The sequence below is a fragment of the Heterocephalus glaber genome, unplaced genomic scaffold (genome assembly GCF_053883595.1).
Source record: "Heterocephalus glaber isolate CG9 unplaced genomic scaffold, H.glaber_assembly_v1.0 deba00001509, whole genome shotgun sequence".
Taxonomy (NCBI): domain Eukaryota; kingdom Metazoa; phylum Chordata; class Mammalia; order Rodentia; family Bathyergidae; genus Heterocephalus; species Heterocephalus glaber.
The window spans coordinates 57592984-57836605 of record NW_028258325.1 but is presented as its reverse complement, the minus strand read 5'-3'; the positions used below and the strand labels follow the sequence as shown (position 1 = coordinate 57836605).

Below are 243622 nucleotides of genomic sequence, written 5' to 3'. Positions count from 1 at the left end.
ACCACCAAATGTCATTTTCAAAAATGTACTTGATGCAATGATGTGGCTGATTGTATCACTTGGGCTAAGGTGTTGGTATTGATCTAGTCAATGAACCTTCCTAGTATAAAGAAAATGAGACAGCCTTAGAGTCATTAGAGACTCATAACTTAAAGACCAGCTATATCTGGAAGACACCTCTGAGAAGCCAGCATTCCATAAGGGTTCTAATTACAAGCAACAAAGATACCTATAATAAGCAATTTCAAACTATCAACCTAGGAGTTAAACCAAGGAGAGTACCAAAAACAAAAATGAGAAGACATTTAAGCAAGGCACAAACTCAAACTTCCACCCCAACAAGGGTAAATCCTGGGGAAATGAGATGGAAAAGTCCCATAACCAACCACCTGGATACCCTGAACTGGTAGCAGACAAAGTAACAAAACAGATGAATGAGGCTCTAGAAAAATTCAAAGCAGAAATAATCTCCCAGAAATCTGCAGAGATGGTGAGCAGAGTGAAAGACATGATTAGAGGATCTAGAACAGAAACAGATAAAAAAAATAGATAAGCTCAGAAACATACTGGAAGCCATGAATACCCAGCATAAGAAAGAAATGGAAACCATGATTGCCCAACATAAGAAAGAAATGGAATCCATGAAACAGATTCAAACAGATATTCAGGAGATCAAAAACTCCATTGAAAGTATCCACAGCAGATTAAGGAAATCTGAAGATAGAATATCAGATATAGAAGACAGGATCGTGGTTACAGACCATGAAAATAGAGATTTCTTAAAAATAGGGACCACAAGAAATCAATCCAACAACTGCTAGACGATGCAAAGAAGAATAACATAAGACTGATAGGAGTCCATGAAAGAACAGGAGAAAGCACAATTCATATAAAAAAACTGTTCACAGAAGTAAGACTGGAAAACTTCCCAGACAGAGGTAGAGAATTGGATATACAGATAAGTGAGGCATATAGAACTCCAACTAGCCATGATCAAAAAAATCTACACATAGACATGTAATAGTCAAGATCCCAGAAACCCAACAGAAAAACAAAATCCTACAAGCAGTTAGAAAAAAGAAACAAATCACCTACAAAGGAACCCATCAGAATCACAGCAGACTTCTCAACACAAACCCTCAAATCAAGGAGAGCCTGGAGTAAAGTATTTCAAGCCCTAAAAGAAAATAACTTCCAAACTAGACTGTTGTATCCTGAAAAATTATCTTTCAAAATCAATGGGGAAATTAGAAACTTCCATGACAAAGAACACCTGAGAAATTTCATGAACACCAAACCAGCACTGCAAGCAATTCTAAACAATATCCTAGAAAAAAAGCAATGAAGGTCATAACTCCATGAGGCCCAACAGAGGGAAGCCACCAGGCAAGGTAAGACACTAAAGGGAAAGGGGGAAAAATAAGAAATAAAAGAGCCAACAAAAGTAAAACATCATGACAAGGATAAATCAATATCTATTAATAACTATCAATGTTAATGGCCTCAATTCACCAATCAAAAGAAATAGACTAGCAGAATAGATTAAAAAGGAAAATGCAACAATATTCTGTATACAAGAAACACACCTAACTCAAAAAGAAATACATAGACTGAAAGTAAAAGGATGAAAAACAGTTCTCTATGCCACAGGAACCCAGAAGAAAGCAGGGGTAGAAATCTTATTTGCAGACAAAGTAGATTACAAACCAAAACTAATTAAGAGAGACAAAGATGGTCACTGCATCCTTGTGAAGGGAACAATCCAAGAGGAAGAGATGACAATCCTAAATATATATGCACCAAATATGAATGCCCTCAACTATACAAAACAAATATTAATAGACATGAAAAACCAAACAAAACACTAACTCAATTGTAGTGGGGGACCTCAATACTCCACTATCACAAATAGACAGATCATCTAGACAAAAAGTTAACAAGGAAATTCTAGAACTGAACCAAGCTATTAAACAAATGGACTTAATAGATGTTTACAGAGTGTTCCACCCCACAAAATCGGAACACACATTCTTTTCAGCTGCACATGGGTCATTCTCCAGAATAGACCACATGCTAGCTCATAGGACATATCTAAGTAAATGTAAAAGAATTGAAGTTACCCCTTGTATATTATCAGACCATAGTGCAATAAAATTGGAGATCAGTAACATAAGAAACCACAAAACCCCAACAAACACATGGAAACTGAATAACACCCTCTTGAACAACCAATGGGTCACAGAAGTAATTAAACAAGAAATTAAACAGTTTCTATAAGTAAATGAAAATGCCAGTACAACATACAGGAATCCATGGGACACAATGAAAGTAGTTCTACGTGGGAAATTCATAGCAATGAATGCCCATATTAGGAAAACAGAGAAAACTCAGATAAATAACCTAATGCAGAACCTCAAGCACCTAGAAAAAGAAGAGCATAATGAATCCAAAGCTCGTACAAGAGAGGAAATTATAAAGATTAGGGCAGAAACCAATGCAATGGAGACTAAGAGAACAATACAAAAAAATCAATGAATCAAAGACTTGGGTTTTTGAAAGAATAAATAAAATAGATAAATCTTTAGCCAACCTTATCATGAAAAAGGAAAGAAAAGGCACAAATACATGCAATTAAGAATGAAAAAGGTGAAGTCACAACAGATCCAAAAGAAATCCAGAGGATCATCAATACCTACTTTGAGAACCTGTACTCTAATAAACTGGAAAACACAGAACAAATGGGCAGATTCCTAGATACATATGAATTGCCAAAATTAAATGAAGAAGATATAGAAATTCTAAACACTTCAATTACAATGAGTGAAATTGAAAATGTAATAAAATATTTACCAACAAAGAAAAGCCCAGGTCCAGATGGCTTCACTGCTGAATTTTACAAGACATTTAAAGAAGAACTAATGCCATTACTCTTTAAACTCATCAAGGAAATTGAAAGGGAAGCAATACTTCCAAATGCATTCCTGGAATCAAGTGTTACTTTGATTCCAAAACCAGGGAAAGACCCAACCCAAAAAGAGAACTACAGGCCAATCTCCCTAATGAACATAGATGCAAAAATCCTCAACAAGATACTGTCAAACAGAATCCAGAGGGTCATCAAGAAGATCATACACCCTGATCAAGCCGGATTTATCCCAGGGATGCAAGGATGGTTCAACATACATAAATCAATAAATGTAGTACACCATATTAACAGCATCAAGGACAAAAACCATATGATCATCTCAATAGATGAAGAAAAAGCATTCAACAAAATCCAGCACCCATTCATGATAAAAATCCTACAGAAAATTGGAATAGAAGGTCTTTATCTTAACCTGATTAAGGCTATCTATGAAAAACCAACAGCCAACATCATACAAAATGGTCAAAAACTGAAAACTTTCAGGCTAAAACCAGGAACAAGAGAAGGATGCCCACTAACACCACTCCTGTTCATATAGTTCTGGAAACATTAGCCACAGCAATTAGAAAAGAGAAAGAAATAAAAGGAATAAAGATAGGAAAAGAAGAAGTTCAACTGTCATTATTTGCTGATGATATGATACTCTACATAGAAGACCCAAAAAACTCAGACAAAAGACTTCTAGACTTAATTGACAGATTCAGTAGAGTAGCTGGATACAAGGTCAACACTCAAAAAACAATAGCCTTCTTGTACACAAATAACAGACTCACTGAGAGAGAAATTAGGGAAACAATTCCTTTTACAATAGCATCCAAAAAAATGAAATATCTAGGAATCAATCTAACAAAGGAAGCAAAAGACCTCTACACCGAAAACTACAGCACTCTGAAAAAAGAGATCGAAAAGGATACAAGAAAATGGAATGACATTCCTTGCTCCTGGGTAGGAAGAACCAATATAGTGAAAATGGCCATACTTCCAAAACTACTATATAGATTCAATGTTATGCCAATTGAAATTCCAACAATATACTTCACAGAACTAGAGAAAACAATCCAAAAATTCATTTGGAACCATAAGAGACCTTGAATAGCAAAAGCAATTCTAAGCAACAGAGACATGGCTGGGAGTAGCACAATCCCCAACCTGAAACTATACTACAAAGCTACTGTGATAAAATCAGCATGGTACTGGCAAAGGAACAGACCTGAGGATCAATAGAATAGATTAGAAGATGCAGAAACAACTCCAGAGACATGCTAAGCCACCTCATCTTTGACAAAAGAGCCAACCACCATTATTGGAGGAAAGATAGCCTATTTAATAAATGGTGTTGGAAAAACTGTATTTCAACCTGCCAAAGATTGAAACTAGACCTATACCTATCACCATGCACTAAACTAATATTGAAGTGGATTAAAGAGCTAAATGTCAAGACAGAAATACTAAACTTGCTGGAAGATAAGTTAGGTCGAACTCTTGAAGACATTGGCCTAGGAAAAGACTTCATGAACAAAACCTCAACAGCACGGGAACTAGCAGAAAGAATCAACAACTGGGATCTCATCTTATTAAAAAGCTTCTGCACTGCAACACAAACCACCAACAGAGCTAACAGACAACCTACAATATGGGAAAAAAATTTTACCAGCTGTATCTCAGACAAAGGACTACTATCTAGAATATATAAAGAATTGAAAAAAATCAGACACCCCCAAATTCAAAGACCCAATTCAAAAATGGGCATCTGAAATGAACAGACATTTCTCAGACAAAAAAGTAAAAGCAGCAAACAAATATATGAAAAAATGTTCAACATCACTGATCATTCGAGAGATGCAGATGAAAACCCTGAGATTCCACCTCACCCCAGAAAGAATGGCTGCTATCAAGAAATCAACAACTAACAAATGCTGGCAGGGTTGTGGTGAGAAAGGAACCCTTCTCCATTGCTGGTGGGAGTGCAGACTGGTGCGACCACTTTGGAAGTCAGTATGGAGATATCTCAAAGAACTAAGACTAGAGGTCCCATTTGACCCAGCTATTCCCCTGCTGGGTATCTTCCCAAAAGAATTAAAAGAATCATACCACAGTGATATATGTGCACCCATGTTCATAGCAACACAGTTTGTAATAGCTAAAGCTTGGAAGCAGCCCAAGTGCCCATCAATTGGAAACTGGATAAAGAAGATGTGGTTCTTTTACAAAATGGAGTACTACTCAGCCATAAAGAATGAGAAACTAGAGTCATTTATGGCTAAATGGATGCATATAGAGGCCATACTCTTAAGTGAAATAAATAGGACACACATGTGTAAATATGGAATAGTTTCACTAGTGTGAGAAACTGATAGTGTAAACAAGGGTTAAAATGATTAAAATGAATAATTGACAATTTGAAACAGGAAAAAAGGTCCAAAGATGAAGGGGTGAAGGGAGGGGAAGGGGAAAGGAAAAGAGTGAAAGGAAAAACTATGAGAAAAGAAAAAAAGGAAATGAAATATATGTAAATAGGGAAGGGCAGAGTGGGTGAAGGGTGCACAGATAATGGGGAAAAAAATAAGAACCAAGATATATCATGTACAGGTATAAACACCCAATGATAAATGTAAACGAATTGTATACCTAAAATGTACCAATAAAAGAACTAAAAGAAAAAAAATTAACTCATGTCTTGAACAATTACTATCATGTTTCCAAAGGAGATAACAGAATAAATGATACTTCAGTCAGCAGCTATTTCAGATACAGAATACAGACTGATCTGTACAAACACAATGCACTTATAGAATTTCTCTACCAATATGTGCAAAGCCTTCACTTCCATCTCCAGCACAGTCCATGGAATACAATTAGATATCATTAATCATTACTGTGAAGATAGTTTTATGAAAAATACCTCCTGACAAGTTTCTGTACTTTGAACACAATCCACAATAAGAAATACAGTACAGTTAATATAATAGTTCCATACATGTCCAGTAAAATAAATACATATCCTTACTATGTGAGACAAAATCTAATAATTTTTATTCTATCCTAGTCTATTTTTTAAAAAAGTATACCATCAAATAAGAGGATTGTACAATCTAATAAGTCAAACCTTTGTGTCTATAGAACATTCTAGAATAATAAATAGTTCACTACTACCAATGTTCAGTTGTTGTTATCTCATCTCCAATCTCCCCACTTTCAACATCTACCTACTGGATTTGCTTAGCAAACTGCTGCTAGGTTAATGTTATTCGATAATTTTACTCCACTGCTCTCAAATTTTAACTATTTTCCATTTTGCCTGAAAAATAAAGCCTAAAATGTGTTCAAGACTCTTTACAATCTATCAATGACCAGTAAATTATTTTTCTTGTCATTTGTGCATATATATATATTTTTTTCACAAGTTCCATAAGGATTAAGACTGACTTTGGGTGTTTTTTTTGTATCTTCTACAGTACTTAAAATAGTGTACAGCATGTTTTTGATAAATGATTAGTGAAGAAATAAATTAGAGACTGACCATCTTGGTGGGTTAGAGGCTCATGAGTTGCTTAGGAGATGCCCACCATGATCCACAGGTAATCAGATACTTGGGGCAGACAAAAACTCAATCATAGGAGGTAACCTGAAAGAAAAGCCCATCATATGAAATCCAGTTACCAGGGGTGTTTAGAATGAGAGGCAGGGCTGCTTCCTGATCCTGGCAGTGCTCACAACTCAGATCTGGTGAACATGCCACTTAAAAAAGTTAAACTCTCCCCAGCTGAAGAAGCCAAGTGCAGCTGTACCTCTGCTTCCACACATAACCTCTCAAGTTCCTCTCCCTTTGCCCTTCTCAAAAACCATTTTCTTTTTTTGTCTGCTTTTATTTTTAGTCTTTGTGTTCCCAATTTTTCTTCTTTTAGCTAATTTTTATTTTTTTAGTTTATTAGTACATTGTGTAGTACATACTATTGACATTCCTTGTGGAAAGTTGGTACATATACATAACACATCGCAATACCTTTTTTCATTCCCTCCCTCCTTCCTCCCCCCATCCCTAGATCCCCTTCCTTAGCTAATTTTTAAATTCTTTATTTCATCATCTGTCTCTCAGCCCTTTCTCTACCATTACTAATGCTTTGTATTCCTGGGTTACTGGAAGAGATAAAAACTTGCTAAACAAGCTCTGAACTACATATTATTATATGATTAGTTCTTTGAATTTTGGTACTATTAGTAGCTGTTCATTCCTTGCAGTTCAGTGCTAGGCATCTCCACTATAGTCCCAGAGCTTTCAAGCCAATGTTATCTACAACATTCAGCAGAATCCACTGCCTGCCTTGAAAGCTAAGGACCGGAGTTCGATCCCCAGTACCAAAAAAAAAAAAAAAATTCAACAGAAAAGCACAGGAATCATGAGAAAACAAGACAATAAGATGCCTCAAAAAACTCATAACTCCCAAAAAGCTGATCTCTTGGATATGGAAGTGAAGGATATTTCAGGCAAAGAACTCAAAAATGAAAGGGTTAAAATGTTGAAGAGATCAAAGGAAAAACAAGAAAATACATAAGATGTTCAATGAACTGAAACAGTATATAAATAATCAGAAAAAGCATTTAGTTAATAAGATATTCATAGAGTTTAAGACACAAACATCTGATTGAATTAAGGAACACAATATGGGATATAAATGACCATTTTAGTAAAGAGTTAAAGGTTATAAAAAAAGAGTTAGAAATTCTGGAAATGAAGAGAACAATTGAAAGCCATGCTAGTAGACATAAGCAATTTTAAGACAGAATTTCAGAACTGGAAGACAAAAATAATTTAGTAGATCACTGATTCAGAAGAGTAAGATCACTTCCAACAAATCATAAATGGTTAATTCAACAGCTCATGGGTAACTCTAAAAAATAACCTAAGAATTCTAAAAGTCAAGGAATGAGGGATTAAAAAAAGATAAAATAATGACTACCATCAAAATACAATCACCTTGTGACCTAGAGTTGAGACACCTGGAAAACACCAAATTAGTGAAGAAAAATAGAGCTTTAGGAATTAAGAAAGAGCCAACAGAAAAACTAGAAATCACAGAGAAACTGAAGACAACACAGAGAAAAGAATGAAGGATATGGAGCATTAACCCTGGCTTCAGGGAGCAATTGCTATCTCCACAAACACAAAGTAAACCAGACAGGTCTGCAACCCCAGGGAGAAACAATAGACCTCCAGCACTAGCCCTGCAAAACCCACTGTTACTTTAAACTGTAAATGCAGTGTGTGGTTTTACTGTGAAAGTGACTCCTTTCAGAAAGATATAATCTAGAGTGATATAATCAGAAGCCATTTGGGGAAGGAGTTTGTTATTTAAGCATGAGCTGCTCTAGAATCAGAAGTCACATAACAACTAACTTCAGGGCCTTTGGGGTCACCCTACCACAATGACTGGGAGGGAGATGACCACAAGACATCGTCATGGAAAAGGAGAAAACTAGTTGTACATCCTCTGAGAAGTTTAAGTGGTGATGATCTCAGGCTGTGTATGATATGGTCATCCCACACTCTGTGACAAGAAGCCAGGCTGGGCATGTGGTTTTCTGAGGGGCTGGGTCTGAAAGTAAAGACTGAGTCTATGTGACTACTTGGCCCCTTTGCTGCTCACTTGCAGAACAGTGCTCAGTGGTCTGCTTGCTGTTCCCATCTGCCAATGTAATCAGGTATAAGCCTCAGCTTGTGCCATGGTCGTATGCTGGGGAGGATGGATAGAGGAGCCTCTGAAGTGAGAGAGACACCTCAGGAGCCCACAAGCCAGAAGCTACTCAGAGATAAGAGCCACAGGAGTGAATAAAGCCCCAAGCCAGACACACCATTGGCTGACTACATCCAGTGGGAAAGGCAGTGCAGAATTCTTCATTCACACAGTCAAAAGTAGGTGGGGAATCAAAATAGGACTTAGTGTGACTCACCATCCCCCATCCATATTTGAGGTTCCAATACTACAGGCCCTGGAAAGAAACTCCTCACCCAAACATGCAGAGAAATCTTTTTGGACTTCTCTTTTTCTTCTTTTTTTTTTAGGTTGTTTTTGGTTTTTTTTTCTATCCACTCTGTTTTTATTCTTTTTTCTTTTTCCTTTCTTTTGTTGTTTATCTTTTTGTGTTACTTTGCCCTAATACTATTAACTTCTTTCATTCTTTAGTTGAATTTTTATCTGATTATTCTGTACTTTCTCATTTTCTTTTTCTTTCTTTTTCAAATTTTACTTTTTTCATTTTCCCCCTTTTCCACCCCATTTATTTTTACTATAATTATTAAGCTTTATTAATGCTTAGCTGTTTGTGTGATGCTATTCTATTATTGCTGAAATTTTTTTCTATTGTTAATGGTGGTGTCGTTGTTGCTTTTGTTTGTTTTTGTTTTACTTTTATTAATTTTATTGGTACATTTTAGATATAGATATCGATCATATTCATCATAAAGCATTTGTACCTGTACATGATATATCTTGATTCTTCTTTTTTTCCCATTCCCCTCCCTTCCTTCCAACCCTTCTTCTCCTTATTTACAAAAGCTTTGTTTCCATCTTTCTTTCTTTTCTCTTTGTTTTCTTTTCCCTTCCTCCCCCCACCCAGTTCCCCTTCCCATTTGAACATTTTCTTCCTATTTCACAATATCTATTATACACTTTGGTCCTTATTTACACTTTCAGTTTCTCATACAAGAAAAACAATGCAACATTTAATAGATATTTGCTGTATGTCAATATTTGGTTTGTCTTTGTGTTACTGCAGATCTCTTTTCTATTGTTGTTTTCTCCTCAGTACTGGGGATCAAACTCAGGACCTTGCTCTTGCCAGGCAGGTGTGGTATCTTTCTATAGTTAAGGATGGTATAGTTGTAGCTATTACTGGTTCTTATGGTATGTCAGTAATTAGTTTGCCTTTGACCCTATTATTACTGCTAATTTCTTTCCCATTGTTAATATTGTCATTCTAAGTTGGCTTTTACTGTACTCAATTATCTGGTTTGTTTTTGCATCATCATTACTATGGTCCATTTTTACCTCTCTGAATGGTATGGGGGATCAAGACTCCAGAAGAAGGTTGCACACAAAGACTCTCAAATACTGTGATGAATAGATTGCAAAAGGGTATAAATACCAAAACATAACCAAACCCAAGGGAGGCAGAATCTAATTAAAGAGATCTCCACAGTAGTGACAGATTCTCCATCCTTATAAACTTAAAGTCCAAAAATAATAGAAATATGAGAAATAAGATGTCCCTAGAACCCCTAGTTCCCCCAAACCTGATTTTAGAGATATTAAAATAGAATATAAATCAAAATATTTGAGGAGATAAAAGAAGAAACATAAGCAAGTGCATGATGCGCTAAAAGTGGATTTAATTAAACACACAAAAGGATTTTACTAATAACATGTTCAACAATCTTAAAGAAAAAGCAAACAATAAACTAATTGAATTAGACAAGACATGAATGTTCATTTTGCTAAAGAATTAGAAAGTATGAAAAGGAAAAGTCAGAAAAAGATGGTATAAAAATAAGCAGTGGAAAGCATGTATAGTACTCTTTACCAGTGTGAAGAAAAAGTGTCAGAAATGGGAGACAAGGTGGATGTAGTAGATAAAAATCTTAGTGATAACCTAAAAACAATAAAACACTATGCAAGCTGGATTCAATAACTGCTAATGATTCAAAAAATAAAAAACCTCAGAATTACATGAATAAAGGAAAAATTAGAAAACAATTCAAAAGGTATAAACACTGAAATCATAGCAGAAAATTTTCCAAATCTAAGAATACAATATTCAAGTACAAGAGGCATATAGAATCCCAAGGAACCATGGCCAAAAAAGTACCTCCCTATGAGACATCATAATCAAAAATCCAGAAAGTCAAGAAAGGAGAGAATACTAAAAGCTGTTAGGCAAACACATAAAGTAACTTACACAGCAAAACACATAAAGTAACTTACACAGCAAGTCTATCTAAACAACTGAGGAATTCTCAGCACAAATCTTACAGACCAAGAGAGCTTGAGACAAATTTTTTCAAGCCCTGAAAGAAAACGTTGTCAGAATTTTATGCCTTGAAAAATTAGCCTTCAAAATGGATGTAAAAGTAAAAAATGTTAACAACAAAGAAATCCTAAAAAAATACATGATCACTAAATCAGCACTGCAGAATATGCATGAGGCAGTCCTCAACAGAGAAGCCACCAGCACCAAAGAGCTCAAAGTAAAGGGCACATTTAATGGTATTTTTGTCATTTTTCTCGTCACTGGAACCCAATACTGACACCCACAATTTAAAGGATGAGAGGCTTATTTTTGTTCTCCTTTTTAGTCTATGCTTACTTGGCTCCAAGGCAGGATGGCATGGCAGAGGGGCATAGTTGAGGAAAAGCTCCTCATGTCATGGCACCCAAAGCAGAGAGGGCTGGGATGACCCAAGAAGGAAGATGTACTTTTCTTACATGCCTTCAAGATTTCTCGCCTATTGCCCTGTAGTGAAGTACTTGGCTTCTTTTAATGCTGATCTTTTCAGCAAGCACTTTCCTCTCCTATTTTCTTGGCTCTTCCTTTCTGGGAAATTAGTATCTAACTTAACCATCTCATTTAAAGATGAGAGAACTGAGTCCAAGATACCCTAGGCCACTGCTTCCCTAAGACCAGCACAATAATTACATAGTAAATGGAATGCAGATACTGCAGGCATCAAAACTGAGTTATATGATCATTCATTATTATCAGGGCGTACACAAGACCTTTCACTTGTTGTCACTATGGATTTCTTTTCTGCTATCTGCATAACATAAACCTATATAGCTGCCCCTACAGATAGCATTCTGGGTTTCATGCCTATTCTTCTATTTATATTAATTCTTGCAAACATAGTTTTTTATGTGCACACGCTTTAACTTATCTCCTGCATATAAATCATTTTTGTTCCATCTTTTTTTTAAACTCAGAACTACTTTGTAAAGATCTATCCGTGTTGAAAAGTGTACTTCTACTTTGTTGCTATTAACTGGTACAGGATGAGTCATAGATTATATTAGCCATATTCTACCTGCATATTCTACATGCATAAATGCCTGTGACCCCAAGAAATGTTACCCTAATCAGACTCCTACTTATCCCCTTATAGCCCCATGCAAGTACTTCCAGAAGCAAATTTCTGGATCACTGGGCATGCAGATACAGTGGACCTTTGAGTTATGAACTCAATTCTTTTGTGAGGGGTGGTTGTAACTCAAGTTGGTCAGTTGAAGGCTTGGACTCCTCTACACAGCCTTCAAAATCTCTCTCTCGTAAATACAGGCAGATCTCAGTGTCCTCAGAGAGACATTGGCCCATGGCCAAGGATTTCTCAAATAACCCCAAGAGGAAAGGATGTTGTAATGTTCCTTCCAGAACCCAGTATCTGAGACCATCTGGAAGCACATGCAGCCAGCATTTGGGTCGTAACTCAAGACATCATTCTAAAATTCTAGTCATAACCCAAGCTGTCTATATGTCAGGCTGGTTATAACTTGAGGGTCCACTCTACTTAGTTTGACTAATTGGTGCAGGATTGCTTTTCAGAATAGCTGAACCAACTATTCACTCCTTCTGCAATGCATAAGGATTCCCATGGCCCCACATCTTTGCTAACATTTGGTGCCTTAGGAGGCACCAGCAGATCGCGTGTCTGGTGAGGGTCTGCTTCCTGGATCACAAAAGATCACCTTCCTATCTCATGACCAGATTACATTCTCAAACCCCATTGCCTGTCATTGCCTTGGGAAATGGGGTCTCAAACTAGAACTCTGGGGATACATAGCATTCAATCTACAGCAGTTTATAGTCTTTGGTTTTATTTTTCTTTTCTTAGTATTATTTGCCAACTTAATATACTAAAATAGTATCTTACTCATGATTGAATTTGCATTTTTCTAATTATTAATGAGCTTGTGCACTATTATCTATATTTACTATCCTCTTAGACTCTCATTTCTATAAATCACCTGTACATATTCTTCACCTGTTTTTCTTTTAGATCTTTTGTTTTATTTATTTGTAGGAGTTCCCTATGTACTCTAGATATTAATAGCACATTGCTTATAGACCTTTTACTCTCTGTGTCTAATATTGACTATAAAGCAGAAATCCATAATGCCAGAGTAATCATACTCAATTTTCTTTGTGTTGCAAATATTTTGAGTTTTTTTAAAGAAGTCCTTTTCTCTTTATAATTCATAAGACATTTAGCTATATTTTTTATTACTTTTATATTTTAATTTTGATATTGTCTTTAATGTATCTTGAGAACACCTGTGAATATAACATTAAGGATCTAGTTAAAGAGTAAAATAAATGATAGATAATAGAAAGTAGGGAGATAGATCTTTTTCAAATGGTAAGGGGACCAAAAGATGGAGGGAGGGAGGAGAGAGGGAGAGGCAAAGGGGATGAAAAAAGAATTGAGATGTGTTATTCACATGTACCAACTTCACAAAAAGAATGTATTATGTAATACAAACATGTATTAATAAAGAATAAAAATTGGAAAAAAGTGCACTCTGGTTTAATGTTATTGTTTTGTAGCACATATGTTCTTCTTCCTGCTGATCTATGTTTTTAATAATTGGTACAGTGCCTGCAGCTGCACTGCTTCAAAACAAATTTTTGCATCATATCAATTTATTTCATAGCTTCTGAAAAACAAGGAAAATGTGAAAGAAAACAAGTTCAAAGGAAACTGTGGAAATTCAGAGCCTAATTCTCAGGCAGATTTTAATAAACAGATTTAATAGATTTTAATAATGTAATGATATTACTGGCAAAAGTAAGGATAAAATAATTATTAAATATACTAACTCATTATTTATTCATTAAAGGGCCCAAATGTGCCTCCCACATTTCTGTGATGGGAGGTGCATTGCTTCAATAATATCTCCCTGCAGCCTGTGCACTTCTAAGGGACAAGGATAGTACTGTAGGTATCCAGGCTCCTCCTTTTATTTTAATTTTCTGTCTCTGGTGAGTTCTGTTGGGAAATGTAGGTATGAGTAAGAGTAAAGTGTTAGTAAATTACATATAAGAAAGAGATGTCAATTGCAGGATTGATTTTGATGGAGGAATAAATTATAGCTACATTTATGAGTGAAGTATTAATAACTGCTAGCACCTCAAAGACCCTGGCATACCCTAGACCTTGACACTGGCCAGAGACAGAGTATTCTACACAAGGTTCTTACCTAAGCTAGGTGTGACTGACCTACCATTAGTACCTGAACTAGATATGCTATATGCTTTACAGATTTCCCAAGTGCCAAAAACTGACCAGGAGAATTCAACATGATACAGCCACTTTGGAAGAAAGTTTAGCAGGTTTTTTGTTTTGTTTTCTTTTGTTTTGTTTATAAAATGAAACCATCTCTTACTATAATGATCCAGAAATTTATTTCTTTGGTAGTCACTCAAATGAAATAAAACCATATCCATAGAAAACCCTGTACACAGACGTTGATACTTGTAATTGTAAAAACTTGGAAGCATTCAAGATGTCCTTCAGTAGGTGAATGGATAAATATATTACATTTTGACACTTCCAGACAATAGAATATTGTTCAGCACTCAAAAGAAATGAGCTACCAAACCATGAAAAGAACACAGGAACATTAAATGGTTATTACTAAGTGAAAACTTTGTCTAAAAACTACTCTGTGTGATACTTTACTGGTAGACATAGGACATTGTACTTGTGTCAAAAATCCATAAAATGTAAGAATGAACACTTCTGTAAACAATGGACACTGAGTGACAATGACATGTCACTACAGGCACATCAGTTGTATCTAATGTGCCATTCTGGTGTGGGGTGTTTATAATGGAGGAGGCTAGAGACCAGTGAGGGCAAAAGGGTGAGGGGTGGATCCTGTACTTCCCATTCAGTTTTCCTGTGAATCTAAAAGACTTCTTTAATAAAGTGTCCATTATAGTAAATAAACAGCTATGAGAACCTCAAAATGCCTAAGAGGTATGGTGAAATATAGAGGAATGTAGAGGTAGAAAGCAGTTTTGAAAGAGGGCAGGAAGTTGGCACAATTGAATTCTATAGCTGAAAAACTTTGTGGCTCAACTGTGTTTTTGGTAGAAAGCATAAAATCAGAAATTTTGTAATTATCAAGCTAAAAATCTTTTTATCAATAAGCACAGGCAGAAAGCAGAAACCAAAAGCATTCTTCTCAAATAACTGAGTATCTGAATTTCATGTAACTTAAAATTCTGTGAAACTAATGATGGTATGGACAGCAGGCCAGTATGAAGACTAAATAACAAGTTGGTGAGGGTGTTGGAGACTTCCAGGTAGTGTTTCTCAACACTGGTGAGGAAAACTGTAATAACAAGTAGGCTTCAGGAGTCATAAAAAGACCAAAAGCAAAACAAAATAATAATTCCTCAGATAAACCTAATCTATTCTTAACTTGAAATATATATTTGGATTTGGGCCTATTGTGTGATACTAGGAAGTATTCAAAATCACTAAGTATCTGTGCATAACCTGTTGAATATTTTGCACAAGCTATAGTGGTTGATAAGAGTAACATCACAGCTCAGAAAAAGCAGTAGGTCAAGTACCTCCCTGATGAGTTATGTGGTCCCTGTCCTCATAAACAGATGACCTAAAACCTGGCCCTGCTAGGGCCAATGCAGAAGGCTCTGCCATTGAGTTGGTCACTAATATCTATAGGAATTCTTCAGCTACCCTTGAGGGATCATCTGTATTCGTTACAGCTTGGTGGGTGAATAACTTCAAAATTCTCAAGTTAGTTAGGTATCCCAAGGAAGTGTTTTCATAAGAAACCCTAGTACCTGGCTTCCAGGATTAGAGAGTTGTCTGGCAGTTTTGCCCATTTGCTCAGTGAAAACAACAAACCAAAAGAAAGAATACTAATAACTATAATAGTGCAGATCACAGTAGTCTAAGCATGTGGTTCCATGGCATGGGTCCCCTGAAAAGGAGTACTTCTAAACCTTAAAAGTATGCTTGGCATTGAGTAAGTAGTTTGTCCTTTAGGAATCCTTTCCTAATGAACTGAGTACAAGAGGAGTCCTGAAGATGAGACAATTACCAACACTGGAGAATTGGTTTCAAGGAAGTAAGGCAGGATTCCTTTAAAGGATGAGATTGGAGTAGTCCTGATCATTGTCTATAAGAACTACACAGTTGACTCTTCGTTTCCAGACAAAACTCCTTGGATAAAAGTTGTTTATAGGTTGGTGTAAGTAGCCAAAGAAGAAAAGTATGAAGCTCAACTAGTGAACCTTAAATGTCTTTGAGGAGCCTTGTTCCCACTAAGCAAAACTGTTCTCACTTATCTTGCTAGAAATAAGTCCTACATGGACAAAACATAAATAGTTCTTATCAGTGCTCTTCTTGAAACTGTGCTAAAAGTGCTAACATAATCTCACTCCCTCATTTACTGAACTATTGCTGCCCAGTTCAAGTTCCCACCTGTGCCTCCAGCACCCACAGCTCCTTCAGCTTCACAAGAAATCTTGACTGGCAGCAGAGAAATAACCCGGAGCCACTTCTATAGATCAGCAGTCACAATCACAGGTGCCCACACTGCTGTCTCCTCATTCCCTCTGGTTCTGAGGCAATTAGTATTGATGGTACAAAAGCACAAAGCTACTCCTAGATTTTCGGGAAAACTATTCTAACACCACTCTGGCCCTCGCATTGCCTTTCATTGGACCAGTCTAAGGCTCTGTCAACATGTCCTGTAGACCACCTTCTGATTAATTATACTACCTTGTATTGACTCAAGTTCCTCATTTTTTTTCATCAAGGTGCTCCTGAAAAAGCAGGTCAACAAATGAGAACAAATAATAACAATAATAATAATAATAATAATACAAAAACAACTGGGTTCCAAACTAAGCTGCATAGCTTCATTCCATTTCATGGCTAAAGACTGTTTCTTAATCCCAGACAGCTATCATAGCCTTGATTGTCGTTGCTCAAAACACTTAGAAAACAAAGAAGGAATCACCAGTGGGAATGTACCAATATTACTAAAAAGCGACTCAAGTATGTTTGTGTGAGAAGGATGTTATTATACAATTTTATTTTCAAATGACTTCAAGCCATATTCAGTTACCTCTCTATAGTCACACACTTGGTATTTGGTAAAGGAGTAAAACACTAACACAAAACCTGATCATTGATATTCATTTGAACCAACTGAGTTATTGAACATAGGTTCAAATCATCTTTTAAAATATCTGTAAAAGATTACACTACCAAAGCACACATGTACCAAATGAAAGGTGATATAGTATAAAAGTAGACAACATGAAGTTAGACAGAAGTGATATTATGTCAGACATTATTAGAGATGTTATTTTGTTTGGAGATGTTAAAATACCTGTGATTAAGTCATTTGAATAGATTTTTATTAGTTCATATTTCTGGAAGCTGAGAAATCTAACAAGACAACACCAGCATCTAGTGAAAGCCTTCTTGTTCATCATAACATGGTGGATGACATCACATGGTGAGACAGAGTGAGTATGCTAATTCGGTATCTCTCCCTTTCTTATACATTCCCTAATGCCATCACAGAGACCCACCTTCATGACCTCATCTACTCTTAATTCTCTCTCAAAGGCCCCACCTCAAAATATCATTAAGTAGGGTTTTGAGGATTAAATTTTCAACACATGAATTCTGGGGCACGCCCAAATCAACATGTAAATGCATGAACTCTGAGTAAAGAGATTGTCCTCCATAATATAAGTAGGTCTCATCCAGTCAGTTCTCAGCCTGAAAAGAACCAAAACTTACATTTTCCCTAAGGAAGAAGGAATTCTGCCAGCATATGGACTTCAGACCTGTATTTAAACATTATCTCTTCCCTGAACTTTTGTCCACTGGCCCACCCTGCAGATTTGGGGCTTACTAACCTCCATAATTACATGAGTCAATTCCCTAAAGTAAATCTCTTCCTAAATACTATACACCTTATTAGTTCTGCTTTACTGAAGAGCCCTAATATAAACTATATAAGTTTATTTATATAAGTTTCAATCTTCTTAAGTGAAAACAAGGGACAAATATACCTATGTCATATAGAAGACAATAAATGAAACATTTGATCAATGTCATGTGTGGTGGTATAAATGTAAACTTGTTAATACCAAAACCTCAGGAAAATGGGAAAGTTGCTTAAAGAGAGATTTTAGGCCTATGCTTAAAATTAATAAACTCATTCATTCTTTGCTTTTCCTCTACATCACACCATTTCTTCAGATATCTATGAGTTGTGATCAAACTACAGGTTGAAACTTTAAATTTAAAAAATTTATTACAGCAAAAGATACATTGCCATTAACCCCCCCTCAAAATACACCTCCTTCCTTTGAACACAGTTATTCCATAGTTCTTGTCACTTTCTAAAGTGGATCCAGAAGTTGTTTTTCATGGATGACTTTATAAGGTTTTATCAAAAATAAGGTGAATACTGCTTCTAAATACCATCCAGTGGAAAGGCAGTCCCATAAAAATATTATGGTGTGTTCTTATCTGCCTTATCCAGCAGATTTGTCACCAAGTGACTTCAGGTTTTTCCTCAAAGTCAAAATGACATGAAAAGTAAGTGTTTTGAATCCATTCAGGACATCAAGGCAGTTATGATAGTGTAAATAAAGAAACACAAAAAAGACTTCCAGAACTGCTTCAGTAGTTGGCAAGAATGATGGGTGTGTATGAAGTTGGAGTATTTTGAGGGGGATCAATGGCAATGTGTCTTTCACTGTAATACATTTTTTCTTTAAACATTCACCATTAGACCACACTACACATGTGGCTCACTTTTACATTGTATTTCAAGCATAAGCACAAAATAAATATACCAAAGTAGAGGAGACAGGTGGAGAAGCAATGAGGGCAATTATTGGTCATTTCAATAATCCATGGAGAGGTAATGGTTTACACCAGGGAAGTGGTAGAGAGGGGCTGGAAAGTAGTGCTATTCTGGATGTTTTCTGTAGACAAAGTTGAGAGGATTTACTCATGGATTTGTTGTGAGGTGTGAGAGAGACTATTGTTCTCCTAACTCTTCTCTCTGCTTCTGCCCTTGCCTGATTCCAAACAGCCAGATCTAGCACATTAAAATTTAGTTCATTGCATGTTATTCCTGTTATCAGAAACTCCAAAGGCTTCTTGTCATCCATCATAAAATCCAAATCATATGGTTCCTGATATCTTATCTCCTTCTCCCCCCCTCACACACACACTATGCTCTGCCATTACCACTTGCTTTATATTCTTTGAACATATTGGTAACAGTAGGACTCTGAACTCTATTTAGAACGATCTATCTCTAGAAAGGGGTCACTTTTCTTCATTTGTATTATTTATTTGTAGAGACTTCCTTGACAACCCTGTCTAAACTCGCACATCCTGAGGCCCCTTTGGGTCACCTTATTAGATTATAGATAATAACATGAATCCTTAAAAATAGTTACTTTTATCACCTTTGGAAGATGTTGTTGAAATGGTTTCCTTGTATACATAAAACTTACTTTAAGAATCCTAAGGACCAATGAGAGAAAAAATCCAAGTGAATGAAAAGTTTATACAGCTAAAGATCTAGCATGACATATATATATATATATAGATAGATAGATATATATAGATATAATATAACAAGTATAAGAGAAAAGCAGTATTTTGAAATACAAACACTAAATTGAAAATTATATGGACAAATAATTTAAATTGTGTTTGATTTATAGTCTACATAAGCAGTCTTACACTTTGTTCTAGAGTAGATGGACCCAGGAATTTAGTCAATTATATTTATTAATTCTTCAAAGATCTATTTCTTAGTGTTCTACAGTGATTTCAATTAAGTAAGATAATGTTGAGGACAGGGGATTTACCTCAGTGGTGCCGCTGCCTGCCTAGCAAGCACAAGGTCCCAAGTTTGATCCCCAATACACACAAAAAAGATAATGTTGGCATTATAAAATTAACTGAAATTTCAACATGCTCTATATTTAGGAATAATTAAGGTATAGGATCTAACTGTCTTGAAGCATTATGTCTCCAAGTGCTTTGGGGAAGGTTTTTTTTTGTATATGTTTAAAATTTTTTTCATGGTTATTTTTCAGTTCAAGTTTTCTAGGGGTTTTTTGGGGGGGGGATTAATTTTGTTTTGTTTGTTTGTTTGTTTTTTCCATTAAGTTTATTGGTACATTTTAGGTATACAATACAGTTACATTCATCATTGGGTATTTGTACCTTTTCATGATGTATCTTGGTTCTTGTTTTTTCCTCATTCCCCTTTCCTCCCTTCACCCCATCCACCCTTCCCTATTTACAAAGAATTTGTTTCCATGTTTTTCCTTTTCTAATATTTTTTCTTTTTTGTTTTGTTTGCTTTTTTAAGCTGACCATGAACTCACTCTGTAGCCCAGGCTAGCCTCACACTTGTAGCAATCCTCCTGCCTCAGCCCTTCAAGTGCTAGAATTACAGGCACGTGCTATCACAGCCAGCTCTGCTTTTCTAATCAATTACAATAATTCTTCGTTTTCCCTAAACCTATTTTCTTTCGAGTAAATGTATTTAGTATAGATTCACATGTTATCATTTATCTCATCTACATCTGTTACATTATTTTTCTCATTCTTTAAATTGTTACATATTTGTGTACTTATCTTGAATGCAATCTCTTTAGCTTAATTAATGTTGTGGCTTTATATCTCCACTGGTACTATCTCTGTGTATTTGCCTGCTATCTTTATTCTTCCCTTTATCACTAACTTTCATTTTAGTTATGTATTTGATAATGAATAGATATGTGATAACTTATTTTATTTTTAAACTATTTGAAGAATGTTTGTCTTTTACTGTCCCTCTTAAAACAATTTACATATATTCACATAATAAAAATTATATTCCTATATCATAACTTCCATCACTTTTCTTCCTAACATTCATTTCTTGTGTTTCCTTGCTGATTTCTTATCATATTCTCTAAGTACACGTTAATTTCCCAGAGCAATTAAGACCTTAGTAGATATTTTCAGGTACTCTCTCCCTCGGTGGGGAAAGTTTGCTGCATTTTAGTCATAATGGTCTCATTAGTCTGCTTTACACAGGTACCACTTGTTGAAGAGTTGTCCTGTCTGTGCATCCACTTCTGCTAGCATGTTGGCACAGCACAATGCTAAAAAGAGCTTTAACAGTCAACTGTCATCTTGTGCTAAAGACTGTATGCCATCTACCACCAAGGCCCTTTAGCAGGCGGTCAGAAAATGATACAATCTCTAAACCTCTCCTTAATATTTATCTTCTTGGAGCTATCCGCACCAGGTTTCAGAAGTTGGATTTTACAGCATGCATAGCAGACAACTAGACAAAGAAAGAGTAAGAAATTTGAGGACTAACATCTGTTAGAGAAAGCAGTACCAATATTGGGCAATGGGGATATCAGATTCCAGTGCCAGTCTGATAAAATCTCTGCCAAACCAACAGGGAGTATAAAAATAGATACTACCTGTAGGGAAAGATGGGCCCCTTAGGTAGAGTCAGTAAGGACTCGGGGTTTAAGAAGCAGGACAGCAGCCTCTGTGATGCTCTTGAGGCTATGAGCTGCAAAAACTGGTAGGTTGTGGTTTTGCTTCTGCCTCTGTGCAGATAGCACTATCTAGTTCCTCCTTTTGCAGGTTTCCATGCCTACCCAAGTTCCCCAATTAGCCCACAAAACCCAAATCCTAGCAACAAGCCCAACATCCAATCAATCATTTACCCTCTGGGTTGGGGACTGGAGTGGAAACAGGGCCCCTACCTCATAAAACTAGGAACACTGCCTTATATTCAGCAGCCTCTGGGGCCCCCACTCTTTGGAGTATATTGTATTTGGTTTTGTAATGCTTTTTCTTGCAATAAAACTTACTTTCACTCTGTACCATGTCTTCCAACTCCTCTTCCTCTTTCTACATCAGAGAGACAAGGCTGGGTAAATGTGAGGGTGGGCTAGTGAGCCCAGACCAACTGAACCAACACTACCCATTAGAGAAATCTACAGGAGGTGAAAACGGTTTGTATCACCACCTTACTCAATCGTTGGCTGAGGGCTACCCAGGAAGAGCATTGAAAATTGAAGCAGACCCTGACAAAGCTAACTGCTAGAGCTCACCCAGGTCTATTAAGCATATTTTAAAATCTGATTCTTCATGTCTTCCGCGACTCAGGACCTCGAGTGTAGACTGGAGCAAGCACTGTGGAAATCGGTATGGAGATACCTCAAAGAACTAGGACTGGAAGTCCCATTTGACCCTGCTATTCCACTGCTGGGGATCTTCCCCAAAGAATTAAAAGAATCATACCACAGTGATATATGTGCACCCATGTTCATAGCAGCTCAGTTTGTAATAGCTAAACCTTGGAAACAGCCCAAATGCCCATCAACTGGAGACTGGATAAAGAAAATGTGGTTTTTAAATAAAATGGAGTACTACTCAGCCATAAAAAGAGAGAAATTAGAGACATTTATAGCTAAGTGGATGCACATTGAGGCAATACTCTTAAGTGAAATAAATAGGACACTCATGTGTAAATACCAAATAGTTTCTCTGGTGTGAGAAACTGATAGTGTAAATAAGGACTAAATGTATAATAGGTCATGTGAAATAGGAAGAAAAGGGGCAAAGGGGAAGGAAGTGGGAGGGCTAGGGGAAAGGATAGAAGGGAATGGGATTAATATGAGAAAATGGAAAAATAGGAACAAAATCTTTGTAAATAGGGAGGACTGGAGGGGTTGAATGGAGGGCTGGGCAAGGGTGAAAAATAAGAACCAAGAGAGATTATGTAAAGGTGCAAATTTCCAATGATGAATGTCATTATATTGTATACCTAAAATGTACCAATGATTAGAATGAATAATCGATAATGCAAAATAGGAAGAAAAGGTCCAAAGGGGTAAGGGTAGTGGGAAGGGCAGGGGAAAGGAAAGAAGGGAAAGGAAAAATGATGAGAAATGGAAAAAATGGAAATAAAGTCTTTGTAAATAGGGAAGGGTGGAGGGCATGAAGGGAGAGCTAGGAATGGGGAAAACATAAGAACCAAGATGCATTATGTAAAGGTACAATTCCCAATGAGAAATGTAATTGTGTTGTATACCTACAATGTACCAATAAAAGAATTTAATACAAAAAAAAAATCTGATTTTTTCACATCTGAGGCCTTGCTGACCCTGGGGGGAATGCTGTCCTGGTACTAATTCCTAAAGATTATGAATGACTCCACTGTAAGTATACCTCTCATATACAAACAACTAATCCAGAGCTCAGACCCAAGCCCCTCTTTTGGGGAACTCTTTCACCTCACACCACTATTCCTCTGCCCCAGTCACTCTAGGGCCAGGGAATCCCTGAAATTAATCAAAGCAGCCAATCTAAACCAGCTTGCTCTGTCTTACGTGTTTTTACCCCTCAGACACAAAGGTAAAGTCACTTGCCAGTAGTTCCTGCTCCCTTACCTCTTGCTGGACACTGATGCTCTCCTTGTGGACAGTATGGCCATTGAGGCATGAAGAGCCTTGCTCCTAGAAATGGTGAGTAACATGCTATCTTTCTAATGGCAAAATGGTCCCCTAACCTGAAGGCCTCACCATACTCAAATAAAAGTAAAGTCTATTTTTAAAATGCAAGAACAATTGTCCACAGCTTAGCAACAGGATTTGTCTTGAAAGAGGATCTGAAAGATATCTCCAGGTCTTCTGCAAGAGTATTTTTTTATCAGTTGAAATGTGGTTATAATACTGGAGAAAGCAGTGGGTTTTTTATTTCCTCACTTATTAAATATTTCAAAAAATTTTAATATATTATTTGAGTAAATGCTGTAAATTATTCAAATCACTGAATGAGTACTTAACCACATGCCAGGTATGGATGAAAGGCTCTGAGAACATAGGTAGCATTCCCTTCCTCATGGACTCTGTAGTTTACTGTGTAATAATTTCAAGAATACATGCATAGCATTGTGATGGATTTATACTGTAGAAGACCAAGCTATCCTAAGAGTTAAGAAGCCCTCAAAAGTGAAGGCTATTAGAACTTTTTTTTAATTTATATATTAATTGGTACATTTTAGGTATACAATAAATTTACATTTATCATTGGGTGTTTGTACCTGAACATGATGTATCTTAGTTCTTATTTTTTTCCCCATTGCCTATGCAGGCTTCACCCCCACCACCCTTCCCTATTTACATAGACTTTGTTTCCATTTTTTTTCTTTCTCATAATTTTTCCTATCCTTTCTTCCCTTTCTCCTTCCCCTCCTGCCACTGGTTGAAATTCCAACAATACACTTCACAGAACTAGAGAAAACAATACAAAAATTCATTTGGAAGCAGAAGAAACCTAGAATAGCAAAAGCAATTCTGGGCAACAGAGACATGGCTGGGGGTATCACAATCCCCAACTTGAAACTATACTACAAAGCTACTGTGATAAAAACAGCATGGTACTAGCAAAGAAACAGATCCGAAGATCAGTGGAATAGATTAGAAGATGCAGAAACAACTCCAGACATACTCAGGCACCTCATCTTTGACAAAGGAGCCTACCACCCTCATTGGAGAAAAGATAGCCTGTTCAATAAATGGTGTTGGAAAAACTGGATTTCAACCTGCCGAAGATTAAAACTAGACCCATACGTATCACTGCACACTAAACTAAGGTCAAAGTGGATTAAAGAGCTAAATATCAACACAGAAACAGTAAACTTGCTGGAAGATAAGTTAGGTAGAATCAATGACATTCGCATAGGAAAAGACTTTATGAACAAAACTTCAGTAGCATGGGAGCTAACACAAAGAATCAACAACTGGGATCTCATCTTAATAAAAAGCGTCTGCAATGCAAGAGAAACTACCAACAGAGCTAAGAGACAACCTACAATATGAGAAGAAATTTTTAGCAGCTGTACCTCAGACAAAGGTCTACTATCTAGAATATATAAAGAATTGAAAAAAATCAGACCCCCCCAAATTCAAAGACCCCATTCAAAAATGGGCATCCGAAATGAACAGACATTTCTCAGAAGGCTATTAGAACTTTTAAATAAATGATTCCTGTCTGGAAACTAAGTAAAGATTTATTGAAACATATATTAAAATATCATTCAAGCTGAGAGAACAGGCCTGGAAGAGATTAAGAGGCAGCATATTCTAGTTACACAAATTAATTCAATGAGGAGAGCATTGCTTTTAAGAAGGGGTTGGGAGGCACAAAACATAAGCAAGGAACAGATACTATACTATAGGGTTAGGTCTTTCTGAGTTGAGAACAAATTGTATCTTAAAAGTAAGGGAGTTGCTTATACGTCTTAAAAACTTACCAAAGAGTTTTTAAAAAGAAAAGTGACATAATTCAAATTATAATACTTTTCTAAGGTGAAGAATGAACCAAAATGGAAATGAGGAACTAATTGAAAGGCTGTGGCAACAATGCCACTGAGTGGTTTCAGTGGCCTGAAGTCAAGTGGCGAGAGTGGGACGAAAGGAGATAAATTCTAGGCTAATAAATATTCATATAGAGCAAGTATTCCCAATACCCCAGTACAAGTCTGTGGCTTATTAGGAACCAGGCTGCACAGCAAGAGGTGAGCAGCAGGCAAGCCAGCATCTGCTCCCCATCATAGGACTCACCACCAGAGCTCTGCCTTTTATCAGGTTCTTACAGAGCTCAGCCCTACTGTGACTCGCAAGGGATCTAGATTGCATGCTCCCTATGAGAATCTAATCCCAAAGCCACCTGCCTACCTCCCTGCACCCATGGAAAATTTGTATTCCCCAAAATTGGTCCCTGGTGCCAAAACGATTGGAGTCTGAGATGACACTCAGGTTTCTGGTGTAAAAATCTGGATGAAGGAAAGATCATGTGAGGTTAGACTAGAGGAATAAGTTCAGAAAGAGCAAGAAGTGGATGCAGAACATAGGTGGAAAGGTTAGCCTCCTCCTGAAGGAGAAAAGTCTTCTTCACTGTAACAGGAAGCATCTGAGCAGATGTGTATAGATTGGAATATATGATAACAGGAAGTTGAAGGAGTGTCCATCTGAAGATGGGTCTCTTTCTATTTCTAGTAGTAGAAAGGTAAGTCGTCTATTGAAAACAAGTATTGGGAATAAGAGATGGAAAAAAATGTTTGAGGAGTAAATAAGACTTGAAATGATTTTATAACCAATAAGCTAGTCATAGACCAAGTAATCCTAGCTATATTGCTGGGCAGTGTTGACAAGCCAGCTAAGACTATCAACCATACATTTATATGACCAATTATAAAATATCACCAGCCACAGCCAGATGGCTCTGCTGCCCTGGGCTTAATAAGAATCCAAACTCCAAAATCAAAAATACTACCAGTCCACATGTTCTTAGATCACCTGCTTTTCAGTTGTTTTTTCTACCTAAATTGTTATGATGGGCTTAATGAATTATTTATAATTCCTTAGAAAACATTACATTTAATAGATATTTGCAGAAAAATATTCCAGGGCTGAAGGTTCAATGATTTGGAAATATTTTCTTAATCACAATCTCTCCCCTTCATCTTCAGCAAGCCAAAAAACCAGTATCCATAGTTTTTACACTGCATGATTTCTCTTCTTTCAAAATAAATTCTCTCTACTATCTCCTAGAATGCTATTTTTGTCAGTCCTCTTAGGTCAGGTTGCCTTGGTTTTCTTACTTTAGAACTACAGAAAGAAAATCAAGCCTATACCAAGGAGGAAGAGGATTCTCTTATTTTTTTATTTTTTTTATACATTGTGATTCTACCTTTATTTGCAATGGCTGCCCCTTAAAAATAGCATAGGTCAAAACCTATTCTGCCACTCCCAGAGGACCTGAAGTCTAAGAGTCAATGCCTTTGTTACTATATCCTATTATGAACAATCCCTTTGCTTCATAAACCATAATTTCAGCCCCACCTCCCTTTGTGTGGAACACATCACAAGCATACAGGAAGTCACTTTCGGACTGAATTCAATTTTCCCCATGTCACTGCCCTGACTCATTCTTGATTCTGTGTAAATAGTAATAGTAACAATATCCTAATGTATTAAGTTTTTGGATATTCAGACAATATTTATTGACTAAACACCTCCTTGGTAAAAAGTAGCTGACTGAGTATTCCAGGAAATGCAAAGATCTAGGAGAAAGAGCAGGACGACTTGGGGGAAAGTCCTGTAAACAAAACAAAACAGAAACAAAAACAAGAGACACTGCAAGTTCTAGAAAAATCATTACAAAAGAAGTAAAAAAAATTTTAAACCCATTTAAATATTTAAATTATTCAGCCCAACCAACTGGATGCTTCAGTGTGCTCTGAACAAAATTCCAGCAGTAAGGTAGTAAAGAAAACTATCTCCATGAATGAGGCACTGAATCATCTACAACAGAAAAAAAAAACAGAAAATGACCAAATATTGTACTTTCCATTAGAAAATAGTTTCAATATTTAATGATGAATCCATTCAGTATAAAATGATTTGCCCTTTAAAATATAGCAATTAAAATTATTAATTATAGGTGAGACATGGTACATATTTTCACATTTTCCATGAGTCTGAAATTACATCAAAACAAAAAGTTATAAATATAAGGCTATGAGAAATAAGTATTAGCAATAGAGATATGTATATGAGACAACATTAAGTATTAAAATCATGCTATAAAGTTTTACACTACGATACAACAAACCTGTGTGAAGAAAATTCATATGTATGAAAATTACTTTAAGGTAATATAAATTAAAATGGTTTAGGTTACATTGTTCACATTTTTTAAAATATTACTATAAAAATTTGATTTCACTGTAAGGACCAATGACAGACTATCAGGCAAAAGATACATGATCTAAAAATGCATTTAAGAAGGATGAGGAGGAGACACTTATCTCTGTCCCTACTGTCTGAATTGAATGTTATATTTGAAAATGTAGAAGTCCTGGAGTGAATTCATAAGTCATTAGATATCAGTAGCATGATAAAGTCATAAAATTTTACAGTTGAAAGTCCTCTAAGAGCCCCTGATTCAGCTTTGCACTTTCTCACATGCACATGAGACTCAAGGAAGAATAAATAGTATTTTCCCTTAGGATGAAAAACTAGTTGGTGAAAAAATACAGGCTAGAATCCAAATTTTAACATCCAGCTTATCACAACTTCTGATTCTTTAGCATTCAGTATTTCTTACAAAGTAATCTCACTATAACCTTCCAAATTTATGCCCATCCAACACAGTAGACAGGAAAGCCCTTTCTCACCTCTGTATTTTTGCCTCTGTGTTTTCCTGGCCTCTGCCACTGCCTACGAACACTGGCTCCCACCCTGCATCCTTACTCTAACCCAACACACTAATACAGAACCACCTTCTTCTGTCCACTCATCTTCAAGTAGCAGTGTGTTGAAATGCTTTTTCCTAAAGATAATACTTGGGAAAAGATTGAGTGGATTTTAATTTTAGTGGTTTCGCCAGCTTGTCGCACAACTCTGTGCACCTACTCAAGCTCATCTCTGTATCTCTATTTCATGCATAGTGACAAAACAGTATTATATTACTGAGACGATGAGGGGCTGCAGATGCAGTGCCCATCAATGTGCAGAAAGTATCTTCCGATGCTACTTGGTATTCTGTAGTGAGAAATAGGCTGTATGATAACATGGGCAGAAGTGTCACATTTTTTCGAACTAAAAATGGTTCTACAAATGTTAAATAGTCACAGGATTTTTGCAGATCCTGTCACCTGCAATTGTGAGTAATCACAGTTTGTCAAAACAAAAGAAATTCTCACTGTTTTGTCAAATTCCCCTATTTCTAGCCTGTCCCACAAGTCATGCTATTGGTTCACGTTGTTCAAGTTAATTCCTTCAGACTTGTTCAACAAGTTAGATTTTAATTATGTGGGATTTCCTCCTTTGACTTCAGCTCATTCACAGATACACATAACACATCAGAGTCATTTCAGTGGGAATCTCAAAGGGGTTGGACAAGCAGAAAAAAAGACCTCTTCATTATTTAGGATAAAAATGTATAGGTAAGTCCTAATCTTGTCTCTACAGCTTTAAAAGTTTTACTATTGCATTTTAAAGCATATAAAAGTATAGAGAAGTTTATAAATTTTTGGCTATGGTTGAAAATCTTCTAAGGGCTTTCCCAAAAACTTCACTGAACCGCTTATATAGTTTTAGATAATATGCTTAATACTGTTTAAAGTATTGCTTATCGGAATTCTTTAAGGAAATGAATAAATCTAAAGTGATGACTTGGCATTTTAACATATCTTTAAATAAGAAAATGGTTTTGTGTTTCATGTTTCACTTTTCAAAAGGTTAATATGTGGATTTAAATGTAATCAGTAAAAACCTCTCTTGTTTTAGAAGTTTTTGTGCATTCTGTACTTTTACTTCAATCCTACCATCATTAGTGCCTATAAAATATGATATGAATCCTGAAGTTTTCTTTAAGAAAGACAAGATTTGTCTACTCCCACACAATTATGGATTTGTTATTTTAAAGAAAAAGGTTGCTAACTTTTAACAAAAATGTAACATTTGTCTGGATTTGTTTTTAGTTAATGAGTAGTCATTGTCATACATTTTCTCACAAAAAGCAGTAAGTTGTGGCCTAATGTACCATCAGAGAATAGTCTCAATGCAATGAAAATTATTACATACCCTAATGTGGTTCTGTGTGTATGTGAATGTGTATGTTGTATATATTGTTATTCTACAAGCTCAGAGAAACACAACATGATAAGTCATGCTGAAAGAGGATCAGTAAAATCAAGGAGATATAGATAGATATAGATATAGATATAGATACATATCCACTCCTTGTAACTCCTACTAATTAGTTTCCCTGTTGCATTAAATAGAAAATTCTGTAATTCTAAATTCATATTTTTCATTGGTTGGTCAGTTAATTTTTCTGAAAACAAGATAGGCAGAGTCACCATACTGAACTGACAGAATATTGGAAATAGTTTATGACCCTTCATTCATAAATTTGAGGACCAATGACTGAAAAGCAATGCATTCTGTCAACCCCTGTGAAAAATCAGAACTTTCAGTGGGAAGAGGGAAGCACTGCGAAGCTCCAGCTTTTCCCAAATCTTCCAAATGCTTTGAGGGGTCAGGGTATCCAAATCAGATAGAGGAAGAGAAATGGAATTATATACTATAATTTGTAGGTAGTTCTAAGAAAAATTTACCTGATTGTAGATAGATCTTTGGATAATCCTGAAATACCTTTGTTTATGAGTGAGCTGTCTTGAATGGTTTGATTGTTTTTATATATAAATTAAACTCCCTATTTCTTCCAAGTTATCCTCTCTTGAAGTTTACAGAGGTGACTTGCTCCTTTCTCCTGCCGCCTTCTTCTCTGAAGAAGAAAATCTTATCACAGGCCCCAAAATATGGACAGCTCTGTGTGATAAAATCATTATCATCTGAAGGTTCTTGAGCATTCCAGAAGTTCTCAGATCCATGCAGATTATATCTATATCCATTAGATTACACAAAAAATATGAAGTCTGGGAGATAGGAAGAAGGTTTATAATCCAGAATTCAGGGTGTGTCTTAAAGAAAGATTCAAGGCAAATAAGCATATCTCAGTTTAGGAACAGACAAGTCGTAGCAGGACTGCTCCCATCATAACAAATCTTATTTGTATTTCTTCTCTTTTGTCTGTGCTTGTGATATGATTAACTGACTACTGAGACATGCCAAAGCCAATCAGATGCCCTGCCTTCCAAGACCACAAAAGAACTTGAGACCAAAATGAAAAGCAATAACATTACTGTCAAAAAATGTATTCCAAACTTTGCCCATTGTTTCAATCCTGATTTTTTAATCTTTCTTTTATCTTTCAGGAATTATGCTTATATTTTCAAGCCATTAGGCAAAGACAGGTGGGCACCTGTATGTTGTTATAAATAAAAAGCCCAAAATAATGCATTTAAAGTACGAAGGTTGTGTCTGTCCTGAACACACACAAATTTTATTTTTCTCTTCGTTATTCTCCAAACAATGTAGTATAATAGCTATTTACATAGCATTTATATTATGTTAGGTATTAAAAGTAATCTAGATGATTTAAAGTATACAAGAAGATTGAATGGGTTGTACACAAATATGCCATTTTACATAAAGGACTCATGCATTTGAAGATTTTGTTATCTGCATGGGGTCCTCACCAGTCCTCTCAGACACTAACCAATGACTGTATAAGTTCTTTCCTACAAACAGCTTGAGCTACCTGTTAAAAGAGTTGCTGCAGATGTGATTAAAATACACAGGAAAATCACCTCCAATTAGTCGTCTGGGATTATGTATTTTCCAGCACATTCTTTCATGTCCTCTGCCAATTTCTCCATCAGACTACTTCCTCAGAAATTCATTATTATCCTGATATTTATGCTGCTCCAGCTTCCATGAAGTCTGTGATTGGCAACCTGAAAATAGCTCATGGGGAAGAAAATAACTATCTACTATTGTTGGGAAACCTAAAGTTGTTCAGTCTAATTACTTAAAAGGTATTTCTCTGACTTGAAAGACCTTTGAGTGAAGATTTTCATGATTTCAGTTTTTATGAGTTTGCTTTAAGTTTGACCCTAGTATGTGTTCTTGACATATAAAATAAAAGTACCACCTGACAGTCTAAGGTTACTGGAAATCAAAAGAACTTCAGCAAAATTCAAGCATATGAATAATTCAGCACAAAGGAAATTGTACATTCTATTGAATATTTACTGCATCTATTTGTCAAAGGCAAAGACAAGTGTATCAGAAATTAGTTGGTAAAGAAAGAGCTGAAATTTCCAGCCTATGGATCAAAAAATTGGATGTATTTTTTCTAACCTACACCAAGTTTTATTCTGATCCTCCTACTTCTTAGGCAAAATTCTGCCTAGTTGTAATATTGCAAAGAATGAAAGCATGCCATTTCCTTCTCTGCTAGAATATTCTCGTTCCCAGTGGTATATTCCCACTCTCAAGATTTACTGTACTATCTTCATTAAAAAAGCAAAAGAAAACAAAATAAAACCTTCCTTTAACTCACTTTTCCTTTTGAGCTATTATCTCATTTCTCAGCTCCCCTAAATAGAAAAATTCTTCTGAAGATTTGTTTAGACCCACTGCCCCCATTTCTGCTGTCTTCTTCCTTCTAACCTTTTGTTTTTAATTTATTATAAAATATGTCACACAAATTTCAATTTAAAAATAAGTTTATTTCCAATGTGCCATTGCACAGTAATATAAATACAAGTGGTAATATATTTCAAAAAATATAGAAGAAAGAAGCTTAAATATTTTCACCATAAAGAAATTACAAATTTCTGAAGAGGTATGTTTAACTGGATTTCAACATCACACAAGGTCTACCTGTATCAAAATATATGATATCCCATAGATAGATTTGTATAATTGTTATATTTATGTATCAGTTAAAATAAATATCAATCATATACTAAAAGGGACTATTCCTTTTCAAAAGCCCTTAACATATGTTCAAAGGGATATACAAAATATTCATTCATCAATAAGTATGTACATAAATATAGCATAATATTAATAAACCAGAATTACTATGTTAGCAGTCAAAACAAATAACTTAGATTTTTATCAAAGTGTACCTCAGAAAACCATGTTATACAATGATAGCTCTAACATTGCTTCACTTAGGTAGGTTTTAAAAACTAATAAAATAATACTGCATTTAATTCATTACTACAATGCCCAAAATACAAATGTACCAGAGATAGACTTGAAAGAGAGGCACTAAATATATTAGAAGTTGATTATAGAATGGGAGAAGGAAATCAAACTGGGTATAAAGGACCAAGTGAATTTTATCTGTAATGATGTATTTCCTTTGATGAAAAAAAAGACTAAATGCAAAGTGTTACCAATTTTCTACTCTGGATGCTAGGCACAGGATTCTTGTGATATAGCTATGTTGATAAAGAGGGGCTTACTCATAATAACAACCTACTGAATCATTTCCAGGTCAAACATTTTACACAAATAATGGCATACACTTGAAGATAGTCCTGACTACATAGTTAGAAAGTATATGTCAACATGATCTAGCACAAAGTTCATATTATGTAAAATCCAATTCTTTCAGTGTCTGATGTAAGATCTTTAACTGAATGCACTTGTATTAAATGCTTTAAAAATGTGCAAAACAATTTAATGTTTACTAGCTGTCATAAGCAGAATAAAGGCTTCCCCAAAACAGGAACATTCTTTAACAAATGAACTGCTACGTATTTGGTATCTATTTAAAAGAAATAACATAACTAACATCTTAGAAGACCCTCTGGGAACTCCCACAGTGGCATCCTGTCCACTGGTTTCCTTCTTCTCCCCCTTCCCAGTGTAACTGCTACAGGGCATGGTATCTCACTTCCCTCCATTTTCTTTATGGTTTTAACATTTATGGCTATATCACTTAAAGCATATGATTCAGTTTACCTGCATTTAAAATAAATTTTATCAAAATTATACTTTATAAGATGTGTAATAGTTCACTCACATTCACAATTACATGATATTCCATTGTAAGAGTATCTTATAATTTAATTACTTTTTTGATAATTTGCCATTATAAATAAAGTACCTCTGATCATCTTAAAAAGGTCCAATGATAGAAATAATCAAGAATGACTTCTTGGTCTGTTTCTACAAATGAGTTTTCTTGATCACATAGTGTGTGCATGTGTAGTTTTACATATTTTCTCTTAACCCATTAGAAATTGTTTCTCATGCCCACAGCTCTGAAGGAGCTGGTGTCTTCATTGATCATCCATGTTGCAAAATGCAATAGGCAGGGCTATATATTCATTTTTCTTAACCACTGGAGCAGAACATTCCCTCTTTGAAACATTTCTTTTCAAAGCTTCCAAAACATCATTCTCTGATCAAAATTTCCTAGTTTTCATTATTGAATTCTTCTCATTTTCCTCTCCCCCAATTTTTAGCCCTCTGAAGGATGACCTCTTCTCTCTCATTGCTGCACTTATTTCTGTGAGTCCATCCAGCCCTATGGTTTTCAGTACTGATGGTCCCTGAGAGCAGATAATAGTCCCTCAAGTCCAAAATAATTCCCTGGGAACCTTGAAATAGTTTTGCTTGACAGTAACTTCTAATATTGTATGGCAAAATAAGCCATTTTGAATCTTACACACTTAAATGGCATATTTAATACCTCATTTATAGTTCTTATCATTCATTTATTGAGCCAATATCAGTTTTTTGAGTGCTTAATTTGTGTGAGGAAGGGCTAGACACACAGAACTGGAATAAAAAGGTCCAAATCCTGCTGTCATGTTGCTTACTGAGAAAACAGATACTTAAAAAATTAAATAAGCAAATAGCTGTCTAATTATAGTGATGATAAGTGCTATAAAAAAAAAGTTTAAGGGCTTTGTTTAATTAAAATGAATGGAACCAACCTCCATTGAAAATATTTATTCTGTAGAAATCTCAACAAAGCAAAGGGAGTGTTTTTAATGAGAACTCACAGACTTTCAAGCCAAAGACAAACATTAGTGATTAACATGAGAATATATAATTTCATTTTGGTTTATTTAATAAGATGACAATGAAATAAGTATTGTAATAGAGGGAACTGAACCAAGCCCAAGTTCATGGAAGGTTTCTCTGAGGATGTATTTTTGAAACAGAAACTAAAATGCAGGCAAAAAACAAATCATATTGACCTTTGAAGGACATATTAATGATCTGAAATTATATCCTAGGAGAATTGCAAAAGTACTAAAGACTTGAGGAGAACAGAGACGTTATTATGTTAGAATGCTTCAAAAATAATTCTGGCTTCCTGTAGAGAATTATCCTTGTGAAGAAGGTAGAGATTCATTAATGAAGCAGACCAGTTAGAGACCAGTTGAGTTTTTCAATAAGGGAGAGAGATGCATTGGATGAAAGTGATGAGAGTGGAAACAAATCTTAAGAAATGTCTAAGAAGTATAAAGACCAAAAAACATTCAATTGGACACCAGGGGTGAGAAAGATGTCAAGAATGATTTTCAGGTTTTCCATGTGAGTAACTTTGTTGTAGTTAGGGTTTTGCAAGGGAATAGGTTTAATACAGGGCACAAATTTATAGGATTATCTTATAACATTCACTCAAAAAGTCAAATGCTATCCACATGCTAGAGACCCAAAGAATCCAGTCAAGGCTTTGGATCCCATGGCAATGTCCTTCACGAGTCCAGTCAGAGGCCGAGAGCCCACAGCAGTGTCTCATGTAAGCCCATATCGAGGATCTGCACTAGGAAGGGCCAAAGGCCAGTGGTGGATGCTAGAAAGCCTGTGCCAGCAAGATGAAGGATCTGTGCCCAAAGACTGAGGTATCTGTACTGGAGCTAGGAAGTGACACTCACAGTGAAGACCAGAACTCCCCTGAAGAGAACAACTATCCCTGGCAATAGCAGAGACCAGAGCTCCTCTGATGATGAGGAGAACAGCTGAGTTCATATCGGAAAATCAAGCAAGCTTTTCCTAAGAAATCAATAGCATGCAATCTTCCCTACTATTCTTTCATGTCATTTTGGCACCAATCTTCAGGTGGATCTTCCACACCCAGAACCACGCTGACTTAGTTCAGCTAGGTGTTCTAAGTTGACCATTAGTTAATCCACCACAAGCTTGGTGGATTCTGATGTCATTTACTGAGAAAGAAAAATTCCAGAAAAGTGTCTGTTTGATGAGGCAAGGAAAGGTCATAAGTGTTAAAAAGGAGAAGAAGTCAGCCTTGGAAATGTTGGGCTCTAAGCCTCAGTGGTTATATGAAAGATGCAGTTGGATATCACAGTCTGGAAATCATATGCAGATAAATGTTTTTCTGAGTGTAAACTTTGAGGAATCCTTCCCTATCTTAATCTTACAGGGTACTTGACAAATTAATGAAGAATTTATTTCTGAGCAAGTAGACCTACTAAAATGATCTGTCTGGGTCAGTGTTAGATATAGGAATTTGCACTTTTCTAAGCCTGATGTAATTCTTATGCACACAAAGATTTGAGAATCCTTGGCTTAAATGATAATTAAAAATGATTGAATGATATGAGAGAGAAAGGAGAACACTTCAATGGAGCACAGAGCAGCACTAGACACTTAAAGATGAGTAGAGGACCATTATGCAGAGGAGAAGCAACTAGCAAAAGATGTTTACAGTAGAGATAGGTAAAGAAAGATAAAAAAGAGAGCATGACATTTGAAAAGGGTAAGGGAAGGGTGTTCCAATGAAGAGGGATTATTCCATGAAAATGAAATGTTTCTAGGAAGCTGTCTCTTCTCTCAGGAAGCTATGAGAGCCTTCAGGCAAAAAAAGTTATTTGGTCATTTTTAAAAATATCCTCAGCACATAGCAAAATATTAAAAGTACTCAATAGCTATTCATTTGTTCAACATTATATCCACCATATCTTGGATTGCAAAAAAAAAAAAAAAAGCCAAGATAGCAAGTCCTCTGTAGGCCATTTAATCCCTGAGCAGATCTGTTTATGCACCTGTGTGATAGGAACGTTGAAGTGACTGCTTCTGAAGCACAACTCCCTTGCTGTCAATCCAAGACTTACATTCCAGGATCTTACAAAATGCTACCAACCTTATAAAATGTCATTATAAAAATTATGTTGTATGATCTGAACATTTATAATTTTATTTGCCAAATATTTTAAAATAAAATAATAAAAGGAATACCAATTCTATCACAAGTTAACAATTATATTATTTCTCAGCTAAAGCAAAATTTTGTATAGAAAAAAATACATAGAATTTACAGTCATTTAGTCCTTACAGCATTCTGAGGTACTTGATTACCTCTACTTTGTGACTGAGGAAACTAAGCCTCAAAGGGGTTTTTGACACTTTCCAGGGGTCACATGACACTATTTGATTACAAAATCCATGGTTATTACTATTGCACTATAGTGATACTGTATCACTATTATACTTTCTGTATTACCTGTGTAGTGATTAAAAATACAGGTCTCATAGGGGCTAGTATTTGATAGGCATTTTTATATAAAAACAAAATGCAGAAAAAACTCCCTTACACATGCAGCTCTTCGTGATCATGTTAAATGCATGGCCATGTTCAGAGTAGACAGAGCCTCCCATCCAGAATGTACTCCATCCCCTTACTGTTTGGATTTACTTCATGAAAAGTTTAGGAAACACAGTGAAAACCAAATCACAATCAATCATGATCAGTCTCCTCTTTTCATGTATTTGATTTGCTAGCACTGACATAGAGTCAACCAAGTGCCATACATTTCTACCTGTGTTAACAAACTTTTAACTCATTTATGTTTACAGCAATCTGGAGGTAATTACTATTGTTATCTCCATTTTGCAGATAAGGAAAATGAGAAATAAGATGATTTCCCAGGTTCCTGTAAATGGCAGAAGCGAGATTAGAGTCCAATTAGCCTAGATTCAGTCTGTCCTTTTTACTGCTATACTGTGCTATCTCTCCTGGAGCTTATAGTCCACTGGAGAGTGACAGAGGTGAAGACACAGACAATAAACATGTGAGCAGACAGACCCTTTCAAGAGAATAAAGTGTTTGGAAGGAGAGTATGTAGTTAAGGTGGGAAAATCTGTCTCAAAGAAGATTCACAGAAGTGAGAGGGAACCACCAATCTGAAGGAGAGAAGAGAGACAAGAACGAGGAGGTGAGGAGAAAATCCACTGGCTCTTTGTTCAATGAAAAGATTAAAAATGAAGTTCAAAGAAGCTTACCTGATTCTTGAGTCCCCTACCCTTCTCTGCCTATTGCCTCCCAGGATAAAGAACACGTCTTCTGCATTTTCCTTGAGCTCTGATGAATATGTTCTATTGCACAGGCCAAAAAATTACTCATTTCATAGATCGAGAAATTCTGCTCATTTTATTATGGCACAAAATCATCCTGGGACAATGATACTAAGAAGCTCAGTTTTTTCTTCTGCTTCTGAAAGCAATCTGGGCAACAAGACACTAGGGTTAAATTCAGAAGGGGTTGATGTGGTATCCGGCGAGTCTTGAAGAAGCTCTTCGGTAACGTATGGCTGCTACTTCAGATTAACGAGTAGAAAATCAGAGCGTCCCCTGCTCTCCTCTCCCCCCTCCCCGCCGGGCCGGCACGATGGCGGAAGTCGTGGCGGGCGCCAGCGGAGAGGCGATGGCGGCCATGGTGGCGGCGGAAGGCTCCTCCAGCCCGCCCGCCGGGCTTGAGTCCGGGCGGGAGCTTCGCGACCTACCGGCCCTTCAAGCCCCAGGCGCTGGGCCTCAGCCCGAGCTGGCGGCTGACGGGCTTCTCCTGCGTGGAAGGCTGAGGCTGCAAAGTCACCCAGGAGACGCTGCTCAAACTCCTGGCGGGACTAACGCGGCCAGACGCGCAGCCCTCCCTGGGCTCCGGCCTGGTGAGGGGCCAAGAAGAGGCGGCCCGGGAAGCTGGCCTGCCCCCCCCCCGGGGGGCGGGCCCCAGCCCGGCCTCACCATCCCTGAGCATCGGGATGGACTCCTGCATCATCCCCCTGAGACACGGAGGCCTTTCGCTGGTGCAGACCACAGATTTCTTCTACCCCTTGGTGGAAGATCCGTACATGATGGGGCGGATAGCTTGTGCCAACGTGCTGAGTGACCTCTATGCCATGGGCATCACGGAATGTGACAACATCTTAATGTTACTCAGTGTCAGCCAGAATATGAATGAGGAGGAGCGAGAAAAGGTAATACCACTCATGATCAAAGGTTTCCGGGACGCTGCTGAGGAGGGAGGAACTGCAGTCACAGGTGGGCAAACCGTGGTCAACCCTTGGATTATCATCAGTGGAGTTGCCACTGTGGTATGTCAGCCAAATGAATTCATAATGCCTGACAGTGCAGTTGTAGGGGATGTACTTGTGTTAACCAAACCCTTAGGAACTCAGGTTGCAGTCAATGCCCACCAGTGGCTGAATAATCCTGAGAGGTGGGATAAGATAAACATGGTGGTCTCCAGAGAAGAAGTAGAACTGGCTTATCAGGAGGCTATGTTCAACATGGCTAACCTAAACAGAACTGCTGCTGGATTGATGCACACATTCAATGCCCATGCGGCTACAGATATCACAGGCTTTGGCATTTTAGGACACTCTCAGAACCTCGCAAAACAACAGAGAAACGAGGTGTCATTTGTCATTCATAGTCTGCCAATCATTGCCAAGATGGCTGCTATCAGCAAGGCCAGTGGGCAGTTTGGACTCCTTCAGGGAACCTCAGCTGAAACCTCTGGGGGGTTACTGATTTGTCTGCCGAGAGAACAGGCAGCCCGCTTTCGTTCCGAAATCAAACCTCCAAGTACGGTGAGGGTCACCAAGCATGGAAAAAGGAAACCAGACAGCTCGTATCATTGACAAGTCTTGAGTTATAGAGGTTCTACCTCGTGGGGCTGCTGCTCCTGCTCTTGCTGCGGATAATTCCAGTGCCTCTTCTGAGCATACCTCGTGAACCAGAATAGCAGAAGTCGTTGGGAATTTAGCACCTTTGTATATGACCATGGACGGTTCCCAAGAGTTCATTTTAAACAATTTCCAAAAAAGGCTGCCTGCTTAGTAGTTCCAGCTACCCTTTTTTAGAGAATTTAAATGAGCCCATCCAAATTTGCCTGTGTGTACAGTCCAAGGCCAGAAGTAACATTTTGAGCTTGGGGGGACATGTGTTCATCTCTTGGGTGAATGAGGAGCAAGAAAATCTTGTTTCCTCTTTCCAGAGCAAGTTGAAGCTATTCCAGTTTGAGGGATTTTCCTTTGCACTGGGTTGATTCATTTCTGCACAGGGAGTGATATCATTAAAATTTCACCGGAGGTTTGAAAGATGAAAACTTAGAAGCAAGTAAATTTGGACCAATACTGTTGATAAATTTGAACTGTTAAGAGAGATCTTATGATGTAATGCCAAATTCTTTGTCAGATTTTTCTAAGGAATTGGCTCTTTCCTGCTCCGGACAAGAATTGAGCAGCTTGTCCAATGACTGGGAAAAGAGGGCCTGCAGCCATCTGACTTGGTCTCTGTTAATGATGTCTTTCCCTCTAAACCCCTTTAAGGATTGGGAGAGGCAGAACAAGCCCCAGAGCCCAGGCCTTGGTGGTCATTAAGATGTTAAATCTTGTGCTGAAAAACTCCTGCTGATTTAATTAAATTAAAGAGTGATTTCTAGTTAAATAAAAAAAGACTGTTGGAAAAAAAAAAGAAGGGGTTGAGTATATGATTTTTAAAAAAACATAGTGATGCAATTAAGTATTACTCAAGAGCATTTCAAACAACTAAGGTTTAGCCCATGATTCACTAGAAGCCACCTTTTTTGTTAATTTTTTTTCTATGCAAACATTTAGCATTTACTAGATATAATAATTAAATAGAACTAACCATGGTGAATATCAGTGGAGCTCTAATCTAGTCTCCGGTCCACCCCTCCTCACCAAGTTACTAGTAATAACCCTCAATCTGTGACCCTGAGAGAACAGTTTTTGTAGATTTTTGGATTCAGTACTCCATTATCTCCTCTGATTTATTTCACTCATTTGTGCTGAAAAGTTTTTCATGCTTTAAGCTCTTTACTGGTAGACTTTTTTTTTTTTTACTTCTTTAACCTGTGAATTTACTGTTATTTCTTCTACTCTGTCATTCACAGTACCTCATTTCCTACCTTCCCACTCTGTCCTCAAAATATTAAGTGTTATAACTAATGTTTAAAACCTGGTATATATTCCTCCATTAAAATTAAATGGGAAGCCTATTTGGCAATTGTTAAAATCTTTTTAAATTTGGGTCCCTATTTAGCAGTCAAACATGCTAAAGGATGCATGAGCAAAAACACACAAGCCACTGCCACATTCTCCTCCAGTGTATCAGAATCCCCACCTCTTTGGGACATGCTTTATAGAGACCATGAAGAGTGGAGAATATCTTGATGGTTTCTATTTAGCATTACAGATCATTGAGCTGGTTATAGGGACCCCCACAACCTTTTATTCTTTTATTTTGCTATGGAAAGCAAACATATATTTAGTTATATATTAATGTCAGTATATTTTGATGAAGGCCTAAATTAAGGTTTTGAATATGTCATGATGGTTCTATAGCAGATGAACCTGTGTGCTTTACTTATGAAAGGAAGAAGAAACTAGTGTGCTTCCATAAAACCACTCCATTTTGTCACTGAACCACTCTCATTGTATCTAAAACTTGTATTACACAGAATATAGTCTGGGATGTCCTCTGAGAACTTGTTGGAAATGAAGACTCTTGGGCCCAACCACAAACTCACTAATTAAAAATTTTCATTTTAACAGGCAACTCATACCTACTTAGAACTTAAGAAGCACTACCCCAAACAACTGCTATATACAGCTATAAGATAGCCTCCCAAGTATCCAAAATGAAGAGAGAAGAGTATAACAAGCAGCTTCCTTCTACACTTAAATACAAATAAGCGTGCCCTCTAAGCTGGGTTTGCACTAGATTCCCATTCCTCACCTGCAAAAACATTCGATGCCTCAAGCAAGTCAGAACTCACAAAGCAGAATTTTCCTGAGTAGTAAGAACATAGTGGTCCTCAAAATGCTAGGTGCTTCCAAAATAAATGTTTCTGTGCTCAGATAAGTTCAGGAAACAATGCTATCTCATCATTTCAGTCTTTAAAATGGAATGAAGAAATGGGAGAATTGAGCAATGTATAAAGAATGATTGGCTTTTGTCACTTGGTAGCTTGGGTGACACCATGAATTTTTCTCTTAGACGTCTCAGGCCTTTTTTTTTACCACTGTGACACACAATAGGTGATGGAAATGTGTGACACATTTTGTGGGTATAATTGAGTTTATAAGCAATTCCCAATGTACTTTTGTAACTCCACCTAGAAAGTAAAAAAATGCAAGTGAGCAGGAGGAACATTATCCTGGTATTAAGTGCTTTAAATGATCGAAGAAGTAAATCATGTCAAATCTCTGTTGCTTTAACTAGTGACAAATTTCTTGCCATCAATAGTAACACTAAGAACTGCTGCCTGGGAAATTGCATTGAATATTTAATTTTACACTAAAACTGCTACCTGGGAAATCACACTAAAACCTGAACTAAATGAGTTGTTGAGTCTTTTTCTGTTTCTAGAAGGTCAAGTCCATTGCTTGCAGAAATGTTGATAACTTATTATTGCAGTAAGTCAACAATCATAAAAAAGACAAATTTAGTTTTTGAAAGATTAAAATATATTTGCATCTCATAAAGTTCCCCTGTTTCAGATGTGTAATTCAATGGTTTTGCGTATATTTACAGAGATATGCAACCATCCCCAAAATCCAATTTCAGGATACTTTCATCCCAAAAGCTACTCAAATGCTCAAATTATTCAAGTACTCATTTCCCAAAGATTATTTTGGCAGCAGAGCATTTAAACAATACTATTTATACTGTCATGAATATTTATTTGTAATTTACAGAGAGCTGACAAAATACAGTGGACCCTCAAGTTACAACCTGCCTGACATATGAACAACTTGGGTTACAACCAGAATTTTAATTTTAACTTATGACCAAAGTCTTAATCTATGACCCAAATGTCAGCCACTTGTGCTTCCAAAAGGTCTCAGGCACAGATTTAACCCTTAAATAGTTCTTGAAGGAACATTACAACATCCTTTCCTCTATGGGGTTATTTGAGAAATCTTGGGCCAATGTCTCTGTAAGAACACTGTGATTTGCCTATATACAGGAGACAAATTTTGAAGGATGTGTAGAGGAGCCTGAGCCTTCAATTGACCAACTTGAGTTACAACCAGCCCTCGTGAATTAATTGAGTTCATAAGTCAAAGGTCCACTTAATATTGTTCCCATTAAAGGTCAAGGAGCATTTAAAGTTATATAAGATAAAGGGGAAAGAAGGAAAATATAAAAAATGAAAAAGAAAAAGGAAACTTACTTTTTTGAAACCTAAATTTAAATAGGAAAAAATGCTAGTCTGTCTTGTGGGAAACACTCAAGCAAACAAGGCTTCAGCTAAATGGTGGTTTTTTACTTTGAAACTACTCTGGACTCCACATCCTTGTCAATGACTACACTTTCTAAACTCAGAAGGAATACAATACTAAAAGTGAACAACTGTCCTCTACAGTATATTCTAGGCTCCCTCTAACATTATTAATCAGTAAGGAGAGACAGGTGACCTGTGTCAGGGCTTTCTCTGTTACAATTGCTGGTATGAAAATACTGGGTACATTTCTTTGACAACAGTAGGGTAAATAAAAGTATGATTCCCATAACATTAAGAATCTGATGACTTCTAGAGAAATATACTTAAAATATTAGCATCATAAACTTCCAGAAAGTATATTTCCATTTTGTTCTGTTGTTTCAAATCACCCAGGCAAGTTCAACTTCATAAATGGTGCCCCTTCACGATAATACCACTGTGACCATTGTCAGACAAAAATGTCATAATCTTAGTTGTGGAAACAAGAACACACCCACTGTGTAACCATACAGTACCAGCAAAGATGTCCTTCCCACAAAGGAAAGTGTACATTAAGTGTGGTGGAACAGTAGTTATAATATACCTTGAAGACATTAATTGACTCTTCACAGAACTGTCATGCAGCCTCCCGACTCCTCCAATTCAATATTATGCAAGGTTGAATCTACTACTGAATGGAGGTGTGTGTTGAGTGAGGGAAAACCTGCAAGGTTTACCATCCTGAGTCCAGCAGCATTCTTCAAACCCCACCATTCTTGTAGTCAGACCATTTGGTTGAGGAAGGTGAGGTACAAGTGACACCACAGATATACCATCATCTTCCTTAGTCTAGAATAGTAAATGGGTAACAAAGACCATCAGTAAGCATCTGGAAAGACTCCCATTCCCAATGATGGGTGGAGAACTGTCAGGACACTGATTTTTATTTTGAAGATGTTATTTTTATTTCCTGTTAGTACACTTTTGAAAAGATAATAAATACATTTATTGTGGGAGATTGGTACATACACATATCACATCATAATTCTTCCTATTTCTGCTTCCCCTACTCCCTACCAACTTCTGCCATTCATAGACTCCCCTTCCCATCTCCATAAAGTCTATCTCCTGTTTTCTATCACCTATCTTTTATTTTCTCTTTAAATTTTTGATGTACTGAATTTCTCATTTGTTTTCATGGATCAAGAATGTCATCTAAAAGCCTCACATGCTCATAGGAAGGGCTTTTGGAAGATGACTGAACAATAGAGGCATATAGCTGGCTTGCTGTTAGGAGGTCAGGTCTGGTTGAAAGAGGGAGGACACTGAGAACATGTCCTGAAAGGGTACATGTCACTCCCAGCTCCTCCTTTTTCTCTCTGTCTCCTGCCACCATGAGATAAGCAGCTTTCCTCTGCCAAGGACCTTCTACCATTCCATTTCTGTGTTTAATCCTGACAAACGTGGACTGAAACTTCTTAAACTGTAAGTCAATCACTTCTCGACCTTTTGGCTAAGATTAAGTGTAAACTGTAAGCCAAAACAAATGTATTCTCCTTTAGGTTGTGGGAGTCAAGTATTTTGTCCCAGCAATGAGGAAAGTGAAACCTCATATAAGAGAAACCATGTAATATTTAACTTTCTGTGTTTGATTTATTTCATTGAGCATTATGGTCTCAAGTGGCATCCATTTTCCTACAAATAACTCAAATTTATCCTACTTTATGGCTCAGTAACACCCCACTGTGTGTATATACAGGACTTTTATCCATTCATCTCTGGTGGACATATAGAACATTTCTAAGATTTAGCTATTATGAGTTATGATGCTATAAACATGCAAATCTCCTGGCCGCCATAGCACTGCTCACAGCGCAGAGGAAGGGGCTTCCAGGCTGCAGTACCACCACTCCCAGTGCAGAGGAGGTGAACCATGCAGGCACCAACAGCACACACCCCCTGCCTCCACCATCCCCCATCAAAAAGTGAAGACACATAAACAAGTCTCAAAACCAGACTTCCAGATCACCTACAGCAACCCCAAAGAGAAATGAGAGGGAACACTCTGATACTCAACCACGTGGACCCTCTGAGCTGGCAAAAACAGAGGATCTGGAAAAAATGAAATCAGAAATAATTTCTCAGATAACAGCAGAGATTGGGCTCCTAGTGCAAGACATGATTAATAAATCTAGAGAGGAGCTCAGGAACATGATGGAATCCCAACATAGGAAACAAATGGAATCCATAAAACAGATACTAACAGATTTCCAGGAGATTAAAAACTCCATTGAAAGTCTATGAAGCAGAATGAGCCAATGTGAGGACAGAATTTCAGATATAGAAGATAAGATTGCAACTAGTGTTCAGGAAAAGAAAAATTGCTTCAAAGTTGTAAGGGACCATGAGAAATCAATCCAGCACCTGCTAGATGATGCAAAGAAGACTGATAACATAAGACTGATGGGAGTCAATGAAGAAACAGGAGAGAGTGCACATAACATTAAAAAACTGTCCACAGAAGTAATGGCAAAAAACTTCCCAAGCAGGGAAAAAGAACTTGGCATACAGATAAGCGAGGCATATAGGACTCCAAATAGCCTTGATCAAAAAAAAAATCTACACATAGGTATATAATTGTTAAGTTTCCAAAAACCCAACAGAAGAAAAAATTTCTACAAGCAGTGAGAGAAAAGAAACAAATCACATACAAAGGAAAGCCCATCAGAATCACAGCAGACTTCTCGATGCAAAGCCTCAAGGCAAGAAGAGCTTGGAGTAATGTATTTCAAGCCCTAAAGGAAAACAGCCTTCAACCCAAATTGACGTACCCTACAAAACTGTCTTTCAAAATTGATGGAGAAATAAGATACTTTCATTACAAAGAGAATCTAAGGAACTTGATGAATACCAAACCAGCACTTCAAAAAATTTTAGACAATATCCTAGGAAAAGACAATGAGGATGACAACCTCAGGAAGCTAAGCAGAATGAATCCACTGGGCATGACAAGAAATTAAAGGCAAAGGGCGAGAATCCAACAAAAAGAAAAAGTCATGACAATGAAAAGTCAATACATATCAGTTATAACCATCAATGTTAATGGTCTCAATTCACAAATCAAAAGAAATAAACTGACAGAATGGGTCAAGAAACAAAATTCAAAAATATGCCGCATAAAAGAAACACACTTAATTGAAAAAGAAACTCATAAACTGAAAGTTAAAGGATGGAAAACAATACTCTATGCAACAGGAACCTGAAAAAAGCAGGAGTAGCTAACCTCTTTGCAGATCAAGTGGATTTCAAACCAACACTGATTAACAGAGACAAAGAAGGACACTACATCCTTGTAAAGGGAACAATCCAACAGGAAGAGTTGACAATAAGAAATATCTATGCACCAAATGCTAGTGCACCCAACTATACAAAACATACTAATGGACATGAAAAGTCATATACGCTCTAATACAATTGTAATGTGGGACCTCAATACCCCACTGTCACAAATAGATAGATCAACTAGACTAAAAATAAGTAAAGAAATACTAGAACTCAATTGAACTCTTGAACAAATGAACTTAATAGATGTTTACAGAATGTTCCACCCCACAAAATCAGAATACACATTCTTTTCAGCTGCACATGGGTCATTCTCCAAAATAGATCTCATACTCGCTCATAGAACATGTTTAAGTAAGTGCAAAGGAACTGAAGTTATCCCCTGCATATCATCAGACCATAGTGTGATGAAATTGGAGATCAGTAGCAAAAGAAACTGCAAAAAATTCATAAACACTTGGAAATTGAACAACACACTTCTGAATAACCAGTGGGTCACAGAGTAAATTAAAGAAGAAATGACACAGTTCCTTCAATTAAATGACAATGACATTACATCATATCAGACCCTATGGGATGCAATGAAAGCAGTCTTATGAGGAAAATTCATAGCAGTGAATACTAATATTAGGAAAACAGAGAAAGCCCAATTAAACAACCTGATGCTGAACCAGAAGCTTCTAGAAAAAGAAGACCAAGACAAACCCAAAGCTCATACAAGGGAGGAAATTATAAATATCAGAGCAGAAATCAATTCAATGGAGACTAAGAGAATGATACAAAAAAATCAATGAAGCCAAGAGTTGGTTCTTCAAAGAATAAACAAAATTGACAAACTCTTAGCCAACCTTATCAGCAAAAGAAAAGAAAAGGCCCAAATCCATGAAATGAGGAATGAAAAGGATAAAATTACAATGGACCCAGAAGAAATCCAGAGGATCATCAATACCTACTTTGAAAAGCTATATGCCAATAAGATGGTAAACACAGAGGAAATGGACAGACTCCTAGATTCATATGAATTACCAAAGTTGAACGAAGAAGACCTAAAAATTCTAAACAACCCAATATCAATCAATGAAATTGAAAACATAATTAAAAACTTACCAACTAAGAAGAGCCCCGGTCATGATGGTTTTACTGCTGAATTCTACAAGACTTTTAGAGAGGAACTACTGCCACTACTGTTTAAACTCTTCAACGAAATTGAAAGGGAAGCAATATTCCTGAATACATTCCTGGAAGCAAGCATCGCCTTGATCCCCAAAGCAGAAAAAGACCCAACCGAAGAAGAGAACTATAGGCCAATCTCCCTAATGAACATAGATGCAAAAATCCTTAATAAGATACTGACAAACAGAATGCAGAAGGTCTAGAATATCAAACACTCTGACCAAGTGGGATTCATCACAGTGATACAGGGATGGTTCAACATACGCAAATCAATCAACATAATATACTATATCAGTAGAGCCAAGGACAAAAACCATATGATCATCTCATCTCAAAAGATACAGAAAAACCATTTGACAAAATGCAACATGCATTATAATAAAAAAAAAATCCCTTCAAAAATTGGAATAGACGGTATCTACCTCAATCTGATAAAAGCCATCTATGAAAACCCAACAGCCAATATCAACAAGTAATGGGGAAAAAAAATAAGAACCAAGATACATCATGTACAGGTAATAAGCACCCAATGATAAATGTAAATGTACGGTATACCTAAAATGTACCAATAAAAGAATTTTTTTAAAAAAGCAATAAACATCAATAAGGAATGAAGCCCAATAAAAAATAAAATAAAATAAATGGTCAAAATCTGAAATCCTTCACACGAAAATCAGGTACAAGACAAGGATGTCCATTAACACCACTCCTGTTCAATATAGTTTTGGAAACATTAGCCATGGCAATTAGACAAGAGAAAGATATAAAAGGAATAAAGATAGGAAATGAAGAAGTCAAATTGTCATTATTTGCAGATGACATGATACTCTATATAGAAGACCCTAAGAACACCACCAAAAGTCTTCTAGACTTAATAACCAAACTCAGTAGTGTAGCTGGATACAAGATCAACACACAAAAATCAATAACTTTCCTCTATATGAACAACAGACTCACTGAGACAGAAATAGGTCAAACAATTCCTTTCACAATAGCATCCAAAACACTGAAATACCTAGGAATCAACCTAACAAAAGAAATCAAATTCCTCTTCTCTGAGAACTATAGCACTCTGAAAAGAGAGATTGAAGATGATATCAGAAAACGGAAAGACATCCCCTGCTCCTGGATAGGAAGGATCAATGTACTGAAAATGGCCATACTTCCAAAACTGCTATATACCGTCAATGCAATACCAAGTGAAATTCCAGCAGCATACTTCCCAGACCTTGAGAAAATAATCCAAAAATTCATTTGGAACAAGAAGAGACCTAGAATAGTAAAAGCAATTCTAGGCAACAGAGACATGGTGGGGCATATCACAATCCCCCACTTGAAACTATACTACAAAGCTACTGTGATAAAAACAGCATGGCACTGGCCAAGAAACAGACCTGAGGACCAGTGGAATAGATTACAAGATGAAGAAACAACACCAGACACACTCAGCCACCTCATCTTTGACAAAGGAGCCAAACACCCTCACTGGAGGAAAGATAGTCTCTTTAATAAATGGTGCTGGAAAAATTGGATTAAAACTTGCCACAGATTAAAACTAGACCTATATCTCTCACCATGCACTAAACTAAAATCAAAATGGTTTAAAGATCTAAATATTAAAATAGAAACACTGAACTGGCTGGAACAGAGGTGAGGTAGAACTCTTGAAGACACTGTTGTAAGAAAGGATTTTATGAACAAAACCTCAGTTGCCCATGAATTAGCACAAACAATCAACAAGTGAGATCTCTTGTCATTAAAAAGCTTCTGCACAGCAAGAGAAACCACAAGCAGTGTGAAGAGACAGCCCACAATGTGGGAAAAACTTTTCACCTGCTATTCCTCAGACACAGGTCTATTATCTAGAATCTATAAAGAACTTAAAAAAATCAGACCTCCCAAACTTAAGCCCCAATCCAAAAATGGGCATCTGAAATGAACAGACGTTTCTCACACAAAGAAGTAGAAAGAGCAAATAAACATATGAAAAAATGTTCAACATTACTGGTCATTTGAGAGATGCAAATGAAAACAATGGTGAAATTCCACCTCACTCCAGAAAGAATTACTGCTATCATGAAATCAACCAATAACAAATGCTGGGGGGTCTGTGGGGGAAAAGGAACCCTGCTCCACTGCTGGTGGGAGTGCAGACTGGTGCAACCATTGTGGAAGTCAGTATGGAGATATCCCAAAGAACTAGGACTGGAAGTCCCATTTGACCCAGCTATTCCACTGCTGGGGATCTTCCCCAAAGAATTAAGAGAATCATACCACAATGATATATGTGCACCCATGTTCTTAGTAGCACAGTTTGTAATAGCTAAAACTTGGAAACAGCCCAAATGCCCATCAACTGGACCCTGGATAAAGAAAATGTGGTTGTTTTATAAAATGGAATAGTACTCAGCCATAAAAAATGATAAATTAGAGACATTCATAGCTAAATGGATGCACATTGAGGCAATACTCTTAAGTGAAATAAATGGGACACACGTGTAAATACCGAATAGTTTCTCTAGTGCGAGAAACTGAAAGTGTAAATAAGGACTAATAAGTATAATAGATAATGTGAAATAGGAAGAAAAGGGGCAAAGGGGAATTCAAGGGGTAGAGGAAAGGAAAGAAAGCAATGGAATTAATATGAGAAAATTAAAAAATGTAAACAAAGTCTTTGTAAATAGGGAGGGATGGAGGGGTTGAAGGGAGGGCAGGGGAATAGGGGGGAAAAAAGAACCAAGAGAGATTATGTAAATGTGCAAATTTCCAGTGATGAATGTCATTATACTGTATACCTAAAATGTACCAATAAAATAAAATTTGAAAAAATACATCCATATGTATGTATCATTGTAGAATGATGTTTTTAACATTTTTTGGAAGAATCCCAGAAGAAGTATAGCTGGATCAAATGGAATTTCTAGTTTTAATTTTTTGAGGAATTGCCATGTTGATTTCCCCAACAGATAACTAGTTTGCATTTGCACCAATAGCATAGAAGGGTTTCTTTTCCCCACAGCCTCAGCAGCATTTGTTATTTGTTGAGTTCTTGATGATAACCATTGTTTCTGGAGATGGAAGCTGAATGTTGTTTTTCTCGTTGCTTTTCTCTAATGCGCAAAGATGCTGAACATTTTTTTATGTATTTATTGGCCATTTGTGTTCTTCTTTTGAGATGTGCATATGTATTCCAGTTGCCCATTTTTTACTGGGTCTTTTATCTGGAGGTTCAAACTTTTGAGTTCTTTATATATTCTCTATATTAGTCGTCTATGTGAAGGTAGCTGGCAAAATTTTTTTTCATTCTGTCAGTTGTGTCTTCAGTATGTTGGTTATTTCATTTGCTAGGCAGATTTTTAATGTGATATTGTCCATTTGGTATTATTTCTTGTCCAATTAAGGTTCCAAAGATCCATGTATCTGTTTTTGTCCCAGTACTATGCTGCTTTTACCATTGTTGCTTTATAGTATAATTAAAAATCTGAGATTGCGATGTTTCCTGCTTAGGTTTTATTGTTTGAGATTGCTTTTGGCTATTCTGGGTCTCTTCTGGTTTCACATAAATTTTAAGACTGTGTTTTCCAGTTAAGTGAAAAGTGAGGTTAGTAGTTTGATTGGAATTGCATTAAATATATATTTCATTTTTGGTCATATGGCCATTTTGACAATATCGATTCTGCCTATTCAGGTACAGGGGATGTCTTTTAATTTCCTATATCCTCTTCAATGTCTTTTTCCACAGTACTATAGTTTTCATTATAGAGGTCATTCACCTCCTTGGTCAGTTTGATTCTTAGGTATTAAACTTTTTTGAAACTATGGTGAATGGTATTGTTTTGTCTATTTCTTTTGCAGTTGGTTCATTGTTGGTGTACACGAACACTATTAATTTTTGTGTGTTGATTTTTGTATCCTGCTATATTGCTGAATTTATTAGTCCTGAAAGTCTTCTGGTGGATATTTTGGGGTCTTATATGTTAAGGATCATATCATTTGCAATAAGAATAGCTTGACTTCTTTCTTTCCTATACATATCCTTTACATTTCTTTCTCTTGCCTGATTACTCTGGATAAAGATTTGAATACTAGAGTGGTTCTTGTGCCTTATCTTTTGAGTATATATTGAAGAGTCATGAGAGTGAGCACTCTTCTACTGGTCCTGATTTCAGAAGGAATGCTTTCAGGCTTTCCCATTTAGTGTGATAGTGGCAGTGAGTTTGTCATAAATGGCTTTTATTTATTTGAGATAAAGTTCTTCTATATCTACTTTCATCAGGGTTTTTTTTTTTTACCACGAATGGGCATTGGATTTGTCAAAGGCTTTTTTCTGCATTTATTGGGATGATCATGTGAATTTTTTGTCCTCGCTTCTGTGATGTATTATATTTATTAATTTACATATGTTGAATCATCCTTGCATTCTTGCGATGAAGCTGACTTGGTCACAATATATGATCTTTTTAATGATTTGCTGCATTCTATTTGCCGGTATTTTGTTGAGAATTTTTGCATCTATGTTCCTTAAGGATATTGACCTGTATTTTTCTTTTGTGTTGAGTCCTTGTCTGGTTAGCTATCAGGGAAATGCTAGCTTCCAGAATTTAGTTTGGCAATCCTCCTTCCTTTTCAGTCTCATAGAAAAGTTTGAGTATGGAACTTCTCTGAAGTTCTGGTAGAATTCTGAAGTAAACCTCTAAGGTCCTGAGTTTTTCTTAATTGATAGTTTTTATTACTGCCTCTATTTCATTGCCTGCTTGTTCTATTTAGGGTTTTATATTTTGCTGGTTCAATTTTGGTAAATCACTTGTAATTTTTCTATTTCTTCTAGGTTCTCTAATTGAGAAGTATGTTTTCAAAGTAGTTTTTTATAATCCTCTGGATTTTAGTGCTGTCCTACGTAGTTTTTTCCTTTTTACATTTGATTGCATTCATATGAGTTTTTTTCCTTTTTCTTTTTTTCAAGCAAAACATTTATTGATACATTTTGAAAATATGTAATAATAATAATATTCATCATAGGGAATTTGCACCTGTATTTTCTTTCTTTTTTCTGTTTTTTTCTTTTGTTTTGTTTTTGTTTTTGAGGAAATGTCTTAATATGTAGTTCATGTTTGCCTTGAACTCATTGTGTAGCCCAGGCTGGTCTTGAAATTGCAGTGATTACCCCCTACCTCAGTCTCTAAAGTAGCACTAGAATTGCATATATGTGCCACCACACCTGGCTTTGGTATGAATTTTTTTACCTTTTTAAATTTTTGGTAGGTTTGGCTATTATCCATGTTGTTTATGCTTTCAAAGAACCAACTCTATGGTTAGGGTTAGGCTTAGGATTTTTCTTCTTAATTTCATTAATTTCCACTCTGATCTATATAATACCTTTCCTTCTACTAGTTGCATATTTGGATGCTTCTTGAGATGCATCACTAGGTTATTTATTTGGGATACTTCTTTTTTATATTGTATTTACAGATATAAACTTCCCTCGGAACTCCTGTCATTGTATCTAATAGATTTTTGTATGTTGTGGTTCCATTGTCACTTGATTCTGGGAACTTTTTATTTCTTCACTGAGTTGTGTGGTCTGTTGGTTATTCAATAACGTATTATCTAATCTCCATATGTTTGGGTAGTTTTTAGTGTTTCTTTTGCTGTTGATTTCTACCTTTATTTTGCTATGATCCAATAGAATATACACAAATATTTCAGTTATTTTGTATTTATTTAAACATGCTTCACTGCCTAAGATATGATCTACTTTTAAGATGTTCTATATACTGCTGAGAAAAGTGTGTATTCTGTTATTGCTGAACAGAACACTCTGTAAATATTTGTAAAGAGTATTTGTGCAATGGTATGGTTTAAATGATATTTCCTTGTTGAGTTCTTTTGTGTAGTTTACTTAGATCTACTTGTAAGTGTGGGATACTGAAGTCACTCGCTATGATTGTATTGGCATCTGTCCTTTTATGTCCAGTAGTTTTTGTTTTATGAAGTTGGAGTGCCAACATTCAGTGCCTAAATATTTACAATTGATATCTCTTCCTGTTGAATTGTTCCCTTTACCAGTATGCGGTGGCCAACATTGTCTCTTCCTATCACTTTTGGTTTGAAGTGTTACATGTCTGAAAATAAGAGAGCTATTCCTGCTTGCTTTGAATTTGAGTATCATCTTCAGGGTTTTTTATTTTCCAATACATGTGCTTCCTTTTGCATGAGTTGTGCATCTGGTGAGCAATATAATGGTGCATTTTTTCTTTTGGGTCAGTCTGATATTGTGTTATTATTATAAGGCATTTATTATATTATTTTTCCAAGTACTGATTCTTTTCTTTTTTGTTTTGTTTCTTTAATTACTCTCCCAATTTGGTGTATAATTTTCTTTGGGCTCTTTGATGCTGTTGGCCTCCCCGTCTCTGTCTAGAATTTTTTAAAGTATTTTCTCCATTGCTGGTTTAATGCGCATATATTTCTTTAGGGTTTTTTTGTCACAGAAAGTCTTCATTTCTCCATCAATTTCAAAAGCTAATTATATGGGATATCCAAGTTAGGATTACTGATTATTTTATTTACAGCTTGAAACACTTCACTTCATCTCTCAAGGTTTTTGCTGAGAAATACACATTACTCTTATGGGCTTGCTTTTATAGGTTGTTTGCTGTATAGCAAACCTAATACCTTTTAGTATTTTCTCCTTTTGTTGAATTTTGGAATTTTGATTATGATGTGTCATGGAGAAGTCCTTTCTGATTATGGCGATTTTGAGTTTTATATACCTCTTTTGTTTGGCTATTGAATTTCTTCTCTAGATTTGCATAGTTTTCTGCTATAATGGTGAGTAAATTTTTTTACTTTTTCAGTTGTCTTCTGGTTTTTTTCTTTATTTCAATAATTCTGAAGTTGTTGGGTTGAGTCATCTAGAAGCTGTTGGATCTAGTCTGTATGATGTCTCACCATCTTTATGGCATGATTGAGTTTATTACCTATTACATCCATCTTGTCTTCAATTTCTCACTCTCTACCCTACCCTTGTTCATGTTCCAATGAATTTTTCTTATCTTACATTTCTGCTTGGTTTCTTTTCATAAATTTTAATTCTTTACAAAAATGGTCATTCATACTTATGGTAAATAATTTCATAAAATTAATTTTGAGGGTTCAAAGGCAGTCAGTGCAGGTGTGCAGATAATACTGGACTCTTTAGTTCCAGGGAAGTTGTATACTCCATCCTAAATTTTCTTTATGGGCATCTGTCCTATTTACTGAGAGTAGCCTGTTGTTTGCAGGGAACAGCATGTTTGCTGTGGAGGCCAGGCATAACAAGTAACTTACTCTCTAAGCCTACATTTCCTCATCTGTAAAGTAGCGTTTTTACAAAGATTAAATGAGATAATATGTAAAAGCTCAGCACATTGTCAGGTGCATAGAAAGCACTTAATAGATGGTAGAGATTATTCTCCGATCTACATTTTCACTTACCAGCATTTACAATAAGGCATAGTGTACAACTTGATAAGAATTACAGAGTATTCTAAAATTATGTTTAAATCCATCTTTACAGAATCTTTCATCAGTTTTTTTCATACACTATGCCTCATGTGGTCTCATGATTGGTATTGCGCTAGTAATGTGCCAGAGCATATACTGGCAGAGTACAGCTCTTCCTTTCTGGAGTTAACAGTCTGGACTAGTAGGCACAAATATCATTGCTTAATACACATAGGAAAGAGGACTGTGATAAAGAAATTGACTGAGCATTAAGAGATCAGATCAGGAGGCACAGGGTCAGGGGGTTGTAAAACAGAACTACCTGGAGGGAGAAGAGTGATGTGTGAATTATGAATGAAATGAGAAATAGCCAAACTACAAAATACAAAGACATTTTCCAGGCAAGAGGACATCACTGATAACATTTATTCTGTCTGAAGTGCAGTGGGCAGGTGAGGATATGGCAGAAGTTGAAATAGCAGAGGTGATCAACATGTGCCTCAAATGCCCTAACTAAGATTTAGATGCTAAGAGAAACCACCAACAGTGCAAAGAGACAACCCAAAGTGTGGGAAAAATTTTAATCTGCCATTCCTCAGACAAACGTCTACTGTCTAGAATCTATAAAGAACTTTAAAAAAGTGGGCCTCCCAAATTTAAAGACCCAATCCAAAAATGGGCATCTGAAATGAACAGACATTTCTCAGACAAAGAAGTAGAAATAGCAAATAAACATATGAAAAAATGTTCAACATCACTGGTCATTCAAGAGATGCAAATTAAAACAACACTGATATCCCACTTTACTCCAGAAAGAAAGGCTGCTATCATGAAATCAACCAGTAACAAATGCTGTCAGGGCTGTGGGGAAAGAGAAACACTGCTCCACTCCTGGTGGGAATGTAGACTGGTGCAACTTCTGTGGAAATCAGTATGGAGATACCTCAAAGAAGTAGAACTGGAAGTCCCATTTGACCCAGCTATTCCCTTGCTGGGGATCTTCCCCAAAGTATTAAAAGAATCATACCACAATGATATATGTGCACCCATGTTCATATCAGCACAATTTGTAATAGCTAAAACTTGGAAGCAGTCCAAATGCCCATCAATTGGAGACTGGATAAAGAAGATGTAGTTGTTTATTAAATGGAGTACTATTCAGCCATAAAAAATGAGAAATTAGAGACATTTATAGCTAAATGGATGCACATTGAGGTGGTACTCTTAAATGAAATAAATAGGACACACGTGTGTAAATACCGAATAGTTTCTCTAGTGTGAGAAACTGCAAGTGTAAATAAGGACTAAAAGGTATAACAGATAATGTGAAATAGGAAGGAAAGGGGCAAAGGGGAAGGGGAAGTGGGAGGACTAGGGGAAAGGAAAGAAGGGAATGGAATTAATATGAGAAAATGGAAAAATAGGAAACAAAGTCTTTGTAAATAGGGAGGGATGGAGGAGTTAAAGGGAAGCCAGGGGAATGGGGGAAAAAAGAATCAAGAGAGATTATGTAAAGGTGCAAATTTCCAATGATAAATGTCATTATATTGTATACCTAAAATGTATCAATAAAATTAATTTTAAAAAAGATTTAGATGCTAGCCTAAAATCTTTGACAAGTTGTACAGAATTTTCAAATAAAAGAGGAAAGGGAAGATGTAAGACCTTCAGATTTTCTTTCAAAAACTTTCCTGAAAGTATTTTAAAAAATTGATTTGAAAGAAGGAAAAAGTCCTAGATTCACTCTATGCTAGTTTCCTCACCTCTCACAGCAGAATCAATACAAATCCTTTAGGTCAAAATTACACTCTGACCACTTCTCACCAACTCTCCTGCTGCTACCCTTGTCCAAGCCACCTCCTCTCCATCCTGACTATTGAACACTCTCCCTCTCCAATGGTTTCCCACTCCATTGCAAGACTGCTATGCCCCTCGCAGCACCCTGAAGATCTGAAAAGAAACAAACCTGTTCTCCTTTGCTCAAAATCTCAAACTCTTGCTATCTCACTGAAAATAGAGACCAAAACACTTACAGGTAGCCTCCCAGTCATGATCCCCAGATGACTCCCCACTTCCTTTCTGACCTTATTTTCCCTCCATCCAGGGACTGCTCATTCTACTGCAGTAAACCTGCCCTCTGGGGTTCTTCAAATTTGTGATGTGAAACTCTGACTCCAGGCCTCCAAATAGCAGTTCTTCTGCATAGATCATTCATCTCGCGCCTTCATGGCTAACTCACGCACACCTTTCTGGTCTTCACCCAAATTTCCCCTTCTTAGCAAGCTCTTCCTTGGCCACTCTATTCATCGCCTTTCACACACTCTTTTTCCCACATCCTTGATTTATCCTTTATTTTTCCTCTTTGTTTCACTATTTTTTATCTCCGTCTACCCCCACTGATGACCCTTTGAAATAGCAGGTATTTATTTCTCAATTCTGGAAGCTGGGAAGTCCGTGTTCATAGCTGTGATGGGTTCAGTTTCTGTGGAGGGCCTGCTCTCTGGTCACAGATGGACATCTCCTTGTAACCTCATGTGGCAAATGGGGTGAGAGATCTCTCTGGGGTCTCTTATCAGGACTTTAATTCCTTTTATGAGACCTCTGACCTGATAACTAATTACCGCCCCAAGCCCAGACCTCCCAATACTATTATCTTATTCACTGAAGTTCTCTTCAGCTAAGTAATCAGTTAGTTATGGAAGAAAGGAGACTAGTTAAGAAGCAGTTCAACTATTAAAAGTAAGGTAACTGTTGTCACATTTCAGAATTAAGACATGAATAAAGAGAAGTATTTAGGCATAGGATAAGAATTTTTTTGGTGACTGTTGAATGTGGAAAGTGATCAAGAAGGAACAGGTCCAGCTAAGTTTTGGGGTTTCTAAAGTCAGGTAGCAGGAAAATGATACTGACTTTTACCAATATCAGAAATAGTAGGGAGTGAGTGTATCTGTTTTGGGGAAAAAAGATACCAAGTTCAATTTTGAACCATTCATAAAAGATGATTGTAAATCATCCATAAGATAATCAGTGAATAACTGGAAATGATGGTGTGGGGCTTACAGAAAAAGATGAGGGCTGAAGATGAATCTCAGGAAATAGCCTATTGAGTGCTTACTAAAAGCAAAATGTAGGATGGGATTATTGAGGAAGACACACGTAACAGAAAAGGACTGTGGGTAAACCATTTTTAATATCATACCACAAATCTAAAATAAATGAATTAAAAAATTGTCTAAATTGTTGTGCACATAGACGATATGTATCTGAATTTTAGACATAGACTATGTGTATCTGAATTTTATGCCATTACTGATTTTCTCCATTCTTCCAGATAATGGTAATGTGTTGTTAAATTGCTCTATTCATCACAGTTGAATAGTGAGGGCAACTGTGTTTCAATGGTAGACATTAATTAATATTCCTACATAAATATATTAAGGCATACTTTAAAGTTAAAATTATTTAAAGTCAACAATTACCTTATTTCATAATTTGTGTAAGACAAAGTCCTAGACATTTAAAAAGCACTCAAAAGATATTGATACTCTTTGCTTCCTCCAAGTGAGATTAGGAGAGACAAAAGATTCAAAGCCTTCCTGTCACCTGTAGTGTGTAGCAACATAGGGAGGAAGTATATGTGAGGACATTCACGTCCTTTTATTCAAACCCACCTGGTTTCCACTTCCTTATCTGTCACTCCTATATTATCATGAGTTATTTACTCTCAGCCTCATTTTTCTTATATTCAAAATGAGATCATGATAGAAATTTTACAAGGCTATTGTGAAGATTGCCAACATTCATTCATACTGCCTAACACAAAGTCTTTCACAATAAAAGTTTAGAAAGATAAGTTCCAATATCCACTGTTTTTCCATGTCAGTAAGGGGAAGGAGGGCTGGTGAAACATTACTACTTAGTATTTGTTTTGTTGTTTTAGTGCAAGCACTAAAAATCTCACTGGATGGGGTTGTCATCCCAGTTGTAGGCAATCACAAATGCAGTGTCTGGGATTTATGAGTTCAGTAAATATTTGTGGCAGCTGAGTAGTGTGAGGCAGAGCTAAAGGCAAGGGTATACCCAAAATGCTAAGTCTTCTGTGGATCAGTTCTCCCTGGAAAAAAATCATGGATTCTGAATTGAAAGTATAGTATTTTCTTGCACATATTTCCACTTCATTATAAGTCAAAATTCAAACAATATTTCCAAACATATATCTGTAATAAAGTAAATACAGTATAATGCACAATGTAGTTTGTGTTAGCATAATCAGTAACATGCAGAGGTTCAACTACAAGTTGCATTGTCACCAAGACAGCAGCTACTTCTTCAGCTGTTTCCACAAGGTGGAACAATTGATTCTCCTGTATTATGATTTGTGAGATTAAGGTAATTTGGGCTCCACATCTTTTATTGAGTTATATGTCTCATGGTGTTTTCTTGTAATTGACTTTAAAATGCTTCCAGCGAATTGAAAGAAAAGTTGGCTCTAAAGTCATTCCATGGGAGGCTCACACGAGGCAAAGCATATGCTGACTCCTTGGCTTTTGTTTTTTGAGAAGTTTTAGCCTCCAACCTTATCCTTGTTTTTCAGTATTTCAGTGCCTCTCATTCCACATCAAAGTTCATCTCTGGAAATACAATTGAACTTTAATTATTCCAGGAGAACTAATCTGCTGGAGACTTGAGTATCCAAATCTGTCTCCCACTACTCAACAGCTACTATGATTTACTGAGCTCAGAAATCCCAAACACTATGCATTTATGGTTGCCTGTAACTGGCACAACAACCCCATCCCATTAGGTAACAAATCAGTCAACAGAGGCTCCAAAAGTTAGCAAGTGTCCAATGCCAATTTTCTCACAATGCTAGACTCTGGAAAGTCAGATTTTACCAGTATACCAAAACGAACCAAAACAGAATCATAAAGTTAAAACTACATTATTCATCTTTTAAAAATTACTATTCTTAGATTAATTCCTTTCTGATTTACATATTTAAATATACCTTTATTAAATGATCATGGTTAAACAGGGTCAATATTTGTATTTTATAATGTTTTTTTCCTTAAAATCTTTTATTGGTACATTTTAGGTATACAGTACATTTACATTTATCGTTGGGTACTTATACCTTTACATGATATATCTTGGTTCTTATTTTTTCTCCATTTCCCGTCCTCCATTCACCCCCTCCATCCTTCCCTATTTACAAAGACTTTGATTCTGTTTTCTCATTTTCTCATAATTTTTCTTTTCCCTTCTTCTCTTTCCCCTACCCCTCCCACTTCCCCTTCCCCGTTGCCCCTTTTCTTCCTATTTCACATTATCTATTATACCTTTTAGTCCTTATTTACACTTTCAGTTTCTCACACCAGAGAAACTATTTGGTATTTACAAGTGTGTCCTATTTATTTCACTTAAGAGTATGGTCTCAATATGCATTCATTTAGCTATAAATGTCTCTAGTTTCTCATTCTTTATGGCTGCGTAGTACTCCATTTTATTAAAAAATGACATCTTCTTTATCCAGTTTCCAGTTGATGGGCAATTGGGCTCTTTCTAAGCTTTTGCTATTTCAAACTGTGCTGCTATAAACATAGGTGCACATATATCACTGTGGTATGATTCTTTTAATTCTTTGGGGAAGATAGCCAGCAGGAGAATAGCTGGGTCAAATGGGACATCTAGTCCTAGTTCTTTGAGGTATCTCCATACTGATTTTCACAGGGGTTGCACAAGTCTGCACCACCACCAACAATGGAGAAGGGTTCCTTTCTCCCCACAACACCGCCAACATTTGTTATTGGTTGATTTCTTGATAACAGCCATTCTTTCTGGGGTGAGGTGGAATCTCAGGGTTGTTTTCATCTGCATCTCTTGAATGACCAGTGATGTTGAACATTTTTTCATATTTTTATTTCTGCTTTTACTTCTTCATCTGAGAAATGCCTGCTCGTTTCAGATGCCCATTTTTGAATTGGGCCTTTAAATTTGGCCGGGGTATGATTTTTTTAAGTTCTTAATATATTCTGGATAGTAGGCCTTTGTCTGAGGAACAGCTGATAAAAAATTTTTCCCACATTGTAGGTTGCCTCTTAGCTCTGTTGGTGGTTTCTCTTGCAGTGCACAAGCTTTTTAATAAGATGAGATTCCAGTTGTTGATTCTTTGTGCTAGCTCCCGTGCTACTGAGGTTTTATTCATAAAGTCTTTTCCTATGCCAATGTCTTCAAGAGTCTACCTAACTTATCTTCCAGCAAGTTTAGTTTTTCTATTTTAATATTTGGATCTTTAATCCATTTCAATCTTAGTTTAGTGCATGGTGATAGACATGGATCTAGTTTTAATCTTTGGCAGATTGAAATCCAGTTTTTTCAACACCAATTATTAAATAGACTATCTTTCCTCCAGTGAGGATGGTTGACTCCTTTCTCAAGGAGGCCAAAGGAGGCCCCATTTTCAATGAGGTGCCTGAGTATGTCTGGAGTTGTTTATGGATTTTCTAATCTATTCTACTGAGCCTCAGGTGTGTTTCTTTGCAAGTACCATGCTGTTTTTATCACAGTAGCTTTGTAGTATAGGTTCAAGTTGGGGATTGTGATACCTCCAGCCATGTCTCTGTTGCCTAGAATTGCTTTTGCTATTCTAGGTCTCTTCTGGTTCCAAATGAATTTTTGGATTGTTTTCTCTACTTCTGTGAAATATATTGTTGGAATTTTAATCAGCATTGCATTAAATCTATACAGCAGTTTTGGAAGTATGGCCATTTTCACTATATTGGTTCTTTGTAGCCAGGAGCAAGGGATGTCTTTCCATTTTCTTATATCCTCTTCGATCTCTTTTTTCAGAGTGCTGTAGTTTTCAGTGTAGAAGTCTTTTGCTTCCTGTGTTAGATTGATTCCTAGATATTTCCTTTTTTTTTTTGGATGCTATTGTGAAAGGAATTGTTGCTCTAATTTCTCTCTCAGTGAGTCTGTTATTTGTGTACAAGAAGGCTATTTTTTTTGAGTGTTGACCTCATATCCAGCTACTCTACTGAATCTGTCAATTAAATCTAGAAGTCTTTTGGTGGAGATTTTTGGGTCTTGTATGTAGAATATCATATGGTCAGCAAATAATAACAGTTTAACTTCTTCCTTTCCTATCTTTATTCCTTTCATTTCTTTCTCTTGTCTAATTGCTGTGGCTAATGTTTCCAGAACTATATTGAACAGGAGTGGTGATAGTGGACATCCTTGTCTCATTCCTGATTTTAGTGTGAAGGTTTTCAGTTTTTGACAATTTAGTATGATGTTGGCTGTTGGTTTTTCATAGATAGCCTTAATCAGGATGAGATAAAGATCATCTATTCCAATTTTCCATAGGGGTTTTATCATGAATGGGTGTTGGATTTTGTCAAATGCTTTTTTCTGCATCTATTGAGATGATTGTGAGGGGCCGGGGATTTAGCTCAGTGGTTCCGATGCCTGCCTCGAAAGCTCAAGGGCCCGAGTTCAATCCCCAGTGCCAAAAAAAAAAAAAAAGAGAGAGATGATTGTGTGGTTTTTGTCCTTGGCTCTATTGATATAGTTGATTACATTTATTGATTTACATATGTTGAACCATCCTTGCATCCCTGGGATAAATCCAACTTGGTCAGGGTGTATGATCTCCTTGATGACCCTCTGTATTCTGTTTGCCAGTATTTTGTTGAGGATTTTTGCATCTATGTTCATTAGGGAGAATGCTTTATAGTTCTCTTTTTTTGTTTGGGTCTTTCTCTGGTTTTGGAATCAAAGTAACACTTGCTTCCAGGAAGGAATTTGAAAGTATTGCTTTCCTTTCAATTTCATCGAAGAGTTTATAGAGTAATGGTGATAGTTCTTCTCTAAATGTCTTGTAGAATTAAGAATTAAAGCCATCAGGACCTGGGATTTTCTTTGTTGCTAAATTTTTAATTACATTTTCAATTTCGCTGATTGTAATTGGAGTGTTTAGAATTTTTATCTTCTTCCTTTAACTTTGGCAATTCATATGTGTCTAGGAGTTTGTCCATTTCTTCTGCATTTTCCATTTTATTAGAGTACAGGTTCTTGAAGTAGGTATTGATGATCTAGATTTCTGCTGGATCTGTTGTGACTTCACCTTTTTCATTCTTAATTAAATCTTTTCTTTCCTTTATTTGATAAGTTTGGCTAAGGGTTTATTGATTTTATTTATTCTTTTGAACAACCAACTCTTCGATTCATTGATTTTTTTGTATCATTCTCTTAGTCTCCATTGCATTGATTTCTGCTCTGATCTTTGTAATTTCCTCTCTTGTATGAGCTTTGTGTTTGTCATGCTCTTCTTTTTCTAGGAGTTTGGGGTTCAGCATTATGTTGCTTATTTGAGCTCTCTCTGTTTTCCTAATATGGGCATTCACTGCTATGAATTTCTCACATAGAACTGCTTTCATTGTGTCCCATAGATTCCTATATGTTGTACTGGCATTATCATTTACTTGTAGAAACTGTCTAATTTCTTCTTTAATTTCCTCTGTGACCCATTGCTTGTTCAGGAGAGTGTTATTCAATTTTCATGTGTTTGTGGAGGTTTTGTGGCATCTTATACTATTGATCTCCAATTTTATTGCACTATGGTCTGATAATATACAGGGAGTAACTTCAATTCTTTTGCATTTACTTAAAGATACCCTATGAGCTAGCATGTGGTCTATTTTGGAGAATAACCCATGTGCAGCCAAAAAGAAAGTATATTTTGATTATGTGGGGTGGAACACTCTGTAGACATCTATTAAGTCCATTTGTTCAAAAGCTTGGTTCTGTTCTAGAATTTTGTTGTTGACTTTTTGTCTAGAAGATCTGTCTATTTGTGACAGTGGGATATTGAGGTTCCCCACTACAATTATAGTAGTGCTTATTTGGTTTTTCATGTGCATTAATATTTGCTTTGTATAGTTGAGGGCATTTGTATTTGGTACATATATATTCATGATTGTCATCTCTTCCTCTTGGATTGTTCCCTTCACAAGGATGTAGTGACCATCTTTGTCTCTCTTAATTAGTTTTGGTTCGAAATCTATTTTGTCTCTGAATAAGATTGCTACCCTTGCTTTTTTCCAGGTTCCTGTCACGTGGAAAACTGTTTTCCACCCTTTTACTTTCAGTCTATGAATGTCGTTTTGAATTAGGTGTGTTTCTTGTATAGAGCATATTGTTGGATTTTGCTTCTTGATCCATTCTGCCAGTCTATTTCTTTTCATCTGTGACTTGAAGCCATTAACATTGATAAATATTGACTCATTCTTGTCATGATGTTTCACTGTTGTTGGCTCTTTTATTTTTTAATTCCTCCCCCTTTCCCTTTAGTTTCTTGCCTTGCTTGGTGGCTTTGCTCCATTGGGACTCATGGAGTTGTGACCTACATTGTCTTTTTCTAGGATATTGTTTAGAATTGTTTGGAGTGCTGGTTTGGTGTCCATGAAATTTCTCAGGTATTCTTTGTCATGGAAGTATCTAATTTCCCCATTGATTTTGAGAGATAATTTTGCAGGATACACCAGTCTAGGTTGGAAACTATTTTCTTTTAGGGCTTGAAATACTTCATTACAGGCTCTCCTTAACTTGAGGGTTTGTATTGAGAAGTCTTCTGTGATTCTGTTGGGCTTTCCTTTGCATGTGATTTGTTTCTTTTCCTCTAACTGCTTGTTGGATTTTGTTCTTCTGTTGCTTTTCTGGGATCTTAACTATTATATGTCTAGGTGTAGCTTTTTTTTCTACCAATAGATATAATTCTCAAAAAACTATAGCAGCAGTGTAGCATGCCATGTGGCATGGTCTGGCAGGGTTCAGGCAGGCTGCTGGCATCAGCGGGACCAGGTTCCTATAATTTTTTTTTAACAAAGTTGAAAATTGGCAGATCCATGTCTACCTCCAGAACTTTGACAAAAATAAAATGAAAGTCAGACTAGAATCTGGCTAACTGTACCTGCTTCCCATCTCTGTTAAGGCTTTTAATTAAATCTGAAACATGCCTGTGAGTTAATGTATGCCTAATAGAAGACAATCCTGGAGGAAAAAATTATAACTCACACAAATCCTCTAGTGTGGAGGCAGTTCTAATACCTTTCAAGTCTTGCTGCTGTCCTGTGTCCCAGCCTTTAGCCTCTCCCCTTACTGTCATTGTTAACAGATGAGAGCATTGCTGTGAGGAACACTCCTGTCTGGCCCCCCAACCCTCAACCCTGCTTCTTTCCCCTCCACTTTTCTCCTCACCCCTCACCCAATGATCTCTCTCCAGTATAATCCTGGGGATGATGTCAGGAAAGATAGGTTTTTGCAGTAGTAATCAGTTCAGGATCTTAGAAGGTGTTGCAGTAAACAGAATAGTTGTGATTTTTTTCTGTTCTGTTTTATTTTGTTTGATTTGTTTGATTGTTATAATTTTTTTGAGAATTTTATCTATTGGTAGGAGAAAAAGCAATTCCAAGCCACAGGTCAGATTTCTTTATTCTCTCATTGAACTAATAAATAGTCAATAGTTTTATGCAGGAAAAAAACAACAATTAACAACAGCAACAACAAGAACAAGAACAACAACAAAACCCAAAGAAACCTCAACAACAAAAACCTTGGGGAAAAAAATCATTAAGGAGGACCTTGTACTGTTTAGGTTCATCTCCAGGTTATATTTCTATAATTAGAAACATGTGAAAGTTAAGAGACTGAGGAATACAGATAATCATCACATGAGTGATGGACTATATGAGTGAAGTGAGTCATCATTTCTTCTCCTACTCTTTTAAGGCCGCCAAGAGTGACATCAAATTCGAGATTCCTGAACCCATGGGTAGTGTTTGTCACCGTCTTTGCAGTGGTGGGGATTGTGGCCATGATCGTAGGTCTACTCATTCATTTTTTAGCTTTTGGTAAGTATCAAAGATCATTACTAATTACTTTTCAGACAAAATAATGAAATATTTTTCAGACTAAAATTATGATCGTCTCTCATTTGTTGCTACTATTCTTCCTTTGCTCCTTTCTTCTATCCTTCCTTCTTTTCTCTGTTCTCTTCCTGTTTTCTTTTTTTTTCTTTCTTTTGAGATAGAATTTTACAAACACACAATCCTCATGCCCAAACTTCTGGGTTACTGAGATTATAGACATGTGCCACCACACCTGTGGCTACATTTGTTTCTTAGTATAAGGTCATCTTACCTAGAATTTTCTCTAAATATATATTCATATCTATATTTCCTTTCAATAAGTGTTTTATCTTTTCTCTTTTTTGGTTTTTATATTTTTTCCATTAAGTTTATTGGTATATTTTAGGTATAAAATACAGTTACATTCATCATTGGGATCTTGTACCTTTACATGATGTATCTTGGTTCTTATTTTTCCCCTTCCCCTGCACTCTCTTCACCCCTTCCACCCTAGCAAAGACTTTGTTTCCATGTTTTTTCCTTTTCTCATATTTTTTCTTTCCCTTTCTTTCCTTTCCCCTACCCCTCCCACTTCCTCTACTCCTTTAGACCTTTTCTTTCTCCTACACAATATCAATTATACATTGTTTTAATTACAATATCAAAATTTAGGGGACATTACCACAGATTTTACAGAATTTAAAAGGATACAGAAAGCATATTACAAAAATCTGTTTTGAAATAAATTTGACAACTTCTAAGAAGTAACTTAGAAGACAAATTAATGAAACTGACTCTGGAGGAAATATAAAATTTGAATAGCACCTATTAAAGAAAATATATTCCTAGCTTGGAAATCTACCTATATGACAACAACAAGCTCATACACATTTTAACTGATAAAAATGTCAAACATTTAAAGAAGAAAAAAGAAGGAACACTTCTCTCATTTTAGGAAATCAACATTGTGCTAATACTAAAATTGGATAAAGATAATGGAAGAAAAAAGTATGAACATAGATAAAATTTGTTTAACAAAACAAACTATTAGAAGTCAGATCTGGTAGTATGTAGAAAGTGGTTTTATTATAGGGATGGTAATTTTGGTTCAGCATTGGAAGATCCACTCCCATAAGTCATCACTTTAACAGAGGAAAGGAAAAATCCATATGATCCTGTCATTAGTTGCAGAAAAAGTATTAGGACTAAATTCTACAGCTGTTCATGGTAAAAGCTATCAGGAGACTAGAAGTAGAACAGAACCTTCTCAACAGATAAGACATGTATTCCATGCTTCCAGCAAAAACACCTTATATGAATGGGAAAGATACAATGCTTTCTCCCTAAGGTGGGGAAAAAGGACAGATATACCTACTCTTCATCAGTCCATTAAACTTTGAAACATAGGCCTAAACCAAAATAGTCTGGTAATAAAAAGAAACAATTAGGATAGGATTGGCAAGGTATAAGTAAAATCTTTATATGTAGATGAAGTGATCATCTACAAAGAAAATACTAAGAAATCACTAGGATCCCCTAGAACTTGAATCTGAATTTAGCAGGATTAGAAAACACAAGGTATATATAAAAATTGAGGAATGTATACTTGCTATAAATGAAGAATAGAATATTGAAATTTAAAAGTTATGTAGGAGTACAAAGGACCTAGAAAAGTAAAAAGAGAAAAAAAAAAGTGTTGGAAGACATTTACTACCTAATTTTAAGACTTCCTCTAAAGCTACAGTAATCAAGGCAGTGTTGGCATAAGGAAAGACATATAGATCAGTGGAATAAAACAGAGTATCTAGAAATAGAACCACACATATATGGTCCACTGAGTTTTGCAAGGTTATTTAACATTAACATTTTATAGAACAAAAACTCAACTCAAGAGTGAGGAAAAGGTAGTGTTTTCAGCAAATGGTGCTAGAAAACCTGCTATCCGTATGTAAAATATTAACCTCAACCTTTTATTTATAAATAAAAATAACTTGAAAGGATCTATGAACCTAAATATGAAAAACTAAAGCTATAAAACTTTAAGAAGAAATTATAAGGGAAAATGTTCATGAATTTAGGGTAGGCAAGAATTTCCTAGGATACAAAAAACATGATGAATAAAAGAAAAAATTGATAAATGAGATTCCATCAAAATTTAGAACTTTAAATGACATCATTAAAATGAAAAGTAGTCCTTAAACAGACCATATTTACAATGCATATAACCTATGACCAGAATATATAAAGAACACTTACAGCTCATTAATAGACAACCCAATTAAAAAGTAGAAACAAGAAGATGATAAATAGCCAGTACAGCACAAGGAAAGGTGTGCAACACTAGAATCAAAAAAATACTAATCAGTACAATAACAAAATCAGGTTATACACTCATTAGGAAGATGAAGTTAAAAGTTTTAAAAGAAAAATTGTCAGCTTAGGTGTGAACCAGTTCAAACTTTCTAATACTGATAATGTGAATGTAAAATTATAAAACCATTTTAGAAAACAATATAGAAATTTCTTGTATTACTATTAAGAACTAACAGTTCTGTTCTTAAGGTTTTACTTAAGAGGAATGAAAACACATGTTCACAATAGATTTATACATACAAGTTGACTATCCCTTATCTGAAATTCTTGGGACCAGAAGTGTTTCAGATTTTGGTTTGAAATCCACTTGATCTGCAAAGAGGATAGCTACTCCTGCTTTGTTTCAGGTTCCTGTCACATGGAGTATTGTTTTCCACCCTTTAACTTTCAGTCTATGAGTTTCTTTTTGAATTAAGTGTGTTTCTTGTATGCAGCATATTTTTGGATCTTGCTTCTTGACCCATTCTTCCAGTCTATTTCTTTACATTGGTGAATAGAGACCATTAACATTGATGGCTATAACTGACATGTATTGACTTATCATTGTCATGACATTTTCTTTTTGTTGAATTCTCCCCATTTGTATTTAACTTCTTGTCGTGCCCAACAGATTCATTCTACTGGGCTTCCTGGGGTTGTGATCCTCATTGACCTTTCCTAGAATATTGTATAAAAATTTTTGGAGTGCTGGTTTTGTACATATGAAATTTCTAGGGTGATCTTTGTCATGAAAGTATCTTATTTCTCCATCAATTTTGAAAGATAGTTTTGCAGGGTACATCAATCTGGGTTGGAGGTTGTTTTCCTTTAGGGCTTGAAATATGTTACTCCAAGCTCTTCTTGTCTTGAGGGTTTGTGTTGAGAAGTCTGCTGTGATTCTGATGGGCTTTCTTTGTATGTGATTTGTTTCTTTTTTCTAACTGATTGTAGAATTTTGTTCTTCTGTTGGGTTTCTGGAATCTTAATAATTATATGCCTATGTGTAGATTTTTTTGATCAAGTCTAATTGGAGTCCTATATGCCTCACCTATCTGTATATCAATTTCTTTTCCCCTGCTTGGGAAGTTTTCTGCCATCACTTCTGTGAACAGTTTTTTTATGTCATCTGCACTCTTTCTCATTTCTTCTTTGACTCCAAGTCAGTCTTATGTTATTCTTCTTTGCATCATCTAGCAGCTGCTGGATTGATTTCTCATGGTTCCTTACTATTTTAAAGCAATTTTTCTTTTCCTGGTCACTAATTGTAACCTTATTCTCTACATCTGAAATTCTGTCCTCACATTGGTTCATTCTGCTGTGTAAGCTTTCAATGGAGTTTTTAATCTCCTGGAAATCTGTTTGCATCTGTTTTATGGATTCCATTTGTTTCCTATGTTGAGATTCCATCATGTTCCTCTGTTCCTCTATTTTTTAATCTGTGTTTTCTCTAGATTTATTAATCATGTCATGCACTATGGGCACAATCTCTGCTGTTATCTGAGAAATTATTTCTGATTTCATTTTTTCCAGATCCTCTTTTTTTGCCAGTTCAGGAAGTCCAGGTTGTTGAGTATCAGATTGTTTCATCTTGTTTTCCTTTGGGGTTGCTGTAGGTGATCTGGAAGTCTGGTTTTGAAACTTGTTTATGTGTCTTCCCATTTTGATGAGGGAGGGGGTTGCTGGCTCCTGCGGGGCTCATCTCCTCTGTGCTGAGGGGGGTCATATGGCAGCCTGGAAGCCTCTACCTGAGTTCTGGGAGTGGCTCACCTCTGTGCTGAGGGGGGTTGTATGGCAGACCAGAAACCTCCTCCTAAGTGCTGGGAGCAGCTGACCTCCTCTATGCTGAGGGGGGTGGTATGGCAGACCAGAAGCCTCCTCCTAAGTGCTGGAAACAGCTGACCTCCACTGTGCTGAGGGGGGTGGTATGGCAGCCTGGAAGCCTCCTCCTGGGTGCTGGTAGTGGCTCGCCTCCTCTGTGATGGGGGAGGTGGTGGTACGGCAGCCCAGAAACCTTCTCCTGGGCACTGGGAATGGTTCCTTTTTTGGCCTTTTTAAATGTACAAAGCATACATTTTGAGTATACCAAAGATTGTTACTCAAGCAAAAACCATTGTAAAATTTTTTAAAATCTCTTCATATTTTTGATGCCAAAATTTGGTAATTTTTTCATTAATGGTATATTTGCCTTTTCTCTAAAATAACCTGATAAACTCATAAGCATGCAATATTGTAAAGAAACTCATTTCACCACCTAAAATTTGAATATACCTAAACATTTGTTAATTCATTCTCTGTCTCCTGAAAACAGTCTTAACATAAAGTAAAAATTTATGATTATCAGTAGAAAAACTTGCAGTTGAGAACTGGTAATGTCAAACTTATTAAAAATGTGCTTTTATTATTTCTCTTTTTAAATTTTAAAAAAATTTTATTACGTGTTTTCAGTATGCAATAATTTCATCACGAGATGTTCTATGTCTCAATTCTTTCTCACCCCTTTCCCACTCTTCCCTCCCCTCTTTCTCTATCTCTTGGTCCCCTTCCCTTTTCCAAAATGTCTATGACCCTACTTCCTATTATCTATTTTTTATTTTGCTCTTTACTTCTATTTTTGAGTTTCTCCTACAAGAGAAACCATGCAATATTTAAGTTTATATGTCTGATTTATTTCACTTGATATTAGGGCCTTGAAATAAATGCATTTTCCTACAAATGACTCAAGTTTATCTTTCATTATGGCACAGTAGCACTCTATTGTCTATAAATACCACTCTTCCTTTATTCATTCATCTGATGATGCACATATAGGCTGCTTCCAAGATTTAGCTATTATGAGTTGTGCTGCTATAAAAACAGGTATGCATACATCACTACGGTATGATGTCTTTAACTTTTGGGGGGAAATATTTAAAGGGGAATAGCTGGGTTAAGTAAAATTTCTATTTTTAGTCTTTGAAGACTCTCCATACTGGTTTCCATAAAGGTGTACAAGTGTCCCTTTTTCTCCACAGCCTCTCCAGCATTTGTTATTATTGGATTTCTTGATAATAGCCACTCTTTTTTTTGAAAAGTAAAAACTATACTTTTATTGTTCTCTCAAAACACTGACAAATTTAAAGTCATTTTTATCTTTGTGCTCTCTGATCCCAAGACAAACCCATTTTATTTTTTGTATTTCCAATAGATAGGTAGATCCACAAAATGTGAATATGGAGACTTTGAAGTACTTAGGGCCATCCTGACCTGATTAGTTCAAACTACGCTTTACCTGCATATGTCAAAGATGCCCCATCACCAAGCCTACTGTGCTCCATAGCAAAGCTCTGAGGATTGGAGCTAGAAACCTGCTGTCAATATGGAGAAAAGTCCACTCTTTCAGTTTCACAACAAAAATGGGGAAAAAACACAGAAAACTAAATGCTTTCCAATCCCACACACTGTATTAGTTAGCTTACTTCTTATACAATACAACATAAACACAGTTTGCTATTTATTTGTAGGTAATACCTATAAGCATATAGCATCATCTATACTTTGAGTATATTTACAAATTCAACAAAATATCTACATATAAAAGCTTTACTTAAAATTAAACATGTGCAAGTTATGAGAAACCAATTTATTGGCAAAGGAAACAGCATTCCTTCACCCATAGGCTGTTATAGACTTTCATATTTGGAGCTTAACCTTTTGGTAGATATTGTTTATAAATATGATAGGATCTATATATTTAAACTTCAGATGTAATCCCTTTTGACTGTTGGTCTTTTAAGCATTTGTCAGATTCTGTAATGTGTCCATTGCAATTTTTTTACACATTGCTTAATGCTGAAAAGAATTGCAAAAGCTCATGTAGGTCAAACCTTAGAGAATAAAATACTATGGTTGGCATGCTCTAGTATGCTTTTAGTTTAAAATAATTTGTTTGGTTTTCTATTAATTCTATCATGTTGCCATTCTTCTTACTGAATGTGACTTGTTTGAATAGAAAACATGAAAGGTCACAAAAATCATCATGTGCCCCAGTTTATGATAAATCTCTTCTTTTTATATTTATGGAGAAATGCTCCTTAAAATGATGTCTTGCCATTTTTATTTTCACATTTCTTTTTTTTTTCAGTATTGCAGTTTTCATTATCTCTGCTTTCTGAAAGTTACTCTTTGACAATGATAGTAATCTAGGATGGAGCTGACTATACCAGCTGCTAGAGAATGTGTTGTTATGGAATGCTTATTTTCTGAAAGCACTGCATGTGTCTTGCCCTGTGTTTTGTGGAATAATTTTTGAAATTTAATTTGGGTGATTTGCTTTCAATTCTTTCAGTATGGCACAAATGCCAAAATGCATTATTGCAATACACATTGTTTTTGCCTAACAAGAACTGAATATAGAGATAAAGTAAAAAGTAGAATACTGTGTTGCTGTAATACCTGGAAGATTAAGAAGCCTATGAAATAACAGGAGCAAAGAGCAGGTAACAAGGTCTCAGTAAGCATCAGCAATGCAAGTGTCATAATTAACTCATTTAGCAAGAATATACTGTACATACTGTTCCTAACAGTCTCACAAAAAGACTAACAACAGCTAGACATAGAGTCACCGATTTCACAACAATGTCCACAGATGTTGAAGTTCTAGAAAATACTACAGTAACACTCTTGACAATAAAAATGGAATTCATATTTAGGGGTTCAGCTGAGGATAGTATAAACAAAGTGTCAAACCATGTTTTGATAACATAAACAGATATGTCCTTTAAATGTGTAGCATTTTCCATGCATCCTATTGTATAATATTGATGATATTGCACTATTTTGATCAAGTTCAGAAAAAATGGAAAAAAATCCACATTAAATGAAAAAGTATATGCACTTTGCACTTGAGTTCACATCAACATATCATTCGATTGAGTTGTGTTCTTTTTGTTTTTTGGGGTTTTTTTTGTTTTTATGTTTTTTGTTTTTGGGGGGGGACCGAGTATCGAACTCGGGTCCTTGAGCTTGCGCAGTGAGTTGTATTCTTGATTGAACTGTGCTCATAATATTAGAATACAGCAGAAAGTATATTTCCAACCCATATGTTCATAGTATGAGAGGGCTGACAAACAAGTGCTTAAAATAAATATTCTAGAGAAATGGGACATTGGCAAAGACCTTAAAGGTTAAACAAAGGAATTCATGGTGTTGAAAGGAGACGATGCCTCTGAACTTTCATTTCCCTCAGCTGGTTCTTTCTCTTTCTTACCACTGTATTGTCAAATGAAAGAGCCATCCTCGTTGAACTGGCCATCCACCCCCTCACCATGGTCAACAGGATAACATCACTATCTCCTTTTTTCACAGTCCTGTCTGAAGGTGTTTGACTTCCTTTTTTCAAAGGCTTGTGGTCTTCTGTACTCTCCAAAAGTTCCATTGTCCTCCTTCATGGGCTGGATTTCAGGATCTGCATGGGCATCTTCCTTTTCTTTAACTGGATATTTGACACCCTTATTCCTTCTAATGATGCAAATGATCAGCAAGATTAAGATAAGGAGAATGACAACACACATGAGACCTATGAACCAGCCCTGAGTCAAAATGTCCACCTGCTGGTTTGCCATTGCTTCATCCACAATTGTTATTTCTTCCTCTGTAATCTGACTTCCAGATCCTGAGGATGTTTGGGCATAGAAATAAAATTTATACTGAGTGCTGAAATTTAAATTTTTTAAAGTCCAGTGTGTCTTGTTGGCAGGAATTTTTAAATCTATCAGACAGCCTAATTCATGTGTGCTGTTAATTGGCTGATATTTTAGGGTGTACTCAGTAAAAATGCCATTTGGGTGGCTCGGTGAATCCCATTCCAAAGTAAGAGAGTCTAGTGTGGGATTCACAATCTTCAAAGGTGAGGGAGCACTAGAGACTCCTTCGGGAGTGCAGAAGGCTCTGTCTGGGCTGGCTGGGCCCTTCCCTTTCCCACTGACCACATGCACATTCAGGGAGTAGTGGCTGAAGGGCTCCAGGCTGGGCAGCATGCCATGGGTCTTGCTACCCTAGAAGTTGAGGATCTTCTTCTCAGTGTGCCATCTGTTTCATTGGGATGGACTCTGTGCCTTCCAGTAGTAAATCCAGTAGCCTTGCAGGTGCCCTCAGATACTTTTCAGGGGCACTGGGTCCCATTGTACCTCAGCCAAGGTACTGTTCACCACATTCACACACACGTTCCCGGGAGCCACCTCTAGGAGGTCTTATTCAGAATGTTCCATGACTACCGCTGGCTCTGGAGCAAACCCCACATTGTTCAAGGCCTGAAATTTTATCAGGTATGGGACAAAGGTTGGTGTGCCAGAGACAATATATTTGGATACATTTGCCACAACCACAGATGTCCATTCATCATCACCATCTTTCTGGTGCCAGCTCACTTTGTACTGGAGGCATGGCCCACTTGATTCAAAGCCATTCAAGGGCTTCCACATAGTCACCAAATTATCAGGCTCAGATCCCAATCCTTCCACAGCCATGGGATTTTTATCTGGTTCTGGGGCCTTGGTCAGGTACTGTTCGGAGGCCACGCTGGGCAGGCTCTTCCCAATGCTGTTCTCCGCCATCACCCAGAAGGAGTAGTTCACAGATGGAGACAGCTTCACCTGGGCTGTGGTCTGCGTTCCAGAAACTTCAGCCTGGTGGCACCACAGCCCTGACTCATCCATTGCATTTTCACACTCAATGATGAATTTTGTAATAGGGCTGTTGTTGTCATCACCTGGGGTCCATGAGAGCTGAACACTCTTATCCAGTTGATTAGTCAATTCTAAATCAAAGGGAGGATTGGGAACATCATAAATGGGAGCTGGAGTTGGAGTAGGAGCAACAACACTGAGCTTGGCACTGGCAGAAACATCATCCAGAGTGGTGTTGGCCACATACATATAGGTTCCCCCATCATCATCTCTTACTTCAATTACCACCAAGTAGTCCTTGTCCACAGTGAACCTTTCATCACTGGGCAGCTCGCCATTGTCCTTCAGCCATGTGACAGTGGCGATTAAGGTGTGATCATGTTTCACTTTGCATTCAAAGGTTACTGCCCTCTCTCTCTGCACAACTGTGTGTTCCGGCTGTTTAAGGATCCTTGTTGGATCTTTGATTTCCAAGTGAACTTCATTCTTTGCTATCCCTAATTTATACCTGGCAACACATGTGTAGGTTCTTGTACTGTCCTTTTGGGCCACAGGGATTTCTAAAGTTCCATTTTCATGTAAAACATAAATGTATTCATGAAGAGCACTTCCTTTAGCTCCTTTAAACCACTCAATGGTAGGCAGAGGAGACCCAAAGAAAGCACAATCTAGGAAAGCAGGCCTGTTTGCAATAACCTGATACAGTGTGTTTTCAGATGTGAGGATTAGTGGGGGTGCAGCAAGCACATTGACAAATGCATTTGCCAGTAAATATCCATACTCATTAGAGTCATTGCATTGATAAACTGCACTGGATCTTTCCTGAACATTTGAAAAAATTATGGTATCACCATTTATTCTTCTGCTGGAGTCATCAGAAGCAATTTCTATTGGAACTCCATTTGTTAACCAGCTAATTCTGGGTTTGGGGGTTGCCATTAGCTCTGCAGTTCAGGGTTCCATATTCTCCTGGAGACAGCACAAGATTTCGAGGTGCCATGATCCAATATGGAGCCACTTTAACTGTGACAGAAATAGTATGATGAATGGCTCCTAATGCATTTTTGGCTATACACTGGTAATCTCCAGAGTCTGCTTCTGAAACTTGAATGATCTGCAAGGTTTTCTTGAAGTTCTGATAAAATGCCTGGTTGGTAGGTAGTGTTCCATCTTCTTTTATCCAGTAAATAATTGGGATAGGTAGGCCTTCTGCAATGCACTCTAATGAAAGCACATTTCCTCTTAATTCCTCTTTGTGACTTGCATTGCCCTCTGGAGTTAAAAATGTTGGTGTCCTCTCTCTATTTGATTTAGCACCATAAAACTCAGTGTCACTCAAATTAGCAGCTATAGTGTCATTCAATTCATCCACTGAAATCACCTTCAGAGAAGTAGCTTGCTTCTGCTGTATGGTTTGAGTGTGATTTAATCTGGCATAACATATATAGTCTTCACGGATATCTTCTGGGAGGGCATTGGAAAAATAAAGGTCTCCATTCAGACCTTGGGAAACCCTCTCACTTTGTGGCAGTCTTTGAAAAGAATTATCCATCCAAAATATTATAGCTGGTGCTAATCCAACTGGAGGTCTACAGGGAAGTATTAATAGCTGACCATTTTGAAGTGTTATTGGTTCAAGTTTTTCTTTGGTCCACAATGGCCATCTGGATGGGCAGATAACAATGTTATTAGAAATTGTGGCTCCACATTCCTTCCTTGCTGTACACTGATAGATGCCTTCATAGGTCTCTGCTTTCCCTTCACTCATAATGTTGATTATCAGTGTTCCTGAGCCTGGCTTCATGGTGACAAAGGGTCTTTATCTATATCAAAATGAGCCCCATTGTATGTCCAGGAAAAGCTGGGAGGAGGTTTCCCTTTGGCCTCACACTGGATTACAATGTTCTCCAGAGGGTCAATGATGTAATCTTTGGAGACTGTTGAGTGATGGTTGGAGGTTGTACCAAGTCTTCAATAAGTTTTGAATCAAGAGGTACTTCTAGTGCACTAATCATCTGGAACAGGAAAAGAATCAGGGGCACTCTGCCTACAGATAAGCGCTTCTTTTTTGGGATTATTTTAAGCTGCATTAGCTTCGCTCCTGTTGAGACCCACAAGTTGAATTTTCTTTTCTTCTTCCACAACGATTTGTGTGCAATATTTAAATAATTTTTCATGCAAGGAACTTTGAAGGTCTTATCTGAAGAAGTTGTCCTTCCTTTTAATTCTTTGAATGAAAGGTCGTCTTAGCATTGCTCTCTGCCTGGTGCTTCAGGACAATCCTCCTGCTATCTAAGGCAGAGAAGAAGGAGCCAGGATCCGCTGTCGGCAGCTGCCATGCTTGAGGGTCCACTGGGCCCAGGGTCTCCCAAATGTTTCCCTGGTTTCTGAGGCAGTCCTTGGGCTGACAGCAGCTTTGGTCAAAGTCTTCAGTAGACAAGGGTAAACTATTAAAAGATTCGTTCTCGCCCAGGCCCGCTGCTTCCCCAGACAGCGACCCTCTGGACCCAGAAGCACAGCCATCCTTTGCGTGTGTGAGGACACTGTCACCTCCAGAGGCCTCAGTCAGGCCATTGCTGTGCTGCACCCCGCTCCCGTACATCTGAGGCTTGGAGCGCAGCACGTGCCGCCTGCAACACCGTTCGCAGTGCTGTTTTAATTTGCATTTCTCTAATGGCCAGCAATGTTGACCATTTTTTCATGTATGTATTGAACTTTTGTACTCTACTTCCGAAAAGTTTCTATTTCAGTTGCCCATTTTTTTGATGGGGTCTTTTATTTTGGAAGTTCTATATTTTTGTGTGTTTTTTATATATTCTAGATATTAGTTTTTTGAGGAATTCCTGGCAACAACAAATTTTTCCACTGCATGATTGTCTCTTGCCTCAGTTGTTGCCTTTGGTGTGCAGAAGATTTTTAATTTGACATAACCCCGTTTCTTGATTCTTTATGTTATTTCTTATGCAACTGGGGTTCTGTTCAGAAAGTCCTTGCCTACCTATGTCTTCGAGTATTTTACTTTTTTTAATCTTCCAGTAGGTAAAGTGTTTCTGCTTTAATATTCAGATCTTTGATGCATTTTTATTTTACTTTACTACCTAGTGAGAGATATGGGTCGATTCATCTTCATGTATACAACCTATTTTACCAGCACCATTTGCTAAAGAGGCTATCTTTTCTCCAGAATATGTTTCTGCCTGGGAATTTTCCTGCATGTGCTATTCTATTTCATTGGTGCACATGTCTGTTTTTGTGCCAGTATAAGGCTTATTTATGAACACTGTACCTTTGTAATGTAACCTAAAGTCTAGGATTGTGTTGCCTTCTCTTCTCTTGTTTACCATGCTTACTTTTTCTATGTCTCTTTTGGTCCCATATGCATTTTATTATTTTTGAATTAATTTCATTGGCACATTTTAGGTATAAAATATAATGACAATCATCACTGGGCATTTGCACCTTTACATAAGCTCTCCTGGTTCTTATTTTTTCCCCTTTCCTTGCCCTACCTTCCACCCCTCTGTCCCTCCCCATTTACAAAGACTTTGCTTCCATTTTTCCATTTTCTCATATTAATTCCATTCCCTTCTTTCCTTTCCCCTACCCCTCCCACTTCCAGTTCCCCTTTGCCCCTTTTCTTCCTATTTCACATTATCTATTATACCTTCTAGTCCTTATTTACACTTTTAATTTCTCACACTACAGAAACTATTCAATATTTACACATGTGTGTCCTATTTATTTCACTTGAGTATCACCTCAGTGTGCATCCATACAGCTATAAATTCTACTTTCTCATTTTTTTTCTGGCTAAAAACACATTTTCTTCATCCAGTCTCCAGTTGATGAGCAATTAGGCTGCTTCCAAGTTTTAGCTATTGCAAATTATGCTGCTATGAACATGGGTGCACATATACCAGTATGATATGATTCTTTTACTTCTTTGGGGAAGATACCCAGCAGGAAATTAGCTGGGTCAAATAGGACTTCCACTCCTAGTTCTTTGAGGTATCTCCATGCTGATTTCCACAGCAGTTGCACCAGTCAATATTCCCACCAGCAGTGGAGCAGTGCTCCTCTTTCCACACAACCCCACCAGCATTTCTTATTGGTTGATTTCATATTAGCAGCCATTCTTTCTGGGGGGAGGTGGAATTTCAGTGTTGTTTGCATTTGCATCTCACAAATGACCAGTGATGTTGAACATTTTTTCATGTTTATTTGCTATTTCTACTTCTTTGAGAAATGTCTGTTTGTTTCAGATGTCTATTTTTGGATTGGGTCTTTAAATTTGGGACATCTGATTTTTTTAAGTTCTTTATAGATTCTAGATAGTAGACCTTTGTCTGAGGAACACCAAGTGAAAAGTATTTCCCACATTGTGGGTTGTCTCTTCACACTGTTGGTGGTTTCTCTTGCTGTGCAGAATCTTTTTTTTTTCTTAAATTCTTTTATTGGTACATTTTAGGTGTACAAGACATTTATATTTCTCATTGGGAACTTGTACCATTAGATGATGCATCTTGGTTCTTATTTTGCCCCATTCCTAGCCCTCCCTTCCCTATTTACAAAGACTTTATTTCCATTTTTTCCATTTCTCATTATTTTTTCTTTCCCTTCTTTCCTTTTCCCTGCCCCTGTCACTACCCCTACCCCTTTGGGCCTTTTCTTCCTATTTTGCATTATCGATTATTCATTCTAATCATTGGTACATTTTAAGTATACAATATAATGACCTTTATCATTGGAAATTTGCACCTTTACATAGTCTCTCTTGGTTCTTATTTTTCACCCTTTCCCAGCCCTCCCTTCAACCCCTCCATTCCTCCCTATTTATAAAGATTTTGTTCCTACTATTCCATTTTCTCATATTAATTCCATTCCCTTCTTTCCTTTCCCCTACCCCTCCCACTTCCTTCCCCTTTACCCCTTTTTTTTCCTATTTCACATTACCTATTAATCCCCAACCTGCAACTATACTACAAAGCTACTGTGATAAAAACAGCATGGTACTGGCAAAGAAACAGACTTGAGGACCAGTGGAACAGATTAGAAGATGCAGAAACAACTCCAGACACACTCAGCCATCTCATCTTTGACAAAGGAGCCAAACACCCTCACTGGAGGAAAGATAGCCTCTTTAATAAATGGTGCTGGAAAAATTGGGTTTCAACTTGCCAAAGATTAAAACTAGACCTATATCTCTCACCATGCACTAAACTAAAATCAAAATGGATTAAAGATCTAAATATTAAAATAGAAACACTGAACCAGTTGGAACAGAGGTTAAGTAGAACTCTTGAAGACATCAGTGTAGGAAAAGATTTTATGAACAAAATTTCGGTTACTCATGAATTCACACAAACAATCAACAAGTGGGATCTCCTCTTATTAAAAAGCTTCTGCACAGCAAGAGAAAACACCAGCAGTGTGAAGAGCCAACCCACAATGTTAGAAAAAATCTTCACCTGCTTTTCCTCAGACAAATGTCTGCTATCTCAAATCTATAAAGAACTTAAAAAGATCAGACCTCCCAAATTTAAAGACCCAATCCAAAAATGGGTATCTGAAATGAACAGATATTTCTCAGACAAAGAAGTAGAAATAGCAAATAAATACATGAAAAAATGTTCAACATCACTGGTCATTTGAGAGATCCAAATGAAAACAATGTTGAGATTCCACCTCACCCCAGAAAGAATGGCTGCTAATATGAAATCAACCAATAAGAAATGCTGGTGGTGCTGTGTGGAAAGAGGAACACTGCCCCACTGCTGGTGGGAATATTGACTGGTGCAACCGCTGTGGAAATCTGTATGGAGATACCTCAAAGAAGCAGGACTGGAAGCCCCATTTGACCACACTATTCCACTGCTAGGGATCTTCCCCAAAGAATTAAAAGAATCATACCACAGTGATACATGTGCACCCATGTTCAGAGCAGCACAGTTTGTGATAGCTAAAACTTGGAAACAGCCCAAATGCCCATCAACTGGAGACTGGATACTGAAAATGTGTTTTTTTTATAAAATGGAGTACTACTCAGCCATAAAAAATGAGAAATTAGAGACATTTATAGCTCAGTGGATGCACATTGAGGCAATAGTCTTAAGTGAAATAAATAGGACACACATGTGTAAATACTGAATAGTTTCTCTGGTGTGAGAAACTGACAGTGTAAATAAGGCAGAAGCTTTTTTAATAACAAGAGATCCCATTTGTTGATTGTGCTAGTTCATGGGAAACTGAGGTTTTGTTCATAGAATCTTTTCCTACACCAATGTCTTCAATAGTTCCACCTCACCTCTTTTCCAACTGGCTCAGCAATTCCTGTTTTAATATTTAGATCTTTAATCCATTTCAATTTTAGTTTATTCCATGGTGAGAGATATAGGTCTACTTTTATATCTTTGTCAAGTTGAAACCCAGTTTTTCCAGCACCATTTGTCAAAGAGGATATCTTTCCTCCAGCGAGGGTGTTTGGCACCTTTGTCAAAACTGAGATGCCTGAGGGTGTCTGGTGCTGTTTCTGCGTCTTGTAATCTGTTCCACTGGTCCTCAGTCTGTTTCTTTACCAGTACCTTGCAATTTTTATCACAGTAGCTTTGTAGTATAGTTTCAAGTTGGGGGTTGTGATATCCCATCCCACGTCTCTGTTACCTACAATTGCTTTTGCTATTCTAGGGCCCTTCTTGTTAGCCAAAGAATTTTGGATTGATTTCTCAAGGTCTGTGAAATATGCTCCTAGAATTTCTATTGGGATTGGATTGAATCTATATAGCAGTTTTTGAAGTATGACCATTTTCACTATGTTGATCCTTCCTGCCGAGGAACAAGAAGGGATGTCTCCATTTTCTGACATTGTCTTCAATCTCTCTTTTCAGAGTGCCATAGTTCTCAGAGAAGAGGTCTTTGATTTCTTTTGTTAGGTTGATTCCTAGGAATTTCAATTTTTTGGATGCTATTGTGAAAGGAATTGTTTGCCCTATTTCTGTCTCAGTGAGTCTGTTGTTCATGTAGAGGAAAGCTATTGATTTTTGTGTGTTGACCTTGTATCCAACTATTTTGCTGAATTTGGTTATTAAGGCTAGAAGACTTTGGGTGGAGTTCGTGGGGTCTTCTATATAGAGTATTATGTCATCTGCAAATAATGACAGTTTGACTTCATTTCCTATCTTGATTCCTTTTATTTCTTTCTCTTGTCTAATTACCATGGCTAATGTTTCCAAAACTATACTGAACAGAATTGGCGATAGTGGACATCCTTGTCTTGTTTCTGATTTTAGTGTGAAGGATTTCAGTGTTTGACCATTTAGCATGGTATTGGCTGTTGGTTTTTCATAGATGGCTTTTATCAGACTGAGGTAGAGACCGTCTATTCCAATTTTTTGTAGGGTTTTTATCATAAATGCATGTTGGATTTTGTCAAATGCTTTCTCTACATCTATTGAGATGATCATATGGGTTTTGTCCTTGACTCTATTGATGTAGTGTATTACATTGATTGATTTGCGTATATTGAACCATCCCTGCATCCCTGGGATGAATCCCACTTGATCAGGTTGGATGATCTTCTTGATGGTCTTCTGCATTCTATTTGCCAGTATCTTATTAAGGACTTTTGCATCTATATTCATTAGTGAGATTGGCCTGTAGTTTTCCTTTTTCAGTTGGGTCTTTCTCTGCTTTTCTGATCAAGGTGATGCTTGCTTCCAGGAATAAATTTGAGAGTATTGCTTCCCTTTCCATTTCATTAAAGAGTTTAAACAGTAGTGGCAGTAGTTCTTCTGCAAATGTCTTGTAGAATTCAGCAGTAAAGCCATCCAGACCCGGGCTTTTCTTAGTTGGCAAGTTTTTAATTACATTTTCAATTTCATTAATTGATATTGTGTTGTTTAGAATTTTTCGATCTTCTTTCTTCAACTTTGGTTATTCATACTTATCTAGGAATTTGTCCATTTCTTCTGTATTTTCCATCTTATTGGCATATAGGTTCCCAAAGTAGGTATTGATGATCCTCTGGATTCCTGCTGAGTCCATTGTAATTTCATCCTTTTCATTCCTAATTCCATGGATTTGGGTGTTTTCTTTCCTTTTTCTGATAAGGCTGGCTAAGAGTTTGTCAATTTTGTGTATTCTTTGGAAGAACCAACTCTTGGCTTCATTGATTTTTTGTATCATTCTCTTAGTCTCCATTGAATTGATTTCTGCTCTGATCTTTACAATTTCCTCCCTTGTATGAGCTTTGGGTTTATCCTAGTCTTCTTTTTCTAGAAGCTTGAAGTTCAGCATCAGGTTGTTTAACTGGACTCATTCTATTTTCCTAATATAAGTATTCATTGCTTTGAATTTCCCTCATAAAACTGCTTTCATTATGTACCATTGATTTGGACATGTTGTGTTGTCATTTTCATTTAATTGAAGGAAATGTCAGATTTCTTCTATAATTTCCTCTGTGACTCATTGGTTATTCAAAAGTGCGTTGTTCAATTTCCATGTGTTTATGAAATTCTTGTGGTTTCTTTTGCTCTTGATCTCCAATTTCATCACCCTATGGTCAGATAATATACAGGACATAACTTTAATTCCTTTACACATACTTAAACATGTTCTCTGAGCAAGTATATGGTCTATTTTGTAGAATGACCCTTGTATAGCTGAAAAGAATGTGTATTCTGATTTTGTGGAGTGGAACACACTGTAAACATTTGTTAAGTTCATTTGTTCAAGAGTTTGTTTGAGTTCTAGTATTTTGTTGCTTATTTATTGTCTAGTTGATCTATCTATTTGTGAAAGTGGGGTAATGAGTTCCCCAACTAACATTGTATTAGTGCTTATTTGATTTTTCATGTCCATTTGTATTTGTTTAATAAAGTTGGGTGCATCATTGTTTGGTGCATATATATTTATGATTGTCAACTCTTCCTCTTGGATTGTTCCCTTTACAAGGATATAGTGTCCTTCTTTGTCTCTCTTTTGGTACTGAGGATTCAAAGTTGGGATCTTGCACTTGTGAGGCAGGCAGCAGAACCATTGAGCTACATCCCCAGCCCCTTCTTTGTCTCTCTTAATCAGTGTTGGTTGAAATCCAGTTGAACTGCAAAGAGGATAGCTACTCCTGCATTTTTTCGAGTTCCTGTCACATGGAGTATTGTTTTCCACCCTTTAACTTTCGGTCTATGAGTTTTTGAATTAAATGTGTTTCTTTTTTGCAGCATATTGTTGGATCTTGCTTCTTGACCCATTCTGCCAGTCTATTTCTTTTGATTGGTGAATTGAAACCATTAATGTTGATGGTTATGATTGACACATGTTGACTTGTCATTGTCATGACTTTTTCTTTTTGTTGTATTCTCCCCCTTTGCCTTTAATTTCTTGTCGTGCCTGATGGATTCATTCTGCTTGGCTTCCTAAGGTTGTCATCCTCATTGTCTCTTCCTAGGATGTTGTCTCAAATTTTTTGAAGTGCTGGTTTGGTATTCATGAAGTTCCTAAGGTGATCTTTGTCATGTTATCTTATTTCTCTATTGATTTTGAAAGAGAGTTTTGCAGGGTACATCAGTCTGGGTTGAAAGCTGTTTTCCTTTAGGCCTTGAAACACATCACTCCAAGCTCTTCTTGCCTTGAGGGTTTTTGTTGAGAAGTCTGCTGTGATTCTGATGGGCTTTCCTGTAGGGAACAGGGAAAGGGAACATTACTAGAATGTCTGCAGTAAGTCCTACTCTCCTGCAAGCCACAGCAGCACAAGGCAAATTAACTTATATAGGAAAGGTAGAAAAATGAGACTTTCAGAAGAACCTGAGCTTTGAGTCTGATCAGTGCTGCTCTGGGTGGCAAAGATGAAAGCGCCCAGTTTACCACACCTTTTATTCAGCACATCAGGAGAAACATGTAACAAATGACTTGCAGAGAGTTCAGCACATCCAGATAAACAAGGTGTAACAAATGACTTGCAGAGAGTTCAGTACATTGGAATAAACAAAGTTTAACAATCCAAGAACAATGAGGAACTGAGTAGATGAAGATTTTGTTCCTCCCAGGATGTCTTCAGCTGGTGTAATCTTGTCCTGGAGCATCACAGCACCACCGGATCATTGAGGTCTCAGTTGTGACCAGGGTCCAAAATGGAATTCTGTCTCAAAATCCCATAGCTGGCCTGTAGGCAGAAGAATTAGGCCTAATCAAATGATGTGTCCCTATAATTATATAGCATTTCTCCCGACACTTTCCTTTGTATGTGATTTGTTTCTTTTCTCTAACTGCTTGTAGAATTTTGTTCTTCTGTTGGGTTTCTAGAATCCTAAAAATTTTATGCCTATGTGTAGATTTTTTTTTTAATCAAGGCTAGTTGGGGTCCTATATGCCTCACCTATCTGTATATCAATTTCTTTTCCCCTGCTTGGGAAGTTTTCTGCCATCACTTCTGTGAACAGTTTTTTATGTCATCTGCACTCTTTCCTGTTTCTTCATTGACTCCAATCAGTCTTATGTTATTCTCCTTTGCATTGTCTAGCGTCTAGCTGCTGCAGGATTGATTTCTCATGGTCCCTTACAATGTTGAAGCAATTTTTCTTTTCCTGGTCACTAATTGCAATCTTATCTTCTATATCTGAAATTCTGAACTCACATTGGCTCATTTTGCTGTGTAAACTTTCAATGGAGTTTTTGATCTCCTTGAAATCTGTTTGCATCTGTTTTATGGATTACATTTGTTTCCCATGTCAGGATTCTGTCATGTTCCTCAGCTTCTCTATTTTTTTATCTGTGTCCTCTCTAGATTCATTAATCTTGTCTTGCACTATGGGCAAAATCTCTGGTGTTATCTGAGAAATTATTTCTTATTTCATTTTTTCCAGATCCTCTTTTGTTGCCAATTCAGGGAGTCCAGGTGGTTGAGTATCAGATTGTTCCATCTCATTTCCCTTTGGGGTTGGTTTAGTTGATCTGGAAGTCTGGTTTTGAGACTTGTTTATGTGTCTTCTCATTTCATGGTGGGGGCAGGAATGTGTGCTGCTGGTGCCTGTGGGGCTCACTTCCTCAGCACTGGGGCTGCTCTCCTCCTAGGTGCTGGGGGCAGAGGTATGGCAGCCCTGGAGGCTCCTCCTCAGTGCTGGGTGCAGCTCTGGTCCTCAGCACTTGGGGTGGTGATAAGGTGGCCCAGAAATCACACCTCTTTTGTATTATTTTCTCTGGCTTTGTGTGGAATACTGTTGGTATTTTGAGTGTGATTGCATTTAATCTGTATATCAATTTTGTAAGTATGATCATTTTGACAAGATTTGTTCTGCCATCCAGGAACAGGTATAATTTTTTTCTTTCTGGGTGTTTTCTTAAGTATCCTTTTTCAGAATACTATAGTTTTTGTTAATGTGAGTCTTTGACTTCCTTGATTAGATTAATTTCTCAGTATTATATTTTCTTCACGCTATTTTGGATAGTATTTCTTTCCTAGTTTCTTTCTTGATGAGTTTGTTATTGGTGTACAGAAACACTGTGTGTGTGTGTGTGTGTGTGTGTGTGTGTGTGTGTGTTTAGTTTGTATCCTGCTACAAAATGAATTTGGTCATTAATTCTAGGAGTCTCTTGTGTGGAATTTTTTGAGGTCTTCTACCAAAAGGTTTCATCTGCAAATAATAGTTTGAATTCTTTCTGTTCTACACATATAACTTTTATTTATTTTGCTTTCCTGATTGCTCTGGCTAGTACTTCACGTACTGCGTTGAACAGGACTGCTAATAATGGACATCCTTGTCTTATTTTTGGTTTTAGAGGGAAAACTTTTAGTTTTTCCCCCATTTAATATTGTGTTGTCTTTGGTTTGTCATAAAATGCTTTTATCAGATTGAGACAAGATCCTTTTATACCTATTTTCTTCAGGGGGTTTTTAAAATCTTGAATAGATACTGGATATTGTTAAAGGCTTTTCTGCATCTATTGAGACTATTATACAATTTTTGTCCTTCTGTTAGTGTACTGTATTTTATTTATTTATTTATTCATTTATTTGTGTTTGTTGAACAATTCTTACATCCCTGGGGTTAAACCTACTTGGCCATAATCTTGTGGATGATTTGTTATACTCTGTTTTCCAGTGTCATGTTGAGGATTTCTGCACCTATGTGAACTACAGGACTGGCCTGTATATCTGAATTTTAGTTGTGTCCTTGTCTTATTTTGGAATATGGGTAATGCTAGCTTCAAGAATGACTTTGGGAGTACCACCTCACTTTCAATTTCATTAAAGTCTTTGAGGAGTATTGTAATTGGAACTTTCCTGAAGTTTTATAGAACTTAACAGTGAATTCATCAGGTTCTGCATTTTTCTTTGTTGGCAAATTTTTTTAAATTATTGCTTCAATTTTATTGCCTGTTATTGAATATTTAGGATTTTTATATCTTCTCAGTTCAGTTTTTGTAATTCATATCTATCTAGGAATCAATCCACTGCTTCTGGATTCCCCAACTCTCAGAGGACAGGTTTTCAAAGTAGTTACTAATAATCTTCTTCATTTCAGTGGTGTCCACAGTGATTTTTTTCCTCTCTCATTTCTAATTGCACTGATTTGAGTTTTTTCATTTTTTATTGATAAGATTGGGTAAGGGTTTGTGTGTTCCATTGATTCTTTTGAAGAACCAACTCTTTGATTCATTGATTCTGTATATTGTTCTTAGTCTAAATTTCATTAATTTGTGTTCTAATCTTATAATGTCTTTCTATGCATTAGCTTTTATTGATCTTGCTTTTCTAGGACCTGAGGTGCATTATTAGAGTATTATTTTAGGCTTGCTCTGTCCTTTTAATTTTGGCATTCAAAACTATTAACTTCCCTATTAAGACTGCTCTCACACCATCCCATAGGTTCTGATATGTTGTATAGGATATATCATTTGAATCTTGGAGTAGTCTAATTTCTACCTTGATTTCTTCTGTGACCCATTGATTATTCATGAGTATATTATTTTATTTCCATGGGTTTGCATAAATTTGGTAGCTTCTTTTGTGATTGATTTCTAGTTTCATTGCACTATGATCTGATATTATGCTTGGGAAAATTTTAATTCTTTTGTATTTACATAAGCACACTTTGTAGGTTAATATGTGGTCTTTTTTGCAGAAAGTCACATGTGCTACTGAGAAGAAGGTGCATGCTGTTGTCATTTGTGGAACACTCTATAGATTTCCATTAAATCCATTTGTATTAAAGGTGTAGTTCAACTCTGATATTTCTTTGTTAGTATTTTATGAAGCTTGTCTGTCTACTTGTCCCAGTGGGTTACTAGAGACCCCCGCACTATATTGTGTTGAAGTTTACCTAAGCTTTAATGTTTAGTAGTGGTTGTTTTATAAAGTTGGGTACATTGGGGTTTGGTGCATATATATTTATAACCATTGAATTGTTCCTTTAACCCACATGTAGTGATCATTTTTTTTATCTTCTCATCAGTTTTGGGTTGAAACTCACTTTGTGTGAAAATAGGATAGCTACTCTTGCTTGTTTGGGGGCTCTTCTTGCTTAGACTATTTTTTTTTTCTCCTTTGCATTTTAGTCTTTGAGTTTCTTTTTGAATTAGGTGTGTCTCTTATATACAACATACTGTTGAGTTATGTTTTTTGATCTGTCATTCTGTGTCTTTTTACTGAAGCACTGAGACCATTCACATTTAGAGTTATCACTGAAAGATATTGATTTATTCCTGTCATTTCATTATTTTTCCATTGATGTTTCTTTTTTCTCCCTTCTCCTTAACTGCTCACCCTGTGCAGTATATTCATTCCAGTATATATTTTAGCATTGTTTACTTCATTGTCTCTTTCTAATATATCTTTGAGAAATTTTTTTTTTTTTTTGGTACCAGGATTGAACTTGGGACCTTGTGCTTGCAAAGCAGGTGGTAGAACCACTGAGCTAAATCCCTAGCCCTCTTTCAGAAATTTTTGAAGTGCTGGTTTGCTGGTCATGAATTTTGTAAGATGCTCATTGGACCTAATTTGTCTATTGATTTTCAAATATCAGAATGGTTGGAAATTGTGTTCTTTTAGGTCTTGAAACATCACTCCAAGCTCTTCTGGTCTTCAAGATTTGTGTTGAGAAGTCTGCTGTGCTTCTTTTACTATTGACCTGTTGCCGTTTTCTAAAAGCTTTTAAGATTCTGTGTCTTTGTTGGACTTACCGGATTTTGACTACAATGTATTGTGTAGAGTTTCTTTTTGGATCATGGCTATTTGGGTTTCTATATGCCTCATTTATCTATATGTTAAATGCTTTCCCCATATTTGGAAACTTTCCTACTGTTACTTCTGTGAACAGGTTTTTGTGCCAATCATTCTGTCCTCTGATTTTTCACTAATTTCTGTCGATCTTAGGTTAGACTTCTTTTTTCATCTAGCAGCTGTTGGATTCATTTTTCATACTATCTAGTTGTTTTTAAGGTATCTCTGAGAACATAGTCACCTACATCAGCCCAATCTTCTAGTTGTGATACTGTCCTCAAATTGGTCACTTCTGTTAACCATACTTTCAGTAGAATTTTTTATCTCCTGGATATCTAATTGATACCTTTAAATGAGCTTTAATTCTTTGCTAAACAGATAATTCATGTTTTCTGTCATTTCGTTTAGCTCATAGAGCTCTTTATTAATGTCTTCTATAAACTCACTGATTGTTTTATTAAGTCCATTATCTGTTCAGTTGTTTTTTATTTGAGTGATCCAAGCACCTTATTGATCTGTTTTTCATTCTTTGTCTCCTCTTTTTATAATTTCATATGAGTCAGCTTTCTAGCTTTTGATTTCCTTCCCATCTGATTTCTGCCCCAGGAATCAGCTTTGTGGGAGTTGGAAGTATTTGCAAGCATTTTGTTGCCTAGCCTTCTTGTGTTTTTTTCTTTTCTTTTCTTTTCTTTCTTCTTTCTTTTTTTTGTGCTAATGTTTTGTGCTGATGTTTTCAGGTACATTATAGTGGAAAGTCTTTGCTGCTAGTATGGAGATCTCTTTAATTAGTGACTGCTTTTGGGGATGCACTCTGGGCATGTCTATCTATCAGCCTTTATCTCTGTGCTAAGATAGACTCACCTTCATTAATTTTGGAGGGAAGAGCGAATTATAATTTTCACAGAACACAGTTCCCCAGAATGGTCCACAGTATTTTTTTTTTTTTTTTTTTTTTTTTGGTGCTAGAGATCAAACTTGGTACCTTGTTTTTGCACAGCAGGTGCCAGAAGCACTGAGCTAAATCCCTGGCCCAGGGCCACTGTATTCTTGATGACAAAAAGAAACACCAGATATTGGCATACAGAAAAAGCCAATTAATAGCAACAATGATGCCATCCTGACAAAAGCAACAATAATAGAATCAAAAACAAACTGGGTATTAAAATACCATAAGAACTAATAAATGCTACCACTGTACCACCACCAAAAAAGAAATCTACAATAATAGTGAGTTAGGATATAGTAACATAAAAAGAATAAACAAGAAAAAAGAAAATCAGAGAGCATAATAGAGAACAAAACAAAATATTTTTTAAAATTCACCCCCAAAGACAATGAGGAAAAAAATAAGTCAAGCCGAGGGCCTGGATCCCATGGCAATGTCCCATACAAGTCCAGCCAAAGGCCTAGAGCCCACATGTTCCATGCAAGTCTGCACCAGGAGGCTGAGAAATCTGAGATGGAAGACTGAAAAATCTGTGCCAGAAAGTCCAAAGGCCAGTGCTAGAGGCTAGAGAATCTGAGTTGGTAGGCTGAAAGGGTGATCCTGGAATTGGCACCAAGAACCAGGAGATGATGCCCAAAGTAAAGCAGAGCTCCCAGCCAAGGTGTCTGTGCCAAAGGCCAGAAGACAATGCTCAAGGTGAAGGAGAGAACCAGAGCTCCTCCCAAGAGAACAGCCTTCTTCAGCAGAGGCAAAGCTTAACCAAAGAGATTGAGTTGATAAACATATTCAGCCAAAGCTTCTCCAAAGGAAATCAGCCTAAAATCCTCTTCCCTGTTCTTTTATACTGTTCCCCAGAATCCCACTAACTCAATTCAGCTTGGTGTTCCCACTCAAGTTGACTATGAATTAACCAACGACCACACCAACGACCAAGCCCAGACATATCCTTCCTCATATTTGTAGATAGAGAAATAATCAGGCTACTGAGTTTTGTGTTTGATGTTGGCAGCTTGCTGCATGTTCAAGCAGACAGTTGGACTTAATATCAGAATTTTTAGTCCCAGCCCCTTCTGAAAGCCACACATGACTCAGCTGGCTTCTCTCCAGAGGCTGGGGTCCCCATGTTCCTGCCCTGAGCTTAAACTTTGCAGGAGGGGTCTATGTCTGGTCTGTGCCCTCTCTGCAACTGTCTCTTGTGGCCATCTCCCACCTCTTCACTGTGCTAATGTGACTCCAGAAATACTAAATTATCAGTCTTAAACTATTAAGCCCTTCCTAAAATAGCTCCTGATTAAACCCTCTCACACATGGCTGCCATGTGGAAAGAACAATTTTGAAAGTAAAACCCCACATTATTTTTTTCAGTTTACAACAGCTGCAGGCTTTTCTTGGAGATAGCATTGCTGGACCAGTTCGTTGTTTCTCCTTGGAGCTGCCATCCCTCTCCAGGCTCATTTTCTGTCAGTATAGATAAGTACCTTTCTCTGGAAGCTGGGGTCAGCTTCGCAGGCTATTCATTCTTTTATTGACATTGCACTCAGTTTCTCCAGATTCTCTGTAATTTCTAGTTTTCCTGTCAGTTCTCTCCCAATCCCAGCAATCTACTTCTTTTATTCTCTTCACTGAGTTATTTTCCAAGTGTCTCAATTCCAGATCACAGAAAGGCTATATGTTGGTGCCATATTTACTCCACCACTTTTAATCTTAAAAGGTTTTTATATCACTAATAGAATTAGAAAATATAAACAAGAAAAAAATAACATAAAGAATTGATAAACATACACAAGATTCCTTAAAATCTCGATGAATTTTCTCTCAGATGCCTTAATATGTAAAACATGTCAAATTTACTAGCAAATATCATACATTCTATTCCTTTTCACTGAAAAACACACTTTCAGGTTATTTTTGTTTTAGATGCAATTATTTTAAATCATTCAAATCCTATGGCAGCTATGTATAAAGTATAAAAAATCCACATAATTTATAGTATGTCATTAAGGAAAATGGTACAATTCTTTAACTATGCAAAGGTTGAAACACTTCCTATAATGCAATGAATTTACCAGTTTTGAATAAAAAAATAATGAGGAATCATCATTCATGATCAAATGTAAAGATTTTAGCTAAATTTTCCTTTTGACTACATTTTGCTATCAGGCCACCTGAAGTAAACTGTCCTTAAAATGAATTACAGAGGTAGGAGAGAAAGACATCAAGTTTCAAATTGAATTAATGAATTTTACCACTGTGTTGTCACACTCAAACACAAAGGGGAGATTCACTGAAGATTTCTGGGAGCAACAGCAATTCAGCTTCTATAAAATTTGGAATCCAAACACTGGGAAATAAAAACTTGGGGAATAAAAACAAAAGAGAAATAGAACATTGGGAACTAGGAAGGATCCAACAGGAAAATTAAAACCTACAGAGAAATTGAAGAGGCAAAACACATACAGAAAAATAAAAGGAAAATCTGTACTTTCTCTCCTACCTTATGGATCAAGGGAAAGGGAGACCAAATCTACAGAGACAAAGTGAAAGCTAGGAACTCCAGAGAGCTTCAGGGAGAAATGTGGCAGTGGAAGACACAGGCAGGTGCTGTGAGTTGCAGGAAGGGCACAGATGGCAAACCCACATGAGGCAATAGCTGGTGAATGGCTCCAGTTCAAGTGCCTGTCATATCCCTGGAGAGAGTTCATGGTTGGACACCATTCTAGAGAAGGTTTGATTGAACTCAGGTTTCACAGCAGCCATGGGACAACTTCACTTCAGAGTTTCCAAGTTTCCAGGGTTACATTCCCACAATAACTGGGTGACAGACAGCTATGGGAGACAGTCAGGGAGCCATGGTCATGGTGGAAAGAGACCTCCTGAGGGGTTTGAGCTAAAAGACACAGGCCCCATCCCCATGGCCAGAGGGCAGGTTCAACCGGATTTGCTCTAGATTTGAAAGTCATAGCATTGGCATTCTCACTCTAATCCTACTGCCTGCTGGTGCCTGCATCCAGTATGAATCTGGTGCCTGACTGCCTTCTTTATCTAGCAGCATGAGCAGGGACATGTCTTGATCTGGACACTGTCTCAATATTGTTGATCTCAGAAAAAACCCATAAATTTCAAATTATAGGTAAGTTTCTTTGTTTGGTTTGGGTGTTAGATGCTGTTGTTGTTGTTGTTGTCGCTGTTGTTGTTTGTGAGTGTGCACAGTTTTTTTTTTGGTTATGTTTATTTTTTTTCTTCTTTCTTTTCCTGATTCCTTCTTTACTAGATTATTGGCGTTTCGAGAATTTTTCTTTGACATTCTTCCTTGGTTCTTATCTCTTTTTCTTCTTTTTTTTTAATTTTTCTCTTTTCCCTTTAATTATTTCTCTCTTATTTTTACTCCCCATGTATTTTATTTTTTATCCCTCTTTTCTTTTATCTTCTATTTCTTGTCAATTTTTTCTCTTACCTTTAGCAAATTCTATAAACATCCTTCTACTTCCCAGTAGGATCCTTTGTACCATTTCTGTCTCCTTCTTCTCATTTAATATAGTGTAGTGTTTGAAATTTTTTCTTGCATTCTCCTGTTCCCTAATCATATATATTTAATAGCGCTTTATTAAACTTTTGATAGTTCATGAATTCTATAAAATTACTGTTGAGTTCTTTTCTATCATTAGCAAGATATAGCTGTTGCATTTAGTACTCATTAGCTGTATGTCAATACCTGGGTTGTCTTAATGTTTATACACTGTCTATAATATTGTCTATAAAGTTAATACATAATTGTGGATTTCTTATCTAGGATTATGTGTGTGGTACATAATTTGTCCTTATGATATATTTACATCCAATTTGTTTTAAATAATAATACTGTAACTGATTTGTTTGAAACTACTAGGATCACATAACTGTTGCTATTTCTTTGTTAACCAATATTCAGATTACCTTTGTGACATTACCAATACTTGAATACATTCCCAGAAAATTCAGTGTTGGGTTACCTATATTTCATCTTTCCCTCCCAAATTAACCAAGGTGGTCAGATCATGGAGCTGAGGAAAAGAACTATAGCTAGCCATGCTCAAATTACATCACTTAAAAACAACTAAAGGGATCTCTATACAGCAACAAAACCTTTACAACGTAAGTATCCAAACCCTCAATGTGTGCCCACACACACACGCACACACAAACACAAATAGAAACATAAGACAAGGCAAAAAATAATACTTCCCAGAACTGCAAAAGCCCCAGAAGCTAATTCAGTGGGCACCAAGAGGGAGAACAGCGTAAGCCACACACATGAATTACTTGAAATAATAACAGAGCCGGTTAGAAAATAAATGAAAAACGTACTCAGCAGAATCAAAGAAGATGTAACTAAACAAATAATGGAAGTAATAGCCAAAAAGATGCAGGAGATTTCAGAAGACATAAAAAGCTATGTAAGCTAAACAAAATGATACAAAAGATCTATGGCTGGTTTAGCAAATGATTAGAGTTCATGAAAAGGTTTCAATCAGAAATCCAGAGATTAAAAATTATATCAAAAGTATGAACACTAGAAGTGACCAACGTGAGGAAAGGATTTAAGAACTAACATACAATGATGCCTCCAAAGATCAACTAGTTAAACACCTTAAAAATACCAGAGAACATAAAAACTGACTCAAACAGCTTCTAGATGATGCAAAGAAGATTAATCTAAGAGTAATTGGAACAAATGAAAAATCAGAAGAAAACACAAATGACATAAAAAACCTGTTCACAGAAATAATGGAAGAACCTTTCCAAACATAAAGAAAGAAATAAACGTACAGATAAGTTATGCAAATAAAACCAAAACTGGCCCCAAAACCAAAAGAGAACCTCTCCACAGCAAATTATACTCAAACGATGAGAAGCCTATCACAAGAACAAAAATTTTTAGAAACTGTTACTGAAAGTCAACAAATCACATATAAAGCAAACCCATTGGAATTATAGCAGACTTCTCTGCACAAATCTTAAAGGCTAGGAGGGCTTGGAGTGAAGAGTTTCAAGCCCTAAAAGACAAGAACCTCCAAACCCAACTTATATGTCCTGCAAAATATACTCTCAAGAGCTGCCACCAGCACACAGGAGGTGAACATTATCCCAGTTCTGAGGAGCAAAGACATCCCTGAGCTCAGAGGAGGTGAACTTTCTGGGCCACCTTACCACCCTGCTCAGCACCCAGGAGGTGAGCCTCATGGGCACCAGCAGCATACATCTCTACACTCATTGAAATGAAAAGACACATAAACAAGTATCAAAACAAGACTTCCAGATCACCTAAACTACCCCCAAAGGGAAATGAGATGGAACAATCTGATACTTGGCCACATGGACTCCCTGAACTGGCAACAAAAAGAGGATCTGGAAAAAATGAAACCAGAAATAATTTCTCAGATAACACCAGAGATTGTGCCCATAGTGCAAGCATGATTAACGAATCTAGAGAGGACACAGATAAAAAAAAAAATAGAGAAGCTGAGGAACATGACAGAATCCTGACATGGGAAACAAATGGAATCCATAAAACCGATGCAAACAGATTTCGAGGAGATCAAAAACTCCATTGAAAGTTTACACATCAGAATGACCCAATGTGAGTTCAGAATTTCAGATATAGAAGATAAGATTGCAATTAGTGACCAGGAAAACAAAAATTGCTGCAAAATTGTATGGGACCTGAGAAATGAATCCTGCAGCTGCTATATGATTCAAAGAAGAATAATATAAGACTGACCTGAGTCAATGAAGAAACAGGAAAGAGTGCAAATGACATAAAAAAAAATGGTTCACAGAAGTGATGGCAGAAAATTTCCCAAGCAGGGGAAAAGAACTTGACATACAGATAAGTGAGGGACATAGGACTCCAACTAGACTTGATCAAAAAAAACCCTACACATAGGCATGTAATAGATTCTAGAAACCCAACAGAAGAACAAAGTTCTACAAGCAGTTAGAGAAAAGAAATAAAGCACATACAAAGGAAATCCCATTAGAATCTCAGCAGACTTCTCAACACAAACCCTCAAGGCAAGAAGAGCTCGGAGTGACATACTTCAAGCCCTAAAGGAAAACAGCCTTCAACCCAGATTGATGTACCCTGCAAAACTCTCTTCCAAAATTGATGGAGAAATAAGATACTTTCATGACAAATATAACCTTAGAAACTTCATGAATACCAAACCAGCACTTCAAAAAATTTGAGACAATATCCTAGGAAGAGACAATGAGGAAGACAACTTCAGGAAGCTGAGCAGAATGAATCCATCAGGCAAGACAAGAAATTAAAGGCAAAGGGGGAGAATACAACAAAAAGAAAAAGTCATGATAATAATAAGTCAATACATATCAGTTATAACCATCAATGTTAATGGTCTCAATTCACCAATGGAATGAAGTCGACTGGCAGAATGGGTCAAGAAGCAAAATCCAACAGTATGCTGCATACAAGAAACACACTTAATTCAAAAAGAAACTCAGACTGAAAGTTAAAGGGTAGAAAACACTCCATGTGACAGGAACTCAAAAAAAATCTGGAGTAGCTATCCTCTTTTCAGATCAACTGGATTTCAAACCAACACTGATTAAGAGAGACAAAGAAGGGGCTAGGGGTGTAGCTCAGTGGTTCTGCCACCTGCCTCACAAGCGCAAGTTCCCAACTTCAATGCCCACTGCCAAGAAAGACAAAGAAGGACACTACATTCTTGTAAAAGGAATGATCCAAGAGGAAGAGATGACAATCATAAATATTTATGCACCAAATACTAGTGCACCCAACTATATGAAACAAATACTAATGGACATAAAAAGTCATATATGCACTAATACAAGAGTAGTGGGGGACCTCAATACCTCACTGTCACAAATAGATCAACTAGACAATAAATAAGCAACAAAATACTAGAACTCAAACAAATGAACTTCACTGATGTTTAGGAGTATTCCACCCCACAAAATCAGAATGCACATTATTTTCAGCTGCACACAGGTCGTTCTCCAAAATAGACCACAGACTTGCTCATAGAACATGTTTAAGTAAGTGCAAAGAAATTGAAGTTATCCCCTGTATATTATCAGACCATAGTGCCATGAAATTGGAGATCAATAACAAAAGAAACTGCAAGAAATTCATAAACATGTAGAAATTGAACAACACACTTCTGAATAACTAGTGGGCCACAGAGGAAATTAAAGAAGAAATCAGACAGTTCCTTCAATTAAATGACAATGACAGTGCAACATATCGGAATCTATGGGACACAATGAAAGCAGTCTTACAAGGGAAATTCATAGCAGTGAATATGCATATTAGGAAAACAGAATGAGCCCAATTAAACAACCTAATGCTGAACCTCAAGCTTCTAGAAAAAGAAAAGCAGGAAAACTCAAAGCTCATACAAGGGAGGAAATTAAAAGGATCAGAGCAGAAATCAATGCAATGGAGACAAAGAGAATGATACAAAAAATCAATGAAGCCAAGAGTTGGTTCTTCCAAAGAATAAACAAAATTGACAAACTCTTAGCCAACCTTGTCAGAAAAAGGAAAGAAAAAGCCCAAATCCATGGAATTAGGAATGAAAAGGATGAAATTACAATGGACTCAGCAGAAATCCAGAGGATCATCAATACCTATTTTGGGAACCTATATGCCAATAAGATGGAAAATACAGAAGAAATGGACAAATTCCTAGATAAGTATGAATAACCAAAGTTGAACAAAGAAGACCGAAAAATTCTAAACAACACAATATCAATTAATGAAATTGAAAATGTAATTAAAAACTTGCCAACTAAGAAAAGCCCGGGTCTGGATGGCTTTACTGCTGAATTTTACAAGACATTTGCAGAAGAACTACTGCCACTACTGTTTAAACTCTTTAATGAAATGGAAAGGGAAGCAATACTCCCAAATTTATTCCTGGAAGCAAGCATCACCTTGATCCCAAAAGCAGAGAAAGACCCAACAAGAAAGGAGAACTACAGGCAAATTTCACTAATGAATATAGATGCAAAAGTCCTTAATAAGATACTGGCAGATAGAATGCAGAAGGTCATCAAGAAGATCATCCAACCTGATCAAGTGGGATTCATCCCAGGGATGCAGGGATGGTTCAAAATACACAAATCAGTCAATGTAATACACTACATCAATAGAGTCAAGGACAAAACCCATATGATCATCTCAATAGATGGAGAAAAAGCATTTGACAAAATCCAACATGCATTTAGGATAAAAACCCCACAAAAAATTGGAATAGATGGTCTCTACCTCAGTCTGATAAAAGCCATCTATGAAAACCCAACAGCCAATACCATACTAAATGGTCAAAAACTGAAATCCTTCACACTAAAATCAGAAACAAGACAAGGATGTCCACTATTGCCACTTCTGTTCAGTATAGTTTTGGAAACATTAGCCATGGCAATTAGACAAGAGAAAGAAATAAAAGGAATCAAGATAGGAAATGAAGTCAAACTGTCATTATTTGCAGATGACATGATACTCTATATAGACGACCCCACGAACTCCACCCAAAGTCTTCTAGCCTTAATAACCAAATTCAGCAAAGTATCTGGATTCAAGGTCAACACACAAAAATCAATAGCTTTCCTCTACATGAACAACAGACTCACTGAGACAGAAATAGGGCAAATAATTCCTTTTACAATAGCATCCAAAAAACTGAAACTCCTAGGAATCAACCTAACAAAAGAAATCAAAGACCTCTTCTCAGAGAACTATAACACTCTGAAAAGAGAGATTGAAGATGATATCAGAAAATGGAAAGACATCCCTTCTTGCTCCTGGGTAGGAAGGATTAATATAGTGAAAATTGCCATTCATCCAAAACTTCTATATAGATTCGATCCCATCCCAATAGAAATTCCAGCAGCATACTTCACAGACCTCGATAAAACAATCCAAAAATTCATTTAGGACAAGAAGAGACCTGGAATAGCAAAAGCAATTCTAGGCAACAGAGACATGGCAGGGGGTATCACAACCCCCAACTTGAAACTATACTACAAAGCTACTGTGATAAAAACAGCATGGCACTGGTAAAGAAACAGACCTGAGGACCAGTGGAACAGATTACAAGATGCAGAAACAACTCCAGACACCCTCAGCCATCACATCTTTGATAAAGGAGCCAAACACCCTCACTGGAGGAAAGATAGACTCTTTAATAAATGGTGCTGGAAAAATTGCCTTTCACCTTTACAAAGATTTAAGAGTAGACCTATATCTCTCACCATGGAATAAACTAAAATCAAAATGGATTAAAGATATAAATATTAAAACAGGAATTGCTGAGCCAGTTGGAAAAGAGGTGAGGTGGAACTCTTGAAGACATTGGTGTAGGAAAAGATTTTATGAACAAAATCTCAGTTGCCCATGAACTAGCACAAACAATCAACCAGTGGGATCTCTTGTTATTAAAAAGCTTTGGCACAGCAAGAGAAACCACCAACAGTGTGAAGAGACAACCCACAGTGTGTGAAAAACTTTTCACCTGGTGTTCTTCAGACAAAGGTCTACTATGTAGAATCTATAAAGAACTTAAAAAAATCAGACCTCCCAAATTTAAAGACCCAGTCCAAAAATGGGTATCTGAAATGAACAGATATTTCTCAGAAAAAGAAGTAGAAATAGCAAAGAAACATGAAACAATGTTCAACATCACTGGTCATTTGAGAGATGCAAATGCAAACAACACTGAAATTCCACCTCACCCCAGAAAGAATGGCTGCTATCATGAAATCAACCCATAACAAATGCTGGCGGTGCTGTGTGGAAAGAGGAACCCTGCTCCACTGCTGGTGGGAGTGTAGACTGGTGCAACTGCTGTGGAAATCAATATGGAGATACCTTAAAGAACTAGGAGTGGAAGTCCCATTTGTCCCAGCTAGTCCCCTGTTGGGTATCTTCTCCAAAGAATTAAGAGAATCATACCACAGTGATATATGTGCACCCATGTTCATAGCAGCACAATTTGTAATAGCTATAACTTGGAAGCAGCCCAATTGCCTATCATCTGCAGACTGGATAAAGAAGATGTGTTTTTGTATTAAATGGAGTACTACTCAGCCATAAAAATGAGAAATTAGAGAATTTTATAGCTAAATGGATGCACATTGACATGATAGTCTTAAGTGAAATAAATACGACACATATGTGTAAATATGGAATGGCTTCTCTAGTGTGAGAAACTTAAAGTGTAAATAAGGACAAAAAGGTATAATAGATAACATAAAATAGGAAGAATAGGAGCAAAAGGGAAGGGGAAGTGGGAGGGGTAGGGGAAAGGGAAGAAGGGAATGGAATTAATATGAGAAAATGGAAAAATGGAAACAAATTCTTTGTAAATAGGGAGTGATAGGGGGTTGATGGGTGGGCAGGGGAAGGGGAAAAAAATAAGAACCAAGAGAGGTTATGTAAAGGTGTGAATTTCCAATGATAATTGTCATTATATTGTACATCTAAAACGCACCAATAAAATTAATTTTTTTTAAAATTCTCTCAAAATTGATGGAGAAAACGATATTTCTATGACAAGGAGCATCTCAAAAGATTCTTTACCACCAAACTAGCATTATAAAAAATTCTCAAGGATATCCTAGAAAGAGACAAAGAAGCCAACAGTGCCAATAAATAATGAAAAACAGCAATAAGAAAATAACACAATGACAAGAATAAGCCAATACTTCTCAGTCATAACCCTCAATGGGAATGGTCTTGAGATCCCAATCAAAAGACACAGATTGGCAGAGTGGATCAAGAAACAAACCCCAACATTATGCAGTATACCAGAAACACATTTAATTCAAAAAAATCACAAATTAAAAATCCAAAGATGGAAAATAATATTCCATGCTAGGTTAATGTGAAAAAAAGCAGGAATAGCTATCCTAAACTTCAGATAATGTGCACATCAAGTCCAAACTGATAAGAAGAGGCAAAATGTCACTACATATTGGTTAAGGGAACAATTCAACAGAAAGTTACAATAATTATAAACATATATTTACCAAATACTTGCATGCTCAACTTCATAAAACAAAAATTAATAAAAATGGAAACAAGGTCTTTGTAAATAGGGAAGGGTGGAGGGGGTGAAGGGAGGGCTGGGAATGTGGGAAAAATAAGAACCAAGATACATCATGTAAAGGTACAAGTTCCCAAGGAGAAATGTAAATGTATTGTATATCTAAAATGTACCAATAAAAGAATTTAAGGAAAAAAACCAAACAAACATTAATCCATATGTAAAATCAGATAAACACCAATATAATTGTAAAGGGCCTCAATACCCCACTGTTACAAATGGACAGATCAAATAGACAAAAAAAAGAGACAAAGAAATACCACAATCAAACCAAACCATCAAACAAATGGACTTAATAGATACCTACAGAGTGTTCCATTCAACATCAACAGAATACCCATTTTTTTCAGCACCACATGAAGTTTTCTCCAAAATAGACCACATACTAGCCCATAAAGCATGCTTATGCAAATGAAAAAATTGAAATCATCTCATGCATAATATTGGGTCATAGTGCAATGAAACTAGAAATCAAGGGCAAAAGACACCACAGAAATAAGTGCAAACACATGGAAATCAAACAATACACTCTTGAATAATCAATGGGTATAAGAGAAATGAAGGAAGACATAGACATTTTCTGTAATCAGTAATGCCAATGTGAAATACATTAACCTATGGAACACACAATAAAAGCTCTCATAAGAGGGAAGTTTGTACCAATGAAGTCCCACATCAGGAAAATAGGACAAGCTCAAATAACCTACTGATGCACCTCAAGGTCCCAGAAAAGCAAGAACAGTCCAACTCCAAAGCCAGTACAAGGAAAGAAGTTACAAAGATAGGAGCAGAAAGAAATGTAATTGAGACTAAAAAACTAATACAAAGAATCAATGAATCAAAGAATTGATTCTTTGAAAAAATAAACAAAATAAATAGTCAATCTTACCAAAATAATGAAAGAAAAAGCCCAAGTACATTCAATGATAAATTAAAAAGATGAAATCCAAATGGATTCTGCCAAAATCCAGAATTTCATCAGTAAACTTTGAGAACCTATAGTCTAACAAAATTAGAAAAATTGAGAATAAATGGATACGTTCCCTAGAGCATGTGAACTGCAAAAGCTGAACCAAGAAGATATAAAAATCCCAAATAAGCCAATATCAGTCAGTGAAGTTGAAGAAGTAATAATAATTTTTTTAAATGTCAACTAAGAAAAGGCCCCTACAGGTTCACAGCAAAATTCTACAAGAACTTTAAAGAATAATGCCAATACTCATCAGACATTTTAGTTAAATAAAAGAGGAAGGAGTCATTCCTGGAAGCAAGCATTACCCTGATTCCAAAACCAGAAAAGGACCCAACCAAAAAGACTATATAGGCCAATCTCTTTAATAAATATAGATACAAAAATTCTCAATAAGACACTGACAAACAAAATGTAGAAAATCCTCAAAAAGATTGTAAATCATGACCAACTAGAATTTATTCCAGGGATGCAAGAATGATTCAATATGCAAAAATCAATAAATGCAATACACCACATAAACAGAAGCAAAGACAAAAATGACAACACCATCTCAATAGATACAGAAAAGCATTTGACAAAATCCAACATCCATTCATGAGAAAATCCCTTTGAAAATAGGTAGAGAATACCTTTATCTCAATTTGATAAAAGATAACTATGACAACCCAGTGGTCAACATCATACTAAACAGAGAGAAATCAAAAGTTTTCCCACGAAAATCAGGAAAAGACAAGGATGTCTGCTATCACCACCTAATGCAGCTCTCTAATATAGTAACAAGAGCAATTATATAAGAAAAAGAAATAAAAGGGATATGGATAGGAAAAGTAGAAGTTAAATTATTATTATATGCAGATGATATGATCATCTACACAGAAGATCTCAAAAACTCCATGAAAAGACTGTTAGAATTAATACCCAAATTCAGTAGCATAGCAGGAAGCAAAGTCAGCACTCAAAAGTCAATAGCATTTCTGTATACCAATAATAAAGTCATCAAGAGAGAAATTAGAGAAACAATGCCTTTCACAATGACATCAAGAAATATGAAATTCTCAGGAATTAACCTAACCAAGGAAGTGAAAGATCACTACAATGAAAACTATAGTACTCTGAGAAAAAGAGATAGAAATGGATATCAGAAAATGAAAGACATCCCCTTGTTCCTGCATAGGTAGAGCAAATGCAGTCAAAATGTCCATACTTCTAAAACTGTTATACAAATTCAATGCAATCCAAATCCTAATATCAACAGCATATGTCACAGAACTAGAGACAGAAATCCTGAAATTCATATAGAACCAAAAGAGACCTAGAATAGACCTACCTTATCTGTGCCAAAGGAGCCAAACATTTTTGCTGCAGGAAAGATAGCCTCAACAAATGGTGCTGAGAAAACTATCTGCATACCAAAGCCTGAACCTAGAACCATGCACTAAACTAAAATAAAAATGGATCAAAGAACTAAATATTAAAACACATCTGCTGGAAGACAAAATAGTTAAATCTTGAAGACATAGGCTTAGCCAAAGACTTTCTGAACAGAGCCCCAGTTGCACCAGAAATAATACCAAGAATCAACAAATGGGATTATATCAAATTTAAAATCTTCTTTACAAAAAAGGAAACCACTAGCAGAATGAAGAGAGAACCTGCAGAATGGAAAAATTTTGCCAGCTACTCCTCAGACAGAGGACTAATATCTTGAAAATATAAAGAACTAAAAAATTAGACCCCCACATTCAAAGACCTAATGAAAAAATTAACATCTGAAATGAATAGACACTTCTCAGATGAAAACAAACAAGTGGCCACTAAATACATGAAAAAAATATTCAACATCATTGACCATTCAAGAAATGCAAAATAACATTGAGCTTCCATTTCATTCTAGAAAGAATGGCCATCATCAATAAATTAAACATTAACAAATGCTGGAAAGACTGCAAGGAAAAAGGAACACTTCTTCACTATTGGTGGGAATGTAAACTGGTACAAACACTATGGAAAATAGTATTAATATTCCTAAAAAACTAAAAATAGAAATTCCACTTGACCCTGCTATTCTCTTTCTAGTTATCTTCCCAAAAGAATGAAAGGCATTATATTACAGTGATATATGCATACCCATGATGTTAGTAGCATAGTTAATAATAGCTAAATCTTGGATGGAGCCTATATGTCCATCAACAGATGAATGAATAAAGAGAATGTGGTGTTTATACACAATGGAGAACAACTCTGCCATAAAGAAAGATAAACTTGAGTCATTTTTAGAAAAATGCATTTGCCTCAAGACCATAATGTTAAGTGAAATAAATCAGACACACATCTCCTGGTTTTCTAATATGAGAAGCCAAATATATAAATGAGGTGAAAAATAAAAGACAGACAATAGGGTAAAAAAGAGAAAATAAGTTGTGTAATCCAGCATGACCAATATATCTAAAGATGCACCTAGAGAGGGAAGGGGGCTTGAGGGGGGGTGGGGGGTGGGATGAAATAAAATAAACTTTATTGAATAAAAATAAATAAATAAAGGTGTATACTGATTTAGTATAATTGACATGGGGGCTTTATATGATTTTGGCTTGTTAGTCTGGTTGTTAATCTATGTTTATGATAATTAGCTTGAAAAAGACTTATAAAATAAATAAATAAATCTGATACTGGCAAATACTGGAGACTCCTGCAGTTAGGTTCTAGTCTCCTGACCAGCCTCCTGTCTCAGGCCTGAGAAATCAAACTAAAAGACAGAACTAGGAGACAAAGCAGGATGCCACGATGACCAATGCTGGTGCAGCCGACAAAGGCCAGGCCAGTCCAAGCCACTGATGTTTATTGACAATCAATTGGGTAAAGGCAAGCTACATGCAAGGGCAGAACTTCATGCAAGGAGGTGCAGTTGTGTCATTTCTATAGAAATTAATGTAAACAAGACTCATTGAGGACAAGACAAAGCATTCTTGAATTAGGAACAGAATAGACAAAATATATGCTTGTAATTAAAACTTTGTCCTTCTAGTTAGAAGGTTTCAGTTGTGGGGACAGAATTTGGGTGTCAGTTACTCTGACCTCAGCACATAGGCTTCAGCTGGACTTCTATAAACAAGTCAATTGTGGAGTTAACTCTTCACAGCCTGCTTTGGGTCATAATCAATATTATAGTCTCCTACAAGTAAAAAAATACTTTTTTAGAAAAAGTGGTAGAGGAGAAGGGGAAAAAAGATTTGAGATATGTTATGTACATAACCAGTTCCCCACAATCAATGTAGTCATTAGGTACTGCAAACATGTACTAATAAAAATTAAAAATAAAAATTTTAAAAACACAGAAAGAGGTTGTTCCTGGGTAAATCCTATTTAAGTCATATCCCCTGATCACTTATGGCCCAATATAATTTGTCTCTCCACTGAAAAGACCAAAGATGACCCTCCTCACAGGATCTCCAATCCTTTCCTGTCTGCAAGATATTTCTCTTCATAAATTGTGTATGTAAGTGACTAAAAGAAAGAAGGTTTTTTTCTTCCTGAAGTAAGTTCTATTAGGATCATGTCTCTTTTCATGATAGGTAGGAATATTTTACAGATTTTTATCATATCACACAGCTGAATATGTATTCCAGAAGACCCCTTTTTATGAAAATAACAATGGACAAAGTGGATTAGATATTCCGGCAAAAGATTTATTTTCTTACTTATTACGGAAAAGCTAACGTCAAAACACTAATTCTTCTATAAAGAATGCTATTTAAGATAGTTTTTATTAGTAGTGTTTGCAGTACATAATGATTGCAGTCATCATGGGGAGTTGGTCCATGTGTTTAACACATCTTAATCCTTTTCCTGTCCCACCCTCCAACCCTCACTGCTCCTTCCCACTCAGTCCCCTTCCAGTAAAATAATTTTTAAAACTATTCAGAGTTAGTTGGATTATTTCTTAATGATAAATGAATAATAGCAATATTATAGATATTCGTATTTCTTGAATGATCAACAAATCTCTGTAAGATATAATAATGAAAGTGGTAGCACATTGAAACAGTTTTAAGGTCTCAAATAATAACACTACTTTAAATTTCATACAGGCTTAACAGTTCTAGTCTGCCAATTTTTTTAAACACTGAAACAAAAATAATTTTATAATAGTTACATTTATATTAAGTGTAGATTTTTCTCTTCTTTTCAGGAAATCAATTTTAATTGTGTAATATAACTTACTATAATCCTGAAAAAAATTAACTACTTCATAATGTGAGACTGATCCTGCTTTTTTCTTTGTTTTCCAGACCAAAAGTCTTGCTTTTACCATAGTAATGTTCAAATAATGAATGTTGAATACAATGATCAGTTAAGTTCTCCAGGTACACAAGAATACAGAATTTTGAGTGAAAGAATTGAATCTATGGTATGTAAACACTTATCTTTCTTCTTTGTTCCATTAAAAATTAATATAAAAATAAACCTAAAGTTTTGATACATTTTCAATTGCTAGGTGCTCAATATTTTCCTCCTTTGAATGGTAAAAGTTGTGTTTCTCTGTGATTTCTGTAAGTAGTTTATTAATGTACTGGTTCTTATTTCACATTTTCTTGTCACAAGTAGAAAGTGTTAGGAAGGCCATAAATAAATATATATTTGATTTGATCATGACTTCAAAGACAGGACGCTTATTATTAGTGTGCATGGTAAGTACTGAGATTACCTTTTACATCCCTTTTACTTTGCCTCTTTATTCTCTCCTTATCCAACTAACCACAGCAAGCAGTAAGTGTTAAAGGGTATGTTCACCAGGTAAAATAGTTTGAACAATCACATTTTGGCTAAGTGATAAACCTAGAAGTTCAAGTGGAAAAATGCAAATCAAGCTGCGGCTCTCACTCAGAGAGGCACAGGTTGCCCACCAGCTCCTCCCAGACAAACCCTGCAGATTCATGTATCACTAGGGTCTGGCCTTCAAACCTCCAGATCAGAGATGACTGGACTTGGACATTCTCCCTTACCTCACCTTTTTAAGAGCCCTAAAAATATAAATTAGTCTAATGTTGAGGATTAAATAAGTCTAAGGGATTTTCAGTGCAAAATATGTAGTGAAATAAGAACCCATGGTAAGGGAATGTGTAAGGTGGGTTATGTCAATATAGAGATGAGAGTTTCTTATAAAAGATAGCTTTTCAAGTTGGCTACAAGAACAAATCAAGCAAACAATGGCTAAAACTGGAGCCAAAGCATAGAAATAAGAAAGTACTTAGCTAGCGAGTTTGGATCTTACTTTTCAGGTAGTAAGTCTTGAGCTGGAAGTAACATGATGGAAGCAAGATATGACATATTCGTGTTCAGAAGTGTATAAATTAAATTTTAAAAAGAATATGAACAAAGAAAGACTAGTTCAAAGTTCATTACAGTAGTGTAGAGAAGAGGCAAAAGGATAACTGCCTAATATAAGAAAATGTAGAAAATATGAAAATGCAGATAAAACTTCATCTTAGCCTGACCTAGTCAACCCTCCACCCTTACATGCTGCTTTCTCCACCCCATCTGTTCTTATAAATACACAGGAACATTGAGTTATATCATTTGTACCATGAAATCCCATAATTTGGAGTTCAACCCAATGGACATACCTAAATTTCTTCAAGCTACATACTAGAGACACAGACTTGTGAGAGAGCCATCTAAGGTCAGTTATCCATAATGAAGTCCTCACACCCACACCCATGCAAAGATGTCTTGTGATGTTTCACATGCCCTCTCTGCATAATACAGGAAGTAAACCAGAAGGGTGTATAGTGACAGGTATTTGCATCATGGTGGGGAATGAGGACCCAGTTATTTGTCGAGAAAGCTAGATGTTCTATAGGGGTTATTCAGCTCCTGCTAGAAAAGGCCAGGCATGGTAGGTCAGCTCAGCTTTGATGGAGCATATGTAAACTTGCAAAAAACTAATTTAGAAATGAATAGAATGAAGCATAAAATATTCATCAATATGAATGGACATGAATTAAATGAAAAAGTATTATATGTTGTGCATAGTGACTTCTTTCCAAAGAATATTGTATGGAAAAGTAGAGGAGTAACTATAGTGTAGAAACCTGACAAACACTACCCCAGTAGTCAGTGGCTAAGGTTAACAGTGAAGAGTCATGTTGCTGAAAATGTAAGCTTTCAATAGGAGTGATAAAAGTGATGCTTTTTGTTATAGTCTCCCCCCTGAAAATTCATAATCCCAGTATAACTATGAGAAAAACAGGAGAAAACCCAATTCATGGGCCTTTATACCAAATACCTAACCACTTCTCAAAACTGTCAAACTTATCAAAAACAAGGAAAGTCTGAGGAAGTGTCATAGTCCACGGTATTAGCCTAAGGAAACATGACAAACAAATGTAATGTATTCTGGATGAAAGTCTGGAACAGGAAAAGACATTAGATAAAAACCAAGAAAATCTAAATAATGTATAGAGGTTAGTTAGTAACATTATAGTAACATCAGTTTATTCATTGTACCAAATGTACTACCATTATCTAAGAACTTTTCTGTAAATTTAAGACACTTCTAAAATATATTTTTTAAAACAAAGAAAAATCTCTAGAGAGAAATTAAAAATCAATAGAGCCTATGATATGGTGATTTTACTTCTAGGACTATATCCCAAGAATATAATTATTAAATATTCAGGGATGTAGAAAAAGCATGGTCATCAGAATGTTAAATATAATTATAATTTACAAAACTAAAAAGAAGGTCAGGGGTCTCTCCTACTGGGAAAGCTCTGGCCTAGCATACAGGAGGCCCTGGGTTCCATTCCCAGCACTGTAACAAAACCAAAGCACAACTGAAAAAATGTAAACACTTGTCAATAGAGGACTGGTTAAATAAAATACTGTATATTTATATACTACTATAGTATTTAGTTATTTTACATGGTATTTCTAAATCCATTGATATTGAAATATGTCTCTAACATTTCTGAGAAAAAGAGGTAATGAAGTAGCTTATTTAGTCTAATATATATACACTAGTTGGAATAGTGCTCTAAAGATTTACAGAATATTTTCCAAAGCAGCATATAATACTTTTTCATTTAATTCATGACCATTCATATTGATGGATATTTTATGCTTCATTTTATGTGAAATAGAAAGTTTACTTTTATTTTGTTTTGTTTTGCTTTTTTTTGATTTTTGATTTTTTGTTTTGACACAGGATCTCACTATGTATGTAGTTCAAGGCAGTTCTCCTGCCTCAGACTTCCAAGTGCTGGCATTACAGACATGTGCCACCACACCCTACTTGAGTTACTTTTTATATGGCCAAAGTTATTAATTCTTTTTAGAATTGCTCATTTCCATACCAAGTTAAGAATGTCTTTCTCACAGGGCGTGGTGGCACGCACCTATGATCCCTGCCTCTTGCTGAGGCAGAAGGATCACTGTGAGTTTGAGGCCAACCTAAACTACATAGTGAGTTTAAAGCCAGCCTGAACTACATAGTGAGATCCTGTCTTGAAAAAATAAAACAAAACAAAAAAATTGAAGAATGTCTTTCTCTACCCTAAATATTCTTTAAATGTTCACTCACATTTTCTTTTATACTTTCATTATTTTCAATCATTATACTTTTTTCTATCATCTAGAATTTTTTATTAATGTATTGAAACTTCCCCTAAAATTGCTAAATGTTGTCTCAAAATATTGTGTTACTTAGTGTAATTGAGTTGTTCATCATGTTGCCATTGTCACCTGTTAAATTCCTCCTTTTCTTTTTCCATACTCTGATCTGTACTTTACAGACTAATTTTTGCCTGCAGTAGCGCCATTTTTTTAGAGCACTGTGGTTTGATAATGTGGTTAATATTTCAAGATTTCCCTTGAAATTCATCTGGTATATGATTTCCTTAATATTATACATTAATCCTTCCATAAAAGGATAAACATTTAAAACATTCGAACATTTAAAACATTACATGAAAATATTCCAGTATAGTGCTTTCTAGACTACAAAACACTTTCATATATATTACCCATCTATTTCACAATAGCCATAGGATTTATTATATCATCAGTACAGACAGATAAATAAAAACTGTGAGATGAAAAAACCTGTTAAAGGCACTTGTGTAAAACAGGCATTTAAAGCGCAGCTTCCTGGTTCCAAGCGTCATACGCTCTCTAGAGGTAACAGATGGTACTACTGCCCTTGGCCCACAGATAACGTCATGACCTGAATCAGCAGTAAAGTAGCCTCAGGACTTTCTGTGGAGCAATTCACTTCTCTTTTCAGAGTCTCATTTTATTTATCAGGAAAATAAAATAGTTTAAGTAGATGAATTTTTATTGTACCTTCTCACTGAAAAAGTCTACAATTCTGTGATTTTCATGAGATTCCCATGCCACTCATTCACCTACTTTTTTCACCCCACCTCTCTGGTCATTCCTTGTCTGTGGCCTGATGTTTCCCTCCCATACACTGCCAACAAATGTTTAAATTCCTCTAGGCTTTGACCTATACCTTCCTCTCTTCTCACACTATATTCTCTTTCTCAATGATATTCATGCCCTTACTTCAACATTACTTATGTACCAGTGACACACTATACATCTAGCATGGACTGAACCTCTACACTTCAGAGACTTTCACCTAATTGTAAGCTTGATATCTCTATTTGGCTATTTTAAAACACTTAAAATGCATTATGACTCAAAATCAAACTCATGATCACACCACACTAACTTCCTTCCAATGATACCTTTCCATATTAGTGACAATACTATTTATTCAGTTATCCAAGATGGAAAGCAAGAATTCATCCTTGCTATGTCAAATACCCCACCCATTATCAACTCTTGTAGATTTTATCCCTTAGATTCCCTCAAGTCCATGCACTTCTCCCCTTATCTACTGCCACAATGCCTATCCAAGTCACACTTCTACTGTGAAAGACCAAAATAGCATAACTAATCATTTGATTATTTCTTTGAAACTGGTATGCATGTGCAGCAAGAGAAATTGCAAATCTGATTATATTTTCCTCTTGTCAAAAATACTTACAGGGTTCCCTGTTACTTAGAATAAAACTCAAGTGCTTCATGTGGCACTGACCTACACAATGTGGTCTTTCCCACCACCCTAGCCTACTTGCTTTTAGGGTACAGTTGCACTGGTCTTCTTTCATCCCTACACACCACCTGGCTCTTCTCCCCTCAGGAGCCTACATGTACCATTCACTCCACAAAGAATTTTCTTTCCTCTTCACCCAGCTAACTCTGATTCTCCCTGAAGATTTCACCTCAGTAAACATTTCCTCTCATCTCATTGACCAGATCAAATCTTTCTACTATATTGAGGCACTTAAAGCATTTATGGTTTTACTTAATTGTGGATGATTGTTTTAATTTCTGTCTCCCACCATTAAATGTAACCCCCACAACTGCAGGAACCCTCTTTTTTGTCTCACCATTGTATTCTGATGCCTGACACTAAGAGAGTAATATTTGCATAAGTAAAAAAGGACACTGAGTGAGAAAAAAAAATCAGTAAATAGAAATTACTCTTATCACATCATTTACCCCATCAGGGCTTTGAGGTAATCCATTTAAATGATTATATATCATTTCAGGTACATCCATTATTAGAGATTCTAATGCCTCAAAGACAATTTAGCATACTACAAATTTAAAATATCTTTTGAATGAATGAATGAATGAATGAGTCATGTATTCTGTAGGTTCCTATGATTAAGTCCTAGGGACACAAAATAAAGTCATGGTTCCAATCACTGTGGAGCTCTAGAGTGGGCTGTGTGTCCTAGTATCCCAGAAAGAACAAAAAATACATTGGAGTAATAGAAAAAAGTACTCCACGGTCCCCTATATGCATTTTTTTCAAAAAAAAAAAAAGCCTCTTTCTTAAGAAATAGAAAAGTAAAGGATAAAGAGCTTTGTTAGCTCTTAACATATGGATTGACCTTCATTTGGTTTGATGTCGGAAGGCCAACACAATATGTCCAGCAATAAACAGGCAAGTAAGTGAAGATGACACAGTGGCACTGGTTGGTCAACAAGAATGGGCCATTTATCTCATTCTGAAAGTAAACTAATCTTCCAGAACTGGCTAGGAACTGAGAGGAATCCTGCAAAACCAAATTTACAGTCCTACAATTTGAAAATAGCCCTATCATGCAAACATAATAATGAGCAAGCAAGTCAATGCACAGAAAGACAATGTGAAAACTGACACCTCCACTTTTCTCAATTATAACCCTATCACTAGGGCAAGCAATGCCAGCCAGTGATAGTGCTTCTTAGAAGATAACAAATTCTGCACACATGTGCACACACGCACACACACACACAAAACCTGTCCCTTCAGGTTAAAAGTGTCAGAAATTAATAGCTTTTGAAATAAAACACTATAGACAGAAAACTTGAAAATATGTTTAGCAATGTACCTGTCATTAGTTGATCAGGTGTTCTTTTATTCTACTGAAAATGATGCAAAGTATGTTATTTATAAAAGTCTCAAACCTACATACATAACAATTTGGAAGGAAGAATTTACTATCACTTTCAGTAGGTTTTGAACACATTTCTTTTACATATATATGTGTGTGTGTGCGTGTATGTGTGTGTGTGTGTGTGTGTGCAGCAACACTTTTCATTTGGTTTGCAAATTTTCATTTGATTTGGATAACCAATTGACATGAGAGAAATGAAAAGCCTCTTGTTGAGTTACAATAAAATCTTTGTGCAGTAAATATAATTGACAACTTAGTATTATGATTTACTAAGTTCTACCAATGATAAACTTCATATATTTGAAGTCACATAGTTATATGAAAACTTTTTTAGCACTTGAAATTAAGTATTGAAACTAAACCTAGACTCAGACTTTTGAATCATTTTCTGACAGTGTTTTAAAAATTATAAATCCTATACAGTAAGATTATAACCCTGAAGCATTATTATTAAAATATATAATAAAGTTAATAAGTATTTGTTTTATAACTTGGCCTTTATTAATTCTAATTTTGGAAAAGTTTTATAATTTATATTGTTAGTACAGTAGTGTTGTATGTCTATAACTTATTAATATATACTGTATTTTTGGTTGTTCATGTATAAAATATTTTACCCATAGGACTGCAAAATCAAAGATATTTGGAGACTATTGCAGTAATAGATTATACTGCCACATATCTTATTTCATATTTTCCTTGAAAACTGAGCAAAAGAAGGTGATTTATCTGATATATTCATAGGCAACTAACAGAATCTTTTCCCTGTAAAGATGAAAAATATGTAACAATTACAGACATTCTAGATAATAAATATTTATATGTTTTACCATTTATGTGACTTGATCCACTAACAGATTTAATGATGTTCAATTTGTTAGAACTTAGTTAAACAGCCTGTAACTCATTTCAGTATTTATTGATTATGGATTTTACTGAGGTGGAGAATTCTATATTGCCATAGAATACAAAAAACAGTCTTACCACCCTCAATTAGGAAAAAATATTAAATAGTTTTCTTTTTTCACTGTTTACTTGGTGTTTATGTACTGTAATAAATGGTCAACAATACAGGTTACAAAGTCAAATAGATGTGAAAATCAACTCATTTTAACAGATTAATAATTTTGGAAGATGAGAAAATGCCCAAAGACTGAATATGAAGCTCACTAAAAATAAATACATAGACTATATAAATTGCAGGAACTGTTGCAGATCAACCATTTCAGTACACTTTGGCTGCACTCCTTTTACAGATAAAGAAACTGAGAGGGAAAAGGGTGACACCATTCATTAAACTTCTCTTGGCAAGATAAATACCCTGTGTCTACTGCCTTTTCCACTATCCTGCTAGTGCAGTCTTCAAGCATCTGCTCACTGATTTTCTACCAATCATTGGATACATTCTGAAGAAAATCAATAGCAATATTTTTACCCACTCTGTGAAATAAGGAATTTCTCCCATAGGCATTGTCTTTTTTGTTTGTATATGTACATCAGCCAATTGTTTTTTTATGTTACTCTTGATCATGGTCTTCATCAAATTGCTCATAACATTTTCCACATAGTGCACATGTAGAAATTAAAGAGGACCTTTAACACTTTGGTCCAGGGTAGTCTTGTCAGTGCAATGTTCAACTAAGAATTAAAATATAATAACAAGAAATAATTACTCAAAATTTAGCAATTTCTTCAGCTTTATTTCAGTTTCTGTTAGGTCCATTAAAGTCAAGTAAAATTAAAGCTAAATCCCTTTATTAATGTATTTCTTGTAATATTCCATATTAGTAAACATATACTTCTCTACATAGATAACTTGAATTTGGTTCACCAAATGACAGTAGTGGTTAACACTAGATTGTGGAATTAAGAGTGATTTTTGCTTTTTTCATAATACTTCCTAATATTTCTTCAATTTTAAAAAATCAGCATGAAATTGTTTTAACAAAGTCAAGAGTTTCATTATTCCTAAAAATATTTAAAGCCTCTGGGAAATAAGACATTATTTTTCCAACAACTCATTGGTGATACCAATCAAAAAGAATGGATATCAAAAAAGTAAGATATATTGTGGGATAACATATAATAGACTGCATAAACCTTCCCGTCTCAAATGAGTTGACTTCATATCCTGGATAAATGTAATATTCAGCATGCCACTTAATTCCCTGTCTTAACCTTTCATGCCAACATCCATGTGAGTGCCATCCGATGGTACAAGCCACCGTAATCTACTCTCTATTATAGAACCACAGCTCATCTGTGCCTGCACCACAGAACTGTACCACTCACAGAACCCCTCTCTGCTGACAGGAAGTTGAACTTTGTGTGCCTAGGCACCCACCCTTGCTGGCACTGAGCACTGATTCAGAGAAGTTGTTCTGGCTGGGTCAAGAAATCACCAACTAATGCTGAAAGTAACCTCTAGTGTTAAGGCATGGATCCGAAATGACAAGGAAAAGACTGCTGCTTCTTTCATTTTCCTATTGCCTTTAAGCTTTCATTGCTACTCATTTTACAATGCTTTACTACGGGTTTATCTATTTAAAAAGCAATTGTTGGGCATCACACATTATGAGTTGTATGAATGGAATTTCCTTGTGTTGATTTGGCTCTCTCTCCAACACCCTTAGCACAGCCACCAAGTCATGTGACATAGGCTCTCACAGGGTTAAAAAGGTAATGTAATTACAGTGACTTTTACTAAAGATGCCTCTGGTCAGTGTTGTCTCTGTTTGATAGATGAAGAAATAGACTCCACATCAAAAGGTAACATTACCTGCTTAAGCCAATCCCACACTTCTGTGATAGAATTGAGCTGAACTCAATGGAAAACTTAGTTCTACTCATTAATATAAGTCCTGTGTTGGAAGGGTGGGAGAAAGGAAAGGAAGAACTGTAATTACAAAAACATTTTCCCCTTTCTTTCTACAGATTACTAATGCATTCCGACAATCAAATTTAAGAAATAGGTTTATCAGAGCCCATGTTGTCAGATTGAGGTGAGTGAAATGGTCTCAAAAAATTATGGGAGGTTAGATGCAACTTGGCACATTTGACTTTGGTCCACAGCATGGATTATAAATGACATGCTCGTGCACTTTGTGATATGAGAGCAGAATCCTGAGCAGCTTGAAAAAACATTGCCCAAAATGTCATATATGATTTATTTAGCTACTTATTAAATGTTCATCTTGCTTCAATTCTTAACGGAAAAAAGAAGAAAGGATGAAAGGAAAACTGGAGACAAGGTGCAGTAACACCCATCCTACCATGTAAACCTTGTGGATGTCATTCACAATGCAGTCTCTGTAAGCCATGACTCCTGGAGTTGTGCAATGCTTTGAGCCTGGGTGTATTCATCCAAGAACAGGACACCATAACCAACATCAGAAGTGGCTTTTTGGTTTCATCTCCATGAAATGCTATAATAAAAGGATGTTTTGGCCAAATCTATGTCATGTTTGTCATAGACTAATAACAGGAGGAGTGGCAGTGTGCATGCTACTTATGATCATCCCTGCCTTACTTAAATATGCACCTTTCTATGGGATGTGATGAAACAGGCCCTTCTAATCAAAATAGTCACAATGACTGACTCTCCCATAAAGTCTTAAGTGCCCACATTGCTTAATCCTTCAAATAATACATGAAAGGTTTTTGGTTGGGAGAGCAATTACACTAATTCTTCTCAAGGACTGACATCACAAAAATTAAGCATAGATTTCTGGTCAAACAAGTTTTGATGTGAATTTAAAGGAGTTGGAAGAGTCTGTGTGAAGGATATTTTCCAAAACACATTTCAGTGAGTACAGTTCTATCACCTGCAGGACTTTTTTGTCAAATCTGCAGTGGCTACAAATGCTTGAAACTTGTGTTGACATGCATTTTCTCTTTTTTTGTTCACTTCCCATTTCCCACTTCAGTCTGTTCTGAAGATGATGCATTCAGTCTGATCTATGACCACATCTCAAACTACAAACTGCTCTTGCCAAGTTCAACAATGACATCCAAATCATATGGCGATATATATATCACCATATATGCACAAACATCTACTTATTATCACACATTAATGTCTTGTAGACAGCTCAACTTTAATATCCAGACATGAACCTACCCTCTCTCCCCTTCCAAATATGTCACTGTACTGGTGTTGCCAATCTCAGCCAGAGGCATCACAGTCAAACTAGTTGCCCAAGAAAGAAACCCTCACAATTCTATTCAATAATTATCGCCCAGCTTCATGCCTTTTTTTTGGTACCGGGGATTGAACTCAAGTCCTTGGGCTTGCGCAGCAGGTGGCAAAAGCACTGAGATAAATCCCCGGCCCCATCATGCTTTCTCTTTAAGCGCAATGCCATCATCCATCTCTCTCCTGGACTATGAACAACACTCTCACAAGTCTGCCTGGCTCAGTGTCATTCTATTCTACACTCTAGAAAAATATTTAAACAAAAATCCAAATATACTATTCCTTTGGTTAAAATCATTTCAATGGCAACTCTTTACCCTTACATGTGAGATATCATAATATAAATGTACATATTGTAGATGTATTAAAAATACATGTATTCTTGATATAGGTATAATGTGTATATATATATATATATATATAGGCATATGTGTATATTTGTATCCTAACACATATATAAATAAGATATATAGGTATAGATATAGAATATATATACAGATGTATATTATATTTTATATATATATCAAGAATCTATATATCAAAGTGTATTCAATTTTTTTTCATCTGACTTCTTCCTTCCATCTCCATTTCCAGGGTTATTTTTCACTAATCTCTATCTCACTCTTTACTCACCAGCCCCAGTACAAATATGGAAAGTAAGTGACACCATTCACATGTCTTCACCTAGTCATTTCTTACGTTCCAGGTCTGATGAAATGACCCTTCACCATCACTCCAACCCCAGACTCATTATGAAACATTTTGAGCATGTAGAAAGGGACAGGACAGCAGAAACAAACAGGAGCATGTGGCCTTGTATTAACCACCCAGACTTGTCAAATCAATATTTTGCCATATTTTAAACTGTTTTGAGAAATAAAAAAACTTAAAGAAGTGGTTGAAGTCTCCACTGATGAAACGATATTTGAGCAGAGACATGAAGAAGACAAAAGTAAGCACTGCAAATACATGAAGGAAGTCAGAGAAACCAGCAAATTCTCTATGTGGAAATGCAACATGGGTTCTTAACGGACTGAAAGGGTGCCTGTGTGATTAGAGTGGACTAAACAGGTGAAATGTGTTGGAGGTGGTCATAGTCAGAGATCTCCCCAAAGACAAGATCATGTAGGTCTTCCAGGCCAAGGCAAAGGACTCTGGGTTTTACTCTGGATAAGATGGAAGCCACTAAACAGAGGCATCACAGTCCAACTTGAGATTTTAAGGAATCACAACACTGCTGTGTGTAGCATAAATTGGAGGGGCATGATGCTTCAGAGCATGAGATCCCTTAGGAGGAATTACAATAAAGTAGAATAGAGACTTTGGAGGCCCTTGCTAGAATAATATTGATACTGGCAAAATAAATGAGATTCCAAATAAACCTTTAAGGGAGCTTCGATGAGACTGATGTTGAATGTGAAAGAAGAGGATTCCTTAATGATTTTCTCATGTATGCGCCTATAGATTCCTATTTATAAATATATCCAAAATTTACATATAAAATTGTCTGGAATGTTTCCCAACTCTACATGAATAGGATTACACAGTGTCTTCCCACAGGCTTATTCAAATAAATTTTTATGTGATCCCATGTTATTACAGCTAAGCCTAGTTGATTTAACTGTCATATATTCCTTTATTTTATCATTTTATTGGATGAATACACCACAGTTTATTTATCCATTCAACATTTGATGAGTATTAACATTTTTTCATTTTTTGACTTTCTAAAAATTTTACAGTAACCATTCTTTATATATGCCCACATGAAAATATTTATCTAAAAGTTCACTTTCTAGATGCTGATGTTTGAGGGTCTTCAATTTTACTAGGTATTGATAAAGGACCCACCAACATGGTTGGGGAAATTTACACCTTAACTAATAGTGTATGAGAGACACTTTCACTATATTATGATATAGTCAGGCTTTCACTTAATTCTTACTAACCCAATGGGTGAAAAATTACATTCTTCAGTTTTAATTTTACTTTTACAGTGATAAAGCATATGGGTTTTGGATTCAAACTGCTTAAGTGTAAATTCTAGTGCTGATTCTGTTAGCTGTGTGACCACTGGCAAGTTATTTAACTTCTGTGTTCTTGGGTTTTTTCTGCTAATAACAGTTCTTTGCTCAGGTTGTGATGAAGATCAAATAAGTTAACTGGTGCAAGCGCTTTGTCCTGTTTAAGCATTTATTCATAATTTTTATCATTCATTAAGAATCCCTCATCTTTGACTAGCATATTCATATTTTTTCTATTTTTCTGTGGTTTGCTGTTTCTTTCTTATTTATTTGTAGGAGTTCTGTACTTGCTATAAGTATCAATCATTTGTCCACTTTCTGAGTTGCACATGTTTAAAGTATTAATTCTCAGGTATTTTCTTGTTAAATTTTAAAGTTTTTTATTTCAAAAAAGATTTTTGTAATATGCTTTCTATATCCTTTTAAATTCTGTAAAATCTGTGGAAATGTCTCCTAGATCTTAATATTGTAATTTAAAAAATATATAACTGATATTGTGTAACAGGAAGAAAAGGTCTAAAAGAGCAGGGGAATTGGGAGGGGTAGGGGAAGGGAAAAAAGGGAAAGGAAAAAATATGAGAAGAGGAAAAAATGGATACAAGGTCTTTGCAAATAGGAAATGGTGGAGGGGGTGAAAGGAGGGCAAGGGAGGGGGAAAAAAATAAGAACCAAGAGACTCATGTAATGGTACAAGATCCCAATGATGAATGTAGCTGTATTGTATACCTAAAATGTACCAATAAAGTTAATGGGGAAAAAAAATTTTTTTAATTTTGACATTCATATTCAGGTTTTAAGTTTATATAGTATGTGGTAAAGATTTGATTTAATTTTTCCACACAAGCTGTTTTCCTTACTATTTATGATAACACTTCTGTGTAATACTATTTACATAGGTCTGGGGTTCTATTTCTTGATGATAAATTTTGTTCCTTCCTATTAAACTTAATAATTATATTGTTCACACAAAATCTACCACTATGGATTTGTCTGTTTCTCTTCTCAGTATACTTTCAGGAAATATTATTAGGTACCTAAATTTTTAGAATTGTTATAATTTCTTCATGAATTACTTCTTATCCAGACTTTTTTACTTCTTATTCCTAATTAATATTTTTTCATCTTAAAATCTCATATGACATTAAGGTGTATTGGTTTTCTTATGAGTATTGTTTGTTTAATGTATCTGTACCCATTTATTTTCAAAATGTGTATGTCTTTATAGGATAGATATCTCTCCTACTGTGAGCAGATTAATACTTTTTAGTGCATTCTTACAATCTTTGCCTGTAACCAGAAAGTTAAGTTGATTTATATTTACTCCCACAAAGTTATATTTGGATGAAATTCTTCCATATTCTTTTGTGTTCTTTATCCAGACTTTTCTGTGCTTCTTTTTCTACTGTCTTGCGTTCATCTGTATGACTGAGTTTTTTCCATTTTCTTTTTTTTACTAGTTTAGAAGTTATCTATTCTATTTTATTTTAGTGATTACCATTAGAATTTGAACAAGGAGAGTCACTTAATCCCCACACTTGTTCCAAACAATATGGAGCATTTGCAACAATTTTTCTTGCAAATTCTTGTTAATGCTTTAGGTCCACATGCAAATAAGTCATTATAACTATTCATAACTGCTTATGCCTTTTTAGAGTACCTATCCTTTGCTATATTGTGTTTCCTATTGTTATACCTCGAATTATTCTTCTGTGTTCAGTTTCCTTCTTACTGAAGTATTTCCTTCATAAATTCTTTCACAACAGTCAGTGAATGATAAACTCTATTTTGGATATTTTTAATAAAACAGATGGCCTTATTCTAGCCTCATTCTCAATAGTTTAGTGCATGTATAAAATTCTTTTTTATTTATTAAGTTCATTGGTACATTTTAGGTATACAGTGTGATGACCATCATCATTGGGAATTTGTACCTTTACATGATATATCTTGGCTCTTATTTTTCCCCATTCCCCTGTTCTCCCTTCAACACCTCCACCCCTCCCTATTTACAAAGACTTTGTTTCCATTTTTTCCTTTTCTCATATTTATTCCTTTCCTTTCTTGCCTTTCTCCTACCCCTTCCACTGTCTATTTCTCTGTGAGCACACTGAAGATATAATTACATACTACCTCCCATTCCTACTGTTAAGAAATCTGTCAGTCAACATGTTCTTTGGTAGTGAGTCTTTTCTCTATTGTTGTTTGAGAAATCTTGTCATTGGAATTCAGAGTTTTGTTATAGCTAAGGTATGATCGAAAAATACAGTTAATATTTAAATTTTTTTAGTGTATTACAGTAAAAGATATATTACAATTAATTCTCCTCAAAATGCTCCCCCCTGCTTCAAACACATGTATTCTATTGTTCTCATTACTTTCTAAGGCAGCTATGAAAAGTCATCTTTTGTGAGTGTCTTTGATTGAGTTGGCATGGCTCCCTCAATGTCCTGAATCAATTAAAAAATGTACCTGTACAGTCACTTTGATTTTGGGAAACACTCAAAAGCTGCAGAGTGCCAGATGCAGTGAATAAGGCTCATGAGGAAACACCACAGTGTTTCTATAAGGCTGCCTTTCCATTACCACTCAGCAGCAGAATTCACTGTATTTTTTATTATATTTTGTAAAGACACTTAGGAAAGTGGCGAGAATGATGGAATAAGTGTGTTCAAAGCAAGGGGAAGTATTTTGAGGGGGATTAATGCAATGTATCTTTTACTATAATCTTTTTTAACTTGAATGTTCACTGTATAGTTTATCACACCTCATTTTTGTATGTGAATTTTCTTTTATTTGATGTGCTTTGATTGACTCATTGCAATCTGAGGCTTCATACCTTTATCAATTCCAGGTAGTTCTAATCTCTTCTAGTATCACTGCTCTTTTGTTTTTTCTGTGCTTCTCTTTATCATTAGTTGAGCTATACATTGATCTTTCATGTTATCTCTTAACCTCTCTGATCTTTTTAATTTCTTTACCTGTGTTAGATTCTGTGTAATTTATTCATTTCCATCTTTCAGTTAATTTATCTTTAGCTTCAATTAATATTCTGTAATCATTTGTTGACTTTCCTGTTTAGATGGGTGTTGTCCTATCTGTAAGCTCTATTTATTTCTTTTGAGAATCTACTTGAGTTTTTTTATAACAACTTCTACTTTTCACATTCTTATGATTCCTTCTTTTATGCCATTAATCATTTAAAATATGCTTATCAGTGAATTCTGTTGTGTGAAGTTTGTGAAGATGCTCTTATTGTTCTTTTGACTCTAGCTGCTGATGCATTATTTCTCATTGGAACTATATACTTAATCTTGTTTATTAGTACTGTAAATGCTTGCAATACATAATAAGTGCATTTATTTTGGGGAATTATATGTATCTATATCACATTTTAATCCTCTTTGTACCTCCACTTTTCCCCTCGCTCCCCTCAACCTCATTCTTGACCTCCTTCCCAGTTTCACAAGGTTTACTTTCATTTCCTATCATCTGTCTTTTCTTTTGTTTTTTAAATTATTTATATTTTGTTTCTCATATAAGAGAAATCATGAGATATTTATCCTTCTATGTCTGATTTATAGTCTCAGGGTACACCCATTTTCCTAAAAATGACTCACATTTATCCTTCTTTATGAGAGCACAGTACTCTAGTGTGTATATATATATCCATTCCTTTGTTGATGGGCATCTTCCTAAGAGTTAAAGACATAACATTACAGTGATATGTGCATATCCATGTTTATACCGGCTCAACTCATAATAGTTAAACCTTAGTCCCATTTTAAAATGGGACCCTCTGCAGTGTGGATTTATCACACACTCCTCCAGAATATTTGCTTTTGTGAAACTCTCTAAGGGAATCAGCAGAAGATGTACTTTGTTTTTTAATTTCCTAGCTTAAAAATTATGGGAAATCCAGATAGTATTGATGAGAATCCAATCATACACATCATATAGCCAAGTTTATGATCATGAATTCTTGGGAAAGACATATTTTTCTATCTAAAGTTGAAATTTAGAGACAGAGAATCCTTTCTTTTATCAGTTGGTAAGCAGATGCTTCTTTCTAATTCATATTTTTACTAGAGGTTAATGTTGTAAGAGCTCTGGTCCTATTCTGAAATCTCTGGCCCAACTCCATATTTTGCAATAGTCCAAGGCCTTGTCTCCAGCCTTTGTGAAATTACCAGCTGAAAGCCCCTTGAGTATTTCAGTGGTTACCACAAAATATTCAAATTCTTTATTTTTGGTTGTTAGGAGTTTTCCTCATTCTATGTGAGTTTAGCTTTGCATTTGAATGGAATTTATAATATTTTATCTAGCATTTCCAGCTTTTTATATGGAAAGCTTTTTTCTCAAATGTTACAGTATCCACATTTCTAAACCTGGAAGTTGTAATGAAGTTGTAATGATTTGTTCAGTGTCTGCTTCTCCATCTAACCAGCAGAATTCACAAGAATGGAAACTGTGAACTTTGATCTGAGCTAATTGCTGAAACAGAATAGTGCATAGCACATGAAGGTGCTTATTTAATATTTGCTAAATAACTATTAAATTAGTATTTAGAATTAATATGTCAGACCAGGCAACTGAGATAATAAAAGGAGGCCAAGAAGCACATGAGAGCATTAAACCAAATGTGTCTAATGCAATTGTTCAAAAAAGAGGATAGCCAACATCAAGTTGAAAAAATGGCTTATGTGATAATTAACATGGAAGAAAAGTGACTTTATCTATGTTTCAGTACTAAGAATATTGAAGGACATTATCAAAGTTTATTGTTAGGAATATAGTCCCCATGGCTAATTGAAATGGTATATAAAACCTTAACACATGACTATAGAAGTTAAAATTTTCTGTTGTAGCCAAATGAGAGAGTGTAGGTACCAGAAAACTAACCTGAGCATCTAACACATAGGTTTGTTAAGTTTGTTTATAAATTTAAGGGGAGTTTTTTTTCCAGATTGATGAAGTCTATTGATAGCTAATAATTACAGTTTATTTATTGTACCCTATGCACTTTTCCCAAAAGTTTTATATACATTAATTCATATAACCTTTTAAATAACCCATTTTACATATGAAGAGATGTAGATACAGAAAGACTAAGAAACTTAAATAACTTTCAAAATATCACACAGTGAAAGTCTGTGGCACTTTTACTTCAAAGCCAGCTATAATGTATGGTGAATACAGTGCATTAAAACCAGATTTAGGAGCCAGCATTGTGCTGTCCCATTACACATGCAAAGGCGGCTTGGCAAACCTGTTCTAAAGATAAATTCATCAAAAGAATTCTTAAATGTAAAGGTTTAATCAAGAAGAGCATATAGTAAAAAATTATCACAATTACCACAATTTAAAATATTTTTTTGATTTACAGGCAAGAAGGTAACAGTGTGGTAGCAGATGTCGTCATGAAGTTTCGATTCAGTAGACGTAACAATGGAGAGTCAATGAAAGGCATGGTTCAGGCTATCTTACAACAGATGCTGAATAACTCTGGAAATCTGGAAATAAACCCTTCAACTGGGATAACAAGCAAGTACCATTTTTTGCTTACCATTTTATTTCAATATATCCCTCAAGTTTACTAATTAAATGAGAGACTGGCTTTCTTTCTTTGGATTTAAACTTTTTCAAAACAATATATTAAAAAGGTAAAATATATATATAGCCCTCTAATGTAAAACATATTAAGATGTTTTTGCTTTTCAATAGTTATATATATTTTTAAATATACTACTTTTTCTTTCTTTCTGTTTTCTTTTTTTTTCTTTTTTTGGTGTTTTTTGAGACAGGGTCTCATTATGTAGTTCAGGCTGCCCTTCAACTTGCTGTGTAGCCCAGGCTGGCCTCGATCTCATGGCGATCTTCCTGCCTCGGCCTCCGGAGAGCTGGGAAACAGGCGTGCACCACCACACCCTGCCTACTTTCTTCTTAAATGGAATAATTTCAACATGGAAAGAGGTCTATTTCCTAGTGTCCATATATAAACAATACATTTTAACTTGCTCCCACATCCTTTTTTCGACTTCAACACTTCCAGCAAAGTGAAAAGGCAAACTCAGGGTATATGCAAATACATTTCCTTGCTGAAACTGCTTTAAGGAGTGCTTATGAGAAAAGAAAAAAAAATGGAAACGAAATCTATGTAAATAGGGAAGGATGGAGGGGGTGAAGGGCACACAGGTAATGGGGAAAAAAATAACCAAGATACATCATGTACAAGTACAAGCACCCAATGATAAATGTAAATGTATTGTATACTTACAACATACCAATAAAAGAATTTTTTTTTAAAAAAAAAAAGCAACAAATTTTAGAGTGTAGGATCTAAGAATATTTTTGGTTTCAGTTTTCTACTTTGTAAAATGTAAATAATTCCTACCCTAATGTCTGAGGGCTGCATGGGGAAGACGTGAAAACACTGTAATTATGTTTTCTATCTTTAATTGACACATAGTAATTGTACATATGTATAGGGTAGGGTAATATTTCAATATATGTATACAATATGCAATGATTAGATCAAGGAAACTGGTATTCTGTCACCTCATATGTAATTTTTCTTAGTGTTGGGAACATGTAAATTCCTCTCTACTTATTATTTTGAAATAGTTATGATTGCCAATCATAGTCTAGTTGTACAGAAAGAAATGATTCACCCCCAGACCCATTGCCCATCCTCTCTCCATCCCTCCATCCCCCACATCTTTCCCAGACTCTGGTAACCACTGTTGCATTTTCTGCTTTTTTCGAGGTCAGCTCTTTTAGCTACTGCCTATAAATGAGAACATACAGCATCTGCTTCCTCTGTGCTCAGCTTACTTTCACTTAACACAAAGTCCTTCATTTCAAGACTTCATTCTCTGTAGGGCTGGATAATATTCCATTAGGTTCATATAACATTGTTGTTTCACATTTCTCCACTGATGGTCACCTAAGCCAATTGCATGCCTTGGCTCTTGTGAACAGTGCTGCAATAAACATCAGATGCAGATGTGTTTTTAACAGCTGATTCAATTCCTTTGAATACATATCCACAGTGAAACAGCTGAATCTATGATAATTCTATTTATAGTTTCTGAGCCACCTCCATACATTTTTCCATAGTGACTATATGAGTAACATTCCCACCAATGGTTTGGGGTATTTTGGTTTTTGGTTTTTGGTGTCAGGGATTGAACTCTGGACCTTGCACTTGTGAGGCAGGCAGTGGCACCACTGAGCTAAATCCTCGGCCCCTGCCCCACCAGTGTTTTATGAAAGCTCCCCTTTTTCCATATCCTCACCAACATTCATCACATTTTGTCTTTTTGATGAGAGCCATCCTAACTGGGATGACATAAAAATTCTAAGATTTAAAGGCTAATTTAGTATTCATATATTAAACTTTATTTGCTAAAAGTTCATTTTTGTTTACCCCTCCAACACTCTTTATGCAGAATATTATTGTCAGATATTCAATTTGTGGACGTGCTATTGGAAAAGTAAATAGATGTTCAGGGTCAAAGAATAATTTAATTAATGACTGATCTCACAGATGCCTTCATTTTTATAGCATTTATCAAAACTAAAAGTAACAAATGACTTGTGTATTTTGTGTTTTGTTTGGCTTCATCCTGTTCTGCAAGCTTTCTAAAGGCAAGAACCCCTTTGTCTTGTTCACTGTACTGTCTTTCTGCCACCCAGGATCTAGTACATAAAAGATGTTCAATATATAATTGTTGTGTGACTGAAAGAAAAAAATTACATAATGAAGGACACTCTTACAACTTGGCCATTTAATACTAGTTGGGGTTTTTTAAATTTTATTGGTACATTTTAGGTATAATGGCATTCATCATTGGAAATTTGTACCTTGACATAATATATCTTGGTTCTTATTTTTTCCTCATTCCCCTCCCCTCTCTTCAACCCCTCCACCCCTCTCTATTTACAAAGACTAGTTTAAGAAGCCATAATTTCCTCCAAATGAGTTTAAGATTTAAAGGCTTTCTGCGGCTCCCGCATTGGACCAGTATGCACCTGCTATGGCAGTACTCATTGTTAAAACATTGAAATGCTCTCCTATTTTGTTCACAGTCACTGCATTATCCCCATGAAGTTGTCCCTCATGTCCCCATTCCTCACCCCGGATGCACCTCTCTCCTTGCAACTAAGGAGTTAATGCTTGTCACTGGGAAGATCTCCAAGAATTGTTCTAAAGTCCATGGCCTGGTTGTGTCCTTACTCACTGATGCCCAAATGACTATTACCTCTGCTCCTATACATAAGGGAATTCTTCCAAGACCACTTGCCAAGTGCTCATATTTTGTTCAACATTGTGCCAGACATTGTGGTTTCCACCTCCCAAGACCTCATAATCTAACTGAAGGAAAAGATAGCCCAACACAAGATAGCAATCAAGATCACAGACTTGACAATCCAGGGAATGTATGATCAAGCACCTAGTGTAAAACACTACTAAGGAAATCCAGGAAAGGAAAATACCAGACTGTTTGGTATCTCTCAGCAAAAGGCAGATGGATGGACTTTGAAATAGGAGTAGGATCCCATATTTTGAGACTAGAGAAAGAAAATTGCCAGATAGAAGGACATGAAAAGAAGAAAATAATCTGTAATTAACATGATGTTTTGGCAGAACAATGAAGAGAGGCTTACTGGGACAATTCATTTGTATCACTTTTGTCATTATCTTCTTCACTGTCATCAAAACACTTATTTAAAGAGCTCTTACTATTTTTTAGGCATAACTTTAAGTGTCCTGTACTCATCTTGGCCTTTGTTTAATCCCCACAATCTCCATATCCCATAGACACTTTTACTCTCCCCATTTACAACAGACAGATGGTTGCCCAAGCTCAGACAGCACATGGGCATTCAGAATTCAAACTCAAGCCTCTCTGGTTCAAAGAGTGAGGAAGACTGGCCACCTCTTCTTTGTTTACTGTTTCCAAAGGCATGAGTTGGCTCCACTGATGCTTTCAAAGAAAATGTCACCCAAACATTATGTATTTTCTTGCTGGTTTTAGACCACATGAAAATCTATCTTGAGAAGTTTAGACTTACGGAAACAAAGAGACTGATTTCTCACTATATATTTCAAGTGTAGAAAGATAGATCTGACCTACACTTTTGGAAAAGATCAATCTGACATTGAGGGTTGTCTCTTCACTCTGTTAGTGGTTTCTCTTGCTGTGCAGAAGTTTTTAATGAGATCCCAGTTGTTGATTGTTTGTGCTAGTTCATGAGCAACTGAGGTTTTGTTCGTGAAATTTTTTCCTACACCAGTGTCTTCAAGAGTTCTACCTAACCACTCTTCCAGCAGGTTTAGTGTTTCTGTTTTAATATTTAGATCTTTGATCCATTTCGATTTTAGTTTACTGCATGGTGAGACACATAGGTCTAGTTTTAATTGTCAGCAAGTTGAATCCCAATTTTTCCAGCACCATTTATTAAAGAGGCTATTTTTCCTCCAGTGAGGGTGTTTGGCTCCTTTGTCAAAGATGAGGTGGCTGAGTATGTCTGGATTTGTTGCTACATCTTCTAATCTATTCCACTGATCCTTGAGTCTGTTTCTTTACCAGTACTATGCTGTATGGAGGCCATACTCTGAAGTGAAATCAATAGGACATACATGTATAAATACTGAATAGCTTTTCTAGTGTGAGAAACTGAAAGTGTAAATGAAGATCAAAATGTATAATAGATAATGTGAAATAGGAAGAAAAGGTCTAAAGGGGAAGAAAAAGGGGAATTGGGAGGGATAGAGGAAAGGAAAGAAAGGAAAGGAATAGATATGAGAAAAGGAAAAAAATGGAAACAAAGTCTTTGTAAATAGGGAGGGATGGAGGGGTTGAAGGGAGGGCAAGGGAATGGGGAAAAAATAAGAACCAAATTCCCAATGATGAATGTCATCATATTGCATACCTAAAATGTACCAATAAATTGAATAAATTTTTTAAAAAGAAAAAGAAAAGATCAATCTGGTATGGTTTAGGTAGAAGAATTGAAAAAGCACAAAATTTTTTTTTGTTTTAAAGTCAGTAGTGCTAGTGTCCAATGAAGAAAGCATGAATTGAAATAGTAACAGAAGGGGCAGTGAGGAGGGGGCTAATTTAGAGGATAGTTAGGGTTAGAAGTTAACCTGGAGACCCAGATTTAAAAATGATGATTAAGGGGGAATTGGGGATGTGATATATTGACTGAGGAGGAAATATAACATAAGGAGTGAATTATTTGTAAATTAGGTTACATGGAGTTTGAGATGACTGCCACACATGCAGGGGAAACTGTCTTGCAAGCAGACCTGGAACTAGAAGCATCAGACCTTCACTGTACAATACTGACATGGCTCTCTTTGCAGGCTGGCCCACCAGCCCCCTACAGCAATGTGTGTCCTAGCTCTACTGCGCAGCAGCCTTACAACTCCGGGTATAGGCCCATTGTGCCTGCCATTTGGAATGTCCTTTCCCCTCTTGTCTGCCTGAAATTTTCCTTTTAGGTTTTCAAAATACAGAGTAAACATTATTTCCACTAACTCAAATGTCATTTCTCCACTGATAACTTCTGTGGTTCTCTCTTGTAAAATCAATTACTCTCTTTTTTTCTCCCTTCCACTCTTGTGTTACTTACTTTTCTCTCATTGATGAGACAAAATAAACGAAACCAAAAGTATCCAAGAAGGGGTTTATTTGGCTTACAGTTCATAGAGGTCTCAGTCCATAATCAGCTGGCTCCAAGGCAGGGATGGCAAACAGGCATCACAAAGGAGAAACAACACAGAGTGCACAAGGTAGCAAAGGCAACAAGGGACCTTAAGTGTCTTTCTGCTCCTTTTATCTTATTCAGATTACCAGTATTAGGGCGGTGCCAAACCAATCACTCACATGTAGTGGTTTAGTAATCACATGCCCTTAATCCTAGCATCACACACACTAGACTCACCAACCCATGACCTCATGAGGATTTGGGGGGACATCTAGACCCAAACCATAACAACTCTGCATTTATATTTATTTGAATGATTCCATGATTAATTCTACATGTAAATAATGTAAGGGCAGAGCCCTTATATTTTGCTCACTGTTGTACCTTTGGCACCTACAATAATATCAGTAGAGTAATATATGTCCATACCAATATACACTTAAAGGTATATTTTAATAAGTGAACAATTAACTTGTCTTTTAATATTTATGACACTGTATCTCAGTGACTTATTTATGTCTCTGTTTTCCCAACTAAACTGAGTGACTTGAGAGCAAAGAAATCTTTTAAGTATTTGATAAGAAATTTAACCACAAACTTTAGTGTGCATAACAATAAATTGGTCCAACGTTATAAACAGATTTTTAAAGCATGTGATTTAGAGTTTCAGCAGATTTAAATTCGAGTCTAGGAATCTGCATTTCAGCAAATCCAGAGATTCTTAGTCTGGTTATCTGAGTACTGCTCTTTAAGGTATCAAAGTGAAATTATTTTAACTTGTATTTTGTTGATTATTCTGCCCCCCAGCAATTACTGACCAAGATACAGAAAATATTTTGACTCAAGGTAAGTTTTGAATTTATTTTGTAAATATGCTTTGCCAAAATATAAGGAGTCAAAGTGAAAATGTGGTAGACTCTTTGCCAGAGCAGTGTCTGTGAAGTTGGTGTCCTTAGCCTGAGGTAACTGTGGTGGATGGCTGTTGGAACAAAACAAGACACTGTGGATCCGACTGACCATGGAGTAATGCTTAAGCTATTTCAGCTCCTTTTAGGGAAAAAAATGAAGTAGCAAAAAGAGTATCACCCACTAGATACTCAAGATTGGACTACGGACATTTTCTTGGCATTTGGGGGAATCTTTTACTTCCTTGGTTCTATGATGGCATTTATGTAGAGTTGTAAGATATATTTCGTGACACCATTTATGTAACTTTTCCTGACTATCAGAATAGCATGCTCTTTTGTAGATTCAGGTTAATCATAAGATATAATAAAAAACACGTTTTTAAAGTCTTACATGGAGGGAAAGTCACTATGTTCAACACCACCTATATACTCTCAGGCTCGGATAGCAGAAATATAATTCCTAGAAACACACAATTTACTTCTCTGGCTAACAGATTAGAGCTGGAAAGTAGTGCAGTGTACCTGTATTTCTGGCCTATCTCAGAAACTTAAGTGATTTTACAGAGTTGTACCACCCCATGGGTGTTTTTCAACTTCATTAATATTTAACTCGGTATTATTTTGAATAAAATGTGCTTAAATAATTCACTAGAGAATTTATTTGGAAGAAGCAGCAAAGCAACCAAGGTCCCATGTATATTCTTAATGGACTACTCGTTCTCCATTGGGGAATTTAAAAAAAAAAAAAAAAAAAAGAGTGGTTATTGAGTGGTTATTCTATTGAAGCAGGGAAGTGATTCAAAGCTAGCCCAGGAATAGAAATTCTTGGTAGTTTACATCTAATTTCTTAGTAGTAGACTACAGAATAAAAATTCATAGAAATTGGAATCAAGAGGAATTGAGTGATTGGCTCACCCCATTCTCTTTCAACTTTAATTACTGGGTTGCTCATAGGCTTCTTACAACATAAATAAACCTACATACTAAAACCCCTCAACCACCCTAGAGAATATTCTCCTGCCCAAGAGCAATTCCTTTGCAAGCACATGTTTGGTCACATTCAGTCAGTTCTAGAGAGCGACTGGAACCTCCACAATGAACTGCAACACCCCTAAGGAGGATTCCTGGTTTCCACCCAACATCAGTGGGCACACACATCTCTTAACAAAAGGCAGCTTCTGATTCTTTCCTTGGTGTGAGTCTGAAACTCAGCATTTTTAGCAAGCTCCCAGGGAATGCCCATGCTACAGAGCCACAGACCATATTTTGAGGAAAAAGTCTAGTGAGAAGAAAGAAATTTTTCAGGAGTCTGTGGCTGATCTGGGATCTCTAACACTGGCATATCTCACCCCTCACTCACCAGCCATGCCAAACAATTCCGGAGCTGTTCCAGAAGTTGAACCCCACATGCCAATTAAGCTCATAAATCTTCTCTAGAACGCACTCAATAGACAACAGAACTCATACTTGTTATTCTAAAAGTATAGCATAAGAAGCTTGCTTTGGGAAATTTAGCATGTCCTGGGGAAAAAGACAGAAAGTCATAACTACTGGAGAAGGCCTGCAGCAATCACTAAAATGTAAGTTAATCAAGTGAATCGGTACCTCCTATCACATTAATATCCTTTTCTCCTCAGCATGCGGGGCCCGTCCAGACCTCATTACACTGTCTGCAGAGAGAGTCATTGGAGGTACTCAAGCTGAGGAGGGCGACTGGCCTTGGCAAGTCAGCCTGCAGGTCAATGGTGCCCACCACTGTGGAGGGATCCTGATCAGTAACCTATGGGTCCTGACAGCGGCTCACTGCTTCAGAAGGTGAGGCTGCAGCTCCCACCCATCGAGAAATAATCAGGACAGACAGGTACCTGCAGATCCACCACTGTCCTTAGGATTGAAAGTGACTGGATAGGCCTCAGAAATAAATCAGTGCAAAAACTTAGTGAATCTTTTCTTTCTATACATGAAAACAAAAGTGTGTCTCTCCTTTAGCTTGCTAATTTACTGATAATTCTCTGTTTGAGGTAATATGACATCAAGGGAAATAACAAGTTGATATGTCAGAATGTTTAACTTTAATCCTAGATATGAAAGCTTAGAGATTTTGCTGAATTTCCCTCTGTCTTTTTTTTTCAAATTAGAGACTATTGTAATTTATGTCTGAGTGTTATTAGTGAAATTGAGTATGCTAATGTAAGCATATGTTAATTTTTTGTTGTGGAAGATTTGCATATTATATCATGGAAGCTGATCAGCAGGCTGATGGCTGGCTGACCTAGAGACTTCCTAATGCCATAAATTTATTTATTCAAAAATGATTGAATATTTTTGATGACCACAGAATTATGTATTGTAGAAGCTACTAATATAAATAAAGCACTACCCCTGCCTTCAGGGAGCTTACACTCTAATGTTGGAGTTAGAATGCACAAAAACAATGACCATTGATAATGAGTAGCTTCAGTAAAATGAATTTAGACAATTTACAAGAATTCTTAATAGAGATGACTAAAAAATATCATTTATACTTGATTATTAGCTGCTAGGGGGAAGTAGGTGGCATAAATTTAGCCGGTTGGTATAAGCAAGAGAACACGCTAATAGGGTTTTAGACTTATGATGAAAATCTGCTAATTTCAGACCTACCTAATTACTGAGCATTCTAGACCCCAACAATTATTGGAAGTTAAACAAAATGATCGCTCCGAAAAGTGGTGGCGAGATCAGATGTACCATAGCTCTTCTCTTCTCAGATTTTTTCAATAGCTTGCTGCTATCCTATTTACCTCACACCTAGAGTTTTCCATGGTCTAACTAATCCAATTTTATTTCTCAAAACTTAGACTTTGAGCTTCAGGCTAACAGTATTTTTCTCTTTTTGTGAACTGTCTACATTTTCCCACCTATGAACACTGCCCTATGAGAATCAACCTCTTGATTCTCCTGAAGTGCTAATATCCTTTCCAAACCTCATTTCTTCCTATTGAATTCAGTGGAACTGTCACAATTTCTTTTTTCCAGCACTTTACAATTTCTTTCTCTGTTTTTTTCAGTAACACATTAAGCAAGTGCTTTATTACTGGGCTACATCTCCAGCTCCCTTTTTCAGACAAGATCTCACTAAATTGCCCAGGCTGGCCCTGAAATTGTAATCCTCCTGCCTTGGCCTCCCTAGTAGCTTCAATTACAGGCATGTGCCACCTTGCTTAGAAATGTTCACAATTTCTAAGAAGAGATGTTTAGATTTGAGATTATTATATATATATATATTTTTTTTTTTTCTGGCACAGGGGATTGAACTCGGGTCTTTGAGCTTGCACAGCAGGTGGTGAAACCACTGAACTAAATCCCCGGCCCCAAGATTATTATATTTTAATACAGTGCTTTATACATTAAATTAAGAGGGAATAAAATTTAATAAAACTAGTAGTTTATGAATAAAAATGTTAAGAAACCTGAAGTCATTCTAAACTTTTCTTACAGTATTTTATAATTCAAAGTTTATAGAATGAATAAATCAGAAATTTATTCAAAACATACTTATACAATTACACAATTTTTATATAGATTTGCAGATTTATTGCTGTATCCACGATAGCACAATAAACAAAATTCACACATTAAAAAAAACATTTTAATCATTGACATTCAAAAGGCCAAAGAGCAAGAAAGGTAGATAATTGATTTCAAAGCACACCCAAGTACAGGAACTAAAAATCTCAATGGCTAGATTTAACAGGCTCTTAGCATAACTAAGGATGCAAGAGAAATAGGATTGTATTCTAATTGCTATAGGGACCCAACTGTCAAATCTAAATTAAACACCATCCTAGTGGCACCTGTAATCCTTGCTCATGGGAAGGCTGAGGTGAGAAATTATCAACTTTGAGGTCAGAGAATAACAACTTTGAGGTCAGCCTGAACAATTTAGCAAGACCATTCACAAAATTAACAAAGACCATGCACAAGGCCCTAGGATCAATGCCAATACACACACACCAAAAAAAAAAACTAAGAATATCAAGTGATTCAGGAATGGTGGTACATTCCTCTAATCCCAGAACTCTGTGAGGCTGAAGCCAGAGAATCACAAATCTCAGCTGGGCCTGGGCAACTTATGACTTAGTGACAATAAAGAGTAAAAAGGGCTGGGGATGTATCTTAGTGTAAAGGTCTAAGATTTAATCCTCAGTATCACAAAAAATAAAAAGGCTATCACTGTAATAAAATGCACAATTATAAATATCACATTATTACCCAGGAAACATCTTTGAATTTTACCAATATGAACCTTTCTACTCACTGCCATGATGGAAACACTACAGCTGATAAACTACATGAACCATACACTGGTACCCAACCCAAATGTGGGGAGACTGGTAAAAGGAGTGTTTGAAGTGAATGTGAAAAGGAAGAGACCTTGGAACAACGATTCCCAGGCTCCTAGAGTGTATGGTTAAGTTTAGAGCAGATCTACAGAGGCAACAGTCAGCAGAATAAAAAGCCAGCTGTTTTCAGAGATGTTTGCTTTGGCCATGTGTCCCTTCTGCCGCAATAAGATTGCTTAAATTAGGTTGGTGTGCCATGTAACTAACCATCGCATTCCTTTCCTGTCCCCTGACCAAAACTCCTATTCAAAGGTTGCCAATGCTCTTCTATGTCTTTGTTCTCTTGTCCCTGAGATACAAAATAGCCATGGAAGTCTCAGCTCACTGCTGTTTTCATGAGACTTTGGAGCAGCCTCTCTGGGGCCTTCAATGATTAAACTAAGTCTTGTCTCTGAGTAATCTTTTTCACCCTCTGTGCCTCCATGGTTACATGCTGTGATAAATGGTGCCCAACATGGGACACAAATGCTTTTATTTTCATTTTTCTTGCTTTGCCTACAATATGAGTAAAACTTTAAAGAGAAAAAAAATAATTCAAGCAGTAATCATAATGTCTCTTAAAAACATCTGACCGCAAAAAAAGGGAAAAGAAAACAAAAAATTCAAGCTAGTAAAGTATGCTAAACTGGGACAGATTTATCAGGAAAACAGAAACTCCTGTCAGTATTTTGACAAAGGCCAAGGACACCATGGCTGATTATAACATCTGCAGCTGCTTTGAGTTCAACAATTTTTCCTTTATTTTTGCATTTTTGAGATTTCCATAGAATCCTGTTTACAGAAGTTTTCAAGCCAGGGGATTTAGCTCAGTGGTGCTGCCACCTGCCTCTCAAGGTCCCAAGTTCGGTCCCTGGTGCCAAAAAAAAAGTTTATCACTTCTCGGCCTTTTGGCTAAGTTCAGGTGTAGAAGTTTTCAGACTGAACCTTATCTCAAATGCTTAATATAAAGAACGTTGGTTTTGTAAATGCACTGTAATGCCCAAAGACCCAGTGTCGCTGAGAACAATCAAAAGATTTTGTTTGGGATATGACCAACCTTATACCATGGTGTGTAGAAGTTAGTATTACTGAATTGTCACTTCCTCTAGGAAGCTTTTCTTGATAATCTCTGACCTTCCTGTTCTATTCTTAAGGAAAGTTTCTTAACTTTTACAGCAGCCTTTATGATTTATGATAGTACACTTCTCTTTGTTGGTCTCATGCACGCATGTGTAGAACTCCTCAAAGGCAGAGACCATAGTTATTTATATTTTTATTCCCAGAGACTTATGCCATTCCTTATGCAAAGTAGACACTTAGCAATGACTTGTTGAGCTCTGATTATTGAAAATCACAGCTGCACTCATTGAATCAGAGAGAGGGAAGGAGTGGAAGAAGAGTCTCTTAAAATCTTCTCAGTAAAAACACTGAGCAAAGAAGTTGAATGTAAAAATAGTCATGGATTTGCTTGTTCTTTAAAATTTTTCTTCAGAATTTTTAACTAAAATTCACCCTTACATTTGCTACTGTACCTTATAAAAATATTTCTTAAATATACAATCATTATTTTTTGTATTAATTTCACTGTCTAAACTCCACACAAATCTTAAATTATTATTGGCTTACATTTTGTTTTTATTAACCCTACAAGGACTATTAAGTTAATCAGCCTTCCAAGTCACAGATCTTTTCCATCAGTATGCACAAGACCCTTCTCCTGTCATTCCTGGTCCTCCTCACCCCAAACACTTTATATCACTATATTTGAAATAAGCCTTTTTTTATATTAAATTCTTTCATTGGTACATTTTAGGTATACAACACAATTACATTTCTCATTGGGAATTGTACCTTTACATAATGCATCTTGGTTCTTATTTTTTCCCCATTCCTAGCCCTCCCTTCACCCCCTCCACCCTTCCCTATTTACAAAAACTTTATTTCCATTTTTTCCATTTCTCATCATTTTTCCTTTCCCTTCTTTCCTTTCCCCTGCCCCTCCCACTACCCCTACCCTTTTGGACCTTTTCTTCCTATTTTACATTTTTGAATATTCATTCTAATCATTGGTACATTTTAGGTATACAACATAATGACATTCATCATTGGAAATTTGCACCTTTACATAGTCTCTCTTGGTTCTTATGAAATAAGCCTTTAAATAGCCATGTACCTTAGGGCTGGGGATATAACCTAGTAGTAGGGCACTGGCCTACTGTTCAAGAGACCCTGGATTTATTCTACAGTAGTGCAACAAAAGAAAAAGAATGCATGTACCTGCAAAACCTAAAGAGGTGTTTTAGTGTTTTTGTATGCTTTTAACTTATGAAAGTAGCCCTGTCTGTAGTCTCGTATTGTTTCTTACTATTTTCATTCAGTCCTGAGAATTTTCCTGTATTCCACTACTACATAGTAATCCACAGTAGGCAGCCACTGTACTTCCTTTATCCAGCTAGTTTGCTGTATGTTCCCAGTTCCACAAGGAGCTCACATACAATCAAGATCTTCACAGTTTCTATGTAAATTTTTTGTTACTGTGACAAATTGCCTGAGAAAAAGCAACTTAAAGGACAAAAGTTATATTTTGGTTCATAGTTCAGGTGTTTCCGTCAATAGTAACTTGGCTCTGATTCTGGGCTGTGGTGATGCAGAACAGTATGGCAAGGAGCACAGCTGTTCACTTTTTTTTTTTTTGTATTAAATTTTTTATTGGTACATTTTAGGTATACAACACAATTACATTTCTCATTGGGAATTGTACCTTTACATAATGCATCTTGGTTCTTATTTTTTCCCCATTCCTAGCCCTCCCTTCACACTCTCCACCCTTCCCTATTTACAAAGACTTTATTTCCATTTTTTCCATTTCTCATCATTTTTCCTTTCCTTTCTTTCCTTTCCCCTGCCCTCCCACTACCCCTACCCCTTTGGACCTTTTCTTCCTATTTTACATTATCGATTATTCATTCTAAACATTGGTACATTTTAGGTAGAAAATATAATGACATTCATCATTGGATATTTGCACCTTTACATAGTCTCTCTTGGCTCTTATTTTTCACCCTTGCCCAGCCCTCCCTTCAACCCCTCCAGTCCTCCCTATTTACAAAGATTTTGTTCCTATTTTTCCATTTTCTCATATTAATCCCATTCCCTTCTATCTTTTCCCCTAGCCCTCCCACTTCCTTTCCCTTTGCCCCTTTTCTTCCTATTTCACATTACCTATTATACACTTAGTCCTTATTTACACTTTCAGTTTCTCACACCAGAGAAACTATTTGGTATTTACACATGTGTGTCTTATTTATTTCACTTGAGAGTATTGCCTCAATGTGCATCCACTTAGCTATAAATGTCTCTAATTTCTCATTTTTTATGGCTGGGTAGTACTCCATTTTATTTAAAAACCACATTTTCTTTATCCAGTCTCCAGTTGATGGGCATTTGGGCTGTTTCCAAGTTTTAGCTACTACAAACTGCGCTGCTATGAACATGGGTGCACATATATCACTGTGGTATGATTCTTTTAATTCTTTGGGGAAGATCCCCAGCAGTGGAATAGTGGGGTCAAATGGGACTTCCAGTCCTAGTTCTTTGAGGTATCTCCATGCTGCTTTCCATAGTGGTTGCACCAGTCTACACTCCCACCAGCAGTGGAGCAGGGTTCCTCTTTCCCCACAGCCCCGCCAGCATTTGTTATTGGTTGATTTCATGATAGCAGCCATTCTTTCTGGAGTGAAGTGGAATCTCAGTGTTGTTTTCATTTGCATCTCTCGAATGACCAGTGATGTTGAACATTTTTTCATGTATTTATTTGCTATTTCTACTTCTTTGTCTGAGAAATGTCTGTTCATTTCAGATGCCCATTTTTCAATTGGGTCTTTAAATTTGGGAGGTCTGATCTTTTTAAGTTCTTTATAGATTCGAGATAGTAGACCTTTGTCTGAAGAAGAGCAGGTGAAGACTTTTTCCCACATTGTGGATTGTCTCTTCACACTGCTGGTGGTTTCTCTTGCTGTGCAGAAGCCTTTTAATAAGAAGAGATCCCATTTGTTGATTGTTTGTGCTAGTTCACGGGCAACTGAAGTTTTGTTCATAAAATCTTTTCCTACACTGATGTCTTCAAGGGTTCTACCTAACCTCTGCTCCAACTGGTTCAGAGTTTCTATTTTAATATTTAGATCTTTAATCCATTTTGATTTTAGTTTAGTGCATGGTGAGAGATACAGGTCTAGTTTTAATCTTTGGCAAGTTGAAGCCCAATTTTTCCAGCACCATTTATTAAAGAGGCTATCTTTCCTCCAGTGAGGGTGTTTGGCTCCTTTGTCAAGGGTGAGATGGCTAAGTGTGTCTGGTGTTGTTTCTGCATCTTCTAATCTGTTCCACTGGTCCTCAAGTCTGTTTCTTTGCCAGTACCATGCTGTTTTTGTCACAGTAGCTTTGTAGTACAGTTGCAGGTTGGGGATTGTGATACCCCCTGCCATGTCTCTGTTACCTAGAATTGCTTTTGCTATTCTGGGTCTCTTCTTGCTCCAATTGAATTTTTGGATTGTTTTCTTGAGGTCTATGAAGTATGCTGCTGGGATCTCAATTGGAATTGCATTAAATCTATATAGCAGCTTTGGAAGTATGACCATTTTCACTACATTAATCCTTCCTACCCAGGAGCAGGGGATGTCTGTCCATTTTCTGATATCATCTTCAATCTCTCTTTTCAGAGTGCCATAGTTTTCAGAGAAGAGGTCTTTGATTTCTATTGTTAGGTTGATTCCTAGGTATTTCAGTTTTTTGGATGCTATTGGAAAAGGAATTGTTTGCCCTATTTCTCTCTCAGGGAGTCTGTCATTGGTGTAGAGGAAAGCTATTGATTTTTGTGTGTTGACCTTGTAACCAGCTACTTGACTGAATTTGGTTATTAAGTCTAGAAGACTTTTGGTGGAGTTCTTGGGGTCTCCTATATACAGTATCAGGTCATCTGCAAATAATGACAATTTGACTTCTTCATTTCCTATCTTGACTCCTTTTATTTCTTTCTCTTGTCTATTTGCCATGGCTAATGCTTCCAGAACTATATTGAACAAGAGTGGTGATAGTGGACATCCTTGTCTTGTTCCTGATTTTAGTGTGAAGAATTTCAGTTTTTGACCATTTAGTATGATATTGGCTTTTGGTTTTTCATAGATTGCTTCTCTCAGTTTGAGATAGAGACCATCTATTCCAATTTTTTGTAGAGTTTTTATCATAAATGCATGTTGGATTTTGTCAAATGCTTTTTCTGCATCTATGGAGATAATCATATGGTTTTTGTCCTTGGCTCTATTGATATAGTGCATTACATTAATTGATTTTCGTATATTGAACCATCCCTGCATCCCTGGGATGAATCCCACTTGTTCAGGTTGGATGATCTTCTTGATGATCTTCTGCATTCTGTTTGCCAGTATCTTATTAAGGATTTTTGCATCTATGTTCATTAGTGAGATTGGCCTATAGTTCTCTTTTTCAGTTGGGTCTTTCTCTGCTTTTGGGATCAAGGTGATGCTTGCTTCCAGGAATGAATTTGGGAGTATTGCTTCCCTTTCAATTTCATTGAAGAGTTTAAATAGTAGTGGCAGTAGTTCCTCTCTAAATGTCTTGTAGAATTCAGCAGTGAAGCCATCAGGGCCCGGGTTTTTCTTAGTTAATAAGCTTTTAATTAAGTTTTCAATTTCATTGGTTGATATTGGGTTGTTCAGAATTTTTAGGTCTTCTTCATTCAACTTTGGTAATTCATATGTATCTAGGAATCTGTCCATTTCTTCTGTGTCGTTCATCTTATTGGCATACAGGTTCTGGAAATAGGTATTGATGATCCTCTGGATTTCTGCTGGGTCTGTTGTAATTTCACCCTTTTCATTCCTAATTGCATGGATTTGGGCCTTTTCTTTCCTTTTTCTGACAAGGTTGGCTAAAGGTTTGTCAATTTTGTTGATTCTTTTGAAGAACCAACTCTTGGCTTCATTGATTTTTTTGTATCGTTCTCTTAGTCTCCTTTGCATTGATTTCTGCTGTGATCTTTATAATTTCCTCCCTTGTATGAGCTTTGGGTTTGTCCTGCTCTTCTTTTTCTAGAAGCTTGAGGTGCAGCATCAGGTTGTTTAATTGGGCTCATTCTGTTTTCCTAATATGCGTATTCACTGCTATGAATTTCCCTCACAGACTGCTTGCATTGTGTCCCATAGGTTCCAATATGTTGTATTGTCATTGTCATTTAATTGAAGGAACTGTCTGATTTCTTCTTTAATTTCCTCTGTGTCCCATTGGTTATTCAGAAGTGTGTTGTTCAATTTCCATGGGTTTATGAAATTTTTTGAGTTTCTTTTGCTATGGATCTCCAATTTCATCACACTATGGTCTGATAATATACAGGGGATAACTTCAGTTCCTTTGCACTTATTTAAACATGTTCTATGTGTGAGTATGTGATCTATTTTGGAGAATGACTCATGTGCATCTGAGAAGAATGTGTATTCTGATTTTGTGGGGTGGAAGACTCTGTAAACATCTGTTAAGTTCATTTGTTCAAGAGTTCAGTTGAGTTCTATTATTTCATTACTTATTTTTAGTCTAGTTGATCTATCTATTTGTGACAGTGGAGTGTTGAGGTCCCCCACTACAATTGTATTAGTGCATATATGACTTTTCATGTCTGTTAGTATTTGTTTTATATAGTTGGGTGCACTAGTGTTTGGTGCATAGATATTTATGACTGTCATCTCTTCCTCTTGGATTCTTCCCTTTACAAGGATGTAGTGTCCTTCTTCATCTCTCTTAATCAGTGTTGGTTTGAAATCTACTTGATCTGCAAAGAGGATAGCTACTCCTGTTTTTTTTCGGGTTCCTGTCACATGAAGTATTGTTTTCCACCCTTTAACTTTCAGTCTATGAGTTTCCTTTTGAATTAAGTGTGTTTCTTGTATGCAGCATATTGTTGGATTTTGCTTCTTGACCCATTCTGCCAGTCTGTTTCATTTCATTGATGAATTGAGACCATTAACGTTGATGATTATAACTGAAACATATTGACTTGTCATTGCTATGACTTTTTCTTTTTGTTGCATTCCCCCCCATTACATTTAATTTCTTGTCTTGCCAGATGGGTTCATTCTGCTTTGCTTCCTGGGGTTGTGATCCTCATTGTCTGTTCCTAGGCTATTGTGTAAAATTCTTTGGAGTGCTGGTTTGGTATTCATGACATTCCTAAGGTGCTCTTTGTCATGAAAGTATCTTATTTCTCCATCCATTTTGAAAGATAGTTTTGCAGGGTACATCAATCTGGGTTGGAGGCTGTTTTCTTTTAGGGCTTGGAATATGTCACTCCAAGCTCTTCTTGCCTTGATGGTTTGTGTTGAGAAGTCTACTGTGATTCTGATGGGCTTTCCTTTGTATGTGATTTGTTTCTTTTCTCTGACTGCTTGGAGAACTTTGTTCTCCTGTTGTGTTTCTGGAATCTTAACAATTATATGCCTATGTTTAGATTTTTTTTGATCAAGCCTATTTAGAATCCTATATGCCTCACTTATCTGTATGTCAAGCTCTTTTCCCCTGCTTGGGAAGTTTTCTGCCATTATTTCTGTGAAGAGATTTTTTTATGTCATCTCCACTCTCTCCTGTTTCTTCATTGAGCCCAATCAGTCTTATGTTATTCTTCTTTGCATCATCCAGCCACTGCTGGATTGATTTCTCATGTTTCCTTATAATTTTGAAGCAATTTTTCTTTTTTTCTGGTCACTAATTGCAATCTTATCTTCTATATCTGAAATTCTGTCCTCACATTGGCTCATTCTGCTGTGTAGACTTTCAATGGAGTTTTTGATCTCCTTGAAATCTGTTTGCATCTGTTTTATGGATTCCATTTGTTTCTTATGTTGGGATTCCATCATGTTCCTCAGCTCCTCTCTAGATTTATTAATTATGTCTTGCACTAGGGGCACAATTTCTCCTGTTATCTGAGAAATTATTTCTGATTTCATTTTTTCCAGATCCCCTTTTGTTGCCAGTTCAGTGGGTCCAGGTGGTTGAGTATCAGAGGGTTCCATCTCATTTCCCTTTGGGGTTGCTGTAGGTGATCTGGAAGTCTGGTTTTGAGACTTATTTATGTGTTTTCTCATTTCAACTGGGCCAGGGGGCTGTTAGTGCCTGCACCGATTACCTCCTCTGAGCTGGGTGAGGTGGGCCAGGGGCCACGAGCAGTGGTAGGGATGCTGACCCAAAAGCCCTTTCCTCTGTGCTGGGAGCAGTGGGAGGGATGGTGGCCGGGAAGCCCCTTCCTCTGGACCAGGAGCAGTGAGATGGCGGCTCAGAAGCCCCTCCCTCTGGGCCAGAAGTGGTGGGAGGGATGGTGGCCCGGAAGCCCCTTCCTCTGGGCCAGGAGCAGCAGGACAGAAGGTGGCCCAAAAGCCCTTTTCACTGGGCTGGGAGCAGCAAGAGGGATGGTGACCGGGAAGCCCAGTCCTCTGGACCAGGAGCAGTGGGAAAATGGCTCAGAAGCTCCTACCTCTGGGCCAGGAACAGCGGGACTCAGTACCTTGATCTGGTGGTCTAGTGTCCTCTGTGTCTTTGTAGTGTGGAACCAGGTGGCTGCCTGTCTGCAGTGGGGTGATTTGGCATCCTCTGCATGACCCAGGACCTCGGTAGGGCGTGCACAGACCTTCCTGTGTGCAGCGGGCTGATTCGGCGTGTTCTCTGCTACTCGGAACCTCCGGTAGGGCATGAGCAGACCTGCCTGTCTGCAACGGGCTGACTCGGTGTGTTTTGTGAGACTCAGGACCCCGGCAGGGCATGGGCAGACCTGCCTGTCCACTGCGGGGTGATTTGGCGTCCAGCTGTTCACTTTTTGACAGCTGGTGAGGGGGAGGAGGAGGAGGAGGAGGAGGAGGAGGAGGAGGAGGAGGAGGAGGAGGAGGAGGAGGAGGAGGAGGAGGAGGAGGAGGAGGAGGAGGAGGAGGAGGAGGAGGAGGAGGAGGAGGAGGAGGAGGAGGAGGAGGAGGAGGAGGAGGAGGAGGAAGAAGAAGAAGAAGAAGAAGAAGAAGAAGAAGAAGAAGAAGAAGAAGAAGAAGAAGAAGAAGAAGAAGAAGAAGAAGAAGAAAAGGAAGAAGAAGGGGAGGGGAAAAGGGAGGGGGTGGGAGAGGGGGAGGGGGAGGAAGAGAAGAAAAAGAGGAGGAGGAGGAGGAGGGAGGAAAGAAACAAGATATGCTATGCCCAGGGCATGCCCCCAAGGACCTAGTCCCTTCTTCTAAATCTTACCTCCTCCCAATATCCCATCATATTATAAACTCATCAATGGATTAATCTGTTAATTAGTCAGAGCCCTCCTGACCAAATCATTTCCCCAAATGCCCACCTCTGCACACTGCTGCACTGGAGACACAGGTGCCTTTAAGGGATGCTTGAGATCAAACACAGCAATGCCCTACTATAAACATGAGGAATTTCTCTGGGATACACTCCCTGAGTGTATGTACAGTCTGACAAAGGTACCAGAATGCTTTCCAAATGCTTACATCTTCACCAGTAATGCAAGAAGAGTTCTAATTTCCCTCCTACCAATCCATGATGTTGTTTCTCATTTCATTTTCATAATTCTTATTAATAGACATTAGATGTTCATTATTATCTTTTCTATTATTTGATTACTGGCAAGTTTGAGTATCTTTTCATATATCTAGAAATTGTTTGGGCTTCCCTTTCCATGAATTACTTGTTAATATTCTCTGGCCATTTTATATTGGTATCCTGTGCATTCATTATAGACTTACACACTTTTTTGGTATATTCTATGAAATTCTAGGTATTAAACATTCTGAATATTTTCTCATAGCTTCTTATCCACCTGTTAAACTTGTTCATGATATGTTTAAATGTGACTTAATGAAATACATCCATTTTTACCATATGGTACATGTTTTGAGGGTTTAGCTAAAAAGTTCTAATTCCTAGGTCACAATATTAAATTCTGAATTTCCTATATTTATTGTGTTAGTACTTTCTCTCTCTATCTCTTTTCCCATGTATATGCAGATAATCATGTATATAGGTACACAAATGTATGCACACATATGTACATGTAAATGGCATAGCACTTAGCACAGAAAAATCATTCCTGCATTCATAAGACAAGGATGAGCCTCATCAGCATTATTTAAATGAAGCTTCTTTCTCAAAGCAAAAGAAAAGGGGGAAAATTAGGATTCAAAAGAATGAGTTAAAATTAAAATAACCACTATATCAGACTTTATTAGTTTCTTGTATAGGACAGTGTAAAATAGAGATCAAAAAGAAGATTTATGTTATGCTAGTCATTAAATGTTAGAACATCCTTATTAGAAAAGAAAATGCCAAGACATATTTGCTAAATTCTCTCTGTGTTTCTTTAGACAAATGACCATTCATTCTGCCAATAAGGAGTTCAGCATATTTACTAGCTTATAATATGGGAATATGTAGCAAAAAGATGACAGTTAAGTAGTTCCCAGATTGGGGGGGGGGGAGTTCAGCAAATACAAAATTCAAATAATTAAAGTGTTTATAAGTTCCATCTTCAAATAACATGTTTTCATATTCCTTTTAGCTATTCTAATCCTCAACAATGGACTGCCACCTTTGGTGTTTCCACAAGATCCCCTAGACTGAGAGTGAGAGTGAGGACTATTTCCATCCATAATAATTACACACCTGCAACTCATGAGAATGATATTGCAGCTGTGCAGCTGGAGAGGGCTGTCACCTTCACCAGAGATATTCACCGAGTGTGTCTCCCCGCAGCCACCCAGAGTGTCACACCTAGTTCTACTGCTTATGTAACAGGATGGGGCTCACTAACTTATGGTGGTAAGTGTCTCCAGAAAAAAAAATTAACAATAGCAAGTTCTCCTGCTATTTGCTATTATATCTTTTTTTAATTAGGAAACATCTGGAAGACAGACAGGTTTTATAGATGAAATCATCCTGTACCCTGATCAGTCAAAGCATTGGCTGGCCCTCAGTTTCCTCACCAGTGTATGCAAACAAAGTAAAGCAAAAAAATCTATAGGGAGAATTCTCAAGAGTAGTCACAGGGAAATGTCAAGAAATTAGTTCTTTATTAATCCAGAGATTCTGTTGGACTCAAATGCCTTCACTATAAAGAAAAGGGAGAGGGTGAATAAATAGGGCAGTAGCTAATATTTAATGACCCTAAGGTATTAATTTCCTTTAATGTGTTCTGAAATGAAACTTATTTCTGCCAGGTTTGCAACTACATACATACATAAGCATTACTCACACTTGTTTATTGAATAAATAAAATTAAAGTGAGGACAGTGTAAAAGAACAACTAGAATAGAGCTATGAAACCAATGAGAAAATAAGTGTATCAGCCAAAAACCAGAAGGACAGTGTCAACAACCTCCCTGGACTTTTACCCCAGCTATAGATCATTTCTCCAACGAAGAGCATAAAGCCTAATGTACCCCAAATGAATGTTTCTTCATGTTCTTTTGCCTAAAATAGATTGGTGTCTTTACATGATATATCTTGGTTCTTATTTTCTCCCCATTCCCCTGAATGTCATCATATTGTATACCTAAAATGGACCAATAAACTTAATGAAAAATAAAATAGGTTGGTGTCATAGATAAAATTTGTGTTAAGCATGGAAAACAAACAGTGATATTTTGAAGGAACACCAACATAAAATGAATTAGCTCTTTACCTTTGAAACCAGACCAATATCTCTTTTGCTGTTAGATTAAAAACTGATCAGAGTCAGTCAGTGGATAATTTAAAAGCTATTAGCCAATTTTAAAACAGTAAATTTGTTTTCTCTAAAAGCCTAAGTGGCACTGTATCGCAAAACTAATGCCAATGAGGAAAAAGGAAAAGAAAAACTCGTCTATCTAAAGGAGTTACCCTTCTCTCCTGTAGGAATTTTGGCTGGAAAGAAATTCCTACAAAATCTTCAAATGCCTTCCTTGATAAATAGGGAGTAATATATGGAGTGTATTTATCCCTTCTCAAATTTAACAGAGTTATTAGTTTATATATCCTGAAGTCTATCTTATTTCTGCTTTTATACTAAATAGGCAACACAGTCACACAACTACAGCAAGGACAAGTCAGATTAATAAGTACTAATGAGTGTAATGCATCAGCCAGTTATAACGGAGCCATCTTACCTGGAATGCTGTGTGCTGGATTACTTACAGGTGCAGTGGACGCGTGCCAGGTAAGCCCAAGACAGCCTCCACAAAAGCATCATGCAGGAAGCTTGTAGGCATTTGTAGCATATCATACTGTGCTGAGCATAAAGGGAACAGTTAAGACACACAGTCCTGATCTCTGAAAACTCATAATAGAAGTTTTAGAAATAAAATTATCTTACAAAGTTTTTTTTATGAAAAAACAAACTTTTAACTGCTATGGAAAGGTTAAATAAAATCCTTTTGCACAAATATATAGTGATATATAGTGTTACATATATGTGGCAAATATAGTGTTATAATAATAGTGTTATATACTTCAAAATTTCTGACAGTAAATTTCAAATATTTGCACTAGGAAAAATATTAGGTATTTGAAGTAATGAAGATGTTGATTTAATTACCCCACATTATATTCATAAACAGCATTATTTTCCATCCCATAGATCTATACAATTAGTGTCAACTTATGACAAAAAATAATTAGTTTTCCAAGATCAACAAACAACAATGAAATTTTGAAATAAGTCCTGAAGCACCTTGAAGATAGGAAATTTATACAAAATCCTATCTGGGTCATAAGACTTCCCACAATTGTGTAATAGCACAAATGGAAAAGAAGCTATTTATTTAAATCTAGGCTCTAATTTTAACCAAATATGCAAAAGAAAATAATACATATGTACTTCTCATTTTGCAGTAATTGGAATAAAATTTTAATATTAAATTTTTAAATAAAATTATTTGACTTTAATATTTTTGTGTTGGAAATCCAACTCCATATAGCCACAAGAACAGCTTACTCTCAGAAATTAGACATTCTTTTAAATATTCTGTTTCATTCAAGAATCTCCTACTGCTTTCCTCAGTGAAATGTATACAAAAAGATAAGTTTGGTTCTTCGCCTCAAATGTTACTGACTTTCATATTTTAGAATGAATAAGTAGTACTTATAGTTTATACCAGAATCCCAATCCACGAGCATTTTCCCCAAAAATGAAACATTTTATCAGCTACAAATTGTGTGAGATGGAGGTTTTTTTCTTAATTTCTAAGATACTATCATTTACCCTCTCAGCTCTTTAATCCCTCTAAGTGGAGATGTCTCTGTGGTCAGCAAGCATTGCTGACCTTTCTGTTTCTTGTTACTGGTAGTCCTGAACATCAACTCAAATTTTATGATTTTTCCAAGAATTTTTTCAAAGAATTCACCAATCACATAATAACACACCTCCACACTGACAATTTCAGATCTACTTAAGAGCACTGATCAAAACTGACTTAAGGACATGCCTGAGACTTAAAAGGGTGTTACCCAACCAGGCATAGTAACACACATCCATAATCCCAGCACTCTTCAAGGCTGAGGGAGGAGGATCATAAGTTGGAGCCCAACATTGGCAAATTAATGAAAACCTTTCTCAATTTAAAAAAATTTATTTTTAAGGAGCTGGAGATGTAGCTCAGTGCAAGGCCATGGGTTTAATCCCCAGTACCACCAAAAAATAAATTTATGAAAAGGTATTACTCAGGCTTTATTTACTGATGCTGCCCCTCACTTTCTGTGTACACAAATTCTGCTTTTCTTAGAGCCCAGTTCAAGCCACTACTCATCATAAAAACTTCCCTGTGTTCCACCACAGGCTTCCCTGACTTTGTGTATCAAAAACAACAACTAAGAACAAAAAATAGCCCTTTTGTTTCTTTAATTCTTTCATTCACACACGTGTTCATTAATTCAAAGACTATTCATTAATGCGTTCATTAATTCAAATACTTCCTGTTTTCTATTCGCTGTGCTAGCACAGCAGTGTATTCCCTGCACCTTGCAGGTTTATGGCCTGGAACAGAGGAAAAGAGCTCAAGTCTGTATCATCAGTCAGAGAATAAAATGGCTAGGTACAACAAGAGCTGTCTGCCTCCCCTATTTTACATTTGCTTGACCACTCTTGATAAGACATCATCCAGAACACTTTGTTGGTTATGGAAAAGTGGCGACAAATGCACCATGACAGCAAATAATGGGGCGTGGTTAACTTGACCATCATGTATTATCCAAAGGAAGGAGGTACTGGCTTGTGCAGGGCCTTCCAGGCATGCTGGTGATTCACACATAGACCCTCCTCCCTGTCTAGACCCATAATTAAGTGGGTATAGAAAAGCTTACTACTCAGAGCATCAAATGAATAGCTAACTTTCCTAGATGCACACTTGGTAATAATAGCTGACTTTTATTAGTACTGCCTATATGTCAGGTATACTTGGAGTGCTTTGTGAGCTAAACTCATTTAAACTCATAGAAAACATTATTTACTAATAAGGAAGTTGAGGAACAGAGAGTTGTTGAATAGTTGTTAAATAGTTGTTAAGTAAGTTCACATTGCTGGAAAGTGGGGTGTTCAAGTCCAAGATACCTAGCTCTAGTACCCACAGAATCATCCTATCATGTAGTATGTAAAAATGTGCTGAACTTGTCTCCCCCACCAAACTATGACATATATTAATATTTGATGATTATAATTGGCTGATAAATGTACCATAAGGAGTGTTTTACTTGTTGACATGTAAAGGTCAGAGCAGGAATCCTGGATAAAGGAAAGCTCAGAGGGGTGGGAGGCATCTGCCAGGAAATGAAGAAGTCTGGATAACTTGCTTCTCATCTTCTCAGACTTGCTGAGGGGACAATGTGTATACTTGAAGGATTTCAGTAATTTTTGCATGACTTGGTATACTATTTCAAAAGGAAATAGGCTGACTTTAGGGATAGAATGGATATGACTTCCTCTATTGTCATAGAAATAGACTCAAGATATTGGGTTTGTCTTTATGTGTACGTAACCAATCATTTTGTTTCCTTCAGGGAGATTCTGGTGGCCCACTCGTTCAAGAAGACTCACGGCGGCTTTGGTTCCTTGTGGGGATAGTGAGCTGGGGCTATCAGTGCGGTGTGCCCAATATGCCAGGAGTGTACACTCAGGTGACAGCATACCGTGACTGGATTAGACAAGAAACTGGGGTCTAGTGCAGTGAATGCATTTCTGTTGCAAAGTGGTCAAGTGCAATAAATGAATCTCTGTTGCAAAATTTACATCCAGATGTGCCTGTCTAAAATTCCAAAACTTTACTTTTAAGCAGAAAAATAAAACTGTAATTGTTCTATCTTTATATCCTGTTACAAAATATAGTAGGAGAAAACATTATTTAATCTTCCTTTATTACAATAAATTCTATATTTTCGCAGGAGAAATTGAATATTGGATAGTATTATAGCCGTATGACAAGAGAAACATGTTAAACTAACTGTAGAGTTAACAATTTTATGACAGTTGTGGTATGTGCTATTAGTAGGAAAAATAGGCACACCATGAGAATGTCTACTAGGGCAATCTAGACAAGTCTCAAGGGTAGGAAGGGGGCTCTCTGAGGATGGCTTATTGAAGTGAGATAGGTGAGATAAGCGTAGAAACTTGGGGAAAAAAGGAAGTGGCAAAATAACTTTCAAGATGTGAATAATAGGATGATGTAAGAAAAATAGTATTTATTGAAAATTTCTGCTTATTCAATATTTTATAGTATATGACATAAAATTTAAAAAGTGAAATCATTGTACAGTCCTATAGCAATCTTAATTATCCTGTAAGAACATGCCCTCATAGGAACTCTCTGATGAATTTCAGGTATTTGGAAGCTAGGATAGTTTAGCCTTCAACTGAGACCAAAGGAATTATAAATAGTTTTAATGATGACTTTTATTAAAATTACCTTTTATCTACATAGAGAAGAACTGTATCTTTTCCACAGAAAAGCTCAGAATATGCTCTTACACAACCATCTCACGTAACTTTATAACTACAGTGTACAATATTTCTTAACCACAAAACAAGAGTGAGTTTGAGATTTGATCATCAGGAAGAATTTCCCTGAAGAAACTGCCCATCTGTGCCTGACAGTTATTTTTGAGAGTATAATGATCCTCAATAGCTAAATCTAAGTAACAAACTGAAGGTTAAATAGGAAAAAGAGGGAAGAGTTGGTTTACAAAGAGAAGGGTTAAAGAGCTTAATATCAATAAAATCATCTTGGTGAGAGAAGAATCTCTCTCTGTAGCTCTCTCTCTCTCTCTCTCTCTCTCCCCCCTCCCCACCAAAGAGTATATATTAAATAAAATCCATTAAATTAAAATATAAGGCCATGGCAATCTATATAGTCTTAATCATGATTCTTGGTGAGATTTTTACGCTCCTGGTGTAGCTAAAGCTTAGTTATGCATATGATCATCTATGTGTCATGATTTCCTCCTAAAAGCTACTCTATACCTGGGTGTGGGAACAGTTCTAAGCATTGTAATTTGAAAGCCTTTTGCATTTCCTTCTGTAAAATTACGAAGAGCTCTACATTAAAGCAATCGACTTTGAAACAAAAGAAGCTGAAAATATAATCAAATCCATGAAAAAAAATCTCCAGTGCACTTTATTTCAAATAAATTATTTTATGATATTTTCCTGCCTGATTATTTATGGAATTTATGTTGCTGAAGGACAATCCAAAACAATTTGTTTAATTGGTTCTGCAATGGAAGAACTGACAAGCAGACTCTGAAGGCTTGGCCCTTTCTGCCACCTTATAATCAAGCTCTGTCTGAGGTCAGCATCAAGCCTGACTCAGGCTCCACCCCATGAGGCCACCTACCTGGCAATGCAGAGGAAGCCTCCAGGGGAGGGTGTCCGTGTGTGTCCCTGTGTGAGTGTGTGTGTGTGTACACGCTCACATGCCCTCACATCATCACAGATATATTTATGTTTATTCTTGTATATTAAAAGCTATTTAAAAGATAGTATTTATTTAGCAAAAGATAGAGCAATTACTCATTGAAAAGAATAAAAATTTACTTAGCAAAATGTCTACATTTTTATGAAGATACTGAAAACCAGAGGAACACTTAAGAGCTTTTTTCAATATCCTGATGGAGTTCCACTTTTCTGCTACCTAAGTGATTTCATGAAAGTAAATTTGGATTTATGGAGGTTTATAAATTGTTTCAGATTTTAAAAAGTCATACTGAAAATTCACAACACCAGTTTAGTTGCAGAAAGTTATTAATGCCAAAAAGAATTCTGTTCAGCACATAAAAAGCACACATATTAGCCAGTTTTAAAAAAGGATAAAGTGAATATGTGATAGTCAAACCAGGTGTAATAGTGACCAAATTAATGCAAGGAGAATTATCCCATAAAGCTTAGAGCAAACAATTACAGTATTTATCATACTAACTGAAAGTCTTATTTATAGCATACCAGTCATTCATACAGGAAATATATTGAGCCCTACTGTGCTCCAGGCTATTAAACACTAGTGAACTCAAGATAAGAAATGGCTTTGTGGGGCCGGGGATTTAGCTCAGTGGTTCTGTCACCTACCTCACAAGTGCAAGGTCCCAAGTTCGATTCCTGGTACAAAAAAAAAAAAAAAGAAAAAGAAAGAAAGAAAAGGATTTGCCCATGGAACACTCAGAATAGGTAGCATTGACAAACATATTATGAAATATAATATGAGTGAAATGATAATGAGTACTATATTTATTACAGGATAAAAAGATGGAGGAGAATCCTAAAAGACTGATCAAAAATACAATTACATTAAAATCAAAAGTGAGTCCTCCATAGTATTAATTTGCCATGATCATGGCAATTACCCTGTAGTTAGGGAAAATGAACCTCTCAAATTACAAGTCTAAATCATTCAAGGCTCTCTTTTACTATTCACTTCTTTTTTTTCTAATTTATTGAATATGAAATGATTCAGAGACACAAAATAAATTTTTCTCTTTATATTTTTATAAGTCAATGTAATCATAAGGCAAACCTCAAAACCAATCCTTTCCATTTCTAAACAGTTTGATATATCTCCTTTTGGGAAAATAGGTCATATTTCTGGTAGTTCATTTTTATAAGAAACAGTTGACTTTGGAGGGAAGAAGTTGATTATCATGAAAAATTTTTAAGCAAAAGCTGAATGATCACCTGGAGAAATGTTGTGGAAGTTTTCTGCAATGGATTGGGATTAAAATCAGATTTTTCAAAATCTAAAATTATACTAATAATAAGCAAATCATTTGGGTCTTTTATTTTTTGGTACTAGAGAGTGAGCTTAGGTAGGGCCTTGTGGATGCCAGGTGAGTGCTCTGCCACTGAACCATACCTCAGTCAAATACTTCTGAGCCATACAAGTTCTCACCAAGAAAGAAAAATTTCAGAGCATTAGGGCCATTTATTTGTTCATTTGTTTAATCTGGTACACAACCACGAAAAAAGCACCTTTAAAAAATCAAACCAATCAGAATTTGAATTAAACAACAATCCATTTTGAAGAAAAAGACAACTGAATAAAACTGGAGAATTAATTCAGAAAGTGAACAGTATTATCCAGGGCTGGCTATATATTTAACCTACCTCCAATCATGTAACTTAGGCAAAAATTACTGATGTAGTAAAAATTGGTTTATATGTTAAGAGGTGGATTTTTCTATAGTATGAACAAACCAGGAGAAACTATAGGTGAGGTTAAAACAATAGGAACATAGTTGACATAAATAAGTTTCTATTTTATTATAAAGGTGAGGACAAGAGTTAGTAGGGAAGTCATGTGGTTAATTTTCCATTTTCTGAAGATTAATCTGGCTAGTCTAAAAGGAAAACAAGAGTAGCAGAACTCTAGGGACACTATTCAATAGGCTTAAGGCCATCCAAGGAAAGAACGGGATACTTTGGCTTAAGGAGCTGTCAATGAAGAAAGCTGAAAAAAAGTTGAATTCAGAAGACATTTATAGAAAGAAATAACAAATTTTGATTGGTTAAGTTTAGGACAGGGAAATTTCAAGGTTTGGGCCTCCACAACTGAGATAGGAAAGTTAGAATTAGTTCTGGAGGATGAGAAGTCAAGAGCTGCTTTCTGCAATCCTATCCTAGTTGTGTCATTTCATTGCCAGACTATTTTGGTTTAGACCTATGTTTCAAAGTCTAATGGACAGATGAAGAGTAGGCATATATGCCCTTGTTCCCCACTTTAGGGAGAAAGAATTGTATTGTCTCCATTCATAGAAGGAGTTTTTGTTGGAAGTATGGAATACATGTCTTTGATCTGTTGAGAAGGTTCTGTTCTACTTCTAGTCTCCTGATAGCTTTTACCATGAACAGCTGTGGAATTTAGTTCAATACTCTTTCTCCAACTAGTGACAGGATCATATGGCTTTTTCCTTTCCTCTGTTAAAATGATGACTTTTGGGGGTGGATCTTCCAATGCTGAACCAACACTGCCATCTCTATAATAAAACCACTTTCTACATACTGCCAGATCTGACTTCTAAGAGTTTGTTTTGTTAAACAAATTTCTATCTATGTTCATACCTTTTTCTTCTATTATCTTTATCCAGTTTTAGGATTAGCACAATGTTGATTTCCTAAAACGAGGGGAGAAGTATTCCTTCTTTTTTCTGCTTTAAATGTTTGATATAATTTATCAGTTAAAATGTTTATGAGCCTGCTGTTGTCATTTAGGTAGGTTTTTGAGCTAGGAATATACCTTCTTTAATAGGTGCTATTCAAATTTTATATTTCCTCCAGAGTTAGTTTCATTCATCTTCTAAGTTACTTCTTAGAAGTTGTCAAATTTATTTCAAAAAAGATTTTTGTAATATGCTTTCTATATCCTTTTAAATTCTGTAAAATTTGTGGTAATGTCTCCTAGATCTTAATATTGTAATTTAAAAAATGTATAACTGATATTGTGTAACAGGAAGAAAAGGTCTAAAAGAGCAGAGGAATTGGGAGGGGTAGGGGAAGGGAAAAAAGGGAAAGGAAAAAATACGAGAAGAGGAAAAAAATGGAAACAAGGTCTTTGCAAATAGGGAAGGGTGGAGGGGGTGAAAGGAGGGCAAGGGAAGGGGAAAATAAATAAGAACCAAGAGACTCATGTAATGGTACAAGATACCAATGATGAATGTAACTGTACTTTATACCTAAAATGTACCAATAAAGTTAATGGGGGGAAAAAAAAAGAGTTGCTTTCTGAATCTGTTACATTTCCAATGTACAAGCATTGAAGTCAAGTAAGCAACTGTAAATTCAGATGTATAGTTCAGGGGAAACAGTAAGACTGGGAATATAAAAGAAATTTTTAAAGGAAATAAGGGTCAAAAGCCAAGTTGCAATGACCAGAAGAAAAAAAGTTAGAAATGTAGCTTTTAGAAAACAATATAACATGATATCTTGATGACCTCAAGGTAGAGAAAGATATCTTAAAGAGAATAAAAAGGGTATTATAACAAAAAAGATTTTAATGTGAAAGAACTATAAATTCATTTTATTGAAAAGAGAAAACTTTTGTTATTCAACAACACTATTTCAGGGAAAAAAGGAAAAATAACAGTAAAAGTACAATATTTAAAATTGCAGAGGACGCAAAATGGATACAATAGAAATATGTGCACATGAGCAGGAATATTCAAAAGAAGCATTTTTTATAATAGACAAGCAGTGAAAACAAGCCAATGTCCAAATATTAATATATTCACACAATAGAATATCAAATAATAAAAATGAATAAAATAAATCTATATCTAATAACATAGGTGAACCTTAAAAACAAAGTTAAGTCAGGCTTGGTGACACTCAACTTTAATCCCAGCTTTTGGAGAGGCTGAAGCAGAAGGACAAGAAGGTCAAGGTCAACTTAGTAAAATCTGTCTAAAAATAAGATGAACTGAAAAGCCTCAAGGGAAGAAGAGCTTGGAGTGATGTATTCCAAGCTCTAAAGGTAAACAGCCTCCAACCCAGATTGATTTACCCTGCAAAACTATCTTTCAAAATTGATGGAGAAATAAGATACTTTCATGACAAAGAGCACCTTAGAAACTTCATGAATACCAAACCAGCCCTCCAAAAAATTTTAGGCAATATCCTAGAAAAAGACAATGAGTATCACAACCCCAGGAAGCACAGCAGAATGAATGCATCAGGTGCAACAAGAAATTAAAGGCAAAAGGGGAGAATCCAACAAAAAGAAAAAGTCATGACAATGATAAATCAATATGTATCAGTTATAACCATCAATGTTAATGGTCTCAATTCACCAATCAAAAGAAATAGATAGGCAGAATAGGTCAAGAAGCAAGATCCAACAATATGCTGCATACAAGAAACACACTTAATTCAAAAAGGAGCTTACACACTGAAAGTTAAAGGGTGGAAAACAATACTCCAAGCAACAGGAACCCAAAAAAAAACAGGAGTAGCTATCCTCTTTGCAGATCAAGTAGATTTCAAACCAATGCTGATTAAGAGAGACAAAGAAGAATACTACATCCTTGTAAAGGGAACAATACACTAGGAGTTGATGACAATCATAAATATCCATGCACCAAACACTAGTGCACCCAACTATATAAAACAAATACTAATGGACATGAAAAGTCATATATGCACTAATACAAGAGTAATGGGGGACCTCAATACCCCACCATCACAAATAGATCAACTAGACAAAAAATCAGTAATGAAATACTAGAACTCAAACAAACTCTTGAACATATGAACTTAACAGATGTTTACAGAGTATTCCACCCCACAAAATCAGAATACACATTCTTTTCAGCTGCACCTGGGTCCTTCTCCAAAATAGACCACATACTTGTGCATAGAACATGTTTAAGTAAGTGCAAAGGAATTGAAGTTATTCCCTGTATATTATCAGGCCATAGTGCGATGAAGTTGGACATCAATAGCAAAAGAAACAGTAAAAACTTCATAAAAACATGGAAATTGAACAATACACTTCTGAATAAACAATGGGTCACAGAGGAAATTAAAGAAGAAATAAGAGTTTCTTCTATTAAATGACAATGACAATACAACATATCAGAATCTATGGGACACAATGCAAGCAGTCTTACGAGGGAAATTCATAGCAGTGAATACTCATATTATGAAAACAGAGAGAGCCCAATTAAACGACCTGATGCTGAACCTCAAGATTCTAGAAAAAGAAGAGCAGGACAAACCCTAAGCTCATACAAGGAAGGAAATTATAAATTATAAAGAATTATAAATTATATAATTCTATTTATATTTGTATATTTATATAATTATATAATTTATTATAATTATAAACAACAGAGCAGAAATCAATTCAATGGAGACTGAGAATGATACAAAAAATTAATGAAGCCAAGAGTTGGTTCTTTGAAAGAATAAACAAAATTGACAAACCCTTAGCCAACCTTATTAGAAAAAGGAGAGAAAAGGCTAAAATCCATGCTATTAGGAAAGAAAAGGGTGAAATTACAATGGACCCAGCAGAAATCCAGAGGATCATCAATACCTACTTGCAGAACCTATTTGCCAATAAGATAAAAAACACAGAAGAAATGGACAGATTCCTAGATATATATGAATTACCAAAGTTGAACGAAGAAGACCTAAAAATTCTAAACAACCCAATATCAACCAATGAAATTGAAAACTTAATTAAAAACTTGCCAACTAAGAAAAGTCCAGGTCCTGATGGCTTCACTGCTGAATTCTACAAGACATTTAGAGAGGAACTTTTGCCACTACTATTTAAACTCTTCAATGAAATTGAAAAGGGAAGCAATAGTCCTGAATTCATTCCTTGAAGCAACCATCACCTTCATCCCCAAAGCAGAAAAACACCCAACTGAAAAAGAGAGCTATTGGCCAATCTTCCTAATGAACATAGATGCAAAAATCCTTAATAAGATACTGGCAAATAGAATGCAGAAGATCATCAAGAAAATCATCCACCCTGATCAAGTGGGATTCATCCCAGGGATGAAGGGATGGTTCAACATACACAAATCAATCAATGTAATACACTATATCAATAGAGCCAAGAACAAAAACCATATGATTATCTCCATAGATGCAGAAAAAGCATTTGACAAAATCCAACATGCATTTAGGATAAAACCCTACAAAAAAAATGGAATAGATGGTCTTTACCGCAATCTGATAAAAGCTGTCTATGAAAAATCAACAGCCAATATCATAGTAAATGGTCAAAAACTGAAATCTTTCACACTAAAATGAGGAACAAGACAAGGATGTCCACTATCACCACTCCTGTTCAATATAGGTTTGGAAACAATAGCCACAGCAATTAGACAAGAGAAAGAAATAAAAGGAATCAAGATAGGAAATGAAGTCAAATTGTCATTATTTGCAGATGACATGATACTCTATATAGAAGGCCCAAAGAACTCCCACCAAAAGTCTTCTAGACTTAATAACCAAATTCAGTAGAGTAGCTGGATACAAGATCAACACACAAAAATCAATAGTTTTCCTCTACAGAAACAACAGACTCACTGAGACAAGAATAGGGCAAACAATTCCTTTCACAATAGCAACCAAAAAAACTGAAATACCTAGGAATCAACCTAACAAAAGAAATCAAAGACCTCTTCTCTGAAAACTATGGCACTCTGAAAAGAGAGATTGAAGATGATATCAGAAAATGGGAAGACATCCCCTGCTTCTGGGTAGGAAGGATCAACATAGTGAAAATAGCCATACTTCCAAAAGTGCTCTATAGATTCAATGCAATCCCATTTGAAATCTCAGCACCATACTTCACAGACCTTGAGAAAACAATCCAAAAATTCATTTGGAACAAGAGACCCAGAACAGCAAAAGCAATTCTAGGTAACAGAGACATGGCAGGGGGTGTCACAACTACTGTGATAAAAACAGCATGGTACTGGCAAAGAATTGGAACTGAGGACCAATAGAACAGATTAGAAGATGTAGAAACAACTCCAGACACACTCAGCCACCTCATCTTCGATAAAGGAGCCAAACACTCTCACTGGAGAAAAGATAGCCTCTAATAAATGGTGCTGGAAAAATTGGGTTTCAACTTGTCAAAGATTAAAACTAGACCTGCATCTCTCACCATGTACTAAAACTAAAATTGAAATGGATTAAAGATCTAAATATTAAAATAGAAACTCTGAACCAGCTGGAACAGATGTTAGGTAGAACCCTTGAAGACATTGATATAGGAAAAGATTTTATGAACAAAACTTCAGTTGCCCATGAACTAGCAGAAACAATCTACAAGTGGGATCTCTTCTTATTAAAAAACCTCTGCACAGCAAGAGAAACCAGCAGCAGTGTGAAGAGACAACCCATAATGTGGGAAAAAATCTTCACCTGTTGTTCCTCAGACAAAGGCCTACTATCTCGAATCTATAAAGAACTTAAAAAGATCAGACCTCCCAAATTTAAAGACCCAATCTTTAATTGCGCATCTGAAATGAACAGACATTTCTCAGACTAAGAAGTAGAAATAGCAAATAAACATATGAAAAAATGTTTGGGACTGGGGATTTAACTCAGTGGTTCTGCCACCTGCCTCGCAAGTGCAAGGTCCTGAGTTCGATCCCTGGTACCAAAAATAAATAAATAAATAAATAAATAAATAAATAAATAAATAAGACATGAATGAAAATAGCCTTTTAAAAAAAAAAAAGAAAAAGAAAAAGAAAAAATGTTGAACCTCACTGGTCATTCGAGAGATGCTGATGAAAACAATGCTGAGATTCTACCTCACTCCAGAAAGAATGGCTGCTATCATGAAATCAACCAATAACAAATGCTGAAGGGGCTGTGGGGAAAGAGGAATCCTGCTTCACTGCTGGTGGGCGTATAGACTGGTGCAACCACTATGGAAATCAGTATGGAGATACCTCAAAGAACTACGATTAAAAGTCCCATTTGACCCAGCTATTCCCCTACTAGGTATCTTCTGCAAAGAATTAAAAGAATCACACCACAGTAATACATATGCTCCCATGTTCATAACACCACAATTTGTAATAGCTAAAACTTGGAAACCGCCCAATTGCCCATCAACTGGAGGCTGAATAAAGAAAATGTGGTTTTTTAATACTATTGAGATACCTGCATACTCAAGCTCATTGCAGCACAGTTTAAAATAGGCAAGCTTTGGAACCAGCCTAGTTGCAATAAACAGATGAATGGATAAAGAAAATGTAGTGTCTATTCACAGTGGAGTTTTACTCAGCCCTAAAGAAGAATGGAGTTATATCATTTTTGAGAAATAGATGAAACTAAGGATCATCATGTTAAGTGAAATAAGCCAGACTCAGAAAGACATGTATTGCATATTCTCATATGTGGTATTTAGAAAGAAAAAACAGAGACTACATTGAAAGTAGAAGGGAGACTTTGGCATAGGAGAGGATCATGGAGAGGGGAAAGGAAAATGGAAGGGGGGATTGGGAGATTTGATCAAAATACACAAGCATGAAAATGTCACAATGAAACCTCGTGTTCTGTATAATTAACATGCTCTGATTTTTAAAAAAATCCCTGAAACCTAACAATCACCCTCATTAAAAAAAGAAACTTACTCCAAATGAGTAATGTTATAAGGATTTCTGTTTTTACTAGCAGTGGTTGTTAGAATACTCCCACATAAGCTTATTTGTTTGATTATTCTAGTGTAAACCATTTTTAGCCTCCTGACTAATTTTAAAGTTCTAATTTGTTTAATATAATTTACTTTAATTTAGAATTTGCATGATTCCTCACTAAATGTTCTGTTTTTTTGGATATGTCTTTGCTAAGTAGAAATCACAAGAACTAAAAGTCCCTTTTTCCTCTGAGTTTTTGAGGGAATAATGAGAACATGGAGTAAGTAAGGATGACTGCACTCAAATGCATTTTACCATCTCAGCTTACACAATACCCAAACATTCAACCAAATCTCTCAAGTTGGTCACCGTCTCAGGTGTCCCAAACTTGGTTTCTGTATTTTGATTAATTTTTGATCAACTGCTTTGGCAGTGTGTTCACACACAGACATACACAAGGTATATCTGCTTATTATCACTGATTCTAACTCTTGAGAAGTTTTTATGGAGCTATGGCCAGCTATCTGTTGCTTTTCCTTGGAAGACCTTTTGTTCTATTATTCACCATACCATATGTGTCTTACATGTTAAGGAATAAAGTATAAAACCATGTGAGAAAAATTCCTCCTATCAAAGATTAAGTCAAATTTTGTGTACAAGGGTGATCAAAACATACAGAGTGTGTTTAAATTTTCAAAAACTTATTATAGTAAAAGATATATTGCCAAGAATGTGTTAAAAGTGAGGAAAAACATTTTGAGGGGGTTTGATAGCAATATGCCTTTACTGTAATAAATTTTTAAATTTAAATATTCACTGCTATTACACCACATTGATGAAATGCTTTTTTAAATTTCTGTCAAATAAAAACATTACAGTGTGTCCTCATCCACCTTCTTCACCAGATCTGGCTCTGGGTGACTTGTGGCCCTTTCCTAAAGTCAGAATGATCATTGGAGATAAACCTTTGAATCAATTCAGAAAATCAATACAGCCAGCTCTCTACCTAAGGAGACGCACAAGAGGACTTCCAGAACTGTTTCAAAAAGTGGCAAGAATGAGGTGGTGAGTATATTCAAAGTGATGGGGGTAGTATTTTGAGAGGGATTAATGGTAATATGTCTTTTACTGTAATAATTTTTAAAATTTAAGTATTCACCATATTTTATAATTATACCTCATACGAAAATGTAATGTTTTATTAGAGATAAAAAACTTAGTTATGGAAAGTTTGATCAGAAATAATGAAAATAATAGCAGTTACAATAGTTGACAATTATGAAGCATTTGTTAACTACCCGGCTACCCGTATAATTCAAGATATGTATTATTAATTATTGTGTATTATTAATTAATTGTGTATTATTATTAATTCAAGACATATATTATTATTATTACTACTTTTAAGAGCCACCACCTGAGATTCAGAGAAGTTAAATATTATGTCTAAGTTCATAGATCTAGACACTTGCCAAGGTCTAAAGCCAGGTTCTCAGGTTCTAAAGGCTGTATACTTATCTTTTGGAAATTAATTGTTGACATCATTTGAATCTTACACGTATAAACACTGCTTTTATTTTCCAAACTGTGCTTTCAACCTAAGAATTAATAATTTCCTGTTCACCATAATGATAATCATGCTCTCATTAGTGGACTTCACATGGTGGGAATTATTATGTTCTGATGATCTAGATTCATTTTAATATATGTGGTAATTCATCTCATTTATATTACTAGTTTCTCTCAGTTCATTGAAAAGAAAGTTTTGTGCTGTTATGTTTGTCTCTTCTTTATAAGACAGACTCTTTCTTGTCTCTGAGTAACTACTTTGAAGATAATGATATACAGTGCATTAACTATTGCTATTCTCCCATTATTTTGTTATGAAATTTTGTTTTATTTTTTTCATAAAATAAAAGAGTAGTTATACATTTATTGGACAAATATATACTGGTTCTAATTCAAACTGGAGCCTCCAGAGTCATAGTGCTCTGGATAAGAGTGTGGGGTATTGTTAGTAAGCATCTATGCCCTCTTCCCTTGGGTCTGTAGTCCTCCCACTCACAGTGTGACAACATACCATATATACCTCCTTTTTGTAACATACTGATACCAGCTTTGGCACCACATTGAATCTGTCTAAAATAGATCCAGTGCCTATGAAGGCCACTGATATAATCTTCACCACTGGGGCCACCTAAGCTCCAACATCCAAGTCATGAATACTATTTCTGGAGGAATCCTCAGCTGCAAAATTTCAAGAAAGATCTCTTGAGCATTTCAATCCAATTTGATTAATCCCTATTGCTTAATATCTCATTTAATCCTTCCTGATAATAAAATTGTTTTTTTGTTTGTTTGTTTTAGGTGTTTACTCCTCCAACTTCAGAGCAGACACTTACTCCTGAGCCATGATGCATTCCTACATAAGCCCTGGCTGATGCCTCTCTAATGAAACTTTCTTCATCTCTTAGGAAAGGAAACTAAAGCTTCCATACACTGGAATCAGCAAAATTAAAAGGGATAATTAGGTGGAATTTGGAAAAGTAAAGGAATATTGTACAAGCTTCTGGGCTGAGACAACTGAAAGAAGCATTCCGGTATATACTTTTTAAACACTATAGTAATAGTGTTTTTTAAAAATCCTGAACAGTTAACTGAATCAAATACCATCTTTAACTAGTTTTAATGATGTCCTAGTTCTAGTTCTGATGATGTCCTAATCCAGTACTACTCAATGCTCATACTTATTGTAGGCCACGTTAAAATCTGACTTTTTGTTCTTGTGATGAGTTGTGAATCCTCGTGGTGTGATTTCACTGATGTTTTCGTATGTCCTGATTAGACTTAAGACACAATCTTGTCTCTTTTAAACCTCAGAGACCTCACTTTCCCTATGTTTTTAATATCAGACAAATAGAAGCAAAACCTTGATTGAACTATCAAAACAATAAACAAGAAAAATAGAATCATAAAAAATCAACAACAGCTCCAAAGATGTGTTTAGATCTCCTACTGAGTTCATTTAGGCAAAACAAAACCTTTTAAATAATTTTACCCATGGCATAAGTATTATGCCTAATTATATTATTCTAGTAAAAAAGAAATCACTTGGTTTGTAGCATTTATGAAAACAAGAAGTATTTTTCCTTATAAAACACTGAAGCTGTTTATTATCTCTTCACTAATGCTTTTGTATAGAAGACTCATAAAACATGTTTTATCCAAACTGCCTATAACTTTTTTCTTTTCTTCTCTTTTTTTTTTTCAAACCTGGCACAAGGCACATTCATTGCAGCATAAAAATGTCTTTGCTTGTTTGATAAAATTTACAATGGCAGGATAATAAATGAATACCTTCCGTGATCCTTCACTAGGTCTACATGCCCAGTTCAGTGTGACTCTTCCTTCTTCATTGCTTCATAAAATCTGGGGAAGAGTAGGGGGTGTAGTGTAGAGACATTTAATCAAAAGGTTCTTTTTAGTGACAAATATTTGTTAAGTACACTTCAAAATAAAATATATCTCACATGAGAAAGACTCCTTTAATTAGAAGAAATTTAACCCATTTCATAAAAAGGAGATTTGTATTAGATTCCTCTAAACTGTGATTAAATTTTAAAAATAAAATTTTAAAGTTTTTACATAAAAATTTGAAAGTAGAGCTAATAATAAGTGTTGTAAATGAAGGAAAGGAAATCCAAGAATAAGAACTAGAGAGCCCATAATCTAAAAGCAGTGTTTTCCATAATAATGTTTGCCACAAACAGGCTTGAAATGACCCATCAATTCACAGAAAATATTTCCTCATCTGTGAGCATGTATTCAGTATTACATATGCGTAAGTAATATTGCACTTCTGTATAATGCAGTTTAATTATTCAGGTAAGGCCTTCACATTTAAGAAAGTAAGATTTGTTTGACTGTGTTTACAGGTAGGTTTCTTTTAGAACTCAATTTTTTATTGAAATTTATTTTTTAACTGATACATAACACAAAAATATACATATTTGTGGGGTACCATGTGATATTCTGATAGATATAAACATTGTGTAATATTTAAATCAGATTAAGTATATCTCCTCAAATGTTTCTCATTTCTTTGTAGTAGAAATAGGAACTCAGTGATTTCAAATGATATGATTACTGGGTCTGAGAAGACAAAAATACACTAACATATAAATTTATGACCAGCTTGTGTCATACTTTCTCATGAAATATTCAAAGTCAAATACACAATATTTCCACAGTCTTTTTGCAGACTTAACATTTTATTAATAATGTAGTTAACTTTCATTTCAAATTCCTATTATAATGGATGACACACGCAGATATCCAATGAAATATGTCAAATAAGTGAATGAATCAAAAAAATCTTAAAGCAATATCATTGAAGGGAAATTTTAATTTATTTCTACTCTGGATAGGTACAGACTATAGTCACACACAATTTTACTTTATATGTAGTTATTTTTATTACAAATTCTAAAACCAAAATATATTTGGAAAAAAATCTAGAATGTACTTACTTTAAATTCAAGTATTCATCTTTTAAGTGTATTTTCAGTACTTTACAACACATAAAATTGTGAAACTTAAAGAAATAATATATATTAATAGAATATCACATAATAACAAATCAAAGAAAACATTCACAGGTAAGAATAGAGAATTGACTAACATTTTGTATATTTTACAACTTTCATAAAACTAGCTGAAATATGAGTTATCAGCAATGAGAATATTACATTCAGTAACAAATTACAAACTACTCTTTAGTAAATTATGAATTGAATGTATTTCAAAATTGCTCTTAAAATAGCTTTATTGATATTTTAATTAAAAATGTTTATAAAGTGTAGTCCCAGAGACTCAAGAAGCTGAGGGAGAAGGATCACAAGTTCCAGGGCAGCCTGGGAAACTTAGCTATTACAAACTGTCCCACTATAAACATGGATGAAAATACATAGCTGTGGTACGATGATGCTTTTAATTCTTTTAGGAAGATACCCAGAAGGGGAATACCTTGATCAAATGGGACCTCTAATCCTAGTTTTTTAAGGAATCTCTACAATGATTTCCATAGTGGTTGCACCAGTCTACATTCCCACCAACAGTGAAGAAGGGCTCTTTTTTTCCCAACTACTGTTGTTGGTTGATTTCTTGATAATAGCCATTCTTTCTGGAGTGAAATGGAATCAGCATTGTTTTTGCATCTCTCAAATAATCAGTGATTGAACATTTATTTGAATATTGAATATTTGATGTTGAATATTTCTTTGTCATTTGTACTTCATTATTTGAGAAATGTGTATTCATCTCAGATGCCCATTTTTGGATTGGGTCTTTAACTTTTGGGGGGTGTCTGATTTTTTCCAATTCTTTATAGGTTCTAGGTATTAGCTAGCTAAAAATTTTTCCCACTCTGTGAGTTATCTTTTCACTCTACTGGTGATTTCTTTTGCTGTGCAAAAGCTTTTTAATAAGGTGAGATCTCAGTTGTACATTCTTTGTAGTATTTCCCATGCAGTTTGGATTTTGTTCATGAAATTTTTGCTTACAATTATGCCCTCAAGACTGCTACCTATTCTCTCTTCCAGAAGATTTACTGTTTCTATTTTAATATTTAGATCTTTGATCCATTTTTATTTTAGTTTAGTGCATGGTGAGGGACATGAGTCCAGTTTCAGTCTTCAGCAGGTAGAAATCCAGTTTTTCCAGCACCATTTATTAAAGAGGATACCTTTCTTCTAGTGACCCTTTGGACCCTTTGTAAAAGATAAGGTGGCTGAATATGTTTGGGGTTTTTTCTGCATCTTCTAATCTGTTCCATTGATTCTCGGAGTTTGTTGTTGTTTGTTTTGTTTTGTTTTGCCAGTACCATGCTGTTTTTTATCACAGTAGCTCTGTAGTGTAATTCCAAGTTAGGGACTGTGATGCCCCCTGCCTTGCCTTTGATACCCATAATTGTTTTTGCTAGTCCAGGTATCTTCTGGTTTCAAATGAATTTTAGGAATGTTTTCTCTAGTTTTGTGAGGTAATAGTATTTTGATTGGGATTGCATTAAATCTGTGTAACAATTTTAAGAGTATGGCCATTTTCACTAGATTGGTTCTTCCTACCCAAGAGCAACGTTATCTTTCCATTTTCTGATATCCTCTTTGAACTCCTTTTTAGAGTTCTATGATTTTCAATGTAAAGATATTTTACTTCCTTTGTTAGATTGATTCCTAAATATTTTTTTCTTTTAATGCTATTGTGAAAGGTATTCTTTCCCTAATTTCTCTCACAGTGAGTTTGTCATTTGTGTATAGAAATCCTATTGATTTTTGAGTGTTCACTTTATATCCAGCTATGCTACTGAATTTAATTATTAAATCTATAACTCTTTTGGTGGAATTTTTGGTATCTTCTATGTAAAGTATCATGTCATTTGCAAATAATGATAGTTTAACTTCTTCCTTTTCTTTCTCTTGTCTAACTGCTCCAGCTTATGATTCCAGAGCTATATTGAATAAGCATGGTGATAGTGGACATCCTTGCCTTGTTCTTGATTTTAGAGTGAAAGCTTTCAGTTTTTGACTAATTAGTATAATGTTGGCAGTTGATTTGCCACAGATGGCTTTATCAGATTGAGACAAAGACCATCTATTCCAAATTTCTGTAGGAATTTTATCATGAATAGATGTTGAACTTTCTCAAATGCTTTTTCTGCATCTATTGAGATGATCATGTGATTTTTGCCTTTATCTCTGTCGACATAGTGTATTACATTTATTGATTTGTGTATGTTGAACTATCCCTACATCTGTGGGATGAATTCAGCTTGGTCATGATGTATAATCTTCTTGATGATTTGCTGCATTCTATTTGCTAGTATCTTAGTGAGGATTTTTGAATCTATGTTCATTAGGGAGATTGGCCTGTAGTTCTCTTTTTTGGGCTGAGTCCTTCTCTGGTTTTGGTATCAGGGTAATACTCACTTCCAGGAATGATTTTGGGAGTATTGCTTTCCTTTCAATTTTATTAAATAGTTTGAGTAGTAGTGGCATTAGATCTTCTCTAAATTTCTTGTAGAAGTCAGCAGTGAAACTATCTTTGTTAGTAAGTTTTTAATTACATTTTCAATTTCATTGATTGATATTGGATTATTTTGAATTTTTATATCTTCTCAATTCAGCTTTGGTAATTCATAGGTATATAGGAATCTGTCCATTTCTTCTATATTTTCCATCTTATTAGAGTACAGGTTCTCAAAGTAGGTATTGATGATCTTCTGGATTTCCACAGGATCCCTTGTGATTTCACTCTTATCATTCCTAATTACATGGATTTGAGTCTTTTCTTTCCTTTTTTTGATAAGGTTTCCTAAGGGTTTATCAATTCTATTTAATCTTTCAAAGAACCAACTCTGATTCATTGATTCTTTGTATTGTTTCCTTAGTCTCTATTAGATTAATTTATTCTCTGATCTTTATACTTTCCTCCCTCATTAGAGCTTTGAGCTTGACATATTCTTTTTTTTCTAGACATTTGAGGTTCAATATTAGGTTGTTTATCTGAGATTATTCTGTTTTCCTGATGTGAGAATTTACTGCTATAAATTTCCCTCTTAGGACTGCTTTTGTTGTGTCCCATAAGTTCCTGTATATTGTATCACCCTTATTATGCAATTGTAGATGCTGTTTAATTTTGTCTTTAATTTCATCTATGACTGATTGGTTGTTCAGTAGGGTGTTAATTTCCATGTGTTTATGGAGTTTTTTGTGGTTTCTTTTCCCATTGATTTCCAATATAATTGCACTATGGTCAGATAATATGCATGAGACAATTTCAATTCCTTTGTATTTACTTAAGTATGTCCTATGAGCTAGTGTGTGATTTATTTTGGAGAGTGTCCCATGTGCAGCTGAGAAGAATGTGTATTTTGATGTGTGGCAGAACACTCTGTGAACATCCACTAAGTCCATTTACTCACAGGTTTGGTTCAGTTCTGATATTTCTTTATTGATTTTTTCTCTAGTTGATCTGTCTATTTGTGACAATGGGGAATTAAGCTCCCCCATTACAATCATATTGTTTGTTAGATTTTTCATGTCCATTAATTTTTGTTTTATATAGTTGAGTCCACCAATATTTGATGCATATATATATATATTTATGATTGCTATCTCCTTCTTGTAGTTTTCCCTTAACAAGTATGTAGTGACCTTCTTTGTCTATTTTGATCAGTCTCAACTTGAAGTTCACATTGTCTGCAAATAGAATAGCTACCCTTGCTTCTTTCTCAGTTCTTGTCACAGGGCATACTGTTTTCCATCCTTTGACTTTCAGTATATGAATTTCTTTTTGAGCTGTGTTTCTTGTAGCAGCATATTGTTGAATTTTGCTTCTTGATCCATTCAGCCAGTCTGTTTCATTTGATTTATGAATTGAGACCATTTACATTGATGGTTATAACTGATATGTATTGGATTATCATCATATTATCTTCTTGCTGTTGGTTCCTTGTCTTTCCCTTCTGTTTAATTGCTAGCCCTGCCTGTTAGCTTCTTCTGGTGTTCTTGGAATTGTGGTCTTCATTATCTCTAAAATATCCTTCAAAACATTTTGTAGAGCTGGTTTTTTGGTCATGAATTTCTTCACTTGTTCCTCATTGTGGAAGTATTTTATTTATCCAATAATTCTGAAAGATAGTTTTTCAAGGTAAATCAATCTGTGTTAGAGGATGTTTTCTTTCAGGACCTGAAATACCTCACTCCAAGCTCTCGATAACTTAAGGGTTTGCATTGAGAAATCCACTGCGACTCTGATGAGCTTTGCTTTAAGGTGATTTGTTTCTTTTCCCTAACCACTTTTAATATTCAATTTTGTGCTGAATTTCTGGAATCTTGAAAATTATATGCCTTGGTGTAGATTTATTTTGGTCATGGCTAATTGGAGTTCACTTATTTGTATGTCAAATTCTTTCTCCATGTTTGGGAAGTTTTCTGTCAGTTCTGTGAACAGGTTTTTAATGACATTTGTGCTGTCTCTGGCTTTCTCATTGACTCTGAGCAATCTTAGGTTGTTCTTTTTTGTATCATCTTGCCACTGTTGGATTGATTTTTCATGAGCTCTTGCTACTTTTAAGATATCTTTCTTTACATAGTTACTAACTATAATCCTGTTTTCTAGATCTGATGTTCTGTCCTCACCTTCATTCAATGGGTTGCATATACTTCCAATGGAATTTTTAATCTCCTGGATATCTGTTTGAATCTGTTTCATAGATTCCATTTCTTTCCTATGTTGGGCATTCATGGTTTCCATTCTATTCCTGAGCTCTTCTATTTTTTTTTAATCTATGTTACTCTACATTCATTGAGTATGACCTTCATTTTGATCACCATTTCTTTTGTTACTTGAATATTTTCTCTATAGTCTTGGGCATCTGCTCTTTTTCTTTTGCTGATATTTTGAAAATTCAGGTGGGCAGCTTCTGATTTCCTCTATCTTGTCCCCTGGACTTGTTCTGGGTGGACTGGAGGTCTGGGGTTGTATTTTGTTTTGGCATCTTGTCATTTTCTATTTTTAATTTTATTTTATTTTCTGCGTTGATGCTTATAAATTCTTATGGCAGATAGCTTTATCAATTGTATCAAACCTTCCCTAGGAAATGTCTATTCCTCCAAAATGTCTTCTGGGTATATGTGGTTCTTGATCTTTGTGTTTGTCCCAAGATTCTACCTTCCCAATTCATTAAGGATGAGAAGTTCCTATCTACTTGGCTCCATATCCAAGTACTGGACTATGGTGGTAGTTAGGACCCCCAACAATTGCAGTGTTTTCATACAAGGGAAAACAACTGATTACAACAGGTATGACATCCTAGCTAAAGTAGTATAATTAGCAATAACAATAGCATCAAGGACAGCCTAGAAATTGACAAACCGTGGTAACTGTTAATTTGGCACCTTTAACCATAGGAGCAAGATCTATAGTTATATCACAAAATCCAACCTAAACCAGGAACTTGTATACAATGAGTTTCCCCTTAGTGAAATGATTTTATCCTGAGAGGGGGAGATTTAGCAGGGGTAGGGGACAAAACAGAGAGATAAATGAAGGACAATATAGTAGAGGAAAGGCTGGAGGACAAAGGATGATCACCCAAGCTTTGGGGAACTTGAGAAGAGGACAGTAAAGAAAGAATGAAGGATAAAGCAAAAAAAAATGTTGAAGTGAACCATAAAGACAATTTTCATTCACATGAAAATATCATAAAATCAAGACAGGTGAGGAATGAGAGGAAAAAAAATGAGTATAACAAAATAAAAATAAAGGTAAAAACCCACACAACAAAATTAAAAAAAAACAACAACAACCAGACAGAAAAGAAAAATGAAAGAAAAACAAATAATAAAATTCCTCTGGTGTCCACAGTTCTGTGGTAGTGTCTAGGCAAGTTGTGTTCCAAAACTATGCTGTGTAACACTGCCAAGTCTGCAGTAGGATTAGTGCTGGGTATGGGGCTGATCTTGGCCTCTGGATATGGGGGCTGGGCCAGTCTTAAGCCAGTAACTCTCTGGATTTCCCTTGATGGCCCACCTACATCTCTGTACTGTCATTGTCTCTGTGTTGCTCTCCCAGTTGCTCTGGCACCCTCAAGAGGGGATAGCCCACGCCTGCTCCCAGTCCCATGTACAGTTGGCTCTTCCCAGTCGACATACCTCCTCTGTTCTGCCCCCGCTGGTGTCTCTATCCTGTCCCGTGTATCTTCATCTTTCTCTCTAGCCACTGGTCATCACTCACTTTCACCACCTCCGCTCCTCTGTGTGTGCCTGAGAAATTTGCCGCCAGCCTGCAGCATCCTCTGTGTGGAGGAAGGCAAACGAGGCAAAGGGACTTATATTCCAAGTCTACCCAGAGTGGCTTGAGTTAGCCACACTTTTGGAGTCCATCAGTTTCTTGGAGACTTCCCAGTGTGGCAATTCTTGCTCAGTGTGCAGGTGGAAGGGCTGCTGGCAGCCCTGTGAGCTGGTACTCTGTTTTATAAAGTACTGTCCTTATGCTTCATTTGATCAACAAGTCTCCTATTTCAGATTGATTTTGGCATCAGGATGCATGTCCTTTCTTCCAACTACCTGTGTTTTTAGTTGAACTTCTCTGAGTAGCTCCAAGTGGGTCCTCCTCTTTTCAGGCATGTTGAATTGGCTCTTTTATTTTTATAAACTTTTACTTTCTGATGTTTCCCTAGGCCCGTCTCACATGTATTTTTACAACTTCACATCACCTTGGGCTCAGGCTGCCGACCTAACTGCCTTTTAAACATTAATATATATTTATGTTTACCCTGTGTTGTCTCCTCACTGCTAATGAAATTTTCCTTCATAAAATGTTTTCTATTTGAAGACTGGATAGTGAAGAACATATATTTTATACTTAATTTTTTAAAATATCCATTTTTTAATTCTACCTGAAATGTTCAAAAGTGTCTATAAATGAATGAGAAAAAATTGTAAATACCCCTTCATTTAAAAATAATGTGTACACAACATAATAATAGTTGGAATAAATTAAAAACACTGTGCAATCATAATAATTATCACTTTCCAAATTCTTTCAGTCTTCACCTAAATTCACATAATTTTAGACAGTTTAAAGTCACAATGTAAAGCAAATTTTGCATTCTGCCTTCTTTAGTTTATATTTTATGTTCAGAAACATTCAATTCTGCTCCATGATAATTACCAAAAGGTATTGAGGTTTCATTTACCATATATATCAAAATGTAAGTTAATAATAATTTAAAAATTAGTTTTTAACAAGGGCCGGGGATGGTAGCTCAGTGGTTCCACTGCCTGGCTCACAAGCACCATGTCCTGAGTTCAATCCCCCATACCAAAAAAAAAAAAATTAGTTTTTAACATTTCAATCCAATGGTCAGTTGATTAATTGATTTTAATAACACATAAAGTGAACATAATAGTTATAATAAGGAAAAAAGAAAAACAGGAAAAATACCTTTCACTTCTGAAAGTGTTCTAATGTACCTCATAATAAATGTTAGGTTGATAGAGAAGACACTTTCAAATATATAAAATTATGGAGTTTAAGAGAAATTTTAGGATTATAACTGTCATACAACATTCTTCTATGGCATCCATCTACAAAATTTCTTAAAGGTATCATACTATGTTTTTCCTTAAATACTTCTAAACCTCTCATTCTCTGACTCCCACCAACAACATAGGATTAGCTTTCATGTCTATGTTCGAAAGAGCTCCATGCATACTCCAGTGTTTATGTTGATATATTTTAATTGTCAGTTTGACTTCCTTTACCATGAAACTGTAAACATTTAATTGTATTATTTCTAATACTTTAATTAGCATAATGCCAACCCTGTAGTATGTGTTAAATACATATTTTTTGATCAGTGAAGGAAGAAAGTACCTTGTATCTGGATATTTTTACCATTCTAGGTCAATAATTCAGGGAGATTCCCATCTGATTCCTGGTTTAATATATGCAAAGGTCTGTGAATGTTTTATTGTAAGATACTGTGGGTCTATTGGTGTTTATGAGATTCAAATGATAATGCACTGTTTTGAGACTCTCACATGGAGAAAGTAGAATTAGACTATCCCTAAAAGATGAATAGACAAATTAGCATGGGAAGAATACAATAAGTATTTTAAACACACAGGCAAAAATCTAATGTCTGGCATGTTCAAATAAATATAATTAATGAGACATATTTAAAGAATGTAGATAGATATGATCAGTGTACTATTAATACCTGATATGCAAAGAGCCACTATAATTCTTTTCATTCTAACATAAATATGATTCCTTTGTCTTTTTTTTTTACTATACATGTTTTAGGAAGAAAGGAGATAAGATAGGTAGGACAATGATTCTACCTGATTGTATAAGGAGGATGTGTACCTTTAACAAAATCTGTTACATAAGGAGACCTTCTTTGCCAGCACAGTACCTAGATCTTCCATGACTGTGTTCCTGGCCTCTGGCAAATTCTTTTTCTTCCATTCCAGGTCACTAAACATTAAGGTGTGTCCTGCCTAGTCTCCAAACCAATGTCAAAATTGGCTGCTAAAAGCCAGAATGCTGTCCAAAACTTTATAGAGAATTACTGATTAAAACCGTGTATTTTTAAATTATAAATCATCACCCTGCAGATTTCAGAGTATCAAACACTCTTTAATGGGCACTAATATTAACATAGCAGTAAGAATTTCAAGAATGAATTCATGAAAGGATGATACATGATTGAAGGAAGCAAGAGAATTATGACCTGGAAAGCATTCAGATCCTAATGGAAGGTTAGAGCTTTAAGAGTCATTGGCTTTTCATTGAAAAGCAAAAAAGAAATTGCCATCATTTTCCAAAGAGCAATCTAGAGAGTGAGAACAGACACTGGTCTTCTAACAGATAAAACCCAAAACTTCTTGAATCATGTAGCCCTTCTGCTTCCACAGTTACCATAACTGGGATTTAAATTTCACCCCCACTTGGGTCATATGACTATTTTATATTTTATGGAGTGGAATATATACAGCTCATGTTTTACTAACATTTTAAAATTAATTAATAAATGTTTGGAAAGCACTTTGAACCTAAAAAGTTGTGCAAGTTCTAAGTATCATCATTATGCCATTATCATAAAACACATAAAAGTCACAGAATTTTGTGAGCTACATAAGTGAAGAATGACTGGGTGATGCAGCACTCACAGGGAAGATGGCCCAGGCACAGCATCAGCAGAGAGAGGTAGCATGGACCTCTCTGCAATACAGGTGGGTACAAAGGTGACAGAGAGACAGCAGGACAGCTGCCCTGCCCCTTGGGAAATATCTGAAGAGACCAAATTCATTAGAGTAACTTTGTTTGTGTTTTAAAGTTCTTGAAAGTGGGTTGTTCCCTCAACCATTTTGTTGAAACAGGCGCAATATAAATTGTAAACAAAAGAAAAATAAGAATGATTAAGTTGAATAAATTTTAATCCTTGAAATCTGTTCCGATTAATTTTTCTGAGAACTCTTTCCATTACAATTAGAATATACATGGAAAGTATAATTGCTGAAACTTGAAGATGCTTGGGGAATTTTATCTTTAAGATGATTGTTTCACTATGAACATGGAGAGAACAAGAACATTTAAGTCTTACTTCTAGTGGTGTATGATGATATAGAGATATTAATATTTATATTTCCAACATGCTATTTCACCAACAGAAAATGGTAGAGCAAAGTTTAAATCTTAATTTTAGTTATTAAAAAAAACAATAATTTTTCATTGCTTCACTGCTATACATTTTAGTTGGAAACAAAAACAAAAAAAGGGAAGGATTTTTGTCTTTTCCCATTAGTAATGTCATTTATTTAGATAGAAATTGACCTTGAAATCAAAGAAATATGCTGTTTCCACAGCACATTCAGGTGGACAAATAATTTTTATAGTTTTGATTCTTAAGGTAATCAAATTAACACAGTGATAAATATTCACATATACATTAGTCTTTCCCGGTGCTTCAAGAAAATGCATGTCTTAATAAACCCACAGAGATCAACCCATATTTTTATTAAAATTGTTAAACATATTTTTGGTTTTGGTATTATCCCATCATCCAAATCCTAGGCAAATAGTATAATATTGGGCAAGGTGTAATTTCCAAATTCACAGCTTTAATAATGTCATTTTTTTATATTCACAATAATATTTAGCTTAGTTAATGATAAGAGAAACACTGAAATCTTTTCAATCAAATTAAAGTACCTGTCAATTTTTTATTTAACAAAACTATAGTAAAAATCTTTTATCTGTTTTTAAGAAATATATTTCATATGTTTCTATGTCCTTCATATCAACTTCCTCAGTTTCTTATGCTCCATAAATAATATCTGAAAAATAATCTGAGAAACCTGTGTTTCATCTTTTAAAAGAATGAATAATTTTAAGTACAACTCACCTGCAAGCCACTGTGCCTAAAAAAGTCCCTAAATAATTCCTTATATTATTACCATCTTATTGTTAATACCTGAATGGCTTCAGAGTACACTGAGTTAACAAAACATACACAAAAATAATTAAGACTTGCTGCTAAAACCAAAAGAAGTTTTTCTATTCCTCACCTTACCTTCCACCCAACACTCAACTTCTATTGAAATGTCATCTAGTTTTTAACCAATATTTGACCTAAAAATAAAAATTTTGGAAAATGGACTTTCATATACTGACATTGTTTTTAAAGAACATTGTAAAGAAAAGAACCTGAATAATGACAAAGATAAATTTTCCTTTTAAATCTATGAATACACTCGTACAGGTAGACACAAGAGATAATCATTTTCCAGATTAAAAAAAAAAAATTTTGAAAGAAGAAAGAACCTCAGAATCAGAAAACTCCAGTGAGATGACAGAAATAAACTAGTTCGCCCACCTTTAAAATTAAGTTTTGTTCATTAACCATAATTTCACACCTCTGAATAAAGCCAGGTCACTATAGTGATGTTTGATTTAGACTTTGAGACAAGTGACCATTCCAAGTCAAAGTTACCCAAATGATTTAATTTTCCTTTTGGAGATCTGGAAAGAAGAACCCTACTCCTAACTGTAACCCTAACTGAAGTATACTAATGATAACCAAAGGAGGAATCTCTAAAGAGAAAACAAAAATATTTCCTGAAATGGGAAACCAGGATGGGTGATTGCAGACTCCCGTCTAGCTCTACAAAATCTCACTCTTGAAAATTTATGAAAAGAGGTTTGAAGTCCATATTAGACAAATTCTTGAATACAAGAATTACTCTTATATTAGCTTGCTAACAACTCAGAAGGAGAAACAATAAATGGAGAGTTTCTGAATATCGCAGATTGAATTATTATAAAATTATCAATATTCAAAAACAGAAATTTTAACAGGTTCAATCTATAAAGAAGAATAGGAAAACATAACCCAAATATTTTCTAGGTCAAATTTCTCACCTATTTTCATGTTTTTATTGAGACTTTTCCCCTGGTAATCTATGTTCAGTAAAACATGTAAACATACACCCATGGTTATAGAGAAAGATGTCTTAGAATACATATTTATTTGTAGGAAATTAATTTACCAAGGTTTCCCATAGATTTTAGTCAATTCTTCTATAAAAATTTTAGACACTCTTCTAGAATCAGTAAGTGAGATAATCAGATTGAAAACTTGTTTTCCAGACCAAGGCAGGGTTCACTGCAGAGCATGAGTTCAAGGCCAGCCTGGGCAACATAAAAGAATTTTCCTCCAAACTTTTACATCTTGATATTTCTTTTAGTTTTTTTTAAGGAACCAAAAAGTTCATAGTTATCATATAGCTATAGAAATATTGAGATACTGATTTTATATGTAGGTGTGCAAACAATTTGGACAAAATACTTTTAAATTGTTAGAATATTTTTCAGTAAGATGAATTTTCTAAAAAGATTTTAAAATGTAGAAATTTCACCTACATTGGAGAGCTAGCAAATATTATATTTAGTGACCATCATCTCTAAAAAATAAATTCTGATATTTGATTTTGTTAATAAATAAAAATTAAAGTAATAGAGTTTTTAACATATTCAAACATATATATATATATCAGATGTATCCATATAATATAAACATATTAAACTCTGTATATTCATATATGCTATAAGTACAAAATATATTTATATTATATTAATTTAAATTAAATATAAAATATAAATTTGTATTATATTAGCAATAGATTAAATATAAAATATAAGCATATTATGTTAATATAAAGTAAAATATAAAGTGTATAAATAAATCTAAAACTACGTTATGGGCTAAATTTTGTCTTAACCTCTCGTATCTCAGAATGAGAGTATATTTGAAGATTGATAAAATGATAATAGGTTAGAGGGAGGTTGCTAATCTGCTGCCCTATAAAAAGAGGAATTGGGGAACAGTGTACAGAGTGGAGTATGTGGAGACACAGGGGACAGCCATCTACAAGCCTATCAGGGAGCCTCAGCAGAAAGAAACCAGCACAAGCCTTCCTTTCACAATTCCAGCCTCCACTTTAAGAAACCAGCTTTTTGCTGCTGGAGTCTCCCAGTATGCAAGAGTTTGATATGGCAGCCCCAGTCAGCTAATAAACAATACAATATATAGCATGCTATTTTTACAATTCTTACATTTTACATTTATTAATAATCTTGTTCATCATTTTGCACCTCATGCCTAGCACAATATTTTTCCCATAGAAAATGCTAAAAAAATATGAGTATAATAAATTAATTCTGCTGGGCATGGTGGTGCATGCCTGTAATCCCAGGTCTCAGGAGATTAAGGCAGGAGGTAAAATGTTTAGTGAAAATATTCTGGAAAAATAACTATACAAATTTCTCTTAGAGCATTCTTTTGGACAACTTGCCCAATAACTTCAACAAATTAATGCCACAAAAAAGGTGGAATACAGATGATGTTACAGATTCAAAGGGACAGAAATACAAGACCCAAATAAAATGTAGGGATTTTGACTTTTATCTTCCTTCAAACAAACATTTGTAAAAGATATTTTGCAGACAAATAGAGATATTTGAATGTGAATTTGGTATTGGCAGATATTAGGAAATTAATGACAATTTCTCTAAGTATTACAATGGTCATAGTAAAAGTGCTACTATGTTTTAGATCCAAATTAAATTATTTAAAGGTGAATATCATGATGCAATTATTTTAACTACTTTAAAATACTTTAGAAAAACATATGAAGTAAGTATTGCAAATGTTATTGGTCTTAAACCTCTGTGATGGGTATATAACAATCCATTAAACTATTCTCTCTACTTTTATGTATTTAAAGTTTTTTTGTAATAAAACAAAACTTCTTTTGATGTCACTCTCTCATTCTACAGTCCAGTTTCTTTGCTCCCTTTTTTAGCAAACTCTTTTTAAAGAGTTCATTAGTCACTGACTCTAGTTTTTCCAATTCCATTTAGTCTTAATCTATCTCTAACTGATCCCATGCCCTTTCCACTCCTAAAACTTGTATTTGAAGATCACTAATGACCTCTAAATGCTAATCTAGTGGTGTCAGTGCTCATTTGCTTATCATATTTGAACTATCATCTGACATAGGCGATTCCCTACTCATCACTGACATGCTTCTATTGGCTTCCAGGATACCACTTTGCCTTTGCTTTCCTCCTATTTCACAGGCCATTTCTTCTCTGTATCCTTTGGATCTTCTCCTTGGATTACTATCATTATTTTCTATCTTGTCATGCTGCTTCTACTTTAGTCCTCCACAATTTTTTTTCTTCACAGCAGCCAAAGTTATTAATACACAAAGGCAGATCATCACAATGCTTTGCTAAAAGCCACTGAATGCTACCATTTTACTCATAGAGATAACAATTTTTAAAATTTTTCATTAATCACAAGGCCCACAGAGCCTTTGTTTTAAAAAGGTTTTTATTAGTACATGCTTGCAGTACATAATTGCACCCACCATGGGGAGTTGGTATGTGGACTCAACACATCTCTGCTCTTTTTTACTTCTTCTTCCCACTCCCCTAGTCTCTCGTTCTCTTCTCGAGGCCTTCATTAAGTTGCTCTCTCTTTCTGGGATATTCCAGATAGCTGCATGGATAATGCCCTCACTGGTGTAAGTCTGCTCAGATTTTCCCTTCTCAGCCTCTTGCCGCCCCTTCACCTCACATACACCCTTGCATTTCTGATCTTTTCTGTCCAGTTCTACCCTTTTCCTATCCTACCTAATGCCTTTTATCAGTGATGTATTTTATTAATTATGGTTTTGTTTATTGCCTATCTCCATTCAGTACAATGTAAGCTCCATAAGGAAAGATTTTTATTCCTAGAGTAGTACCTACTACATAGTAGAAATCTACAAATATTTTCTAAATGAATGAATATTGGCCTCGTATTTCCATTATTACCCATCTATGTTGAAAAATAAACATGTTAAATACTATATTCACTATTTCCAAAGTCCATTTCCCAAGCAAAGTAGTCCACTGGGTCTAAAATAAATGTAAATAATATGCTTTCATACTTAACATCAAATTCATACTGGTTTCTTTTGTGTGTATGATAAAATGTATTTATTCTTAGTACATGTTTGCAGCATATAATATTTACATTCCTTGGGGGGGAATTGAGACATGTACATAACACATTTATTTCTGAGAGTTTTATATCAGGCTTATACTGACACTTACTTTCCTGTCCTTTTTGCTCAGAAGAACAGAGTCAAAAACAAAAATGAAGCTCACAAGGTGTGGAAAGATTACCCTGGGTGTCTTAATGATGGTGACAGCAGCAGTCATCATTGGACTCATTGTCTATTTTGTCACCTATGGTAAGAACTCTTTATATTTCTTTCTAGTCATACAGATTTGTTGATTCTACCTTGACAAAATTAGGAATTTTGAGAATTGAAGAAGGAAAGAAACCAGAAAAGACTATTTTTATGGTCACAAATACTTACTGCAGTCTTTGTTCTTATTTCTAAAGCTTTATTGAGGTATAATTGACATATGCATAACCAAATGCATGTTTAGCAAACATACCTTAATGGGTTTTGATCTATGTATGTACCTATGATACCCTCATCACAAAGTACTAAACATTTTCATCTTCTTTAAAAAAATTTTTCTTCAAACTTTGTTCTTTAGCAACCATTAAATTAGGGTACCCTAAAATCAGTGATTTGATATTCTTTCATGGTTTTTTTTTTATCCCCTTACAAAGATTTAGATGCTGGGAATACATTGAAGAATAAGGTAGACACAGGTCCTACCTTTTTTGAATTTAACATTAAGGAGATAATAAATCCGTTAACAAATAAATATAAAATCTTAGACTGTGATTTCTTACTCCAAAAGTAAAATTTCTTACTCTAAAGGCTATATTTTTCACTATACAATATTTTTTTCTTATAAAAGTCACCTTAAAATAGACTATTCTCTAATATTTAGGGGTGAAAGCAAAAACCAAGCTGTACTTATTTTTCCTCACATACTTCGCACAAATACAAAGCAATATGGGAGCACTGGATTTAATTTTTCTTAACAGCATCTCTTCATGCCAAGTTATCTGTTTCTTATTTTTACTATTTAACTCATTTTTCCTAGTCTTTTAAATGGCCAGGACATTCTTTTTCCATTCATACTTATTTTTAATTATACATATTTACAGGGCCCACCTGGTGTGTGATAATTTGACATATGAATACAATAGTTAATGATCAAGATAATGATCATTTTCATCACCTTAAATATTTACTATTTCTTTGTTTTATGACTCTTCAAATTCTTCTCCTCCAGTTGTTCTTAAAATATATAAATGTAAAATAAAGTCATCTTACTATGCTATAGAACAATAGAATTTATTTCTCCTATCTAACTATGTTTAGGTATAGGCTTTCCTCTGCCTAATACTCCCCAAACCCCATTCTTCCTAGGCTCTAACAAGCACCGGTCTTCTCTCTGCTTCTGTGTGATCAAATTTTTTATCATCATATATAAGTGAAAACATGCAGTATTATTATTTTATATGACATTTTTATAAGAAAAAATTTTTCTCCATTTTTACAAAAAATGTTATTTGTTAAACAAGAAAATATGTAAAGACTAACAAGAACTGTTAGTGAAATAATATTTTTAAACTATCTTGTATTTAATTACATTGACCTATGCTTGAAAATCAATAATATGAAGATGTGCAAGAATCATTGTTTATTAAATGTACAAGAACAATGTTTGGCATATATATACATACCTTTCCTTGGAATCATCTTCTGCTGCCACAATGCCCTCATCTTATATAATTCTTGGCTCACAGTTTGGGAATGACTGCTTGAAAGGATAGTAATATTTCCTGAAGAAAATGACTACCTATTAAAGAGTATGGCTAGCCAAGTCAACATCCACTTCAGCATAAGAGGGAAAGAACACTGACATGGATGGAAATAGAGAAGGGTGTGCACCATGAGTGCAGAGGCAACCCCTTAGGGAACTCAGGTATGCAGCTGTCTCCCCTTCATTGTCCCTACTCAGTCTTCCACAGTCACATCAATTGTGCAGCATGATCACTACATACCTGTTACTAATGCCAAACCACGAGGTATCATCATAGTCTCTGCTCATAAAACTTTGAATAAGAAGTGCTCATTCAAGGGATAGAAACAGAAACTGCCCTTTTCATCAAGGGTGTAAAGGTGCCAGAAACATGAGAAAAAAATATATTGAAAAGGATATCTTTGAAGAGAAATGTGTTATAATTTTTTCACACTACGATCACCATCTGATATGTGAAGAGCGGATGGTGTTTCTCCCTTCACATCAAGGTGAGAGGTGAACGTCTAAAAGAGATCTGTCAGGCATGGTGGCACATGTCTGGCACTCAGGAGGCTGAGGCTAATCTGGGCTACATAGTGAGTTCAAGACTAGCCTGGGCTATATATTGAGACCCTATCTCAAAAAACTAACTAAACAAATAAATAAGATCAATATGACCCAAGAAGACCCTTGCAGATTGGGTAACACTGAAGGCTGGGGTCTGACTCAAGGCAAGAGCTTGCTGCTTGCTTCCTCAGCAATGTGAGGGGAAGTGATATCCATGAGCAGTTTGAGAATTCAAATTTCAAAAGCTACGCTTAAGTGAAATAAATATAACACGTGTAAATATCGAATAGTTTCTCTGATGTGAGAAACTGAAAGTGTAAATAAGGATCAAAATGTGTAATTGATAATGTGAAATAGGAAGAAAAGGTCCAAAGGTGAAGGGAAGTGGGAGGGCTAGGGGAAAGAAGGGAAAGTAATAAAGATGAGAAAAGGAAAAAAAAGATACAGAGGTAGCCTTATATAGTGATACCTTGGTTCACAAATACTTTTGTTTGCAAACAATTTGTTTCTCAGACAGAAGCATTTGGCAAAATTTTGTTTTTGTTTGAAAACTCTGTATCAGGTGCCAAATATGACCATGGCCATCTTTCCCAAACAAACACAAATGTGGCCACCTTTTCCAGAATCATGAAAGAGTTAAATTAATGAACTGAAGTACCACTGTAATGCTCCTTTTTTTAATGACATTCCCTACATAATTTTTCCTACGGACCACAAATAGCCCACCCAGCTCCATCCGAGAGGCCACCTGGAGGAGTAATCAAAGCTGAAGTTGAAGTAGTAGTAGATGTCTGCAGCTGCCTACATGCCAAGGAAGAGTAAGCTCAAGCTGGAATAGAGATGTATTTGTCCATGACAAGAAACTGTAGTCAAGACATCTCCAGCTATGAGAGGAAAGGGCAGTGTGAATGTCAGAATATAGAGCAGCTTCATAATGCTCCTCTTTTGAATGCTGCTTTTTATATTCCTTACACATTTTTTAGTTCACCACCCTAGACTCCAAACCCTAAGACAATGAGCCATCTCTTCACAATCACTATTCTTTCACTTGGGCCTGTAATTAGTTGCAGAATGATAGTTGAACAAACCAGAGCACAACACAGATTTTTACCCTTGGACATCTACCTTTCTTTGCTTCAGATTACCCTAAACGATGACTCATTACACAGATTGAAATCAACAAGCAATAAATGGGTGACTACTCTCATACCTAAGGCAGGTATCAAGCTAGATGCTTCACAAGGATATAACAGCAATGGAGAAAAGCTACAGTGTTATCCTAGTCCTTGCACTAAAAGCATACATCATCTAGATCAGGATCAGTACATTTTTATCTTAAGAGGTCAGTAAGTATATATTTTCCTCTGTGGGCCATTACAATCTCTAACAAAAGTACTCAGTTCTACTGTTGCCAAGTATCCATAGACATTATGTAAATAAATGAGTACAGCTGTTTTCCAATAAATATTTATGAGAAATAAAATTTGAATGTCACATAATTTTACATTTCACCAAACATTATTCTTCTTTTGATTTTTTTTCAACTTTTCAAAATGAAAAAAACACTCTTTGGTTATGGGCTACCTCAAAACAGACCAGATTTGGCCCATAAGCCATAGTTTGAAAATGTGCTTTTTATATTAGAATCGCAGCTGCTCAGTTAAAAATAACAGATTACGTCAACACAGGAAGAGAGAAGAAAGGAGAGCAAGAAATAATACATACCCGGGGATTTAGCTCAGTGGTGCTGCCACCTGCCTCGCAAGCACAAGGTCCTGAGTTCAATCCCCGGTACAAAAAAAAAAAAAAAACATAGTTTCTTCCCCAGGAAGTTATTACATTGCAGTAGGTTAGTTAGTGAAGAATTGGTAAGGAAATTGACAGATGAGATTGCCTGAAAAGTTTCTAGATATGCATGGAAAAAATCTTTCTTGCTAACTTTCTGTTCCATTTTAAGACAATATTTCAAAATATTTCTGTGCTAATTCTAAAAGAGACTCTTAACACCCCTATAGCAGCTTTACATTCACAAAGTATAAAATGAAAGCAAAAGCATCAGAGTCCAAGCATCGAACAATACCTTCTGCAATTCAAATGTATTCGCTTTCTTTCTCACTTTATAACTGAGGGCCAGAATAATATGTGAGTTAACTCCTCTTGGACTGCCTCTTCAGAGCCAACTTCAATAGTAACACTAACAGACTTTTTAAAGAGCCAGCTTTTGACTCATTTGAGGCTCATTTGGGAGAACTTGACCTGGAAAACTACTTTAAACAAATCTTAACTGTAAGTAACAGCAGAAGGCCTGACCAAGCTGAAGGTATGCAAAATGTCCATCTCCTGAGATCAGTGCAGCAAGAATAGGGTGACTGGCTGTCACAGAACCCAAATCTGAGTAAATAAATCAGCCTGTGTGAGAAGCAGCAAGATATGCAACCATGCAGGGACAAATGTGCTGACACTGTGATTAGTTAATTATAAGCCCACACATATGTATGAGTCTAAATAACCACAAAAAGAAAAGGATTCATGCAAATTAAAAATGAAAACAATATTGCTCATACCGTAGGTCAATTGGCTTCCTTTTAGAAAGGAAATCCATTTCCTTGAACAATGATTGTAGATTATTTTAAAGTATTTTATAATCATTATATACTGAAAACATATACTAATAAAAATTAAAATGTTTAAAAGAAATTAAATAAATAAAAATGTAAGGATCTAAATCCTCTGAGAGTGCTGAACCCCTGCCCGCAGTGTGACCTAGATTATTTTAAAATACAACTCTTTTTGGAATAACACTTAAAAGTGATCTAATTTTTTTCTGCTCATAGTCTAGGTTATAGCTGAAGGTAATTAGGACAGTGTGCTAGTTCTTCTGGATGCCAGTAACAGCATTCAACTTATCTCCATCCTTCTAGCACAGTGCTGGGTGCACAAATAGAATAGGAGCTGCAGAATGCTTTACTACTCAGTAGTGTTTAAAATTCACTGGGTAGCTCCCAGAAGCTACCATTACCTAATCCCACTTCCATGTTCCTCATCTCACAATCTAATGTCAAAACTCTGATATTTCTAATAATATAAGTCATGTAGTATTTGTGCAAAGAAATATGTAACAACAAAAATTATACTTTTTGGAATTTTTTTAAATACATTCTCTGACACTGAAACATGATTTTAGTGATGACACATTTTAGTGGTTAATACATAAGTAGGCAACAATTTAATTAATTTACTAGTTTAAGATCTGAGATTATAATTTCTGGTGTTATTTTTTAAAGGTTTTCATATATTTGTGTGCTACTCATTAGACATAAAATAAATTCTGAAAGGAAAATTATTAAATGCACAGACAAGAATATATTTCAGGATTTTGATTATATTACCAAATTGTCCTTCAAATTTTTCTTTGTTTTGGTAATCTTTGCCAACTTAATCCCCCAAATAGTATTTTGTTCCATTTACAGTTACTTTATTTGTATTTGTGAAAGGACATAGATGATTCTGAATGATTAACTACAGCCACTGAGATGAAGAATTTTCTCAGAACATTGCAAAATTTCTTACTTCTACTTTCTCTTTTCTTCTTCCTCTCTCCTTTTTTCTTCTCTTTTCTTCCCTTACCTTTCTTTCTCTTTCTCCCTCTCCCCTCCTCCTTTATTCCACAGAGTAGAGGTATATAAAGGGACCTGAAAAATTTGTAAGAGAAGATATTTCAATCTCTACTAATTTAAATGTATTCAAACAGTACAATCCAACCTAGCCCTCATCCTATTTTCTTAGCTTTGCTTTTCCAAATGTAAAGTTTTATTTCTTTGTTCTGTTTATATAGTGTGCAGTACTTACAAATTATGCCTCATTTCACCTTTTCCTTTACTCATTTTAATTTCCTAGGTATCATAAACAATACATCCTTTATGAGCTTTACTCATTTTTCTATTTAATCTGTGGTTATCACAAAGACTAAGATAATTACTATCTTGCAATGTAATTTCTTTTCATAATAACATATCTGTTTCCAGATTGCCCAGCTTGAAAGCTGGAACATTAAAGTTTTACATTTAGATTTTTAAATACATTTTTAGTAAGGTTAGAATTTCATTAATATTCCTTCATCAAAGTAATTTCAATAACCACCAAGCATCAAGACTGTCTAAATACCAAGTAACCTGAAATTTCCTCTGCATATTCTATTTCACAGGACTTCCATGGAATAAAAATGGTCACATAGTGATTAGTGTGACAATATGTCTTCTTTTCTCTCATTCTCAGAAAAGATACCTTTCTACTATCACATAAGCTTTAAAGTCAACAACATTGACTACAACAGCAAATTTGCAAAGCCATATTCACAAGAATACATGGACCTAAATAAAAAAATCGTATCTTTGGTAAGTTGATATTCTTTTCTGTGTATTGTCCTTTAAACATTAAGTTTCCAGCAGTTACCTTTGAAGTTGGAAACAACCCCTTTCTGTTACCTCAGTTGTAGAATAAGACAGTCACTCCTTTCAGAAAGTCAGTTAGAAAACAAGTGTGGAGAAAAATACTGAAGAAGTTCTACATTTCCAGAACACATATAAAATGCCTGTCACGAGAGATGGTCAATTAATATTTAAAATGCAATAAATTAAATCTATTAAGATTTAGGAGTTAGAAAAATGGAGATAAAAAAATCCGACCTTTCGTTTAGTTTTATGAAGAATAAAAAAGGAAATAACAAGAAAGCATTATTACACTGATTAAGAAAAAGCTTTGGGTTCAACACTCTTGTTCTAAAAGCTGTTTACCAGCTGTATGACCTTAGCTCACTGAACTTCCCCACACCTCAGTTTCTTCAACTAAAAATGAGATCACAAATGCCTATACAATAGGGTGGATGTACATATTAAAATTAAATACAGGGTGAAGTATGATTTAGTAAGTCCTGTTGTTCTATATGTCCTTAAAAATGATATCTAAACATGAATAGTCTAAAATGGGTATGTCATGAATACTCTTACATATGTGACAGAGTTAACATATAACTCTAAAACAATAAAATAGATATACCCCCACTAAGAAATCATCCTTTGTGCTATAAATTCAGACCAATTAATTCAAATAAATTAGCATATTTTCACTACATGATGAATATTCTGGTTAATGATCCCATCTTCCTGGTCAATCAAACACGAATCCTTACATTTTACTTTAGACCCTTCTGGCAGCCCTCATTCCTAGTTTCCAACTTACCTGCTTGAAAACAAGCAACAGATATTTCTCGCACTTTTTTTATTTACTTATGTCACATGCTTTTACATGCCTTTCTGTTTTCATTGAGTACAATGATGCTTCATGTATCATAGTTATTACCACATACAGAAATATTCATAAGTACATCACTGGTGGTAATAAAATGAATCAAATGGAGTTGTGAATCATTAGACAAACTTGGTAGTAATTATTATGATACATACAGCCTATTTTTTTTATTCTGATATCCACTATATAATTCTTGTGATGATTTACCCTAAATAGAGAAAAAAATTGGATCAAAAGAGACTCTATCTTACTATAAATGGCAATTTTTAACTAAAAAGAATAGTCCTTATAGGAAACATGTCCATAGTTTTGACATGTGGTTTGCAGGTGTGCAATTGAAGAAATCTCTATGCCTTCTTTCTTTTTTCTTTTCTTTTTTCCATCCTTTCAATAGATACAGCACTAATTAAATTGAATATAAATTCTAAAGAGAAATTCTAAATTCTAGGAGAAGGGCAAGGCTTTAACCACAATAATTAATAATTTTCAGTATGGTCTAAACATTTTACATTTTAATATTTAATCTTCACAGCATCCTCATTTTTCATATGAACAAACAGAAGAACTAAAAGTTAATTTACCTAAAGTCAGTCATACTTTCCTGTATACTCCCACTCTATGACTTTTTGTCCTTTAATTAAAGAGCACACAGATATAAAATCATGAGCACAGTTCACATTACATAATGTCACATGGCTAGTCAAATATTCCAAAATGTCTAACAAATTCAATATAGTTTATGCTGTATAAATGTATTGGTCTATAGATACCCAACATGATAACTAATATGTACAGGGCCCTTAACATCACCCATTCCAAGGAGGCCACCTAAGTTTTCATATATATATATTACTGGAGTGTCAAGAGTAAAGGGCATCTTAGGTCAATAAAAAAACCAGGGCATTCGTCAAATAACAAAGTTTCTACGAGCTGAATCTGCTGGGGTATATGTCTTTGGAAACCCCTATCAAATGACAGATTATCTACTGGATTCATCAGAATTACAAATATATCATTTTAAAAGATAATAAAAAGTATGACAAATTTAATATCATCAATATTTGAGTGTAATTTTTCAGATAATAAGTCCATCCGTGGGCTCATTTTCAAGGTCTCCACTGACACCATCCAGAGCCTCCCTCCTCACATTTGCACAACTGATGGATTGGGTGGCATTTTGTGCATGTTACTTTAGGGAGGAAGGAGAGGAGAATGTGGTGACATGAAGAATATGAGCAAGAAAAACAATCTAGATCTACATGATAATCAAGAGCAAGATTTGGAGTTGTGATACGTGTGTCATTTGAATTTTCAATCTTCTTTATTATTTTGAGAAATTAAGTAGTTCTGAAATCTCTGCTCGAGGCCTTGTCCAATAATCCCAAGTGGGAGGAAGCTCACCCACCGCCATCCCAGGCTCCTAGGGCAATGAAGCTCAGCGGGTCCCAGCACCCAGAAGGAAGCTCCCCACCTCCATCCCAGCTCCTAGGGCAGTGAAGCTCAGCCAGTCCCAGCACCCAGAAGGAAGATCCCCACCTCCATCCCAGGCTCCTAGGGCAGAGAAGCTGAGCCAGTTCCAGCACCTGGAAGGAAGCTCCCCTGCTGCCATCCCAAGCTCCTGGGGCAGAGAAGGTGAGCCGCGTGGGCGCCAAAAGCACCCCTCCCCCCCGTGGAAATGAGAAGACACATAAACAAGCCTCAAAAACAGACTTCTGGATCACCTACAGCAACCCCAAAGGGAAACGACATGGAACACTCTGATACTCAAGCACCTGGACTCTCTGAACTGGCAACAAAAGAGGATCTGGGAAAAGTGAAATCAGAAATAATTACTCAGATAACAGCAAAGATTTTGCTCATGGTGCAAGGCATGATTAATAAATCTAGAGAGGACACAGATAAAAAAAAATAGAGGATCTGAGGAATATGATGGAATCCCAACATAGGAAACAAATGGAATCCATAAAACAGATACAAACAGATTTCCAGGAGATTAAAAACTCCATTGAAAGTCTGTGCAACAGAATGAACCAATGTGAGGATAGAATTTCACATATAGAAGATAAGAATGCAATTAGTGAGGAGGAAAAGAAAAACTGCTTTAAAATTGTAAGGGATCATGAGAAATCAATCCAGCAGCTGCTAGACGTTGCAAAGAAGAACAGCAAAAGACTGATTGGAGTCAATGAAGAAAGAGGAAAGAGTTCAGATGACATAAAAAAACTCTTCACAGAAGTGACAGCAGAAAATTTCCCAAGCAGGGGAAAAGAACTTGACATACAGATAAGTGAGGCATATAGGACTCCAGCTAGCCTAAATCAAAAAAAATCTACACATAAGCACATAATAGTTAGGATTCCAGAAATCCAACAGAAGAATAAAATTCTACAAGCAGTGAGAGAAAAGAAACAAATCACATACAAAGGAAAGCCCAACAGAATCACAGCAGACTTCTCAGTGCAAACCCTCAAGGCAAGAAGAGCTTGGAGTGATGTATTTCAAGCCCTAAAGGAAAACAGCCTCCAACCCAGATTGATGTATCCTGCAAAACTATCTTTCAAAATTGATGGAGAAATAAGATACTTTCATGATAAAGAGCACCTCAGGAACTTCATGAATATCAAACCGGCACTCCAAAAAATTTTAGACAATACCCTAGGAAAAGACAATGAGGATCACAACCCCAGGAAACCCAGCAGAATGAATCCATTGAGAGTGACAAATTGAACGCAAAGGGGGAGAATCCAACAAAAAGAAAAAGTCATGACAAGGCTTTTAAAACTTTTGACTTCATCTCCCTAATGAGTGTATAATTCAATCTTGTTATTGTACTGATTAGTATTTTTCTGATTCTAGAGTTGCACACCATTCCTTGTGCTATACTTACTATTTATCATCTTCATATGTCTACTTTTTAATTGGGTTGTCTATCAATGAGCTCTAAGAATTCTTTATATATTCTGCTCATAGGTTATATGCATGGTAAATATGGCCTGTTTAAGGACTACTTTTCATTTTAATGATGTCATTTAAAGTTCTAAATTTTGATGGGATCTCACTTATCAAGTTTTTCTTTTATACATCATGTTTTTTGTATCCTAGGTAGTTCTTGCCTACCCTGAATTCATAAATATTTTCCCTTATAATTTCTTCTTAAAGTTTTATACTTTTAGGCTTTCTTATTTAGGTTCATAGATCCCTTCAAGTTATTTTCATGTATGGAAAAAAAGGGTTGACATTAATTTTTTATATACAGATACCAGATGTTCTAGTGCCGTTTGCTGAAGACACTATCTCTTCCTTGGCTCTTGAATCAAGTTTATATTCTATAAAATGCTAATGTTAAATAATCTTTCAAAACTCAGTGGACCATATATGTGTGGTTCTATTTCTAGATTCTCTGTTTTATTCAAATAATCTATATGTCTTTCTTTACACCAACACTGCCTTGATTACTGTAGCTTTAGAAGAAGTCTTAAAATTAGGTACTAAACATCTTCCAACACTGTTTTTGTTTTTGTTTTTGTTTTTGTTTTTGGCCTTTCTGGGTCCATTGTACTCATACATAACTTTTAAATTTCAATATCCAATTCTTCATTTATAGCAACTATACACAGACCTGAATTTTTATATATACCTTGTGTTTTCTAATCCTGCTAAATTCAAGTACAAGTTCTAGGGACTCCTAGAGATTTCTTAGTATTTTCTCTGTAGATGATCATTTCATCTACATATAAAGATTTTGCTTCTGCCATGCCAATCTTATCCTAGTTGTGTCATTTTATTGCCAGACTATTTTGGTAGGGACTAGGTTTCAAAGTTTAATGGACAGATAAAGAGTAAGCATATCTGCCCTTGTTCCCCACCTTAAGGAGAAAGCATTGTATTGTCTCCATTCATACAAGGCGTTCTCGCTGGAAGTACGGAGTACATGTCTTTAATTTGTTGAGAAGTTTCTATTCTACTTCTAGTCTCCTGATAGCTTTTACCATGAACAGCTGTAGAATTTAGTCCAATGCTTTTTCTCCAACTAGTGACAGGATCATATGGCTTTTTCCTTTCCTCTGTTAAAATGATGACTTTTGGGGGTGGATCTTCCAATGCTGAACCAACACTGCCATTCCTATAACAAAACCACTTTCTACATACTGCCAGATCTGACTTCTAATAGCTTGTTTTGTTAAACAAATTTCTATGTTCATACATTTTTCTTCTATTATCTTTATCCAATTTTAGGATTAGCACAATGTTGAGTTCCTAAAATGACGGGAGAAGTGTTCCTTCTTTTATCTACTGTAATTGTTTGATATAATTTATCAGTTAAAATGTATATGAGCCTGCTGTTGTCATATAGGTAGGTTTTCAAGCTAGGAATATACTTTCTTTAATAGGTGCTATTCAAGTTTTATATTTCCTCCAGAGTTAGTTTCATTAATTTGTCTTCCAAGATACTTCTTAGAAGTTGTCAAATTTATTTCAAAAAAGATTTTTGTAGTATGCTTTCTATATCCTTTTAAATTCTGTAAAATTTGTGGTAATGTCTCCTAGAGCTTAATATTGTAATTTAAAAAATATATAACTGATATTGTGTAACAGGAAGAAAAGGTCTAAAAGAGCAGGGGAATTGGGAGGGGTAGGGGAAGGGAAAAAAGGGAAAGGAAAAAATATGAGAAGAGGAAAAAAATGGAAACAAAGTCTTTGCAAATAGGGAAGGGTGGAGGGGGTGAAGGGAGGGCAAGGGAAGAGGAAAAAAAGTAAGAACCAAGAGACTTACGTAATGGTACAAGATCCCAATGATGAATGTAACTGTATTTTATACCGAAAATGTACCAATAAAGTTAATGGGGAAAAAAATAATAATAATAATAATCCCAAGTGGAATCTTGAGACTTCGCATTTGGATTACAGGTCAAATATCAGACAATTCTGTATCTAGAGAATCTGATAAGGGACTGTACCCCTGGGGAAAAAATAGATATTCTGGGAGTGTTACTTAACAAATTCCCGTAACTTTACTTTATGGTGTCTTGGAATACCTTTAGCATAAAGTTATTATTTAGTATAAAAACTACAGGTCTTGGTATTATTTAAGGAATGTGTTGATCTTTTGAACTGTAAAGTTTTGAAGGTGAATACGATGTAGAAAGTTATAAATAATTTGAGGACATTAGAACAGACCATAATTAGTCTTTGGAAAAGAGAACAACTAGCAAAAGCCTTACAAGTTCAGCAGTATTTTGATTTGGAGACCAACAATATCAAAACTAGTTGTACATTATCAGTCTCTTCACACTTTTACTAGACAACTATTAGATGTTATGCATCTACATTCATATTGAAGCTTATTTTCAAAAGTAACAGCATCATTTAGTAGTCTTCCATTTGGTCCTTGCTCCAGCCTCTTACTCTAGTCTCAGCTCACACCATTCCCATTCCCCACTCACCCTCCCATTAGATTTTAAAGTCAAGTTTGTCTCATTTTTCTTCATGATTTAATCAATTACCAAATTTTATTACATATTCCTTTAAAGCAGTTGTACTTCAACTTTCAAGGTAAGATTGTTGTTTCAAAATTAATATCTGTCCTTTACTCTCCTCCAACCTTATTGAAATGACAGAATAAAAAAAAACTAAAATCAAATGACATTGTAATGTGCCTTACAACAACCAACATAATGCCATTAATAGGCTAAAAGAGTTAGTCGCTCTAGATAATTAAACTAGAAATCTAATTAAGAGTAAAATCTCAGCTCCACAATTACTTACAAGTTCATAATCCCACACAGGTAAAAATGGACCTCTCTAAAGTGAGTTTTCCCAACAGAAGCTCCTAAAATCAGAATCAAAAAAGATTAAGAAAACCAGATGTGGATAATTAATTAATGAGCTTCATTATTTCAAGAGAAAAATAAGATACTATAAATTAAAAGACTGAATCTAAGGTTCTATCCAGAGGAATATCAATGTAATAAGAAAAGGATGTAATATGCATATATTCAAAATGGGGGAAAGCTTTATTTACAATGTGACTATATGTTCAAACTACCCCAGAAATTTGATTGACATATTACTAGAAGCAATAGTAGAGTTTTGTAAAAACCTTATAAAAAGCAATATTAAGATTAATCACCAAAAATAACAAAATACTAAAGTTTTTATTTTATTTAGTTTTAGTTTCTATTTTAAATGTTGAACGGCCACAAAAACTATGAAACAAAAAAAATGAAACAGATTTCACAAAAGCTGAATGAATAAAACTATAAAACCTTATTGAACAATATAAAAAATAAATGGGAAGAAAATATATGCTTGTATAAGGGAAGACTAGTTATTTTAATTAATCAATCCAGTTCAAATTAATCTAAAAATTCATTATGATTCATTAGTATATAATAAAGATGGTATTTCTAATTCAATAAGTAGTATTGAGTCAATTGGCTAGACATCTGAAAAATATAAGCAGTAATATTACTTGTGGCCTTGGCAAATCATGGGCTGAATATAAGTAATTAGCATGGCCACAACTCTATTTATGTATTTGAAGAATTGAGCTGGATAGATTATTTTAAGATCCTTTATAGATTTTTCAATTCCATGAATCTTTTATTATCAATTGTATTATGTTAATTCTAATCATTTCAATTCAAGATGGCACCTCCTCCCTCCAAACACCAACAGACATAATCTCCATAATCTCATTCTGCCTTGTCTTTATAGCTGTAAGTATCCACCCTATACCTTATTGTCCCAATTATCTCCTCAAGGATGGAAACTAGTCAGTGCTGAACATATTCAAATAATATTTGAATAAAGAAAAAAAAGACATAATTGAGGGGGAGGGGTACTAAGAGAAATAAATTAAAAATGATGAACATTTTAGAGAAAAAAAGTAGATTTATGGAATAGGCATCATTTCTTGGACCTATGTGAATTAACATTGGAATTATTCTGAGCTTCTAAATAACTACATTATTTTATCTTTCCCATACAACTTTTCTTTCCCATAGGAAATACAACACAATAATAACATTGCTCTCATAGAATGCAATACATTATTTCATGGTCTTTTTTTCAGATATATCATTAGTGAGTTCACTCAGTCATCTTTAAAAACATCTTGTGTGGGTCTTTGTTCTCCTCTAGCATCATTCTCATTTTTTCTTAACAAAAAAAAATTAAGTTGGATAACCTTGCTGTATTCACTTCTTCTCATATTCTCATTTTAATTCAGTCCAGCTTGTGTCCATTTCTATTCACTCCATTGAACTACTTTTGTGGGGGTCACCAAAGACCTTGCTGCTGCCAGATCTAATGATCTTCTTTGAACTTCTCAACATCATTCCTGCAAACTTTTCTTCTCTTGGTTCTATAGCATTTCCCTCTCCACATTTTCTTCCTCTTAACTAGATGTTTCTCCCAGTTGCCTTGGTTGGTACTTATTCTCTGCAAATCTCTAAACACTGTCAGCCACCACTGTACCATCCAGCATCACGCTTGTATGCCCCACTTCTCCCCCTTGCTTCTCTTCTCTTTTCTCTCACTAGCTTCCCTCTATACTACCATATTCAAACCCACTAATTGAATGCCATCTACATTGATAGCTCCAAAAATAAAACTCTCATTCTTCATCCCAAAAATCTTTTGCTTCCACAGTCTTATCCATCTCAATAAAAACACCAAAATCAGTCCATTTGCTCAACATAAAAAGCTAGCAAAGGGTACAAATGTTTTAAAATATGGCTTTTCTAATTGGATATTGTAGTTTTTAAGTCTTCTTGAATGTTCTTTAATTGCTGCTAAATGACGTTGCTTCTTTTGCTAAAAAATTAAATGACCTTTGAAGGTGCAAGTTGACTATACATCATAGGGAAATATTAAAAGAGATATTGGGCACTCACTAATAATCAAGGCATGTAAAAATGATCCATGTGGGCCGTATTGAGTTCTTTAAGTCAGTTTCCTGAGTTCTAGGGCTGTGGACCACATAGATATTAGATTTATAAACTGCTCATGGTTATTCAACATTTCTAGAAAGGTTCTTATCATCAAGGTGAGATGATGGTCCCACAAACAAGTTTCTTGTGGTTTGTACAAATTTGTTAAAATGTGAATACTTCCTAACTGCCTTTTATGGTAGAAATCAGTATTTTTCAGGATGCTGTGTTTCATTCCTGTAAGGATTTTTTCTTTATTGTCACATTAATAATGCTGATACTTACATGTAAGTTGCCCATGTTGCAGAAAACCAGAAGCTACACCTCCCACAGAATCCCCTTAATATTATACATTTAAACTGTGGCTTTTATCTCTGATGTTGAAAGCCATTTTGTTTTTTCACTGTACATAGACACATTGTCTCTTTAAGACGCTGCTGAAATTGTAGAGAATGTAGCCAAAACAGTAATAAACAATAACAGTTAAAATGCAAAAAAAAAGCTAGCAAAGGAATAATCTGCACAAGTGACAAATGTGCACATTCTATTGATTCTACCACCTAAATATAACTTTTATATATACACTTCTCTCCTTAACTGCAGTTGTTACCAACTCTTCCAAATGCCTACAGTCACCTCCTAACTTGTTTCTTTGCTTCCACTCTAATCTTCCCATGATTTGATCTCTACACAATAACTAAATGATTTTAAAATGAAAATCAAATCACATCATACACCTGCTTAAAATTCTTTTAATTTTTGTCATATTTATATAAATATAACAATAAAAAGTAAATATAAAACTAAAGAAATATCAAATCACATAAAACAGACTTTTATAAAGACTTTTTTTGCTTGTCTTTTCCCAATCCCCCTCTCCCTTTACACATATCCTCAGACTCCACCTTCAAATAACTCATATTAACAACACAATGCATATCTTTCCTTATTTCCCTCCTTAACTGTATTAACATAAATACAAACATAAAAAGATATAGGTATATCTTTGTCACTATAATGGTTCATTATGCAGTTCCATAAAAATTATTTTTCTTGGTAATGCCTCATAAAAATTCCCCTATGGCCATATAAAAGTCTAACGCATTCTTTTCAATGATTTTAAAATATTTTTTAGTATGGATGTGGCATAACATTTTCAATTCTTTCCCTGTTTGCAGGATTTGTTTAATAATCAAAATTGCAAAAAAATTCCTCTACTACATCCTCATTTTTTTTTTTCTTTCCTGTACCGGGGATAGAACTTGGATCCTTGCGCTTGCACAGCAGGCGGCAAAACCACTGAGCTAAATCCCCAGCTACATCCTCATTTTTTTAATTTGACAAGTATGTTTTCTAAGATTTCCAAATCAAATGAGGATTTTAATTTAAAGAAAGGCTGACAAGTTGCTTTTCAAAAAGTTAAAATAACCCACATTGGCACCATTAGCATATTTGTGTACCCTCTTCTCCCGGGCTGCTGTGTTCTTTGCACAAGCCTCTCAGACTCACTTCAGGTTCTTGCTTGATCCTTAGGAAACCCATCTCCACCAACAAGCGTGCTCTCACACTTTTTGATAAAAGTATGTCATTATTATTTAATTTGATATATTTTTAAAATATTTATTCCTTTTAGCCTTTCAGGCCACAAATTTAATTTCAAAAATGATAATCATCTTTCTAAATTGAACCATTCAATATTTAATTTTTTAATCTTTGCAATTTTTGTTTTTGGTACCATTATAGCCTTTTTTTTTTTTTTGGTCCTGTGTCTCAGTATTCTTATGTGTGTTTTTCTTGCCATTGTTGTTCAGGTTGGTATGTTTCCTCAAGTAATTGTTTTGATGAGCACTTAATCTATTTTATATCATCTCTGTCTGCACAACTCCCTTATTTGCATTATAATATTTCTTTGTTGGCTTATTGGGGCCACTTTCATGTTACTGGAGGTAGCCTTGGAAGATTAAAATAAGATGTCTTTAAATTCTACTAGCTGAATTGGGTCAACAAGCATTCTGTCTCTCCATTGCTAAGCCCCAGAAGGTAGTCTTCTGGGTCCCAGTTTCTTCCCACAGCATAAGCCTAGCCTCATGTTCAAGTAAGCTTTGCTTTCCCCTTTGCAGTCCTCCCCTGGTGTTTATGAGGCCATGGAAAGCCTCATATAAAGCCAATTTCAACTTTATTCCTGGTTTGCCTAAAACATCTCTTTGCCAAGTTTTTCTAAAGGACTGTGTGGTTCTTTATTTGTACACAGCTCTCAGACTAATCTTAGGGTTCTCACCTGACCCAAGGGAGAAAAAGCTGTTGATCATCTTGCTTTCTTGACTTTTCACAAATCTCAATTCTGTTGGACCTCAGAGAGGTAAATACATTAGAATGGGAATTGAAAGAAAACTTAGAATTTTAGTTATCATCTTTTCAGGATTCTGGCATTCACTAATTTAGAAATAACATCCAAATTTCTTACTATGTCCTACAAAGGCCCTCTAAAATCACATCCCTAACCACCTGGGAAAATTCAACTTAGACACCTTTTCCTTTGCTCATGTGACTTGAATCACAATGGCTTTGCTTTTATCCCTCAAATATGCCAATCTCATTCTTATGGGTGCTCATACCTGCTGATATCTCCATCTAGAAAACTGTGCTCTTCTCTCCTTGATTGTCAACTTTGCATCTTTCAGGTCTCACTCAAATGTCATCTCTTCAAAGGGACTTTATTTGATCACTTAAATACTCTACTTTGAGTCACTCCATCTCATATTTTATATTCTCCATACCACTTAGCACTATCTCAAGTTATCATCCATTTATTTCTTGGTATGTTTTATTGGTTTCCTCTAATGAATCACCAAGAAAACATGATTCTTATCTACCTTGCTCGTGATTTCATTCCGTAAGATATTTATTGCATAAATAAACACATCCCAATTGCTTTGGAGCAGGAGGAAAAAATATAAATTAAATCTTTTGTCATTTCTAACAAATTGCTTTTTATGAAGTCCGTCTGTCAAAGCAAAAGCCATGGAGAGTTCATTTATTGTCTAGTGATATGTTCGGGTCTTACTGTAAGAATCCATGCCTTAGATTAAAGAGGTGGAGCAGAAAGCAATTGAGGCAATTGAGAAAGTGAGTCTTTTTTTTTTTTTTTTTTTTTGGTACCGGCGATCTAACTTGGGACCTTGCACTTGTGAGCTAAATCCCCAGCCCAAGAAAGTGATTCTTACATAAAATTTTTCTAAGAGATTTCTACTCACCACGTTACGATTTATATCAAAAGCCTCATGTAGTCAGACATGGCAATTTGATAAGGTGATTTGATCATGGGGAGCATGATACTCAGCAGTGCACTAATCCATATAGCTAAATGTGATTTGGGAGGTGCAGCCTGGTCAGAGGTGGGTCACTGGGGGTGTGAGCTAGATCTATCTCTTCCCCAATCTTTCCTTGATCCATGTCTCTGTTTCCCACTGCCATGACACAAGCTCTTTCTCCTCTGCTATGCCCCTCTGTCATGCCACCCTATCTTTGAGCCAGCTGACTATGGACTAAAACCTCTACAAACTGTGAGCCAAAATAAACCTTTCCTCCATTAAGTTGTGGGTGTTGAGTATGATGTGTCAGCAATGAGAAAGTAATTAAGGCATCACATTTTAAATATGTCAGGAACATATTATTGAAAAAGTAGGAAAAATAGATTATACTCCAGGCAATATAGGAGTCAGCCATTGTGCAAAAGAAAAAAGATAGAAACATCTCCTCTGAGGATATTTCTGTTAAGTTTTATTGCATTGATATTCAGTATGTCTGTATGTGAATTTACCTCTTAAAAATGAATAGTCTGATTGGAATTAATATGAGAGAATGAAAAAATGGAAACAAAGTCTTTGTAAATAGGGAAGGATGGAGGGGTTGAAGGGAGGGCAGGGGAATGGGGAAAAAATAAGAACCAGGAGAGATTATGTAAAGGTGCAAATTTCCAATGATGAATGTCATTATACTGTATACCTAAAATGTACCAATAAAATAAAATAAAATAAAATAAAAATGAAGTCTTTCCTACCATGCTGTTTCCAATAATCCAGAAAAATCTCAACATGGAATGTTTCATATTAAGGAATTATTTAATTCCTGTAAGATATAGAGAACTTAAATGAAACATACTTAGCTGTACGCTGATAAATGATCAAGCTGAATGATGGCTACTTACCTCATTATACTACACTATTTGTGTTTGTATGGAAAAAATACATCATTTTTTATTTTACTTTTTCTAACAGGTAAATAAAACATTTCATGAATCCAAACTAAGAAGACAGTATGTCAAATCTCATGTTGTTCAAGTAAGGTATGTACATTAGACTTGAGAGGTACAGAGTTATGCCCTTCATCTCCACTTCTCATACTCAACAGAATGTTTTTTGCTTGGCACACAATTGAAAGGTTGAAATAAGTTTGAATTTGGTGTATTAAAACCCCAAGCACTTCAAATATAAAAAACTAAAATCTGATAGAAATTTATTAAACCACACCAAAGATTTCTACCTGATTATGAGCAACAGATGAAGGTTAAATGAGGGTTCTCTTTTGATTTGAAGGTACAAGGTCAAAAAGCAAATCTAAATTGGAGTATCATTTCAAAATTAAAAAAAGAACAAGTAAGATAAGACAGCTATTCACAAAATGGTCTAGCTTACACTTGTATTTTTGACTTGCACATAAAATTGAAAAACTGATTAAATGTAAACATTGAGGCATTTCATATTAAAATAATAAATTTCAGACATTACTGAAGAATCAAAATCTGTGATAATACTGGGCTCACATTCCCACATCATAACAATGGACAGAAACTGTGGGTCTGCAGGCTGCAGCAGTTCCTAAAGCTCACACCGTGTGTGTGTGTGTGTGTGTGTGTGTGTGTGTGTGTGTGTGTTTATACCTATCGGCTTCACTTCTCATCACTATCCTGACCCCCTAGAAATCAAACTTCACAGCTGTGTCAAGCAGCCAAGATATTTATCCAAATAATGCTGAGGAGCAGAAAACTGAATATAAATAATCTGGAGAAAAATAAGTTTAAATGGACAGGAATCTAGTACATCAAAAAAGTTTATACAGAAGAAAAAAACAGCATGTCTCTAGAAACCCAGCTTCCTAAAGAAAGGAAACAGAGTCAGTGAGTGAAGCAGTACATTATTTTTTGCCACCAAGAAACAAACACCAAGCCCCAGTTAGCATTAAATTTTCAGTAATTATTTGACATCTGTGATATCCTCATTGTGCTATGTCATGAAAACCAAACAGGAAATAATACCCAGAATAAACCCTTCGTAAGCTTATAATACAGTTAATGGATTCAATGCTTAGAATATGCATTATTTACTCATGGGCAAGAAACTGTGCTGGACTCTGTTGCATGATAATGAGTTCTAATATGAATAAAATATGATTTCTGTTCTTATGAATAATTGAGAAATCAATTAAATAATTGATTTCCCTTAGCTAATGTGTCCTGGAAAAAAAAAGTTTTGAAGCAGACAACCTAGGTAGTGGAGATCTCTAGTTTGTAAATCCTAGAAAAACATAGCTACCTAGATGAATGCAGTGTGAGTCTGGATGAGAGCAAAACTGCAAGCGTGGGTTAGAAACTAAGGAAGCCACTACATAGCTCTGCCCTGGAGTGAGATTCCTTCAGTATTTTATGATTTGTTTTGTGTTTTGGTTTTTTGGTACCAGGGATCATACTCAGGACCTTGTGCTTGTGAGGCAGGCAGCGCCACCACTGGGCTAAATCCCTGGCCTAATGATTTGTTTTTTAAACAAGCTCAATGTAGTGGACTATGGCCCCCTTATGTGCATTAAACATGTTATCTTTTCCTTTGCTATTTATTATAAGCATCATTAACCATTAAAATGTTACAAATAAAGTACTGTGCTTGATACTACGCTGGAGCTAAGAAGCTTCCTAGTGTAACCAAGAGATTAAAATGAATCTTCAAACATTAGGATTCTTTTTCAAAAATGAAGCTATATTTCCAGCTTCCTCATGCTGAGAACAGAAACTTCCACTCCCAGGCCTTTTGCAAGAGTGCTTCAAAAGAGCCAGATTTTCAGCATTTCCTGGCCCCTCTGGTGAGTCAAAGCCTGGTTAAATCTACACATGCATGTTTCCTTGCTTTAACTTTGCCCCTTCTATAAATTAAATTGCTTCTGTGGGCTTGAGACTAGCTGCCTTCCCAATTTGGCTAAATTGTTAGTAATCTTATTTTTCCATTTGTATGGGATTTTCTCATATTCTCTCAATGGTAGGCAGGCAAATAAATTCAGATAGTCAGGGATGGATTCAAGCCTCTAGAACCATCCACTTCTCTATACCTAGAAGCATAATAACTGTCTTTACCACCCTGTATTAACCTAACTCAGGATAAGATAAACACAGAAGCATAAACTAAGATCATATTTTAAATTATTCTTTAGTGCTATTTGGAGGAGGGAAAGTTTCTGCAGGAACAAAAAATAACTTTCAAAATGGATTAGTAAACCATTCCTGCAGGGGAAAGCATTCTTGAAATGCAATAATTCTATAGGCCTTTGACAAAAATTACATGAAATTCTACCCAAAAGCTCAACTTGCATGTGTTACAACTGCCAACATTTTTTAAATATACCTATTTGGATTTGAGTTGCATTAAATCAATGCCTGTAATCCTAAATTTTCCCTCCCCTTCTCGAGGTAATTTTTAAAATGCAATTAGAAAATATGCCTAAATATATTTAAGACTAGTATTAAGTGCTTAAATTACACTTGATCTTAGCCAAAAGGCTGAGAAGCGATAAAGTACTTAAAGTAAATTAAGTCCATAACAAAAATAAAATAAATTCTTTAGTATTTGTAATAAAAATCTCAATGACTAAAATAAATATGATATAATTGTTTTCAGTGTCCATAAAAAATAAATAAACATAAAAATGTCTTTCCAGAGTAACATTATTTAATAGGATGAAATGACATATAAGTCAGAAGTGATTTCTAAGTGTAGAAGGAAAAAATAATAGCTACAAACACATATAGGAAAGTTAATATAATTTGGAATCCATTTATGACTAAAAAGCACAGCATGTGATATTTTATTTTCTTGGTTTATTTTTAAATAATTATGGTTTATTTTTAATGCTCTTAATCTGTATCTCCTTAGAGCTCATTTAACTTAGTTAAAATCCTATATAGTTTGTATTTATTAGTTTCACGTTTTACAGCTGAATAAACTAAAGCCAAGATAAGTTAAGTATCTTGCAAAGGTGACACATTTAATAAATAATAAAGCTACAATTTAACCCTAGGCAATCTATCTAGATCACTGTACTAATCCGTCTAATCTCCAGCTTTTGCTCCTACTTAACTACATTTCATCTTCATATAGTAACCAAAATGGGATGGAAAAGTGTGCCATTCCCATTTGATGCCCTCCGACAGCTTCCCACAAAGTCCAGACTCTATTCTAATACACAGGGCCCTTCTTGAACCAGCCTCAAGGCGCTCTCTGAGCTCATCTCATGCCCTCCCTGGTTCTCACTCACAACTGCACATCCACACTGAAACTACTGCTCTTCCACTAAACACACTACAGTTGTTCCTATCCCAAAGCTAGCAAACACAGACAGCTCTGGACAACATTACACAGACTTTATTCAGTGCTATTGCAGTGAAGGGAAAGGCCCGAACTAAGTCCTAACTGCTGAAGCAAAAGGTAGCAGAATTTTAAAGGCAGAGACGAGAGAGAGAACTTAGATTATCTGCATGCTAATTGGCTTTACCTAAAGAAAAACGATATCCAGCAAGGCTCCCATCCTCTGGAGGTACAAGGGGTGGCCTGCCACCTGCTTTGATAGTTGCATTTTCATGAGACTGCTTTCAGGTCCTTGGAACTGGAATTTCCAGGATTCTAAAATTGGCAAATGTTCTTAAAAGATTAACACACACTTCAAAGAAACAGAGAAAGAATTTATAATTGCAAGTTTTATAAAGTAAATGCTCTATGAGAAGAACAAGGCCTGTGATCAGGAAGAAAGCTAAATTTAAAAAGCTAATGGATTCCTCCTCCAGACTTAGTGTGACTTACTTCTTTTTGTCATTAGGCTCCCACTTCAAGGAGGCCTGCCCAAAGCTGTCTCTCTACAAGAATACAGACAGTATGTGAGCAGGAACCTAGTGGCCTTATATGCTGATCAAGCTCTGGCACCTAGAACCCTGTCTAACCTATTGTTTGGGCTACAACGCAACTGTTAAATGAACTAACAAATATAAAGTTCAGGAATGGAAAGCAAAACTGCCTGTGGCAAAGAATGGTAGACATTGTCAATAAAACTAAAGAGTATTTTGTGAATCAAGAAAAGGTAAAAGAAAAATGACCTTTAGTTCATGTTTTCCACGGTAAAGAGAATACTTAGATTCTAATGGCTTCTGAATAATGATTCATATGTCTATTTTTAATTTGGTTTCAGGTTGTTATTTGATCCAGGAGAAAAGTTCAGAGTGACATCTGTAGTTTAACAAAATATTCAAAATAAACTAAATTATGTCCTCGTCTTTCCATAAGCAACAAAGGGGTTGTCCTGCACTGCACCTGTAAGAGACATAAAAACAGAAATGAAAATACTTAATAAGTTAATGTGAAATTATTAATGGCTCAATACTGTATAAAAGAAATAAAATAATGCCCCAATAGAAAGGACTCTGGTACATCTACACTTTAAAATATAAACTGATAAGGCATGACATAGAAATTAGTTTAACAACATTGCTTCTTGGCCTTTTGGCTAAGATCAAGTATAGAAATTAGCTTAACATGTAGCCTGAAAAAAATTATTGAAATAAGAAGGCAATATAGTCACTCAGAAAAACATGGTTCTTGGCTGTGGCTTGTATTTTTGTTCACAAGTATTTGAAAGTAGAGGTTTTCAGGCTCTTCTTAAGTTACATAGCACTTTGGGTTGTTGATTTTCAGATGTACAAATTCTAGAAATTCCTAAAAAGAGGTAAGGAAACATAGAAAGGCAGACTAGAGCAGAATAGACATTCCATCAAGTCAGTATTGGCTATTGCCTCTAAAATTTCTGGCTTAGGGTGGGTGTAGTGGTGCACATCTATAATTCCAGCACTTAGGAGGCTAAGGCAGGAGAATTGCTGCAACTTTGAGGCCAGCCTGGACTACATAGTGAGTTCAGGCCAGCTTGAACTACAAAGTGAGACCCTGTCTCAAAAAAACAGATAGACAGATATAAATAAAATAAAATTTCTGGCTTATATGTTTGTATCTTCAAAACAAAATGACAAATGAAATAAGTTTAGTTTAACAATTTTTCTCAGTACTGATTTCCAAAAGTTAAGAGCAAAATGGACCAATATTGCCAGTTGTTCCTCAATTAAAAGAAAACCAAGATAATAAATTTTTCTCTCATTACTCTTTTTTGTTATTATTTTCTATTAGCCTTTCTTACAGAGTCCATAGTAGAATTATAATAAAAAGACACATCCATCTAATTTTGTTCAACACTGAGATTTTCAAAATATCACTATATTCATTACCCAGAAGATACATACATTCTATAATGATGTTTATAATAACCAAAAAAATAAGATTATCATCTACATTTAAGAAAGGCAGAAACTTAGGTAAAGAGAATCCAGAAAGCTTACTGTAGTCAAAAAGTTGGTGGCAGAAGATCTAAAATACAAACTCCATCCCTTGAATTCAAATCATACTCTTTACATTGTTACACGTGTCCACAGAGTGCCATTTCTCCTACCTTGGGAAGGACTGTGATAGTTAACAAACAATAAAATAATTCCCCTTTTGCTTAGAAACTCCCTATCCCTGCCACTAAGAATGATAGCTCAGTAATAAAAGAAAAATTTGTTTATGTTTTGCAGCAACGCCAAAGGGAAAGTGGTAATACATGTTGTGCTGAAATTTAAATCCTGTTGTGAAAATAGTGCAGCAAAATTTTGGGAAAGGATTGAAACCATTTTACATGAGAAGCTAAAGGGCCAAACTGGCTCATTACTGATAGATTCTTCTTCATTCAAATTTTCAGGTAAGAATATATATATGTATGGAATGGTTTTCATATTTTATTTTGAATACAGTGTTTTGTTATACAAATGAAAATAGCATTATTTTCTTTAAATATCATTTTATATAAAATGATAGCTACTTTTATCCACTATTAATATAGTCAGGGTCCCAAATCATATTTTGTAAAACAAGCCACCCTTGAACTCATAGCTTCTTCTGTGGAGCACAATGCCACCCTAAATTCTCCTGATATCTCAGAAATCTAAATTCTTAAATTCCAGAATTGTTTGAGCCACTTTAACATCAAACTTTCTTCTTGATATATTTTTAATGGATTTGTCTCTCTTACAGTCACATATGATCCAATCCTTATTCTTGAATAGCTAACAATATTGCCTGATAGCCTGTGAAAGGTGGGAAGAGCAATGCAGCCCACATTGGACTAGGCTATCAGCTTTCTACTCCACTGAGTTAAGCGAGGCTACAAATTTGACCAAGGGCAGAAAAGTATCACTACCCTACAGGAAGGACTAACAGATCTGGGGTGGGGGATGTAGGCTAAGCACTCATTTACATGGAACATCCAAAGGATCAAAAAGCAAAATTTGAACATGTTTCTCCTGGATAAGAAATCATCATGTTGTTGAAATGTGACTCTCCTCTGGTTATTAGATGTTCTCTTACCACCTTCCTCCCTACACAGCATACCCTCTATGTAGTGACCTCAGACAAACAAAAAGAAATACAGCAACCTGCCAATCTGTAGAGAAATCCAAGGAAAGATTTTTAAAAACTCATCTGCTAAAATCATGAAATCTAAAGATACTATTTCTAATAGTCTTCCAAACTTTAAAAACATTATGTACAATTCCAAGAAAACAGACTTCCTTCCAGATGTATGGTTTTTCTCAGCAGTTTTGTTACAATGTCATTCTTTAGGTAGAGCAGTGACTATTATATGTGACCCATTATGTCCAGACAGCTTTGGTATTGTCTTACTCTCTACCGGTTGCTTAGAAACTCCCTCCCTCTTCACCTTCCTCAGCTCAGAAGTGAGCTCCCTCACAAACCTTACTGGAGTTTCCCAAGACCAGGAGTAAATCCCATGGCTGACGAAACCAGTCCTCCCAATTCACACTAAAACAAGTCGATATAAGGCTCACATTCATGACCACATTCACCTTCAGTGAGATGAACTGTTAAATTCATTGTCACTACAAAAGTGGGTCTGGGCTGCAAGAAGTTCAGAAATTTATGGAATTAGGGCAGAGTTGCTGTTACATCACCTTATTGAGTACTCTGACCTTCTTACTCTGACTGATTACTTCAGTTACTTAGCATCTGCATCAAAACATGTCAAGATTGTAAATTTCCTTTTTATACAAGCTGCTTAACATAGAGGAAGGAAAGTCACTACCTTCTACCACTATGGTTTAGATACTGTTAGCCAATGCTATTATGACAATGAATAGCTGAAGACAGCACTCGTATCCCATGCTACAATGCCTGGGAGAGGGTGCTATAGCACAGTGGTTAAAACGATGGATACTGCTATTCAGTGGGCTGAGATTTGGATCCTAGGACTTCCACATGTCAGCTGCTTGACTTTGGGCCTCAGTATAACCATCTCCTCATGATAATGGACATGATAAGAAAAAATATTTCATACGATTGTTGTGAGGACTTTAAAGACCTAATACATTATAGAGCACTTTAAAAACACACCTGATACAAATATCATTACATGTTGAGTTTTTATCAGGAGGGGGAAAAAAGTAATTTTATAGATAGACAGATAATAAGCTGTTATGTCTAGTAATACTCGTGCCCCTGAGCTCCCCCTAAACTCAGGTTGCTCTCAGGGTAAAGGGGAAGGAAGTGGAGATGTTCCTAAGGAAGAATGACCTCACAAAGCACTAGGACGGTCAGGGCACCTTAGCTTCCATTCAGGCTCCCACCAAAAAAGGAATCCCTTTATCTCACAGACTCTTAATTAGGAGATTATTGTGTCATACACTTTAAGAGTAAGTTTCTTTTAGGTTAAAGTGTCTCTAAGGTTTCTTTTCGAGTACTGAACATACACATCTAAGCACTTGTATAGTACCTGGCATAAAGCAAATATATTATATATATATATATATATATATATAAAAAATATATTTATCTCAAAAGAATATTTTCCCAGCCATCACAGTTATTCTTCTAATAACTGAATACTTGCATGTATATTGCACAACCAACTTAATATTAGGGATATATATATATATATATATATTTACATGTTTTCATATATTTAAGACATATATGTGTGTTTATATTGATTCAAAGAAGGGCAATAAACCTATTTAAAGAGATTTTACAAGCTTTAGAAATAAAATAAATCAGGGATTAAAGAAATCATTGCTCTTATGGAAATAAAAAAGTAGGTAAAATGTCCATTAATATTCTAGCTCTTAATAATACCTACTTCAGGAAAATTATTTTAATTATACTTAATTATATTTAATACCTACTTATGGAAAATTATTTTATATAATTTTGGTTATTATAATATTAAGTCATAACTAGAATATGTTTAAATCATCTGTTATGGGCTTAATTTATTTACTTATTGAATAACTGCTCATTAAATACTGACCATGGCCTAGGAATTTGAGTAAAATTATACATTACTAATTATTTTTTGTTTATTCTAATATAAAATTACTTTTCTTTTTGTATGTACATACTAAAAATCAAAACAAGCATATAAAAAGAGTTTTGTTTCAAGACTTTTTAAAAAGCTTCCTATTAATAAAAGTAAAAACCAAAATCTCACAGACTTTTTACTTAGTAGTTTTATTCTCTATAACATGCATATTAAGTCATTTATCCCATATCAGTATTAAAATCAAGAACAGTAAACATAGGTTCCTGACTTCTGGGTTCCAAGCAAATACAGGAAAACACCATGTTCACTGCACAGGGAACATTTACAACACTTTAGCACTGGAAAAGACCTTAGAGACCTCTATCTGATTCGTTTATAGATAAAGAGAAACAAGATTCAGTGATGTAAAGAGATTCAACCTAAGTCAAAAAACAAATAATGGGCAGACCCAAGGCTTGAACTTGAACTGATTCTAGCTGCACTGTGTGTCTCCACACTATTTTTATAAATCGGTTTGGAATTGATGCTGTACAGATATAAAGTTCTCAGTGGAAAACAAAATCTGCCTTCTTTTTACCGAATCTGTAGTTGATGATTTCAAATCCAAATCTCTGACCTTAGTTTTAATATCAATGAAGAAAGCCTGCAAAAGTATAACTAAGAGAATTATTAGGAGAAGATGAGATATTATACAATACTAAATTTAATAAATGTTATGAGGTAACTATACGAATGCTTTCTTAGACACTATGGGGCACTCTAAGAGAAAAAGAATATTATTTCCCTCAGCAAAATGCTTATTTGCACTGAGCCTTACACTAAGAGTTAGTACACATTACATGAAAGGCACAATTAGGATCATTATTTCACAAACATGTTTTGTTTCAAGTGTAAACCACATGACGTAGATTGATAGACTGCTGTCATCCTTGGGTAAAATCAAACGGCTGCAAGTTGCTGACAAAGAACAGATGAAAATTCTGCGTAGGCTACAACCCCACAGCCCTGACTTTCTCGTTCACAATCACAAGTTTTGGCTAATAGTCCCAACTGAGGTCAAAAACACAATGCTCATGGAGGGTCATTTTTTCCTTCAGAGCACATCACTCAAGTTTAATCATGCATTTAAGGTGAATATTTGATTAAGTAGTGTCTCTCTTTATCACACCATATTCTCCATGAAAGCAGAGGCCGTGTTAACCTTGCCCACCACTGCATCTTCAAATCCTAGCACAGGGCCTGGGATATACCAAGTGCAAATAGTTGCTGGGTGAATTTGTGAATTTCATAATATCATAGTTGCAGCTTACTCTCACACACAAGGAGGGAATACCAACTCTCAACTGAGGTTCTTCAAGACAACTAAGCCCTAAAGAAAATGGCATGGTGACCATCTTTTCAGTTCTTCCAAAGATGATACATGTAGTACCAGTACCACTACACATGCATAGGAAAGAAGTTCACTCATTTCATTAAATGGGCTGCCCAGGGATTTAGAGCTTATTTCTCTTACAGAATCCCAACTGAGGGCTGATGGCACATGAGTGGTCCTAGAAGACATTATTATCTCCAGGTTTTGATTGTGAGAAACATCCCAATTAGTAAGAAAATGAATATAATGCATAATTTCTGAGTACCATAAAAGGTAATGCCTCTGACTTCCAAGTTACTAACAAAATCAGTATTTCTGCAGGATATTCTTCAGTGAGAGCTCTATGTTTTCTCAGTGAATTCTAAACTAGATGACTTCTAAATTGACTGGTTAACATAAAAGCTAGAATAACCTTTAATAGTATAGTTTTCTTCTGCCCATTAAACAATTATTTCTTGGAAAATCCCTCATATGGAAATTTCTTTAACTTAATTCTATTGATTTCAATAGGAAACATTATTATGTATTCCCAAATCCCAAAATTTATATACATTTATGCTTAAACATCACATTGCTTTTAAATAGTGATGATTACATCAATAGTTAAATTAGTTACACAATTTTCCCCTTATTATTTAATGAGAGCTTACATGATCTTATTAAGCTGTTTTATAAATTAGCAATTAAAACAGAATATATACGTGATATTTAATATTTTTGTAGTTCACAGTTTAATACAAGACTAAAAGGAAGGCATAGGAAGGGAGGAAGAGAGGGAAAAAGGAAGAAGGAAGGAAAAGCAAAGCAAATGATGTCTCACATACCAAACAAGTTGGCCTCACACCATGTTGCACATGACTATCACTGCCACAAACTATCAGGCAATGTTCTAAGACAAGAATATAGCACAAGACTTGTACAACTAAAAAACTGCAAAGATGACTGTGCTGACTCTCTCTTGGAAGCTCTAGGGAAAATTCCAAATCAGTCCTTATAAAAAGAAAAAATGGAAACAAATTCTTTGTAAATAGAGAGGGTTGGAGGGGTTGAAGGAGGGGGGCAGGGGAATGGGGAAAAAAATAAGAACCAAGATATATCATGTAAAGGTACAAATTCCCAATGATGAATGTCATCATATTGGATACCTAAAATTTACCAATAAACTTAATGAATAAAAGAAAAGAAAAGAAATAGCTGGTAAGGTACAGTGGCGGTTTTAAATGAAATGCCTTATAAAGTTGAATCCTCCTCACTTTAACAGACATGCTTAATGGCTTGACTATCATTTGTTTTTAAAAATAATGATGACTTCCTACACAAAATGACTTGTATATAATGGTATACTCAACGTAGTGAATTGTATAGGTATGAAAAAATATGTAAATAATTAACATAAAACTTCGATTATATGGAAGTAATAGAAGAATAACACAAAAGACCTTTATATACAAATTTAATGTCCTGATAATATCAAAAGTTTTGCAAAAACAATGAAGCTTAGCTTAGCATTCATTTTGGGTTGTTTGTTTTGTTTTTGAGGGGTTCTTTTGAGCAGTATAAGGAAGTTATTGGGCAGAACTGAAAACACACACTTAAAGGATATAGAGTGCAAGTCCTTGAGAAAGACACATGATAGTCTGAAGCTGGGAATATTTGTGTAGGATTTTTTGGTGGTGGAAATCTGAAATTTCTAAATCTACATAAAGTTTGTGTTTAGCTTACAAGAGAAAAGCAATTGCCACCAACAGGTAGGAAGATAAGGGTTCTTTTTAAAAGATCAAGGATGGACGATTTACAGAAGAAAGACACAAGTCTGCCCTATTGTTTGTGTGTGTGTGTGTGTTTGTTTAAAATGGGTGCTATGTTGTTAAAACATTTTTTGAAACCTTTGAATCTTTTATCTTAAGGTCAAGTTTCTGCCATTTATTTTATCAATTAAGGTAATTTATGGACTTATAGCATCTTTAAGGAATTTTGGGCCTGATAGGCCTAGAAGAAAAAACAAACAAGACTAAGAAGCATAAATAAGCCTAGGAAGTAAGGATTTGGAGAATAGACATGAATAACTTAGATAAATTTAATTGTGTCCTAAAGATGTAGTCTTCCTAAAAGTACAGGGATTTTTTTTTTCTTTTGTTTTGTTTGCGGTACCAGGGATCAAACACAGGACCTTGCGCTTGCAAGGCAGATGTGGTGCCACTGAACTAAGTCCCTGGCCTCTTAAAAGTACAGTTTTAAAATTACACTTTTTCAAGAGAACTATAGGCCAATCTCACTAATGAACATAGATGCAAAAGTCCTTAGTAAGATACTGGTAAAGAAGATCACACACCCTGACCAAGTGGGATTCATCCCAGGGATGCAGGGATAGTTCAACATTTGCAAACCAATAAATGTATTACACTATATTAATAGAGCCAAGGACAAAAACCATATGATAATCTCAATAGATTCAGAAAAAACATTTAACAAAATCCAACATACATTTATGATAAAAACCCTACAAAAAATTGGAATAGACAGTCTCCTCTACCTCAATCTGATAGAAGCCATCTATGAAAAACCAACAGCCAATACCATACTAAATGGTCAAAAGCTGAAATCCTGGGCCAGGGATTTAGCTCAATGGTTCCACCACCTGCCCCCAAGTCCAAGGACCAGAATTCAATCCCCTGTACCAAAAACAAACAAACAAACAAACAAAAACTGAAATCCTTCACACTAAAATCAGGAACAAAACAAAGATGTCTATCATCACCACTCCTGTTCAATATAGTTTTGGAAACATTAGCCATAGCAATTAGACAAGGGAAAGAAATAAAAGGAATAAAGATAGGAAATGAAGAAGTCAAATTGTCGTTATTTGCAGATGACATGATACTCTATATAGAAGACCCTAAGAATTCAACCAAAAGTCTCCTAGACCTAATAACCAAATTCAGAAGAGTAGCTGGATACAAGGTCAACACACAAAAATCAATAGCTTTCCTCCACGTGAACAACAGACTCACTGAGACAGAAATGGGGCAATCAATTTCTTTCACAATAGCATCCAAGAAACTGAAATACCGAGGAATCAACCTGACAAAAGAAATCAAACCCCTCTTCTCTGAAAACTATAGCACTCTTAAAAGAGAGATTGAAGATGATATCAGAAAATGGAAAGACATCCCTTGCTCCTGGGTAGGAAGAATCAACATAGTGAAAATGGCCATACTTCCAAAACTGCTATATAGATTCAACGCAATCCCAAATGAAATTTCTGAAGCATACTTCATGGACCTTGAGAAAACAATACAAAAATTCATTGGGAACAATAAGAGACCCAGAAAAGCAAAAGCAATTCTAGGTAACAGAGACATGGCAGGGGGTATCACAACCCCCAACTTGAAACTATACTACAAAGCTACTGTGATAAAAACAGCATGGTACTGGCAAAGAAACAGACCTGAGGACCAGTGGAACACATTAGTAGATGCAGAAACAACTCCAGACACACTCAGCCATCTCATCTTCAATAAAGGAGCCAAACACCCTCACTGGAGGAAAGATAGCCTCTTTAATAAATGGTGCTAGAAAAATTGGGTTTCAACTTGCCAAAGATTAAAACTAGATCTATATCTCTCACCATGCACTAAAGTAAAATCAAAATGGATCAAAGATCTAAATATTAAAACAGAAACGCTGAACCGGCTGGAACAGAGGCTAGGTAGAACTCTTGAAGACACTGGTGTAGGAAAAGATTTTATGAACAAAACCTCAGTTGCCCAAGAACTAGCACAAACAATCAACAAGTGCAATCCCTTGTTATTAAAAAGCTTTTGCACAGCAAGAGAAACTACCAACAGTGTGAAGAGACAAACCACAATGTGGGAAAAAATTTTAACCTGCCATTCCTCAGACAAAGGTCTACTATCTAGAAATCTTTAAAGAACTTAAAAAAATCAGACCTCCCAAATTTAAAGACCTAATCCAAAAACGGGCATCTAAACTGAACAGACATTTCTCAGACAAAGAAGTAGAAATAGCAAATAAACATATGAAAAAATGTTCAACATCACTGGTCATTCAAGAGATCCAAATGAAAACAATGTTGAGATTCCACCTCAACCCATAAAAAACGGCTGTTATGATGAAATCAACCAAGAACAAATGCTGGCAGGGCTGTGGGGAAAGAGAAACACTGCTCCACTGCTGGTAGGAGTGTAGACTGGTGCAATCACTATGGAAATCAGTATGGAGATACCTCAAAAACTAGGACTGGAAGTCCCATTTGACCCAGCTATTCCCCTGCTGGGTATCTTCCCCAAAGTATTAAAAGAATCATACCACAGTGATATATGTTCACCAATGTTCAAAGCATCACAACTTGTAATAGCTAAAACTTGGAAGCAGCCTAATTGCCCATCAACTGGAGACTGGATAAAGAAAATGTGTAGTTTTTTACAAAATGGAGTACTACTCAGCCATCAAAAATGAGAAATTACATTTATAGCTAAATGGATGCACATTGAGTCAATACTCTTAAGTGAAATAAATAGGACACACATGTAAATACCAAACAGCTTCTCTAGTGTGAGAAACTGAAAGCGTAAATAAGGACTAAACCATATAACAGATAATGTGAAATAGGAAGAAAAGGGGAAAAGGGGAAGGGGAAGTGGGAGGGGTAGGGCAAAGGAAAGAAGGGAATGGAATTAACATGAGAAAATGAAAAAATGGAAACAAAGTCTTTGTACATAGGGAGGGATGGAGGGGTTGAAAGAAGAGCGGGGAATGGGGAAAAAATAAGAACCAAGAGGCATTATGTAAAGGTACAAATTTCTAATGGTGAATGTCATTATATTGTATACTTAAAATGTACCAATAAAATTAATTTTTAAAAATTATGATTTTCCTTTTGTCCTTCCTATTTTTATGTCTTCTAACCTACTTCATTTCTACCACCCTGAGATTTTTGTCCTTTATTTTTAAGGGATGCAGGGTGGTCTAGGGTTCATCTGCAAGGAAAAGGGAACCTCTCTGTATTTTTTCTAAGACCTTTCTTATATCTTCTTTCAGTTATTTTAAATATTTTACAGTATTGTTTATAAATAACTATTAGAAAAACCACCTTTGAATGAAAGTAGGTTTTTTAAAAAAATTCTATAAGATTCAGTGCATTGCTTTTTGGCTCCTCTGATACCCATGTTTCCTGAGGAAATGTTAAGTCTACCAAAACATGTAGGACATGTAAGAGTTAGTACTTCAGAATGTCTTTCAATAAAGCCAAGAATATACAGAAAATGATATTTTCTTAAATATTTTTCAAGTACAATCTTCAGCTCAGAGTTTGAAATATATATTACTAAATAATATACCACATATTAGACACTGCCCAGATACTTTAAGTGTAAATAGTAATAAGATAGTACAATAAAAGAGGTCATTAACAATAGGGCACATAAGATATACTTCCACAAAAATATCCATAAAATAAAAATGGCTTATCATACTGAATGTTCTTATTTTCTAATATCTCTCAGAAGAAAAAGGCATTATACTACCTATCATATTTATTTGTGATAGTCAGGTATTAATTTTACATCTTAATACTAAATCACTCCATGATTTGGTGAGTCAATTCATTTCATTGAAATAAATTTCAGAGAGAAAAAAATTAATGCATTCATCACAAACAAGTGGGTATTACCAGGTAATGGTTATTAGGCATCAAAAACAATGATTGGCAAGAGAATATGAAGTAAGGAATAACATACAAAAAGGACAAGAAGTAAAGCTACTTAGAGAACCTACCTTTTCAGATGAGTCTTAAAGAAAGCAAGGGCATAAAATGAAAGGAAAACACAAAGTCTACTGGAGGAGATTCAGAGACATCTTCACAAGATGTCTAGGTACCTGAAAGAACAAAGCCAGAAATTTTCAAACTGAAAATGGTAGTCCTACATATTAACTTTCTGTTCCATGTATCTTCAGAAGGGTCCCTTGAAGCACAAGGCTAGCACATCACAAGCCTAAGATGTTATCACATACACTCTCCATGAATTGCTCCGTCAACACGAGTGTCCGAGAATGCTCCTAAAGGCATGTCTTGTCCTCTCCTCATCACAACTTTGGTACCACTTCCAGGGCTCAAAATCAACAAGGCTTGAGTTATATGAAAAGCATGGGTAATGTCCAAATAAAAACAGAAAGTGCTGATTTTTCTTATTTGTTGAAATATGCAAAAAAGTTGAAAAGAAATGGAACATATTTAAAACTATCACTTGCACATACAACACAGTATTGATTTAATTAAATCTAATATTTAATCTCAAAATGGTAATCATGAAGGTAATACTATAAAAACTATCTATATTACTCTGAGTAATGACAAGTGATATGTAATGTCTAACAACAAAGTTAATTTTCAGTCTGATTAAAAACATAAATTTTTTGAGGCTAGATATGAACCAGGTGACCAACTCAAACCTGTAGTAAGTGAAGAATCCAAATTTGTTCAGTCGAAATCCATGCTTTCCTCCTTTACTTTTTTAATGCAGACTGGTCATATTATAGCTCCAGAGCAGGGGTGTGTGTGTGTGTGTGAGAGAGAGAGAGAGAGAGAGACAGAGACAGACAGAGACAGAGAGAGAGAGAGAGAGAGAGAGGAAGCATGAATTAACTTCCATGGTAGAAGATGGTGATATCTGTGTCATGCAAAAATTTTATAGCAGCTATTTTGCTTTTGCTCAATAAATCTACGTACATTTATGCACATTTATGGTTTTACAGTTTTCAAAAATTTATCAGATGATTATTTTTGAGTGTTTCATAGAGCATAATGTGAGCATACAGCTTAATTCCACTATATTTTTAATGTTAGAACCCTAGGAAAAATAAGATTAACCAACTAATTTAATATTTGGATTAATGTAAAGTAACAAATTCACCTAAGTAGTTAAAGCCCATGAACTACATAAAATTTATAAGTGAATCTACCATCATTGTAAAATTCTTCCTTATACTTAGAGTTATACAGTTATGTGTTTCAGATTTCTTCTTTCAAGAAAAATATATTCACTGGATATTGGACTTTTGCATTTCTTACTTCCTAACTCTGGCCAATGTGGACATAGTTACGAGCACTTGACACCCCACATCTAGAGCAATTTAATCAGTTTCCAACAGTAGGGAGTGATAGCAATTTTGCCCTGGGTAAAATACATTTCTGGGCTCTCTCCCAAAGAGTATTAGAACCAGATATTCTAATTTCTACATTTATGTTAAGTGATTTTCCTTGGTAAATCCAATTTTCCATGCATACTTTTGCCATGGCATTTATGACACTGATTTTAAATTATACACTTAGTCATCTGTCTCTTCCACCAGGATGTAAATTAATTGAGGTTGGTATTCACGTCTACTCTGACTCTTGGTCTTAGGGAGAAGACCAACGCACAATGCTGAACTGGTTTTGTTTGTTTATTTGTTTGTTTTTTCTTTCCTTTTGGTTGTTGTTTTCTGACAAGATTTCCCTATGTAGTCCAGGCTGGCCTGGAATTTGAAGTCACCCTGCCTCAGCCTCCTGGGTGTTGAAATTACAAGTGTGCACCACCTCACCCATCCTGCTGAGCAGGTTTTTAAAACTGCTTTGTCTTATTCTGATTTGATTCATCTCCTTTTTAGTAGCGACAAGGCCAATATTATTTTGTCACTCCCTTTACATTGTACATTGTAAACAGAGTATCTTAGGTTACGTTGTTGACTTCTTGGTGCAGAGGTAACGCCAAGGAGTTCCTGCCTGCATTTCCAGCCAAGAGACTTAAGAGAAAGGAAACATAAATAGCCACAGTGGTGATTCGGTCTGAAAGAATGGTAACTTCAGTCACTTCCCCACTCCCTGTAGCCTGTCTCCCACCCACCCAAATGATAATACAACCATGAAAAGTAAATTATAAGTCAAAAACATTTCTTCTCTTTAGCAAGTCATGCATTAATAAGGAAAATTTCAAAGAAAGAAATCACATCTTTAAATATAATAGGTTTTTTAAATAATTAGTTTTTACAGTGTTGGACCTAACATTCATTTTTTGATATATTTTACAGTGCATACAAATTTCAAAACTAAGCCCCAGAGATATCCTATCAAATTAAAAATTAGCCCCTGGAAGGCACCTTTGAAGGATATATTGAACCTGTGTGAGCTTTCTGTTCACAGAGGTGTGGCTCGTGTCTTCTCATCAGAGTCCAGGTGGACAGCTGAATGGCTCTTTCCTTTTTGATTTGACAGCTGACTTTCTGGAACAGAGTTCTTTTGTCTACCTGATTTATTGTGCAACCTAATATGAGTGTGCAATTGTAATTCTGGTAAGACTGAATACTCCTTCTTGGAGTTTTAGAAATCCAATGGCATAATAAAAATGAACCTATATTGACATTTGTAGTACTTAATTCATATATCACCTAGAGATTTGTTTTCAAAAAAGGAACTCTTTTTGAAATGAGTAGTAATGACCAGTGGGTTTAAAATTCCCTGTATCTTAATTGTGGAACAGGACTCATTTGTTTGGTCTCTCCTTGTACATTTCCCACATGAATTGAACAGGTTTGCCATTTTGCATGGATAGAAGGTACATAGCAAAATTATCTGGTATAAATAATTTCATCCTGTAACACTCCCTAAAATGATTTGTCTGGCCAAGAATTAGCAGACAATGTTAAAATCTGCCCCCATTGCTGAATTAAATTCCTTTCAACCTAAAATGAATTGGAAATGAGATGTCATGCTTAACTGAATGTCCCAAATAATTAAAACATACCACACAAAGAGTATTAATTTTAGAAGTACTATAAAATGCACTCAAAACAAAAATGCACTAAATATAAAAATGTATATGCTCTCTCCTACTTGTAGTATTGTCTTATCCTGGTTTCCCAAGAAGTAGAACATGAAACACAAACTTGCATGTAGTAGATTTGAGAGTGAGTTGGTCATCACTAAGAGCACCTGTAAAACCTTCCCTGGGACCTAATGAACCGTATTTAAGAATTGTATTCCCAGTGACTACATGGGAAGCTTTTGGCCATTAGCTCTCATGTTACATTGGTCACTGGCTCTGCCAACATGAATCCCCACATTTCTTAATCATCCACCTAGAAGTACCTTGTTGGTTTCTTCTGGCAGAAAGTGACAGTGCTGAGTTGAAGAAGATACCTGTTCAGGTCCTCCAAGTAAAGCTGACCCAAACTGAGATAGTCATCACAACTGTGGCAAAAATAAAAGATGAGCCAAGTGGATTAAAAGTGAACATAAAAAGATGCAATTACGTTAAGTTTTCTACTGCTTTGGGTTTAAGGTATAGTAGAAAATCACCATATATTGTAGTACTTTCCAGGACCAAGAACTTTTCTAATAAGTTCTAATAGAGAATGTGAAAATCTTCTTTAGCAATAGAAAATGACTACAAAGATTATATTAATCTCATGCTACTTTATAAACATAGAAATGGTATAGTCAAGATTGTATTAAATGACTATGCTTACAGAATATTTCCAAAAATTGAATAATTACTACTCATGTTGAAATAAATTGTGTTCATGAATGTAATTTTCATTTTTTCCTTTACTTTTAGACATTGCAATGCCAATGGCAGAAAAATCTTCTCAACACCTGTAAGTTCATCAAAAGTTATTTTTCTATTAACTTTTAATTCTGTGAATGACCAAAAGATCTCCCCTTGAGAGTCTATTCAATATGCATAAAAGTATAATGGGAAGCTTGCTTTCAGAAACTTGTTTTAAAGTTACTGCAGTTGCCCTTAAATCGCCTGATACTGTATCGTGGGTTTAAAATGAAGGACACATCATCACGTGCTATCATGGGCAGAGGGGACCTAGGGACAAGCAGTGATAATGAAGAACATAGAATCTGAAAATAAATGTTTTGCCAGCAAGAAGGGGACCAAGAGATGGAAGGAGGGAGGCGGGAGTGGAGGACAAGGGGCCTTAAAAAGAATTAAGATCTGTTATGTACATGGACCAACCCCACATGATAAATGTAATCATTATGTGCTGCAAACATGTTTTAATAAAAATTTTTAAAACAAAAGTTAAAAAAACTCTAAAATAAGTACATATAAGTTTTAAGTCTCAGATCTGCAACATACAAAGTGGGATACTTTATATAGGTTATTTAACTTGTGAAAGCCTCAGTTCCAAATTGTGAAAATAAAACAAGGTGACACAAGTAAAGTACTTAGAAGAATATACATGCTTATAGCAAGCACTCAGTACATTCCAGGCATTTAGATTGTATTTCTTTGTTTGCTATGTAAACTCCAGACCTTGGAACTCACCCTGGAAATCTTACCTCAGTAGATAATCTGAGTGCAGAGGAGAAAGCTACCTCACACACAGCTTCTTTCTGCTGGTCAAAGCCTTCAGCTTCCTCTCTCCCACTATCTATCCTGGGAAAGCAAGCTGACAGGAAAAGTATTACTTTAACCTGAGGACTTATGGGAACAGCCAGATTGCAGGAATAGCCCTCCAGAGCCAGGTGATCCAGAGGTCACCACTCGCAGAGTCCATCATTCCTGGCACTATTATTTCTAAGAAACTTGGGCAAAATTTAAACACAGCCATATTAGATTATTTTTCTCTCATCAGTTTTGACAGAGAGAAAAATCAATCTATCCTCGAGTAACTTAAGACAGTTTAAGGTAAATTATTTCATTAAAAAAAAACTTTAGTGGACATAAAATTTAAATTCACAAGTGGGAATTTGTCAGGTTCATAGGAGAGAAATAGTCAAGCCAGGAATAAAAGCAGCAGTAAGAGATAATCCAATTTGTCCCACCTGGATGACTACGCAACCTTTCATATGAGTACTCTATTTGACATATCTAGGATTCTGATTGTACTTTTAATTAAAAAGGAAAGTTAGGCAAAAAAATCAAACAAATCTAAACAAAGAATAGAACTTTGGTATATGACATAATAAAGCATTTTGAAATGCAGTAACAGACAAAGGAGTAGAAATTGGAAGGTGAAGCTATAACAGCTCTGTAGATTTGCTGAGCAACCAGCAATCTTGATTACATTCTTCAAATCCTTGAAATGTACCATATGATTTTTTTTTGACATAACAAAACTATGAGGAACTGTGTAGGACATCACAGAGGTAATAACAAGGCAGTACAGCAGAGGTGGTGGCTGAAAGCTTAACAGACACAACAACCATGAGGAAGGAAATCTTGGAATGGAAGAGGATGCATGGGTAGAAACCAAATGAGAATTACCAGTAAAAACAGAAACAGGAAAGCAAAGTTGCCTAGGGGAGGTTCCTAGCCCACAGAGAACCATCCTTGTTTTTATATTCCTCTGAAGGAATTTGAATAAAAGCCAACTTCCTTTAGGAGTTGTCCAAACAAAAGGGAGGACAGGGAGGAACCAGCATACCTCTGGGTCCTGGATTATTTGTTTTTATCCTCTGTAGCACAATCAGTGATAAGGAGTGGAAATACCGAGAGAAAGAAAAAGGAGCTGCATTCAATGAGTCACTAAGAGACACAAAGGCTCCTGTTCAGCTGAGTGATTGTTGTGAAGAGGATGCCTTAACAACCTAGAATATAACCTAGAATTAAAAGCAATATACAAATGTAAAGACATTGGCGGCCCACTAAGGCCTACAGAATAGTCTATATGGAGTATACTATATAGACTTAACTTCTATAACATTTGTTGATATACAATATATACCCTATGGTAGATTCTGGAGATACATCTTTTTTGAAAGATATGGTTCTGGCTCTCTAAAGACTTTTATTAATGAGACGGCAATCTCCAATAACAGGTACCATTAACTCTTAAGGACAAGTTCCACATGTTAGTCTTGGTAAAGTTAATCAAGGGAATGGGAAGGGGAAACAGAGACAGGGAGACAGAGACAGAGAAAAAGACAGAGAGCAAGAATTACGGAGAATAATGATGAAGTTGTACTATTTCTGCTGATTTGCTTTAGAATTGAGTCTAGCAGTTACTCTGATCTAAATAGACAACAAAGCAGAGTCCTGATTCATAGAAGCTGGGTGGCTGTCTTCACATATCATTCCTTTTATCCAGGTATTGTGTTGCAAGTTGAGTGGGAAGACACTGCTATTTACTCTGTGTCTCATAAATATCTCCTTCATATTCATGTTCATTCATACCTCCATATGAATGTTTTCATAGCACTCATTACAGCAACCTCCACTAACATTTAAAAAGCACATTTTCCCTTTTCAATTTAGCAGCTTATGTAGCTATTATCTTCTACACTCAAACCTATAATTAAACCTAACTCTTACGTGAGGCCATGGGAAATCATATAGACAAATGGGGACACATAGTGTAAATGATGGGTATACAGAAAGAAGGCAAGGACTGTATTGAATGGATTCTCAGGAAACCTCATGTCAGCAGTTACATCTATCCTAACTTCTCTAAGACTCTGAACATTTTCTCAGGTAATAGTTAATAGAGACACATATTATGGAGAGTTTGTTTACTACAGCAATACACATGCATAAGCAACATGAATACTAATGCTATTTTGAGCAGGTTGTGGACAACGCACAATAACTCACACTGGCAATAAAATAGCAGGGGGGCAGAATGCAAAGGAAGGAGAATGGCCCTGGCAAGCAAGTCTACAACAAAACGGTGTCCACAGATGTGGAGCCACTCTGAGTAGTAACAACTGGCTTATCACTGCTGCTCACTGTTTCGTAAAGTAAGTTCTGGCCTTTCAGATTCCTAAAAGCCTGATAATACCTGTCAACTGCATAGCCATAGAACCATGCTTCCCACTATCCTGTATGGTGAAGTAGAGCCTCTGAATTACTCAATGATTTATCAGTGAAATGGATGTAGTCAGCCTAGAGCAAGGTTTTTCAATAGTGGCACTAGTTACATTTTAGGCCAAATAATTCTGGAAAGCTGAACAGTGCATAATTGAATTTTTAGCAACATTTCTGTACTTACCCACCAGTAGCGTCTCACAGGATGGCAACTGAGATGTTTCCAGACATGACCAAATGTTTGGGGACAAAGTGACCCCAAATTTGGAAACACTTAGAGTCATTCACCTCAAATTCATTTTCAAAAACTTAAATTCTAAACTGAGCATGCATGTTCTTTTTCTATGTCATCATTGTTATAGTAGATTTATATCCACAGCCTTATTTGAAATGATTTCTTCAAAGGATGTATTGCTGCACTGAAAGTTTGCCCTTTTGTATCCAAAAGACTTTTACACTTTTGTTTGATGATTCTTTTCATTAACTCCACTGGTTTTCTGTCGTAGTAATTGCTTTTTTAAAAAATCCCACTCCAAGCTTCAGTTCTCTTCATCTGTGCTTATTATGTTGATTTAATGAAGATTTTGAAAACATTCCAGGAGCACTATTTTTTGTATTTAATATACAAATCTTTGAATAATAAATAGTAAAAGTCAAAAGTATTTTATTTATAGCTTTTAATGGTTAAAAGAGAATTTAGGCTACTTTTTAAATTTCCATAAGTTTACTCTATCTCATATCCTTGTCCACTTATTTAATCTCACTAGCTGTATGTTTATCTTTCTAAATCCCTGTTAGTATTTTCTATTCAAACTAAGAGTAAAATGTAGTTTCCATAGGTTATCTTTTAAAGCATCATTTATTGTATTATTCAAGGTTTATTCATGTCATCATTTTTTTCTTTTATACATGGCTTTATTTTTGTGTGCTTATAAGTATCATGGAAACTCAAACTAACTGAATTGTTTTCCAATGGAGAAGAGATTAACTGGTATAACTCCAATATACAGGACTTTTAATAAGTAAATCTATTTTCTTTAGCGCCAATAAACCCAAAGATTGGAATGTTACTTTTGGACTTCTCTTAAGTGATCCAAAGACACAACAAACAGTCAAGAACATTATAGTTCATGAAAATTACCATTACCCTGCACATGAAAATGACATTGCTGTTGTGCACCTGTCTTCACCAGTACCATATACAAGCAACATCCGAAGAGCGTGTCTTCCAGAAGCTACTTATAAATTCCCTCCCAATTCTGAGGTAGTGGTCACTGGATGGGGAACCTTAAAGTCCAACGGTGCGTTTCTAATCTCCTTGCATGGCTTGAGTTTTAGAAGTTAAAAAGAAATTCAGAATTACAACTGAATCTGAAAATATTTTCTCTGGATCATTTTAAAGAGGATAACATGTAATGGATTGAAAATTACCCTCAATGTCATTCATGAAAAAATTATAATTTCATAGACATTTATTATAATTCCCCTTAAGATGGCAGTTTTACAGTATTATTATTTGGATACATAATTTATTTTCCTCCATCTCCTTAATTTTAACAATAAACACTTATTTTAATTATCACTTTTGTTCATGGTTATTTTCTAGGCAGCCAGAATACTTTAAAGGATAAAGTAGGCAAATATTCCTATTTTCTTAGCTAGGAAAAACCTTTCATTTCACTTGAGAGATTGAGCATTTTTTATGAAATGAAATGAATAATGCTCATTTATATACATTCATCCCCATGACTCTAGTAATGTGAAGATTTTGTGGCTATTTATGTTCATAATTGCATTTTAAAAGCAGAAAAACAAACTTAAAATTAACCCCATGAATTAGAATTTTAGTGCTACTTAACTGAAAATCTAAAAATAATCATGAAATGCATGCTTCTGGGTTATGAATTTTTAATTTTTCTTTCTAGGGCAACATGTAGCGACTATAAAATTCTCAAATAATTTAATAGGAAAAAATCCCATCAAGGATGTAGATGCTAAAAATTTCTAAAAATGCTAATTTTTAGCAAGAGTTTGGTATGTTTATAAACATTAGTTGCTTCTTTGTCACTAAGAAAGAAGGAAAAAAGTTTAATTAACATACATGTTTTACATTGATTTGGAAGTTGTACATAATATTAGATGCTAGTAAGTTAGCCAGAGCAATTAATACTGACTTTAGCAAAAGTTTTGTCATATTCTTTCTTCAGGAAGAAGTCCTAATGTACTACAAGAAGGATTTGTGAAAATTATAGATAACAAAACCTGCAACAGTAGCAAGGCATATGATGGAATGGTCTCTCCTGAAATGCTATGTGCTGGGTTCTTGGAGGGACGTGTAGATGCCTGCCAGGTAAATCTGCTTAATGCATTTGCAAGAATTTTTTCTTGCAGTTTTAAACTTCCAGTTAACCAGTTCAATTTTCTCAGTGTTTAAATACTTCAGTATGTTTTGTAGCCAAAGTATATAATTAAAATGATATTGATGTCATATAGGTCTCATTAAAGGAATGAAGTACTAAATCACTCATCCCATTATAAAAAACTGAGAGTCACAATGGGGAAGAGACCCAATTAGAAAAAACAATGAAAAGATTAAGTAGAGTGCTGGTTACATTAGTTTGATTGATCTTTCACTGAGAAATACAACAATCCTGGAGCTTTCATAACCTGGCTCCAACATTCTAAATATTTTATTTAACAAAAGTTATATGGCATCTACATAAATCAGATAATGTTTTAAGTTCTTCACAAATATTAATTCATTCTACTTATTTTTTTTTAATGACAAGTAATGTTTATTGAATATTCACAGTATACCAAGCACTTTTCTAGGCGTTGTATATACTGACTTATTTAATTCACATAACAATTCTGATTAGGTAGTACAGTTGGGGGGTTTTGTTGTTACTGTTATTTTTGTTTGTTATTTTCAGTACTTGAGATTGAGCCGAGGGCCTTCTTTGCATTGAACTGCATCCCCAACCCAGCTGGAAAGATGGAAAACTGATATGTTTTAATATAAGACTACATTGTTAGATTTAAAGACAGGGTTGATCCAAAGTATGCTGCCTGTTACCCTTGGGCAAATCAGTTAAGCTCTTTGAATCTTATTTTACTTCTGCCATGATGATTCTTATCCTCCTCTCTAAGAGGGAGATTGTGGTGGGTGGTGGTGGGCAGTGAATGTGAAAATGCTTTGCAATGGAAAACCAGGAGGCAGCCAGGAGTTCCCAGGGAGGGATTATTAGTCTGATTCATCGAATTGTATTTCACTGGTCCACTGGTTGGGTTACACTAACTAGAGCCTCTCTGCCCAGGCTGTAGTGGGCTATGAATCACCTGATGGTTTTGTTAAACTCTAGACTCAGTAAGTCTGTGCTACAGTCCAAATTTCTGCTTTTCTAACAAGATCACATGTGTTGCTGAGGCTGCTGGCCTGGGAACCAAAATTTGAGTACTAAGAAAATACTCAAAGGAGAAAGTTTTCCATGCATTATCAGATCAGCTGAAGGGTGTGGATCTTCTCTGGTTTGTGCCTTCTACTCACCAGCAATGCTAACCAAGACTTCTCAGGCTTTCTCTCCTGCCCTTTCTTGGGGCCTCTCACAGGGAGCTGGTAGCCTTGGGCAGGATTCCAGTAGGCATTCATTCATTTCCACAAATAATTCATTCTACTTATGACAGTCCTCTGCAGCATGCTTGTACTATTGTAAACCCTACTTCTCAGATGAGGAAACTGAGACAAACAGATTAAGTAACTAGTCTAAACTCTCACAGCTGGTAAATGACAGAAATGAAATTTAGATGCAGAGAATTTGGCTCCAGTGTCCATACTCTGAATTCTATACTAAGCTACAATTCTTTATGCTTAATATGCTTCGAATGCCCCATTCATCTTTATAAGCAATAGAACTGGAGCTAATAAAAGGGCTAACATCATTATCAAGGCAGATAGAATCAGTGGTAAATCATTTTATTCATTCATTCATTATAGTAATCATTTATTGGCCAGTAACCATATGCCAAACCTTGTGCTATATATCGGGAAATTGTAATAAATAGAGCATATTCCTGAACTCTCAGAACCACCAGAGATGGAAACAAATATTTACAATACATAATTATCTCTAATTAGAAATTTCAATCTTTCCAATTGTTCCACTAAAACTATTCTTTAATAGGATAGCATGAAGAGCTTAAATCCTCTCCCTCTCAATTTCTTCTCAGCCCAATGACTTCTAAACTTACACAGCCTGGAGCCCATATTTTATTTTTTCATCCACTGCATCCTTTGATGATTTCATCTCCTAGTTCTTCCAGACTGATTCTAATAATTTTTAATCACAAGATAAACTGTAAGCTTTATTTGTTCTCACATATGAGCTTCTAAGCACACCTAGAAGAAATCTTGCCCTCTTGTAAACTGAAGTCACTTATTCACAGGTGTGTCCCTAACATAATTTACATTTCTTTCAGGAATCTTGTATTATGCTATGCCAAACCATCACTATATACTTTATGTGCCTATCCTACCATGCCCTCATTTTTCTTAGCATGTATTTCTAACCAGAAATAATAGAAGCAATCACCTGAGAACCCCCTTAATTTCTTTTCAGCCTAATACATTTATATTTGGACATATTCTCACCTTCTATGTTTAGGATAAACAAGTTTCTTCTACTATTCTCTTTTCTGTATTCTTCACTCAGTCTCCTTCCATCTATACCAGAATTTTAACTTTCTATTAATTTTAATTTTCTCATATATTTCTTAAACTACCCCAGGTTATTGAACCATTTTCCACATTTTATAAATATTATCAAGTCTCTCCCAAACTTACGCTGAGAAAAATTCAGCAACTCAATCCAAAAAAGAAAAAAAAACCCTGATTTAAAAATGGTCAAAAGACCTGAATAGACATATTTTTAAAGTATTCATCCATTTTTTCAAAGAATTCAAACAAGTATTTTAAAAAGTACTCAAGATCAATAATCATCACAGAAGTACAAATTAAGACCACGTAGAAGTATCATCTCACATGTTAGGATGGTTATGTTAGGATTGTCCAAAAGACAAGAAATAACAATTGTTAGCAAGGATATAGGGACAAGGGGATCCTTGTACACTGCTGATAGGAATTCAAGTTGGTAGAGACATCATGGAAAACAGTATGGACATAAATAAAAATTTTTTAAAAGAAATTGTTGTTGATTGAAAAGGAAAAAAAAGGAAAACAGTATGGACGTTCCTCAAAGCACTAAAAATAGAACTGCAATATGATCCAGCAATTCCACTTCTGGGCATATATACAAAGGAAATGAAACCAGTATTTCGAAGAGATATCTTCACCTAAGTTCACTATGGCACTATTTGCATCAGACAAAATATAAAAATAACCTAAGCATGCATCAAAGCATTGTTTATATCATCACATTATACATAATATTCATAATATATCACATATGTTATATATCACATTTTATGTCACATAATATATAACCCTATCTGTAACTAAATGTATAGTCACAATAGCAGGATTTCCTGATTTATGGATAAACATTCCATTATAATGAAGTGTTTATTCATAAAACAGGAAATCCTGGTATTTGTGACAATAAGAATTAATCCAAAAGATACTATACCAAATGAAATAAGCCATATACAATAGGACACTTAATGATCTCACTTATATGTGTAATCTTGAAAAATCTAACTTACTGAAATGGAATATCATAATCATGTTGTATTGTATACTTGAAATTTGGTTCAAAAGATCTTGTGTCCTTTCACAACAAAGTAATATGCGAGGTGTGAATGTTAATTCATTTGAAGGTATTACTTCAATATGTATACCAAAACATCACATTGCACAGCTTAAATATATACAATGTTTGTCAATAATATTTCAAGTTAAAAAAAAAATACACCTGTCTGCGAACAGTTGATACAGATGTGGTCTGGTGTAGGTGAGCTCAGATGTCAAAAGGAACAGAACAAAGAACGGAGGGATTACCACCTGTTACTCACCATTTACTCTAAGAATTTGAAATTCATAAACTTAGGTTCATAGTGACATTTATTAATCTGTAAAATGATAAGAGTTTAGAATGGCTACCTGGAAAGTAAGTTGACTAGAAACATTAAAAATATTGCTAATACATAATTTTGTAACATGATTTTATTTCCCAGTGTAAGGTTGGGCACAGGATACAGAGGTGAGGAAGGTAAGGAGCTGAAAATGGTATCGACAGAGTGGAAGTATGAGTGACTTATGAAAATGTAGCTGCATAAATAAAGATGGGAAGGAAGAAATGAGCTGGTACTAGTAGAAAATGAAGGGCTATAGCACTGGAATTCCTAACGAGGTTGAAGAGCAGATGTAGAGTGAAATTATAAGTGGAACAAAAAAACTTAGGGGGTTGGACATGCAATCATAGTACTGAGTAATGGTGTTTCAGAAATGGAGCAGATCCAGGAGATGACAAAGTGATGTAGAAAAGCTAAATTAAAATGTGGATGATCAAACTCAAGAAAGCAGAGACACTAGTCAAGGGGCTAAGATATTAGATGTATCATCTCATGGATGCTTAAATTATCCATGATGATGGGAAAAATTAGAAAAAGAAAATACAGAGTCTAAAGAGTTCTATCAATTTGGGAAAAAAATGTACAGATCAATAGATGAAAACTATAAGTGCACAGAGGAGGTATAACAAAGTTTACACAAGAATGAAGAGCTTAGTGTTGGTTGAAGGGTAATTACAAACCTTCCCTTTTCACCAGCCTCTTACTGGAAATAGGGGGCTTGGGGGAGATAATCAGAACATTCTTCAGTATGCTAATAACCGCATAAGCAACTATACTTCCAGTAGCTCCTTTGGGTGATAACTGAGTTGAAACATTTCATATCTGTTTTTTATTGTTGTATTAGTATACCCAAAGACATATGCTGATTCTTGGATTTAGGTAAATAATCATAGAAAACAAAAATATTCTAGATTAGTATCATGTAAGTACTGAAATTGGTTAAAAAAAAAAATTTCTTTCATTTGTCCTTCCTGGGTTTTACTACAAAAGAAAAAATATTCAGCATTCACCTTTAAATGACAGTAATTGTACATATCCTTTTTCTCTCCAGGGCGATTCTGGTGGACCACTGGTTAGTGCAAATTCTAAAGGAACCTTGTTCCTTGTTGGTATTGTAAGCTGGGGAGATGAGTGTGCTCTTCCAAACAAGCCTGGTGTCTACACTCGAGTGACATACTAGCGAGACTGGATCATGTCCAAAACCGGTCTCTAAGGCAAGAAGTCCGATATAGATTACAGCTGAATGGTTATATGCTTAATATGTTTATAATTCCCAGGCCACATTTATCTTAGATATCACCTTTTCTTATGTACATTTAATGTTGCACACCTAAACACATACAATTTTACTACTATGAAAAGTGAAACAATTTGCTTCAGTGAGACTATAAACCTGGTCAAATAATTTTACTTTTCATTCCTTTTCAGATGGAAAATATATGAGCAAATATAGTTTGAGTTTTAAAAAAATATTTTCTGTTAATTTGCATATCCATATCTTTTGGGAAGTCACTGAATGGGTATTAGCAATACATTGTCTTCTGAGACAGTCCTCTGCTGATGAGTACATGGATCCCACAGTATCTATACATTTATAGGTTGTTGTCAAGGGAGTTGCAGCAGTGCTGCCTGTAAGAATTACTCAGGAAAATCTGTCTACCTGTTTTCTTTCTGGACCCTATCTTGGTGCTATTGCCTTCTCTATTTATGGCTTCCTTAACTTGAGTGACAGAAAGCCACATGACAGTTCCATAGGTGTACTGAATGGATCACAATGCTGTGTACTTGTCCTTGTGCTCTTATGAGTGTGAAAGTGAGACCAGAAGATGGTTCTCACATGTACATACAAAAGCAACATTCTCCTCAGATGCATGGGCTTTAATATCTCATGCAAATAAAGCCATACTGCATCTCTCTAAACTCTTAAAATGCCCAGTAATATGAATTATGAACCAGAATAAATAATGTGGAAATTTTACTTCCACTTCATTCTTCTTTTGCTAGTAAAGAAACATCCTAGCTGAGAATACAGGATATAAATGAATTATTATGCCAAATCAACAGTTGATTTATCCAAAATATTTATCCAAAATATGACCGCATCAGGCAGTTTCTCAGAGTGTAGTTCATCAGTGTCTCTAAAGGAGTTTTTCCTCTTTCTCATCACTAACAACTTATAGCTACCACTAATATCCTTCATAAAGATAGAAATTTTTTCACAGCATCTCCCCAAAATTCCATTATTAATAATAGTAGCTAACATTTATTGAATTTCCATTATGTAGCAGACATACTTTATTATTACTACTTTGAACGCATACATCCCCAGGATGATAGTCCCCTTGTTATCTCAATTTTATAAGTAAGGAAACTATAAAGAAGCAACTTGTCAAAGATCAGAGAGACTACAGTTGACAAGTGCATTCCAGAGCTCATATTTTTAATATGCTGTATTATATCACAAGGTTATAACTAAGGCCCTACCTAGTGCAGTATTCTAAAATGTAGTATTTGTAAGAAAGTTTATGGATGCATTAACACAATAGCTTTATTATTTAATTGCTTTTAAAATAGTGTGATATATCTTGTTGTAAGTTCATAAGAATTAGTATTTCTATCTTGTAGTATTTTAGATATTAAGTATAAGCCAAATAAAACTTTATATATAGTGGTCAAGATTAACTTAGCTTGGATCCAGGAACTACTGCTGTCTGGTGGAGGGTACTTCTTGATTGGCAAACCCTTAGGTCAGGTTAGAAGGATTTTCAGAAAAAAAGTATTGGATAGATATTTTTAAAGTAACAGTTAAATCCATTTTCCACTGCAAAATGTGCTGCCTTCTAAATCAAAATAATGTTGTTTAAAATAATATAATCACAATAAACAGTAATTCAAGATTTTATATTTTCAGGTGTTTATTAAGCTGTAAGACACATATTTTGCATGCTTATCTTGGAGAAAGAAATATGGGCTATAATTTAAGTTATTAGTATTCCTCTTTACCTACTTTATTTACAGTTTTATGTAAACAGTATAAAGTTTCTATGGGGAAGAATGTCCAAAATATTTCATTTTAACTTAGAAAATAATTTAACATGAAGATTGACATGTTAGGTTTGCAAAATTTCAGAAGGTCTCTACAAATGAGTCTACTTTAAGTCAATCATCCTGCCCAGTGATACACTATATAATAGTAGATTTCCTTTTTCTCTCTACAAGTCAAAATGGTAGGGAATCACAGTAATAATAATGTCTTCCCATCTGGGTAACAGTGTCATAACTTCTGGGTCTCTTCACATTGGGCATTTCAGCTATAAACAGTATCCAGCAACAGTTTAAGAGAGCACATGCAAAAGAATGAAATTGGACACTTACATCATACAGAAAATGTAACTAAAAGTTAATATTAAAGACTTAAATATAAGATCTGAAACTGTAAAACTCCTATAAGAAAACATCAAGGGGAAGCTCCTTGACATTGGAGTGGGTGATGCTTTGTTTGGATAAAATACACTATGCACAGGCAGCAAAAGCAGAATCAAACAAACAAAAGCCTCTGTACTGCAAAGGAAACAAAATGGAAAGGTAACTTACAAATGGAAGAAAATATTTGCAAAAATAATTTCATGGGGGTATAATAGCCATCTATCCAAAATATATAAAGAACTTACACAACTCAGTTCCAAAAGGCAAAAAAATCAATAATCTAATTTAGAAATGATGTTAATAGACAGTGTTTCAAAGAAGATAAACAAATGCTTGACTGTTTTTAAGCCCCATCCTTTTGTAACTGCCAGTAGCTGAGTTATCTGGCATCTAGTTCAATGTCTTGTGATTGTTCTTAGCTGTGTCTTTCAGACTCCCTCAGGGGATCTAATATCTACTAGGATCAGTTTGATTACAATTTATAATCCTTTCTTAATTTTGATCTTGAATTTCTCTCATTTTTACTCTCAGTGCTACTTTTCAGAGTTCTTTTGCAGGGCATACTGCCTTTATGCCAAAGGAAAATTCACGTAAGTTTACTCAGAATCTTTTTGGCACAATTGGCTTATTTCCTCTCAGGAGATTTTATAGTTTGAGTAAAAACCACTGATGTCCCCAGTAATTTTTACCAAGAGCACTTTTCACCAAGTAAACAATAAACGACAAAAACAGGAGACTTACAGGAAGATGGCAGAGTGGAAAACAACAGCAAATCAACCTCTCCAAGATTTAGAATCCAAATACTGGAATATAACAACTTGGGGAAGAAAAGAAGAAGGGAGGTGGATCCCCAGGAACCAGGAAGGATCTGAAGGGAGAATTGGAGCCCACAAGGAAAGTGAAGAGGCAGGCCTCAATGCAGAAAAAGGAGGTGGCAAACATCACCTGCCTGGCTCCCAGCTCACAGCATAAGAAGAGGCTTTAATCTACAAAGATAGAGTGAGGGTAGATAACTCCAGAGGCCTCCAGGGAAAAATGCACCAGTGGAATGAGCAGTGGATACTGTGAGCTACAACAGGTGGTGAGTGACTCTAGTCCAAACAGCGCTTGGAGACAGTGCTTGGCCAGACACCATTTTAGGGAGAGGCCAAATTAATCTGGGACTCCCGGTGACTGGGTAAGGCACAACCACAGGACTCATCCAAGATCAGGGAGCTAAGCTGAGGCTGGCAAGAGACACCCAGAGTGTTGCAGGCTGAAGAACACAGGCTGCAATCAGAGGCCAGGATCAGCCTGAACTTCTGTGGAGTTGAAAGCATCAGAATTGGCACCAAGCCCTATTACTACTGCAGGCTTCTAGGGATTATCAAAACTGTATCTGAGTTCTGTCTGCCTCCTTTGTCTACCAGTGACAGTGAGGACACACCCTGAGTTGGACAGTGCCACAAAACAGTAGACCCCAGAAGATAACCACAGGGTTGAAATCACAAAGAAATGTCTTTTTTTCTCTTCTTTTTCATATTTGCTTTCTTTTCTTTCTCTGGTTGTTTTTGTTTTTTTCATCAGTGTAAACATTATTTTTAGGTTTTTATTCTGTGGTTCTTGTTTTTGTTTTTTTCTTCTTTCTTTCTCTCCTGTCTTATTCACAAGTTTCCCAAAGCTTAGGTAATCTTCCTTTGTCCTTCAGCCTTGCTTCTAATCTGTTTCTTTTCTTTTATTTCTCTATTTTTTTCTCTTGTCCCTTTTAAATTTTCTCCCCTGAGAGTAAAATCACTCTTTTGAGGGAATATTTACTGTATATAATTTTCTGATTTATTTTAGATTTTGTTATATAACTATAAATCTTGTACCTTTGGTTAATTGTGACAAAATAAGTTTTTCACTTTCTAGACTGTGCTTGATGCTATTGTTATTACTGACTGTACTGCTTTAACCAAGGTGACCTAGTTTTTGTGATCAGTTGTTCTTCCTTGTATGCCAATACTGAGATTATCTAGGGGTCATAAACAATACCACAGTGACAGAGCCCACCGTCACTTGTCGAACAGCACCTGAATGGGGGAGTGAGGATGAAGAAAAAGAAAGACACAGAGATAGAGTCAGCTCCCAGAGAGATTGAGAGCGCAAGTTTATTTTTTCTGGATCTTTTATACACTGAACAGGCTGTGGCTATTTTTAGTCCTGGCCTTGATACAGAAACGCCCACTTCTCTTTTCTTTGGAATTTCCCCATTCTCTAAAATTTCCCTGTTCTTTTAGTTCTTTATATCTCTGGGTAAAAGAACATTCATCATGGCACAGGACAATCTTTAAAGATAAGCATTTGGCTTGGCAGGGACAGAGTATTCCCAGAGCTGATATCTTGTCCTTTACGGTGGAGGGCAAAGTTAAAATGGAATGTTCATAGCTAACACCGCCTTCCACACCACAGTCCAATATGAGAGAACTGGGCACTAGGCCAAATAGGCAGCAACTTCTTATCCCTAATAAATTGAAGTGGCAAGATCTTGAAACAGACTCAAAAGCCAAAAGCCAGCTACATGTAGAAGACATCTCTGAAAAGTAATCATTTCCTAAGGAAGTCTCAATAATAGTAATAAAGATATTTACCATAAGCAATTTACAAGCATCAAAGCAGAAAACAAATGAAAAAAATAGATAATGAGAAGACATTGAAGAAAGATGCAATCCCAGACCTCCAGCTCACCCAAGGCAAATCCAGGGGCCACTGAGGTAGATGAAATCAAAAGCCACCCAGCTGAACTTTCTGAAATGATAGGAGCAGAAGTAACAAAGCAGATGAATGAATTTCTAGAAAAAACAAATCAGAGATAATTTCACAGGATAACTAAAGAAATGATGACCATAGTAAAGGACATGGTCAGTGACTCTAGAGCAGATACAGATGAAAAAAAAAATAGAGAAGCTGAAGAAAGAGATGAAAACAACAAATGCTGAACATAGGAAAGAACTGGATTTCAGGAAACAGATTCAAACAGATATCCAGGAGATTAAAATTCTATTTAAAGTATACACAGCAGAATCAACTAATATAAGGACAGAATATCAGATCCAGAATATCAGACTGATTGCAGTTGGTGATTATCAAATGAAAGAATTCTTAAAAATAGCAACAGATCATAAAAGCATCAATCCAATATCTGCTAGACAATGAAAAGAAAAATAACATAAGATTGATCAGAATCAATGAAAAATCAGAAGATAGCACAAAGTACATAAAAAATTGATTCACAGAAGTAATAGCAGAAAACTTCCCAAGCATGGAAAAATAATTTTGCATACAGATAACTGAGGCATAGAGAATTAGCCGTGATCAGAAAAAAACTACACCAAGGCATATAATAGTCAAGATTCAAGAATTTCAACACAATAACATAATTTTAAAAGCTGTTAGAGAAGAGAAACAAATCACATATAAAAGAAAGCCCATGAGAATCACAGCAGACTTCTCAACACAAATCATTAAGTCAAGGAGAGCATACAGTGAAGTATTTCAAGCCCTAAAAGAAAACAACCTCCAACCCAGATTAATTTACCCTACAAAATTATCTTTTAAAATTGATGGAGAAATAAAATACTTCCATGATAAAGAACACCTGAAGATATTCATGACTACCAAACCAACACTCAAAAGATAGCTAGAAAAAGACAATGAAGACAATTCCATGAATCCCAATAGAATGAATTCACCAGGCAAGGCAAGCAATTAAACAAAAGGGAAAGAAAGGGAATCAAAAACAGGAAACTAATATGACAAGGATAAGCATATATATATATATATATATGCATACACATATCAGTAAATGGTCTCAATTGACCAATCAAAAAAAACAGATTGGCAGAATGGATAAAGAAACAAGATGCAACAATATGCTGCATACAACACATTTAACACAAAAAGAAATTCGTATACTGAAAGTCAAAGGATGGAAAACAATGCTTCAGATGACAGAACCCTGGGGGTAAATAAAACAAAACAGAGGTAGCTATTCTATTTGTAGACAAAGTGGATTTAAAACGAAGACTGATTAGAAGAGACAGAGAATGTCACTACATATTTGTTAAGGAAACAATCCAAGGGGAAGAGATAACAATCATAAATATATATCCACCAAGTACCAGCACACCAAAATATATAAAACAAACATAATTGAACATGAAAAATCAAATAAGCACTAATACAAGTGTAATGGATGACCTTAATATGCCACTGTTACAAATAGACAGATCAACTAGACAAAAATTTAACAAAGAAATATCAAAGCTGAACCAAACCTTTAAACAAATGGACTTAGTAGATATCTACAGAGTGTGCTACCACACAACAACAGAATACACATTTTTCTCAGCTGCACATGGGACTTTCTCCAAAACAGACCACATACTCTAGCTCATCAAACATGCTTAAGTAAAAAGGAATTTAAATTATCCTATGTATATTATCAAATCATAGTAAGGATCTAGTAATGATCTAGTAAGGAAAATATGCAACAAATAATACTACATCACAGATATTAACCTCTATATATGAAATTACTTTATAACAAAGGCCCTTTATATATGATGTCAGCAGAGGGACTGGAAGAAAAAAGCAGAGAGAAGAGATTTTCCTAATATTTTATTTAAAAATTATTTTATTAGTAAATGTTTATAATACATGATTACATTCCTCATGGGAAGTTGGTGTATATGCAAGATACATCTTAATTTGTTTCTCATTCTCTTCCCCTCTCCATTTCTTGGTCCCTTTCCCTCTTGCAGAAGATGTATTTTCTTATTTCCTACTATCTATATTTTATTTTGCTCTTGATACTTTGGGTTTCTCATATAAGAGAAACTAATATTTAAGTTCATGTATCTATTTATTTCACTTAATATTATAATTGCAATGTGTGTTCATTTTCCCAAAGAAAAAAAAATGGCTCAAGTTTATCCTTCTTTATGGAACAGTAGTACTTCATGATGGATGAATACTGTACTTTATTCACTTGTCTGTTGATGGGCCACTTCCAAGATTTAGCTCTTATGAGTTGTGCTGCTATAAACATAGGCATGCAGGTATCACTATAATATGATGTCTTTAACTCTTTCTGGAAGATACCTAGAAAGGAATTGGTGGGTCAAATGGAATTTCTATTTTAGTTTTTTGAAGAATCTCCAAAATTATTTCCATAATGGTTGTACTAGTTTATATTCCCACCAACAATTTAAGATTGTGTTTTCCCTGCAGTCTCACCAGGACTTATTATGAGACTTTATAATAATAGCAATTCTTTGTGGAGTAAAATGGGAACTCAGTGTTGTTTCATATTGCATCTCCATGATGGCTAGAATTGTTAACATTTTTTTCATGTATGTATTGGCCATCTAAACTTCTTCTGAGAAATGTCTATTCCTTTCAGTTGCCCGTTTTTGAGTGAGTCTTTTATTTTGGAGGATCTAGGTTTTTTTAGTTCTTTATGCATTCTAGATATTAGTCCCTGGTCTAAGGAATAGATTACATAAATTTTTTCTCATTTTCTATATTGTCTCTTCACTCTTGTTTGTTTCTTTTGCTATTTAGAAAGCTTATGACTTGATATGATCCCATTTGTTGATTCTTCATGTTATTTCTTGCTCACTTGAGGTTTTGTTCAGAAAGTCTTTGCCTACTATGTCTATGACTTCAAGAGCTTTACCTATCTTATCTTTAGGCACATCGTTTCTGTTTTAATATTTAGATCTGGATCCATTTTGATTTTACATGGGGAGACACATCAGTTTAAACACGTCAATCTACGTTCAGTCTTCTGCATGTGGATAGCCAGTTTTCCCATTTCCAGTTGTTAAAGAGACTATCTTTCCTTCAGTATATGTTTTTGGTCCCTTTGTCAATAGTTAAATAGTTGAATATGCTTTGGGTTGTTTCTGCATCCTCCATTCTGTTCCACTAATCTACGTCTGTTTTTTGTCAGTACCATGCTGTTTTTATTGCTGTATTCATTTGTAATATAACTTGAAATCCAAGATTCTGATGCCTCCTTCTTTACTCTTGCTGCCCAAGTTTGCTTTTGCTATTCTGGATGTCTTCTGACTGCATATGAATTTTAGGCTTGTTTTCTCTAGTTATGTAAGGAATGCTATAGACATCTGTATTGGGATTGTGTTGAATCTATATGTGAGCTTCAGAAGTATGGCCATTTTGACAATATTGGTCCTGCCATCCAGGAACATAGGATATCTTTCCAGTTTCTGATATCCTTTTCAATCTTCTGTTTTGAGAATGCTGTAGTTTTTAATAGTAGAGATCTTTTACTTCAATTAGGCTAAATGCTAAATATTTAATTTTTCTTGATGCTATTGTGAATGGTATTGCTTTCTTCTTTCTCAGTGAGTCCATTATTAATATACAGGAACACTACTGATTTTTGTGTATCAGCTTTGTATTGTACTACACTACTGAATTTCATTATTAGTTCTAGGATTCTCTTGGTGGAATTTTCTGGGTTTTCAATGGAAAGGATCATGTCATTTCCAAAAAATGATTATGACTTCTTCTTTTCCTATACATATCTCTTTTATTTCTTCCTCTATCCTTATTGCTCTGGTTAATTGTTCAAGTACTATATTAAAGAGGAATAGTGATGACAGATATCCTTATCTTGTTCCTGATTTTAGAGGGAAAGCTTTCAGCTCTTCTGCATTTAATATGAAATTGATAATAGATTATCATAAATGGCTTTTATCAAATTGAGATAAGGTCCTTCTAGACCTACTTTCTTCAGAGTTTTATCATGAATGGATGTTGGATTTTGTCAAAGGCTTTTTCTGTGACAATTGAGATGGTCATGTGATACATATATATATACACATATGTATATTTATTGGTACATTTTAGGTATAAAATACATTTACATTTATCATTGGATGTTTGTACCAGAACATGATGTATCTTAGTTTTTATTTTTTCTCCCATAACGTGTACACGCTTCACCCCCTCCACCCTTCCAGATTTACACAGAGATTGATTCCATTTTTTTTTCTCACAATTTTTCCTTTCCCTTCTTCCCTTTCCCCTTCCCCTTCCACCATCCCCAAACCCTTGGACCTTTTCTTATTTCAAATTGTCAGTTATTCATTTTAATCATTTTCATCCTTATTTACACTTTCAATTTCTCACACTAGAGAAACTATTCAGTATTTATACATGTGTGTCCTATTTATTTCACTTAAGAATATGGCCTCAATATACATCCATTTAGCTATAAATGTCTCTAGTTTCTCATTCTTTATGGCTAAATAGTACTCCATTTTATAAAAAAAACACATCTTCTTTATCCAGTTTCCAGTCTATGGGCACTTGGGCTGTTTCTAAGCTTTAGCTATTACAAACTGTGCCACTATAAACATAGGTGCACATATATCACTGTGGTATGATTCTTTTAATTCTTTGGGGAAGATTCCCAGGAGGGGAATAGCTGGGTCAAATGGGACCTGTAGTGCTAGTTCTTTGAGGTATCTCCATACTGATTTCCACAGTGGTTGCACCAATCTACATTCCCACCAACAATGGAGAAGGGTTCCTTTCTCTACACACCCCTGCCAGAATTTGTTATTGGTTAATTTCTTGATAGCAGCCATTCTTTCTGGGGTGAGGTGGAATCTCAGTGTTGTTTTCATCTGCATCTCTTAAATGACCAGTGATGTTGAACATTTTTTCATGTATTTATTTGCTGTTTTTACTTCTTTGTCTGAGAAATGTCTGTTCATTTCAGATGCCCATTTTTGAATTGGGTCTTTGAATTTGGGATCTGTTTTTTTTTCAGTTCTTTATATATTCTATACAGTAGACCTTTGTCTGAGCTACAGCTGCTAAATATTTCTTTCCACATTGTAGGTTGTCTGTTAGCTCTGTTGGGGGTGTCTCTTGCAGTGCAGAAGCTTTTTAATATGATGAGATCCCAGTTGTTGATTCTTTGTGCTAGCTCCTGTGCTACTGAAGATTTGTTCATAAAGTCTTTTCCTATGCCAATGTCATCCAGAGTTCTACCTAACTTATCTACCAGCAAGTTTGGTGTTTCTGACTTAATATTTAGATCTTTAATCCACTTCAATCTTAGTTTACTGTGCAGTGATAGGTATGGGTCTAGTTTTAATCTCTGACAGGTTGAGATCCAGTTTTTCCAACACCATTTATTAAATACTCCATCTTTCCTCCAATGAGGGTGGTTGGCTCCTTTGTCAAAGATGAGGTGGCTGAGCATGTCTGGAGTTGTTTCTGCATCTTCTTATCTATTCCACTGATCTTCAGGTCTGTTTCTTTGCCAGTACCATGCTGTTTTTATCACAGTGGCTTTGTAGTATAGTTTCAAGTTGGGGATTGTGATGCCCCCAGCCATGTCTCTGTTGCTTAGAATTGCTTTTACTATTCTAGGTTTCTTCTGTTTCCAAATGAATTTTTGGATTGTTTTCTCTAGTTCTATGAAGTATATTGTTGGAATATCAATTGGCATTGCATTGAATCTATATAGTAGTTTTGGAAGTATGGCCATTTTCACTATATTGTTTCTTCCTACCCAGGAACAAGGGATATCTTTCTATTTTCTTATATCCTCTTTGATCTCTTTTTTCAGAGTGCTGTAGTTTTCAATGTAGAGGTCTTTTGCTTCCTTTGTGAGATTAAGTCCAAGATATTTCATTTTTTTAGATGCTACTATAAGAGGAATTATTTCCCAAATTTCTCTCTCAATGGGTCTGCTATTTGCATATAAGAAGGCTAATGTTTTTTGAGTGTTGACCTTGTATCCAGTTACTCTACTGAATCTGTTAATTTGGTCTAGGAGACTTTTGACTAAGTTTTCTGGGTCTTCTATGTAAAGTATCATATCATCAGCAAATAATAACAGTTTAACGTCTTCCTTTCCTATCTTTATTCCTTTTATTTCTTTCTCTTTTCTAATTGCTATGACTAATGTTTCCAGAACAACATTGAACAGGAGTGGTGATAGTGGGCATCCTTGTCTTGTTCCGGATTTTAGCATGAAAGTTTTCAGGTTTTGACCATTTAGTATGATGTTGGCTGTTGGTTTTTCATAGATAGCCTTAATCAGGTAGAGATAAAGACCTCCTATTCCAATTTTCTGTAGTGTTTTTTTTATCATGAATAGGTGTTGGATTTTGTCAAAGGCTTTTTCTACATCTATTGAGATGATCATGTGGTTTTTGTCCTTGACTCTGTTAATATAGTGTATTACATTTATTGATTTATGGATGTTGAACCATCCTTGCATCCCTGGGATAAATCTGACCTGGTCAGGGTGTATGATCTTCTTGATGATCCCCTGTATTCTATTTGCCAGTATCTTGTTGAGGATTTTTGCATCTATGTTCATTAGGGAGATTGCTCTGTAGTTCTCTTTTTGGGTTGTGTCTTTCCCTGGTTTTGGAGTCAAAGTAACACTTGCTTCCAGGAATGAATTTGGAAGCCTTGCTTCCCTTTCCTTGATGAGTTTAAAGAGTAATGGTGATAGTTCTTCTTTAAATATCTTGTAGAATTCAGCAGTGAAGCCGTCAGTACCTGGACTTTTCCTTGTTGGTAAGTTTTTTATTACATTTTCAATTTCACTCATTATTATTGGGGTGTTTAGAATTTCTATATCTTCTTCATTTAATTTTGGCAATTTGTATGTATCTAGGAATCTGTCCATTTCTTCTGTGTTTTCCATTTTATTAGAGTACAGGTTCTCAAAGTAGGTATTGATGATTCTCTGGATTTCTGCTGGATCTGTTGTGGTTTCAACTTTTTCATTCTTAATTGCATGGATTTGAGCTTTTTCTTTCCTTTTTTTGATAAGGTTGGCTAAAGGTTTATTGATTTTATTTATTCTTTCAAAAAACCAACTCTTTGATTCATTGTTTTTTTGTATCATTCCTTTAGTCTCTATTGCATTGATTTCTGAAATTTCCTTTAATAATTAATAATTTCCTTTCTTGTATGAGTTTTGGGTTTGTTATGCTCTTCTTTTTCTAGGAGCTTGAGGGTCTGCATTAAGTTATTTAACTGAGTTCTCTCTGCTGTCCTAATATGGGCATTCACTGCTATGAATTTCCCATGTAGAACTGCTTTCATTGTGTCCCACAGATTCCTGTATGTTGTACTGGCATTATCATTTACTTGTAGAAACTCTCTAATTTCTTCTTTAATTTCCTCTGTCACCCATTGGTTGTTCAGGAGGGTGTTGTTCAATTTCCATGTGTTTGTGGGAGTTTTGCAGTTTCTTATGTTATTGATCTCCAATTTTATTGCACTATGGTCTGATAATATACAGAGGATAACTTCGATTCTTTTACATTTACTTAGATATGTCCTATGAGCTAGCATGTGGTCTATTCTGGAGAATGACCCATGTGCAGCTGAAAAGAATATGTATTCTGATTTTGTGGGGTGAAACACTCTGTAAACATCTATTAAGTCCATTTGTTCAATACCTTGGTTTAGTTCTAGAATTTCATTTTAAATTTTTTTCCTAGATGATCTGTCTATTTGTGATAGAGGGGTGTTGAGGTCCCCCACTACAATTGTATTAGTGCTTATTTGTTTTTTCATGTCCATTAATATTTGTTTTGTATAGTTGGGGGCATTCATATTTGGTGCATGTATATTTATGACTGTCATCTCTTCCTCTTGGATTGTTCCTTTCACAAGGATGTAGTGACAATCTTTGTCTCTCTTAATTAGTTTTGGTTTGAAATCTAGTTTGTCTGCAAATAAGATTGCTATGCCTACTTTTTTCTGTGTTCCTGTCACGTGGAGAACTGTTTTCCATCCTTTCACTTTCAGTCTATGGATTTCTTTTTGAGTTAGGTGTGTTTCTTGTATACAGCATATTGCTGGGTTTTGCTTCTTAATCCATTCTGTCAGTCTATTTCTTTTGATTGGTGAATTGAGGCCATTAACATTGATAGTTATAACTGACAGATATTGACTCATCCTTGTCATGATGTTTTACTCTTGTTGGTTCTTTTATTTTTATTTCCCCCCCTTTCGCTTTAGTGTCTTACCTTGCATGGTCCCTTTCTGTCTGCTGGGCCTCATGGAGTTGTGACCTTCATTGTCTTTTTCTAGGATATTGCTTAAAATTGTTTGGAGTGCAGGTTTGGTGTTCACGAAATTTCTCAGGTGTTCTTTGTCATGGAAGTATCTAATTTCCCCATTGATTTTGAAAGATAATTTTGCAGGATACAATAGTCTAGATTGGAAGTTATTTTCTTTTAGAGCTTGAAATACTTCACTCCAGGCTCTCCTTGATTTGAGGGTTTGTATTGAGAAATCTGCTGTGATTCTGATGGGCTTTCCTTTGTAGGTGATTTGTTTCTTTTCTGTAACTGCCTGTAGAATTTTGTTCTTCTGTTGGGTTTCTGGGATCTTTTTTTTTTTGTATTAAATTCTTTTATTGGTACATTGTAGGTATACAACACAATTACATTTCTCATTGGGAATTGTACCTTTCTATAATGCATCTTGGTTCTTATTTTTTCCCCATTCCTAGCCCTCCCTTCACCGCCTCCACCCTTCCCTATTTACAAAGACTTTATTTCCATTTTTTGCATTTCTCATCATTTTTTCCTTCCCTTCTTTCCTTTCCTCTGCCCCTCCCACTACCTCTACCCCTTTGGACCTTTTCTTCCTATTTTACATTATCGATTATTCATTCTAATCATTGGTACATTTTAGGTATACAATATAATGACATTCATCATTGGAAATTTGCACCTTTACATAGTCTCTCTTGGTTCTTATTTTTCACCCTTGCTCAGCCCTCCCTTCAACCCCTCCAGTCCTCCCTATTTACAAAGATTTTGTTCCTATTTTTCCATTTTCTCATATTAATCCCATTCCTTTCTATCCTTTCCCCTAGCCCTCCCACTTCCTTCCCATTTGCACTTTTTCTTC

The 243622-nt window shown here is 35.5% G+C and overlaps 2 protein-coding genes, 1 long non-coding RNA gene and 3 pseudogenes across 4 annotated transcripts; 3 read left to right on the top strand and 3 right to left on the bottom strand.

Annotated features, from left to right (window-relative positions):
• The first annotated feature begins 28936 nt into the window (after nucleotides 1–28936).
• On the top strand, nucleotides 28937–151656 carry Tmprss11d (transmembrane serine protease 11D). 2 transcript variants are annotated; one of them, XM_087187753.1, is made up of 11 exons: nucleotides 28940–29034; nucleotides 65793–65914; nucleotides 94107–94214; nucleotides 106475–106593; nucleotides 115637–115704; nucleotides 124305–124462; nucleotides 130445–130483; nucleotides 132183–132360; nucleotides 145519–145778; nucleotides 147011–147153; nucleotides 149988–151656. In XM_087187753.1, the coding sequence occupies exons 4-11, from the start codon at nucleotides 106513–106515 to the stop codon at nucleotides 150147–150149; spliced, it is 1089 nt and encodes a 362-aa protein (XP_087043879.1). In that variant the 5' UTR covers nucleotides 28940–29034; nucleotides 65793–65914; nucleotides 94107–94214; nucleotides 106475–106512; the 3' UTR covers nucleotides 150150–151656. The 2 variants fall into 2 exon arrangements, with proteins under 2 accessions (XP_021117939.1, XP_087043879.1); XM_021262280.2 differs by lacking the exon at nucleotides 94107–94214 and having other exon boundaries at nucleotides 28937–29034.
• Nucleotides 37263–50609, top strand: LOC147825187 (selenide, water dikinase 2-like; annotated as a pseudogene).
• LOC101703595 (neuronal cell adhesion molecule pseudogene) lies at nucleotides 71637–78554 on the bottom strand (annotated as a pseudogene).
• On the bottom strand, nucleotides 78562–177111 carry LOC147825186 (uncharacterized). The gene is made up of 4 exons (XR_015441391.1): nucleotides 163938–177111; nucleotides 152545–152574; nucleotides 147104–147225; nucleotides 78562–84594 (listed from the first exon to the last, which is right to left on the bottom strand). It is a non-coding gene; the product is annotated as an uncharacterized LOC147825186 (long non-coding RNA).
• A 1973-nt stretch (nucleotides 177112–179084) lies between these two features.
• Nucleotides 179085–229457, top strand: LOC101703973 (transmembrane protease serine 11C-like). The gene is given in 9 exon segments (XM_087187145.1): nucleotides 179085–179095; nucleotides 179796–179953; nucleotides 186276–186394; nucleotides 199519–199586; nucleotides 205173–205336; nucleotides 221919–222090; nucleotides 223199–223458; nucleotides 224365–224507; nucleotides 229296–229457. Coding segments are annotated over 9 exon segments (1257 nt in total).
• On the bottom strand, nucleotides 201970–202076 carry LOC147825185 (U2 spliceosomal RNA; annotated as a pseudogene).
• Nucleotides 229458–243622: the final 14165 nt, after the last annotated feature.

Coding starts and splice junctions, on each gene's coding strand:
- Tmprss11d (XM_021262280.2), top strand. Junction 132,361..145,518: donor GCGGCTCACTGCTTCAGAAG/GTGAGGCTGCAG, acceptor TATTCCTTTTAG/CTATTCTAATCCTCAACAAT. Junction 145,779..147,010: donor GGGCTCACTAACTTATGGTG/GTAAGTGTCTCC, acceptor TATACTAAATAG/GCAACACAGTCACACAACTA.